The sequence below is a fragment of the Eleutherodactylus coqui genome, chromosome 5 (assembly GCF_035609145.1).
Source record: "Eleutherodactylus coqui strain aEleCoq1 chromosome 5, aEleCoq1.hap1, whole genome shotgun sequence".
In the NCBI taxonomy this organism is placed as follows: domain Eukaryota; kingdom Metazoa; phylum Chordata; class Amphibia; order Anura; family Eleutherodactylidae; genus Eleutherodactylus; species Eleutherodactylus coqui.
Window position 1 is genome coordinate 175,956,145 of NC_089841.1, and position 288,358 is coordinate 176,244,502.

Below are 288,358 nucleotides of genomic sequence, written 5' to 3' on the forward strand. Positions count from 1 at the left end.
GGAGCCCTTTGCATTTGGTGATACACTTTTGGTAAAAACTGCATACCTATTGTCACTGGCGTAACTATATGGGATGCAGGGGATGTGGTTGCACCCAGGCCCAGGGGCCTTAGGGGGCCATAAGGTCTCTCTTCTCCATATAGGGAGCCCAGTACTATGAATAAAGCATTATAGTTGGGGGCCCTGTTACAGGTTTTGCATTGGGGCCCAGAAGCTTCAAGTTATGCCTCTGCGTTAAGGAGTTAAGAGAAGTTGGGGGGTCCCAACATAAACATTTGCACCGGGGCCCATGAGCCTTTAGCTACTATTGTGTACTCCGCTCCATCATAGCTCAGGGCCAGGACTGTCTTGGTGAATAGAACCAGACTTTTTTTGGGAGTGGATATGAACTCCATTGAGCGAGCTTTTTCCAGTCACAGAGAAAAAAACCTTTTCCAGGCAAATATACATTGTGATTGCTTTAAGACAAGTTGGCATAAATCTTGCAGATGTATACACTTTCTCCTTCTCTTTTGCAGTCAAATTGCTACGCTATACATATGTTAAGCAGATCTCAAGCTATTTAGGCAGTGAATTGAGACACTGTAGCTTATGATTGCTGTCACTAATTTGATACATTTTTTCCTATCTATGATACAATACTTCTAAACTTTCTGCTTGTGTTATTTTTGTAATGTGTATGTTATAGGTCTTTTGTTAGCCTGTTACTTTTATATTATAGCAAGAGTTAATGATTCACATTCCACTGTAGTTTATGAAACACTAGACTTGGGAGGAGTGTGTGGGCTGGGAGAACAGAAGGCAAATGCTGGGAGATTCCCTTGTTCTCTGAAAAGGAGATTCGGGTATCATCTTCCTATCATCACGCCACATTATCTTATATCACACCACTATGACGAACTTAACTAAGTTTCTCCATTTGATACTACTTGGGCCAAAATTTCACACCACCTTTTTTTTTAGTGAAATGTACTTTCATTTCTCTATCTTCAGACTGTAGAATTAGTTTCATCTCAATGAAACTGCTTTATCTCAGAGAATCAACGGTTTCAAAAAGTTTCTAGACCTCAAGTGAGAATTTTTGGAGAGTTCATACATTGCAACAATTGAAACCTACAGCCATTTTTTAACATTACTGCTTATCTAGGAAATTAGTTTTCTTTACACATACAATCAGTATATCCATAAATCTAAATTGAACAGGGCTCAAACCTAAAAAATGTGATCACTAAGTACCAAATCAATATTTAACATGCTTTAAAGAAACTATGATTGAACGCCTGTTCACAGTGAATGTAGGCGGGCAGCCAGAAGAGATTTCTGGAGTGCTCTGCCTCCGTCCACTGAACGACTCTGGTTCCTGTGTGAAAACGCAGGAGCTATAGTCGTTGGGATGACTGTCAGGTGCTTGTGCACCTAACAGTCGTCTTGTGTAAAGCCACCCTTACACTACACTATGGACTGATTGACACAAAAATAATGTTAGACTGCGGGATCAGAAGTCCCAAGGTGTGCCAAGAAAACATTCCTCACACCATTACTACACCTCCAACAGCCTGAACTGTTAACACCTAACAGGAAGGGTTCATCGATTCATGCTGCTTCTACCAAATTCTGATCCTCCCATTGGCATGGGGTCGATTCATCTGACCAAACAATGTTTTCCACCAATTTTTGCTCTGTTTTGCTCACTGAAATCTCACCTTTCTGTTTCTCTTAGGCTACATTCACATGAGCGTGCAACTCACGCGAATATGAGGTGCATAGTAAGGAAAATAGAGCATGCTGCGTTTTTTGCTTTTGCGCAAAATGTGCCGGAAAAATTGCGCACATGTGAACGAACCCATCGGAATACAAGGGTTTTATTCTCTGCATATTGCTCACGCAAATTTATCAAATGCAAATAAACCTGTGTGAAGGAGCCTAATACATGCGTGACTCTGTAAGTAGCCATAGCAACCAGAATAAAAACATACATTGCTAGGGTGTGTTCACATGTAGCTGATTTTCTACAGGGGAAGACCCGGAGCAAATATGAAGTGGTGCAGTTTGCTGTGGATCTGCGTAAAAATCCACATTAAATGGTACAGAGTAGAGATGAGCGAGCGTACTTGGAAAAGCACTACTCGCTCGAGTAATTTGCTTTATCCGAGTATCGCTGTGCTCGTCCCTGAAGATTCGGGTGCCGCTGCGGCTGACAGGTGAGTCGCAGCGGGGAGCAGGGGAGAGCGGGCGGGAGAGAAGGAGAGAAAGATCTTACCTCCGTTCCTCCCCGCTCTCCCCTGCAGCTCCCCGCTCCGTGCCGGCACCCGAATCTTCAGGGACGAGCACAGCGATACTCGGATAAAGCAAATTACTCGAGCGAGTAGTGCTTTTCCGAGTACGCTCGCTCATCTCTAGTACAGAGTTTTCTCCATTCTGCATGAATGCATCTTCAGCGTATGTACTGAATGAATACAATGTGGGTTTTCTGCAGCCGAATTAGCCAGTACTAGCAGTGTGAATGGGATTTCAAGAAATCTAAAGACTTCATGAAATTTCATTCACACACTGCGGGAAATATTAGCAGCGTAAGTTGACCTGCAGCGCAGCGTTTACATCCACCGCATGTCAATTTATCCTGCAGATGTTTCGTGTGAATTTCACCTCTTCAACTGCCATGGATCCACACCAAAATACACAGCAGAGAATCCACCATGTGAGCGCAGTCTTAGCATTGAGGGAATATGGGAAATACGATTTTTCTTCTTTACTTCATGACTGAACAGCCAAATGCACCAATGAAAGTTGCCAAAAATGCAGTTTATTTTATCAGCTTTATTGAACAGAAGGCAACAGTGAGACAATGGAAGTGCTGTCTGAGCATAATACGCAGGCACACAATGATTAATGACTTGTAGTTGTGCTTTTAAAAAGTAACAAATAATGCTTGTTTTTGGTAAGAGTAGGAACATTTTTGGTAAAGAATAAAAAAGTGAACTCGCTAAACATGGGAACTGCTATATCAGCTACCAAAATAGCTATTTAACCCCTTAAGGAACTGTTCTTTTTTTTGTTTTTACATCTCTGTCTTTCAAAATGTAACTTTGTTTTTATTTTTCCATCAACCTAGCTGTAGGAGGGCTTGTTTTTGCAGTTAAAATATAAAGTTTTTTTTTTTTAATCTCCTTTAGTCACCATATTCTAAGACCCATAACTTTATTTTTGTTTTTAATGGAGCTGTGTCAGGGTTTGTTTTTTAGCAAGGTAGACTGTAGTTTTTTTTTTATTGCTACTACTTTGGGGTATGTATATGGCAGCCCTGAGAGCCACAGCAACCCATTGGCATCACATTGTGGGGGAAAAGTTTAATGGGGCAATGTAATAGGTCCCCCCAACTAATGGCTTAGTGGCTTCAGGCAACATTGACTGTGCCACATAAGTGGCTAAACAGACACAATAACAGCCAGCACCCATCAGGTATGGAGCAGTCTGAGCTCCCAAGCTGCTCATTTACTCCCTCTTCCTCCATGCGACCTACGGTGTGTATAGGCCTGTGTTTTCCAACAGCAGTCCTCAAGGCACCCCAACAGGTAATGTGTTCTGGAATTCCTCATTATTGCAGCTCAGATTAAATAAAATTGATATTTCATATGATGGTCTTCATTTAAGTAAGATACGCCTAATTTATTTTTGCTATAATTTACGCCAGCTTCTGGAATAATTTATTGTAATTCCGATTGTCTATGAAGGCCACGTCCCATCTATTATTATGAAAAGCAGTGAGCGCTGTGTAAAATCTAAAAAAGTCACTAATGATACACCTAACACAGGAATGAATTTGTTGCAACGATTTATTTCACACTGCAACAACTAAGGAATCTACTCCAGTGCTTGCTCTCTCAACCATTGGCTGTTTCCACATAGAATGGTCATCACCTTTGAGCCCTATAAACTATGTTATGGTGCTCAAAGGTGATGGAACAGAGGGTGTTACGTTTGTGCAGGTCTTATTCACCTGAACTGCACCATTGTAATTTTTTTTATAGCTAAACGGGAAGGATATGCACTTAAGACCGGATGTAGAAAACTCATAACAGTTTTATTAGAGAAGACATGCATAAGATACAAACACATAGACATAACAAGGAAATCTGAACCAACATGAAGGAAAAGTGGGAGTCTGACCCTACAGCACAGAGGTCGCTGAACCCTGCCTAAAAGCAAGGCGATCACCCCGATAAGGACGGCCCCACAATGGAACCTGGGGAAACCTGTCTAGCCCTAGATAGGATTAGGCAGGACACCACATGCAACATAGTGCAGCCATGGTCGTCTGTACATCTACGGACGGAGGGGAATCAGGGAAGTGAGGACACCAATTACTGGAGTTTTAGGAAAGGAATGCTGTCCCAATCTTGTCTGATGTAGGATTCTAGCTGCTCAACAGTCCTGGATCTTCCTTGCTGGATTTTTTGTTTCATAATGCACCAAATGTTTTCTATTGGTGAAAGGTCTGGACTGCAGGCGGACGGTTCAGCACCCGGACTCTTCTTCTCCAAAGCCACGCTGTTGTGATGGATGCAGTATGTGGCTTAGCATTATCTTGCTGAAATATGCAAGGCCTTCCTGAAAGAGGCATTGTCTGGATGGGAGCATATGTTGTTCTAAGGCCAAATGCCCATGAACGGATTTGTACCGCAGCTCCCGTGGCAGAATTCCGCAGCTATTAGGTTCTATTGAACCTAATAGCTTTTCTGCCAGCCAATGCTGACACATGGAATTTTACCGCGGATTTCCGCCGCGGGAAATAAATCGCGTCATGTTCTATTTTCTGCGGAATTACGCCACGGAAGGTCTCCATTAATAAAGTATTAATAAAGGTCCCCATTAATAAAGGTCTCCATTAATAAAGTATTAATGGGGACTGCGGAAAAACACGCATTTTTCTGCGATCACCAGCGGGCGCGTTTTGTTTACCACTGCAGTATTCCTGCGGCGTAAATCTGCTGGCGTATCCTGTGACGGTCATGGGCATGAGCCCTAAAACTTCTATATACTGCTCAGCACTGATAGTGCCTTTCAAGATGTGTAAGCTGGCCATGCCATAGGCACTATTGCAACCCCATACCATCAGAGATGCAGGCACTAATAACAAGCTGGATGGTTCCTCTCCTTGAGTCAGCAAGATGGTTTCCAAACCAGATTTCAAATTTTGACTCATCCAACCACAGAACAGTGTTCCATTTTGTCTCAGTCCATAATAAATGAGCTTTGGCCCAGAGAAGATGTTGGTGTTTCTGGATTATGTTGATATATGGCTTCTTCTTTGCATGATACAGCTTTAACTTGCATTGCTCGGCCAACTGCGTTCACAGACAATGATATCTGGAAGTATTCCTGAGACCATGCGGTGATTTGCATTACAGAATCATGTCTGTTTTTAATGCAGTGACGTCTGATGGCCCGTGGATCTCCAGCATCCAATATTAACCACTGGCCTTGTCCTTGTGCACATGAACTTCTCCGGGTTCTCTGAATCTGATAATATTATGTACTGTATATGGGGGGAAATGTTTTTCTGAAATTGTTCCACAATGTTTTGATGCCGTTTTTCAGATTGGTGAACCTCTGACCATCTTTTCTCCTGAGGAACTCTACCTCTTTAGGCTGGATTCAGACGAACGTATATCAGCTGGGTTTTCATGCCCAGCCGATATACGTCGTCTCTCCCTGCAGGGGGAGGAGGCTGGAAGAGCCAGGAGCAGTGCTCTGAGCTCCCGCCCCCTCTCTGCCCCTCTGCACTATTTGACATGAGGAGAGGCGGGATGGGGGCGGGGCTAATTCTCACACTTTAGCCCCGCCCCACCTCCTTTCATTGCAAATAGTGCAGAGGGGCGGAGAGGAGGCAGAGCGGGGGCGGGAGCTCAGTTCCTGCTTCTGGCTCTTTCATCCCCCCCCCCTGCAGATGAGGACACCGTATATCGGCTCGGCGTGAAAACCGAGCCGATATACGGTCGTCTGAATCCAGCTTTAACATGCTCTTTTTAAACACAGTCATGTGACTTAGTAGAAAATTGACCCTCCAGATGTTTTTCATTAGAACCACTTTTCCAGTTTTTTGTTAACCCTGTCAAAACTTTTTTGAGATTTCATGCTTCCATCAATTTCTAAATGAGTTAAAGGGATTTTCCATGGAAATGCTATTGATGACATATCATCAGGAAAGCTCATCAATAGTTAATCGGCTGGAGTCCGCCGCTCGGGACCCCGACCGATCAGCTGAGCGGGCCACAAGCTGTCAGCTCCGCAATAGCACAGAGGTTGGCACAAGCCCCGGTCACTACAGAGATGTCGACAGAGAGGCTTCCGCTCCAACCTCTGTGTATTTGGAGCAGAAGTCTCTGCGCCAATCTCCCATGTAGTGGCCGGCGTTTGTAACTCTCATTGATTTCAATGAGAGCTGTGGCTGCAGTTACAAGCGCCGGCCACTACAGAGGTTGATGTGGAGACTTCCGCTCCGACCTCTGTGTATTTGTGGTGCTGACAGCTTGCACTCGCTCAGCTTATCGGTCGGGGTCCCGAGCAACAGACCCCAGCCGATCAAATATTGATGACCTATCCTGATGATGGGTCATCAATAGTATTTCACTGGAAAACCCCTTTAATTTTTGTAAATGACTCCCTCTCACCTTCTGATATGTTTTATCTTTATATTTATTTACATTTTACACTGTCCAAACTTTTTTGAGATTGGTGTTGCATATGTATATATATATATATACACACATGTATGTATCACTGTGTATGTTTAGGCAGGGGTTGGAAATGCTACAAAGTAAAGGCCCGTTTACACACAACAATTATCGCTCAAAATTTGTTCAAACCAGTGAAAGTGAGTGATAATCGTCAGTGTGAAGCGAAAACTATGTGCTCACTTGTCGTTCGCAGTTGTTTAGGTGACTTTTCAGTCAACTTAAAAAAAACCTTGTTAGACCTCGCTGGCTTGTGGTTCCGCTCAGCCCTTCCCAAAGGAGGAGAAGCGCTGAGTGAGAAGCAGTCGAGAAGCCCGCGAGCCAACGGCAGGACCTGCAGTTTTTATACAGTACATGTGGTGTATGTATGGCACATAATTGTGTGCATGCGCGATGCATATTAGCGCATGTGTTTGACCATGTGCACTGCATATTAGCGCATGCGTGCGGTGCATATTAGCACGTGTGGTACATATTAGCGCATGTGATGCACATTAGCGTTTGTGTTTGTGCGCACACTTTAGCGTGTGTACATTAGCACGCATTTTAGCATGCATGTTTGTGCGCAGGGTGCATATTAGGGTGTGTGAACAAGTGGAGTGCATATTAGAGTGTGGTTGTGTGTGTGGTGTGGGGTGCCTGTTAGCGTATGGGGGGTAATAGACATGCCACACACAACCACACGCAAACAGGTACCCCACTCCACATGCTTATATGCTCTGGCTACACCACACACAGCCTACACACCACATACACACGAACACAACACATACACGCAAACTACATACAGCCATGACCACATGCTAGTACACCACACACACCACATACACACGATCACACCACATGTAATGTATAACAACACATACACGCAAACTACATACTACATACAGCCACGACCACGTTAGCACCCCACCATGCAGTAGTCTACCACACATACCTGCATACACACATATTCACACACTAATATGCACTACATAACACACCATGTGCTAATATGCACCATATTCACACTACACACCATATGGATTGCATAAACATGAGGTCGCGCTCCGATCACTGACGGCTCAGCACGAGCTCCTCGGGCACAGCTCTGTAACTCTATCCTCGTGCACATCCAGACAACCAATCAGGTGGCTGCAATTGCTGATTAGGGCAGAAGTGGGGTGGAAGAAGTTAATATGCCGATGGGAGAGCAGCTTTCCATCCTCGCCCCGCCCTCAGCCGGTCACCTGACCTGTTTGTCTGGTTGTCCAGAGTCCGAGTGAAGCCCTCCAATGTCACGTGCAAAGAGAGGGTAACTGCTGGGGTGCGGGCTGGGACTGAGCTCGGGGCTCGGGGTGGGGGCGGACACAGTAGGACGGTCGGTGCTCCGGTGTAGGACAGGACTTGCGGTACTAGACTGCAGGGAGCCCCACAAGTAGCAGGGCTGCGGCTGCCGTGTATGTGGCCACCGCATCGCGTGTAACAATAAAGTGTGAACGAGCTCCAGTGTTCGCTGTGTTCTCTGCAGGTGGGGAGTTCTCTTCTATCCACAGGGGGCAGGCTGCTGATTGGTGGGGTGAGACCCCTGCAGATCTTGGGAGTCTCCGTCTACTAGTCACTTCAGGCCAGGCTCACACGGGATGGAATTTCCGGGCAGACTTTCTGCACGGGAATTCCGCCTGCAATTTTAATCCCGAGATCAAGCCACAAAGTGGACGAGATTTGCAAAAATCACCTCCACACGCTGCAGCCGAGCCGCACTGCAACTGACATGGGGTGCGGAATTCAAAACCGCGGCATGTCAACTGTATCGCCATTTCCACCGCTGTCTCTCTCCTCTCTATGGCGAGAGATGGCTGCAGCGGAGAACAGGCGGCGACGCCGCTTCAAAACCTACGCTGGGTTTTGAAGCTGCATCTCCGCTGCAGAAATCTTGCGGTCATTCCGCAGGAATTCCGCCCTGTGTGAACCTGGCCTTAGGGGTTGCTTTTTCTTCCCCCGCAGTGATGTCAAAAGTTGAGAGAGGCCCAGTTTGTGCAAAAGATTGCATAGCTCCAGTGACTTAGGGCGCCTGCACACCGGCGGGTATTTGCTGCGGAATCTGCGTCCACATCGCGAATCCGCAGTAAAATACCGCCTGTTACTTCATATGGAGATCCACTGCTTCCTACACACAAGTGGAGGAAAAATCGTAGCATGCTCCAATTTTCATGTGCGCTCCGCACGGACATAAATATTGCGGACAAGTCACAGATTTCACATCATCGCCGTAGCGACGGCGCGGGAAAGAAAAATAAATCTGTACTGCGCATGTGTGATGGTGAGCTGCCGGGTCCATGCACAGTACAGAAAAGACGGTGGCAGAGCAGATACACGCGGACGCCGCTGCTGCCGGATTCTGCAAGCGTAATCCGGCTCTGCCGTGTGCAGGGGGCCTCAGGGGTGTTCCACACCTGCGCTGGGGATTCTGCGTGGATATAATGGGGTCCGCCCACTTTTCGCTCAGCTGCCTGGTTTTGTGAATAAGCCCTTATGGTTCTCTTGGAAAACTAAAGCTGCTGCGCTGTGATTGGTTGCTTTGGGCATGGAAGATGACTTTTTAAAGCTGCTTCACTAATTTTTATGGGGTTTGTCGGGGTGCCAGTATTTTTGAATAACACTGCAAAACCTAAATGTGACCATAGTAAAATGTAAGTAATCACATGTGGAAACCATGATACCGCTTTGTACAGAAGAGAGCATTGTATATATATTAGTTTTACTGTTTAGAAATTAACTCCTTCACGACCTGTAATGCAGCCGTACGCTGTGGCTCAGGAGATGAGCCCACTCTATACCCCCTAGCTGTCAGGCAGGTTCATAAAGCTGACAGCCCACCGAACTCCAATCATGGCCATTTAACTGCTTAGGTACCACAATCAATTCTCACTGCAGCATCTAAGCAGCTTCCTTTAGGGTGGGGGGCCTCTAGCACCCCCTTGGCTCCCCACGACGCAATCACAATGTGCCGATGGGTTGCCATGGCAGAATAGCACCTGCTGAAGGCTCCCAGGCTTGCCATGTATTCCAGCCTAGTCAGCCCAATTAGTATTACAATTATTTTCGCTTAGGTTTATTTCCCAGTACATGCTTATAGAAATCAGATAATTAGTGTCATCATGTCCAGAACAGTCATAATCTATCCTGCGTGGTGAATGTTATAAGAGTTATAACACAATGCAGGATGCAGGAAATTCCATTTTTTGAATGTTTTGTTCTTCCACAAAAAAAGTGATCAAAAAGTGCGAGTACCTGCCCGCTCGTCTCAAAAGATTTGGGTGCCGGCGGGGGTGAGCGGGGAGTTGCGGGAGTGAGCAGGGGGGGAGAGAGATTCCCCTCCCCACTCTCCCCTGCCGCTCCCTGCCCCCCGCCGGCACCCGAATCTTTTGAGATGAGCGGGCAGGTACTTGCAAAAGGCAATACTTGCTCGAGTAATTTGCCTTAGCGAGTACGTTCGCTCATCTCTAGAAGTGAACGCTCTACTCCACCGTGCATTCCAATAAAACAAAACTACTATTTTAGTATACATAAAAATCTCTAAAAGTTGTACACTTTATGGTTTGTTAGATGGGGTCATCGATAAATACAACTTGTCCCGCAAAGAATAAGACCTCATACGGCTATATCACTGGAAAAATAAGAAGTCTTCAAAGGTGGAAATGCCCCCCCCCAAAAAAAAAAAACTGAAAAAGGTCAAGTATCCAAGGGGATAAAGAAACAGGCCTGTGTCACACAAATGTATTTGCGTGCACACTATGCAGTGAATAGAACCCATGGATTTCCGTGGCTTCGCTCACATCAGCGTGTTTTGCATGCGCATTTTGTTTGCGAAGCATGCAGGGAAAGAGCAGATATTAAACTAATTACAGTAATTGCCCATTCCAAAGAATGGAGCGTGGTTGCATGTTTGTTTTGGACACACAAATGTATGTGAATTGCATGTGCAAAAAGTAAAGTAAAACGCAAAGCCCATTGCGCATATGCGTGCATAGATGCGCCTACGCCCGTGTGTGACTGCCCGGTTGATTTCTGCAGAGAAGTTCAGTTCTTGTGGATTTGTTCCATTTTCACCCGACAGAGGGGTGGAGCTTCGTTATTGGGACGGGCTTAAACTTCTCGGGCTCACTCACACGGGCGTACATTGCTTGCGTATTATGTGGTGCTCAAAAAGCCCCTTGATTTCTATCGGACCACTCGCACCTATGTTTTGTTTCACGCGCCAATATAGGCTATGGGGACTTACATAGACAGCACATATGTCTGTTCATGTGTTCTTGCTGTGTACATTTTAGCGGGCCACATGCGCCCCTGTGAGTGAGCCCTTTGTGTCCTGCAGGCAGATCCTGCTTCAGCGAGGGTATACTCCAGCATGAAAAATGTGGCAAAACACAAAATATGTACAGCATTTTACCATAGATTTGTGGTAAAAAAAAGAAGCAACTTGACGGCCCAGTCTGAACAGACCCCAATAGCCAGACACTGCTGAGGATGAGGAGGGGACGTGGCTGATCTCCTGGGGGGTACAAAATATTTCTCAGTGTTATTTCTGATCAACCCGACCATTCAGCTATGTTTTCTCCGGAAATAGCGCATCTTCTATCCGACGTGTGACCATCTGATTGTCATCAGTGATTGTAGATAAAATGGTCGTCAAGAAAACATTTCCGTTCTGCATTTTCTAGTGTATTAAGCAGTTTAGTATCTTCATCTAAAACCTTAGATTGGCACATTTCCTAGAAACTTGCATCAGAAAAATATTGGTTTTAGAGATGAGCGAGCGTACTCAGTAAGACGATATACTCAAGAAAGCAGCGCCTTTTTCGAGTACCTGCTGGCTTGTCCCTGAAGATTCGGTGGGCCGCGGGGGTTGGGGGCGGCGCGGGGCAGCGAGGGGGAGCGGGGAGGACAGTGAGAGAGTGAGAGAGATCCCTCTATCTCTCTCTCCCGATCCCCTCTGCAATCCCCGCTCACCCCCGCGGCCCCCCTGAATCTTCAGGGACGAGCCAGCAGGTACTCGAAAAAGGCGCTGCTTTCTCGAGTATATCGCCTTACCGAGTATGCTCGCTTATCTCTAATTGGTTTATAGAATGTTCTGTCCAGCGGGATAATGTATCTCCTTGTGGAAAGCACCATAAGGGTGTAATGAGTCTTAAAGGGGTTGTCCCGCGCCGAAACGGGTTTTTTTTTTTTTTAAACCCCCCCCCCGTTCGGCGCGAGACAACCCCGATGCAGGGGTTAAAAAAACCACCCGCACAGCGCTTACCTGAATCCCGGCGGTCCGGCGTCTTCATACTCACCTGCTGAAGATGGCCGCCGGGATCCTCTGTCTTCATGGACCGCAGGGCTTCTGTGCGGTCCATTGCTGATTCCAGCCTCCTGATTGGCTGGAATCGGCACGTGACGGGGCGGAGCTACTCGGAGCTACACGGAGCCCCATTCAGAAAAGAAGAAGACCCGGACTGCGCAAGCGCGGCTAATTTGGCCATCGGAGGGCGAAAATTAGTCGGCACCATGGAGACGGGGACGCCAGCAACGGAGCAGGTAAGTATAAAACTTTTTATAACTTCTGTATGGCTCATAATTAATGCACAATGTACATTACAAAGTGCATTATTATGGCCATGCAGAAGTGTATAGACCCACTTGCTGCCTCGGGACAACCCCTTTAAGTAGGCTCTACAATACTGCCAGGGAAAAGCCATGGGGGTGAGCGATGGAACAATCCTCCACAGTACCACCTATTGGATGCAGAGCCCTGTGTGGTGCAGAGTGTTATGGCAGCAGAAATGCAATCCTAAACTCTTGCTCATGACCTGAAGGTTGCATGTTCAATCCCTGTATGGTTCAGGTAGTCGGCTCAAGGTTGACTCAGCCTTCCATCCTGTCCCCAGTTTGGTCAGGGTGGTAATAAATAAAAATTACCTGAAAGCGCTGCAGAATAAGTTGGCGCTATGACAAGATTTATTTATTTATTGCATGCTATCCACTTTGAGTTAATTCCTGGCCTTTTAAAAGGACTTGCTGTAGGACTAGGGATGTAAGGCAAATAGAATATCTATGTAGATACAACTGTTATTGCCCCTCATCAGTGGATTCTGGTTGGCAAGGTGAGACGCCATCAACATGAGTTGAGTCTGGGAGGAGGGGTGTAGGAATGTATTTAGGGTGTGGAGACTATTTTGCTTATGCATCCAGTTTCCTATCTTTTTCAGCAGCTCACAGAGATTGGTTTTCAGGCTTTAGACTTCTTGCACACAATTGTATGAAATATCAGTACAAATGGCAATCTGTAAAGAAGAAGCACTTTTGCATACATGATTTCCACTGTGTTACCACTTAACCCTTTCCAATCCAATTTTGGATTCAGGGTTTCCTAAAGGGCTTTCCTTTTTTGCTGTTATACAACGGTGCCATCTGCTGGCTAAAGCCAGTGTGTGTACGCCAAAGAGGCTCAGACAGCGAAATGGCTAGCAATAGACGGTAAGAATACCCTGTCTGATGTCTTCTGACATTGGAGCTGTACAAGCTTCAATCAGAATGTAAAAAGACATCAGACATTTGATTGAAAAGGGTTAAAGGGGTTTTCCAGGCACCAATACTATTGATGACCTTTCCTGAGGACAGGTCATCAATAGTTGATCAGAAGGATAGGAGATCGGTGAAGCGAACCCGATGGTATCAGAGGTTTCGGTTCCAGATCAATGCTCCAGTTCCTCTTCTCCTGTTTCCAACTCCACCATTGGTATTGCCAGCACTTTTGGAATCCATCCTGCAGTCCCAGCTGGGCTGAAGAAGCGGTTCACCCTGAAACATGTGTCCTATGCTGGCTTTTCATACTTCTAATAAAAGAGAAGTTGGATATTACGTCCCACCATTCCACTATCCTTTCTGGGGCGTCATGCCTACACCAGTTTTTCTTCCTTTTAGATTTTCACACATCAATAGTTGATCGGCCAAGGTCCAGCGCTCAGCTGAGCGGACGCATGTTGTCATCGCCGCTATGCACAAGGGTCGGAGCAGAAGCCATTGCGCTGACACCTGTGCAGTGGCCGGTGCTTGTAAATGCAGGCTCAGCTCTCGTTGAAATCAATCGGCAGACCCTGGCCAATCAACTATTGATTTTGAGAATGAGAGAGAAAAAGAAGGGATAGAGCAATACCTGGGAGGCCAAATCTATGAACCAGCGTGTTTGTAAGGCCTCCTTCCCACGAGCGTGACGGGCGCCGCCGCGTAATATTACGCAGTGAAGCCCGTCACGGCGCCCCCCAGAGCCCCTATACTTACCTGCGGGAGATAGCGTGAAGCCGCTTCCCCGCCCACCGCCGTCGCGTCGTGTGACACGCCCACCGCGTCACGTGACGCGGCCGGCAGTGTCACGTGACGCGCCGGCCGCGTCAAATGACGCTGCGGCGGTAGGTGGGGAAGCGTTTTTTCACGCTATCTCCCGCTGGTTACAGCGGGAGATAGCGTGAACGGACGACTTCCATTGACTGCAATGGAAGCCGTCAGCGCGTACAGCCCGTCCTCACCCGCAGCAAATAGAGCATGCTGCGGGTGAGGACGGGAGAAATCGCGGTGCGTAATTCCGCGGTGGAATTACGCATCGTGAGCATTGTGCTATTAGGTTCAATAGAACCTAATAGCAGGGGGCCACGCAGCGGATTTTTGCCGCGAATTTACGCGGCGTAAATCCGTTCGTGGGAAGGAGGCCTTAGACAGGGAAAAAAATTACAGGTTGCTAAATATTACCGCGATTTGCGATGTTTTGTAGCCCATGTTTGCCTATGGAGCCTTCCTTTCTGTTGCATCGCATCGCACGAAAACGCGTTTTTTTTTTGCAATGCAATTTTTACAGTAGGAAATCTTAATGTAAAAGCCCTAAAATAAGCCCTAGCTGCATAGAATAAAAAGAGATACATCACCTAATAGCTGCTGTTCATTCTGCTGCATCTTCTCTGCAGATCCCCGGCACTTGCTTTTCGTATTCTCTCAGCGCTTCCTGCTCAGGGGTTCAAATTCCCCGCCTGCAGGAAGCGCTGGCTGTGATTGACTGAGCCATGGCGCTAGAGAACCAGTCAGAGCCAGCGCTCAATGAACCAATCACAGCCATGCATTGAAAGGCTGTGATTGGTTCATCGAGTGCTGGCTTTGATTGGTTGAGCTGCTGCGCTCGAGAACCAATCACAGCCAGCGCTTCCTGGAGACAGGAAATTTGAGCCCCTTATCAGGAAGCGCCGAGTGAATACTACAAGCAAGTGCCGGGGATCTACAGAGAAGGTGGTGCGGAGCAGACAGCGGCTGTTAAGTGTAATTTTTGTTTTGTACATTTTTTTTATGCAGTTAGCGCTTATTTTCAGGCTTATATTTCAACCCGTCCCATAAATCCCAGCAACAGAGCGTTACAAAGTCGCGATATTGCTGCGAGAAAACGCACAGACCACCGTTGCGATATCGCATCTCCTGTGTAAAAGAGGCCTTAGGGCTCCTGTCGACGGGCGATGGTTCACTGTGTTATCCACGGCGATAATCCGGCCACGATTATGGAAAGCGCAGCCCCGACGTCCACGAGCGGAGAATTATAGCAATTTTCAATTGGATTCAAATCGTGGCATACCGCGATTCTCCGCGGTAATCCTACCTGGCAGCTCTTCCCCTGCTCCCCCGCGGCGGAATATCGCCGTCACGGCCGTGGACACGGGGCCTTTATGTTGTGTGTCTTAAAACACTATGTTTATGGTATTTGATCTGTGTTTATTCTGCATCTCATATTTTATGTTGTCCGATCTACAGGGGGCATGGGCAGGGGGCATGGGCATTGCAGCATGTAAATCACAAAATCGGAGGAATAATTGATAAATGTCCTCATTTTACATTTTTCGTGGTGTAGCTAGATGCTGAATTCCGTGATTCTGTTATCAATATTCATATAACATTTCCCTTTATGGCACTGAAAGCATTCTGGTGAGTGGTTCTGTTTACTTGCTCTGTTTGTTCAGTGCTAAGCAGTTTTTTAGGGTTTTCGCACTTCAAAAATTCTGTATGGTTCCGACGGGATTCATTTTGCTAGGTAAGGATGATGGGATACAAATTGTTATAGGTAGTTATAGGACTTAAGCTGAACCTGTGAGATCCTTCTGATTATGTTTTTCTTTCTTTCAAGCAGTCCAGTTGTGTTATTCCTTTGCCCTTGCGGTTTTTTAACAGTTTCTGAAGGCCCCCCTGTCCACGGGCGTTGCGGTATCCCGCGGTGGATCTCTGCCACGGGAGCCGCTGCCCGGGAGCAGGAGCCTGCAGACTTATCTCCGCTGTAAGCCTATCTGACAGATAGGCTGACCGCGGAGAATCGCGGCAATTCGCAGCATGCTGCGATTTGCCGGGCGCGAGCGGAGAATCGCTATGGTTCTCCGCTCGTGGACAGGGGGGTTGCACTTTTAATAGCAATGGAAAGCGTGCATTGAGTTCCTCACGGACGGATTATCGCCACGGGGAGCGCAATGCAATAACACCCGTGGACGAGCAACCTAAATTGGACAAATGGTATGTTGGTTTTCCACTTTTTGTAGTGGACACTACTGTAGCTTAAAAGACTATTTATGTCAGTGGACTCAAAAAAAAGTTTTTGTAACAATCTTGGTGATTTGATGGTCTAATAAAAGGTCTAAAAACTCAATTTTACGAGTGGAGCATTTTCCCGAAAAGAACAAGTTTAAAATAATTAAATTTTAAAAATGCAGTAACATTTTTTAAATCCCCCTTTGAGCTCTCCCATATAAAGATCAAGTTATCTGTGAACCATTTCTATAAAATAATGCTGCTCTGCAATTGGTGGTTGGACAAAATGTATCGAATTCTCCAATGTATGCAATTCACTGACGTTTCTTTCCATTTTTTTTTGTTTTATTGGGGGTAAAAAGCTGGAAAAAAATGATAGTTTTTTTTTTTAATTAGTATATTTACGCTAAAATAAAGTACGGGAATGGGTTCCTCATTTTGTTTCAGACGTTTTGATATATAATATGTAGAGTTTTGGAATACAGGATGCATATGGTGACGGTTTTGATTGGCGTCAGCTTTGGGTTATTTTCTTTTATATATATAATATATATATATATATACATATATATATATATATATATATATATATATACATTCTTTCTAATTGTATTCTGTAATCTTGTTTTACTTATTTATATAATTATTTTTTACCATCTATGTCCCCATGACGTCACATAGGACCTCTGGGGGACATTCACATTCTTCTTTTTTTTTATTTTTTTGATTTGACACTTTCCCACTGTAGCTGGGGCATTCATAGGAGCCTCAGTTACAGGGAAAAACATCCCCTGTAGTAACAATAGTCACTGGCAGAGTTGATCAGAGTCTGCTACAAGCAGCCAGCTCTGCTGTAGCAGGGTATCCTGGCGGTCACGTGACTGCCGGCTCGTGTAGTTGTACTTCCACTTTCACTTCTTAGTACATACCGCTCATTGATGACTGTGTACTAAAGAAAGGAGAAGGCAGAAGGGGTTAAAAACTAACAGCTGACAATCGGACATGATTGATTGCAGAAGCAGGGGCTTTAATCCCTTCCCTGATGTATTTTTGCTATCAGCCGGATTTAAAGCCCAGGACCAGGACCAAGTGCTAGATGACCACTGTGTATGCTTTAAAATGTTAAGTAGGGATGGAGTGTCCTTCAAGGATTCCTGATGAGTAATGTATCTCTGGAGCAAGATATCCATATATTGGGATAGGTTACTAGTAATTGAGTTTATTCCAGATATGATTGGTCATCTGGGTGAGTTCTGAAGATTCTTGTGGATTTGGGGTAAATGGTAGAAGATTGGGAGTCTCTGGTGATCATTAATCAAGAAATCTCTCTCTTTTTAAGGAATTATGTGGTTACAAGTTTGTTACCCGCGACTTTGTTTGCGTGGAATTTGTATTTTTTTAATCTAATCTGTGTTTTGCTGTATATTGAAATGTAAAAACGTTGGAATAGTGAAAGGAATGAGAAATATGTTTTTTTCTAAATGTACACCTGCTGCCTTAAATGTTTGCCCTTGAGCCTTATTGATCGTCATCACAAATGCTATTTTTACAGGGAATTGCAGACTTTTGAATTAAAAAAGAAAATCTGTCAGTATTATTGGAATGCGTGGAATTAAAATATTGCTGAAGTAAAATGAAAGCTGAGCTGTGATTGGTTGTTATTTGTTATACTGCTGTGGTAAAATGAAAGCTGTGCTGTGATTGGTTGTTTGTTATACTGCTGAGGTAAAATAAAGGCTGCACTGTGATTGGTTGTTGTTTGTTATACTGCTGAGGTATAATAAAAGCTGTGCTGTGATTGCTTGCTATGGACAACACACATTTTCTTTAAAATCTCAATCTGGCCGGCTTCACACTGGTAATTGCGACTTCACACTGGATGTCATTCAATGAATGGCTATGATCGGTTAATCACGCGCTGGCTCTTATTGGCTGACGCGACGCTTGATTAAGCAATCAGAACATTAGCTTGCTGGAGGCGGGGTATTAAAGCTCCGCTTCCAGGAAGAGCTGCTCTGCCGGTGTGAAGGAGGACATGGCAGCCTGCATCAGCGCCACAAGCCATTGTGAGGGACCCGAACGCCGGCTTCTAGCCAAGTATTATTAGACACCCCCGAAAATAAGACACCGTGCCTCTTTTGAGGCAAAAATTAACCCCTTCCCGCTCCATGACGTACCGGTACGTCATGGGAGCCTGGTACTTCGCGCAAAATGACGTACCGGTACGTCGTGGGGATAGCGCGAGATCACATATGATCCCGCGCTATCCCGCAGCGGGAGCCGGCTGTCAGTCACAGCCGGTGTCCCGCTGCAACAGCGGGGGGGGGGGGCATCGGAGATGCGCCTCCCCGCTGTTAACCCCTTCCCTGCCGCGATCTAAGTAGATCGCGGCAGGGAAAGAGTTCACAGAGGGAGCGCGCTCCCTCTGTGTCTCCAGCCGGCTCTCGCGATGTCATCACGAGAGCCCCGCCTGTCACCATGGCAACAGACACTGGCGTCCTGTATTGCCTATGCCTATGATCGCTGTATAAGTAGCTCTGCCATGCCTTATGACAGCGATCATAGGCATAGTGCTGCAAGTCCCTCAGAGGGACTCAAATAGTGAAAAAAAAGAAAAATGTAAAAAAACCCCTTTTTTATGCTTTTTCTAATATTAGCATAAAAAAGGTAAAAAAAAAATTAAAACCCCACATATTGGGTATTGACGTGTCCGTAACGACGTGTACAAAAAGTTGAACACGCTTTTTATTTTGTACAACAAAAAGCGTTAAAAAAACGCTAAAAAACACAGGCATAATGCTAATTTTTAGCATTTTGCCTCACAAAAAATGCAATAAAAGTGATAAAAAAAGCCGTACATTCCCCAAAATGGTATCAATAAAAACTACAGCTCGTCACGCAAAAAATAAGCCTTATAGAGCTCTGTACATAGAAAAATAAAAAAGTTACAGGACTTTGAATGCAGCTATAGAGAAAAAAAAAAGATTTCCAATTTTTGGTATCGTTGTAACCGTACCGACCCGCAGAAAAAATTTAGTGTGTCATGTATGCTGCATGATTAACGCTGTAAAAAAAATAAAAAAATCTATGTCAGAATTGATGCGTTTTCTCTCCCTGTTATCATAAAAAAAATAAAGTTTTACGATATAGCCTATGTACCCAAAAGTGGCACCGATAAAAACTACAGCTCGCCACGCAAAAAACAAGCCCTTATAAGGCTGCATCGATGGAAAAATAAAAGTTATGGCTTTTGAAAAATGGAGATGGAAAAATACCAAAAATCGCTTGGTCCTCAACGCCAAAATAGGCCATGTCATTAAGGGGTTAATATAAGACAGTGTCTTATTTTTGGGCAATCACGGTAGTGTATGAGAGAATTTTCATAGCCTCTCCTATATATGTTGACCAGTTTTGTATTAGTACTCCACCACCCATGTCCCCATTTCGGATAACTATATTTTGACTATCGGGAATTATTCCTCTGTAGTGACTAATGTAAAAAATGTTTCAATAAAATTTCCTCTGTGTCGGTTTGGATAAAATCCTTATTTTGGTTTCAAGTTTGTATGAAAAGGGAGCGGGAATTCCGTGGGATCATTGTGCTCTTCTCTTAGGACAGTACTAGAAATTTGGGGAATGTTTAATGTTTTTGTTCTTCAATTGCAAAATGTGTCCTTAGTGTCAACTTCCTAATTGTTGATATAAATAGAGTTCAAATTCATTAAGTTTCTCAGTTGGGCGAAATGAAAGCCCTTGGTTCAGTAGTTTCAGTTCTGCTTCAGACGGTGTGTGATCAAATAAATTTTTAAAAAATGTAGTATTATTTTGTTCCTTTTTGGCGTTGGATTGTTTTTACCTCCCTCTTTTTCCCCTTTTCGTTTTTTCCTATACCCGTGCTTTTCTTTTTTTGTCCTGTTGGGTTGAAAAACGTTGTGGTTCTTGTGGTGTTGGGATCCAGCCTGATGCATTGGGTTGAAGTTGGAGTGAGTGATGTAGAGAGTAGAGATGAGCGAACGTACTCGTTAAGGGCGATTTCGTAATCGAGCAGCGCTTTTTTCGAGTAACTGACTACTCGGGCGAAAAGATTCGGGGGGCGCCGGGGGTGAGCGGGGGGCTTGCAGAGGGGAGTGTGTGTGGGGGGGGGAGATAGATAGAGCTCCCCCCTGTTCCCCACTGCTACCCCCGCTCCACCACGCCGCCCCCCGAATCTTTTTGCCCGAGTAGTCAGTTACTCGAAAAAAGTGATGCTCGATTGCGAAATCACCCAAAACGAGTACGTTCGCTCATCTCTAGTAGGGAGCTCTAAAAAAGAACCTGAGTGGTTGGATAAAGTGGATGTGGATAGATCGGATGCAAGTATGACCGGGTTTTCTTGTCTAGGTGGAATGCTTGGTCTATATTTGAGTGTTTTTATATACAGTAATTAGAGAATCCTCTAAAGTAGACACTGTAGAATGGGTTGATATGTCAAGTAATGGTTCTCTTAAGGTAGGGTACAAGTACTCGGGTTCTTTCTGATGGGGTTTATTTTTGTCAATTAAAACCTTGGGGGTAGTGATGGAGATGATGCTGTGGATGCTTCTTCCAGTAGTTCAAATAAAACTTCTTCATCCCTCTTTTGTGTACTAGACGGCCGGAATTTTCAATATCCAAATATGCAGACAGGGTTAACGGCAAATCTGTGTTGTCTGTGGGTTCTACAGATGTAGGAGATATTTTTGGTGTTCCTTTTCTCTGTGCAGTTATTTTTTTCAGTTTTACGTTATTGCGTATGTCTATCCATAAAGTGTATTATGGTGCTGTTAGGGGGTGGTGTATTTTTTATACGCACCTGCAGTGCAGCGCTATCACCCGTGATGATCGCAAGAGTCAGATTTTCCTGGGGTAGAGCAGGTAAGTATCAAAAAAATACATCACCCTGCTCCCTGTTGCGTCCCCTAACAGCACCATAACTTAGTTTGTGGGGCTGTGGGCACGCGACAGGTTCCCTTTTAAGGCTTTGGACAAACTTTGATTGCCTTTTTTGTTACATTGTATCAACTTTGTAATGAAAAAAACATTTTTGCAATTGCTTTTTTAATAAAAAAAATATGATGCATTTGCATATGTTCCATTTAGTAAGCTGCAAAACGCCCCTCACAGAACTCCTTCAGCTGGTCTCTCTGACACTTCGACTTTCAACCCATGAAGTTGTCTCTGGAACAGTGATGTAACGAAGTTGCTTCATGACCGGTTTTAGTTGTCATCCAGGGAGTCCAGCCACGGGTCTCTCCAGCAGTCCCATTGAAGTGGTGGTGCGCATGCGTGACTACTGCTGCCACGCACTTGCAGATGAGCCACAGCTGGGCTCCCTGGGTGATACCTGTTGTGAGACAACCTCCTTTAACCCCTTGAGTGGCGGGTTTCCTACCACCCTGTCGTGCCCACCAGGGCAGGTTTTTTAAAATGGTCTAATCATTGAATTTCAACTAATTTTGCAGTTGCGTCTCAAGAGCCATAACGTTTTCATTTTTCCATTGACATGGCCATATAAGGGCTTGTTTTTTGCGGGACAAGTTGTGATTTTTGTTAAACGGGGGAGGAAAAAAAGAAATGGGGAAAAAAGAAAAAAAGGGGCCATGTCATTAAGGGGTTAAATAATGTATTAACTTCCTTCTCTGGGTCATTACGACGCATGGATACCACATGTGTGATTGTATTTTTGATTTTTTTACAAAGTAAAGGGAGACAAGTGTTTTTATTATTTTTTTTAGAATTTTTTTACTTTTTTTTTTACTTTTATTTTTTTTCTTTTGTCCCTTTAGGGGACTTCCACAGGGACCCATCAGGACCCCCTGATCACATTCCGGGGGTCCGATGGTGACAGCCCTTTACATGCTGCAGTGACAGCCCTTTACATGCTGCAGTCACATAGACTGCAGCATGTAAAGGGTTAACACAGCAGAGATCAAAGGTTTTCTCTGATGTCTGCTGTAAGAGCAGGTACCTAGCTGTCCTCTGACAGCTAACAACCAGCTCTCCCTGCCACAGAGACCATCGGCTTGCTTCTGACAAGCCGATGGTCTCTATGGCAACCTGTAAACAAAGCAGGAGATTGCCGACATATCGGCAATATCTTTTGCTGGTTTTTCAAAGCCCTTGCTTTGTTCCGTGTGGGTCTGTGCAGGCAGAGCACACTGTCACAGCTTGTGGCATTGTGCTCTGCAGCTTCCATAGTGATACATAGCCCGGAAATCTTCCGGGCTATGTCGCTATGAGCAGTGGAGCTCGTCCCGGAAAATTTCCGGGCGTGCCACTCAAGGGGTTAAAGCAACCCTCCAGTTTGGCGAGAAAAATCTTTTTTGGGGGCTGGTGGGAGGATGAGATATATTGCCTGTAGTTGATCATCTCTCTCCTGTCAGTTCAGGGCCCCATTTTCAGGTGGCCAATATGGCTAACTACTTAATACACACTATGAACTGCTCTGTGATTGGCCAGGGCTGATCATAGTTTAACACTACCAGTGCACTATAGGTGACCAGAAAGTGTAACGATCACGTCGGTCGTCCTAAAAAGGGCCCCAGAATGGAGGAATGGTAGAGAAGATCAATTATGAGTAATATGCCCCCTCCTGTCCTAGGATAGAATTGCGATATCGCCGTGTGAAAATTTGCGACTTTTTTCCCACGATTTTTGAGCATCAGCACAGCTTTATCTTGCTAAACATCACTGCCACTTTCTTGCGCATTTTGTAGCGCGATTTTGCCGTGATTTTTTAGCGCAAAAGTCAATAGGACTTTCTAATGTTAAAAACGCATTGCAAAGCACGAAAATCACAAGTTCCTGCTTTGCGAAGCAATAAAAATCAGGCTCTATAGGGAAAAATGGGAGATAAAAAAAACGCACAAAGATAAAGCATGCTGCGATTTTCTTTTCTTGCAACATCACATGAGTGAAAACATCGCAAATGTGAAGGAAACCATTGAAAATCATTGGTTTCATAACACTGCATTTCCACTCACTCTCACATCGCACAAAATGATGCGATTTTATCGCCAGTGTGAAGGCACCCTAAATCCAACTTTTTTATGCAGCTAAGGCTTATTTTTGGGGTAGGGCTTATATTTCAAGCGCCCCCCCCCCCCCCCCCAAATGCGCTGGCTGACACGCCAACCTTACTATAATCTATTAGTAGACACGCACGGGCTGTGGCTTTTTGAAGAAGAGCCAATCTGCCAATCATGTGGGGAAATAAAAAGTAAATATCCACAATTAGCAACTTAGATAAAACTTTTAGGCTGAGTTCACACGGGGCGGCATTGCCGCTGAACTCCTGTGCAGACTGTCAGCACGGAAATTCCATCAACAATTTTAAGCCCGAGACTAAGCAGCAAAGTGGATGAGGTTTGTAAAAATCTCGTCCACACTTTGCAGCCAGTCCGTTACAGCCGAGCTGCCCTGAAATTGACATGCCTTCTCTGCTGCAGCCATCGCTCCTCTCTATGGGGAAGAGATGGCTGTAGCTGAATACGGGCGGCAAAGCTGCTTCAAATCCCGTGCCGGGTTTTGAAGCTGCATTACTACTGCTGAGATTTCACGGTATCTCCGTGCGGTCATTCCCTGAGATTTCCGCAGGTTTTCGGTCCTGTGTGCCCGCAGCCTTAAGGTCAGAACTGGACATCTACTTTAAAGAGGTTTCTGCAGGACTATAACATTGAACTATCCTAGGTCATCAATATCAGATCGGTGGGAGTCTGACATCTGCCAACCTCGCCGATCACCTGTACGCAGGATCTGCTGTGCATCCAATTTGGCACAGCGCCGTACACTGTGCAGTGGCCTGGAATCATACTGCAAGCTCAGTCCCTTACAAGTTTTATCAGCGAAAACGTTTCTATTGTGGCGTTTGGAATGATGACTAGTAATGGTAATATGCAGTGCTGAGATAGGGAAGCATATTTCCATTACTGATCTGCCACAAATATAGAACATAGCTTACATGACTTCTAATTATGCAGGATTTTCCAAGCTAGGAGGTTTTTTATTTATGGACCCAATGACTTGTCTTACTCAGAGTTGCTGTGTCTACACGATGATCAATACGATGGCATTTCCCAGGCTCAGCCTACATTTTCCTTGAAACTTCAAAGCAAGTCATGTCCGTGTCTGCTCACTTTCACTAACTTTCCACATTCCGGATACTTGTATAATCAGGAGGTGGGAAGCTGGCAGTAACCCATTTTCATTAACATTCTTTGACTGCAGTCCAGATGATGCAAGACTTCCGGGCGGAATGAAAAAGATTGTTGTTCTGGATGACACATCCCTGCACAGAGAATAGACAGGCCCCTGATAACCTGGCAATAGACACACACATTACTTGGGCTGAGCTGTAATTGTCTTACACTGAAGTGTGATTAATTTGACCTCTGACAATACAGACAATCACAAGCGGCACCACCACAACACTGCAGTATTGTGCGCCATTTCACAAGACCAGAGACAGAAGACCATCACAACAAACTCCCTGAATTAAGGCAGAATACAATAGAAGTGAATGCTTTTAGTGGTTCCCTGAAGGTTCTCTTCCCTTACAAATAAGTTTATTTTTTTAATACATTTCTATGGCCATACAGTAATCCTGGCTGATAACCAGTAGGGGCTATTTTATATGGAGCCATTTATAATTCAAGTAAATCGTTGGATTATGCGAAAGTGAACGCTAATTGCTCAGTTTAAACACGGCCAGCAATTGAATGATAATTCGTTTGCCTATCGTTGCGTTCGTCATTCATTTTATGCAGGCATAACAATCATCATTCAGTCGTCTGCAAGTCATTACATGTAAAAAGTGATCGTTCAGTCTTTCCCATTGCCTGGCATAGGCTCCTGAAAGACTAACAATCAAGTAAAGGCCCATTTACACACAAGGATTATCGCTCAAAATTGGTTCAAACAACTGCAAATGAGCGATAATCGTTGTGTGTAAACGCTACCATCGTGCATTTTTCGTCTGAATTGTGATTTTTAGGTGAGTTTAAAATCCATCTTTCAGACCGCAGGTTGTGTTCTCCACAGGAGCTGGAGATTACATTGTATTCTTTTAGCAGCCCGTAACAATGAAGCCAATTGAAGAGCTCAGAGCACCTGCTGGGCACTGCAAAAAGCTTCTGGAGGCTCATTGACACACAAATGAAGCTAGTAAAGTGTTAATGGATATTAGTGTCCATTAACACTTTATGCAAAAATTCTGCAACGGAATTTCCTGAAAATTTCTGCCCATGCCGTCTGTATAGATTTTATTGAAAACTCGTGCGGTAAACAAATCGTGGCATGTCCAATTTCTGTCCGAGCCTCGTAAAGGCCCGCACAGCAACGTAATCTCCGACGCGCCTGCTCTGTGCATGTGCGCTTGGGCAGCAGCCAGCATATAGCAGAGCAGAAGAGATGCCGGAGAAGGTGAACCGTGGGTGTCACTGCAGGGGCATGGCTCGCATCCCGCTGCGGGAATTCCCGCAGCTGGATCCGACCTGGCCATCTGCATGAGCCCATAGGAGGGTCCTGCTGCCTTTCTGTTTATTTGTTGTATTTGCTCATATTTTGCTTGCTTTGCATTACAGGATGAGATTATTTAGCCTTCTGGTGGCACAGCGGAACAGTAAGAATTTATATCGCCGCATACAGTACCAGTCGGCTTGTGGCATGAGTAGTAGAAGCATCGCATCTCCTGCTGTCAGTCCTGAAAACAACCGGCCTCACGCACTTCTGGAAGAATTGAAGATGCCCTTTTCCCATGCATTGATTGGAAGCTTCTTCCAAGATCAGCCTCGGTTGGGGAACCAGTTCCTTGAGGACTCTCTTCTCCAGGGTTACCTGAAGAGACACCTTCCTCCTGTGGTATGCAGAATGTGTTGTGTTGCTCAGATGTGTCTACACCTTTGCTCAATGCCTTATATCACGTTACATGCTTGCAGTTTAATTTCAGTTCGGAATTTTTAACAATGACTAGAGGAGAAGTTATATTCATGGGAAATGGTGACACTACCCCGCTTATAATGATGTACCCGACTAAACCGCGTATTAGTGCACTGATTCATTATGTTGTTATGGTGATACAGTAAACTGCCAATCGTGCCTTTCCAGGTGATCTCATCCAGTCTCTCACTGATGAAGCAATGATTCCATTTCCCTCTGTCCCCACCTACTCATAGGTACTGCGTCAGTTGCACACATGGACCAACATGTTGTCGTGTATTGCAAAATCCCCTATATAATCATCTACGCCTTAGATGTTAAAGGGTTTTTCAGAGATCATAAAAATTGGCCAAAGGTAGGAAATGGCATAAAAGTTAACCTTTAAAGGGTACCTGTACTTTCACAGTTAAGTGATCTCGCTCTGTCGGCCGTTTTCGGCTCCTCCTGGTAGCTGAAAGCAGGCCCATATAGCGCTATATGTGCTTGTCTTCAGCTGCCGGAAGGAGCTGACAGCAGCCAACGGAGTGTGAATGTGCAGGTACTCTTTTAATAATGGAGTATATGTGAAACATTGTCATGTTAAAAGTAAACAAAAGTCATGAACACGCATTCAATTGGACAAAAACAGGGCTGTTAGTCTTTCCACTCATGGACGGAGGAAAAGTCTCCCTACTACTGTGGCTTATGGCAAGGGTGCTCCAAGGCTAAAAATCTGTCCCTCAGATGTGAGTCCCTGTCTCCTTGGGTGCAGGTGGTACATTCTTGGTTTGTATGCTTGCATCGAAGTGTGTTGTTGGATGGCTTCTATTAGATGGAAAACAAGATTGTAAAATTACCTGATACTGATCCAATGGAGACCTAGACTGCTGTATCATATATGTTTATGGTGGGTTTTTGTGTAGGTGTTGGAAGAAGCAAGCCAGGATCTGGAACGTTTTGGACGACGTTTAGTAGATGAGATCGACTCCCTTGGACGTGAATGTGAACTCAATCCACCACACTTGCAGCATTATGATGCCTGGGGCCGTAGAGTGGATCACATCATCACTTGTCCAGCTTGGCAGAAGATGAAGGTGGTGTCTGCAGAGGAAGGCTTGGTGGCAGAAGCATATGAAAGGAAATACTCCAGTTGGAGGTAAATATACAGTATACTGTAAACTCTTAAACTTCATACACTGGCTTTCTTGTAGATTTTAGAATGCACCCATGACATACATAGCTTAATGAGTAGAGATGAGCGAGCGTACTCGGAAAAGCACTACTCGCTCGAGTAATTTGCTTTATCCGAGTATCGCAGTGCTCGTCCCTGAAGATTCTGGTGCCGCTGCGGCTAACAGGTGAGTCGCAGCGGGGAGCAGGGGAGAGCGGGCGGGAGAGAGGGAGAGAAAGATCTCCCCTCCGTCCCTCCCCGCTCTCCCCTGCAGCTCCCCACTCCGTGCCGGCACCCGAATCTTCAGGGATGAGTGGGGAGATAGCACATTACTCGAGCGAGTAGTGCTTTTCCGAGTACGCTCGCTCATCTCTATTAATGAGTTATAAAAGTAGCTATATATATATATATATATATATATATATATATATATTATAATTCTTCTAGCCTCTTAATATATGAAACAAGCTAGATCTCAATGTAGCCAATAAGCAGTTGTGGCGGTGACATGTAAAGCTGTTGCATAAAGGGGTTGTCACACTTCTGGTTGTTGATGATATATTCTCAGCATAGGTCATCATTTGCAGATCGGCGGGGGTCTGCCGCCTAGGATAATTTGTTTCCCCAAGCTAATGTCTTTGTATACTGAGCTGTTTTCATGCAGGAAGCAGATAGCTCTGTACAGTGGCTCAGGTTGGTACTGCAGTCTGAGTCCTATTAAAGTTAATGCGGCTCACCCTGCAATACCAATCCAGTATTGTTAGTTGCCAACAGGGGTACAGCTGTACCTTGGCGCCATGGGAAGTGGTGGGTGTAGAGAAGTGTTAGGCTGCTTGACAGCTACGTCATGCCCCCAACTGCCTGATTTACTGCACACACCCCTCCGGCTTCAGAGGACATTACCCAGCTGGCATGCCATGGAGCTCATTACAGCAGTGTGCGCTGCAGCAGATGGGGAGACTGAACACGCCTGTTGTATTTTACCTGCTTTCCCTGGAGGCGTTCCATCTCAGCTCCCGGCGTGAGTTTTAATTTTGGTCTTTGCACCTGTACCATGTGCAGTTGCTGAAAGTGTGCTGTCCCCCCGCAGTCAATCCCAGTTTTTTCCTGGTGGTCTCCCTGGCCTTCACTGCCGGTAGGAATTTTGTGGTACTGCAGCAGTCGGCAGATTGCGAACTTATCTATCAAATGAAAGCGTTGTCGCTGGCAGAGTGGCTAGTGACAGCATCCGATGACATCATCCCGCCGAGCAGGCCGGAGGGGACTTGATGAAAAAATTAAAGTTTTGTTGGCGGCGGAGGGGGCCGTGACAGCCTCTGATGGCATTGTCCCACCGGGAACACATAGAGCTGCAGAGCAGGCAGGGAACAATGGAGCGGCGTGGACACGCACAGCAGCCTGGAGGGGACATGCAGGCCGGAGGGGACTTGATGAAAGAGCGTCAGACTAGCAGCATGCACTGACTGCAGTGCTGCATCTACACTGCGAAGCTCCTGCAGCCAATCAGTACCTGGGGGCATCACCTGCCTGTCAAGAAGACTTTCCCTTGTCTCCAGCCACCTCTTCCAGTGGTGTCAAGATACAACAGTACCCCAACAGGGCCATAACAAGCAATAAACATTGAACATTTTTTGACAGAACGCTATAAAGAACTGAACACTAAAGTTTCCAGGTAGAAAACCATCTGATAAGATAAAAGTTTCCTACAAATAGCACTGTACAAGTTGAGATTAATTCTTTGTATCTTTTATCTTGCATGCACAGAGATCTGAAATACATATTACACATTTCCAATGACCAAAGTCTGTAGATAAAAGATCAGCAGTTAAGAGCTAAAATCACATGCATGTAAATGTTCTAAGATAACATCCTTGTCACTGACCGCAGGCCCTGGCCATTTTCCTGTAAGTATTTTCGTGTCCATCTAGTAGATGCAATCATTCTATGAACCTTACACTTGTTTAGTGCCACTAACTTACATTTCCTTATACATATGTATCTGTTACAGTCTACAACCCACATTTAAATACTGCAGTTTGATATAATTGCAAAAATGAAGGACGCTTAGTTTCTCCTTTTTTTCAATTAGGAAGCATCCCATGATTGTGAGGAGTCTTCAGTTAGAATAAGATGTAAATAATTGTCCTGAAAAGGAAAAATTATGGGTATAAAAAAAAATGATTAAGGGTTACCTTTGTTATAATTTTCTGTTGCAGGTTTTCTTTTCAAACACGTTACTTTGAGTGGGTCTAGTGCTTGCTCCGGCAGTACCATCCATAGCAATGACAGTCATGTAGCCCTGTACCGCGCCCTCACACTGTGCCAGTAAGGGCCCGTTTAGACTCAACGATTATCGCTCAAAATTTGCTCAAAAACCGTTTTTTGAGCGATAATCATTGTGTGTAACTGCAGTGAATTGAACTATTCTTGTTTGCATCTAAAGGCTAGAAACCTGCTGGATCATTTCCAACTGTCTCCTTATGATATAAAGCTGTGTACTGACATATCATCTGCCTCTGAATGCAAACAAGAAAGATGCCCTGACAGCCAATTGAGTGGTGAGAAATTGAAACACAACATTTATTGGAAAGTTGCTAAGTAAATACCTGCTGACTTGACTGACAGTGTGCTGATATCCAATGTGAGTTACACTGCTCTCACACGACTGTGAGAATCACGTGAGGTTTGTGCGTTGCAGGGCAGAGTTCCACTAATTGTGACTGGCAGCTGGACTCGACACAGTGCTTGTACTGCTAAGTCCAGGTGCCAGCCACAATCGGAGTAGCTCTACCTGCATTTTGCAGGGGAGAAACGCTACTTGTAATAGCAGTCTAAAGGCCGATTTACAAGTAACGATTCTAATTATCGGTCAAAATTCGTTCAAACGACCAAAACTGAGTGATAATTGTTACATGTAAATGCAGGCATCGTGCACTTTTTATCTGAAGATGATTTTAAGATGAACTTAAAATCCATTGTTCAGCCACAGAGAAATAAAGTATCTCCCAACAGATCGCATGCTGTGTTCTCCACAGGATTCAGGAGATTACATTGTATTCTGCCGGCAGCCCCAATGAAAACAATGCAGCTGTTTGCATAGCAGAGCCTGGGATTAGTCACACACTGGGCTCTGGAGACCCATTTACATGCAAATGAAGGTGCTTAAGTGTTAATGGACATTAGTTATGCAAAAAGATCGCTAAAACTTTTAATCTATCAATCGTTTGAAAGATTATCTTTGCGTGTAAATGGGCCTTAAGGCTAATTTTCCACAGACGAGTGCAATATTGCACTCATGCACGTGCAATGTATGTCTATGCGGATTCAAGACATTTTTGTGTTTAAAAAAAAACAAACCTCCCATCACTTCAGGGAAGTAGCGGTCCTCCGGTGCAGCTTTCAGCCACGTCAGAGGATCGGCAAGTGTTTTCCATTGTTTTCATTGAGAAACCTTTCATCACATTGCATTCGTGTGCACCTCACAATGCTGTGCAATGTTTTTCCCAGCCCCATTGAAAACAATGGGCGAAGCATTCCGAAGGAACGCCCAAAGATAGGACATGCCGCAATTTGTTTCCTACATCGCGATGGCCGTGTGAAACACAGAACTCCCGTTGATTTCAATGGGGCCTCTCAGACCTGCGCTTGAACGTGGCGTTTTCCGAGCGCTTTCTGTTCTTTTTTTGTGGTTTTCACGTTTTTTTTAAAAAATCTAATCGCCCATCACAATGATGGGGTGCTTTAAAAAGAGCCGTCGAACGCAGTAACCTGTATTCAAAAATGCTGATCAAAATCACAGTAAACCGCCACGTTTCAAACACTGTTTTACCGTCGCTGTGTGTGAGCGTGGCCTAAGGCGTTCAGTGAGCAAAGAATTTGTGTTCTGGCAGCAGAGATTAGGGCTTCTAATATGAAGAAAAGACAGAAGGAATGTACAATTGCCATGTTTATATGTTTTTCCTTTAGTCAGAATTTAATTAAAAGATTATCATTAGGCTCCACATTATAATACTTATTGGACCTATTGGACGTCTACTAACATGGCATCCATTGTGTATTCCACAGCCGCCTGATCCAGATTGTAAAGCTCTATCTCTATTCACCATCCTCCGGATTGTTCAGTTGCCCTCTTGCTATGACTGATGGTGCAGCAAAGGTCATAGAGGTAAGCTGTAGGACTATGGCAGCATAGAGCAGGGTTTCTCAGGTACCCCAACAGGTCATGTTTCTAGGATTTCCTTGCACAGGTAATGTCATTATTGTCAGTTCAGTCAGATATTTGCCCCAGGGGTTCTCTCTATGGGATATCATCACATCATAATGTTTTGGAAATATTTGGAGACTGAAGTTGAGAAACACTGGTTCACTGTAGTCTCATGTTTGAGAATAGGTGCCACTAGGCAATTAGTGCTATTGCAGCCGGCACCTGCACTCACAAGTTTTACCTGGCAAGTGTCAGGAGAATGTGATTGCTAGTGGCTGTTACACAGCAGCGTTAGGCAGCTGATCCGATTTGCGGAATCCGCTCGGGTCATCCGCAAATTAAGCCGCCCATAGGGAAGCATGGGCGCCCGCACATGAATTCAAGCATGCAGATTTGTTTTGCAGACCTTTTGGTCCGGAAAACAAATCGCAGCATGCTCCATTTCAGTGCGGTTCCTGCGCGGACGGCTTCCATTGAAGTCAATGGAAGCCGTCTGATCCACGGCCTGTGCCCAATTGGCACATCCGCGGGAAAGCAGAAGGTAAAAAAAAAAACTAAAAACTCCACTGCGCATGTGCAGCGGTGCGACGGCCAGCATCTCCGCACACATCCACAGTGAAGAAAATAGAAGACCCAGAAAGGTACGCACTGTCCTCGGCCGCGGGCAGGGTCGGATTCCGCTGCAGGCTCCCGCATGCGGAATCCGATCCACCTGTGGACATGAGGCTTTACGGCATTGCAAAATGCAGGAGGAGCTTCACTGGTTGCAGCCGGCAGCTGGATATCTCATAGTTACTAAACGGAGTCATTCAGCTGCCGGCTGTAATCAGTGTAGCTCCCCTTGTGTTTTGCAGGGCAGTAATGCTGCTGTGTAATCGCAGCCACAGGGGTATGTCTTTACACGTAGCAGAAATGCTGCAGAATTTCCACCGCGGCAAATTTCGTAGCATTTTTGCATGCAAAACAGAGTCAAAATCAGCACCATCAGTGCGCGTTTTGACTCAAAATCAGCTGCGCTTCCACAGCTGAATTCAAAAGATACCGCTCTCCCACTCCCCTCCAAAGTCTTTGCGCTCTCTACAATGAGCGCAGCACTGCTGTTCACTTCTGTATCACCTGAAAATTCACAGCATTTCTGCTACATAAAACTTACTCTTGGGGCTCCTTCACACTGGCGATCGCGATATCGCCACGAGAAAATCGCGGAAATATCGCATATGTACTTATGTGAGGTTTGAGCGTCAAGGATGCTTTTTGCAGGAAAATAATGAAGCATCGTATTGCTGCCGCTTACGTTTTTCTTGCGCAATAGATGGCAATAGGAGTTTCTAATGTTAAAAACGCATTGCGTTGCACAAACATCGCAAGTTCGTTCATTGGTGTACGGCAGTCTTCCAAAGGTTCTCAATTGGATTGAGGTGTGGGCTTTGACTAGACCATTCCAAGGAATGGAAATGTCTCCTGTCAGACCCCTCCAGTGTAGCTTTAGCAGTATGTTCAGGGTCATTGCCCTGCTGGAAGGTGATTCTCCATCCTATTCTGCAGGCGCATTCAGTTTTTCAGAATATTTTTATTCCACTGTAACAATTTGAACTATTTTGTCAGGTCCGCTACATAAAATCTAATCAATTTAATTCTAAGGCTGCCTTCACACGGGCGACAAAATCACGCAAGATTTGTGTGCTGCGAGAGGCACAAAACTCGCACAAATATTAACCCCATTCTTTTGAATGGGGTCATTCACATGAGCGATGTTTTCCTGCATGGCACCGCGATGTGATGCAGGAAACAAACTGCGACATGTTCTATCTTTCTACGTGCTCTTGCATGGCAGCGCCCATGGCTTTCAATGATGCTGGCGGTGGCATGGCATGCACACGATGCGAAGTCTCCCGTTGAAAACAATGGGAGCAACTCTGATTCATTGTCCCATATCACGCTCGCCTGTGTGAAGTTGGCCTTGGTTCTAAAGCAGCAAAACGGGAAAAACACAAGGGCGGTGACTACTTTTGCAAGGCATCATATGTTTATTATTCTCCTAAATTGTTCATAAATAGTTGTTTAAATTCCTGCATTTTCTATTGGCAGTCACTAGGTATGCCGGATGCCCTTCAGGATGCCTTTGGACACCTCACTTCCCGAGACCCGAAAACATTTTGGACTTCTGGCCAGTGGATGACGGAACGCAAAGGAGGATCAGATGTTGGTGGGTGACTACTGAATCCGACAGTGAGGAACATGTGCAGTCGGAGTAAACAAGTGTGTTTTCTATTTTCTGCTTTTAGCACATGGCACGGAAACAGTGGCTCATGCTGAGGCAGATGGCACTTATAAGCTGTACGGGTACAAATGGTTTACATCCGCCACAGACTCTGACATGACTTTGACTCTGGGCAGAGTGGTAGATGCACAAGGAAATATTATGCCGGTAAATGCCAGATAAATTCTTATATGGGGTGAAGCATATACCTTCCTATGAATGAAAGTGCTATAGATACTGCAGTTAGTGTATCTGTTACGATAACTTCACACGGGCAAGCGCGATATGGGCCCGTTAGTCCTGCCAACATTTAGCCCTTGCCATCCATGTGAAAGCCATTTCGGGGATGCAGGCATCCTCTGCCCGCGGCTGTCGCAGAGCTTCTCCCATTGCTTTCAGTGGGGCCGATGCTGCTGCCGCTTACCCTATTGAAAACTATGGGGCTATGATGTGAGATCACACAGCCAGATAGAACATAGGGCTTACTTTTAGGGAAACAGGGTGCTTACATGAGGCTTTTTTTCTCCAGTTATGTCATGTTTTAATCTGATTTTTGTAACCATACCAAAACATCAACATTGTTACTGTAATTCCAAAAACATTGCAGCAAAAACTCTCATTGAAACATGCTTTAAATATATTAAGGATATGTTTTTTCATGTTGCTGAAAATCAGCTATGGATTTTGATGCGGATCTACATCGAAATCCATACTAAAAGCCACAAGTTAGATGCAGATTTTATTACAGGTTTCACACTTTATTTGAAGAAGTGAAATCCTCAGAGAAAATAGACGTGCTGTGGATTTAACCCTCGTGTGGTACCGGGGGGTCTATCTGACCCACAGCCTTGTTCTTCGCACTTTTGCACTTGGAAATTGGCACCACACGAAGGTTAAAATCCACACCGCAGGTCAATCCACACAACAGGATTTGCCATAATCCTATCTACTTGGCTGTGGAAACCTGCAGCATATGTACCATGTTTTGAACATACCCGTAATATTATAATTAATTATTAAACAGCTTTTACACTTTGCAGAGCACAAAGGGATTATCGCTTTTTTACCTCGAAGTCAGAGATGCACAAGGACAGCTAAATGGAATTCAGATTCAGAGGCTTAAAGACAAGCTGGGTACTAGGCAGCTGCCAACCGCTGAATTACTGCTTGATGGGGTAAAGGCCCTGCGGGTAAGTATGCTTCGGGTCATCGTATTGCAATATTGGAAATCCTCCACTATCTCAGACATATCTTGAACCCATAAATAATTGAATAGTCAATAAACTAGAAGATGTAAAAGGGTTGCCTGCACACCGTTGTTGTAGGTTTATCGCAAAATGTGATTTTTTTTTTTTGCTTTTCTTCTTTTTTTACCAGCTGTTTTGATCATATAGTACATAACTGCTAGAGGTAATCGTAGAGGCTTTTATGTGAGGCCGTTATCATGACCAGATATTTGATACCTTTATGTTGCCGATCAAAAGGATGATTATTAATCAAATAATGTAATATATCATTAGGGATATTCATAGGCAAATCTGGGATTTTTGTGTATTTACTTCGTAGTAAGAAATGTATCCAAACTCTTTGATAACCTGCAACACACTTTCTAATGAGGGTATGGGGTCTGTTAGTCTCAAAATGACATCATCTGCATATACGAGGGGCTGCTGATAAGTCTTTGGCTTTACCCAGAAAGAAATGAGATGGGAAGATGAAACTACATTTATTCCACATACTCTCCACTGATGTCAACACACTTCTTACGTCGGTATTCCAAGTTCTGCAAGCCGTGCAAAAAGAAGGATTTCGGTTGTGCCTCAAACCAGTCATCCGTAGCAGCCATGGCATCAGAAATGGTGTGAAATTTGGTACCCTTGAGGTGTTTCTTCAGGTTTGGAAACAGATGATACTCGGAGGGAGCTAGATCTGGTGAATAAGGTGGGTGGTCAACCAGCTGGAAGCCTAGCTCCACCAGTTTTGCCGTGGTCGCTTGTGCAGTGTGAGCAGAGGTGTTGTCTTGCAGGAACAAGATTTCTTTGGACAGCTTGCCGTGCCTTTTGGCCTTCAGAGCTGCCTTCAATTGGTCCAATAGTTCAATGCAATACCTTGCATTGATGGTGGAACCATTTTGATGGTAGTCCACTAGCAGCATGCCCTCCTTATCCCAGAACACAGACGCCATAACCTTAGTGGCTGATTTTTGCACCCTGAACTTCTTTGGGCGAGGAGAACCACTGTGCCTCCACTCTTCTGACTGCTCCTTGGTTTCAGGGTCATACAAATAAATCCAGGTCTCATCCATAGTGACCAGTCGATCCAGGAAGTTCTTACCAGTCCGGAAACGCTGACAAATGGACCGGGAAGTTTTCACTCGCATGCTTTTCTGATCTGTTATCAAACATTTGGGGACCCACATTGCAGATAGCTTCTTCATGTTCAAATGTTCATGGATAACGACACAAACACGTTCACCAGAAATCCCAGCCGATTCTCCAGTATGAGGTTGTGCACAGCATCGACGATCTCCAGAACAACAACCTCTCTCGGTCGTCCAGGACGTTCCTCATCATTGGTGCTGTAGTGGCCCGTTTTAAATTTATCAATCCAGCTCTTAACCGTAGAATATGAAGGGCAATGATCCCCCAATGTCTGCGACATATCACCATGAATATCCTTCGTGGACTTTCCTTGCAGAAACAAGAATTTTATCACTCCTCTGCTCTCATTTGCTGTGAATATCGCCTTAGACTCCACCATTTTGTTTTCCCGCGTGCCTAGATCACTGTTGCCATAAGCTGCAAACACATTTTGAAAACCTATATTAGACACATAAGGCTTTCATGTGATGTAACGTCATTACCATAGAAACAAAAAAAGAACACAAAGCCAAAGACTTATCAGCACCCCCTCGTAGAAATAAGTGGGTACGGTCCCCAAACTCTATTCTTTTAATTTAAAATGTTTTCTTTTAGGGCCTTAGCTAAGGTTTTTCAATCTTCTATATATTTGCCAATGTCTGTCAATCTATAAAATTCGTGGGAAAGAGAGTATGCAGACATTTTTGCCGATATTAAGACTGTAGACGGAGCTGCTATTTCTGGGATTCTTCAAAACTTTACATTGTTACTGGGTGATCTGTCTTCTAGATGGGCCATTTTGGCTTTTAAGCAAATTGATTTCTGTATCCAGGCCATAATACGCATCAATGAGGTCATTGTGTGAAACGGCAGATTCTATCACCTTAGTCTCCACATGCTACATTCTATGCTCTGCGTCCTGAATTGCTATCTTTACAGGATTAATGAGTTGGGCAAAACTGGTTTGTAAAGAAAGTTGTACGGTTGTGAGCATAGAGGATTCTGTAATCATTTGTCTGAAGAAGGAGCAAAGTCTATGCTGTGTGGAATATAAGGGGTGCCCCAGAAATCAAAAAAGGTGGGCTTACCATAGTAGGTAAATGCTCTTCAGGTGCATCAAGACATTGCTTTTGCTTGGCTGGAGGAGGGGAGGATGGTGAGTTACGCTGGCCATGCAGCCTACCACACAGGGAGCCTCTGGAATCCTTCTCCGGACAGTCTGCCGCCATCTGCGCTGCATGTGTTGCCTGCTGAGGAGGAGGAGACATGGAGCTGCTCCTGCGGCAAGATGAAGGGAATAGGTTGCCTAAGGTGCCACCTGCTGGTTCAGGTGTGGAAGAGCTCCCTGGAGAGGCTTTGGTGGCACCATCTTGTATTTGCTCCGGTGACTGGAAGAAGTAGAAGTAAATCAACTTTCCCAGGCTAACGCTGGATTTCTTCCCCTGCGCTGGATTTTCCGGACGAGGCGTCCAAATATTTACAGAAGGACGAAATGCAGAACAGCTGGAGCGCCGAATGAACGACGCCAGGGGGAAGCAACGCCCTGGTAAAGGCAACCACATGCCAACGATGGCACCAAGACCATGGGCAACAACTAGCTAAAATGTGTCAGGACCAATCAGTTTCTGTGGTGACAAGTACGGGCGGTGGTTTCCGGTACAGTCGTGGTGACAGATGGGCATTGTGGAGAGAGGATGATACAAGTTTGTCCTGTCCGCTGGACCTGAATCTCCTCTTCATACATTCAGCATCAGAGAGCTAGAAAGTCCAATCCGCGTCACGAATATAGTCGCCGCAGCTAAACATACAAGAGCACCTGGTGCAGATACAGGCGTTATATACACGTTATACAGACCAGCACAATGAAATTTTATACACCACCATACTGATGGCATCCACATATTACACAGCCTATACAGACCAGCCCAATACCGGATACATACACCTTCATACTGACAGCATCCACATATTACACAGCGTATACAGACCGGCCCAATACCGGATACATACACCTTCATACTGACAGCATCCACATATTACACAGCCTATACAGACCGGCCCAGTACTGACAGCATCCATATACATTACTCGAGGCATACAGACTGACCCAACAATATATTAGGCAGAGTTAGATATACACACACCTATGCTGACAGCATCCATATATATTACAGAGTATATACGCATTAGCTCAACACTGTATATACATACATTATATATACACTTCCATACTGACAGCACCATATGTATAACACAAGGTATAAAGACCAGCCCAACACTGTATACAAAGAAAGGGTATATACACTGGGCCAACATCGTATATAACTATATTTTATACACCTCCATACTGAAAGCATTCGTGCATATATTACACAGGATATATCGACCGGACCAATACTGCATACATAGACAGTACATACAGAGTATTGTCTAGACTATAGGCACACCTCATTGCTGACAGCATCCACATACATTGCACTTCTTGTAGCTTTAGCCCACAAGTGCCATACACATAGTGCCATACAGAGCCTATGTCATCCCACCACATAGTGGGGGCTTCTGCTCTGCTCCTTGGGCCCCTGTTCCCAGCTGTAAACCCTATAGCTAGCCCTGTATCCATACACATTCCTGTACACCTGCTCCTCTCCACAGGGGCTGACAGGAGGAGCAGACAGAGGGGCACTTACTTTCTGCTGCACTCGTCCCTCTCCCTCTTGACCTTGGCCAGCACGTTGCAGAGGGCTCGGCTCTCCAGGATGATGATATCTATCTGGACTCTGACTCCTTCCGGATGTGTCCACAACACCCCTGGCCCCTGCAGGGTCTCTAGGCTGCTGCCAGGGGGCTGCATGTGGGTGGAGCTCCATATGGTGCCCAACAGACGGCTGTATCGGAGCTTGTAGGCGTTATAATACTAATAACTAGTTAATGAAAAATGGCGAGAATCTCACTTCAAACTGATACATTGATTTAATATTCCAACGCATCCCAATATGTCACACTGCTTATTTGTTTGCCCTAGGTGCAATTAACTAAGGTCTAACTTATTACATAGCTTCTGGTTATGCCCCAGGGTTCAACTATTCTGGGAAGAAGTCGAACACCTCTTAGCTAGAGCTTGGGAGATTTGTCTACTGTCCACTCCTCGGTCCTTCTTATATCCCTGACAATATAAAGGCAGTCGATATGGTTCATGTTCTACTGTTAATCACCACGTGCTGTCTGCTGGCCCGCTGGATGCGACTTTATATCCTGACCGTGTCAGATGTTATGCATCAAACTGAACACTTTCTAATAGAGATGAGCGAGCACGCTCGGATAAAGCAGTAACTGGAGCGAGCATCGCTCTTCTCAAGTAACTGCTTACTAGTCTGAGCAGGCTCGGGGGAGCAGCAGGTGGCGGGGGGGGGGGAGTGAGAGAGATCTCCCTCTCCTCCCCCCCCCTGCTCACCCCTGCCGGCTCCCCCGAGCCTGCTCAGACTAGTAAGCAGTTACTTGAGAAGAGCGATGCTCGCTCGAGTTACTGCTTTATCCGTGCGTGCTCGCTCATCTCTACTTCCTATATATGGAAAAACCTGAGAGAACGGTGCGAGGAATCATAATCTGCCAAATTTTAAAAAGCGTTATAGAAAAGTTTTTGCCTACTTTGGAGATTAAGGAATTTATGTATTCCTTGCAAAACACTGTTTGATATGTAACATAAGATAATGCATGCTCTCTGGGGAAATTAAAGTTATTGATTACAAATGAATCTATTAGTTATCTTGTTTTGATATGTTTAAGTTGTTGAGTACCTGTAATGTTCCTTTTGCACGGGCCGGTAGTCGGGTAAACAACTGCACAAGTGCTGACGTCACCGCTAAGGTCGTTAACGCTACTGCAGAGCGTTTATACTGACAGACTTCGCTGCTGGAGTGCGGGCTTCTCGTTCAGCACTGCACCTTCTATGTGAAGCAAGGAGCGTTTACACAGAACAGCAAGCCCCGCGATCCAGTAATGGTTTTTTTGCTGAACCTGTGAACGGATAGTGAACGATTTTTAATTATTTCTTTTTTGCATTTACACTTATCGATTATCGCTCAAATTTGCTTTGAGTGCTAATTTTCCCGTGTGAATAGCCTATTAGCATTGGACATAAATGATTTGGAGGGATGCTATTATACAGACTTTCGTCACTATTGTCAATTTCTGTGTATCCTCCTTGTGAGTTAGGGTTTATTCAGATGACCGTATATCGGCCGCGTATTCACGCCCAGCCGATGGCGTCCCTCTCTGCAAGGGGAGGAGGCTGGAAGAGTCAGGAGCAGTGCACTGAGCTCCCGCCAACTCTCCACCCCTCTTCACTATTTGCAATGAGAGGAGGCGGGATGGGGCGGAGCTAATTCACGAAACTCAGCCCCCGCCCCCGTCCCACCTCCTCTCATTGCAAATAGTGCAGAGGGGGTGGAGAGGAGGCAGAGAGGGGGCAGGAGCTCAGAGCACTGCTCCCCGCTCTTCCAGCCTCCTCCCCGCTCTTCCAGCCTCCTCCCCCTGCAGAGAGAGACGCCGTATATCGGTCGGCGTGAATATCCGGCCGATATACGGTCTTCTGAATGTGCCCTTACTATGTATCCTCTTTCTTTTTTTTTCCAATATTTTTGTATTGTATTGAAAAAAAAACAATAAAAAAAAACTAAAATAAATACTAGATGTTCACACACTTTTCTCTTTGGCAGTCCCTTTTGAGGGAGCTTTCCCAGAAGGCGCCTACAGTTTCAGCTTTGTATAGTGATGAAAATTACATGTTTTGCCAAGAGAAAAAGAGCAATAGGAGAGAGAGGGGGCAATAATTCTGTTAATCGTTTGGCAAAAAATACACAGACAGATATACATCCTTGCAAGGAAGCCCTGATAATGCACATTCCTATGTAAAAAGTATACAAAACATAATGTTCCCGTGCTACAGGCGTATTAGTGTTTCTTTGATATTTTTTCTGTTGAAGGGTCATTAAACATAACTGTAAAAACAGAGTTGACATGCTTAGAAATACCCACCTGCATACTCTTCATTTGCCGATTTTTATTTTGTATGACCCAATATGTATTTGTACATAAGCCCTGCCCTCACATTCTCGTTATGTCCCCATATGTACCTCCTATTACCTTCTCTCCTGAGGTTAATTAGCAGAGACCCGTGTTGCAGACTTACTTTGATGGATAGTGACTGACAGCTGCAGACTGACTCCTGCCCTACTGGGAGTCCAGGAGATCTTCTGGATAAAGTGTGTGTGGGAGGGGATGGGGTGGGGTGGTCAAGTGTGTTTTAGATATAAGTTGCACAAAATCCTCATGAACTTTACAAATAGTATTATTTAGAGCCAGCATTACAACATTGTACAAACATCTTGCTTTGGATCAGTTTACAAATCGCCCTGTAAAAGTAAGCCAGTGTTTGCGCAATGACAGAAGCTGCAATTCATCAATATTTCTCCATGTTTTTCTTGTATTTGATGTTAAGAAATGTGCAAAATAAAACTGCAGTTCCTTTTTATATACACTATCTTGCACATAGTTTATTGCACTTGCCTTGCCATCCAAAACACGGGGCGTATGCAGTTTTACAGACCATGTTCACTGCAGGCGTATTTGTGTTTTTGGTGCATATGCAATTTTTTTCTATGTCCATATTACATCCGTATAACTGCATTTTTCATGTGCAAAAACACGTAAGAAGGCCTAATTGATGCCACATTTTTTTCCCATTGTCTCCTGCAAACATACGTAAAAACACAGCTAATACACATGCAACAGGTTTTTTACGCTATCCCATTGACTCTACTAAGTGATTTCATTCCTTAAATACCGACGAAATAGAACATGCAGAGGTTTGGTTTTTTTTGTAAGTGCGTTAAAATACGTATGTCTGAATATAGCAATGCAAATCAATGGTGTTTGTATACTAGCTGTATTACATCTGTAAAAAATAGTCCCATGAGAATGGGTTCTTACCAGGAGCCTGCCAGGTGACTGGGGGGTCTGGGAGCTCTGTCTCATGGTCGGTCTCGTTCCTGTGGTGTCCCCCGGGCGAAGTTGGTGTGTGAACAGCAGCTTGACTCTTTAAATGGCTTTGAACACACATTCCTATAGAGATAAGTGGGAGATGCCGGCACAGTAAGAACCCAACAGTTTGCACGCACTGACTTTGACAGGGGAGACGGCAGGAACGTATGGCCAGGTGAGTATGAGACACAGATCCCCAGACTCCCCACCTCCAGAATATAAGCCATAATTTAGTTTACAGTGCTTATATTTGCTGACAGGTTCCCTTTAAGACTACCTAAACACGGGTGAGTGCAATATCTGCCTGCAAAACTCTGCCTAATATCGCGCTTGTAAACATGCAATTTACCTGCGAATGCGGGGCAATTTCCAGGCAAAAACACCTTGCATCTGTGAAATTCTGATCCTCTTGTGCAAGCTTCACAGGTGATAGAGGATCGGAAGTGTTTCCCATTGATTTAAATGCAAAACCTCGCATGGTATGTGATGCATTAAGGGACCCGGTATTAGTGTAATATGTCTCCACCGGGAGCATGGGTTGGCCGGGCTCACCTACAGTAACGCCCATGGGCCTACAGCCATGTCCACACGAGCTCCAAACTTTAAACAAACGTTTTCTTCGCTGCCGAAACTAGGCCTGTGCATGCAATTGTTCCAAGAAGGCATCATAAAAAGCTGCTGAGCAGAAACCGGTAGCAGTCGGGAGCTTGGAGGTGGGTGTGGTGGCCGCTCAGGAGCTTAGGAGTTGGCATGGCTGTAGCTTTGGAGCTGATCGCTCGCTTGGCAGCTCGGGACGGTAGCTCGGAGGTTGGCGTGACTGTAGCCTCGGGGCTGATTGCTCACTCGGCAGCTCAGCTTGGAGCTCGGGAACTCGGAGGATTTGCATGGCTGTAGCCTCGGGGCTGATTGCTCACTCGGCAGCTCAACTTGGAGCTCGGGAATCTATGAAGGTGTGTGTGCTGGAGCTAATCAGGAGCTTTTGCCAGCTTTGGGCGTGACCTAGGCATTACCTGTAGCTGAGCCCAGCAAACCCATACTTCCGGTGGAGATCTACTACACTAATACCAAAGGACCCATTGAAATCAATTGGCGATGCGTTCCGAGGAATGCAATAAGATAGGACATGTTGCGATTTTTCCCCCCCCCCCCCGCACCGCGATGCAGGAAAACATTGCTCATGTATATGACCCCATGGAGTTCATAATCGCGCGAGATTTGTGCATCTTGCAACGCACAAACCTTTCACGTTTCTTAGCCGTGTGAAACTGGCCTAATATTTCTCTTTTTATAACTAATTTTGCTTAAGCAGCTCTCAAAGTTCTGGTCTGTCTACAGACCCGCATGATCATATTTACTGCTTGTGAGAAAATGATAACGAAGAAGAATCCCACAAAGGCAATACTGAAAGACAGAAAGTCCCCTCCTCAAGGACCCAGTGATATAGCACTGTCCCAAAACAAGTAGTGATTAGGTGGTGATTGTGGACCGCAGCAGATTGTGGACCTCGTCTGATTTCATTAGTCCTGAGAATAAGGCAACAATTACATTTTAGTGGGAAAACTCCTATGCAATAACAATAGTGTATATTAACCCGAACCATGGCTGCCTGCAGAGGGGCCTACATTAGTATCATTGGGACCATGTGTTGTCTCCGGATGTAGATGGCTCATACATACGTTTTGACTGATCTCATGAAAGCCTTTTTCTTGCTGGAGAGGATATCTGTTTGATGGGTTTAGATAGGGCGGCATAATAATGTGGCCGCAAGACCGTCACTAGGATTAGTCAGGTTTGCGTCACGACATGTTTATTAAAACAGTCCGGCCAACTTAAAAACACATGCAAGGTTTTCTACACTAAAAAAGAAACATCCCAAAAAGAATAGTTTTCCACATTTTTGTGATCCTTTTGACATGGGCGCAGGGGCTGCCAGCATATACAGTATGTCAGACGGATCCATGTGGCTGGCATCGGGATGGAACAGTGCAGCACCCTGCGAAAAAAAATGTATGCATTAAATGGATACCATAATAAACACATTCCATTATAGCTTATGGGGGCAGAAACGTTAAACAGATGCCCAACGGTGATATCTGCTCACCAGATATGTTTATAGGATGCCGTTACATCCTATGGGTGATGTCATTGTTAGGCATCACTTATGGCATCCGTTAGATGAATATGTCAAGAGCTTTTCCTGGCGGGCATGTTTTACGGAAGCCATTAAAACGCATTGTGAACTTGGCCTACGGCACTGCTAATGCAACGCTGCTTCTGATTAACAAAAATCATTAGTTTCATATGAGTCGTTAACACATCAAAATGTGTTTCCGCTGTGAGAAAACTCTTACATTTCAAGATATATGAATCAGTTGTACATTGTTATCATCAGTTTAGATAAAAGTTGTATGACCTGAAGGTTGTGAGTTCAATCCCCGCTTGGTTCAGGTAGCCGGCTCAAGGTTGACTCATCCTTCTGAGGTCTGTGAAATGAGCACCCAGCTTGGTGGGGGGGGTAATAAATAAACTACCTGAAAGCTCTGCGGAATATGTTGGCGCTATACAAATAACGAGAAAAAGATAGCAGAATACCAGTCATATTGTTTATTTTTTGAACTTCAGATCTCCCCAGAAGGTCGGGGTGTTTCTTCAATCTCCAATATGTTGACTATAACTCGCATTCACAATACCATTGCTGCAGCCGCTTGCATGAGAAGGTACAATCTATCTAGCTGTAATATATGTGTATATGCAACCTCTTTAATCTGTCAGATAACAGTATATACATTTGGGTTTTTTTGTTTTTTTTAAATCTAGAATGATCAATCTGGCCAGGGAATATGCGTCAAAGAGATTTGTCTTTGGTCGTCTGATAAAGGACCACCCTTTGCATATGCAGACCATGGCACACATGGAGGCAAGTGTTTCTTCTCATGTTTTAAGTAAAAAATGTTGTTCAAATTAAATGTTGCTTTGCCATATTCTTCCTTAATATTTTTTTTCATCGGTTCTTCTGTTTTCTGGCTCTGTTATGAAAATGTTGTGTTGTCTGTGATACCGCATCACCATCACCGGTGATCACAGTGATATTACCATGGCCTAATGGTTACCAATCACATGTAGTCACATCGTCACTCCACGGTCATAATTAGGGTCAGCAGAAAATGACTAGAAGCAACATTGTAAGAATAGACAACCCTTTTTAAAGCCATAGACCTCTTAAGAAAGTTGCACTAAGGGTGCCTTCACACTGGTGAGAAAAATGTGCGAGATGTATGCGTTGTGAGACGCACAAATATGAAACCTTTTCTTTTTAATTGGTTCATTCACATGTGCAATGGCACCGCGTTGTGATGCTATACAGGTAAAAAATCGCAGTGTGTCCTAACTTTCTGCAATATCGCCTATTGTTTTCAATGGGGCCAGCAGCAGCGCCGGCCCCATTAAAAACAATGGGGCCGGCGCCATTGAGAACTCCGCAATCCCCTGTTGCGGCTGTGACAGCTGCAGCGGGGAATTCCTTTTACCCCGTAGTGATGCAAGGCTGTTTCCACATGAAAACAGCTTCCATCTATGGGTTTCACATGGATTGCAAGGGTGATATGGGGCTGTGATTTACGGCCCAATATCGCCCCCGCCAGTGTGAAGGAGCCCTAAGTTTGCTACCTGCTCCTAGTTTCAGACTTGTTTCATGTCCACATGTTCCTCCCAGTAATTAGAGATGAGCGAGCATACTCGGAAAAGCACTACTCGCTCGAGTAATTTGCTTTATCCAAGTATCGCTGTGCTCGGGTCTGAAGATTCGGGTGCCGGCACGGAGCGGGGAGCTGCAGGGGAGAGCGGGGAGGAACGGAGGGGAGATCTTTCTCTCCCACCCGCTCTCCCCTGCGACTCACCTGTCAGCCGCAGCGGCACCCGAATCTTCAGGGACGAGCACAGCGATACTCGGATAAAGCACATTACTCGAGCGAGTAGTGCTTTTCCGAGTACGCTCGCTCATCTCTACCAGTAATACATACTGAGCTCTGGGTGTCCAGGATGCTGCTACCTCCAGCAGCTTTATTCTTTTAAGGCCTGTGGCTTTTCTTAATAGAATGCTGGCAGAAATAAGTGATCAAAAAAATGTCAAGGATACTAAAAGTTCAAAAAAACTCCCCTTTTCCTGTATTTATAATTTAAAAAGATTTAAAAAAAAAACAAAAAACCTTAAGGCTTGGTTCCCACTGGGCATAATTGCAGGGGAATTTCTGTGCAGACTTTCTGGGATAAAGCAGCAAAGTGGACCAGATTTGCAAAAATCTCGTCAACATGCTGCAGACAGTCCGCTGCGGCCGAGCTGCGCTGAAATTGACACGCTGCGCGGAATTCAAAGACTCAGCATGTCAATTCTTTCCTTGTTTCCGCAACGGCGGCTCTCCTCTCTATGGGAGAGATGGCCGCAGTGGAATGCAGGCGTCGAAGCTGCTACAAAATTCGCAGCGAAGGGCCATGGGTTTTGAAGCTGCATTTTTCCCATGGAAATCTCGTGGTATTTCTGTGCGGTCATTTTGCAAGCTTTCCACAAGATTTTAGTGCCATGTGACCCCAGCCTTAAACTTATTTGGCACTGCCTAGTCCATAAAGTGTGATCTAACAAAATAACGCATTATTCATCTAGCACAGTGAACATTGGCAGAAAAAAATAGACAACGCTAATATTGAGCTTTTTTGGTCTCCTAGAAGAAATGTAATAAAAAGCAGTCATAAGGTCATATGTATTCCAAAATGTATCAATAGAAAACACAGATCGTCTCACAAAGCCCTCACATAATCCTATCGATGGAAAAATAGAGTGATGGCGGTCAGAAGATGGCGATGGAAATGGTGTTTTTTTTATTATTTCATGTTTTAAAAGTAGCTCAGCAAAAAAGTAATCAAACTAAATAAAATTGGTATTGTCACAACCGGCGTTTTGTTGCAAAAATCGCAGTGCTTTTTTCTATTTCACTCCACTTAGAAATTGTTTTAAGTTTCTCAGTACATTGTTCGATACATTAAATAGTAGGAAAATTGAAAAATACAACTTGTCCTTCCAAAAAACGAGCCCTCAGACCGCTACATTGACGGAAAAATAAGTGTTTTTTTTTTAAGTTGTGAGCAGAAACCGAAAATAAAAAGGCTGTCTGCTTGAGGGGTCAAAAAATGCTGAGCAGTAGCGTGTAGCCCTAAACCTAGTAGTCGGCAGCCCCCCTTTAATATGACGCTACATATGTGCTTTCTACGGCAGCCTCTAGAGATGAGAGGACGGATAAAGAGGGCTGCGAGGACATTACTGTATATGAACTAGTAAATACTTGTCTGCAGATCTCAGTGGCTAGACAGTTAGTCATCCCCAAACATCCAAGATATCCATGGTATCCGTCATAAAGGCAAGTTTAATAGTTCCAACATATGTCCATTATGTAGCAGCGTGGAGTATTTCACTCCCAGCAGTCGGATATTAGTATTACATCACCTGGTGGAAAGATTAGGGTACAGCTAGACTCGATGGGACTCGGTATGTCATTAGGATTTTAACGGATGCAAATAAAATGGGTCTTTTACGTCTATGACAGATATATTCTAGTCACTGCGTGTCGTGGCAGGTTACTCTGGGTTATTTCTTGACTTTGATCATTTTTGTCATCTGCTGATTAATGTGCGGCTTAAAGCAGTGCTGGACACAAATTACATTAATTTACAGCTGTTTGTTAAGGCCCTTTTAGACACAACGATTTTCACTCAAAATTCTCTCAAAGCCGTCCTTTGAGCGATAATCGTTGTGTGTAACTGCACTGACACAGTACAGTTTTCATTAAGCCGTCACTAATCTTTTAGCCTGCGGAAAGACAACGATGAGCCTTATCAGGGATTCACAGCGGGATACAGTGGATACTATTGTTTCAGCTGTATCCTCCTCCCTGATGACAGGCTGGGTATGAAGAACAGAGCGGTCCATACCCCACACGGAGCGCTCGGCTGTATAACAGCGGGGCGCTCCGAGCAGAAAACAGTTGGATGTAGAAGACAAGCAGGGACACCTCGCTTGTCTTCTGCATTCTCCTCTCGGAGCACTTGGCTGTATAACAGCTGGGAAGTCAGAGCAGGGAACAGCTGGATGCAGAAGACAAGCGGGGCCACCCCGCTTGTCTTCTGCATCCTCCACTCGGAGCGCTCGGCTGTATAACAACCAGATGCTCCAAGCGGGGAACAGCTGGATGCAGAAGACAAGCGGGGCCACCCCGCTTGTCTTCTGCATCCTCCACTCGGAGCGCTCGGCTGTATAACAACCAGATGCTCCAAGCGGGGAACAGCTGGATGCAGAAGACCAGCAGGGCCACCCCGCTTGTCTTCTGCATCCTCCACTCGGAGCGCTCGGCTGTATAACAACCAGATGCTCCAAGCGGGGAACAGCTGGATGCAGAAGACCAGCAGGGACACCCCGCTTGTCTTCTGCATTTTCCGTTTAGAGCGCTACAATTCTCACTACTTATGGCTGGCATTTGGTCACCATTATTTGTACGTGAATTGTCCAGTTTCTAGTTTCTCTCCTGAAGGTAAGGCTGCTTTTAGATGAGCGTACTTTAACTACGTATTTGGGGACCATGATATGGAGCTAATGTTAAGCTATAGATCTATTCACATAGTTGTAGTTTTCATGACTATTTTTTAAAAACGCAGCACAATCTATTTTTGTGCGTTTTTGCTTTTGTATTTGCGTTCATTGGTATTATTTTCTGTCGGGCAAATACAGATCAGTATTTTCCATGTAGAAAACAAAAACCAATGACTGCAAATACAGATCAAAAAGAAGATCCAAAAAGGGAAGAGTGGCGGCATAAATGGGCGCAAAGATAGTAGGAAACTTTGTTCCTCCATACCAAAGTCAAACAGCTATGGGTCGAAACGTAGCTGTTTGACTTTAGCATGGAAGAATAAAGTTTCCTACTGTCTTCGCACCCATTTATGCTGCCACCCTTCTTCTTTCGGGTCTGCTTTTGGAATGGTGGTTCAAGTTCCTGGGTGGCTGTTGCATTACTCCAGTCCTAACCAATTCGGATTCAGTGATGTGCTGCTGGTAAGCCTTCTCTTCAATACTACTTGCAAATACAGATCAAACAGTGATGAAGAACTGGTAGCATATGGTGCAGGGTCATCCAGTAACAAGTGACAATATGCTTGTTTGAAACTAAAAGCTGTAATATACTTTTATCCAGGGGTCCCCAACTCCAGTCCTCAGGGACCACCAACCGGTCATGTTTTCAGGATATCCTATGGTAAGAACACCTGTGGCAATGTCTCAGGCACTGACAATAATTACATCACCTGTGCAATACTGAGGAAATCCTGAAAACATGACCTGTTGGGGTCCTTGAGGACTGGAGTTGGGGAACACTGCCTTTATCTCCTCATCAGAGTGATGGCAACCTCATCCACATTTTAGTTGCGCCATGCTCATTAATGTGTTATATATTGGTTTCTCGTCTAGGTACAAGCTCGTGGAGCATTCCTTTTTCTTATGGAAGTTGCGCGCTTGCTTGGCTTGGAAGAAACAAACATGACAACTGAACAGGATGAACATCTTCTCCGGCTTCTAACGCCCATCGTTAAGCTCTACACTGGGAAGCAGGTAGACTCATCCAGACTCATGGCTGAAGTACACTGATATGTTACAATAGTTACATTCTCTCATGTATACTTCTTTGTTACATACAAGGCTATTGCCATAGCATCAGAAGGACTGGAGTGCTTCGGAGGACAGGGCTACATGGAGGACACAGGTCTGCCGGCTCTATTGAGAGATGCCCAAGTAAGACCTATGTTAACTGGATTACAAGATTGACACAGAATCCATTTGTATTTCCTTTGCTCACTCTGTCATATGTCTATGGTAGGTCCTAACAATCTGGGAAGGGACAACCAATGTCCTATCCCTAGATGTCCTGCGGTCAGTCGTCAAGAGCCAAGGACGTGTTTTAAGTGCCTTTTTCACTTCTGCCCAGGTAAAATACACCACCTAAGAACCCAGCCTTACCATGTTACACAAGCCTTGTACTGTTTACTGGCTGTTAACGGATATCCCCAGAGCCCTCCTTGGGAACATCACTTACATATGGAAGTGCTATGTTTATTGCAGGAAAAGCTGGAGGCTTCGTCTAATATTCCCAGTCTGTCCCAATCCACTTCACGATTGCTGCAAGCCCTGCAGAACCTAAAAGACTTCACACGGAAGGCGGGAATGAGAGAAAGCGGCTTCCTGGAACTAGCAGCCCGAGATTTTGCTTACAGCCTGGCCAGAATCTACATGGGTAATAAGTTGACTTTATTATATGGTTATAAAGCAGTGTTCATAAAGTGAAGTCTTCGCATGTCAGTATAGACTGAAGCATTACTCGCAGCAGGAAAAAGTTTTCAAATTGCCTTCAAATTGTGAAATTTTATCTGCTTGCAACAGGTTTTTTTTTCTCCTGATTGAAACAATTCTCAGTACAAGCCGTAGCCATTTACTATAAACAGAGAACCTGTCGTTGTGTCATAAACCACAATTTATTGCCTGTAGGTGGATTTAATACAGTGGAAATCTCCGTCACATGCCTGTTGTCTATATGACACCTTTCAGTATCATTTGAGCATTTCCTGAATTCTATTACTATTTTGCTACAGTCAGACATTTAGGAAGAGCTCAATCACATTAGAATGGTCTAATGCAGGTTTGTATTTATGACTGGACTCTCACAATTCTGGTGTATCTCCCTTTAGGTTGTCTTCTTGTGGATCATGCGGCTTGGACTGAGGCAACAGAATCAGATGTGTATTGTGCTCAAAGGTAATCTCTTTAAAAGCTTGTGACCAAGGTTATGCATCTGTAATGCGGATGTGTGCTGGCTGCCTGACCGACGGTCTCCTGCCCTATGAGCAGCATAGATTCCTATTAGGATACTCAGTCAGGCTGGGACAGTCGTCCGTATTATGGACCAGTAAATGTGGCCGGAATATGCTGGTGTATCATCGGCCTTATTCTACAGTACAGCCAAAAACCCCAAGTAATCGTACTTGTGCTGTCTCTTCTCAGATGGAGTGAACAAGACTTGTGCCCTGTTTTCACGGCTGAAGCTGCTGGATGCTATAATGGGGATGCAGCCTCCATGGACACGCGCCTTGTGTATGAGAAAAGCCCTTTCTTAAAGGAAAGGCTCTAAGTTCTTTAACCCAAAATTGTTTTTATCCTGTTAAAGGCCCATTTTATGGTTTTCTACCTAAAATTTTTAAATTCAAAAACTGATAAATCTCTACAGCGACAACCTTATGTGATGATAGGTTTAAAAATATAGATAATGGAGTCTTAGGCTGGCTTCACACAGGCGATAAAATCACACAAGATGTTTTCGCGCGGGGCAGCAAATGGTAACATGTTCTATCTTGTGCATGCTCTTCCATCGCACCGCCCATTGTTTTCAATGGTACTGGCCCCATTGAAAGCAATGAGAGACACTCTGCAATCCTCTGCTGCGGCTGTGACAGCCCCGCCAGAGAATCCCTGCATCCCCGAAGTGATGTGAGGCTCTTTTGCCATGAGAACTCCTTGCATCCTTGGGGATTTCACATGGATGGTGAGCGTGATATGGGTGTGGGATTTACGACTCCATATCACGCTCGCTTGTGAGATGTTAGCCTTAGTCATGTATAGCCACATACACATTGAAATAACAACACAACCAAGTTCAATCCTTTGGAACTCCTGTACGGGTTTGATATGTTTAGTCAAATATTTAATGTTTAGCCTAGCTTACAGCTTAATATACTATATGTAGTTCAAGAAAAGGCTGGAGGCGCCTCCAAGTCTCATCATTCCTACAAGGGTTCACTTATGAGTGTATTTAGGTTGCATAAAAGACAGTGCTAAAAGCCCATTGCTTTACATTGGGATATTCAGACCTGCGTTTTTCATGTGCGCACGAAAAAAAAAAAAGCAACATGTTCTATTTTAGTGCATATTATGCACCATTATAGTTTATGGGTGCATAAAAGACGCAGTTCATCTGCATGTCACATGCATATTACACCCGTAAAACATCTGTGCTGAATATGCAGCTTAAATACACGTGTGAATGAACCTTAAGCAACACACAACAAGGCTTCTTTCCCACGAGTGTATATCGGCCACAGTTTTCACGGTTAGCCGATATACGCTATCATCTGGGGCACAGAAACTCGTGAACGGGCGCACAAATCTAACGTTTGTGTGCCCGTTCACACGGCATGGGCCCCGGCGCATAGCCGCAGAGGTTGTCATGCCATTGCCCCTTTCTCCTCATCCCCGCTCCTTGCAATGGGAGGGGGCGGGGCTAAGCATTGCCCCGTCCCACCACCTCCCATTTCTGGCTGCAGACCAGGGGCTGGGAGTCTGCAGCTTCGCCCTGCCCCCTCCCATTGTGATTTGCCAGAGGGGAGGAGAGAAAAGGGAGGGAGTTTAGCAGCCACGTTGCTAAACTACCCCCCTTCTCCGGCCGCTGTCCTTGGCTCCCATAGGAGCCCATGCAGCGGCCGACGTATTCCGCCTCAAAAGATAGTTCCAGGAATATCTTTTGGGCCCGACTTAAAAACGCCCGGCGCTATATTGGCCAGCCTGGTGCTCTTATTGTCACGGGAATACAGCCATTTAATCTGATACATTGGAATCCAATGCATCCGATCACAGCATATATCGGCCAACCGTGAAAACGGCGGGCCGATATACACTCATGGGAAAGAAGCCTAAGGCGTACTTGCACACGGATAATTTTTCGGTCTGGAAATCTGACAGAAATAGAACCCATTGAAAGGACTAGGTATATTCACATGGCCCTGTTTTTCACGTGGATGAATAGTCCCAGTAAAAAATATTACAGCATGTCTGCTTTTCGTCTGAGAATAGTACACATACAGGGACCCGCACACGCATGTCCGTGTGCAAGTACCCTAAGAGAAATACTGTAGTATATTTATTCATTGTCCTGAAATTAGAAAGGCTAAAACTAGATCAGGCAGAAACTGGGCCAAGTTTATCAATTTGGCAATTCTTGCTAGACACATCAGTATAGGAAATGGAACAGCGACTACCTCTTCGTACACTTCTCACTACTCTCAGGCCAATACTTTACACAGCCGATAGTCACAGCACAAGAACACCCGCTCCACGTGTAGGACAAGGCACGTTTACATTCACTACTCATGCAAGAGTTATCGCGTCTCGTCACACACAAAACTAATGCAATAAAGGCAGTTGTGTAAATATGACCTTAAAAAGTTGTAAAAAAAACTTTTGCTGCAATTTCTGGTTAATGTGCACACTCAACTGTGATACATACCACCACCGGTCACGCTCAACTGCGATAGATACCACCACCGGTCACGCTCAACTGCGATACATACCACCACCGGTCACGCTCAACTGTGATACATACCTCCTCCGGTCACGCTCAACTGCGATAGATACCACCACCGGTCACGCTCAACTGCGATAGATACCACCACCGGTCACGCTCAACTGCGATAGATACCACCACCGGTCACGCTCAACTGCGATAGATACCACCACCGGTCACGCTTAACTGCGATAGATACCTCCTCCGGTCACGCTCAACTGTGACACATACCTCCTCCGGTCACGCTCAACTGCGACACATACCTCCTCCGGCCACGCTCAACTGCGACACATACCTCCTCCGGTCACGCTCAACTGTGACACATACCTCCTCCGGTCATGCTCAACTGCGACACATACCTCCTCCGGTCATGCTCAACTGTGAATAATACCTCCTCCGGTCACACTCAACTGTGACACATACCTCCTCCGGTCACACTCAGCTGTGATACATACCTCCTCCGGTCACACTCAGCTGTGATACATACCTCCTCCGGTCACACACAGCTGTGATACATACCTCCTCCGGTCACACTCAGCTGTGATACATACCTCCTCCGGTCACACACAGCTGTGATACATACCTCCTCCGGTCACACACAGCTGTGATACATACCTCCTCCGGTCACACACAGCTGTGATACATACCTCCTCCGGTCACGCTCAACTGTGACACATACCTCCTCCGGTCACACTCAACTGTGAATAATACCTCCTCCGGTCACACTCAGCTGTGATACATACCTCCTCCGGTCACACACAGCTGTGATACATACCTCCTCCGGTCACGCTCAACTGTGACACATACCTCCTCCGGTCACACTCAACTGTGAATAATACCTCCTCCGGTCACACTCAACTGTGACACATACCTCCTCCGGTCACACTCAACTGTGAATAATACCTCCTCCGGTCACACTCAGCTGTGATACGTACCTCCTCCGGTCACACTCAACTGTGACACGTACCTCCTCCGGTCACACTCAACTGTGAATAATACCTCCTCCGGTCACACTCAGCTGTGATACGTACCTCCTCCGGTCACACTCAACTGTGACACGTACCTCCTCCGGTCACACTCAACTGTGACACGTACCTCCTCCGGTCACACTCAACTGTGACACGTACCTCCTCCGGTCACACTCAACTGTGACACGTACCTCCTCCGGTCACACTCAACTGTGATACATAGCTCTGTTCATGTTCAGTTTACATTTTCTGAAGTTTGATCAGTAAGGATATATTCACATGCAGCAGATTTGTTGCAGAACTGTCTGCAACTGGGAATCAGTTTCCTGGCTGTGAATGGAGTGGTTTCAGCAATAAGCACATGATTTCCTGCAAGCTCCATTCAGACGAGACCCAGAAATTTCTGTAACAAATCTGCTAAGAGTGAACTTACCCTAACATTCTACCTCTGGTTGGGCATAGCAGGTTCTCAACATCTCCTCACTACACAGTAAGAACCTATTAGACATACATCAGAGGAGAGTTGTCAGAACACAACAGTGCCTAAGGAGCTGCTGGCTCAAAGCCTCACCGCGTTCATTATACATTGTCTTCTGTTAGGTCTTGGATTATTTCTCATTTGTTAGAAGTTATTTCTCTGAAATCTACTAAATAAGTTAAATCAACCGAATAACCACAGTGACTACTCAGCCCAACTGAATGCCAAGCAGCTGATGCATATTATTAACCCCATTGTTAAAGGTCTGTGGTTTTTAGAATAGACACCTACATCATCTATACTATAGCATCTCCTGTTGGGCAATTCAAGTCTATTGGAATTAGTGGGGGATTTTCTGCCACGTACAGGCTTTATAGAGCTAGGATGACAGTTGGGTGAATAGTGTCAGATTCATATTCTTTACCGTTTTAATATTATTCCTGATCTGTGTGTGTTAATTGGTACAATTGTAAAACTTAAATCTTACATAGATAAACCACTCTATGGTTAGCAATTGTAACAAAGTATATAATAAACATGTATTATCAGTGCATATGTTGATATTCCGTTATTTACTTGAAGTGCGAGGGCTCTTGCCCACAGATATTTGCTGCGAAATCCACGGCGGGCATCCGCACCGTGAATCCGCAGCAAATAGCGCCTATAGCATGCAATGGGAAATCGATTCTTCCTCCACACTTGCGAAAGTCAATTGCGGTTTCTGCAAGCGGAGGACAAATTGCAGCACACTCTATTTTTCCGTCAATGAAAGCCATCCGATCTGCAGCCCTTCTGCAATCACATTGCGGAAAGGTCGCGGATTCCAAGGGAAAAGCAGGAGTTTGATTTTAAAAAATCTGTACTGCGCCTGTCCGACGGCTCGCCATGCGGACCATCCGCAGTACAGAAAAAAAAAAAAAACAGGCAGCAGGTACATGCGGACACAACTGCTCCCAGGGCTGGATTCCGTATGAGGTATCCGGTCTAAGGGACCATACTTGTGTCACACAGGACATAATAGGCCACACAAACGCACCACAGTAAATTCTGTACCAAAATCTGCAGGCTGCTTGTGGTATTTTGATGCAGAATGGAAAATTGCTTGAAACCTGCCTGCCATTCCATATCAAAATCTGCAGTTGGACCTACGGATTTTGGTGTGCAATTCCTCAGCTGTGGATTTGGCTGCATCCTGTGGAGTAATTCCGTCCCGTGTGAAGGGTCCTTAAGGCTGATTTCACACGGGGACACTGAGGATGCAATTTAGCTTCCATCTTACTACTGCAGCACCCGGACGTCCTGCAGCCTGAGGGACCTGATCATAGGTTGTCATATGGTTCTATTGCAGCTTAATTGAACAGGAGGTTTATATATTGCAGGTGTAATAAATTCTAGGCCAAATAAGAAATACAGTAGTTTTGTGAAATATGAGGAAGACCAATTAATTACAGCATTGCTTTGCAATATTGCTTACCTCTAACCACCTGATGAAAGTATGTTGAAAGCTGGACTGGGTTGTGTGCACACTTACCATTCACCACATGGTCAAAACTGTACCGCATGGAAACTTGCACGGTCTTCTAATGCAGTGTTCCCCAACTCCAGTCCTCAGGGACCGCCAACCGGTCATGTTTTCAGGATTTCCTCAGTATTGCACAGGTGATGTAATTATTGTCAGTGCCTCAGACATTGCCACAGGGGTTCTTACAATAGGATATCCTGAAAACATGACCTGTTGGTGGGCCCCGAGGACTGGAGTTGGGGACCCCTGTTCTAATGGAGCATGAACAAAAGCAGTTTCCTTGTAAGTGGCAATGCCAATACTCGCAATACCGTTCAGCTATAGTCAATCAAGGTACTTTGAGCTGTGGCTCAATGAGAAGCCCACAAACCTTGCATGTAGCATGCTTTGGGCCATATTTCGGCTGCGTGGCAGATGCAAAGTTTTAATACAGACTAAAAACCATTAATAGCCTATATATGGTGGGCAGCTGAGGGTCTGTAAATGAGCACCCTGTGGCCTTGGACTCCCCTCTTCCATAGCTTTTTATAATGAAAAAAGTTTGGTACTGCGTTATCCAGTAGAGCAAAATGTGATTGTTCTCAGTAAGAGAAACCAAGTAATCTTGTAGATATGATACCTTTTAATGGTGGTAAAAATACATTATGTTATAGCGAGCTTTCCAACCTCTCAGGGTCCTTTGGTTATGCCTGAGGAAGGATCCTGAGAGGTTGGAAAGTTTGCTGTAACATCATGTATTTTTTGTTAGCCATTAAAAGGTATCATATCTACAAGATTGTTCTTAGTGAGAGAAACAAAGTAATCAGTTTTATACAAAAAAAACCCCATGTAAATGGCACCAAGATCAGCCATAAATCCTTTATAGAGGGGATCTCCACTTGCTGCCCAGTATAGCAGGGGCAGCCGCACATATATACAGTTTCCCTCCATTACTGTCAACAGGTAATACTAAATTCACACCAGCATTTGTTCACTTTGTCATCCATGTAAGGCCTGTGGCAGATGAGCGTATTCCGGACACATTTATGTATTTGTAAGACAGACGAGCGTCTTGGCCTGACCTCAGGTCTACTGAAAAAAAACTTTGAGCATCACAGATTCCTAGGATGATCAGAGTTCAGGCGAGGAGACCTGCAGTCAGGCCGGGCCACTCATCCGTCCTAAGGACACATGAATGCAGCCTGATTATGCTAGTTTGTCAGCAGCCTTATGTAACACAAGTAGTAGATCCCAATCGTTGGAAAAAAGAAAATGAACATGAGTCTTAATTCCCTCCTGCTGTATGCTGCAACATGTCTAATAGGCATAAGTGTGGCTGTGATACAAGGGAGCATAACAATCATGAAGTTGGTGAGAGATGTCCCACAGACAGTAACTGGGTGCAAGGTATCTGGATATGCTGATAACCGGCAGCACAGTGCAGATATTTCTTGGTCTATGGGCAATATAAACGATCCTTCCCTTTTCTCAGAGTATTACATCATATATATCTCTTCAGCACTGCTGAGCATTTCACCTTAGACTGCTAATCCACATGCTTTAGCAGCTGCCGCTAGCACAAGCCTTTTCCATACGATTGCTGGGCTGCACTTACAAGCAGAGGTGCAGAGGTGCAACCCCAGCAATAAGTGCATTAATACCTCTTCTGTAATGGCCCCCTTAGGGTATTATTCACATGTGGAGATTTGGGTGTGGATCCGCATGCAAAATTGGTGATCTATTGTGACCTGTGGATTTTGGTGCTGATCAGTGTTAAAATCCACACCATTTGTTGCAGATTTCGATGTGGATTTCACCCTTTTAGTTAACACTTTCTCTACATGTGAGCATTCTTAGTGTCACCCCCTCATGATCTGTTCGACTAGGTACAGGTATTGCACCTGGCAACCTTGTTTGTCACCTCCCTGTAAACCATAGATAGGAGTACGGAAACAACGCAGCAGGCTCCACTCCACTGTTTCCTTAACTCCCAAAAGAAGTGATGTGGAAGTGACGTTGTGCTATGCCTCTTCCATAACCCTCGTTCACTTCTACTGGAGTTACGGAAAATGCATAAGATATCCCGTTCGACTGTTTCTGAATATTCCCAGTCGCTGCATTTAGTTGGGACTGGGTCAGCAGAGATCAGATCTCAAGATAGTTGCAGGTCCCAGAGGTGGAATCCGCATCTATCAAAACTATTATGGCACATTATGTGGATATGCCATGAAAGTCCAAGATGGGAATACCACTACAATATTTTGTCTGAAGACTTTCTAGCATGGTTTCAAGCGGTGTATATTCTTACATAAGCAATACACTAGGGGACAATACAGACTGTTGTATTTTAATATATCATCCATATTATCAGAAACAAGGAATGTACAATTACCTCTGTCCCCATTATATGTAATTAGTGATTTATATCTCTCTGACTGTGTGTATTTTAGAAAATAGACTGTACAGTGCCCACGTATAAACAGATGCACATCAATAAGTTACCATATCATGGAGTTTAAGGCAATGCAGCATTTCAATAAAATATTAATCTGTTCTGCCGTTCCTATGTAAGCCAGTTGCTATTTTGAACAAGATATAAATATATCGCCATCTAGTGGTCAGTTATACTCCTGACATATGCATAACCCAACGAAAAATGACCATAGCCAATAACGAGAATGCAAGCAGTGCTTAATAAATAAAAAATAAAGTCTCCTAGTTATTTTACTACAAACAGTACTACGAACGCGGAACTTTATTTCACTTTATTATTTATATAGTTAACAATGCTAAATTATTTACCTCTTGCTTTGACACAAAAGAAAAATATAGAAGCTCTTTATCTGCTTCATTAGAAGAGCAAGAAAGTTTTTTTTATATATATTTATATATAGATATATACACACAATCTAAGTAGTAAATAGCTCCTATACAGAACAAAAAATAGAACAATGAAAAAGGGGAAAAAAGTGCTTTAGGCTATTTTCACATAGCGCTTTTTTTTTCAGCGCCGTTTCCATCGGCTTTGCAGAAAACTGTGTAGAGACAGAAGTCCGGATGGAACCGCCATGAGCTGTGTGCAAGACGGGACTTCCATGGTCAATGTTTTACATGGTTTCCATTTGTGTCAGTTCGCTTTTGCACTTTTGTATCCAGCTAAAGAGATTGACAGGGACAGAAGCCATGTGCAGCAGAGACCAAAGGGGTCTCCATCTCACAAATGGAACACTACGGTTCGGTCCCATTTTCCATCCAGGATTTTGTGCTGATGCAGTTTGCTGCAAAGTAGGCAGAAACAACGCTAGAAAGAAAACCTCTTCACAGGCTAATGCGGCTCCACTGTAGCAATGCCAACACTGCAATGAACGCTGTTTGTATCAGGTTGGTGGGTCCCAGCATTCAGTTATTGTCAAACGCTTTAACCCCAAGATATTCGATTTTATCAAGCTTCACACCATTTCATCTCACATAGCAAGAGAGTCAGAATTCGTTCTAAGGAGCCATGAAAACCAGTTGATTACATCTTGCAAACAGGAGTTAAAGGCTAGGTCAGTGTTTGCAACTAATTTGGTATAGTGTTCCAATGCATCGAATATAAGAAATGAAACAACTTTGCAAAACCCCCTTCAGTTTAGTGTCTACACCTCCTATGCAAACATATATGTCTGCAGGGTTGTAGACTAGAAGCAAACCATTAGTAATAGCTAAGGGGAATAACTCCTAACTCATTCTACAGTCATGTTATTCCCTTTGAGCCATTACTACTTGCTAATGTACATTCAGTAAGCTACCAAGAAATAGGGTAACGTTACCAGGGAGTAGGACTGCAAGATGAAAAACACACAGGGTTTGTTTGTAGTCCTCGTAAGTGCAGAAATAGGATTAGAAGCTGTGGACAGAATGGAAAGTTGTTTTTTTTTTAATATGACAACTCAATTAACTTTACTGCATTGCAACAATCAAAAGATTGGTTGCAAACTTGTATATGCCCTTTAATTCACATTGTTTCTATCAACTTTATAACAAGCCAAGGACACATTGCAAAGTGAAGTCACTAAAGTATAGTATACCATATTTGTTTTAGGAACGCTGACTGTGACGATGTCTCACTTCTGAAGCTTAGAGGGAACCTCTCAGATCCCAAGAGCTCAGAAGACAGGGGCCACTAGCGGGAGAGATTGGTTTGATCACCCACCACCCATGCTGTGCCCACAAACTCAGCGTTCAGCTCATTGAGCAGACTCCTGGTCTTCCTTACATGCGAACATACACTGTCCTCACATTATGGAAAGACTGTGTGCAATGAAGATGAGGAGTCCACTCAGTGGACTGAATTCAGCAGCCCCTGTCCTATGAGCCTATAAACTTAGTTTATGGGGCACATAGGACCTAATCGGTCCCTTTAAATAGGTAGTCCAGTCTATTCATTTAAAAGAAGTGGGTCTCAGAATGGGGTTAAAAGTCACTTACCTCACTATTGCCAATTTTGAAGCTTCCCAGGTTGTGCTCTGCTTTCTGGTCCCTCTCAACACAGACATATGACCGCTAACGGCAATTACTGGCCACAATGGTCACATGTCAATGTTGAGGGACCTAAAAAGTAGAGCTAGGCAGAGGGCCTGAGAAGAGCTGCACTATACAAGTCCTTTCAGGCCGTATTTACATGACTGATAGCGAGTTGAGCCCGAAATTCACAGGCACAACTCACATGGCACGGATACCGCGTCCGTGTTCTGTGCGATGGGTGAGGCACTGCACACTTACATGAAAATAGGAGTTACTGCGATTTTTCAGCGAGAGAGACACTGCCCAAGTATATAGACCTATTGCAAGGTCTATATAAGGTCTATTTTTACGCATCTCACAACGCACGAGAATATCGGCTGTGTAAATACGGCCTTAGAGTAAACCACCCATCCCCAAAGCTTTCGTCAAGTAATATTCCTTGTTACCATGTTTTTTTTTTTCTTCATTTTGGTTTTGCTGCATTACAGTAGATAAAATATGGGTTTATTGCCCTACTCGAATTCAATAGTCCCCTCAAGCAGCGCCCGACTAGCTGCACTGAAGTTGTGGGAGGGGCTTGGAATAAAATAAATATTTGAATAAAACATTTTTTAAAAAGTGCAAAAATAAAAAATAGCCAGTTGCGTTCTGCAATACTTTCAGTATTGTCCACCTGTTTCTACAGCATTTAAAGCCATCCCTTTAGACATAATTAATGTCTACATTAGCCCTCATACATCTACTAAGCAGAATGCAAGTCCTCAGGGGACCCTTTGTTGAACCAAACTATGCCTGGTCTAAATCTAGTGGGCCCTAAAATGCAAGTGCTACTCCATATCTGAAATTGGCCTAAGGTACCTTAACACTGAGCAACTATCCTTCAGATAGTCCCTCAGAAAAGTCATTAAAGCATACGAACGAGAGTCGCTTGCCAACATATCAGATTCTCCATGCAAAGTTATTGGCCAGTTCTTCAATACGAACGAGAAACAAAAAGGAAGTAAAATCTAAGAATCGTGATAGGTGAGGTACTCAAAGTTGGGAAGCTTCATATCTGTTTCACTTTGAGGGGACCGTGGTGAAAGATACTTAGAAGTACTGTAGCGTAGCACACAATGGCCCGCAGTGCGCCTAGTTACGGAAAAATTGGAAAAATTAAGTTTGGGGTTTTTTTTTTAAGAAGTTTCACTTCTGCAATTTGCTTTTCTAGCAGAACTGGTACAGCACGGTAAGATTACTCTACCACCCACCTAGACCTCCTAGCAAGAATAAACCATCTCATTCAATACCACCAAGCAATCCGGTATAACTAATGTAAACACACGGGCGCAGGTAAAACCCATGTTATTAGCAACATGTGCCAATCAATGAAAAAAAAAAATCAGACAATAAGCTTGGTCAATTGTATTTGTAATACAATGTCTACAGTACATACAGTTACAGATGAGCCTAGAACTGCTTCCCAGAGTCTGAAAAACAGAGGCCTGAACTAGACATCACAGACTGGAGTTAGCTAGAACTATGCTGATAGATGGAGAAGACCTGACACAAATGCAATTTTAGGCTTTTCTCCTTACCTAATAAATCAGTCTAGCATCATGTTGTGGCTAAGCAGGGACACATTTAAGAAAAGGATTTGGGCACCTTGGTATCATCCCTGTGACATTCCTCTGCAATATACCTAGCTGGGCTCCGGTTACATATTACACAGTGTTAGAAGAGACCTTGACCATCCCTTCACAAGTGATATACTGAACTCCTGCAGCAAATGGGAAAGCTCAGGTTGCATCACGTCTCTCCCCACAAAGCCCAAACGCTGTTCCTACATCCCGTAAGACAGAAAATAAAGTGTATAAAATGCAGAAAAGATATAGGGAAGTCAATAGAAAAAAAAAAAGACAGTTCTGTCTTAACGTCCCATCTTCAATAGCTTGTTTATACAGCAGATTCCGAGGGGTTGGGATAGGCCGTCTTGCTCTGTCCATCTGGAAGGCCGATTGCTTAGTTAGAAGAAGCTGTAATTGGGTTTTCCAGTTCCAAGCTGGAGTGAAGATTGTTGTAACATGATTTGCACACGCGGCTAGGCTCAAACAGTTGTTGACTCGGAACAGGGACCTTCTGGTTACAGCAGCTTGAACAGAAAACATTTCCGCAGTTCCTTTAAGAGAAAAAAAAACACTTAAAAATTGACTTAAGACAAAACAGATGCACTAGGGTTAACCACGTATCAGAGCCGTGAGTTTTATCTAATTCTGGTCCTTTCAAATGTATGTTTTCAAGTTGGTATGAATATAGTCTACAGAGAGCAATGGAAACTTGCATTAAAAGGACCGGAGTGGAACAATGGGACGGAATCCGTCACTATTCTATCACTGATTTTCATCGGTTTCAAAAACTTCTCCTTATTAAAACATACCTGGAGAAAACCGTCTTTATAAATTTCCGATGCCGCATGCAAATGATGGAGAGCGGTCCACTAGGCGGGCCGGAGCTGCTCTGCTGCCTGTAGCGTTTCCCATTAACCTGCTCTTCTCTGCTGCTGTGATGTGGATGACAGATTAGATATCATCCATGGTGCGATGCAAATCCCTGGTATGTGCTGCGAGTTCACAAACCGGCGCTTTTGCAAATTTGGCGCAATCGTCTGTACAAGCACCAGTTTGCAAACTCACAAGATTTACATTGCTCCACTGATGAGATCTAGCACATCATCCATATTGCAGTAGTATAGAGGGCCGGGTTAGTGGGAAACCTACAGTCAACAGAGACCGTCCGTCCCTCCTAGTGAACCGGTCGCCATCATTCGCATGTGGCGTGGGAAATTTATTAACTCAGTTTCTCTAAGTATGCTTTAATAAGGAGCAATAACAAACTTGTTTTTTGAAATAGATGAAAGTCACTATTCTATATTTAATATGCTAAGAGGGATGACAGGTTCGCTTTAACTGCTCTGGTAGGTTACATGACCCTATTAGATCCTTTAACACTTTCCAATCCACTGTCTGACGTCTTAAGACATTATGATTTAAGGCTGTACAGCTCTGATGCTCGAAGACGTCCGTTGGGGTTCTCTTACTGTATATTGCCAGCCTCTCTGCTGTCGGAGCCTATCCAACGTGTCACCTCTTGCAGTACTGGCTTTAGCCGGCAGATAGCCCCGTTGTATAACAAGTAAGCCCCCTAGGAAAACCAGGATACAAATTGGATTGCAAAGGGTTAACTAATTCTTAGCCCAGAGTTTCACTTTAAAGGGAAGCCGTAAAATAATGTGCCCCAATAGAATAGTTCATCTTCTGTGTGTCTCTGCTGTTAGCTAATCAGTGACCTTATCATGTTTGGGGCATTGATTGGCAAGGGATGACACTGCAAACTAGTAACACAGCCATGCTGGTGTGGCTCACTATGCTAAGAGCACATATTGATATCCGGCTCCTCCAGGCCCTGGTGGGCAAAGGGAAAGACTATACTAGAGCAAGGATACTTGCAAGGATTTTAATGTTCCCCAGCCTGCACCCTTATTTTTAAGATCCATTCTGTAGGAAAATGACAAGCACAATACAAAAACACTGGACAAAAGCTATATTAAAATATTGCATTATCAGCCTGGTTACAGATCAAATGCACTTGTTTTTATGGTCCTTGACCCAGCACTGTGGATTATACCGCCATAGGTAACTGGATGCACTAGAGAACACTACGACTTCTAGTAGGCATGCAATAGGAGACAAAAGACATGCAAGCAGGAGGCCGAGCACATGCAGTGAAAATGCTACACACACTCAATATCGCTGTTTTATAGGGCAGAAGGCAGCATTCAAAGTCAGTTATATAGAATCTACTACTAATCTACAGGTGATCCCAGTTTGTTTGTTTTTTTAAATAAGTCACAAAGTGGCAAAATCAAGAGTCCCCACTAATCTCAATTAGTTTACGTATTGTGTACCCACCCCTGTGTAGTTGCCGACACTTGTAAATGCAAATACAGCTTTCATTGCAATCAATAGGAGCTGCGGTTACAGTTACAAGTGCAGGAAACTACTCAGGGGTTGGAGCAGCAGCTCCAACTTAACAGAATTGACTGCAGCACTTAAAGGGTTAACATCTTTGATCATAGGTGATGCTGATCAGAGCTGTTGCGGGTGTCACCTGTAAGAAACAGCCAACACCCGCATTGTATGGAGCAAGATCGACCCCCAATGACCACTCTATACAAACCTCGAACACACAGGGTGGAAACGTACGCCCTGGAGTGTTAGGCTTCTTTCACACGGGCTACAAAAACGCATGTATGTGAAGCCCATGGTTTCCAATAGGTTCATTCAGGCTACAAAACATCTCTCATGTGACAGAACCCATCGGAAACCATCGGCTTCACATATATGCGTTTTGCATGCGTGTGAAAGAGGCCTTAAGGAAACAGACCTTCAAAAAAAAAAAAAAAAAAACCACTATATACACACATATATATACTGTTCATAAGTTATCTACTATTCAAGGGCTTTGGGAACCAAGATTATGGCCATGTCTGTTACAAAACTGACCATTAATGCCAAGTCGTTTACTTCCAAAATAGGGTTAACCAAAGACCAAGTTATACATATATTGGGATGGTAAATATGGTACTTTGTGAAGAAGAGGACACTAACATTCTAATCTGTGCAACATGGCGGGTGAGATGCAGCAAAAATAAAATAAGCAGTCTTGTAGATCATCTTAAAAATAAAATAAAAAAAGCCCAATGAAAAAAAAAAAAAAAAGTCAGGTGGAAGAATAAGCAGCACGATACACAAAAACTACGATCCAGAAAGGGGCTTCTTATTCTCGGCTGCTACAACTGGTATATTCCCTCTCTACACGGAGTGGTCACCGCTGCCTTCCTACAAGAGGTTATGCACACGGGGAAGGTGCGGGACTGAAGGGGGCAGATGCTGTTAGTTCTGGTGATTGCAAAAGAACAAACCTCAACAAAAGCTCACCACGTTTCGACCCCGGCTTCTGCGTTCCTGCAAGGAAACATGACTGAAATGGAGGAAGGTTTCACTGACGTTGTAGCGTATTGGTGTGCTGGTGCACGTGGGAACTAAGTGACATGTACAGTAGAATATGAGTAAGCAGTCAGCGGGTACACAGATTGCTGGGACTCTTGGCAGCACTCACCTACAATGGTGTTTCCTGCTCGCCAACCAGAACTTGCTGTCACAGTTATAACAATTAGCTGCTAAATGGTCTGGAAGCCATCTGGTCACCTGCAATCACCAGCAAAATAGCAAGATTAGACGAATTCTCTTAAAAATTGGCAGATGTGTTTTGTTTATAAAATATCTCTACGACATTATGGCGCCAGAAAGACCGATTCAATACCTGAAACAGAGGTGGATGGTGCCGTTTACACCATTACTCCAGTACAATACCCGTCTTGTCACACTTACAGTATTGTTGCAGAACTGAGCAATTACATCTGTTTCTTCTGCAGTATGGAGATCATGAGGCAAGCAGAAGGCCCTTTTACACGGTCTGATGATTGGCTGATGGAGTTTGTTCCCAATCCCTGCCCCATGTAAACATCTCAGCAATCAGCCAACAGAGGAGCGAACACACGTTTATAGGCAGATCGCATCTTTTATGTAAAAAAGTCGACAAAAATGGAATTGAACCACCAAACCCTATTATTAAAACAGCGTTTCATCCCCGACAATTGCCCCGTGGAAAAGGTTCTTGAAGGAGCACTATTCAAATTGCTTTAACAGTTTCAAATCCAGTGTCGCACCTCGTCTGCCATTGAGATTTCCCTGCATAGCTTACATGCCGGACGTGGTCCGACACCGGTTTCTAACAGTATGCAGGCGAGAGGTCTGACATGGAGTTCTCTTCTACATGTGTATGTTATAGTATACACGAGAGAGGTCTCACATCGGCGTTCTCTTCTACATGTGTATATTACAGTATACACAAGAGAGGTCCGACACCGGCGTTCTCTTCTCATATATATATTACAGTATACACGAGAGAGGTCCGACACCGGCGTTTTCTTCTCGTATGTATATTACAGTATACACGAGAGAGGTCCGACACCGACGTTCTCTTCTCCATGTGTATATTACAGTATACACGAGAGAGGTATCACATCGGCGTTCTCATCTACTTGTGTATATTACAGTATACACGAGAGAGGTCCCACATCGGCATTCTCTTCTCCATGTGTATATTACAGTATACACGAGAGAGGTCCGACACAGGCGTTCTCTTCTCATATGTATATTACAGTATACACGAGAGAGGTCCGACACCGGCGTTCTCTTCTCATATGTAGATTACAGTATACACGAGAGAGGTCCGACACCGGCGTTTTCTTCTCGTATGTATATTACAATATACACGAGAGAGGTCCCACATTGGCGTTCTCTTCTACATGTGTATATTACAGTATACACGAGAGAGGTCCAACATCGGATTTCTCTTCTGCATATGTATATTACAGTATACACGAGAGAGGTCCGACACCGGCGTTTTCTTCTCGTATGTATATTACAGTATACACGAGAGAGGTCCGACACCGGCGTTTTCTTCTCGTATGTATATTACAATATACACGAGAGAGGTCCCACATTGGCGTTCTCTTCTACATGTGTATATTACAGTATACACAAGAGAGGTCCCACATCGATTTCTCTTCTGCAAATGTATATTACAGTATACAAGAGAGGTTAGACATCGGAGTTCTCTTCTGCATATGTATATTACAGTATACAAGAGAGGTTAGACATTGGAGTTCTCTGCTCAAATGTACATTACAGTATACACGAGAGAGGTCAGACATCAGCTTTCTCTTCTAATATGTATATTAGAGTATGCAGAAGAGAACCTAGATATTTGACCTCTCTCTTGTATACTGTGATATACATATATAATAATCTGTACACATCTTAAAGGGGTTGTCCCGAGGCAGCAAGTGGGTCTGTACACTTCTGCATGGCCATAATAATGCACTTTGTAATGTACATTGTGCATTAATTATGAGCCATGCAGAAGTTATAAAAAGTTTTATACTTACCTGTTCCGTTGCTGGCGTCCTCGTCTCCATGGTGCCGACTAATTTTCGCCCTCCGATGGCCAAATTAGCCGCGCTTGCGCAGTCCGGGTCTTCTGCAGTCTTCTATGGGGCTCCGTGTAGCTCCGTGTAGCTCCGCCCCGTCACGTGCCGATTCCAGCCAATCAGGAGGCTGGAATCGGCAGTGGACCGCACAGAAGAGCTGCGGTCCACGGAGGAAGAGGCCATCTTCAGCGGTGAGTAGAGAAGTCACCGGAGCGCGGGGATTCAGGTAAGCGCTCCGGTGAGCTTTCTTTACCTCCCTGCATCGGGGTTGTCTCGCGCCGAACGGGGGGGGGGTTGAAAAAAAAAAAAACCCGTTTCGGCGCGGGACAACCCCTTTAAGTCACATTTAATTAAAAAAATAAATTGCTAATAAAATCATTATAACGGATCATTTTTAAGTATTTCTGTTGAGTAATTCCAAGGAATCCACAAAGCGCTTTCCCATCCAAAATAAATAAGAGCTGGGGAGGATGCGGGTGTCAGGGAAATTGGATTGGAAAGGGTTAAGGTCAATTGACACTCATTATGAGCAATTTTTCTGCACATATAAAAGGACCTTAACATACAGGAACATTGGTCACATTCCTAAACATCTTAGTAGCGGTACGGTTTACTAGATGGGAGAGATTTGGTTTCAGATTATCTTATTGAACCATTTACAGATGATATAACTGTTACACTACAAGCATTCTTGCTAGACCGTCTGGCATGCTCATTGTGATCAGACCCGTTGCCCTCTTTACTCATGTATAAATGTCCCCTATCTCTTTCCTCTCCTGCTCCAACCTGGCTGCCGCTCACTACAACACCGCTCTCAAACATGCCCTGGATGAAGCGGCGCCGCCCATGACCGGAGCCATCCGATGTAGAACGCAGCAACCCTGGCTCACACCTCAAACACTCTTCATCTGGCGGTGCTCTAGAAGTGCTGAACGGCTGTGGAGGAAGTCGTAAACATCCGCAGACTTACTCCACTACAAATTCATGCTCAAAACCTACAGCCTCGCCCTCTACCACGCCAAACAAGTCTACTTCACCTCTCTCGTCTCCTCACTACTGCACAACCCTAAACGGCTGTTTGATACTTTTCACTCCCTTCTCAGCCCTAAACCGCAGCCCCCTGTGACGGATCTCAGTGCTGAAGAGCTGGCTGCTTACTTCAAAAAGAAAATTGATGACATCTGTCAGGAAATAACTTCCCAATCCCAGACTAGCCCTGACCCTGGTCTTGTCAGCACTGCAGCTAGCTCCTGCTCACTGTCTGTACTCAGACCAGCGACAGAGGAAGAAGTCTCCAAATTGCTTTCCTCTGCTCGCCCCACCGCCTGTGCTAGCAACCCTCTCCCCTCACACCTCCTCCGATCCCTCTCCCCAGTGGTCATCTCCCATCTCACCACTATATTCAACCGCTCTCTGACCTCTGACATCTTTCCCTCTTCTTTCAAACATGCCATCACATCCCCACTGCTACAGTAGCCAACTCTTGACGCGACTAATGCAGCCAACTACCGACCCATCCCTAACCTCCCCTTCATATCCAAAGTACTAGAACGCCTGGTTTACTCCGCCTTGTAAGCTATCTATCAGAAAACTCTCTCCTCGAACCCCTACAGTCTGGCTTCCGACCCAAACACTCGACAGAAACTGCCCTTACAAGGGTATCAAATGACCTACTGACAGCCAAATCAAGAGGCGATTACTCCCTACTGATCCTCCTCAACCTCTCCGCAGCATTTGACACTATTGACAACAAACTCCTCCTCAGTATGCTTCGCTCCATCGGCCTAAAGGACACTGCTCTCTCCTGGTTCTCCTCCTACCTATCTGATTGCTCTTTCAGTGTCTCCTTTGCTGGCTCTACCTCTCCTCCTCTTCCCCTTGCTGTTGGGGTCCCCCAGGGGTCGGTCCTCGGCCCCCTCCTTTTCTCTATCTACACAGACCCCATTTGGACAAACTATCAGGAGATTTGGCCTCCAATACCACCTGTATGCTGACAACACCCAGCTATACACCTCTTCCCGTGACATCTCTGCACCTTTCCTCCAAAACATCACCAACTGCCTGTCCGCTGTCTCTAACACTATGTCCTCTCTCTACCTAAAACTGAACCTTTCTGAAACGGACTTATTGGTATTTCCACCCTCCACTAACAGACCTCCTCCTGACATCTCCATCTCAGTGTGGGGCACCACCATAACTCCTAGACAACATGCCCGCTGCCTTGGGGTTATATTTGACTCTGATCTCTCCTTTACCCCCTACATCCAATCTCTTGCCTGAACATGTCAGCTGCACTTCAAGAATATCGCAAGAATCCGCTCTTTTCTCACCGAAGACACGCTAAAAATGCTCACTGTTGCCCTCATCCACTATCGGCTCAATTATTGCAACTCGTTGCTGATCGGCCTCCCCTGCACCAGACTCTACCCTCTACAATCCATCCTGTATGCAGCAGCCAGGCTCATTTTCCTGTCCAGCCACTACTCGGACGCCTCTGCCCTGTGCCGGTCACTGCACTGGCTGCCCGTTAAATACAGAATTCAATTTAAACTCACTACCTTCATCCACAAAGCCCTCCACAGTGCAGCACCTCCCTATATTGCCTCCCTCATCTCAATCCATCACCCAGCCCGGGCTCTCTGCTGTGCTAACGAAACTAGACTGCGCGCCCCTCTAATTCAAACTTCTGATTCCCGCCTCCAACACTTCTCAAGAGCAGCACCGGTCCTCTGGAACGCACTACCAAAGGCTACCCAGGCAATCCGGGACTCGAAAAACTTCAGGTGTGCTCTAAAAACGCACCTCTTCAGGGAGGCATACCACATTCCCTAAACACATCTCCTCTGTACGACACCTGATAACATGCTCCCTGACCTACTGACTGCAATCCCTGCTAGCCATCATAAACCGCTCCTGCAGTCATAACGTTTCTGCCGTCACACGGCTAAATGTCTGACTATTTTCTATGTATATAGCATCCCTCACTCTCCACCTCACCATACCGTGCACATCTCCAGCCCCTTTACCTTCTGTATCACCCCATTACTTGTAGTATGTAAGCTCGTTGGAGCAGGACCCTCACCCCTATTGTTTCCATCAACTGATTACTTTGTAACCGTGGTTCTGTAATTTTTGTACTTTTGTCTTTCTGTATTCCCCCTGTCTATGTAAGCGCTGCGGAATATGTTGGCGCTATACAAACAAAGATTATTATTAAATGTATAAACACAAGTCTCTTGTGTGGTCAGTAATGAAACCATCTAGACCACCACACAATCCCTGCAACTACAGTGGAATTACTGGAGGAGATGGTTCATTTAATCTGCAGGGCCTGCAATGAAATCCTGACAAAACACAGCCATTCAGGGCCAAGTTAAATAGCTGTCATTTATTTCAAACTGTGCCACTACTTTACATCTACATTAGAGCTAGAATGCATCCTGTGCTATCAGGTCATAAGCCACAACAGCAATACTGCCAGCCTGGCTAAATGTGTCAGCATTGATCGGCTGCTACAGGCAAGTCTCTAACATTGCTCCCATGCCAGCTTTCATACATCTATTCTGCACTTTAAATGCCCCTCCAGTCTTGAAGTGCATTGTATATTGCTGGGACACTTCTGCTGAGGTCTGCGTATTAATTTGTTGCAGATGCTGCATTACAATAGACTACAAAATAGGAATTTACAGTCTGCTAAGTTTTTAGTTGTAGACAGCAAAACTCTGGCAAAGTGAACCTTTAACCCTTTCCAATCCACTGTCTGACGTCTTAAGACATTATGATTTAAGGCTGTACAGCTCTGATGTTGGTAGGAGTCCGTCGGGGTTCTCTTACTGTGTTATTGCCAGCCTCTCTGCTATCAGAGCCTATCCAACGTGTCACCTCATGCAGTACTGGTTTTAGCCAGCAGATAGCACCGTTGTATAACGGCAGAAAAAGAGTAGTAAGCCCCCTAGGAAAACCAGGATACAAATTGCATTGGAAAGGTTTAAAGATTTCTCGTATGTCCAGGTTTTCCTCTATGGTCCTCTGCTAGTGGTGGGCATATGCACGGCAGCTTTAAATTCAGATTCACTTGGGGGCAGTCACTTTAAACATAATGCGAGTGCTAAATTGCTATCCCTAACCCCTTAGTGATGAAGCCTTCTTATATCTTAGTGACCAAACTGCTCAGTTTTTTTTTCATCGTCGCATTCATAGAGCCATAGCTTTACAATTTTTCCGTCGATGTAGCCATATAAGGGCTTGTTTTTTGCGGGATGAACTCTAGCCTTCATTTATCTAATTTTTGGGAACATGTAACATTATGATTGCTTTTTATTCCATTTTTGTCTAGAGGCAAGATTAACAAAATCTGCAATTCTGGCATGTTTTTTATTTTTAAAGGCGTTCACCAAGCAGTATAAATGAGGTGTTAAATTAATTCTGCAGGCCAGTAGGATTATGTCAATACCAAATTGATGTTTTGGTTTTTTTTGGGGGGGGGGTTTATAGCAGAGTATTACAAAGCCTATGAAGCTCAGCCAGACACGGAGGCCATATTCAAGCCTTTGGGTGGCATTATAACCCCATAATCACATTGCAGGGGTGAGATAAGGAGTCCTCTGTCCTGACAGCGTTTTACATACCACGGTTGCACTGATCGAGGCATGTAAAGGGTTAAAGAGCCGAGATGCAAGATTTCTGTGGTCGCCACTGTTTGAGCAGGTGCCAGGCGGTTATCTAACAGCTGAGCACCCTCTACCCTGGCACAGGAGACCCGTGCCAGGCTTCTGATGCAGCACCTGACAGTCGCACCAAAAGTATCGCTCCTGTGCTTTCACAAAGGAGCAATAGTCATTCAGTGAACGGAAGCGGAGTGAGCCGGGATCTCTTCTGGCCACCCGCCTTATTCACATTGAACAGGCAGTCAATCACTTAACGACCCCTGTTTACACTGAGAAAATTAGTTTGCTAATTACTGTTTCAGTGAGCCGAAACAAAGCGATTTATCACGCAGTGCCCTGCCCTGGCTGTGTGCACACGGTACTGACTCAAGTGATTTGGGTGATACTTGCCCTGTTAGAGGTACCTTTAGCCCGGACATCCTTTTCGCACTTAGGATCAGGCTAGTGGCCCTCTCCTACGGTCCATGCAGTCCGGGGATGTACGTTTTATACAGCTATTTTCAGACTACTGCTTCTCTTTAGCGGCCATGTGGGAAAGGAAGGTTAATCTTCGACTAGGCTTCATTTGCAAGATACTTCAAGACAGTCTACGCGAGTAGGTGAACAGTGTGGGCAATGTCTCGCAGCAGCATTTACTCACCCATTCTACTTTGGAGAGGAAACAGAGGCCAGGGAAGTACAATTACGTTTTTTCTTAATATACCGTAATTTTCGCTTTATAAGACGCACCCCCATTTTAGAGGGGGGAAAAAAAGGGCAAAAAATATTTTTAGCTCACCCAGGGACAGTACAGGGGATAGTACCGGGCGACAGAGCAGAAGGCGCAGCAGAGGTCAGAAATACCGGAGCTCCATATCACAGCGGTGCGTGTTCGCAGGAAGAAGCCGATTGGTGTAGGCGGGGAAGCAGCAGCAGTTCCCGCTGGTGCTCACCACCAATCAGCGGCACGTATTGGCGGCAGTGGAGAGGAGAGAGGACTGGTAACTGATCACACATTTGTTTGTACAACAGCGATTTAGTTAGCGCGATCGTGCAAACAAATGGCGATGCAACGAATTTCGGCATGTTCGCTTTATAAGCCACAGCGCCTTTTTCCTCCACACTTGTGGGGAAGAAGAGTGCATCTTATAAAGCGAAAAATACGGTATTTATGATTGGACCCAGACAGTTGCTTTAATTAGTAAGCTAGTGGTGACAATCAGTGTTGCTGTACCTCGGTGTCCCGTTTGTCCACCTGCTCCCAGCTAGCTTCTGAGAAGAACTCTGTACTGCAGCCTGACAGACAGCTAGGATCTCTGTTGCTTTCAGAGTCCGGAATTGAGGTCTGCGAAGGATAAACATACAGAAATGTTGAGTTGTCTTATATCAGTCAGAAATTTCAATTTTTTTACTAAATATTAATAGAAAATCCGTTTATTAGTTATTTTTATTTTTTTTAAGACGCTCAGCTACTTTGAGCCCCATCAGCTAAGCTAATGGGCTCAAAATAGTGTAGAATGGGAGCAGGAGGACTACTTAGCATGCACCTCAATGCATTGAGCAGCACGTTTGACTGTTGACAATGGGGGAGCAACAAGGGAGGCAAGTATAAAAAAAAAAAACAACAACAAAAAAAAAAAAACTTACATCCCCGGACTCGGCTGGCAAGCTAGTTTGAGCCTATAGACTCAGCTCATAAGGCTCAAAGTAGCTAACAGATTCCCTTGAAATAAACGACATCCAATAACTTCTTACAATAACTCGATGTTCCACAATGGGCAGCCGTGGAGCCATATGCAGCTCTTGCCTCTTTGGCCATTGACAGCTGCAGATAGTATTTTGCCCCAATGTCACCTAAGATGCTAGGGTCCAAAGCCTATAACTAGTATAGGATTATATCACATATGGTATTACATACAGCAGTGCAGAACAGAACTACAAGATCAGTGCCCAACACTGATCCGGAAATTGACAATTCACAAAATCATGGTAAGTTTTATTATACACCTTGCACTTTAGTTTGGCACTCACCACCTCATCTGTAAAATCACCATTGAAGCGCAGGGGGACGTTATGCAATTGGCTTTCAAGTCGACAACGCAACTCTTGCACTTGTTTCTTTAAAGTTTCCACTTCTTGCTGATGGCCACTTTCCATCTGCCTCAATCTCTGCTGGATAGCATCGACATACAAAGGCATCCCATCGTCATCCAGGTGATTGCGGGTTGGTTGCTCTGGGGTACTCCCAATCCGGTGTCTCCCACAAGTGTGCAAGGGGCACTTGTGTGGGAAGTTTCTGAGGTGGACCTGGGGGTTGTTTGAGCTAGAGTTCTGCCGTGAGAGTAGCTGCTTCCCCCGACGATTGTCCACACTAAGACATGGTCCATCAACAACAGGAGGAGAAGATTGGTCCCTATTACACACATTTTGTGTGTTGCATTCAGTAGGGGGAAAGGCACTAGGAGTATGGGGATAAGAAGAATGCGTCCTTTCATTATGGTTTTTAAAACCCATCATAATTATGCTCTCATCTGACACCTGCTCTGACTTCAGTGAAAGTTCATTTGCCGCTGTCACATGGTCTAGCTTGCATGGCCATGAAGTTGAAAGATCATCTACTAAAGTTTCTGTGGAGCCTTCAAGGACAAGGGGTGGTGACAATTTCGGTGAGAATTCAGGACTTGGAGAGCCTTGATTTTCCCCTTTAAATAATTCTAAATCCCGTTTTTCACTTTCCTCTGCATCAGAGGCATCAGAAGACTGCTCCCCTACAACCGGACTTACGTCTCCTTCGCACCCCATAACTGCAACTCTCTCTTTGTTAAACTGGTTCGAAAGATCAGTTTGACAAGGCGGTTGGTCAAGATCTGAAAATAACAGTTCACCGGTAGGGTTTGCGTTCTCCCCTTCCCCATCAGCTTTCTCTGTGTTGTCCTCGCTATTTGATGCATGCACAGAAGAATTCTCCTCCCCCATTGCTTTTTCAGGGTCCCGTGTTTTTTCCGTTGGTTCAGCCTCAGCTTCTTCTACCCCATTCATAAGTTTTTCATTCCGCTCTTCTCCTCCTCCCCCCTCCTCTTCACTGGCTTCTTGTAGAATGTTTTCCATTTGCCCTTCCCCAACACCAGCAGCCATGGAAAGCTGAGCCCCTAGAAGTAGTCTTTCCCCGTCTTGGCAATCTTCTGCAGAATTTGCTATGCCATTCAGCTCCAAAGAACGCCGATGCTCCTGCCACTTCTCGTTTAGACTGGGATCACTGCTGCGCCTATTCACACAGGGCACGCTTATGTCACAGGCAGTTGGGAGGTCGTCGTATGATCGGGTTTTGGGTAATCTAGGGAAAAAAACAGATACATCTATATTAACCAAGATGTCTTGTTTAGGCACTTGTCAAAAACACACTATGGGCCTCATTTATCAAAACGGTCCAACTATAAGACCATCCTTGTTACCCATAGCAACCAAACAGAACTCAGCTTTAATTGCTTAAACTGCTTTGAAAAAATGATAGGTTGCTATGGGCAACAAGGACAGTCTTAAGGTTAGACAGTTCTGATAAATGATACCTGCTGTACAAGTCTTAAGGGTACGTTCACACAGAGCAGAACAGGTAAGGATTTTGCCACATATCTGCAGAAGACTTCATTCCCCTCCAACTGAAAGGGTGAAATCTCCTGCGGATCCACATAAAAATTGGCAATACAAAATTTGCTGTGGATTTTGGTACAAATCTGCACCGAAATTCATTGCGAGTGAATGTACCCTAAGGGGTTTCTGGGATTAGACTATTAGCGGTCATTGTGTACAATGCTCTGTATATTTAGCAGTGACCGTGGGGTAATGCAGTGCAGTACACCATTCTACTGCAGGTGCAGACAGACAATTTGGACAAAGCCCCTTGATCAAATACAAAAGATATCAAATTGACATAAGTTTCAATATCTCACCTGCACAGAGGCGGCTCCTCCACAACCGATCCAGGTGTGGGGTATGGGGTGCAGGATTCTTCACTAGGTGTGGAGGGGGACGAGCCTGGGAGGTAGACAGCACTCCATAACATTAGATTGCGAACATGGCACACCGGATGCAGCACCTGTAAAATAGAAGAAACTTTAGGGAAGCGCCTGCAGCTTGTTAGAACTTTATGGGTGCATTTGCACGTTTCGCAGCGAAAGTGCCGCAGAAAAACCGCAGCAGACACGTTTACTATTTAAGTTAATGCGATTAACTAAAGCAAATTCTGTTCATGTGTACGGGAAAGAAAATGCTGTGGATTTTCTACTGTAACTGCACAGTACTGTAATCTGTGGTTTTACTGCGTCTTTGCTTCAGAAATTCCACAGTGGAACCGCAGCATTTGTGCAACACGTGAACAAACCTGAAAAGGGTTTTACAAGATCAAGGCAATGGTTAAAAATGATAAACCAAGTCATACACACCGTTCTGATCCCTTGCCAGTCCATTGTTGTCTCTTCTGTCATCACCACTGGTCTAGGTTTACTTTTAACCCCTTCAGTGGCAGGTGTTGGTTAGTCTTCAGCACATTTCAACACTGATTTTTAGGAGATTTTTCGGGCGTACCACTTAAGGGGTTAATGCAGCAGTGACATTCCATATATACACACACATGAGACCGCTGCAACTAATCACTGGCCTCAGCTGTCTCTAAGTCATATACGGCTAAGACCAGTGATTGGCTGCAGTGGTTATGTGTGTATATGGAATGTCACCGCTGCATTAATAGTGAACATAGACCGGCGGTGGTGACAGAAGGGATCAGAGCAACTCGTTTGACTATTTTAACCACTGTCTGTCCTATGTCATGTTTTTTTCTAGAACTTGAAAAACCACTTTAACCACTTTAAATGTATCATCTCTAGAGTTGATACATTGTGCAATGTATAATATATAATTTGTACACAAGATATTTTTATAGGGAATATTTCTAATAATATAAGCAAAGACTACTTACAGTTTCTGATTGAGAAGAATACAGCAAGTTCTTAAAGGAACGGTTCCCAGCTCTTAGCAGTGACCAAACTGAGCATGTGCGCTCTTGAATATGTTTTTCACTTCTTTCCTTGGCATTATTACAAAGAAATGTCCCGAACAAACAGGAATATGTGTGCTGCACCAATTTCACCTACAGAAAAAAAAAAATATATATATAAAATATAAATAAATAAAAAACGACATATATATATATATATATATATATATATATATATATAAAAATCACACACACATTGAGATAGATATATATATATATATATAGCAAACGGCCAAAGGACAAGTGAGCATTGAATGACAATATGTATATCTGTAAATTTCTATAGTATCTCTGATGTGTAAGAAATGCAAATGATTAAAACAAGTGAAGGCGAGTACCATTATTAATAGGTTCACACACTCGGTAATGACTACTTTTCAAATTGCATATAGAATTTATGTACTTATAGGAGTATTTCAGATATGGGAAGATTATTCAAGTTTTCACTCATCCACTTGATCACAGCCCCCACTCCACTAAAGTGCTCTTGTGCCCCTTGATGTGATATAGAATGAGCATCTAATAGACGTCTAGTAACAGATTTAGGAGGTGTTCTACTACAGCACGAGAAAACAAAACTGAATCAATACAACAAAGTGATGAAGAAACCATTGATATGTGCAGATCAAGTCTTGTAAAACAAACTTACCAGAAAAGCCTCATTGAACTCAAAGGAACAAGGGAATTGTCTCTGCAACTGGTGAACACAGTCTAGCCACTGCAGGAAGACTGGGCAGCGCTCATTCAGGTCTTCAGAGTTCTCCCCATGTCCACAGCGATCAGCAAACTTGTGTCCAAAGTCCAACCACTCTGTCTCCACCAACACTTGGAAACCCTTAAAGATGTAGTAAGAGCAGAAATTCATGACCAAGTTTTATAGTGAAAGAACCATTGAGCAAGGACCACCGCCACACCTAATAGATGGAGATCTAACTCACCAAACTCACAGTGATATTCTACTGTATTGGCAATTATGATACCTAGCCTGAAAACCTGTACTAGGATGAATGGAAGCTGCTATTAGAGCATGGTAAGCAGTCTTACCAATGGTAAAACAAAACACAATGCACTAATAAAGCTAATGTGCACCTAGAAGTCTCCACAGATATGACATAGATCAACCAACCACCTTTGGACAAAAACGTAAGAGGTAAGTGGCAGAGTCTAGAATGTCCCGTTGTATACCTGATTGACTAGTTACCTTTGGGTAACCCCAAATTAACATTCTAATACTAGCAGGTTCTCTCTCATCCATCTGTGCCTCCTCGAATCCTTTCAAAGAATAAAGTGTCCAAAGAAGAAGTATGAAATTGTGTTTAGGTGGTATACCCTCAGTGTGTGACCTCCAGTAATCTAGTGGCATCCCGTGTGTGTAGCAGTTACAGCAATGTCACTACAACACAGCAGTTCCTTTTTGCTGTAAGCACTACACACATTGAACGTCGCTGGCCAGGGATCATCCACTGGGAGTCTATCAGCTAATCTCAATTTTCCCTCAAACCTCTTTGGATATTTATCCTCAAAGAGCAGTAAAACCAAACTAATATCTGCTGTGTGGCCCTCGCTGCAGACCAGAAGATAATTGCACTGTGTGTTAATACCACATTGAATATGTAAATTAATATAAACAATTGTGCTTATGAATGTCCTCAAACTAGGACATATTAATTTTCATTACAGACTTAATGAAAGGCACGCAGTGTCCCGAAGACCAAATGAGGCATAGAATATTCAATGACTGTTTAGTCTCTCGCTCTGTCTTCAGAGGTCTCAAACGGCCAACATGTGTTTAAGGTGTTCCTTCTTTACAGCATGGATCACCAGGATGATGTACAAATTGCAACAATGTAGAATCATTTTCTCTTGTATCCAGTAAAGGTGGCCTATTTAAATATCATTCATATGCGTTTCCAAGTGCAAAGACTCCTTAAGCCCCATTTACATGGGACGACTGTCAGGCATACGATGCCCGACACTTGTCCCCGCACATACTCGCCCCCATGCTGCTGCACAGGAGCGAATATCGTAGGCTCGCAGCGGGGCGGCTGGAGATTTCACTCCTTGCTCTCCCCCACCCCTCTCCATTCACTTTAAGCAGCGGCTGTTTAGTACTGAATGGCTGATGTTTACACTGAGCGATCATCAATCAGGATTTTATGCAGTTTATCATCATTCAGGATTTTCAGTACTGAACGGCTGCGGTTTATATTGAACGAACGACCGATGTGTTAAGTCAATGGAGAGGGGCGGGGGAGAGCGAGGAGAGAAATCTCCTGCAGCCATCCTGGCTCCCCGCTGGCTGCTCTGTCAGACAGCCAGCGATACTCGCTCTTGTGTAACCGCATGGGAGCGAGTATGTGGGGGGGGCGAGTGTCAGGCATCGTTTGCCCGACATTCGTCCCGTGTAAACGGGGCTTAACTCCGTGGATTTATTTGTACGATTTAATTGTACAGTGAAATGTTAGCACAGTGGATGCTCAGACGTTTCCTCCATGCTTTCAAGGTCATTGGCCATTGAGTAATGCATACTAGCACAGAGGATTACTAAGCAGCAGGAGTGAACCTCTACATGTTAAACATACACTGGGCCAATCAAATAAGACTTTTATGGACAAAGTAAGCAGCAACTATGTATTGTTGTGGCGGTCATTCACTATTCTATGCCTCATCTGGTCTTCAGGACATTGTGTGCCATTGATTAAGTCTGTAAAAAGGATTCATGTATCCCAGTTTGAGGACACTGATAAGCGCAATTGTTTATATTACATTGATTTACATATTCAAGGTGATATTAACACAAAGTACGATTCTTTTCTAGTCTGAGGCGAGGGCCCCACAGCAGATATAGGTTTTGTCTTACTACTTTTTATGGCTGATTTTATCTACTGTTTTCTCTTTTTTTCATTTACATTTATTAGGGGATTCAAATGGGTTTAATTAATGGTAAATTGTATACATGCCATAAGTCAGGTAGCCTTTGAGAGGCCGTTTCTATTCCTTTTGCATGTCTATTTATCTATGTTGAGGTCACAGATTTGAACTACTGCCCACGGCTTGTGCTTGCTTCTTTTCAAGAGCGAGATGCTTTATCTCCTTTCTTAGGGCTTATGTAGACGACCGTATATCAGCTCGGTTTTCACGCCGAGCTGATATACGGTGTCCATGTCTGCAGGCAAGGGGATGGAAGAGCCAGGAGCAGGAACTGAGCTCCCGCCCCCTCTCCGCCCCTTGCCACTATCTGCAATAGAAGGGGGCGATACGGGGCGGAGCTAAGTCCTGCCACTTAGCTTCGCCCCTGTCCCGCCCCTTCCATTGCAAATAGTGGCATGGGGCAAGAGCTCAGTTCCTGCTCCTGGCTTTTCCATCCTCTTCCCCCCCTGCAGACAAGGACACCGTATATCAGCTCGGCGTGAAAACCGAGCCGATATACGGTTGTCTAAATAAGCCCTTAGAATGTGTTTGCAAGCCCATCATCGAAGAAAGTCAGTAGATCTATATTTATTGCTGTCATTTTGTGCAAACTTTAGGCTATTTTTTATCAATTAAATATTTTCTTATTTAAATTGGTTTCGCATTTTACAGACCCAGAATAATCCTTCTATTGTTCTCAGTTCACCTCTTCTAAAGCCCATAATACATCAACTAGATATAATGTATGTATTTAAAAAAGTTGATGTCTTTTTTTCCTATCCATGCAGTAACATCATTTTCTTCTGGTTGACTGATCAGTGTTCTAGCAATACCGATCCTTTTATAGTAGGTGTACTTTCCTTTGACACTTAGCTCCATCATCAGAGCATAATAAAATGTTACCATCTGTAAGCAACAAAATATGCATAACGTACTCTTCAAACGTTATTTCAGTATCTCTTCCCCCCCTATGTCTCTTTTTTTAAAGATAAAATCTGTTACTGCTGGTAACGTTCACAGCCGCACTTGTGTAAGCTGGTCACGAACCCGTACTGTTCTTTCTCCGTTCCTACTGTAGTCTGTGCCTGTCATCTCCTCTGCATTTGCACAAAACCAGTACTTCTGAGTGCCATCTGTAGTCCTTCTCTGGACAAGGGCTTTTCTATTGCCAGATATCTAGTGCAATTCCCTATACAATTTATCTGTTGGGCGGACACAATGGCGGTGTGGAGGAACCCAAACACAAACACACTGTCGGAAAGTTGTGATAATGATGCTGGGGTGAAGCTAGCACAGCAACAAGTTAGGGAGAGTGCAGCGGCCAACATTTTGCAAATACAGCCTGGAAGTACACGAATCACGAAGACACCGAGACTTGGGGAAAAAAAGACAGATTTCTACAAAAAAAAAAAAAAAAGTATGGCCATTTGGATATATAACAACAGTATCTAAGAGATTTCTATTTGTTGGGAACCTCCTTTAACATCATGATTGTCAAACAGTGAAAACCAAATACCTCAATGCTCCTGTAATAAGGGTCCAACAGCAGTTTGGAAAGTGCAACAATTTGTGGAGTGCGGTCCCATCCATCTGAGCAGTGCACAAGAACAGGTCGCTGATCACGATCCAAGGCATGTACTACCAGCAAAGAGGCCTTCAGCAACACAGAGAGGTGTTGTAGCCACTTTGTCCCCTCCAGGGCAGAGAGCCAACTAAGGAGAAAAAGAGGCAGTTCTGGTTTTAGCAATACTGGTGTTGTAAACCACTAGGCAAAGATCTGCCATAGCAATAGTTAGGAATCGAGGCATAACTAAATACTATGAAAACAGGAAAATCACTTACTTAGCTGGATCTGGCATCTGAGTGCAAAGCAGCCGTAAAGACTGGAAGCTCTTGCGGATGGAGTGTATATTAGCCATTCCCATAAATACTACTTCACAGTTGGGGTAATACTCTAAAGAAAAAAAAACAAACTTGATATTCATTTTTCAACAAATGCAGAAGCCTCACCCTCAAAACAGTGTAAGACCTGCACTTGCTAAAATCATATACAATAGCATACAAAATACTTCAGATCAAAAGGTCATGCCAAAACACTCTGCGTATATAAATGTACTGAAGATTATTAGGAAATTATAGTACCAGTGTTTCTGGTGGCACAATATGCCACACAGCTGTGCGACATGGTACATCCGTTATGATCCCCACACATTACACACACAGTTCTACTACATCCATCCTGATTCACACACAGGTGCGGTACATCAGTAGACTCCTAGATACAGTGATCAGCCCCTGGTCATGTGATCCATGACTCCACCCCCACAGGTGATCACAGGACGGCGAGCCCATCACAGGTCCTGGTGGCTGCTGTCGGCTTATCAAGTATACAGTACTTTCTACCAAACTGCGCAATGGCTCCTCCCACAGCAGTGACTTCACCGAAGGACCTTCAGCCCACCAGATCTCTGCGGTGGCGGTAGGTGGGTCTCCTGTCAGGACTGCTGAGTTGTGGCTGAGATAACAGCTTAGTTGTATTCTCATTTTGTTATTTGTGTCCTCCTCTTCCAAAAACCCTAACTGTGTTGTTCTTCTATTGGTCAGGCTCTGAGTTTTATACATGTTGTAGGACCTGTGATGACATCACCAGGGGCGGAGCAGGAGAAGCACCCACACACAAACATACATACATACATACATACATACATACATACATACATACTCATGGACAAGTGATCATTAGTAGTTTGATTGCAGCAATGAGTAGATGACTTTTCATCACTTCCCTTGCAGTCTGTGTGGATTTAATCTCTTAACACAGACCAAAATTGTAACTTTAAAAAAAGTTTTTTTTGTGTTTTTCTTTGTTGCATTTCAAGAACCATATTTTTAAAAATTTCTCCATTGATATACCTGTGTAATATTTTTTCCTTGTGGAAGGATTGTAGTTTTCAACAGCACCATTTAAAATTTTGCATTCATTAAATTTTTTGGTCTAGGTGGATTGCAAAAACCCAGCAGCTTCATTTTTTTCAACATTTTGTTTGATTGCTGTTGACAGTACAGTAAATGGCCTAAATAGGCAAATGCTTATGGTAGACCTGGGGGTCTTTGTTAGACCTCCAACCCACAAAATAAAGCATTGATTCATTGTGATTACACTGCAGTAGGCTGATGTACCGACAGAGGGAGACCCTTCCCTCAGCCAAACTCCTTAGGTGTCACAGTTGCTATGACTACAGCATCTAAGGGGTTAAAATGACCAGAGACCAATCTTATTGCTCTTTGCTTATTACTCTAATGTCTAAGGCTGTTAGTAACAGCCTAGGTAACGGGACAACAGCGCGCACAATGCTGCCATTTTCTCCTGAAGCACATACGCAAAGAAAAGCCACCGTAAAAACGCAATAGGGTGGTTATTAAGGAGTTAAAGTGACTGTCGGCTCCTATGAGGCCCATATACTATAGTAATGAAGGGGGCATAGTAAGAGAAGGGGGTGCCGAGTGTAATGGTGCAATTCTTATACTCCCGTTTCCCATTCCCCTGTTGTGCTCCCCCATTAAAGTTGCCGCTTGCAGCTTTGATGGGGGAGCACAAAAGAGAAAAAGGTCAAAAGGAAAAATTATAAAAGAGAAAAGGTCTGTGTTGTCAGGTGCATTTCCACATTGGCAAGAGGAAAAGTCAATGTGTAACTGTCTATATATCAATTTAATACAAAAATAAGGTGTCCCAACCCAATACCCAGCTCTAGGAACTAGTCTAAGCATCGCGGATACAGTGAGGCAGACTACCAGAATAGTTCTGGAGTCCCTGCCAATTTAGCTAGAAGTATTATTTCATGCATTGGTATACGACAGTGAGGTATATAATCATTTCATCTTGCAAGTGAAGGCCGATAAGAAAAAAAAAAAGGTTATACTTGGTTACATGGCCAAGAAAAAAAGTCAAGACCTGACAATGAATCAGTATTACAACAACAGGCTCACCAGGGCATTCACAGCCGCCACCTTTGGCACGGTTAGCCACCGCTGCAGCATAGGACCGCGCATCAAGAATCAGCAGTTTATGGGGCTGGCTCTCAGAAGATGGAGGTACATTAGACAAAGAGGAGTCTGAAGGTAAACATAAAAGGACAATCACGCAACAGAATTAAATCAACAAACCTTCTAACAATGAAATAAAGACCTAATAAAGTGGTTATAGGAATTGGCACCCAAAAGAAACTTGTCAAGATTTTTAGAGCACTTACCAAAATCAATATCTGTAAGGACGCCTCCATTAATATGGCTACGAGAACAGGAGCCGTTGGCCATTTTGCCCGGACTGCTTCTACTACTGTCGATTGTACATGCCTTGGCTATGGATTGAACAAGGTTCTCATCATCTGCATTCCTCCATCCCCACCAACTAACCTCAGGCTGCCCACAGCGGGCAATAACAGTGCCATTACTCTGGTGCCTGAGGGAGAGAAGCCGATATGAAACACAAACTCTGTAACTTTAGTAACTCACGTTACGGAAAATAGAATTTTACAGGATAAAATCTAAGACAATTATATGTATCCCGTCACCTAAAAAACCATAGACAGGCCTTTATAAGGGTTTGTAGTGAGCTTACAAGGTACCTCACAATGGTTATACAACGGTGCCTTTTCCTTTGACTGGACCTACCACATTCTTTGTAGATATGCATGCTATTTCTGTAATGCTTGACGTGGCCGTCTCATACGGTAAGGGGCCATATACATCAGATTTATGTTTTGTATCTGTGCCTTATTGATTTGTACAAGTTACAAAATATTTAATTTAAAAAAAATGAGATTTTTATATAAAATAAAAAATACCGCGTGTGTACATCTAGTGAGGTGGTAGGTAGGCCCTCTTGCCCTGTATACCATGCATTTCATGGTGGTCTTGGAATTACAGAATGTACTTGGAGCAGGACCTGCAGCAACTAGTTGATTACACTAGTTACTAAATGTTATGAGGGCTTGTTTGTGAGGAGATAATCTCATTAACTGATAAAATATCTTCCGGCTCTCTACATTGGGGACTCATTTTCAGTCTTCCATTTCTTTAAAACCAATTCCAGCATTCGGCATGCAACCTCGATGAGGTTTTACACAGGACAACTGTTGAGCGCAGAAGCCCTTACAGTCGTCCCAATGGCCATCCCTCCTATTCCAAAGCTTTCACACAGGAGCAATAGTCATTCAGTGAATGGAAGCGGAGCGTGTCAGAGATCTACTCTGGGTGCTCACCTCTATTCTCTGTGAACAGGCAGTCGTTCAAAACTGCCTGCTTACACTGAACAAGAAGTCGCTCACTAGTCGCTTCATTTTCAGTGAGCTGAAACAAAGCAACTAATGAGCCATTTCTCTCTCGGTGCCTTGTTACTATAGCTGAAAATTACCAATTTGAGAGATTTTTCAGCCAATAGTTGTCTTGTGTAAAGCCAGTCTAAATCTTGGGTTTTATCGGTGAGGTGTAAAAGCGGGCTCCTAACCTTTCTCGTGGATAGTTTTTGGAATTTTTTTTAATAATGAATCACCTATATTATTGGCCAAAGCATTACTGTCAAGTATGACCAAGGTCTAACCCCTTCCCTTATACAGCATCACAAAAACCTCTGTAGTTGTTAAAGCATTAAAGGGCCGCAGAATCCGAGGTGTAAATGGATTGTCTTTTCGGATTACCTGTACACCACAGAAGGGATACGTTTCCAAGAACGAAAACTCGAAACGCTCTCCAATTCTGGGTCTGTTATCCATGCTGGAACAATCAGTTCTTGCGGATAGCTAAAACATAGCCTTTGAAAGAAGAGAAAGGTGTTTTAATTAAAAACAGGATGTATAAACTCCGCATATACACAATATAATTGTGTATGTACAGCGATGATTACGCACCCATAGAGAACAATGGGCTCCATCGCTCCTAATACGCGGCAAAATAGAACATGCTGCGTTCTTTTTTGTGCGCATATTACACGCAATAAATAAGTGTTAATGGATCAATGAAAATCAATTTTCAGTTTTTCAATACATTATATGGTACCACCAACACATAAAAAGGCATCCCGGCGAAAAAAACTGTTCCTCAGACGACCATGTCAAAGGAAAAATAAAGTTCTGTTCGTTTGAAAGCGAGGATGAAGAAGAAATATGAAAAAAAAAAAAAAAATGGCCGTGGGGTTAAATACTATTTATATTAAAGCCAACGGTGGTAAATAAAAACATAAAGCGTACAAACTATACTCAATGCTTAACAGGAAACAGTTTATATAGTGTTCTAATAGTTTTGTACCTGAACTTTTCATTGATGTTAGAAATTCTCCAAGCATTATCCATATCAAATCCCATGCGTTCCACTTCATTCTTAAAGCGCGAGATCACATGGTCTCCTACAAAAAAATGGAGCAGATCAACAAAAAGGCCCCTCAACATACTTGGTTCCAGAGTGGCTATTGTATGTTGAAACCATAAGGCCTCCTGCACACAGGCGCTTTTTACTGCGGCGCTCTGAACGCTGCACTAATCACAGTATAACGTTCCCATTGTTTTCAATGGAGCCTAGCAGACATTCGCTCGATCGCGGCGCTTTGCAGCGCCACAATTTATAAGCGGAGACTATTCTCTTTTTTTTGCGCTTAGCGCACCTCATCAATGATGAAGTGGGCTAAACCCCACTGTCTGCGGCTGAAAAAACAAAAGCGAAATCGTGGCACTTTGCAGCGCTGCTGTGTAGGAGGCCTAACACTACGGAAAACTGGAAACTGCTTCTGAAGCCCCCCAAATCTCAGGCAAAAATACAAAATGAGGATCGAAGAAAATTACACAGAAAAAAGAAAAGAAGTATTTTCTTATAAAACTCAAAAATAGCTGCCGGAAGCTGTAAATCACGTCCTATATAGATAACAGGGGCTCCCTTGGAGTCCTGTACGCTATAGGCTCATACCAGAAAAATGAAATGGGACCCCCCTCACCTGGCATCCAAAGAAGCCTCATCTTACCTGGGGTACAGGTAAAGAGCACTACTGAACATGTAGTACCCTAAGTGTACTGTAGAGAGGCACTACTAGACAGTCAATAAGTCATATAGGGGTCTTACCAGTAAAACTTGCAGGCTGATTGGCTGGATTGCTGCAGATCCAGGCTGACCGTGACATTGCATAGAGAGTCTGGTTCCAAGTTAAAACAGCCCGGGAAAGACCACTGTATGTTTTTGGGCAAATTTACCAAAACGGTTCAAAAGAAAAACTTTGTTGCCCATAGCAACCAATCACAGCACTGCTTTCCTTTTACCACTCCAGTTTAAGAAATGAAAGCAGTGTTGTGATCAGTTGCTATCGGCAACAAAAAGGGGGGGGGGGGGGGTTTCGTTTTTTTTTTACAGTTTTGATAAATGAGACCCAATGTATTCTTAGAACATTCTATCTTGAGGGACTACTATACTTAAAGGGGCAGATGTAGGAATACTGTCTAATAGACACTGCAAACTTAGACTAAAGAGTCTTTAAATGGGCGCTACATTTATCACAGTAACTCTACTAAGTGTAACTATCTCACATCTCATGCCCTCCTTTCTGCGAAGCCATGCCCCTTTGTCGGACATTTAAAAAAAAAAAAAAGCATCTGAAAGCAGTTAACATACATCATAAACGTGGTGCAAAGTACGCTACAGTTTTTGGCAATGGCAAACCTGCCCCAAACTGTCTAAAATAACTGTTGCGATATATACAGGTGAAAACAACAAAAAAAAACACACTTAAATTCTTCAGATTAAGGCTGGCTGTCCACGGGCGATTCGGTATCCAGCGGCGAAGCCGGCGCCGAATCTCCGCCAGTCAGCCCTATCTAATAGATAGTGGATACATGGGAATACGGACACATTTGAACAAGCCATAGGACCGAATGGCAGAACGGATGTGAGTATGATTTTCTCTGCATGCACAGACTACAAGCACCACAAGCAGCTAAGAAGGTGAGACAACTTCTTACTATCTAATAGGTAGGCTGACCGCGGAGAATCGGGGCAATTCGCAGCATGCTGCGAATTGCCTGCCACGAGCGGAGAATCGCAATGATTCTCGGCTCGTGGACAGGCGCTGGCGCGATTTGCCAGCGGTTTACCGCCGGCGAATAAACTGCCGTGGACAGGGGGCCTTACGTTGATTTGCACATCAATTACTAATAAAGTGTAGTCTGATTGTTATGCAAGTCACAATTATAGACAAACACAAGCTAACTGAAATAACACCCCACAAAGGGCTCATTCACACTTGCTTTTATCTTCCGTTCAGGCTTTCCAGCTCGGTGTTCCGTATCCTATAATGTGCATATTACACACCAAAATAGGACATGCTGCGTTTTTTTCAAGTGCATTTTTGGGGCAGAGAGACGGAATGAAATGGTTCCGTTTTTCCCACCATTAATTTCAATGGGGTTTTAAAAAAGACAGAAACCACACGGAAAGTTTGTTATGCTTACTTCAATCAAATTAAAACGGAGAAAATAGGGCAGTCTGCCATTTTTTAATTATTGTTCTTTACTTTTAATGTAATAATTTTGTTACTAAAGTACAGGAATTGGTTCCTCATTTTGATATATGATTTGTATGGCCTCGAATTACAGGGCCGCTATGGTGACCGTTTATGCTTTTATGGGTGGTGGGCTCTCTTTCTTTCTATTATTTATTATATAATTTTTTACTTATTTATCTATTTTTTAGGATATATACCCTCCATGTCATCATAAAAGACCTCTGAGAAACATTCATAGTGTCTTTTTTTCTTCTTGTTTTGCTAGATTTTGTCTATAATTGGGACTTATCAGCCTACATTTTATTCGTATTGAATGCAAAAAAACGAGGAATTTCCTGAAGGGTTCACTTAATTTTTCTGATTCCTTAGCATGCTTTCCTTAGCTTAGCCAAATAGATAAATTCTCTCAGCAAAACGGCTTCTCCTGAGAGCAGAAGACCAGAAAAAACAGAGTCAAAACTTCTAACCAATAGAAAGAGTTTCTACATACCTGGTCGGCACAGGTCTCCGTGCTGTTCTTTTTCACTGGCATAAACCTCCATGCACCAAGCATGGTAAGCGAAGGAGAAGAGATCTTCTATACGACTTGGCGGACGTAATGCAGCATTGAGACGTTTTTGCCAATCCTGCACTTGTTCAAAGTTGAAAAACTGGCACCTGAGATTAAGGAAACCCCTTATTAGATGTCAATACGCTTTACAAAGACCTTGAAACATACATCTAGTACTGTCATACCTAATTACTTTGCAGTCCTTGCAGGTCAAATGGAGCTGGAAGGGATCACGACATTCTACAGATTCTATCAGCTGCAGAGGAACCTACAAGAAATCATCAGATGTCACCTTGTATGGCACACAACATGATCTCATAATGTTCAAAAACCATTTACAAAATTGGAAATTGTCCAATTAGCTGCCAACACGCTTTTTAGGGTGGCAGTTGAGTTCCCTTTTTCTAAAATTCAGTTGTTTTTTTTTAATGGCGCTCTAAAATTAATTCTGCACAAGACTCCTGTACCGTCTCTGGCAGGTGTACGGCCGCCTATTAATAGCCAGGAGAGCCAGGACTGCAGGAACTGCCGAAAGGAAACAAACTTGTAAAACAGTAATCCCTTAATGGGATTACCGGTACATAAACTAATATAGAAAAGAGGAAAAAAAGTCTGCAGAAACATGATTTAGCATAAAATACGTTTCATTACACATACACTGCATATAACAACAAAAAAAACGTAAAAAAGTGTAAAATGTGAATAGTCCAAAAATAAAAGTAGGGGGGGGGGGGGGTGGGAGAAAAAGAAAAAAAAAAAAAAGAGGTCTTCTTTCCATAGTCACACTGCAAAAAAAAAAAAGTTATATACACAGCAATTTATATTGTTTTTAAGCAAACAGCAACAAAAAAAACAATACAATTCTCCCCACATAAAACAAGGCTTTTAACAGCCACTACTATGACAAAATGTGAAAGTCACGGCTGATGAAATGTAGAGTGGAAAAAATTGAAATAATTACCACATTTTGTGCGCAGTAAACTGGCTTATTAAAGTGATGTGAAAGATCCTATAATACAGCCATGGTATACAATAAAATGCATTATTGGTTGGTTTCTCTCTCTCTATATATGTGTGTATGTATGTATGTATGTATGTATGTATGTATACACACACACCTATACATCTAAATCTATATACACACACTTTTTCTTTTTAATTAACCAGCATAACCATGAATTCTTTCTTCTCCCTCGTATTCTCTATATCTTCACTCTCTCCTTTTATGCATGTGCGCACTGAAGTGAAAGTGCAGGTACTCTTTTAAAGGGGTTGTCTCATTACAAAAATAAAAGTGTCAGGGCATAGGTCAAAACAAACAAAAAAGAACATACTCACCTGCCCTCGGGCCACCAGTACACAGCTGAGAGGCTCCCATGACCCCATCCATGGCATGGACATCCACTAGAAGCCAGGTGACTGCTGCAGCCAATCCGAAGCAGCAGTGTACCCATTTGAACTCCTGGCATCAGTGCTCACATCCTGGGTGCCATGATGCCAGGTGTTTGGGATTGTGTCACTGAGACCACCGATTGGTTGCAGTCATCACCTGACTTCCAGCGGACGTCCACGCTGAGTGCTATAAATGGGCTCATAGGAGTTGGTGAGTTGTGTACCGGGGGCTGAGGACAGGAGAATATGTCCTTTTTTTGTTTTATCCCATGGTCAACCATTAAAAAAAAGATGTATTTTATGACGAAAGAACCCCTTTAACTGAAATCCTATCAAACACTGTATAGCATCTGGTATAAAAGGCAGCACTTCCCAGGATGCAAATCACCGGAGCAAGGTCTGTGCAGACATCAAACCAGCAAGAATTGCAGAGAGATTTGAGTGTTGAAGCCTGCAACTTTTACACAGATCAGCTGTGTGTGTAAAGACTTAAAAAGGTTTTCCAGGAAGAATACTACTGATGACCTATCCTTAAGATAGGTCATGAATAGTTGATCAGCTGGGGTCTGTCTCTCCGGACCCCGACCGGTCAGCTGAGCGGGCGCATGCTGTCAGAGCCGCAAATACAGAGGTCGGAGCGGAAGCAGCGGACGTCTCACCACTGACCTCTGTGTAGTGGCCGGTGCTTGTAACTGCAGACAAGGCTCTCATTGAAATCAACGCGAGCTGTGCCTGCAGTTACAAGCTTCGGCCACTACACAGAGTTCGGCGTGGAGACTTTTGATCCAACCTCTGTGCATTTATGGCACTGACCGCATGTGCCCGCTCACCTGATCGGTCGGAGTCCCGAACGACGGACCCCAGACGATCAACTGTTGATGGCCTATCCTGAGGATAGGTCGTCAATCTATTCTCCCAGGAAAACCCCTGTAACTGGTGAACCTATGCTTTAATTTTAAGCCTTTGCTCATTATTTCTTAAGGCCCAGGGAATGAATTATCAATCTGTTCCATGTGTTAGCATTTATTGATATATGTGCATTGCAATACTTACATTGATAGAAGACTCCTTAAATTTGATATTCAGACGATAGTTGGAAAGAGAAATAACGGCATCTTCTGCCCGACCCACAAATTCTGTACTCTCTCCATGCAACTCTTGGAAAGGAACCTGAGTAGGAAAATTACAAACATGAACCCCAAGAGCCATTGAGCAGCAATGAAAGACCACAAAATCAAGAATTTCCAGGAGACTACATGTGTACAAAGTGACTATTTGTGGCATCCTTACCTGAAGATTTTCATCTTCTCGAATCAACTGCTTGCGAGGGAAAATCTGATTTGCTTGGATACACTCTAGACTGCTTTGACTTTCTTCATCCTAAGTAGTATTCAGTGTGACTTTCTGATATTTACAACAATCTATTCATATAGAAGACAGAACAGGTCATGTCTTACCATTTTATATCCAGAACAGATATGGAAGGCAATGGTGGATGACTGCTCTTCCCCGAGGCCTCTCCACCACACTGAATTCTCCTAAAATACAGAGAAAATACTTTTCTAATACACACCAACATCCCAAGAAGCGGCATAGTAACATTACAAGAAATCATTTAAGTGCAATGAACTTAAAGACTTTTAAAGTCAGTAATCCACACCAACACATGGATCATCACGTCAGGAAGTATTAATATAGTTTTCAAAAAAATTACTTTTAATTTGTAGAATGGGATTATTTAGCATGACATTGTATAGGATTGCCTTGTCCTTACTGCTAGTTACAACCCCCCCCCCCCCCCCCCCGCCCAAGACACAACTCTGCACCTAATTAAAATAGCCAGAAACTTGACCAAGTTATGAAAGGAGGTAATAGGCACTCAAGCACAGATCTCAGAGGTGATCTAGATGCTCCACCTTCCATATTTGCATAAATTACCCAGAGGAGCATGCATGGCCGTATAAGTCTCCTCACTTTGCATGTGTCTTCTCACACCCCTACTGGGTGCTCTCCTTGGGGAGAGACGATGCCATCCCCCGACCCACTCACACCCCAAGTGTCTCCACACACTTTTTGGGTGCTCTCCTTGGGGAGAGACGCCACCACTCTCGACTCCTAGATGCTCAGGAATGGTTGGTAATTTACCAGTAAACATGCACTTACTCAGAGGAGTATAGGGGAAAAGAGGGAGAGGGGAGAACAACTTCACGCACCCCTAGCAAGAAATCCATGCCCCGGAATTTGGATTTTGAAGTTTCCAGCTTCTTTTACTGAATCAGAGCCACACTGGACTTTCTGGGGGTGCAAGAAGTTTTTCTCCCCCTCCCCTCTTTGAGTGCACGTTTACTGGTGAATTACCAACCATTCCGGAGTATCTGTATAGTCTGAGGTCTACTTCTGAATGTCCTGTCGCATTTTCTTCTTTTATATGGATAGAGGCTGCCGATCCCCTAGTGGGAGAAGGTGCATTCATCTGGTGGAATAATATTTGTGGTTGTGGCACACCACATCCAATCAGACAAGGATTCCAAACTGTGCCACACACGCGGGGGGTTCTTATCCCACTAGCCTTATGAACTTCTCCTGATTTCTGACGCTTAAAAGGTTTTTTTCTAATTTTACACTTCAGCGACTTGTGATTCTCCAGCTGTCATGACACTACAAAATACAGCCGTCAGGGCAAGCTGGGAGTGGTAACATCAGCTGGAAAATCACAAGTTGCAGACCGCTGCTGTCCGGGATATATTTTGCAACAGTCACCAACATTATTTCTAAAAAAATAAAATAAAAGCAAAGAGAAAGCGAAAAAAAAAAAATAACAACAAATTATCAAGAAAGCAAACCATCCCAGAGAACACACGTCAGCCAACTGATAACAAAGCATCTCTGGCGATGGCGGCTTTTCGGGTTTTCATGTTCTATGCAGAATGCTACACCAGGACAGAACCCCATTTTTTGAGATGGAGACCTCTTTGGTCTCCGTTTCACATGGTTTCTGTCCTGGTCAGTCTTCTTAGCTACACAGAAAGGCACCATCATGAGTGATGACTACAGACGGAAGCCATGAGACCTAACGTGTTAGAGCATGGATTTATATCACTCTACATGACTTAAATAATAACTATATTTTGAAAACTTTTGACACGTCAGAGTGACATGGCAAAGTGTTTGATCGGTGGTGGTCTGGGTGCTGAAACCCCTGCTGATTGCTTACTTGAAAGGGCTGCATCGCTCACTTGAGCATTGTACCCTTCAGTTGTCATTGTTGCTCGTCGGCTCCTCTCAGCAAATGAAGATGAACGCACCTTGGTTTATTATAAACAAGCATTGAGCGGCTCCTGTTTACATGAGCCAATGGTGGCTTGGGTCTTAGTTTAGACTCCGACAAGCGAGCGACATCTTGGTCAGTGCCCTGTCGGTGGCAGCATGTACACAGGACGATTACCCCAATTTTAGCTAGATTTTGGGGGTGATGATCACCCCGTGTAAAGCTCCCTTAACACGGTTTCTTCCCCTACCCACACTGAGGTGTCTACATTACAAATCTCACTTACCGCACTAAATACGTGAGTCTTCAGAGTTCAGATTAAACTATGCTGGATGAGGTAACCCAAGTAGTCTGGAAAGCTTGCCATCTGTCAACATTATTTGAGTTAGTTGTTAAAAAGCAGCAACTATTGAGCAATCTCCAATGTCATCACAGCTATAGGGGAGGTATTTCGCAATGACATATAGCCCACATACCTGCGAAAATGCCTGCCCGCTGGGAAACAGCTTCGTTTAATACATCTTACCAGAAGATCTGTGAATATAAACCATGTTAGAGTGTAAGGGATGTGTACGCCTACTCCTTTACAAATCTCATATCAAACACTGGAAGCAAACAGCAGTCTCATGATGATGTAGGAGAATATAGAACGGCTTAACTCCGCAGTAGTTTCGGTTTACCAGCAAATATAGGCTGGATACATTAAAAACGATGGACGACTTTGGTGCTTTTTTTTTTTTACACTACACACTGAAATGCATGTATATTAGCTGAAAATAATTTACGGAATTGAGCTCCATTACAAATTTCTGTAACACAGTTATTAGCAAGCTGCAGAATGCCGTTTACCACCAAATCCATCAGGATGACGGTCTGATGGCTCAGTGTCTGAAGCCTCTTTCACTTTCCTCTTCGTAACAAACTTTTAAGTGGAGTTATAATCAAAATCAAAAGTTAACACTTTAAATCAAACCCAATTACAAAAATGATAATTTAGCCAAAAATCCATTCTATACATCTGAGTGGGGTTAATTCTGCAGCGTGGGCATGGATTTCTGCAACAATGCAGATCTATGGGACAGTAGCAAAAATTCCTGTAACGAATTTGCCACATGGGAATAGATCTTCAAAGGAAAAGTGTCATCAAATTATTATTTTAAAGGGGATGTGCCAGAATTTCAAGTTATTCCCCCATCCACAAGAAAGGGAATAACCTGCTGATCGGTGGGGGTCTCACGGCTACCAGAGAAGGCAGCGAGTCATCTTCAGACTACAGCTTCCTGTGGTCCATGTGGTTGACCATCAATTAGGCAGCATGAACCCTGGACAGGTTCCCTTTAACACGTCCACTCCCCATTCCATCACACAGAACGATTATCGCTCAAAAGATGTCTTTTGAGAGATAATCATTGTGGGCATTTACAGCGCAAGATGATCGCTCAAAGGGATGATCAGTTTTGATTATGTTAGATTATATATGTTTAGATGTTCATATTCCCTTGATCTCTATTCCCCACATGGGGATTTACACCTGTCTCTGTTCCCCTCTTGCGCACTTGAATCTGTCCCCTCTTCTCCTTATCTTATGTTCTTTTTTTGTGAAGGACGTTAGTGTGAAAGGCGACAAAAGACAAAGTAATTGAATACAACGTTTCAGTTTTGTGGATACCAGGGAAGAGAATTCTCTCTCCTGTCTCCATTGTCACACTGATATCTCTTGGAATTTCCCACTATCTCCTTCCCTTCCTGTTTGAACATTGACATTAATGGGTGATATTTAGGTCATTTGGACTATTTTGTAAAACGATACCAATTTGCAATATCTTAAAAATGTAGTTATTTTTGTATTCCCACTTTAAAAAAAGTTAATAAAAACTTTTGAATGGACAAAAATGAAGTAGATAGCCTATACAGATAAGGCAAGATTTTCTATAGACGAGCCAGATAGAAGACTTAAGGGTCCTGTAGAATACACACAGTATACAGCAAAAACAACATGAAGGTATCCTCACCTGGAACCAAAGGAGCAGCTCATCCTGGCGCAGGTAGAGAGCAGTCCAGTAAATGTAGATCTGTAATGTACCGCAGAGAAGTACTCCTAGACAGCAAATGAAATGATTAACTGGTTGTTCCAGCAAGTCATATGCAATTGGCATTATATAAGACATTGTCATTTGGATTTGCATTACGATGGCGCAAGAAAGGCCATCAGCTGTGGAAATTATAACCTGATGGATCACTGTATAGGGTCACAGAATGATCTGGCCCTAACTATGACAAAGGGACATACTGTACATTACATCATTACATCTAGTGGAAAGAAGCGTTAAAAAATTCTATATCCCTTTTAACTAGACTCGACACTCTTGAAACTTCGAATAAAAAAACCCCTACAGACGAACTAAGAGCAGACATATCAGATACCCGAAAGAAAATCCTCTCCATCCTGGACCAATACACACTTTGCTCTAGAGATAGGAGAAGGGGGGGCTTTTACGAATTTGGAAACAAATGCGGCCGGTGGTTGGCCAGGGCTCTCCATCCCAGGACATCTACACCCCATATAACCTCCTTAAACTCCCCTGGTAAGGGCCAGTTACATTCCACCGCTGACATACTGGAGTGTTTCAGATCGTACTACCACGATCTATACAACCTATCGGAAAGTCAGGGTACAGAATCCCAGCGAAACCCCTCTACCATAGAAGACTACCTTGATAGACACGCGCCAGGAACTATACCAAGTGAGGGCACAGAAGGGCTTGAGGAAAGCTTCACAGAGGGTGAAATCCAAGAGGTAATCAAAGAGCTTAAATTAGGCAAAAGCCCAGGACCAGACGGGTTCACCCCTCGATTTTATAAAGCATACGGGAGTCTACTGATCCCCCTCCTATTGAAATCCTTCAACTCCATCTCGGAATCCTGCCCATTCCCACACCAGGCTTTACAAGCCATAATAACAGTCATCTCTAAACCAGGGAAAGACCATTCATCCTGCAGCAATTACCGCCCTATTTCATTAATAAACATAGACACCAAAATATTTGCTAAAATATTGGCAACCCGTCTGAAACCGCTTATCCCAGCTCTAATCAATAAAGAACAGACAGGTTTTGTCCCTGGAAGGGAGGCGAAAGACAATACGATCCGTTCAATCTCCCTGATCTCTAGGGCCCGTCTTGCGGGGAGCCCCCTGTGCCTCTTGTCAGTAGATGCAGAAAAGGCGTTCGACAGAGTGCACTGGGGGTTCTTGGAAGCGACCCTTCGGAAAATTGGAGTGGGACCCAGGTGTCTATCCTGGATCATGGCACTATATCGTCATCCGACAGCATACATCAGAGTTAACGGATCTCTTTCCCCCTCTCTAAAAATCAATAATGGAACAAGACAAGGGTGCCCTTTATCCCCTTTCTTATATGTCCTGGTGATGGAATCCCTGGCCAACGCCCTTAGAAGCAACCCCGACATCCAAGGCTATAAAGCAAATGCATCTGAGCACAAACTTGCTTTGTTCGCAGATGATCTCCTGATGTACCTCACCAACCCGAGAGTTGCCTTACCAGTAGCTCTATCAGAGCTTAGGCGCTTTGGACGGGTTAGCAACTTTAAAATAAATGCACACAAGTCCGAGATCCTAAACATAACAATACCACCGGACGAGGCTTCGAGCCTGAAGACTTCCTTTAATCTAAAGTGGAAAGACGATCACATTAATTACCTGGGGATTGCACTAGCTAGCGACCCAAACAATCTTTTCAACTTAAATTATAAGCCAATGCTGATAAAACTAGGGAAGGACCTTAAAAAATGGCGCCCCCTTACCATTTCATGGTTTGGGAGAATTAACGTTTTAAAAATGGACTCCCTCCCTAAACTTTTATATCTCTTCACAACCCTTCCACTAAAATTGCCTAAATCCTATTTCGACAAGCTTAGCCAGATATCACGGGACTTTGTATGGGGGGGCTCTAGACCTCGGATGAGACTTAAGACTCTTATACGCCAAAAGAGAAATGGAGGAATGGGCCTCCCAAGCTTCGCTTTATACCATAAGGCATCCATTTGCAACTGCGTCCTAGACATTATACACAATAGATCATCCAAGCTCTGGGTCGAACTTGAGCATGAGAGCATCCCCTCACAAATAATGGGACTATTCTGGCTCCCGTTAGCCTCAGCTCGCAGGATCCCATCAATACCACCTTTGACGAGTCGGCTTCTGGACATTTGGAACAGCTTCGCGACCCGCCTTGGACTGATATCTAGACCGGGCCCTCTCACTCCTCTATCTGGAAACCCAGATTTCCCCCTGCTAAATGAGAATTTCTCCCGACCATCGGAGGAGACTTCCCCTCCTTTGCGGATCAGAGATGTCATCTCCACGTCAGGGGTTCGGCCTATGAGGGAGATCTTGGGGGAGGGGGCCTCCAAACCTGGAGCGTGGCTACGATATCTCCAAATAAGACACTTTATCCAGACCCAGAGCCCCATGGAAGCTCTCAGATCTCCTCTTTCCCAATTTGAACGACTTTGCATATCTCCCACGCCGGTTAAATCCGGGGTCTCAGTAATATACCATCTTCTGGTGTCAGCAGAGACTCACAATGATGTTGTCGGGTACGTAGGGAAATGGGAGAGAGAGCTGGGGAAAACTTTTACAGACAAAGAGTGGCTCAAGTCCTTTGCTTTAACTCACACCCTAACAACATCGTCCAAGCACCAAGAAACTAATTACAAACTACTCTCACAGTGGTACAGAACACCCGCAACTCTGGCCAGGATATATCCCCAGACCCCAGATACCTGCTGGCGTTGTTCCCGGGAAAGAGGCAGCCTCCTCCACATTTGGTGGGAGTGCCCCTTGGTCTCCCCCCTCTGGAGTGATATAATAAACCTCTATAATGCGATCTTTAGGGACTCGGTAGACCTCACACCAGAAGCGGCACTACTTTCTATACTCCCTGGCCCCATAGCTAAAAACAAAAAAAGCCCACTTAGATTCTTCCTAATAGCTATGAGACAAATAATTCCGAGGCTCTGGAAATCTTCCTCGCCTCCCTCGAGAATCCAATGGCTGGAAGCTGTGGACCACATAGCCCAAATGGAGGAAATAACGGCTCACGACGAGAACAAAAGGGAGAGGTACTATTCAACCTGGTCAGCATGGATACTATTCCGCAACTCCAAAGCCCTGAAGATCTGGCTCCAATCGGGAGTTGGCCCAACCTGACTTCACCATTCCCACGGTTCATTTTGCTCAAATACAAGATACCCTGGTGGGACCACTAGTACTCCCAACCCCCCTCCCCCACCCCGTCCCACTGACCCCCTCTATCTGCTCTCTATTCTATCCTAAACTCTCTACCTTTTGCTCTCTCTTATCTCTACTAATCGTCACAAGTTAACTCTATTATTTCACTCCGTACTTTCTATCTTTAATAATTCCATACGAATTGGTTTTTTTTGTTATTTTTTGAACGACATTTTATGACAAAGAGTTCAAGAACATATGAAGCGATATATATGTCAAGTTATTATACCCGTGTAAACCCAATAAAAATATTTTGAACAATAAAAAATTCTATATCTATCTCTTTCCTGATAAAGCAACTCTACCCCAGGGAGTTGTGATAGCACTGAATACAGCTACCTTTACACGGGGCAATTATCACCCCAAATAATCTCTGGAAACACAGAATTCTTACCCTAGTTGTTCCATACACAAATGAGGCAAATCGCTCACTTGTCGGAATTGCTTGGTTTTTAGCTCAACTAAGCGATTATTACCCCCTGTGAACAGGCAGTTGTTCATCTATGATCAACTGCCTGTTTGCAGTGAATGGGCGTGAGCGGCCGGAAGAGATCTCCATCATCTTTCGCCTCCATTCGCAGAAGGACTATCACTCCTGTGTAAAGAAGTGGGATGGCTGTCAGGCACATATGTAAAAGGTACCCTAAGTAATCTGGAAGATTTCCTTTAGAGAGATTCTGTTAGCATGACCCCCCCTCCACTAGAATGTGTAGACCGCTAAAGAGACAGATTCTAAGGATGTAATTATTGACTCTGAAGGTTCTCTTCCCTGCAGTAACCCGGCAGACAGGCTGTGTTCTGCATTGTAACGCATGCCCGGGACGCCTATATTATAGCAGGACTCCTAGATGCTTCATTAGCTTACAGAGAAGGGACCATATGCAGGTTTAGCCCTTACCATTTTGCGGTCTTCTAGTCAGCGCTCTTTTGTCTCCGTTTCACGTGGTTTCCATCAAACTGACAGAGGAGGAATCCACGGAAAAACGGAGACAAAAGTAGTCTCCCTCTCACACATTGACCCTTATGGTCCTTTTCCAGTCTATCTCCTAGCCTGGAAAGAAGACAAACACTAAATGGAGCCAATGCTGGAGCGAAGAACGCAGTATGAAAAGCGTCCCACTGCGGGGCAAGAAAATGAGCTTCGAGATAAGAATTTCATCATTGGAATATGTGTCCATTCAGCTATTCCTAATGAGGTCTAAAAAGCAGCCCTATACAAAAACACGGAGCACACACATATAACAAAAAAAACAATTAAACTTATTACAATATTCAGGAAACACAAACCAGGAAAAAACAGCAGAACCACCTAAACCTATCAATAAATGGGTGCAATGAAAAGAATATAAAAATAACCCGTAGGATAGTAATACTGCAAGCAACACTGTCTGGTCAGAAATGGTTCAAAGCCCAAATACTAGTACCCCATTCTACTGCTAAGTACCAATGAGCCATGCTGAGAAGGACGTAGCGGGATATCAGCCAACAAACAGACCAAATCATATGTATAACACCCATCCACAGTACTGCACAGAGAGAACAGCCCCCACACCCATCACTACCTCTCGGGCAGCTTCATCAGGAGTCCTCACCATGAATAAAACGAAAGCTGGAAATCTGATCAACTATACATTAAGTGTTCCTACATCCTAAAAGCTCTAGTATATGGGGAAATAATTAATTGGCTGAACAAGCATTGACACGAACATTTGTTTCCAGTTACTACTCCGCATAAATAGGGCCGCCATCAGCTGACAATAAAGCAAGCGCTTTAATTGATGGCATCGCATATTCCCTTGTCAACTGGGGAAGCGGATGAGATGGCCATTGTGCATGGCCAGGGACTAGTGCCGTGAATGGGGGAAGAAAGCTCATATTAACTATCATTCATCCCCCATACAGTGTGCATCGTGAACGAATACGACTGGATATATTGATCTGCGCTCCTCACGGATCTGTGAAAAAGCGCCTTTACCAATAACTTAATGCTTTAAATTTTCTTTACTGTATGTCTTACAAAACGTAGCGTGACTCATTAGGTCTTTGTATAGATTTTGGGCTGTGTTCACACATTGTAGCCACAACGTAGCTATTATGCGGGTCTGCACAGGTTTCAAATTGAGGGCGGCTAAAACCAGTTTAACGTTAAAGGGCACAGCTAGGGGCTTGTTCACATCGGTGTTGGAAGTGGCTTTGCAAACCTCCGTCTCTGAATTTTGTTTAAAAAAAAAAAGATGAAATAGCGCAACATGTGGTGCTGTTTTGTAAACAGTCGAAAGCCTGGCGTGAAACCAAACAGGCCCTATTAGGCTGGGTTCACACGGGGCGGATTCCCAGCAGAAATCTTGCGGTTTGGCCGCAGCGAAAAACTGCAAGATTTCCGCCGGGAGAAGCGCTGCTTCAAAACCCGCGGCCACAGGCGGATTTTCCGCGGCGAAATTACGGTCGGAATTTCCGCGGCAAATCCGCCCTGTGTGAACCCAGTCTTGGGGCTAATGCCCACAGCCGGATTTCTGTCGCGTTTTACATGGCGGAAGTCCACGGCGTTGTCCCACAGCTATAAGGTTCTATTGAACCTAATAGCTCAATGTTCACGCTGTGGAATATCACCGCATGAAAGAAAACGCGGCATGTTCTATTTGCCATGGGAATACGCGCTGCCGGCTTCCATTGTAGTCAATGGAAGCCGGCCAGGACACTATACTTCGGCTGTAGCACAGCGGAAGTATCGCATAAATACGTGTACCCGCCCACTGCCAGCCGCGTCATCCGGCACGTCACACGCTGTACTGCGCATGCACGCCAGCCCTCCATGTAGGACGCATACAGTGGATCTGGAGTGGTGAGTAAGAGGGTTGGGGGGGGGGGCGCCGTGGCTGCAATATTTCGCTGGCGGAGTCCGTCATGGCCGTGGGCATGAGGCCTTATAGTCAATGGGAGTCAGTTTAGTGTTATTCAGGTTCCATCATAAGACGGATTAGTTTAGCCAAGGGGTTCAGTCTTTCTGCTTTTCAAACGGGGAGGAAAAAGAGAAGACGCAAGGATGTGAACGAGCCCTCATACCAGCAATAATATGCCGCTATTTAAGAGGAAACTGCTTTTAGCTGCAGTTAATTTAGAAACAGGGTCCGTGTGGCTTCAGACATGTGGTGGACCTCATGTGTGAACACAGTCCGAATTTAGATTCCAAGTTGGAGGCATCTGGTTTGAATCCAAGAACACCTCAATATGGACTCTTACGCCAATTTCACACGGTTGACAAAAATCACACAAGATTTGTGTGTTGCAAAATGCATGAATATGAACCCCATTGAATGGGCGATGAACCCCATACACATGGGCGATGTGGCAAGAAGAAAAAAAAAAAAAGTAAAAAATCAAACTGCAGTAGGTCATATTTTTGGGAATGCCCTCGCATCGCTTCTTGTTTTTAATGGGGCCAGCAAAGCATCGCAGCGCGTGCTAGGTGCATGCGAGTGCGACGTGATGTGATGCAAGGTTTGCCATTGAAAACAACAGGAAACACTCTGCGATCCGTCGCCGGAGGATCGCTACTTCCCTGAAGTGATGCAAGGCAGTTTTTGCACAAAAACGCCTCGCACCTACGGGGATATCGCAGGTTGGCAAGCACAAGTTTAACGGCCTGATATCGCACTCCTCCATGTGAAATTAGCATTACTCTTACTTATCTCGGACAAAGCAAAAGGAAGTCCAGTTTAAACGATCACCTGCTAGGTCATAGATACATCCTATAGAGCTCCTTCATTCTAGACATCAGAGGCGATTCATGGTTCCTCCTAGAACTTCTAGACAATTCCCATGAGAAGTCATGGTGGGTAGTTATACACACATGAACGAATCAATGATCTTTCTAAAGCTACTTTTGCTTATGTGGAAGATATCTGCGAACATGTGACTATTGCAAACATTACATGGTTTTCAAGACTTGACATATATGTAAGAGGTCCTTCAACTCTTGTAGGCCACCACCGAAAAGTCATGAAGAGTCAACATAGCACAAATGCAACGAGCGATCCTCAGTCAGTCGTCTTCTTGTCATAGATTACTTGGATCCTACTCGAGTCCCAGGTTTAGTGGCCCCTTAAATGACTAAAAAGCAGATGAAAATCCTAAAAATGGTAGTAAATGCAGATGAGACCGTTATAGTAAGTACTTCCAGATTTCTTAATTGTGCTTTAAAGAAATTGCACAACGACATAAAATGGAAACATTTGTTCTGCAAAGTTCTTGAAATGGCCACAAGTATCACATAAAGTAACCATGAACTTGTACTTCACATTCACACTTCTATTAAGACAAGCTGTACTAAAGGATCCACAAATATTACTTACAAGAAGACATCTTACATTACCATGCCCATGGCATAAAACCTAAGAAACATGTAAATTGCCCGATTCTACCCATATAGAGGTTTTTTCGTCCAAGGAGACAAGAGCTACTCAGTGAAAGTAGCAATGACGCATTGGTTGGTTAACGTTCCTTGAAATGACCTACCGAGTCTACACTATACAATATTCTGGAATGAGTAACAAGACCCAAAAGAGTTAAACTATAGGAGCCGGTGTGAACGCTTAAGACCACACAAAGCAAGCTCTGTATGTAATAAATACCTGTTCGACTCCAGAAAGCAGGACTGTCAGATTTCATCACAGCTTGAATTACGTTCTTTGACTTTACAACCAGGAAAAATAGACACTTTCTACCTCACCGGTGAAATCACAGGTTCCACCGAGTATTTAACATAGCCAACAGCCCTGTAGATGGTCCCGAACCTCGGAAAGGGGAACGTAGTCCTGCTATTTAGTAATGCCAGTCATGAAGACATAATTACCTGGAGCCTCTTCCTATAGCCAGTGTCAGGAGCCGTGCCAGGGAATATAATGAGAGGGTACAGCAACTGCCAGAGGCACCGAGGACAAAACATGGTTGGCTTCTAAATGTCAGTTGCTATATTTTAGGGAGGGTACGCCAACTTACTGGCAGGCCTGTGTTCATCAAAAGCTGTTCTAGCACATTATTCCCATCAGAAAAGGTTAGCAGGAAATAGCTGGGCAGCTTCACCTCTCATGAGGCTTTACCTGCATATATCATATACCTTCATGGAAACACTATCATTCGTAATAGATGTATCAGATTACTTTGCCCTTCTGTTAGAATGGGGATTTTTTTTAAGAAAATGTTTTGTTCTTCTATTCAGTGATCACGAACATTAGATAGTCTAAAAACGCTTTAGACCAAGAGGGGTGTCCCCCTCCCCTCTGCATCTGTATGTTATAATTATGTGCCATCCCAACTAGTCTCATTCAATAGCCTGATGAAGGTAGTGAGATATCCCTGAAAGCTTGCTGCAACATCATGTATTTTTGTTTCCATTAAAAGGTATCATATCTACAAGATGACTTGGTTTCTCTTACTGAGAACAATCACAAAAAATTTTCAGACATCTATATGGCTAAATTAATAGCATAATCTTGAATTCTGTATTGATAGACACTGGTCCACATTTATCAGAACGATCTAAAAGAAAATCTGGCGTTATAGCCCATACCAACCAATCACAGCACAGCTTTCATTTCACCAGAGCAGTTTTAGAAATAAAAGCGGAGCTCTGATTGGTTGTTATGGGCAACAAAGACAGATTTTCCTTTAGACACTAAGGCCTCCCTCGCAGAGACGTATTTTTCAGCGTTGAGTGTTGTTTCTCACACAGCCACTCGATCGTGACGCTTTTAAGTGCTGCGATTTTATGAGCAGAGACGGATCTATTTTGGGGTGTTTAGCGCTCCTCATCAATGATGAAAACGAAAGTAGAATGTGGCAATTTAAATTGCGGCACTTTGACCTATTCATGTGTGAGGGAGGCCTTAGGATAAATGAGGTCCAGTGTGTTTTAGTTGTATTTTTGTCGTAATAAAGAGTTATTGATTGGAATGTTATGGGTGCTACGGCTGACATTTTTACTGTGCATGATAAATTAATAAATTCGGTATTAGAGATGAGCGAATATACTCATTTCGAGTAATTACTCGATCGAGCACCGCGATTTGCGAGTACTTCCGTACTCGGGTGAAAAGATTCGGGGGGCGCCGAGGGCCGGCGTGGCGGAGCAGTGGGGGTAGCAGCGGGGAACAGGGGGGAGCTCTCTCTCTCCCTCTCCCCCCCACTCACCCACGGCTCCCCCCCCCCCGAATCTTTTCACCCAAGTACAGAAGTACTCGAAAATCGTGGCGCTCGGGCGAAAAAGGGGCGGGGCCGAGTAGGTTCACTCATCTCTATTCGGTATCTTTTCAATCATTTCAGAGACTATTGAAAATCTGGTTCCACGATTGTGAAATAGAAAAAGGACATCATGAAATCTATTCAAGAAATGCCAGACAGGATGAAAGATCTATTAAAAGCCAAAGGGGGCACACAAAGTATTAAAATAGGTTGGTTGCTGCTGCTTGTATACAAGGTTCGCCAATTAAATCAGTTCTATTTTTTTTTAAATTCGCTTCTGACAACATTTTAAGAAAATTCTTGCAAAATTGCACCTGTGCTACTAATTTGGCCAGTACTGTGTGTGTCCCGAGAGGAACGATCATGCTTTTGTTCCACCCATCTCCGGCAGTCCCATAGAGATCAATGGGGCATCAGTGCCTAAAGACAACCGCCACTCAGGACCCCTGTTCCCGATTGGTGAGGAGCTCAACCAACCAGACACTTATCACCAATCCTACGCATAAGCAGTTGTTTTGGTGGGATGACCCCTTTAAGGCCCAAAAGAGCAAGTCCTTAAGGGGTTAAATGTTGGGAGTGGCATCACGCAATGTTAGTTTACTAAATATGGAGCAAGTCACCATCGTCCCTCTAAGTCTTTGCAGCTGCGGAGCAGTTAGGGAGAAGAGCAATCTGCTAATGAGGGTTTATTCAGATGGTGAATAGATGGCGTCAAGTTATGTTTTTTTGTTTTTACAGCAATTACTGTCAAACTGGCTTTTTTAATGAAACCCTCAAAAAAACCTTAAGCAATTTAATGTAATTTAATGGTTTAAAGGGCCACTCCGTGCATTATGTAGCAAGCATCTCAGTATATATAAGTGAGCTAGTGATACCTTCGTTAGTTATTCCTTTCTATCTGAAACTCCCAGCTTGCTCAGGATGGTCATGTGATCTCAATTCTGACCAGCTCAGATTTACTTGGGGATATGTATGCTCACATTAATCAGTATAATTCCTGTGTGATGGACTCTACCTCACAAGCTGTTAAGAGGGGGACATAGATGTATGGTCTGAAACTTTTTAAAAGGAATATACAGTCGCAGGTAGTGGCAGTGTTGCAGAGATGGTACAGGCTGTAGCTGGTCATGTGATGCATCATGGGAGTGTCATCAGAGCATAGAGAAAGTAAGCAGGGATAAATCTAATCATCAAGATGGTGCCTGATAAGCTTCAGACAGGAGGTTGCACTGCACAGAAGTGACTGCAATATACATTGGAGACCTACAAAGTGTGCCAGGCAATCAGGTGAGGGGTGCAGGGATGTAAAACGTGTGTTTTTGCTGGAGTGGCCCTTTTTGCTGGAGTGGCTTTGAAGCGGCTCGGGCACATGCTTTTCCGTTGCGGACGGCGCTCCCATAGAGGAGAGCGCGGCCGCGACGTAAATAAACAAAAAAAAAGTAAATAGACATGCTGCTTTTTTTGAAACCGCGGCTGTGGCGGCCGCAGCTTCAGCCGGATTTAACGCAGCGGATTAGCCGTCCCGTGTGGACGAGGTTTCTGAGAAATGTCATTCACATGGCTGACTAATCCCGAGATTAGCGGCCGCGGGCGGTTTTGCCGTGGGCGGATCTGCTGCGGCAAAACCGCTGCAAATCCGCCGTGTCAACCCAGCCTTACGGTTTTTGAATGACTGTTTCTCTCTGCAAAACATCGAGATTTCTTACCAGTAATCAATTTTCCATGAGCCCTTGCGGCACCTATGTGAGCCCGCCGCCCTCAAAACAGGAACCTTCCAGATGTTCTTAAAGGCGGGAACACCCTTCACACCTCCTCAGTTCTGTAGCAAGATCCACCGGCTATTTGAGACCCTTTTTGATTTTATACCTAAACTTTTTTTTTATACTTTTACACTTAAACACAGTAGTAGGGGAGAAATTAGTGGCGCTGTCACAGTCTCATGGAAAACCGATTACCGGCAAGCAAGCTTGTGGTTTCCCTTACACCCATGACAGCACTTATGAGAGATTAAACTAGATAAATAACTAAGGGGGGGTTACTAGCCTCAAGTACTATTTCACTGACGGAACAGGTTTTGTCTACTGACTTTTCCACTGAAGATCACAGGTAAGCCCAAAGGCATAGGAAAAAGACATAGAAGTCCTAGGCAAAAGCCCGGAGGCTATAGGTCAGGCTCAGAAGCTATAGGCCAAGCCAAAGCCCAGAGGGCATAAGCACAGATGCTCTTGAGCTGTGGGCCATAAGCACTGAGGCCATCAGCCATAGACGATGACCATCAGGTCTCGAGTCTGGATGCTGAGCGCTCAGAGGGCCATCCACCATAACCTCCTTTCTTGTGGGGTTAAGGCAAAGGTGGATTCCAATGCCATACTTATTCAAGGGTGTTCCATCACCAAGGGCTTGCTGCAGATCCTCTTAGAAAGTGCTCATTTTACTCCCCAGCTCTAGTCACTGGAGATACTATTCGCTCTTTCAATTCCGGCTTTTCTATCAGGTCTCCTAGCAAGTTGCGAGCGATTCCGCCGCCCGTACAAAATATTAACTGTGTATGGACTGTGGGTCACACGCATCCATAGACCTCAATGGAGACCATCTGTGCTGAATCCACGGAAGAAAAAAAAAAAAAGCGCATGCTGCGATTTTTTTTCTTCCACTCACAGAATCTGCAATTCGTACCCGTAGGTGTGAGGAAAACTTCAAAACCACGTGCCTTTTAATGGTACCATCACAGAACATCCGTGTAAATGGCGATCAAGGAATCCGCAATTCAAATCCGGTCGTGTGAGACCGGCCATTGGTGCTGCCATGCAAGAAAAAAAATAAACACGTGGATATTAACTATTATTGGACAACTGCATGAATTATGGTCATGAGACAGCTATATATTGACCAGACAGCAGCTGGTAGGAGCGAGACTCCTCCATATACATTAGGGTATGTTCACGCATTGCGGAGAAAATTGCGCCAAAATCTGTGTGAGGATTCTGATGAGGTTTTCACTGCAGAACACACTCTTTGCATTGTGATGAATGAAATCCTCTACATCCACAGCTGAAATTCAAAGCAAATGCGTATTTACGTGACCGAAAATCGCTTATGCTCGCGTAGTTCCCCAGCTCCGGCATGCTTTTGTGTGCGCAAATACACTGCATATTTGTGTATGGAAAAAAAAAACAAAAAAAAAAACGCACAAAAATCGCATTGATTTCGTATGCAAATACACAGCGAATACGCCAATCTCAATGGACTTCTACGGTAATACACACCAAGTTAGGACATAGTGTATACTTTTTCATGCGATCACATGTCACATGAAAAAAATACGCTCATGTGAACTAAGCCATTAAATCAATGGATCCTATCCACTGCGTATTACGTGCCTGCGAATAAGCCCTGCGGCTGCACTCACGTCTGTGTTAGAAGCTTTGTGCAGCATGCAAGACTAGTTTTGTTTTCAGAAAAACTATAAAAACCTTGACAGGATCTGATGAACCCCATCAAATTATGACAGATGTGAGCATAGCTTAACTCCTTAAAGTCGCTGATACCGCGCTTGCCGAATTATTTCATGTGGGAATACAAGTATTTACTAAGCTAGACATGACAGGGGTGCTGCCAGGTCCTCTTTAAAGGGGTTTACCCAAAGTCGCATCACAGCTACTCTGTACTCTCTGGTTACTGCTAAACAGGCCATGTGACTACTACAGCCAATCACTGGCTAGAGAAGGTCACTGCCAGTGATTGGCTGCAGCAGTCACATGTCCTGGTCATCAGCAACCAGGAAGTACAGAGTAGCTGTGAAGCTATTTTAAGCCATAGGAAAATCCCTTTAATATTTGTCTAATTAGTCCTATTGAATGTATATGCAAAACAGAACATGAGCAGCAGAAACATATCTTGGCCAATCTAATCAATTAAGGTAACCGTATACCTTAGCTGCCGGTCAACAGCCTATCCCCCGTCTCCCCATCCCCACCCCCAAAGAGAAGCACAATCGGAATGGTCCATCATGCCTGTGTTCCAAGTGGTGAGAGTGGACTAAAGCTTATATGAGGACAAAGGATCGGTCATTTTAAAATTGGACACATCGATTATTCCCCCCAATCCCCTCCTGGGAACATCAGTAGGGAGTCAGGACACGGCAATACACATCAGATGGTCGGCTGATTCAGCCGACATGCATGTAACGTGTATGCCTTTAACCCTTTCCAATCCACTGTCTGACGTCTGAAGACATTCTGATTGAAGGCTGTACAGCTCCGATGTCGGAAGACGTCCGGCAGGGTATTTTTTACTGCATATTACTGGCTCTGTTGTCATGAGCCTCTCCAGCATGTCCCATACCGCAGTGCTGGCTCTAGCCAGCAGACGGCGCCATTGTATAATTGCAGAAAGAGAAAGCCCCCTAGGAAACCCTGAATCCAAAATTGGATTGCAAAGGGTTAAAATATGACAATGGGGGAAGAAACGAGCAAGAACAACCTTGTATGGAAAGAAAAAGCTACACATTGTGATTAATGAGGCGCGATCCACCATTCCTTAAGAATCCCTTGACAGGATCTGGGGTCTTGGCCAACATTGTCCTATCGCTATAATTGCTACAAATGAAATCCCACATTTCTTACAGCAATTGATGTGACCTTGTGATGATACATCACTATTGACACAATGTCACCATAGCCATAATATATAAATACACACGTCTGATGAGCTCTGGAGGAGAATCTTAACAATGAGCACATTATAAAAAGGGCTTTCTTATTCCTTACAGGTCACTTTCAGCAAACATTCACACGAATTAACACCTTTAGGTCACTTCCAGTATTTAGCATCAGTATCTCTGAGCCTAAACCAGAAGTGGGTTCAAAATGCAGAAGTAGGACAAAAGTTTTCAATACCACTTTGTCTCTGGATGACCTTCTCCTTGTCCTGATACAAAACACTGACCGAAATACTGCTGTGTCAAAGTGGGTGTAAAAGGAGCGATGATGTACAAGGTCTTCTTTAGATTTTATTTCACAAACTAAGTCCGGCCGCACACGGACAGGTTGGATTCCGCATGTGGGAGTCTACAGCACAATCTGGCGACCCTGCGTACCTGTAATTTACTGCAGATGACTGCGGGCGCTCACCGTCCGTCATCTGCAGTAGAGGTTTTAAAAAATATATTTGTAATTTCCACGATGCCACAAGGCGATGACGCAAGTACCCGACGCCTATCCGCAATGTCAATTGTGGATGGACTGCGGTCAGACGGCTTCCATAGACACATTTGTCAATGGTAAGATTCTGCTCCAAGAGTGACCTTCCAAGATGTCACATCTGGTACTCAGCGTAAGGGCTCTATTGAACCCCGGCATGGTTTATTTATGTGCAGGCTTAAAATTATTCACCGATACTTTGGCTTTTTCCATAGCATGAGACAACATTTATTTCTAAGCACTCCCAAATCTATCAGCAGAGAACACTTTCAGAGGATTACCATATTTATTATATAGCAGTGGATGACATTTACAGCATATACATAGGTCAAATATGTTTTTCGTCGCAATATCCCCTTGCATACTACGGTATTATACATGCAAGTACTGCACTTCTCTTGCATAGCGTTATCAGGATCAGCAGCCACTTCTTTATCTTGGGCCCCGTGGGGACTGCATTTACACAGCCGTGGACGGTCCTGCTGTAGGGCAGGAAAAAGAAAAAGCGCGTCAAAAACCACATGCATTTTTTTAAACAAAGCATGTAGTTTTTTTTGTTTTCTTTTTAAAGGTTTTAATTAACGATGCCCATACACTTTCGATAGCTGTCAGACAAATGCTTGGTCAGCCGACAGCTATTCTTCCCTATTCCTCCATATCCACACGAGCAGTTGTGTTTTCAATGTGGAGAGGGGGAGATGCTGCTGCCAGACCCCTCTGGCGGCGGCTTATTTCCCGTGTAAACCAAAATCTTGGAAGTCCAACATGCCAATCCTTCTTTTCTCTGCCATCAGAGGAAGGTCAGGACACCCCATACACCCACCTGTGCGCACTTAGTTGTAGACCCCTAACCCAAAGTTGCCATTTTACTAACCTACATTACTGCCCCCTGAATAACAGTATCATTAACGGGTGATAAACTTTTTACTAACTTCTGATGTGCCATAGCGACACGTCAGAAGTTTTAATCAGCAGGGGGCTGGGTGCTGAGACTATTAAATGAACGAGCAGCAGCACCGATCTGGGGGCTGTGCCCGTCGGCCATTTCTATTACTTGGGAATAGTATACAGGCTCCAAAGAAAGTCTATGGAGCCTGTATACCACTCCTAGTGACAAATGGGCACAGCGATCAGCTGAGTGCTTCTGCTCGTTCATTTAGTGATCAAGGTGGTCTCAGCCCCCAACTCTTACTGAACAAAACTTTTGACATGTTACTTTGCCGTGTCAAAAGTTTGTAAAAAGTTTGCAGTAGTTTCCCTTTAAATACATATGAAATAGATTCCAAGTCCCTCGGATTAAGCCGTCTCTAATACCATACCTGGCTGTTCTTAGGTATAAAATCTAATGAACGCGATTATGTTTTATAAGCTAAATGTCATCCTTTTATAGACCAGTAAGTCAGTTAATAGATCTTATGCAGCATATAACAAATAAGTACATGGTTTGGAGATGAACACGGCCGATACTCAATAAGCCGACAAGCGCATGAGTGGAACTGGTGACAGTCATACCTGCGGTGATGTAACCCAGAAAGATAGCTCAGGTAGTAAACAATGTCAGGTATTCATCAGATGGCTGGAGAATGAATCATTTAACATGCCAGGAGGCGGATGTAGCCTGCTTATAATATTCTATTAGCTTTGGCTGGAAATGCATCACAAATGTACTGCCAAAGCAGAAAATACCCGCTGGGGCACAGGGATACTTTTTAGCAAGATGTAATGGGGCAGATACAATGTTGCGATTTTAATTTGATTCGGCAGCTATTTTTTTCCCCTTGTGCTGCATAGTTGATGACGACCGTTTTACGCCAGTTTTTACATCTTCCCCATCGCTGTAGCGAAAAGATAAAACGCTGGACAGTTTAACAACATGTGACAGAATAGCTCAAAGTCCTGGGAGATAACGAGCTGACTTGGGCAGATATTGGAACGTGAAAAATAAGTAACGCGGGAAGGAGGTTTGGGCTTCTAATCAACACTCTTAAGGGGAAAAAAATGGTAATAAACAGTTAGAGAAGAAGCAGCAACCCAAGCAGGTAAATGATAGGCTGTAGCTGGCGGTCTGTGCAAGCACTCACACTTTATTACCACGTCTAGACTCCTCCGCGTCAGGGTGCTGACAGCTGCTGCTGCCCGATAACAGGCATGTCTGTCACTATTGCTCCACGCGGTCATGCTATCAGCCTGTACACATACCAAGCATGTGACCGCTGGCCTGCACGGATCAGGTATCACAACACGCATGTAACTGCCAGTGCATGCTGTTCATGTACAGCACTGCAGTGACATCACAGGACATTCACACATGGCTTGTACAGTATGTGCATCCACACTAGTATGAGGAAATCAAGTCATCTCCAAGTCATCGGTGCTACACTAAGCAGGGTTTCAAAAAATTGCCATCCTTGTGGGGTTTTCTCGTGAAACGCTGTCAAGTATACAGTGAATAGTGTAATCAAGGTGGAAAAGCCAGCAAAGATTCTTTGGATGTAAAAATCTAAAAAGGGGTCAGAGGAGGATGTCAAGAACGAACAGGCGGCGCAGTGTCAAGCAAATACAACACTGGTGACCCAACTAATGTGTCTGAATGCACAACTTGTTGCCACTTAGCATGTACGGGCTATAACTGCAGATGACTAGTCCATGTCATTGCTGACAGAAAGGAAAGACTCCAGTGGGCACAAGAGCGCAAAACTTGGATCACGGTCAGATGAATCTAGATTCCTGTTGCAACAAACTTATGAGAGGGTCAGAATGTGATGCATTGGGAAATTAAACTATTTTAAACACTGAAGAACTGCTCAACTACACGCAAGTTTTAGGGCACCTTCAAATGAACATATTTGGTGCACAATAAGCAGAGAATGGAACCCTTTGATTTCCATGGGTTCATTCTCATTACTCTTTCTTTGCATGGACCAAAAAAAAAACACAGCATGCTCTGTTTGTGCGCTCATTGTGCATCAAAGGTCCCCATAGAAGTCTATGGGAGGTTCCATAAATCTGCAATCAATAACCGCGCAAATGCACAATACATTGTGTAATACCACAGGAAAAAGGACACATCTGGAACTCATCCAAATCACAGTGCCCATGTGAACTGGCCCTGCACAAGCGACTTTACGCGTACGCTTGTGTGAAGGAGCCATTAAAGATCTTTGTGGCTCAAAAATGAAGAACAAAATTGGAGATCTTACGATAGGAATCAAAAAGGGAAAACCCCGGTGTAGTACCGGCCCCTACAGTGCGGCAGACGAAGAATAGATGGAAACAATCTACATGAAAGCAAACCACTGGAGGCTTCTGCTGACATGCTGATGTGCGACAGCGACTATGGGCATGAAAAGAATAGCGCGGGCATGGGCGAGAACAATATGCAGTCTAATCCCACCAAACAAAACCTATGGCTGATATCAGCAAAACAAAGCGGCAAGGCCATGAGCCTGGCACCAAGACAGGAATGCCCACTTCTCCATCCAGACATATGAAACGGTTCAGAAGATATTACTGTTATCCTGGGATGCGGAATACGTGTAAATAACATTCCATGTGTAGTGACCCGAAATCACAAGATTAACACAGAGGGATGCATATGTAGACCTGCCGGCCTGCAGACACTTAGCGCTCACTCACACCAGCATATGTTTACACGTATTACGCACGTATCTTTTGTGCACGTGGTACGCAGTACGAATATCCCATAGATTTTACTTGTGTCACTCACACAAGCGATTTTCGTGCGCACAAAAAAATTAAATGGAAGCATGTCCTATTTTGCTGCGTAATACACACGGATACAGGCGGTGGGGATTGAACATATGCATATAGCGTATTATTCACACGCGTAGTGCGCATTTTACACACGTAACAATTACTGTAAGCAGACTGCATGCCTGTACATTTATATGCAAGTCTGTGGGCTGGGTTCACATTGCCATCACTGGTGTTGATCCAGCCTATACTGGGCCCGGACTACACCGAGCAGACCCCATTGACTGTAATGGGATCTGCCAAGCCTCCAGAATGCCGGCTGAAATAGCACAGCATGACTTGTGTCTGACAACCACACTGCGGAGGAGTCACTGGAGGAGCCGCAGCAGAGGTGATGAACAAGGGGTTACTAGCTCTGCGTATGACTACTGCCAAAAAATCTATTAGGATAGAAGCTACAGCCAGCGAGGTCACGAGGTGTAAAGGCACACCACCTGTATGTCTGATGCTCCACAGTAACAGCACACAGTCCGAGACAGCAGGGGTGTGTGTAATATGTATCAAGTACCCCCAGGAAAAACAAACAAAAGAAGTTAGTGTGACAACACCAGCGATGTCCCCATTACAATGCCAGTAGAGTCCCCCATCAACAGCCAGCAGCACATTCTCCCTTTGATGTTAACTTTTACCAACATGATCCAATATATATATATATTTGCGATAATATAGGAGCGTTGAAACGCATGGACTTTCGCCATGCGCTTACACTTGTGGGTAGGAATGGCGGATTCCGCAATCGGAAGAAAAATTGCGACATGTTGTTTTACCGTGAATAAAATGCGGTTCATGCGTGGAAAGCCGCACATATGCAGTTAATTTACGCACTCGTTCACAGGTCTACCGCTGCAGATATCCATACAAGGAATTCGACCCGCTCGTGCGAGCCCGGCCCACTAGTGAGTCGAAGAAACCAAACAAACGTTTTATGACAAAGTATGTAACGTTTTGTTGGAATTCTATAACCAATTTTGCAAAACTAACGGCAGGTACCACCATTAAGGCTGGGTTCACACAAAGCGGATTTGCTGCGGAAATTCCACACAGAATTTCGCCGTGGCAAAGACGCCTTCGGGCGCTAATCCCTGGATTGGCTAGCCATGTGGACTAAATTTCTCAGAAATCCCGGCCACACGGGACGGCGAAAGCGGCGCGGCAAAGCCGCCAGAAGCCAGTGTTGTGGCGCGGATTCGCCGGCTGCAACATGTCCACTCTTGTTTTTTTTCCGTTGTGGAAAAGTGTGCAGCCAAGCCGCTCTAAAACCAGCGGTTACGTGCCGCGGGTTTTAAAGCAATGCTTTCCCGGCGGAAATCTTGCGTTTTTTCGCTGCGGCCAAACTACAAGATTTCCACTGGGAATGCGCAGTGTGGGAACCCAGCCTTAGTAGGCAGACCTCTAGTAAGATGTTGGATGACCTTTGGATGAGCGCGCAGCATCTGTGTGGCATCGATTCAGGTAATCGAACACAAAACTCAGCTGGTATTGTAGCACTAAATTTTTATGATCGTTTGCACTAAATCCACATTATCAGTAAAAGAATGACCCGCCAATAACGTCCAACAGAATTCCACAAATCATACAAAAACATTCTTTCCAGTTCAAATTTGGAGTCGGACTTGACCTCTGCGTTACGTTAAGATTTTGGTAGGTGAGTAAAGTCTTATTTAAGAATACTTTGGGTCACTATCATACTGCGATAACTGCTCTGTGGACAGGTTTTCATCAGGAGAGGTAGAATGTCGCGATACACAAATCTGTTTGGTATTTTTGGGGGGGGGAATATAATTTTAATTTTTTTTTTTTTTTTAATTAATAGGATCGTTCGTAAGAAACAACCCCACACCATCACAATTCCACCCCAAATTTTACTGGTACCCAACCTCAAATCGCTGATCGATAAGGTGTCGCACTTGTTCCCGGAGTCACTTTTGAATAAGTTGAACTTACTTTCAGCACTTTATAGAATTACGGACCACTCAGTACAAGCCCAGTGAACGTGCTCCTTAGTGAACTCCAGCCAAGCTTTCAGGTTTTTTAGAGGGCGGGGGGGGGGGGGGGGGGGTTTAAGAAAAATCTGGTTTCGGATATGCTTGTTATGCACAATATTTTCATATAGAGGACGGCTAATTGTTCTGCTGCTAATGTGTTCAAGACCCAATTGATTTTTAATTTGGGAAGTGTAAAATGGATTGCATTTAGAGAGCCTTGCCATCTGATGATGCAGCTTCTTGCTTGTTCTCTGTGGTCTACCAGTTCATGATGCCGTTTTAACCGCTTCAGTTTCTTGAAGTCATTTGAGAATTTTCACGATACGATTCCCACCAAACAATTTTGCAATGCCAATTTTCCCTAGCCTTTTCTAAACACTAAAATTATTCTTTGTTTCCGGCTTTCAGTCATCATGTTCTCTAACTTATGTCACAAAACTTTTCTTTGATTTCTTCGACTCAAGCTTAGAGGCCCATTTAGACAACGATTAATCGCTGAAAAGCTATCTTTTGAGCGATAAATTGTTGTGTCTGAGGGTCCATTTACAGGAGGACAAATGTCAGGCTGACAAATGTTGGGCAAACGATGTCCGACACCCGTCCCTGTGTGTCCTCACTCCCATGCTGCTGCACAGGAGCTAGTAGTGCTGGCTCGCTCACAGCGCAGCTGCAGGAGATTTCTCTCCACTCGCTCCCCCGCCCCTTTCCATTGACATAACATAGCAGTCGTTCAATACTGAACGGCCGCTATTTACACTGAACGATCACCATCCTTAGTTAATGCTGCATGAACGATAGACGATGAGCTGATTGCTCATCATTCTGTGTAAATAGTGGCCGTTCAGTATTGAATGGCCGCTATGTTATGTTAATAGAGAGGGGCAGAGGAGAGCGAGGAGAGAAATCTCCTGCAGCATCCCCGCTGAGAGACAGCGATACTAGCTCCCGTGCAGGTGCTCGGGAGCTGGTATGTGCGGGGACGAGTGTCGGGCATCGTTTGCCCGACATTCGTCCCGTCTAAAAGGGCCTTAAATGTGTCCATCTTTCAGTTTTCTGCCAAACTACGGTTTTCAGTTCTGCTTGGAAACCATTGTTCAGCAGAACAGCTGATAAGCAGGACCACACACTGTGTTCTGCCTGGGGGATTACAGCTGATAAAATTGTATCACCTGTTCTCAGTCCCACTGGCAGAGCAGCTGATAAGCAGAACGACAGGCTGTGTCTGCTGTCCATGGTGCTGAATTCTCCAAGGGGATCTAGAGATTACATTGTTTTCTCTTAGCAGCCCATGGCTGAGCAATGGAGATAATTACAGAGCTCAGACCTCCTGCTGCTTCTGCAACAGCTCCCAAAAAGCTCATTTGCATGCAAATGAAGCTGAACCAGTACTAATAGCAATGAACGCCTCTTAGTACTTTATGCAAAACGATCCTCGATCATTCAATCTTTTGAAGGATTATCTGTGTGTGTAAATGGGCTTTAACTGCAGCCTTTGTATTAGTATATTGATTAAAACTTACTATATGTTGATTTATGAAATTATAAATCTTTATGCTACTATTCTCAACCTGTGTCAGAAGTTAAAGGGGTTGTCCCGCGCCGAAACGGGTTTTTTTTTTTCAACAGCCCCCCCGTTCGGCGCGAGACAAACCCGATGCAGGGACCTAAAAAAAATCCGCACAGTGCTTACCTGAATCCCCGCGCTCCGGTGACTTCTTACTTACCGGTTGAAGATGGCCACCGGGATCTTCTCCCTCGGTGGACCGCAGCTCTTCTGTGCGGTCCATTGCCGATTCCAGCCTCCTGATTGGCTGGAATCGGCACGTGATGGGGCGGAGCTAACAGGAGCCGCTCTTTGGCACGAGCGGCCCCATTGAGAAAAGCAGAAGACCTGGACTGCGCAAGCGCGTCTAATCGGGTGATTAGACGCCGAAAATTAGACAGCACCATGGAGACGGGGACGCTAGCAACGGAACAGGTAAGTGAATAACTTCTTATAACTTCTGTATGGCTCATAATTAATGCACAATGTACATTACAAAGTGCATTAATATGGCCATACAGAAGTGTATAGACCCACTTGCTTTCGCGGGACAACCCCTTTAAAGAATATAGTAATTCCCAAACAATTATTTTGTTTCTTCACTTTTGTCAAAGTGTATATTAAAAACGTGATCACGTTGTGTTTCAGTAATTTTGAAAACATTTTTTTAAGCAAAGACAGATTTAAAAAAAACAAAAACGATATATTTTAAAGGGAAGCATTGACAGAATGAACCCAGGATAGACGATTTTGAAACATCTCAGAAAAAAAAATTCTCTCAGTAGTTTGACTCAGAGCTCAGCTCTTGAGTCAAATGGGCGGGCTGCGTCAGCCCTCTCCGCCCACAGCATGCAGACTGACAGCCTTCTCCCTATACACAAGCAGCGAGAAGAGCTGTCACTCTTGACGCAGCAGGCACAGAGAGCCCGGCATCGCCCATCCCTTCGACTTCAGAGGTCTACGAGCCGAGGACCAGGTCAAACTTCTAAGTATGTTTTGTCCTCGGGTTCATGTTGCATATTTGTCCAGGGTTCATGTTGCCCGTCATTATTATAGGTTCACTTTGATTTTATCAATTATCTCCCAGCCTTAGTGACAGGACCTATTCAAATCATACAACTGCAATGCTTTTACCGTTTTATATATTTTGACAGAAAAACAAAAAAGACTTCATGTTGGTGTTATTGTGCTGATTACTGATGGAAGGAATTGCGTAGTCTGCAGAATTATTCTCTTTGTTATAAATATGGCAACCCATAAAAGACCTAAGTGACCCCATTAAGGGACCTCGTGTAGCCAAAGTGTTAAGGCATCAGAATGTAGTCCTAAGCTCTCACTCACAACCTGAAGGTTGTGGGTTCAATCCTAAGGTCAAGTCAGCCTTCCATCCCTCCGAGGTCAGTAAAATGAGTATCCAGCTTGCTGGGGGTTAATAAACAAATTACCTGAAAGCATTGCGGAATAAGCTTGCACTATACAAATAGCAAGTCGCACCCCCCCCCCCCCCCCCCAATATAACTCAATATGATCTAATTGAAAATGGATTCATCATAGGTAGAGATGAGCGAACGTCCTCGGAAAAGCACTACTCGTCCGAGTAATGTGCTTTATCCGAGTATCGCTGTACTCGTCTTGAAAGATTCGGGGAGCGCCGCGGAGCGGGGAGCTGCAGGGGAGACCCGGGAGGAACGGAGGGGAGATCTTTCTCTCCTTCTCTTCCGCCCGCTCTGCCCCGCTCCCCGCTGCGACTCACCTGTCAGCAGCGGCAGCTCCCGAATCTTTCAGCACGAGTACAGCGGTACTCGGATAAAGCACATTACTCGGACGAGTAGTGCTTATCCGAGTACGTTCGCTCATCTCTAATCATAGGGATCATTCTTCAGTTATAAACAGGGCTAGTTTGGAGCCTTAAAGGGGTTGTCCCGCGCCGAAACGGGTTTTATTTTTTTTTTTTAACCCCCCCCCCCCCCGTTCGGCGCGAGACAACCCCGATGCAGGGGTTAAAAAAACAAACCACACAGCGCTTACCTGAATCCCGGCGGTCCGGCGTCTTCATACTCACCTGCTCAAGATGGCCGCCGGGGTCCGCTCCCTCCGTGGACCGCAGCTCTTCTGTGCAGTCCATTGCCGATTCCAGCCTCCTGATTGGCTGGAATCGGCACGTGACGGGGCGGAGCTGCACGAGCGGCCCCATAGAAGACAGCAGAAGACCCGGACTGCGCAAGCGCGGCTAATTTGGCCATCGGAGGCCGAAAATTAGTCGGCACCATGGAGACGAGGACGCCAGCAACGGAGCAGGTAAGTATAAAACTTTTTATAACTTCTGTATGGCTCATAATTAATGCACAATGTACATTACAAAGTGCATTAATATGGCCATACAGAAGTGTATAGACCCACTTGCTGCCGCGGGACAACCCCTTTAAGTGTTTTTTCCCTCTAAGCCAATGACACACCACCGTATTTCAGCTCCGTTTTTGCATCCATAATGACGTGCCTAGTAAACCAACCGCTAGTCTCCTAACTTGAACTGCGATCATAGGCCGCGATACACATCTGTGTTATGGACACACGGACTCGTCCCTAAACAAATATTAGGCTTTCTTCTCTCTAGGATCACTCTTGCAGCAATAAAACACATTCTAACCATAAGGGCTCATACACATGATGCAATGGGGTTCATTCTCACACAGGATGCCAAATACAGTCTCTATAGAAAAATCTATGAATGCATATGCTGCTCTATTTCACAAAGATGTCTTTTTACGTTGCATTGCGTGCCGCATTACAAGACTATTTAGCACCAAATAAAGGGGTTCGGAGAGTCCTGCAGGCTAGTAGCACGCTCCATGCACCACATATGAGTCTGTGTACACAGCACTCCATGGATTTGTGGCTTAAAAAAATTAAAATTAAAGTCTAGAAAAAAGGGTTTTTCTACTAATTAAGCTACATAATGTCTACCATTGATATTTTCCATACCTGACATTATTCCATTATACTGCTGCGGACATAAATACCGTCACGATTACACCCACAAAATATTCTCTGAACAGAAACAACCATCAATGCTTAGACGCATGAACGCCGAGGTCAGCAAAACCCTCCTATCTGACCAGTCAGACGGCCGCAGGCTGGCTTGTAGTAAATATTGATCAAAGCACCAAATAACTGGGTCTAGTTACACATAACCTAGACAGTCTCAAGGACAAGGATGCCGGGACGCTTGGAGCCGCTGAATTTCCCACCACGACATTCTGCATCGTACTTGAAAAAAAAAAAAATACATTCTGTAAAAAAAAAAAAGAAAAACGTGTTTTGTTATTTGCATTAAACAAGACGATGGCTACAGAAAACACATTTTACGGCTGCCCACTTCATGCCCCATCTGACTAGTTGCACTCGGAGTGCCAATTTTGCTAAATATTAGAATAGGAATGTGCTGATCATCTTCATCAATGCCCAACATCCATGTTATAGGAGCCTGGGCAGAGCATCACGTCAACCGTTATCACTAGTGGGATGGGCCGCCACGTAGTTTACTAATACGGCCCTCTTATTGGATGTTTGCCTGAAGGGGTAATCTCACAGGAGAAGCCATACATTAATGCACCAACCTCCACAATGAGGAGAAACAGGGTGGAGCAACTTTTGCTAAGTTTTTCACTTTTTTGTACACAGAAAAGAAGAAAGGAAGGTGCCGCCCGCCCGCTCTTCGCCAACCGTGTTAGCGGGCGTAGGGACTTAGTTTGTTATTTTTTTTTTTTAAATCAAATTGCAACATATCTATTCCAATCTAACTTCTCGGAGGACAGACATCCATTCAAGCCAATAGTTACACACACAAAAGGAAACAATAGTGGGGTTTTCTTCTTCCAGACCTCTCTATCCATTGTATCTCAGGTCCATTATTATATGTCAAGGCCCGAGAGTACTCCAGTAAGACCCTCAAGTAATCCAGTCAGACCCAGGCGTTACTTTTAGGCCCAATGTCCACAAGCGGGTTTGAATCAAGCCGCTCATAGAGAAGCATGGGCGTCTGCAAATTAATTTAAGCATGCGGGTTTGTTTTGGAGACCTTTTGGTCCGGAAAACAAATTGCAGCATGCTCCATTTTTCTGCGGATCCCGCAGGGACGGCTTCCATTAAAGTCAATTAAAGCCCTCCAATCCGTGGCACAGCTGCAGCTGACGCTGCGGAGATCGTGGGAAAGGAGAATTAAAAGAAAACAAAAAAACTGTACTACGCATGTCAGACTGCGAGGACCATGCGCAGTACAACAAACCCGGAAGTGGAAGGATCTGCGGGGAAGCAGGTGAATAGGGCTCACTGGTCACGGGCAGGGCTGGATTCTGTGTGGGATTCCCGGCACGGAATCTGACCCGCCTGTGGGCATGAGGCCGTAGGCTTATTACTGAAGGACCATGAATTTGACCCATACAAGAAGATATAGTAGTCATCACGGTCATCGTTGCGAGTTATTGAAGCGCAAGTAAAGTGCTGCAAAATATGTTGGGTAAATATAAATAAAAGGAGGTAAAGAGAGGGAACAAGGGTGGCTGCACGTCAGCGTTAGATCCTCCTGGAGGTTCCATCACAGATCCGGCTGAAAATACCGGAAGAAAAAGTGCTGCATGCTGCTTTTCTTCCGTCCAAAAGCTGGAGAGTTGTGCAGAAACAAGGCGGACCCCATTATAATCAATGGGGTCCACCAAACGCTGTTCGGTTCCGTCAAGAGGCCGTTCGGCTGCAGGGATTCCCCTTTCCTGCCACCTAAATGAAGCAGGATAGCGGAATCCCCAGTGCGGATGTGAAAGCCCCCTTATTGGTGCATATCATTGTTTCATGCAGACTTGAGTGTCCCAATGTCTGGTAACGTATAGAATGTTGTGTTATATACGCTCAGCAGTTTTTGCTCTGGACTGGGACATGAGGGAGCTGACATCTACAATAGTCCGCCAGCGGCCCACACCAAGTGACAGACAGCTAGAAGTAGCGCTATAAGGAAAGAGCCGTCAATCATTGTGTGTGGGAAGCAGAACTAACAGACTGAGCCCAGACGTCAGCGCTGCGCAGAAAGCGACACGTAACGGCCCGCTCCGTCTGCAATACCAGGTCCACAGAAAGACTAGATCAACCATCTGAAAATTTAGGAAACTGCAGCTGTGGATCTCTCACACTATATAAGGATTACAGACATGACAAGACGTTCTCATGAAAGGCTATAAACATCTTAACAATCACTAAAAAGAATGAATGCAGGGCGATTCAAAAAAAAAAAAAAAACGGTGCCAAAAATAAGGATGCCTTTACATCGGCGGTGGGGGTTATGTTTTCCTGCTCCGTTTCCATTCAACTACCCAGCATTTTACCAGCAGAAGAGGCACATTCAGCGCTATTTCTTCCGGTAATTTGTGCACACGGCCAGATTCGCATTGCAAAATCATGAGCAGGCGTCCGCCTCCGGATTCCGCAGCATGCTATGGAAAAGCGTTTTTTCGTACCCAGGAGCGGAAATCAATTGCTCTATTTTGAGGTGGATTCCGTGCGGACAGCTTCCATTGAAGTCAATGGAAGCCGTTCGACCTGCAGCCCTTTCGCAATCACCATTGTGAAAAGGCTGCAGCATCCGCGTCATAATCTGCACTGCGCATGTGCGCCAGCACAACGGCCGGCACATCCGCAGTACAGATAAAGACGACCGCGGACAAATATGCCACGTGCAGGCGACCTTAATAGAGGTTCTAGTGCAGATGTGACCCCGACCTTGACATATAACAGCCAGAATGATAAGAGAAGATAGAACTCTTCACGTTTTTAGTGCGTCTTAGAGATGTGGGCGCTATTAGTGACACTGAACAACCTAAAAACGCATCTTCGCTGCAGAGGATATGTTGGGACGTCTCCAAGCAGGGCTGCACATCCGAAGGTGCATTAAACTCATCATCTTATTCTTGGGTTTGTAGGGCAGTTTGATTGCGCCATTTTGTTTTAATCATCCCAATAGGTCGCGGTGTTAGTTTCTCTGACTTGAATGCACCGCTGATCACTAGCCGGTCGGTGCAGATCATTTCTTGCTGTGCTATATAATAAGAATGGATGGATAGATAGAAGTGGGTGTGCAGAGACGGATATACCATGCTCCCGGGATTTATGGGTGGTGTAGGTTGAACGCGTCCCATTGGATGGACCCGATGCTTATAAGACCATTAATGTAAGACTTCTGTTCTTAGAAATGGGGCTTCCATAATACAAGAGATCAGAGCTCTGCCCACTCCCATCAGCCTTTCATTAATGATCCATTTCAAGTAAAACCGGTAATTTAACTTGTAGATTACTTCTCGGCATTCCCGTAATGACGAGTAGTAAAAGCTCCTTGTAAAGGGCCAACAATGGGGTCATGCAGGTACCGGAGAACTAGGCTGCAGAACATTCTATTACTCAACGGCAGAGAGTGAACATTCCAGACACAGAAGGCATTTATTTCTCTGCGGAGTATGACACAGTAAGGAGATGTGCCAGAGAACGCGTGGTTCACCCCGCTGGAATTCGGATTTTGCGTCTCACCTCTCAGTCACATGACTACTTACTGCACTAATCAAGGCTGGAATTAAAGGGACTTTTATTCCTTTATTAAAGGCAGAGAACCGATCGCAAGAAACATGCGGCGATGTTTATGTTGTCTTGGTGGAAATGCAGAATATGACACTAAATATCCCAAGAATGCAGTCAGGGCGCGTTCACATGTCCCCGATCTGCAGCAGATTTCACGTTTTTGTATTAATACCGCCTCACACGGGTTATGTTATGTTTCAATGGCAAGCCTTGCATTGCATTGCACCCGCCGGCGCCTAGATCGCGGTGCGATGCTTTGCAGGCCGCATTGAAAACAATGGGTGATACGATGCAAGGTCACACAGGCGAATAGCGCACGCTGCGTCTTTTTTTTTTTTCGCAACACAATGGCGCCTTAGAAGCGGAATTAGTATTATTACAGGGCGTGTGAGGACCGTAGATATATTGCCCAAAAAACGGGATCAGATATCAGAGGAAAGCAGAGAAAATCTTGAGGGGACATCCATACGTAGCGGAACCGCAAAACTGAGATCTGCTGCAGATCCGGATCAAAATCCACAACGATTGGCGCAGATTTTGATGCTGATCTGCACGCTTGAACCAACTGTTCCCACTAGTCTTCTACAACACAGACTTCGTAGGGTACGTTCACACGTCGCTGATATACTGCTGATCTGTAGCAGATTTCACCCAGTCAATTGAACTCCCACGGAAGGGTGGGGGAGGGGGTGAAATCTGATGCGCGACAAAATCCGTAGCAGATCAGCGCTGCATGAACGCACCCGTATACTCCATGGATTTGCTGCAGTAGAAAGAGTGTTAGAGATTTTTTACTAAATCTGCCGCAATCTAAAGAAATCCAAGCGTATCAACGAGCGGACGCACACGCGAATTAGCCATATTGTAATTCATCTCCACAGTCCTGTGTGAACGCGGCTTTAACGGGTCGTGGAGACAACTTATACTATAAGCGGCGTCTCTGAACTAATCTAAATCGCCAGTCCAGCAGCCGTGTACCGTAAGCGGCGCATGCTACGGGTTGTGAGGCAAACATCCTCTAACAGGCAGAGAAAGGAGAAGCGCGGCCTCCAGCACGGCGGGGGTTAACACCGCAGCTCTGTTTGCTCATGTAATACTGTTTGCAGAAACAACACAAAAAGTGGATGAAGTTTCACAATCCTGCAGCGCTTCGTCCCGTGCGACTAGACAAGCCGGGATCACTGATACATGCAAGGCACAGTCGCAACATTGTAGCAAGCGGCGAGGTCATGTGACGCGGGATCTGATACATTGTAGGCGGCTGCCACAGTTTAGGGCAACTTTTGTTTCCGATTGATTTCAATGGGGTTTCAAAATAATTAAATAAAAAAAATGGAAAACCTTCCGTTTGCTTCCATTTCGTCTGGTTTCTTTTTTTGGGGGGGGTGGAAAAATTGCGCAGTCTGCAAACGTTATTTCTCCATCCAAAGAAAAAAATGGAAACTTGACGGAACGGATGAAAACGGAAGCCTTTACGATTTTTTATTTATTTTTTTTAAACCCCATTGAAATCAGTGGGGGGGGGGGGGGGATCCGTTTTATATCCAAAAATGGCGCCGAGACGTGAAAGCCGTGGACTGACCCCAACACAGTAAGCGAGCAGCGAAACACGGACGTAGGCCAGTCCCCCGCTGCGCCATATGTACACCTCCGGCGGCGCTGGCGAGCACTCATCTATAATAAGCAGGTAAGTGGCCACCATAATCACACACAGGGCGCTCTGCACAACCTACCACACAAAGACAGATGAGGAGACCGCACACAGCGCCCACAGGGGGCAAATGAATTAAAAAAAAGACAGCACAGCAGCCATCAGCTGTCAGTGACAGCCCGCACACCACGTGACCAGTGTCCACAACACCCCCCACCCCACAGGTACACACACACAGGTAGCAGGGCTGGCCCCACATAATCCACACTGTATCCCATTACATATGTACATGACGTGGAGGCGGGGTCACACGCTACAGGCGGGCGGGCTCATTACCGTGCGGCTCTCAGGCATGAAGTCCCCGGTGTCAGCTGCCTCGCCCCCCCTCCCCGTTGTCGGTCGCTGTCAGTCCGAGCTCTGGGTTCTCCCTTCCTCCTCACAACCACAACAACATGGCGGAAGCGCGGGCACGCGGGGAAGGCCTAGAGCGAGGAGGGGGAACGTCACGGTCACGGCCACTCTCACGCAGCGCACACACCCACTGAGGGGAGGCGCGAGCCCGCGCGGACGCCGCTGCGCCGAGCTTCGGCCAAAGGCAAGGCGAAGCTGGGGTGGGTGTGTCGCTTGGGGGCGGGGCTTGTCGTGTTGTGACTTCTACCTGTGACTGTCATTATCCTTGGCCGTGGGCGGGGCTGCGGTTGAGGTGGGCGGGCGTGTCTAAGACCCAAACAAAACACTTAAAGAGACAGTGCAGCTGTCAGTCTGTGACTGTGGCCGCGGCGGGTTATTGTTATGGTCTGACCTTACAGCTGTCTGCAGCAGAACTTCTTGGGATGATTTATAAACCAAAGAGATTATTTGGTTTGTCGTGGATCGTTATGAGTTACTAGTAGGAAGTCCGTCCCGGGACGGCGACTGCAATCTATCAATGTGAAATTTGGACGGGACCAACGGATAATAAAATCTGTGTCGTCCTGAGTCTAAACCTTATTCCAAGTTTGCGGATGTTGGGTGGTGGATGATTCGGCACTGGCGTCAGATAAACCAAAGAGAAAGAATGTTTATATGTCTATTAACGCTTATTAGCGACTCTGGCAAATGAACAGACAAACCTATTGCTTGTATATTTTTTAAATAGCGTTGTTATTGGTTCTATGGTTTGACGCGTTTCTGCCGCACAACCGACTCTTCAGGAACCTCCACGAATCATCACTATCTGCACTATCTCCAAAATACTGGGCAAACACCCACCCAAGATCGAGTCCAGTATCTCAATAATTCTCTCTTGAACCCTATTCAACTGAAATGTGCCTGTACCAGATGTTTTTAAGACATATCCTAGTTTAGGGCCATTCTGATGGGAGATTCGCCCATTATTTCTTATGAGTGCATTGTGCTTTTTCTATTTTGACTTTTAAAACCATTTGCAATTTTTTCACGTAGTTAAAAAAACACAAATTTGATACATATTGTACTTTTTTTGCGCAACAATGCACTGCACACACTTGAAAATCGCAAGTGTGATACGGATCTGAATTTTTCAGACCTACCGCGCTCAGCATTGTAAATACAACCTTAGATAAGTGTTGCATTTTCAATTCAGCTCCTTCTATTAATAGGGCACCTGTAGGATGCCAAACCTTCCAGGGTTCCGCACTGGGGGCTTAGGTTGAGCTCTCACACTCTCCCTTAACAGTAGGGCCATATCTTCGTAGCAGTGATGCTATTCGCCCCACTGGTGAGGGACGGAGCCCACCTTTGTTCAATGTCTACTGAACTACAACAATATGGCGCCCGCTGGACTGTGTAACATGGCACTGTGTGCCTCTTATTGTCTCCTCTCTCTGTTTGTGGCTCTAGCCAGCGGAGCCCAAGCAGCAGTGCTGCTGCGTCCTTCTGATCGGCACTGGCTAGCGCCAATCTCCTCTTCCCTGCCACTCCTCCGCCTGGCCGGGTACCAGACCAGAGTGGGCAGGGCCTATTGCTATAGACATGGCGACGTCTGTTAGCGTCTGAATGCTACTCTATAGTGTAACCGCAAACTTTGTAGCGTTCCCCCTTACATAAATGTAGGCGTAAAGAAAAGTGTCTAATACCCCTGTACCTATGTTATTTTAATGTGTGTTTACTAAATGGTGCGCAATTTGCACTTTTATCAGTCTGCAAATTCATAGATACGGTTACATTATAATAAATCTGCCCACTGACTTTTTTTTGCCACAACTTTTTAGGATCCTGGAAATGTTATATTATGGGATGAATTACATGGCAGATCCGTGGCACATCTAGAGGGCAGAAGGAGACGGCCCCCATGATGATTGGTTCCCTACGTCCCCAGCAAGCAGCTGATTCTGCCAGAGGAAGTGACAGCCAGACAGACTTTCACTCAGCAGCAGTATTACATGGCAGTCATCCAGATGAATGGCCATCCATGTCAGGGAGTGTAACAAGAAAGCACTTGGCCCCATGCCAAACTTTTGAATGTGGCAAAATTAGGACACTAATGTATTGCAAAAAAAAAATAAAAGCGACATACCACATGAAGTGCACTCCCATACATATTTTATTATTCGTAAACCAGAAAAAGAAGCAATTAAACTAGTCCTTTGTTTCTGGACAAACTTCTGTCCAGAGAACAAAGGGGGATGGGGTATATTGACTGCAGTTGTTCTTCTCTGCCATCCTTCCGATACACCTGTTCCAAGTCCTGTTTTTAGCCATCCACAGTGAATTGGTAGTGTTAGACTACCAACCCATCATACCTGTACCCATACCTGTAGCCCAGTTACCAGAACAGAATGCTCTATTACCGCTGAGGACAACACAGAAGACTCCCCAAGCACAGTAGAGCAGCAAGAGGGACCTGAACGCCGCCTGCTAGGTGAGTATTAAGACACCCCGTGAAAATAAGACACCATGCCTCTTTTGGCGTAAAAAGAGGGACCCAAACCGTGCCTGCTAGGTGAGTATTGCTGTTGTTTTTGTCATGTAGTGTAACTAGGGCTTATTTTCAGGGTATATCAGTTTGTTCTTCAAAGGCTTCTACATGATTTGATGGATTACAACCAAACTTCTACACATAATCCAACTTAAAATCCTATGGGAAGTGTGTGTGTGTGTGTGTGGGGGGGATGTTCAACTTATTGTTGCTCCCAACAACCAATCACAGAACAACTTTCATTTTACTGGAGCAGCTTTAGGAATACTAATTGGTTGCTATGTGCCACAAACGCAGTTTTGTACACAGTTTCAATAAATGAGGCCTATTGTATAATCTATGGTAAAATAAGCTGCTTTGTGATTCAGCGTGGTAAGTAATTTAGACGTGTGGTGGATCTGGAATGTTTCTGAGAAAACGAAACCCCATCTGACAAATCCAGCCAAAAGCAAAGAAAGTAGACTTACTGCGCGCAAGTGAGATAAGCTAACAATGTGACCAATGACTTAAAGACAACCTGTCAGCAGAGTTTTGTAATGTAATTCAAGTGGAGCGCTGCAATGTCTACACCGCGCTATTCTACACATCCTATTGTCAAGTTAGTAAAACCATACCAGAGTAATCGGTTTCCAAAGATCTGCCGCGCCGTATGTACAACATGCAGTCCCGTCTGGTGGCGGGCCGGACCGGCTCTTTTGTCTGCGGCTTTTCTCTTACGTCATCCACGCTGCACTTCAAAATCTCATGGTGCCAACGAGCGCTGCATACGCAGATGAATGTGATGTTTTTTGTCCAAAAAAAGGAGCGCTCATCTGTGCATGCGCTCGTCAGCGCACATCAAACAGCCGAGGCCGCGGGAGCAGATGAGCACACGCTGCTCTCTGCAGGGGCTCGGGTCGGGTTCCGCTGCGAGAAGTCTCGCAGCCGCAACCGACCCGGCCGTCTGCAGGCGGCCTAAAGAATGGTTGAAAAAGTGGATTTGTGTTTTGGAGTCCTGACCTTGACCTGACCACATGAAGATGCTGTGCTATGACCTAAAGAAGAATGTGCACAAAAGGCATCCCAGAAATATTTATAAACTGAAATACATTGATAGGGAAGAATGGTCCAAAATTCCTCCTAAATATTTTGTAAATGTTATTTGCAGTTACAGGAAACGTTTGGTGGAAGTAATTGCTGCTAAAGGGAATCTACAGCTTACTGAATTCAGGAGTTCACTTTTTTCTTTTCTCTGCACTGTAAGGCCTAATGCCCACAGCCGTATTTCTGCCACGTAAAATGCGGCGGAAATCCGCGGTGTTTCACTGCAACTATTAGGTTCTATTGAACCTAATATCTCAATGTACATGCTGCGGAATTCCACTGCTGAATTCCGTAGCATGAAATTACCCGCAGCATGTCCTATTTGCCGCGAGTATACGCACAGACGGCTACCATTGTAGTCAATGGAAGCCGCCGTTACGCTATACTTCCGCTGTAGCACAGAAAGACAAAAGTACACAAATTACAAAACCACGGATACATAGTAATCAACTGAGGGTCCTGCTCCAACGAGCTTACATACTACAAATAATAGGGTGATACAAAAGGTAAAGGGGCTGGAGATGTGCGCGGTATGGCGAGGTGGAGAGAGAGGGATGCTATACACATAGACAATGGCCAGACATTTTGCGGTGTGATGGTAGAAACAGTTTGACTGCAGGGAGCAGTTGATGGTGGCTAGCAGGGATTGTAGTCAGTAGGTCAGGGAGCATGCCATCATGCGGCATACAGAGGGGTTTGGTTTAGGAGATATGGTATGCTTCCCTGAAAAGGTACGTTTTTAGAGCATGTCTGAAGTTTTGTGAGTCCTGGATTGCCTGGACAGCATTTGGTAGTGCGTTCCAGAGGACTGGAATGGTAGTGCGTTCCAGTGTATATATATGCACAAACCCGTATATATATACATATATATATATATATATATATAATGCAAATCTGTTACACGCCTGGGCGTAACTATAGGGGGTGCAGAGGGTGTGGTCGCACCTGGGCCCAGGAGCCCTAGAGGGTCCATAAAGTCTGTCTTCCCCATATTGCAAACCAATACTATCAATGCAGCTTTATAGGGTACTAGTGCATTAAGTCTCCACCAGAAGTATGGTTCAAGATATAGGTTGGCCGGGTTGAGTTATAGGGGATGGCCAGGTGACCGCCACAGCTGCGGATTGGCTGATGCACACACATCTCCCCATACACACATGTACTGGCCATCCTCACTGACAGCTCACACATCTTCCCAGCCTTATGCCATCTACGCTTACGGCCCCACTGTCACTGTCGTCGCTGGGCTCCCATCTCCACTCCTGGCCCCACTGTCACTTTCCCCCCGCCGGCCTCCTATCTCAGCTCCTGACCCCGCTATCACTCTCCCCGCTGGCCTCCCATCTCCCCTCCAGGCTCCTCTGTCACTCTCCCCGGAGGGCCAACTATCTCCGGCCCCGGACTCACTATCGCTCTCCTCGCCTGCCTATCATCTGCAGTCCCGCACATGCTGTTACTTTCCCTGCCGGTCTCCCATCTCTGCTCGCATCTCCGCTCCCATCCTCCGACGCTGCTGAAGCCGGCCCCGCTCTCACAAGGATGGATAGATGGAGGCACCACCACTGGAGTCGGCCAAGCTGTCACATGGATGGATGGATCGAGGTCACCGCTGGCTCGCCTCCATTCCCGTCCCCCGGCACATGGATGGATGGATGCACTCGCCACCGTTGAAGGCGGCCCGCTCTCCCCATCCCCCACCGGGTGTCAGCTGCTGTCTTCAACCGGTGGAAAGGTAGCAGCCCCGCTCTCCGGAAAGTAGCGGCCCCGCTCTGCCTGTCCTCTGCCGAGTGTCAGCTGCTGTCTTCAACCGGCAGCAAGGTAGTGGCCCCGCTCTACCCGCCGGGTGTCAGCCGCCGGCAAGGTAGCCAATCGCCAGTTGTGGGCATTCCCTATAACTCAACCTGGCCAACCCATGTCTCCACCCATACTTTCAGTGGAGACATAATGCAATAGTACTGCTCTATAGTTGGGGGCCCAGTTCCAGATTTTGCACTGGGGCCCAGCAGCTTCAGGTTACGCCTTTGGCTATAGCTGTTATCATACTGATTACCCAGGCTCATGAACAAAAGGTATACACTGGAGGTGTAGCTAGGGGTTCAGTACAGGGGGGTGAAACATGCTGAGTGGGCTCCCAACCAATATCATGCAGAGGTGCATCCTAATCATAGTGGTTATACAAGGACCAATATTAACATCGGTACTGGTGTATCTTGACGCCACCAGAAGCTAGGGGTGTGACAGGTGTCACCAGGAGTGAACACCCCTGTCAGTCCCCTAGCTTCGGATTGGCTGACAAGATACAGGAGTAACGGGCAGGGGAGCGAGCAGGACACTGTGTATCCCAGCTCAAAGTAGTGACTGGGGCTGCGAGACGGACGGCACACTGTCTGCCAGACAGAACAAACCAGCAGCACGAGGGGTGGCAGAAATCTGGCGAGGCTGCACGGAAGTGTGAGCCGGCGGTGAAGTGCTTGGATGGATGCATCATAGCACTTGCAGCTGGGAAGGCGCAGAGGGGAGGCTGCCAGTGGGGAGACTGTGCGCTGGGCTGTGCGCGGACACCTAACAAACCCTCCCCACCACCACCACCGGGGACTGTGGCAGCGGGGAGGCCGCCACTGGTGGAGATGCAGGCCCACGGATCTGCCAGGTCAGCTGACAGCAGTGGGGTTGGGAGCTGGGAGAGCGTGCCAGACAGCAGGCTCCCAACACTCACATCAGCAGCAGGGAGATGGCAGCTGCCCACTTAGAGCAGCGTCCTCCTCCGATGCAAGTCTGTGTGTGTACCCACCAGCCAACCCGAAGCTGTGGGCGTTCCCTCTACCTTTGGCAGGCCAGCCCATGTCTCCGCCCATTACTGTGGCGTCAAGATACACCAGTACCATTAACATCATATAGTGACCATATAGTGGTAAATGCCAGTCTTACACAGTCACTCTGCAGACCATATACGTGAATACAGTAAAGTCCAGCGACTCACAGATGACATCCTCTCTGGCTGGGGTTGTCTACTTTTCTTGTTTTTTCTATCTGTGCCAGACTACCATGACTACTCCGTCCAGCCCTGACATGTCTACAAAGTTTCACCACAGAGAGCTTTAGCTCCTACTTTTCCAGTATCACAACAACATTTTCTCAACCTATGTAAACTCTCCATCCTATGACTACCCTCAATTCTGTGCCTGCTTATGACCCATTACTGACTGCAGTGCAAATCGCTGCACCCTATACCCCTAGTGCTATACTTGTTGTGTGGCACCGTGCCCCCAAATAGTGTACTTCAGATGTAATGTCATAATAATAGTGCCAGCACCAGACAGATAATGCCCTTAAAAATAATAATTCCAGATAGTACCTCATATGGTGCCACAGATGGTAATAGTGCCCCACACTGTAAAACTGCCATCCTTTTGTGCCCAAAACAGCAATATGCTGCACTTAGTTTTCTGCACAGTAATATTGCCCCCTTCTATGAGCCCGAATAGAAATAGTAGGGGAAATTTACAAAGCCCAGTATTCATGTATTCAGACGACTGCACATGAGTGTAATTCTCTGCATGCCACCTGCATGTGAAAGTCGCACAGCAAGTACGCAACAACATACCGACTTGCTGCGTGCCGCCAATTGTCACGCACTATCTTGGCATGCATGCTCGCTTAATATGCGCCAAGATGGAAGATGCTGCGATCTTTATCGTGCGCGGATTTTATTGAAGCCTATAGAACACGACTGAATGTGTGTAAGATACAATAATGTGGGATTGCATACATCGCCACACTGTAGATGCTTCTGGACATCTTTAACAACTTTCTTTGTGCACCAGCCAAAACTAACACTTTTAATATGACAGATCAAAACTTTTTGAGGGCCTCATGTTCACGGGCAGATTTGATTTGCGGAATCCGCGATTGGCAGCTGCACGGAAGATCCGCAGTTCAAGCCGGGCATAGGAAAGCATGCAGCATCCGCACCTCCATGCACACATGTAGATTTGCTTTGCGTATTCTTTGTGCAGAAAAGAAATCGCAGCATGCTGCATTTTACCATGGATTCCGTGCGGATGGGTTCCATTGATCTCTAAGGAAGCAAACGATCTGCAATCCAATTGCAGATGCATTGCGGCTTTGTAGGTAGATACCTCTCTGGTTGCTTGGAGACGAGGCAGGTAGGTGGGGAGGAGGGGGAAGACAGTCACTTTGGGCCTTAGGTTTTTTGTTCCGCGTGGTCGATCCGCAGTGCGTCCACATACACTTGCGGGAAAAAATTGCATCTGCGATTGCCGGCACGCATTTAAAAATCATTTCCGCACCTACTCGCAGGTCTTCCGCTGAAAAAATCCCCGTGTGGTACCCGCGCGTGCCGTGGGCATGAGGAATGACTGACTTTTTAAAATGATTATTTTTGGCAGGAATGATCTTGACTTTCCATGCTGAATAGTCACTGTAAGGTGAAGACTACAGAATGCCATCACATAACAACATAGTGCAACTACCAAACATCAAACAGTGCTATTCAGCATGCTGTAACTAGTAGATGGACGCCAGTAGTAGGGGACGCTGTACACCTGTGCTGCGGTTATCACATGCATTGTGTGAATCCGCTCCTGAAACCCATCTCCATTAGGAAGGCTAGGCAGCCATTGAAGCAGAGGCTGTGGGCTACGCCAATATGGCCGCCGTACGCGGAGTGTGGTGCTCTAGTGGCCGGCGGTGACGTCAGCTCACACGTCTGTTCCGGGTGTGCTGTGCGCTTGTTGGCAAGTTCTAGGAGACAGGTACGGCTGTCCCAGCTGGCTGCTGGGGGGATTGTGTCAGTGCCAGGTGCTGGTAGTGCGGCTGGCAGGTCCTCTCTGCCAGCACTCACATACTGTAGAACTTCTGCCCCCTGTTTATTGCTGGCTGGTTTGCTTCTCTAAGGTTGTATTCACATGGCTGACAGCAAGTGGACTCGCACCGTGTACACCGACCCCTGCGCGTGAGACCACGCGCCGCCCCCCCCCTCCCCTGCGCGTGAGACCGCGCGCCGCCCCCCCCCTCCCCTGCGCGTGAGACCGCGCGCCGCCCCCCCCTCCCCTGCGCGTGAGACCGCGCGCCGCCCCCCCCCCTCCCCTGCGCGTGAGACCGCGCGCCGCCCCCCACCTCCCCTGCGCGTGAGACCGCGCGCCGCCCCCCCCTCCCCTGCGCGTGAGACCGCGCGCCGCCCCCCCCCCTCCCCTGCGCGTGAGACCGCGCGCCGCCCCCCCCCCTCCCCTGCGCGTGAGACCGCGCGCCGCCCCCCCCCTCCCCTGCGCGTGAGACCGCGCGCCGCCCCCCCCCTCCCCTGCGCGTGAGACCGCGCGCCGCCCCCCCCTCCCCTGCGCGTGAGACCGCGCGCCGCCCCCCCCTCCCCTGCGCGTGAGACCGCGCGCCGCCCCCCCCTCCCCTGCGCGTGAGACCGCGCGCCGCCCCCCCCCTCCCCTGCGCGTGAGACCGCGCGCCGCCCCCCCCTCCCCTGCGCGTGAGACCGCGCGCCCGCCCCCCCCCCCTCCCCTGCGCGTGAGACCGCGCGCCGCCCCCCCCTCCCCTGCGCGTGAGACCGCGCGCCGCCCCCCCCTCCCCTGCGCGTGAGACCGCGCGCCGCCCCCCCCCTCCCCTGCGCGTGAGACCGCGCGCCGCCCCCCCCCCTCCCCTGCGCGTGAGACCGCGCGCCGCCCCCCCCCTCCCCTGCGCGTGAGACCGCGCGCCGCCCCCCCCCTCCCCTGCGCGTGAGACCGCGCGCCGCCCCCCCCTCCCCTGCGCGTGAGACCGCGCGCCGCCCCCCCCTCCCCTGCGCGTGAGACCGCGCGCCGCCCCCCCCTCCCCTGCGCGTGAGACCGCGCGCCGCCCCCCCCCCTCCCCTGCGCGTGAGACCGCGCGCCGCCCCCCCCTCCCCTGCGCGTGAGACCGCGCGCCGCCCCCCCCTCCCCTGCGCGTGAGACCGCGCGCCGCCCCCCCCTCCCCTGCGCGTGAGACCGCGCGCCGCCCCCCCCCTCCCCTGCGCGTGAGACCGCGCGCCGCCCCCCCCTCCCCTGCGCGTGAGACCGCGCGCCGCCCCCCCCCTCCCCTGCGCGTGAGACCGCGCGCCGCCCCCCCCTCCCCTGCGCGTGAGACCGCGCGCCGCCCCCCCCTCCCCTGCGCGTGAGACCGCGCGCCGCCCCCCCTCCCCTGCGCGTGAGACCGCGCGCCGCCCCCCCTCCCCTGCGCGTGAGACCGCGCGCCGCCCCCCCCTCCCCTGCGCGTGAGACCGCGCGCCGCCCCCCCCTCCCCTGCGCGTGAGACCGCGCGCCGCCCCCCCCTCCCCTGCGCGTGAGACCGCGCGCCGCCCCCCCCTCCCCTGCGCGTGAGACCGCGCGCCGCCCCCCCCCTCCCCTGCGCGTGAGACCGCGCGCCGCCCCCCCCTCCCCTGCGCGTGAGACCGCGCGCCGCCCCCCCCCTCCCCTGCGCGTGAGACCGCGCGCCGCCCCCCCCCCCCCTGCGCGTGAGACCGCGCGCCGCCCCCCCCCCCCCTGCGCGTGAGACCGCGCGCCGCCCCCCCCTCCCCTGCGCGTGAGACCGCGCGCCGCCCCCCCCTCCCCTGCGCGTGAGACCGCGCGCCGCCCCCCCCTCCCCTGCGCGTGAGACCGCGCGCCGCCCCCCCCCTCCCCTGCGCGTGAGACCGCGCGCCGCCCCCCCCCTCCCCTGCGCGTGAGACCGCGCGCCGCCCCCCCCTCCCCTGCGCGTGAGACCGCGCGCCGCCCCCCCCTCCCCTGCGCGTGAGACCGCGCGCCGCCCCCCCCCTCCCCTGCGCGTGAGACCGCGCGCCGCCCCCCCTCCCCTGCGCGTGAGACCGCGCGCCCCCCCTTCCCCTGCGCGTGAGACCGCGCCCCCCCCCCCCTCCCCTGCGCGTGAGACCGTGCGCCGCCCCCCTCCCCTGCGCACAATCGCCCATGTAATACCCCTGTTACAAACAATGTGTTTTTGTGCAAATTGTTTCTGTCACATAAAACCCTTTTCTCTCCCGTGTGAACGCAGTCTGACGCGTCGCTTTTTTTCAGGCTTCTCTTTTGTCGGCATTTAGTACGTTTTCAGATGGGAACAGTCTAACATAAATTGTCACATTCAACTCTTGGAAACATGGTGTACGCACTAATACGCTCAGCGCTGCAGAACCTAGGGGGGTTTTGTTACTATTCAAACTCAGCACTATTGCGCACTAGCTTCTATTGAAGTCTATGGAAGCCGTCCGGATCCGCAGGAGACCCGCGCCTGAATTAAACTCACCTGCTCCGGGCGATGCAGGTCTTCCTTCCTTCGCGGCCAGAAACGTCTTTCTTCGGCCCAGCGGATGTGCCCGGCGCATGCGCGCGGCACGCAGCTGGCGTGCCGAGCACATCCGCCGGGCCGAAGAAAGAAGATCCAGCCGCGAAGAAAGGAAGACCTGCACGGCCCGCAGCAGGTGAGTTTATTCTTATTTTCAGCCCTCATGTCCGCGGGGCAGGAGGGACCCGCTACGGATTTTCCATGGAGAATCCGTAGCGGGCCTGATTTTCCCCGTGGACACGAGGCCTTACAGCATCACTTTCAGCCCTTCTCCATCCTCTGCACACGACCTGGTAACCTTGCCGACAGATAGTCTTGTATTCAAGCTTGCATTAACCCTTTCCTAGTGGACAGGCTTCTTTTCTTTATTCTGTTTTACAACGTATAAACTCCTATTATTTGTTGTATATGGCACAAATGATATGATATTGGGTGCGGGAGGTTTTTATATGACCAAAAGAAAATAACACCAGAAAGCTAACATACAGGCAAAAGTTCATGAAATGCAACATCAGGAAAATTAATATTTTGAAAAAAGTTAAGTCATAACCTAACGCCCCTGTGTTTAAGCCCTCACACATAACACTTTATGACTGTAGCCATATATATTTAGAGTTGTAATTAAAATTGAGTTTTTGGGGTTTTTTTTTTCCAAGCCCCAAATTGTAACATTTCTGAGAAGCCGTCCCGATGAGATGAGTGACGCCATTGTTTTGGAAGGATAAACCTGCTGATCCCATCCATAAAACATGCGATTGTACATCCCGCTGAAAAAGTGACAAACTGGGGGAATGATAATGGAGGCGCTGGGAGAAACATGGGGAATTTTTAAAAAAGCAACACGCAGAAAGATAGGGCGTGCTGCAATTTCTCTTTTTTTTCACTCCATCTTACATGAGGGAAAACTTCACAAATGTGAAGGAAACCATTGAAAAGCATGGTTTCATAATTCTGCGTTTTCATGCGGTCTTGCATTGTGCAGAAATCGCACGATTTTATCACCCGTGTGAAACCGGCCTAAATACACGGGCCGATCAATCATTGAGGGTTATGCATGCATAAGCTAAAGGACAAGCGAACGCATTCTCATTCGCCGTTCATTCGGGGGATGCACTTAGACTGAGCGACAGTTTGGATGTGGGAATGTGAATGATTTATCAGCCCGTGTAAAAGCAGCCTTATATGTGACCTCTATTGTGTTGGCCAGTCGTTAGCATACTTGTGGACGTTCACTAGTGTCTTCTCTCTCCAGCATGCCAAGCCTACCTCTGGATGAGCTACAAGTGACCCTGACAGATCCGCTGACCGGGAAGTTACGGAAGCTGCCTGCTTTGGTAGGAGTCCTGCGTCTTCTATACTTATCTTATAGGATCTTAGATGCTTAACCTACATTGGATATTTTTCCATTACTGCTCATGAGGACTACCTCTTTTTGACTTGAAGCCGGTGACAATGAGCAGGGGTCAAGCTTCAGAAACCCCGATCATCAGTTGTCTGCATATATACACTTCCCCTATGTATACCAGCTTTCTGCCTTGGCTGATAGTGCCGCTATCTATAGTGTATATACCCCCATTAAACCATGTAAAGGGATTGCTTTCATGAGACAACTGCCGTTAAAGGGTAATCTGAGATTCTTCCCTCCACCCCCTCGCCCCCCCCCAATAAACTTAAAAACTCTTTCCCACACTGTACCAAATTTTATTAGACCATTTGTTTAAAAAATTCCGCAATTAGCAACATCCATGATGCTGTTGTATGCGGTTTGCTCCATTTCCCATCATGCCTTGTATGCTATAACCAACATGTAGTACGCTGCTCCGCCTGTCTTCTCACCAGCTCTCTAGGAAAGTACAGCAGGGACCACACACATACATTTTCCCCCTCAGCGACACCGCACGGCGTTCAAATATCACATGGCTTGTTGTACCCTGTATACTAGGCTAGGACGATCAGCTCCTAGACTATGTGGTTGATATACAAGTCATCCCTAGATGAATGGAGCGAGAAAGGGATTTTGCAGTAAGTAACAAAAATGCTGTTATTTGTCTTAAACCCTTTAGCATCCAAGCCGCGTCACAGCCAGACACTTCATAGTGTATAGTCTTCCACCCGAGTCCTGTTCCTCTGCTCTTCTAGAGGAGTTTTTGGAAAGGGTCGACTTCATTGTGAAGGACTTGAAGTGGCTGTTAGCCCTTCCTCATGATCTCTTCTGGTGCCAGGTGAGGCAATATCATCTACGTTTGTTAATCTACTCTTATGGTCTTTACTGTGTGACTGCCGTGAATATTTATCATGTATCTGTTCCCTGACTTGTCTCTCCAGGTAATATACGATGAGTCCCTGCAAAAATGTTTGGATTCCTTCCTGAGCGGCGCACCTCGTAGATATGATCGACGTATCCCTTTCCCACCGGCTGTGCAGAACGCACATGATGAATTGTGCCGCCATGTTTTTCTCACATTCCTGAGGATATCTACACACAAAGAGTCCAAGGTATCCGTTTTGCAGACCTGCAGCTTTTGAGATTTATAAAGGAACCGGATATGCAGTTCATACATGCCAGTTATGTCCATATCTGCGTGCACACAATATTATCACAACTGAAAAGACCAAAAATCTGGTTTTGAGCAAAATAAGTAATGCTTTATAAAAAAAAAAGGTGTAATATGCCTAGAAAAATGTCTTTACCTCCATATTTTATATATTTCCTAAATGCAAAAAAACGGAAGAGTGTGGAATGCCATCATTCAAGGCTGCAAAAAAAAAAAAAAAAAAATCTTTTTTTTTTTCCCCTCCTTTCTTTCTTTAGGATCATCATATCACTCCATCGCTATTTGGAGAAATTTTGTACAACAATTACCTCTTTGACATTCCAAAACTTCTGGATATATGTATCCTCTTTGGGAAAGGAAATTCTGCACTTTTGCAGAAGATGATTGGTGAGCGGAAACCTACATGTGTTTAGAACTTTCTTCTCTTTTGATTCAATGTTGGTCTTGGCAAGATCAAAATAATTCCCCATATATATTAGTATGGTACCACATCACTAGTGTGAACATGGCCTATCATTAAATCATTTTTCATGTTGACTGACAATTTGCACTCATTTTCATGTACTATTGCTTCTTGCTCAGCTTAGCATCATCAAAAGTTTCCAAAGCATTCTACTTATATTTTACCATTTTATGTTGGTTGTCTTTGTTTTCTTTTTTTTCCCATTATTTGTGAATTATGTGTTTCTATTAATTCTTTTTGTATTAACAGGAAATATTTTCCAGCAGCAACCCAGCTACTTCCAGGATCTGAATGACACTGTGCCCACATTACTACAAGTAAGAAATATTCTCCTCTTAAGCCTCCCTCACACAGGCGTTCGGGAAAGCGCCGCGATTTTGAACGCAACGCTTTGCTGCGACTTACTTTAGTTTTGGCTGTGATTGGTTCCTCAAGCGCTGGCTTGATTGGCACATTCGGGAACCAATGAGAGGCAGAGCTTCCTGGAGGCGGGGACTTTCAAAGTCCTGACCAGGAAGCTCTGCAGGAGAACTTCAAGCAACTGCCAGGGAGATGACAACGCTGGAGAGGTGATGTATTCCTTTTTTTTTATACAGCTACCTACTGTAAACGTTGTATCGCATCACACGAAAATTGTGTTTTCATGCGATGCAACACATAGGAAGGCTCCATAGGGAAACATGGGCTACAAAAAAAATCACGACTGTATAGAGCATGCCGCGAGTTTGTAGTCACACAATGTCACAGGCTACAAAATATGGATTGTGTGGAAGAAACCATAGTAAAGCATTGGCTCTACATACATGCGATTTGTAGCACTGTCGCATTGCGACAAAATCACGCGAGAGAAAGTTGCCCGTGTGGAAGTAGCCTTATAGACTTGTTATGGTGCCTCTTGGTGTTCTTTTGATTTCTTCTCAGAATATCAAGCTAATATTTCGCTTGCTACACATGCTTATAGCTCAGTCCTACCTCCTAGATCCTCTTCTACACTCGTCCTTCTATTGTGTAGACAAGCCAAATAGAATCTGCTCAGTAGAAGCAGCTTATTCTCACTGACAACGGACATATTAGATGGATGTTCTGAATGAGAATCAAAAGAACACCAGGGATTGCCATATAAAAGTATAACGTGTACATACAGGAACAGTGTTTGAAATGATTCATATTTATTTTAGGACAACCCCTTTAGGATATGTTGACAAATCGGTCACCTTGGCTATACCCGATTATTTTTGTGGCATATTTGTTAGAAGTTGCTGGGTTCCCATCACTCCCATTCACTATGTGCAATTTATAATACTGGGACCTTCAGGCTCCCTTAGGCACCAGGGCCCGGGTGCCGTTGATACCGCTGCAGCCTGTATAGTTGTCCCCTTATCTATTAGGTAGCATTTGTGATTCAGATAAAAATGGGCAATAATCTGATTGAGGGCCTCCACCAATCATTGCGTGTATTTTAGGTTTAATTTTTAACCTGAGGTGCCTTCACTTGCTCCCTAAGGTTTTCAGTTCAATTATGAAGATTTGTGGGCTTCAGCAGGAGGACGGTGAAGAACCCCTAAGACTGGAAGAACAGAAACTGACAAGACCCCTGGATATGCCAGAGCAGGTGAAGAAAGCAAGTGGTATATACTGTTCTCTGGGCATATGTAGTATACCTACCAATACAGCTTCTATACATTTTCAATTTACAGGATCTGCAGGATGCAGTGAATTATCTCTGTGACACTTCTAGCACAGTTTGGGCTTTTCTTGAAATGTTTCCAATTTCTTCCGACACTCTCCAGAAACACAACTTCCTCAGCAGGTATTGGTGTGTAGGATCTAACGGGGGAACTCCATTTCCTTTAAGCTGTTAGAAAATGAAACAAAATGTACATTTATAAATGAAGGGCATTGAAGACACAAAATGTAGCATGAAAACAGTTTTACAGGCAAATAATCTTTATTACCTTGGTACCTATAATGCCAATTATTAAACTCAAAATCACTTAGAGGTTGACTCTTGAAAATACCAACTGTCCACAGGCTCTATTAGCGCTTAAAGTAAAAAATATCATATAACAAATCAATCCAAATGGAATAGGACTGAACAGAATAAACTGGAAATCGCTAGGATGTGCCACAAAAGTATCAGTGGCGATTTCCGCCACTCCAGAGAACAAAGGGAACAATTTAGTATATTTTCTGCACAGTGGCACTTCTGGCCTTGAATAGTGCTGTGTTGTAGCTTCCTGCAAAGCAGATGGGCAGGAATGTTGCTGTGCAGGTAAAATCAGTGAACAATTCATAGCAAACTAAAATTGATAAAGGTTCAGTGGGGGATCCAGTAAACAGACCTCAATTGATCAATAAATGGCGGTGAATTCTAGCAATATGCCTTTACTTGCTATCATGGGATTTCCTTTTTAACTTATGATAAAGTGGAACTAAACTTTTGACCTCAAATAGTGACATGTCAGAAGTTTGGATTGGTGGGGCACTGGGTGCTAAGACCTCTACTGACTGCAAAAACAAATAGGCAGAACTGCTGTTCTCATTCGGTTGTAATCAGCGAATGGTGTATTGGTGCAATATAAAGTCTAAGCGAGCAGTTAAAGGACTCTAGATGAGAGCTATATGAGCATAATGCTAAGATGAGCACATAGTCCTGTTTGTTTTAGTGATGAGAGGGGTTCTCAATACCCAGACCCACATTGAGCAAAACATCTGACATATCCCTATGATATATCAGAAGTTTTTCGAAACTTTTATTATCCTTTAACCGTCTCTAATCCAGTGTTGCACCTTATCTGACATTCGGTCTTCCATCCATAGCTCTGATGTTGGGCGAGGTCCAACACATGTTTCTAACACAATGAAGGACAGCTCTCTTAGAGTATGCAGGACAGCTCTACCATGGAGCGCTGTCCTGCATGCTGTAATATACACATGTAGAACAGCCTCCAAAATCGGAGAGCTATCCTGCATAGTGTTAGAAACATATGCTATACACATTGTGTGCAGTTATAGGATGTCTGTGTATGGCACTGTCTTACAGAGATATCTATCATTAGAGAAATTAGAAATGAATAGTCTTATTATATAAATGTAATATCAATATTCGTGTAGTTACTAGAGATGAGCGAGCGTACTCGGAAAAGCACTACTCGCTCGAGTAATTTGCTTTATCCGAGTATCGCAGTGCTTGTCCCTGAAGATTCGGGTGCCGCTGCGGCTGACAGGTGAGTCGCAGCGGAGAGCGGGCAGGAGAGAGGGAGGGAAAGATCTCCCCTCCGTTCCTCCCCGCTCTCCCCTGCAGCTCCCCGCTCCGTGCCGGCACCCGAATCTTCAGGGACGAGCACAGCGATACTCGGATAAAGCAAATTACTCGAGCGAGTAGTGCTTTTCCGAGTACGCTCGCTCATCCCTAGTAGTTACAGGATTATTACAAATGATCTTCCCGATTTGAAGCACACCTAACTCACATTTAATTAAAAAAAATTCTAATAAAATCATCATGGCAGGTCATTTTTATGTATTTCTGTTGAGTAATTTCAAGGAATTCACAACAGCACTTTCGCAACCAATATAAATAAGAGCTGGGGAGTGTGTGGGTGGCAGGGAAATTGGATTGGAAAGGGTTACGTTAAAGTAGTGATCCTTAACTTGCTTCCCTCCAGCTGTTGCAAAACTACAACTCCCATTCTTGACAGCCTGTGGCTGGTGGTTTTCCATAGGTTGAAGGTCACGGACTTAAAAAGATAAAGGTCCTCTATATAAATGTAATGCCAACTAATCAATGCTGGGAGGGGCAGATCTTGATACCTAGGGCTGGAAATAACTGAGGTGTGTACTGTTGTGGGAGAAGCTGTTGTAAAAGACTTTATTTTATGGTCTCTTCATTGCTCAGTGTAAAGTCTCCCGCTTGTTCTGAATACCCCACTGTTGTTGGACAAAAAACACTCAATGAAAACGAACAGCCAACACGCTTGGTGAAAAATTTTTAACAATGTGAAATTGTGTATACTAATGACTAATGTCCTAAATACCTAAATGTCCCTGATTATACAGAAAAACGAAGGCTACTTTTGCATGGGCGAGTGCGATATTGAGCCATGAATCACGGCCCGATATCGCACTTGCCAACATGCGATATCCCGGCGTATGCGAGGTGTTGTTATATCAAAACCGCCTCACGTCACTTCGGGGAAGTAGCTATCCTCCGGCGTGGCAGAGGAATGTGGAGTTTAGTGCGCTTTTTCTCGGCCGTGTGAAAATGGCCTAACCGGTATGTTCAGATATGTATGTGAGGTTTAGTGCTTGATTGATTTACATTAAAAAATGTTCTCTTATGTCATCGGATGAAATTTTGCCGGATATTAATTGTATTATTTGCTATTTTTTTTATTTTTAGTTTGATCACTTTTTATGAACTCTGCTGCTCAGAGCTAGAATCTGCAATAATAAAACGAAAATTTCAAGATAAGAGGTACGCAGTTTTATTTGACATTCTTCCTGAAAAAAAAAAATAAATCTGGCATATAGACACTGGGGCAAAGTGCACCAGAAATGTCCATTAAAGAATATAATAGATTAATAATAAACGAGCCCCAAAGTCTCTCGTACTGATCCCATGCTCTTCCCTGGTAATCTCACAGAAGACTAGAGGTCCAGCTATGTCATTCACCAGCAGCCTGAGGGCTCTTCACAGGAGCGTATATCAGCCATTTGATATATGCTGCCATCTGAGCTGTCTTTTCCCTTCCGGCTGTTTGCAATGGGACGTGGCAGAGCTAAGCTGCTCCTGCCCCTTTTCCGCAGCCAGCAATGGGAGCTCCGCCCGCTCTCATTGCAAACATCCGTAAGGGAAGAGAGAGGCAGAGAGCCGGGAAGGGAGAAGACAGCTCAGATGGTAGGGTATATTGGCCGGCCGTGAAAACGGCGGCCGATTTATGCTCGTGTTAGTAAGCCCTGAACCTGTTTAATTACAGCCAAGCTCATTCTTCAAGACAGGAAAGAAAAATATTTGCTTTGAATAAAAAACGTTTTAGGGACAGTCTAAACTGAAAAAATCTATATTGAAATAGATTGTTTTATAATTTGACACTGGCATAATAAATAGTTGCGCTACATAATAATCATATGTAATTATTAACTCATATTGTGATCTGTCAGGTGTGAGAATGCAGACACGCCTAGGAAACTACTGTTGGAATGTGGGCTAAGATATGACCTGAGCTACAAGTGGCCAAGTCATTCTGGCCCAGCCAATGAAGTAACCTCAATATACCACCTAAATAATTATGCATGACATTGTATAATCAGCAATAAGTAGGCAATAAGGTAATACTGTAAGCATAAACTAGTCTATATCTGCATACAGACACACACTGAGGATGCATTGGTAAATAAAGTAGTATTTAATAGTGGATCTGATTTTGTGTTGCTAGCACTCAGCTCGATCTCTGGAGGAGACTGTGTCACTCCCGGAGGAAGCTATTAGAGATCTCCCATATCATCATCAACAATACATGTCTGCAGCCCATCCTGGAGCACAGGTAAATGTAACCACTTCATGCCTCCACCTGCTATCATTCTTCTACTGTAGCATCAAGTCCAAGTATCTTTTCCTTATTTTTTTTACATTTTTCAGAGCCGAAAATATTCAACCCTACGTGGAAGAATTTCTACAAATATTAACAAATTTACTTCCAGAGAGGAGGTAAGGGTATTTTTCGTCGGAAAAAAAAGAAAACCTACTGTGTTTCCCCAAAAGTAAGACCTACCTAGATAATAAGTCTCAGTGGGCAGGTATTGAATTGTAAGCCCTGCCCCGATAATAAGCTACACTACGTGGGAAAGAAAAAGCAAAACTTACCTAGCAGGCGCCGTCCGGGTCCCTCAAGCTGCTCTCTGGCTTTCCTGCAGGTTTCCATGCAGCTGTCAGCCTTTGAGAGACCATCTCTTGCTGGTTACAGGGTTGAAAACCCCACTTCCGGTAAGAGATTGCTCTAATTGGCTCTCGAGCACCGCATCAGCCAATCGGAGCCAGCGCTCGATGCACCAATGAATGGCTGTGATTGACGCATCAAGCGCTGGCTCTGATTTGAGGATAGGTCAACAGTAGTATTCTGCCTAGAAAACCCCTTTAAGTTTTGACTTGCAGTTCAAAGTATTTGTTTTGTGCTTAAACTTGTTTAACAGTAAAGACAGTCATTCTGTAGCGCAAAAAATAAAAAAAGGTGATTTCTATAGCTGGACATTCCTATGCAGAACCCTCTAGGTTACATTCCTAGACAGTTCACAAATATTAGCTTCACTTATTACACACGTACATTGTTTTTACAGATACAGATGCGCACAATGTTCACATCTATAAAAGCCTAGATGTAAAACTGGGTGTATTGCATCACTGTGAATCTTTGTAGCTTTTACCATGCTTGATAAACCTGTACTCCTCTTTCACTGATAACGTATATTGTGGCATTTTCTTGATTTCATGGAAAGCTCAGTTAAAAAAGCTTCATTTTTCATAGCTTTGTTACATTGAAATATTTAGTTATTTCCATTAGTTGCAGCACAGCTATACCTGCTGAATTGCTATTAATACTTAACGTATACCGTATCTGATACCCAGGTTTTTGTGTGACTATGATGAGCTGTTTCCAGTAGCGGATGACATCCACTTGCTGCAACAAGTCTCCCCATCTCTGTATCCTTTTTGCACTCTCTTGCTGTAGTAGAAAACTGTGTTCTTTCCTTCTGCGTTGCCCTTAACTCTTTATCAGTGATGAAACTCGCACAAGATATTTGTTAAATGGTGTGCAGAGTGCATGGACAGAAGCTCGAAGACCGAAGTTGCATTCTGTGCCACCAGCTCAGACTACTCCGGACAGAAGCATTGAAGGGGCATGTGCAAACAGCGAGCAAAACTCTTCTTACCCTAAAGAACCTGAAGTGAGCATACTGATTTTCATACTACCTCCATCTCTCCACTGGGCTCTTTTATTTTTTTTTGTAGGTTCTCTGCTTTCTTGAAGTGTACCTATACATTCAGGCGACTTTTCAGAATAAGCGGTTGTGCGTGTACATGAAGAGCAACACTTTTTCTCTCCGTAATATGATTTCTTAGCAGTTTTTCCCTCTTATAGCTCCATCTCTAAGTCTCCAGTTTTTTTTTTTACTGAATTGGTGGGTGTAGAATAGCTGATACAAAAAGTAGAAGTGTTTCTGCTCCCTTGAAGACATTATACAGCAGTACTGAGCAGTGTACGTGTCATTTCAGGAGTGGTAGGACAGTAAAACGCTCACTATTAGCTACAGCAGTACAGCCTCTCTCCCACTCGGCTCTCCTTTCTATAGGCTTCTATGGGTAGCATCTGATCTGTTCAGTCTGTCTACCTAGATGGATTTTAGCAATTTTTCAAAGTGAGTGAATAGTTTACAAGGGAAGGGGAGGAGTAGAGGAGACTGGTAAGAAAAATGCTTCTTTCTCCACTTAGGATATATTGCGTAGTTTCCTAGATTTGTCTGTACTATCGATTTATGCACAACTGGTTGAAATATTAGTGACCATCTCTATAAATGAATTATTTTCACCCAGTGTGTAGGTGCTACAGCTGCTCCGTATTTTGGAGGTGTTGAACTGGAGTCTTTAGTGTCACAGGTGAAAGATTTGCTCCCTGATTTGGGTGAGGGCTTCATCTTAAAATGTCTTGAAGAATATGGACACAATCCTGAAAGTGTCATCAACCACCTGCTGGAGGAGAACTTGTCACCACAATTGCAGGAACTAGATCGTTCCATGCCCAGGTACTGTATTTAGTTGAGATACGACAGAACTGTCTTTTGCTTTATGCGTCTACACAAGTGATATTTATAATGAAGTATTAGTACTTCATTAATAATGAAGTATTAGTCTACTATGTCATTTGCTTTGCCATCTAATATGCACTCATCAACATCTAGTATTTTCTCTACTTGCTTGTCTATCTTGTTGCTCTCACTACATGATTCAAATTTAAGTAATACGGTCCAAACTGTATGAACAATCCAAATTTGGGGTTATTAGTCATTTATATTGCATTACAAGATCCAAATACTGCATGTTCTTCTACTTTGCAGACAGGAGCAGGTGAATCCCTGTCCCCTTGTTACCTCGCGGTCCAATGTTTTTGCAGATGATGAATTTGATGTATTCAGTCGAGATGTCGTGGACACTTCAAGGATCTGGAAAGGAAGGAGGTAGAAATTAATTGTTATATTTAGATATATTCTTTTAAACATCACCTATATTCTATTGACTGCGCTAGAGCAAGTGTTGTCTACGTTTATACAGAGCAATTCTGGAATAGGGGATTGTTCTTAATACATTATGTATTTTCATGTGACATCTGCAATACCATAGATTTACATTTAGGCTGAGTTGCTTCTTAAAGAAGACCTGTCAGCCCTCCTGACTTGTCCCATTTTAGCAAATGCTCTTATTCTTCATGAATATCAGCTCTGGGGCATCTTTTCTTGGAACTCTTGTGGTGGTGTTCCTCTGTTATTCCTCCTAGCAACTTCTAAACAAATTGACAACTGGGTGTTTCCAGTGTGTGTAGGGAGGGGGGGTGTACTGACATACTCTTAACATTGTCTAGTCAGTGCTGACAGTATGAGACTGTGTAGGCACATACCCAATTAATAAATATTCATGAGTTATAACAGAATTGGCGCAATGCAGAGTTCTGTGAAAAATGTTCCAGAATTGTTACTTCATATGAAATGCAAGCATTTATTAACACGGGCATGTCAGTGGGATGGTACCCTTACCCCTAGTGATTGGCCGCTTTTGCACCTTAATGATCAAGCAGTTTTATTTTTTCTTCATTTTTTTTTCAATTTTCTGGATCAGCACAATTACGGTGATACCAAATTTTATAGTTTGTTTGACTACTTTTACACACTAAAAACCCATCGTTGAATTTCAAGACTCATACCATACTTTATTAGATATATTGCAACACCCAGACAAACAAGACAAATATAATTGATTCGATATATATCAATGTTGGCAGTATGTACATACATACAGGGTGTAAAAGCAGTACAAAATGATATAATGGTAGGAAATGTTCAAAGTTTGTCATCTGCCGATAGCCCAGTACCCGCTCCTCCCAACATGGGAAACTCTGGCTTCTAATGCTTCGCTGTCAATAGACGGCACTACAGAATAAAGCCCCTTAATGACCACCATCAAAAGACATATGGACTGTCATTAAGGGGTTAATTAGAGCAGCAGAAAATTTCCCCTTATGACAGCGGTCAGAAGTGTTAACACAAGCACTAAAAATTCCTTTTTTCTTGTGCAGAAAAGAAGAATCGACATCACAGATACTATCAGATAAGAGTGTAATAGTTGCCCAGAGAGAGCGCTATCACAACTATAGCATGGTCTCTGAAGAACACATTGTGGATGCCGACTATGATGACGAGTATGATGATACATATGATGGGAACCAGGTTGGAGCAAATGATGCAGACTCTGATGATGAACTCATTAGCCGCAGGTCAGTGCTGACAACTGATTGGACCTTCTCGTGTATCTCTTCATATAATAGCACATTTTGCCTTTTTGTATGTTTTTAGGTTTGCTCTGCTGCATATTCAACCACCCAACCTTAGTATTGTGTTCATACTTTTCTGCATCTCTTATACTTTAGACCCTTTACTATTCCTCGAGTGCTCCAGTCTAAAGTGCAAGAAGAGGAAGACGACTACATTGAACAGGAAGAAAACAGAGAAGAAACCATTAGGGTATTACAAAGTGGATGACATTTGCTATATACAAAACCTAATCTTGGCATGTTTGTCTTACATACTAGCAGCAGGAAAAATTCCAATATTACTATAGGTCTCTGTCTATAAATTCACATTGACTTAACCAATATTGTAGATCTACAGCATATCTGTGCTGCGTAGATCGAACAACGGACAAGAGTCTTTCTATATAAAGATACACCTGATATGGGTAGGAAGCACACTAATAAGCCCCAATGTAAATGGAGGTTTTATTAAGAGGTCTGCACAAGTATCCAGATAGCTCAAAAAGAGGGATCTTTAAATTAAGCTTTTTATGTATGCATAGTTACATTCCTGAGAGAAAAGGGTAATTTTATGTGCCATTCATGATTGGTAAGTCAGGGTGCTTTTAGATGGAACTGTTAGCGTTCAAACGAGTGAGCATAAACGATAATCGTTCACTCTTCGTTTGTCAATTTTAGACAGGCAGAAAAATCATTGTTGGCTCGTTCATTTATCGTAACACTTGTTCGGTCCTACTCATTCACTTGTACAACAAATGTAAACGACTCAATGATTCTCGTTTGAACGAGCCAACGATGTATCTGCTGTATAAGCAGGATGCACCAGAGCAAACGAGCTGGAGAGAACTTCACTCGTTCAAACGATAATCGGCTTCTCTAAAAGGACCCGTATTCTATGTAAGGTGGACACCTTTTAATACATGACTTCAGATCTTAAAGGGGTTTTCCAGGATCGAAACTACTGGTGACCTATCCTCAGGATAAGTCACAGAATGCAGATCAGCAGGGGTCCGCTGATAAGCTGCTACAGATGGCTGTAATTGCCCATTTACACATAACTATTATCGCTCAAAATTAGTTCAGTGTTAATGCCAAAAAAAAAACGCTCACTATTTGTTCGCGATTGAAAGTCAACGAAAAAACTGGCTTCTCGTTACGTGTAAATGTTCAGCGCTTCACATAGAAGGGGAAGTGCTGAGCGAGAAGTCAGTGAGAACTAAAGTCTAAACACTCTACATGATCACGGACTACCTTAGCGGTGATGTCCGTGCTTTTGCAAAAAGAAAAATGTCACAGCGGCGCTACCAGACTACCACAATAGTGGGAAGTAACTGAGCTTACGATGCAAAGCTTCACCAGAAAGGGACCAGACTCCAATGATCCCACTTAGTCCATATAGTATAAATAAGCAAAAGTGAGCAGCATCACGAGTGTCTTCAGTAAAATTGCATCCCGATGATGCCTCTTTATTCACTCCACAGTAGACAAAACAGCACAACGTTTCAACCCACGCAGGGGTCTTTTTCAAGTGAAAAGGGCTTTTGCAGTCTTTTAAACGACTGTCGGCCCGTGTGAAACGACCATTACTGTCAAAACATTGTAGTGCAGCGGCCCACCTGGTTTGGTATTGAAGTTCTCTGTACGTGAGATCTGCAATACTAAACCAGGCCACTGCCCTACAGATAGTGTTTAACAATTCTGGTTATCCGTAGGAGCTTGTCATCAGCTGAGCAGTGGGAGTCTAAGTGCTCAGGTCTCGGCTGTTGGTGACCTATACTTGGGATAAGTTAGCAATAATTTTGATACAGGAAAATTGCTTTAATTATGTTAATTTATAATTATACTTGAGTGTATATCTTTACCAACTTTTCTTTCACCCAATGTTCTGCACTTTTTGACTGTGTAACTTGCACTGTGTTTTCCAGCAGCCTGATCACTTTGTCCAGGACCCTGCAGTGCTGAGAGAACGAGCTGAGGCAAGAAGAGCAACTTTCCTTGCAAGGAAAGGGTAAGCTTTGAAGATTGTGCCATTGTCTGCCTGGCTGAATGCTAGTCTGAGGATAATATTGCATTAAAACACTAAACGGGTAGTGCCATTAGGAAAACTCCTATACATATGTCATGTGAGGACATATGAATGTCTTAGTAGGCAACCCCTCGTTTAAGGGCCACTCTTTATTAGACAGAATAGACAAGCATCTTCTTATGCTCTGGAGGACTCATTGGAATGGGTGCCATGTAATACTAATTTTCACTTCCCCTGGTAATACCAGCTGATCCCAAAGGTTAGCCACAGCCTGAAAGACAATCAACTGATCGCTGGACACACTATATTGTGATAGGGGCATTGTTCCTTTGACACAACCCCTTTTTACAAGGTTAATATGCATAGTCATATATCTAAAACTTAAAAAATTACTTTCTTTTCCAGCATCCGACATGATAACAGTGCAACTGTTACTGGAACAGCCCGGGGCCAGGGACAGAGCCGGGAAACGGTACAAGAGCGCAGAAAGAAAGAAGCCTACAAAGGAGCCCGAGCAAATCACAACCGCAGGGCCATGGCAGATCGGAAGAGAAATAAAGGGATGATACCATCCTAACATTGCATTCTTATAAGGAACTGCTGCTTGGTGACTGTAGACTATTGCCTTTTGAGCAATAAATTGTTTCAATTTTGCACAGAATAAACCTCCTCAAAGGTTTCTGCAATTTTTTAGGTCGGTGCTATGCACCCAATACATGTATAGGAATTTAGAAATGAATGGCCAATCTCATTTTAGGAAACAGAAGGGCCAATCTTATTTTGATGTCGGGCCCCTCATTAGATATGTAACATCAAGCTTTAGTGAGGCCCATAGTCTGGAATAGGGGCGTAACTATAGAGGATGCAGGGGATGCAGTGGCACCCGGGCCCAGGAGCCTTAAGGGGCCCATAAGGCCTCTCTTCTCCATATAGAGAACCCAGTACTATGAGTAAAGCATTATAGTTGGGGGCCCTGTTACAAGTTTTGAATCGGGGCCCAGGAGCTTCAAGTTACGCCTCTGGTCTGGAAATATTTTTTTTTGCTTCTTAGACTAAAACCCATCTGCTGTTTCCCCTTGTGGACCCGAAGATCAGCACGTCAAGGCTGTTCTATCACAAGCTAGACGTCTACAAAGCTTGGCCTTTTATGGAAACCTATCTATTGCTTGCATAGGGTTCTACTGTAAAGCTGTCCCTAAGATTTCCTAAAACGGCCCAACATATTTTCTGCCCAAACACCTCAATAAGTATGCATGTTTATTGCCATGGGGGAGAGGAAGACAAGCTGGTGCCAGACACACCTGAGCCACTCATCTCCAAGAAAGTGAGGTTTAGACATGCTGGGATGCTATCACAGAGTCATACTGCCATTTACAATCCCTTCAAAACCACATCAGAAAAACCAAATGTGTTCTCGCTACTGTTTTCATATATGAAACATGTAAAATGCATTGAGATTACATATGAGCCGATGACAGCACCTGTGAGAGACTGCCTCCCAGCCGGACAGGAAACAGGAACCTCCCAGATTGTTTTAAAGGCAGGAAAACCATCCACAACCTCATTTTATAGCAAGACCCATGGAAGTAGAATTCTAACCTTTTTCTATAGTTTTGTTTATTTTTATTTTGAATATTTTTGGTTTTTTTTATCTCCTCTTAAAAATTATTTATCTATGTCTCCAAAAAGGGAGGGAATATTGAGGTGCTTTTATGGGCTCATGGAAAACCGATTGATAAGACTTTCTACAAGATTTAGTAACTTTTAGATATCTGATGATCTAACATCAAGCAAGTGCAGTTGATATTCCTTTTTATCCTTAGGCAGATGGAGGGTAGGACAATCTGCTGAGAGCGGTGAAAATCACAAGCCACCTTGTAAAGAAAAGCAGGGTCAAGTTAAATTGCCACTCGATCATTAAGAATACTTGTAGATGCAGGAACTGCAGATATTGCTGTGATCTCTCCTAGCAGAAGTAATCACTATTGAAAAGGCCATCTTATAAGATAGAACTTTAATTGGAATCTCCTCCAGAGGTTCAAAGGGTTGTAGACAAAGATGGTATGATAAGTTTAAATCCCATGGAGCAGCCCTAGGATGTAATCTTCTAACAACCTTGATGAATCTTCTGATCCGAGGATGTTCACATTTTAACATCAAGAAGAGCACTAAGCATCGACATTTGCACTTTATTAGTACTAGTAATTAGGAAATTATAGTACCAGTGTTTCTGGCAAACCATGTCAATGCTGTAAAAAGAACCAAGATGGCACATGGACTATATTGGGTGTATAGATAGCAAACTCAAGAACCTCTGTGTTGTTCATTAATAGCCTGTTGTGCCACCCTAAATACGCAAGAACTAAAAGAAACATGCCAAAGTACTTCATGGGGCACAGTCACATGGATTGTGGATGGATTTGTGTGTCCAAGGTTATATTCACACAGATATTTTTTTTGTGTGTGTGAGATTGTCAGACTGGAGATACTCACATAGGCGCTTTTTAATTTTTTTACTCTGAACAGATGAAAATTGCTGAAAGGTTAGGCTGATTTTTCAGGAACGAAAATATACATCCGTGTGAATAAAGCCTAAATTCAGACAGTAACCCTGCTAGCTATGTATATGAATGCCCCCCCAAAAATCTGCTATAAATCACATCATACTCATGCACGTGGATTCTGCACTGAAATGCAATGGATTAGGTCCGCTGACCTTCAGCAATCTGTATTTCTAGTACCAAATACTTATATAGCGCCAACATGTTCCACAGCACTTACAGAGGTGAACAGATACAAAAACCATGGTTAGATGTTGTAATCAATTGATGGAAACAATAAGGGTGAGGGTCCTGCTCCAACGAGCTTACATACTACAGATAGTGGGGGGATACAGAAGGTCAAGGGGCTGGAGAGAGAGTCTAATATAACCCCAAGACAGCAGGCGTGCTGGGAGTTATGGTGGTGCCACACACTAAGATGTGTGGTGGAAACACCAGTAGGTCCGTTTTAGGTAGAGAGAGGACACAGTGTTCGAGACAGCGGACAGTCGGTGGTGTTCTGGAGGAATGGTAACGTAACGGGAAGAGGTGTTTAACTGGGTGACATCAGCATAAAGATGGTACTAAAAACCAAATCTCCTGACGCTTTGTCCAATAGGGGCTGTGTAGAAGGAGAAAAGGAAGGGGCCGAGAACCGAGCCATGGGGGACCCCAACAGCAGGAGGAAGAGGAGGGGAGGTAGAGCCAGCCAAGCAGACACTAAAGGAGCAGTTGGATAAGTAGGAGGAGAACCAGGAGAGAGCAGTGTCCTTTAGATTGATGGAGCGAAGCATACTGAGGAGGAGTTTGTGGTCAAGTGTCAAATGCTGTGGAAAGGTCGAGGCGGATCAGTAGGAAGTAGTTGCCCCTCGATTTAGCCTTCAGGAGGTCATTTGACACTTTAGTCAGGGCTGTTTTTGTCGAGTGTAGGGGGCAGAAGCCGCACTGTAGGGGATCAAGACGAGAGTTTTCTGAGAGATCGCTTACAAGGTGAGAATAAACCAGGCGTTCTAGTAGTTTGGAGATGAAGGGGAGATTAGAGATGCGTCGGTAGTTGGCAGCTTCAGTCGTGTCAAGAGTCGGCTTCTTTAGCAGTGGGGATATGATGGCGTGTTTGAAAGAGGGAAAAATGCCAGAGGTCAGAGAGAGGTTGAATGCGGTGGTGAAGTAGGAGGTAAATCTGGAGACTTCTTCCTCTGTCATTGGTCTGAGTACAGAGAGTGAGCAGGAGCTAGATGCAGTACTGAAGAGAGCAGGGTCAGGGCTAGTCTCGGATTGGGAAGTTATTTTCTACCGGATGTTGTCGATTTTTCTTTTTGAAGCAAGCAGCCAGCTCTTCAGCACTGACATCAATTAAAAAAAATCTTTACTGCACATGTCCAACAGTGTTTTATGTGAAAGTCAATAGGACTTTCTAATGTTAAAATCGCATTGCAGTTTGTGGCGTTGCGATGAAAAGGAGGCTCAATAGGGAAACATGGGAGATTATAAAAAGAAAAATGTTATTTTTCCACTCAACATTGCATGAGTGAAAACTTCGCTAATGGGAAGTAAAGCATTGGATTCATAATCTTTTTTTCACTGACTCTCACATCAGGCAAAAATTGCATGATTTTATCGCCTGTGCGAAACCACCCTGCCTGATTTGCCTATTGCATAACATAAGGCTGGATGCACACTAGCTGTGTGTTTGGTCGGAACCTGCTTGCTGATTTATGCAGAAGTCACACATTGACATCCTATTTCTCATCTGTGCAACAAACAGAAATAGGACATTGCATATCTGTGAGGAAAAAACCCCCATCAATGTGCATGCCTAGATAGACATTTACAATGGGACCATGTGTTGGCCACTGTCTAAGTTTTATGGTGAGGCGGTTTGCTTCTGGCATCCCTAGTGTCTTCCCACAAATCCCCATTCCGTAGGGCCGCATTCAGTTTCAGAACATAAAAACTTCTCTGCTTCTCTTTAAATAAATAAATGCATTACTACAGCAGTTCTAGATCGGTGCCAAGTTCTCTTCAAGTTTTTTGGTAAATTAAAAAAAAACACGACTAGAAAAGTGCAATCCTTCTGCAGAAGTTATTTAAATGAGTTCACCAAGAACTTTACTGCAGCAGCTGGCCGCACCGCCGCAGACAGCATCGCGCCAGGGACACAGACGGCGGCTGATAGGTGAGTATTGAGGTTTTTTTTGCCTCACCTAAGTCAAGGGGGGCTTTTAGCACATTTTTTTGTGCTGAAAAACTCAGCTTATACGGTAAATAAAAGATAAAGTGTAAATCTTTAACCGTCTGATGTATAGCGCCATCGAGTAGCTCATAGTAGAATTAGGATTTATAATCTTTCCAACATGAAAAACCAGCCGCTGCGGATCTGATGCCGGATGTGGCCCCTGCTGCAGATGTGAACTTTGGTTTGTGTCATACCAACAATTATGGGAAATAATGAACTGTCCAGAATTAAATAGAAGGGTTTATTACAAGACATTGTAGGGAACAACAGGATACAGAATGACCGATTCTTCCAGCAAGCTGTAGCGGACACTACATGGTGTTTCTATGACTAAGGTGTATCCATGAGGCGACAGAAAGCGGACGGAGCTTGTCCTGTGCACAAGCTAATCCTTGCCAGCCATTGTGTAGGTCCTAGGGAAGAACCGCGCAGGTGTCTGGGCGCATTGAACTCTTCTACTCTTCATAGTTGTGCTTGATGTGTTTCCACATTTTCTAAAAGAGCAGAAAAATAAATAAATAAAATGCATTGGTGCAGAACCTGATGGCATAGTAGAGGGTACCTCCGCTTTTATACAACTTTCTTGGCATCAGGAGGAAGGCACGGCTGCGAAATATTCATATATTAGTTACACTTCATCCTCCACATGTAGTATATATGCAGAAGGCAGGAACACAGCTTAAAGCATGTCACAAGGGGAGATGATGCGCTCACTAAACATTTAAAGGGGCTGTCCGGTTATAAGTGAAGATTAGAGCCAAGTCAGTTAACCTTTTCCAATCCAATTTGTATCCTGGTTTTCCTAGGGGGCTTACTCTTTTTCTGCTGTTATACAACGGCGCTATATGCTGGCTAAAGCCAGTACTGCATGAGGTGACACATTGGATAGGCTCCGACGGCAGAGAGGCTGGCAATACACAGTAAGAGAACCTTGACGTACGTCTTCCAACATTGGAGCTGTACAGCCTTAACTCATGATGTCTTCAGATGTCAGACACTGGATTGGAAAGGGTTAAAGCAAAACAAGCAAGTATTTCCCCTCCTCATCCCTGGGGATCCGGCACTGTAGCTATTCACCCCATCTGTGTAGATGGCGGAAATCAGGTGACTACTGCCTGCCAATCAGAGCCCACAGCATCACCACCAGTTCTCCTGCGATCAGTGCTCACATCCTGGCTGCCATGAGTTCTAAACTCTGACACGGCAGCCTCTGATTGGAAGGCAGCAGTCACCTGACTTCCGCTGTCAAAACAGACTGAGTGAACTGCAGGGAGGCAGCGCTAGGTTGCCGGGAGTGAGGAGGGCAGGTATGTATTGGTTTTATCTCATTTGGCTCCAATTTTAAAACCTTCATTTTTTTAAAGCAGACAGCCCTTTTAAAAAAAGAGTGCTCCAGGAAGCGCCATACTAAGTCGCTGCACCCTTCTAGATGGTGCCCTGAACATGGCACTGCCCAGAGGCACCAGATTCTCCCCACCTGCAAGGCTCTAATACAGGAGGTGTTCTTCACTCTATTAAAATCTGCAAGGGGTACAAGGTGGTACATGCTGGCTCACAGATTATATGGGACCCCCACTGGTTGACAGGGATACAGAATATGGCCCGAGGTGCCACAGCGCCATTGTGAGACGAGGACCAATCAGCGCCACGTGTAACTGCAGATTTTAGAATGACTTTTGGTTTCCAAGGACGACCAGAGGAACTTTGCGCATGAAGAAAGGTGACATGAAATAAGGGAAAGTCAAAACAAAACCAGCAAAGTAGTTGTTTCCCCATATAGAGGGTGGCGGCGGCAGCAGTGACAGGAGGTGTTATAGAGGGATCTAGAGGTATATGTATGGATACCCCAAAAATAGCTGATGCCTGCAGAGGTGAGCGCCGGGGCTCATCAGTGCCCACTGTGGATACCAGCGGCCACCCTCCTCCAGGCTGCTCCGCACACACGGCTCCGCTGACCCCCGTGTCCTTGACCCTCCCGCGCCGGTCTCCCTGCAGCCTTACCCCCTGGTTAAGGCGCTCGAACAACAAGTCTGCTCCTTGGTCAAACGCCCGTTCAAAGAGCACCACGCCGAGCACGATGCTGAGCGCGAAGGTGGACGTGCGGCGGAAGACGGAGCGGTACACGGTGTTCAGCAGAGACATGATGACTGCGAGCCGGAAGCGTCTGCTGGTGACGTCATAAGAAGGGGACGGCTTCCCGTCACGTGACAGAAGGCTGCCCTCTGTAGCCATGGTTACGCCTATGCTTGGTAAAGAGCCGCTCCTAGCTAGTTATCTGCAGCTAGCATATCATATATCTATATTACACTCAAGTTCGGCACTATGGAGCAATCCCAGCAACCTCATTGGTTCTGATTCACAATCCCAGCAATCTCATTGGTTGTTTGGCTTGTCTGATTCAACCTCATTGGTTGTTAGTGCTGAACTTGAGTGTAATATAGATATATGCGCCCGGCTCCTGCCAGAGTCATGTGACCTGAGCTTGTCACCTGACCGCCCGACGTGGAGATCCTTGGGAGCTAACTATTTCCGCCCCGGCTGGTCTGAGGAGTCGTCAGCATGGGCCGCCGGTACTTCTGCGACTACTGTGACCGCTCCTTCCAGGACAACCTGCACAACCGCAAGAAGCACCTCAATGGCATCCAGCACCAGCGGAGCAAGAAGGCCTGGTACGACGTGTTCAGAGGTGAGAGTCGCATGTGACCGGATTACAGACCCCCCAGCACCGGTATGACTGGCGCCTCACAGCGGTGTCTGGGGGAACTGCAGAAGTACCATGTCTCCACCTACATTTTTATATCAATGGAAACAGAAAATTGTCATTTAGCAAAACTTTCTCCCATAAGACTGCCCTTGTTGCCCCTAGCAACCGATCACAGCGCAGCTCATTTCTCAAGCTGCTGAGGTAGGCCTCCTGCACACGGCCGGGTCGGACCCTGCATGCGGGATTCCCACAGCGGAGTTCAACCTGGTGCCCGGCCGGTGACCCCTGCGTACCTGTCCGGCGGCTTCTGTTCAGCGAGGCGGATGTGCCAGCCGGCAGTCTGCAATGACGCGGATCCCGCAATACGTACGCAATACTCACTGCAGAAGTGCCGCGGGACGGACGGCTTTTATTGACTTTAATGGAAGCCATCTGTGCGTAGCCCACAAAAAAAATCGCAGTAGGCTGCGACTTCTCACTTGCGAGTGGAAAATCACATGCTGTGGGCTGGATTTGCTGCAGTAACCGGAGGCGGAATCCCACTCTGGATTTCGCAGTGCAAGTCCACTGGTGTGCAGGGGGCCGTAAGATGAAAGCCGCACTGTGATTGGTTGCTATAGGCAATACAGGCAGTCTTAGGCCTCATGTCCACGGGGAAAATCAGGCCCGCCGCGGATTCTCCATGCAGAATCCCACAGCGGGTCCCTCCTTTCCCGCGGACATGAGGCCTAAAAAGAAGATTTACTTACCTGTCCTGACGCTGCGGATCTGCCCTCCATCGCGGCCGGATCTTCTTTCTTCGGCCCGGCGGATGTGCTCGGCACACCGGCAGCGTGCCGTGCGCACGCCCCGTCTTTTTTTTGAACTCCTGCTCTCCCGCGCCAGTGAGCAGGAATTCAGCTGCGGGTGTGCCGCAGATCCAGACGGCTTACATAAGCTTCAATAGAAGCCTGCGGGAGCCCCACACTAAAATGGAGCATGCTGCGAGTGTTTTCCGCACACGCAATCCACGCCTCAGGGGAAAATGACATCCGCAGGTATTTAATTACCTGCGGGTGTCCAATGCATCCCTATGGGGCGCGGATCACGCGTGCAGGACACCCGCTGCGGGTCTGTTCCTGTGGACATAAACTACAGGGCTGTGGTACTTGACAAAGACCACAGCTCTGTAGTGGTTGAAACGTTGTTTTCATGCTGGATGGATTAAAGTCTTCTTTCTGAAATAATTTCCCTGGATGCTGCTTCATCTTCATACCTTGGTTTATGTTCTTTCCTGTTCGCTGGATCCAGAGCTGGTTACAGAAGCGTGGACACCTTTGCCCAGTGGTTTCCTCCCTCAGCAATAGAGGTTCAGCGGGTGCTGGAGTCATTTCCAATTTTTGGTTAGTTTCTGTCCCCGTGGACATGAGCCTTACTGGTAGACAGTTTTGCTAAATAAGGCTTAAAAAGTTTTACTAGGAGGATAGGAGGCAACATGGCTGCCTGCAACGTCAGGAGAGCGTTTTGTGTCCTTGATTTTCACGTCCACCAGTCTGTTCAGAAATGACGCTGCTCACTACTAATAAAGCTAGGTGAAGCTCCGCCCAGCAGGCACACAATCCGTAAGTGATGCTCCAACTTTACGGAAAAGGTTGCATCTGTAAGTGAAAATCATCCGTCCGTCCACCAGTAAGCGTGGAAACAGCGTAGCGCGTCCGTGCAAGTGTCACATGGAGTCCTCAGAAATCCACCGGCGGAGCAAGCGGAGAGCTGTTTTCCATGGGGCCGGCGGCAGCGTTGTGCCAGGTGAACGCAAGTGCGATGTGACGTCTCCTACTGACAACAACCGCTACCTCTCCAAAGTGATGAGGCGGATATGATATGACCGCGGGACAATCGCATGCTGGCAGGCGGATGACGATCACTCCTTCGCTTTTACGCAGGTTCAGCGAATGGAGGCCGAGCAGTCAGAGATCTCTCCCGGCTGCCCACCACCATTCAGGGTAGACAGGCAGTTGTAAATAGATGAACGACTGCCTGTTTAACCCTTTAGTGACGGCCAATGTGTCTTCTTACCAACCTCACTAATGGGCTTTAAACCTGCACATGCGTCTTTTTAATCGGTGCCTTGGCTGACTGCTGACAGCCAGGCTCCTGCTCTAACCGCCAGGAACTGTGAAACCTCTGATCCTGGCAGTTTAACCCCTTACATACCACAATTAATAGCAACTGCAAGATGACAAGGGGGGAGGCCTTCATGTTTACGATGTAACTCAGTCTTTTAGACACCCCCTCCGCAGAGTCTAATACGCTGGTGTCATAGGCTTAGTAAAATGCATTACATAAGTAATGCAGTGTATTATCCTAGTAATGGAGCGATCACCTCTTCCCTTTTAAGAGACAAAAAAATAGATTAAAGAAAGTAAAATCCAGTTAAAAAAAACCAAAACATTTTTCTCCTCAAAAACCTGTTTTAAATGGATAAAATACCTAAAACTTTCTTTTAACAGAAGCAGCACCTTCTGGGTATTGCCGCGTACATAACGGCCCAGACAATGAAGATATTCAGTTATTTCTCACATGGGGATTGCTGTAAAAAGAGTTTTTAAAAAAGTCATGATAGAATTGCAACTTTTTCTTTTGTTTGCCTCCCCAAAAAAATGCAATAAAAAAGAAACTAAAAGTCACATGTACCTCAGAATGGCACCGACAGAAAAGTACAACTCTTCCTGCAAAAACAAGATCTCACCGAGCTCTGCTGCTGGAAAAATCAAAATGTTATGGGTGTTAACTAGAGATGAGCGAGCGTACTCGGATAAGCACTACTCGCTCGAGTAATTGGCTTTATCCGAGTATCGCTGTGCTCGGGTCTAAAGATTCGGGTGCCGGCACGGAGTGGGAAGCTGCAGGGGAGAGCGGGGAGGAACGGAGGTAAGATCTTTCTCTCCTTCTCTCCCGCCCGCTCTCCCCTGCTCCCCGCTGCGACTCGCCTGTCAGCCGCAGCGGCACCCGAATCTTTAGCCCCGAGCACAGCGATACTCGGATAAAGCCAATTACTCGAGCGAGTAGTGCTTATCTGAGTACGCTCGCTCATCTCTAGTGTTAACCCCATAGTGACCAAGCTTTTTTTTTGTTTTTCCATTTCTGCTTTTTCTTCCCCCCTTTAAAAAAAAAAAAAAAAAAAATTGTAACTTCTTTATATCCATCGACGTCGCTGTATGACTGCTTGTTTTTTGCGGGACGAGTTGTATTTTTCAATGGTGCTATTTAATCTACCATATAATGTACTGAAAAGCTTTAAAAAAATTCTAATTGGAGAGAAATAGAAGAAAAACGACATTCCGCCATGTTTCGGTGCGTCTTGTTTCTACGGCGCACAAACTTCAACAAAAATGACCTGGTAATTTTATTCTATGGGTCAGTACAATTACTACAATACCAAACGTATACCGTATATACCGCCGTATAAGACGACTTTTGAGCCCAGCAAAATCTTTGCAAAAGCCGGGGGTCGTCTTATACGGCGAGTACTAAAACTTCCTGCACTAAAAGCTGCAGTAGAATCTGCGGTCGGCGTACGGCAGAACTTACCATGCTGTACGGAGCCGGCTCGGGCACGAGAGAATGACAGTCAGCCCCCCCTGATGTTGCCGCGGAGGACTTCTGCTGACTCTTGTGCGCCGGCAGCCTCCTCATCCCCGCCCCTCGTCTGTAGTCTCAGCGCTTGACAGCTGGACTCTCCGCTCTGTGGGGCCCCGCTGAGAGCGAAAACATCGCGGCAAGGAAGCGCAGGCGATGCGGACTGAATGGTAAGTCTCCCCGGGGTCTTTGTGGAACTTCCGATGGGCGGGACGGGCGGGACGCTATCGGAGGTTGCTGGGTGACCGGAGTGGAGGGACCGCATATTACCGGCAGCAGTTTCTGCTTAGGTTAAGCAGCGCTGCTGATTAGAGCCACCTGATTGGTGCACACTGTGCAGTCACGTGGTGCCGAAGAGCCAATCAGGTGGCTCTAATCAGCAGCGCTGCTTAACCTAAGCAGAAACTGCTACCGGTAATATGCGGAGGGACCCATGGTGCTCCTGGTGACCCGCGGCGCTATAAGGTACCGTATTTGGACCCATAATGTATTTAGATGCATAGCAATATGGCAATAGTCTTAGAGACAGGGAGGGCTGGGCAGGCAGGGAGCTGAGCAATCCAAGCAGGCTTTGTATACAACAACCAGCCAATCGCCGGTAAGGTACCGTACATCGCTTGCTGTGATTGGCTGGTTGTTGTATACCACATACAGCACCACTATCTCTACCTGTTTATTCAGCATAGCACCATTATCCAGTACATACATACAGTACAGTATACGGTACACATGTCCAACAGTCAAAACCCTGTCATGGCTCCAGCTCCACCAGCAAGAAGAAAGAAGTATGAAGCCAGTTTCAAACTTAAAGTTGTAAAGTTTGCCATGGAACATAATAACTGCGCTGCTGCCAGACAATATGGAGTAACAGAGAAGATGGTTCGGGACTGGAAAGCAAATGAAAAAGCATTAATGAGTATGCCAAGGGGTAAGTGTGCATTAAGAAGAGGCACCCCATATTGGCCAGAACTTGAAAACCATGTAGAAGACATGGTGAATGAGCATCGCCAAAGCGGTTTTGTAGTGACCCGAAATAAAATACGTTTGTTTGCACTTCAGTGGGCCAAATCTAACCCAGATCACAGCAACAGATTTAAGGCCACTGCATCCTGGTGTACTAGATTCATGGGAAGGCATAATCTGGTACTGAGGCAAAAGACGAAAATTGCGCAAAAATTACCGCCAGAGCTTGATAGCAAAGTAAATAGTTTCCATCAATACGTAATAAAGCAGCGCATTAAACATGACTATGCGTTAAGTAATATTGGAAATATGGATGAAACTCCAATGAATTTTGATATGGTTGGAAATACAACTGTCCATCAAAAAGGTGAAAAAACAATTTTAATTAAAACAACAGGCCATGAGAAGTCCAGTTTTACGGTGGTACTAGGATGCACAGCTGATGGCGCCAAACTGAGACCAATGATTATTTTTAAAAGAAAAACAATGCCAAAACTCAAGTTCCCTGTTGGTTGTTTTGTACATGTGCATGAAAAAGGCTGGATGGATGAAGAAGGGGTACAGCTATGGCTTGATAACGTATGGAGCAGGCGACCAGGTGGACTTATTCAAAAACGTAGTCTACTGGTGTGGGATATGTTCAGGGCTCATTTAACTCCCAGCACCAAGCAAAGGCTTGCAAGACTAAACACAGATATGGCAGTTATTCCTGCAGGATTGACATCATTGGTACAGCCACTGGATGTGTGCCTAAACAAGCCATTTAAAGATCGCATTCGAGAACAGTGGAATGAATGGATGGTTAGCGGCGAAAAATCATTCACAAAAGGAGGAAACATGCGTGCGCCACAGTTGGATGTTTTGTGCGAGTTTGTCATAAAAGCCTGGAATGATATTGATGCAGAATCAGTAATCAAGTCTTTCAAGAAGTGTGGCATATCAAATTCATTAGATGGTATGGAGGACGACTACTTGTGGCAAGATGAAGAGGAAGCCGAAGCTGAGACCACACCATCTGATACGGAATTCGATCCATACGACGACTGCCTCACAAATGTATCACAAGATGTCATTGATGTACTTATGGTATCAGATGACGAACAGGAGGATTTTGAAGGGTTTTAAAGGGAAACTCACGGCAGCAAAACCTGCAAAAATACCATACCTTGCAGTTATGGTGGGCGTTGCCAGGCACTTTCTATTCTTTGTTATCATCAGTTCCAGTTTGGTTGACAGGTTAGAAAACAAACAGCATGGCGGCTCCCATGGGTTTACTGTCCTATCCTTCCTTTCAGCTTTAGAGTGATTTATGAAAAGTTTACGTTAATCCACTTGCACTGTTTTATGTTTACCGTACATGTTTGATGACAAACAGCCTTATGTTTATAAGTGACAGTTTTCCTGCTAAGTACCTGCATGTCATAAGCATTTGAATTAAAATTACCACATTGAAATCAAATTTGATGTTTTTTGGTGCGCCTGGAAAGAGGGGTAGTCTTATACGGCGAGTATATCTCAAACTCTAGATTTTAACTGCAAAAGTTGGGGGTCGTCTTATACACCCAGTCGTCTTATACGCCGGTATATACGGTAGGTTTGTTTTGTTTTTTTGCTGTACTACTTGTATTGTTTTTTTAAAGACATTTAATTTTTATAAATTATTTTCTGCCGCCATCTTCTGCGTACAAAAGCTTTTTTTATTATTCGGTCGACATAATTGTGCAAGGGCACTCATTTTTTTGCGTTACATACGGCTGTTTAATCGCTTTTTATTTCATTTTTTTTCTTGGAGGCAGGGTGACCAAAAATTAGATTTTTCTGGCCCTGTTTTTTTTTTTTTCCTGACGATATTCATCGTGTGGGATAAATAATGCGTTACTTTGATAGATTGGACTTTTACGGCCGCAGCAATACCAAGTATGTATTTTTGTTTTATGATTTTGATTATTTTATTATAAATATGGCAAAAGGTGTTTTTTGTTTGTTTGTTTTCTTTTATAAGTAGTAAAACTTTATTGATCGTATTTTTTACTTTTTTTAGTCCTCAGAGGGGACAACAGCTTGTGATGCTTTGATCGCTCCTGCAGTTTGATGTAATGCCATAGCATTGCATCATACTGCTATCGGGCAGGCAGTCTATCAAGCCACCCTACAGGCATGGCATTATAGGCATTCTGCCATGACAGCCCTGGGGCTTTTCAGAATGCCCCAGGCTGCCATGACACCTGCGATCTTTTCCCGGAGGGGCGTACGGGACCCCCGAACATCATTCGGGGTATTTAAATGCCGCTGTCAGAATTGACTCCGGCATTTAAAGGGTTACCAGCTCCGATTAGCCAGGCAGCTGGTCGGAGCTGTTGCTGCCAGGCGTCTACTGTAAGAAACAACTGGCGTCATATTCTGATACCTAGTAGTCTTTCCTTCAGACCGTACAAAAGCCCCCCCACTTTTTGACCTTTTCTGATTCCCCTCTCTGTTTTTCCCACTTGTCTGTGGATTCAATATAATATTTTACAGGAATATGGAGCCCTGATCTCATGCAGATTATGGTAAATGCACGTAAACTGAAACTGCTGCGTATTTTCTGTGCGGATTTGCGCAGTGAAATCCTCTGTTGATTCGCGTGCGGGCCGTGTGGATGGCGGTTCAAGACATTTCATCCACATGCTGCGGAACGTTTCTGCACGGAAATTGCCCGGAGCTGTGCCTCTTGGCGTCTGCGTCATGTTTATTTCCTAACTTTTATTTTAGTCCCGTCTGCAGCAAAATTTGGCACGCAGGTTTTACCCTTATGAGATCTGCAGGTTTCAGCTTCCCAGTTTATATCCGGGGAGTTAAATCTCCTCTTCACACTTGGTGCTTTATAACTGTCCCTGTCCGGCTGTTGTGCACCAGGTAAGGGGGGGGGGGGGGGGGGGGCTGTACACTCGGTGAGCTCTACAATAAGGTATATTATTACTACGAGCACTAGGAGTCACCCCATGTCTTTAAATGGAAGTCCCCCTAATTCACAGTATGGAGTACATTACATTATGCTGCTCCTTATATCTTGTTACAGAGAATTAGAGACCTTTTCTTGACTCTTGTATTTCCTCTTTTCATCAGATGCTTCAGAGATCTTTGTAGAAGAGGAATCTAAGAAACACTGCAGACGCTTTCTTCAGACTGGTGGGTATTGCCTTATGAAGCTAATGATGTGCAGGGCATAAAATACCACTAAACTGCCAGGTCTGTGGGTTATATCCGCTACCTCCGTCACATCTTTGGGGAAGACATATGTGGCATTGTCTGGTTAAAAACTCAAGGGGACATTTATCTAAGACTGGTGTTTTACACGCCACACTTGGATGAATGTTGACAGTAGGGTGCGCCAAAATATGACTGGCAAGGCTCTTATTAATTATGACGCATCCTGTGCTGGCTGTGCACCACTTTCTTTGTGCATTCCTCGGAACGCATCGCCTATTGTTTTTAATCTTGCAGTAAATGGGAGTGTGATGCAAGGTTTCCCATTGAAAACCACGGGGAAACACTTGCTGATCCTCCAACGCAGCTGAAGGCCCCCACATTCTCGCCTAGACCAAGCACTCTCATTTTATATACCGACCTTCTATGCGGCATAGTATCAAACGCTTTCAAAAAGTCCAGATGACTCCCCCTAATCCAGTCTAGAACTTACCTCCTCGTAGAAGCTGATCAGGTTGGTTTGACATGAGCGACCCCTCATGCTGATACAGAGTTATACAGCTGTTTTTATTGAGGTCCTCCAGGACAGCATCTCTTAGAAACCCTTCAAACTTTTTACCCACAATAGAAGGAAGACTTACCGGTCTGTAGTTTCCAGTTTTACTTTTCAACCCCTTTTTGAATATCGGCACCACATTGGCTATGCGCCAATCCAACGTGCAGACTCTATCGCTGTAGAATCCTTAATTAATAAGAAACAACAGTCTGTCTGTCACATTACCTAATTCCCTTAGAACTGGAGGGTGTATGCCGTTGGGATCCAGTGATTTGTCTATTTTAATCTTTTTAAGGCGATTCGGCACTTTTTCCTGGGGCTATACTGCTAGCATTTAGTTGAAAGTTTACTTTATCACTCCGTATCTCATCCGACATTTCATTTTCCTCTGCGAATATACTGGAAAAAAAACTATTTTATCAGCCTCTACAATTTTTCCTACATTATTTATTAAAGGGCCAACACTTTCAGTATTAATTTTCTTACTATTTATATAATTGTAGAACAGTTTGGGGGTTAGTTGTACTTTCTTTGGCACAAAGTCTCTCTGTCTTCACCTTTTGCTGTTTTTATCTGCTTTCTACGTATTTTTTTTCCTTATAGGTTTAGAATGCTTCTTTGCTGCCCTCTTTGTTTTAGTAGTTTTAAATGCTTTTTGTTTGTTTTTTATTGCCCTCTTTACATCTTTGAGTCACATTGATTTTCTCCTATGCCTAGTTCCTTAATTTCCCTAAAGGTATGAACCGCTCACAGTAAGTATTTAAGATGGTTTTAAACATTTCCCATTTATTGTCTGTACTCTTCTTTTTGAGGACGTTGTCCCAGTCAATAAGGGTAGGAGTACTCTAAGCCAATCCAACTTTGCCTTCCTAAAGTTTAGTATTTTTGTAGCTCCCTAATAAGACTCCCTATTAAAAGACAAGTGGAAATGTATTATATCATGATTACTATTTCCCAGGTGTGCCCCCCAGGTCTTAAACCCCTGGTATTCTCTCAGGTCTGCTGGTTAATAAGTAAAAAATTGCCGTCCCTCTAGCTGTGTCCTGTACAAGTTGGGTAATGTAATTTATATCTTAGTAATGGAAAGAAATTTGTTACCTTTATGAGATCCACGGGTTTCAGCTTCCCAGTTTATATCCCGATAGTTAAAATCTCTTCATTTTGATTTGCTGCTTCATCTATTTACCTCAGTAATAGATTTTTAGTGGCTTCTATTCTGTTTGGTGGCCTATAGTAAACCCCTATAAGGATTTTATTATTGGGTTTTATTTAATCTCTTCTGAAGAGACTGTAAGTTCACCACACAGTCGCATCTTTTGTCCAACCATGTTTCAGTTATTCCCACTATGTGATCGTTTTCCTAAGAGATGACTACTCCTAGTTCGTCAACCTAGTTGGTCAGACTTTTAGCATTAATCATTATATAGTTTATAAAGTTTTTTTTTTGGTTATTTTTTATATTGTATCCCTACTAACCTGCCAGTTCTAACTGTACTCACCCCTCCCACTGCTGCACCCCCATTTTCGGTACCTTATCCCAGGTCACTGTCTATACGGTCTCCCCCTCCCCTCACCCCAGTCACTAGTTCAAACACTCCTCCAGTCTTTTAGCTATCTTCTCCCCCAGCATAGATGCACCCTTCCGATCGAGATACAGCTCATCCCTACGGTAGAACCTGTAGCAGTCAGCAAAGTCGGCTGAGTTCTCCAGAAACCCAAACCTCTCCTGCCTACACCAACTCTTGAGCCACTTGTTTACCTCCCTAACTTTCCGCTGCCTTTCTGGTGTAGTACAGGTAGTATTTCACAAAATAATACTTTTGGAGGTCCTTACCTTAAACTTACATTCGAGTTTCCTGAAATAATTTTTCAGGACCTTCCACCTACCTCTAACTTTGTCATTGCTGCTAATGTGTACCACGATTGCTGGGTCCTCACCAGCCCCTCTCAGTAATATGTCCACCAGATCTGTGATGTCTTCCTGGCGCTCCAGTTTGATACAACACACTGTTCAATCCCAGTCTTTGTGGCAGATTGTCTGTCCCTCTAATAATAGAGTCCCCCACTACAAAGACCTAGTGTGCCCTGCGCTCCTATGTACCTCCTTACTGGAGCAGACATCCCCCTGGCAGTCAGAGGTCATGTCGTACTGCCAACTTTGCAAACTTGTTGGGGTGTTGCAGTTGAAGACTAGCCTCACTGAATCTCTTCCCTTTATCCCTCCTACTGTCACCCAGCTGACTGTCTGATCATCCCGCACCTCATACTACAATCCACATCTACCCTCAGTAAACAGCAAATTCCTTTTCAGGTTGTCAGTGGATCTCTGTATTACAAGCTGCTCATTTAGATCCCGGATCTGGGCTTCCAAATGTGCAACACGCTCACATCTCATACAGCAGTATGTACCCTCAATGACTGCATACATGTCACAAGGTGTACACCGCACAGCATCGTCAATCATGGAGCACATTCTAAATGGGGCTCATACAGCTCGATTAGACGCTGCAGAATATGTTGGTGCTATACGAATGAAGATGGTTATTATTAGATAAAAGTAATCTAGGCAACAATTAAAGTAGATAAACAGTAAATTAATACAAGCAATTCGCTTAAAGGGGTTGTCCCGCGCCGAAACGGGTTTTGTTTTTTTCAATAGCCCCCCCCGTTCGGCGCGAGACAAACCCGATGCATGTGTTGGAAAAAAAAAAACGGATAGTACTTACCCGAATCCCCGCGCTCCGGTGACTTCTTACTTACCTTGCGAAGATGGCCGCCGGGATCTTCACCCTCGGTGGACCGCAGGTCTTCTGTGCGGTCCATTGCCGATTCCAGCCTCCTGATTGGCTGGAATCGGCACACGTGATGGGGCGGAGCTACGAGGAGCAGCTCTCCAGCACGAGCGGCCCCATTCAACACGGAGAAGACCGGACTGCGCAAGCGCGTCTAATCGGGCGATTAGACGCTGAAAATTAGACGGCACCATGGAGACGGGGACGCTAGCAACGGAACAGGTAAGTGAATAACTTCTGTATGGCTCATAGTTAATGCACAATGTACATTACAAAGTGCATTAATATGGCCATACAGAAGTGTATACCCCAACTTTGTTTCGCGGGACAACCCCTTTAAGTTTGCTTTATGTAGCTCTTATCTGTAATACTCTTGCTCCTCCTCTGTTTGGAATCCTCAATAGATTCATCCTGAAAACCCGATTTAATAGAAGGAATGTAACCTCTATGTTATCTTGCTGATTTTTGACTAAATGAATAAGTAATTGCTGCAGGGCAAATAAATTTGTGATCGTTTGTCCTATTTACTGTAGTGTGTTTAACCATGTGATTCAGCATTGCAGTGCAAACGTGTGCATGTTTAAGCACATCAGCAACAGGATCTGTAGATATTATACCTGCATGGCATATGCCCGCTACAGGGTGCGTTTTAGTGTATGGTAAGCTTCGTTGTGTCACCGCATAGGATGGAATATCATTTTCGAATCACCAGCTAGTTATTCTTTATCATGGCATAAACCTGTGATGACGAACCTGTGGCACGCATGCTGGAAGGAGCACGCAGAGGCCTCTCTGTTGGCAAGCGCGCTGATCACTGCTTACCATGATATTGAATACCAATTGGGGTGCTGCGGCTCCCCAGCTGGTAATCGCTCAGCAGCGCCGATCCGGCAGTGTGTGCACCCGGGATCCTCCTACCTTGAACTCTCCTTATCTTGTTCCACAAGAGGAGAAGGTCAGGTGCACACACTGCAGTCCGCAGCAGCGCCGAGAATAGAGGGAGCGGCGCTTAGACTACAAGGTGGAGGTAAGTATGTGGGTCTCAGGGGGGGTGCTATTAGCAATATTGTCCCCTAGATCAGCCCCAGTAGTAATAGTATTACTACTGAGGCCACTGGGGAGAACACTATAACTGCTGAGGCCAATATAGGGGACACTAGAACTACTGGGGCTGATATAAGGGACACTGCTGCCCGCCCCATTGAGAACAATGGCAGAACATCAGGATCCACTGCTGCAGCTGTGACATGCTACGATTTTATTTACACACTGCATCGCAAGCGTTAAAACATCGTACATGTGAATGGAGCCATTGGCTTCATAATTTTGCGATTTCTCGCAGTGCTGGGAAATCGTGCAATTTCATCGCCAGTGTGAAGCCAGCCTTAGTCAAACATGACATTTAGAGCTCCTGGAAACCTGGGTGACAAGTAATAAGATCACCATTACAGTTACTCTCCGCTTTCCTTCTGTAATACCCCCCTGCCTGGTTTGGGGGAGTTCAAAATATTTTTTTCCTATTCTCCTCCTCTAAAACCTAGGTGCGTCTTATAAAGCAAAAATTATGATATACCATATATACTCGAGTATAAGCCTAGTTTTTTAGCACATTTTTTTAGACTGAAAAAGCCCCCCCCCCCCTCCCCCCCCCCCCCCCCCCCTGCAATACTCACCTCCCAGCCTGCGTCTGTGGCCCCGGCGCGATGGTCTCCCTGCCGGTGGGGCAAGCTGCTTGAGAATTCTCCCCGCTGTCATCTCCCTGCTCAGCTTTCAATTCCCCCGCCATCAGCGCTGTGTAGGTAAGCGCTGTGATTGGATCGAGCGTCAGCTAATCTCAGCCGGCGCTCGATCATTCACAGCCATTCAGTGGATGTCATCACTGAATGGCTGTGATTGGTTTATCGAGCCCCAGTTGTGATTGGCTGGCGCTCAATGCAATCACAGCGCTTACTTACAGAGTGCTGACGGCGGGGGAATTCAAAGCTGAGCAGGGAGAATTCTCAAGCAGCCGAGGAGACCATCGCGTCGGGGTCACAGATGCTGGCTGGGAGGTGAGTATTGCATTTTTTAATTTACCTAGTATATACTCAAGTAGAGTTCGGCTTATACTCGAATCAATAAGGTTTACCAGTTTTTTGTGGTAAAACTTATTGACTCGGGTCGGCTAAGTATATACGGTACTTTAAAAAAAAATCCTTTGATGTGAGCCTTGATGAATTTTATACACTTTGTGTTTTGTTTTTTTTATTCTGAACATTGTTCTATCCTGGTCATGAATCTGTTCCTCTCTTTATCTTCCCCTCAGGTCATTGTGACTTTGGTCCCTCCTGCCGTTTCTCACATATGACTGCAGAAGACATGGATGCTCTGAAGGGTCGTGTAGAAGGTAAGCATCACATCCTTGTCTAGGATGATCATTCAGAAACTAGCTTACTGCACTACAGTTTTCCTTCTTCTCGGGGAATATTTAACACAACTACTTTAAGGAAGAACGTAGTGGTTGTCCTTATCAACTGCCGGACTCTGGTGTTGGCTTTCATTTTCTAAAGGAGGTCTGGGAAGTAAGAGTTTGAATTTGGTTGGTATAAACAATGCTTTTCCCACACAGTTTCTAAATTAATGTCCCCCAGTAGTGACCGCACTACAGGACCTCTGTACGCCCCTACATGGTGGCCACACTGCTGTCATACCACTGTATTGGGCACAACAGGATCGCTGTACGCCCCTATACAGTGGTGACCACACTCCTGTCTAACCACTGTATTGGGCATAATAGGACCGCTGTACGCCCCTACACAGTGGTGACCACACTCCTGTCCAACCACTGTATTGGGCACTACAGGACCTCTGTACGCCCCTACATGGTGACCACACTCCTGTCTAACCACTGTATTGGGCATAATAGGACCGCTGTACGCCCCTACACGGTGGCCACACTCCTGTCTAACCACTGTATTGGGCACAACAGGATCGCGGTACGCCCCTACACGGTGGCCACACTCCTGTCTAACCACTGTATTGGGCACTCCAGGACCGCCGTACGCCCCTACACAGTGGTGACCACACTCCTATCCAACCACTGTATTGGGCACTACAGGACCTCTGTACGCCCCTACATGGTGACCACACTCCTGTCTAACCACTGTATTGGGCATAATAGGACCGCTGTACGCCCCTACACGGTGGCCACACTCCTGTCTAACCACTGTATTGGGCACAACAGGATCGCTGTACGCCCCTACACGGTGGCCACACTCCTGTCTAACCACTGTATTGGCCACTCCAGGACCGCCGTACACCCCTACACAGTGGTGACCACACTCCTGTCCAACCACTGTATTGGGCACTACAGGACATCTGTACGCCCCTACATGGTGACCACACTCCTGTCTAACCACTGTATTGGGCATAATAGGACCGCTGTACGCCCCTACACGGTGGCCACACTCCTGTCTAACCACTGTATTGGACACTACAGGACTGTCGCACGCCCCTACACAGTGGTGACCACACTCCTGTCTAACCACTGTATTGGGCATAATAGGACCGCTGTACGCCCCTACACGGTGGCCACACTCCTGTCCAACCACTGTATTGGGCACTACAGGACCTCTGTACGCCCCTACATGGTGACCACACTGCTGTCATACCACTGTATTGGGCACAACAGGATCGCTGTACGCCCCTATACAGTGGTGACCACACTCCTGTCTAACCACTGTATTGGGCATAATGGGACCGCTGTACGCCCCTACACAGTGGTGACCACACTCCTGTCCAACCACTGTATTGGGCACTACAGGACCTCTGTACGCCCCTACATGGTGACCACACTCCTGTCTAACCACTGTATTGGGCATAATAGGACCGCTGTACGCCCCTACACGGTGGCCACACTCCTGTCTAACCACTGTATTGGGCACAACAGGATCGCTGTACGCCCCTACACGGTGGCCACACTCCTGTCTAACCACTGTATTGGGCATAATAGGACCGCTGTACGCCCCTACACGGTGGCCACACTCCTGTCTAACCACTGTATTGGACACTACAGGACTGTCGTACGCCCCTACACAGTGGTGACCACACTCCTGTCCAACCACTGTAATGGGCACAACAGGACCGCTGTACCCTCCTACACGGTGGCCACACTCCTATCTAACCACTGTATTGGGCATAATGGGACCGCTGTACGCCCCTACACAGTGGTGACCACACTCCTGTCTAACCACTGTATTGGGCACAACAGGATCGCTGTACGCCGCTACACGGTGGCCACACTCCTGTCCAACCACTGTATTGGGCACTACAGGACCTCTGTACGCCCCTACACAGTGGTGACCACACTCCTGTCCAACCACTGTATTGGGCACTACAGGACCTCTGTACGCCCCTACATGGTGACCACACTCCTGTCTAACCACTGTATTGGGCATAATAGGACCGCTGTACGCCCCTACACGGTGGCCACACTCCTGTCTAACCACTGTATTGGGCACAACAGGATCGCTGTACGCCCCTACACGGTGGCCACACTCCTGTCTAACCACTGTATTGGGCATAATAGGACCGCTGTACGCCCCTACACGGTGGCCACACTCCTGTCTAACCACTGTATTGGACACTACAGGACTGTCGTACGCCCCTACACAGTGGTGACCACACTCCTGTCCAACCACTGTAATGGGCACAACAGGACCGCTGTACCCTCCTACACGGTGGCCACACTCCTATCTAACCACTGTATTGGGCATAATGGGACCGCTGTACGCCCCTACACAGTGGTGACCACACTCCTGTCTAACCACTGTATTGGGCACAACAGGATCGCTGTACGCCGCTACACGGTGGCCACACTCCTGTCCAACCACTGTATTGGGCACTACAGGACCTCTGTACGCCCCTACACAGTGGTGACCACACTCCTGTCTAACCACTGTATTGGACACTACAGGACTGCTATACGCCCCTACACGGTGATGGCCACAAGTGTCCTTGAAGAAACCACACTAAACAAGAGCTATTGCTCCCTCATTCGGAAGACCAGAGGGGGACCTGGCAGTCAAATCTCCACCAATCCTTTCGATTTATGTATTTTATTCAATGAATTTTTTTTTAGTACTTGACCTGAATAAAAACCTTTATCCCGTTGTTATAAAACTATTTGTATAGCATAAAATTCCAAGTTCACTTACACATTTTATGTATTAACCTCGCTCTTACTCTAGAACTCAGCTGAATCATAGTGATAACTAATGTGGATAGTGGCACAAACTGCATTAGGCGCAATGGCAAAATCCAGATGTCACATCATAACAGATTTCCAAGATAGTAGGACATAGAGAAAAAGATCTTGCCACGTGGTGATATTTGGTTCTTGTCTGTTCATTAGTAGAGATGAGCGAACCTACTCGTTTCGAGTAATTACTCGATCGAGCACCGTGATTTTCGAGTACTTCAGTACTCGGGTGAAAAGATTCAGGGGGCGCCGGGGGGCAGGGGGAGGTGTGGCGGAGCGGGGGGTAGCAGCGGGGAACAGGGGGGAGTCCTCTCTCTCTCTCGCTCTTCCCCCCCCCCCCACTCCCCGCTGCAACTCACCCACGGCGCCCCCCGAATCTTTTCGCCCGAGTACGGAAGTACTCGAAAATCACGGCGCTTGGGCGAAAAAGGGGCGTGGCCGAGTAGGTTCGCTCATCTCTATTCATTAGCTAACACTTCCCCTTCCCTCCACACACACACCTTCCCCAACAGTCACATTAAAACTGGAAACACCCTCTTGAAAATGTTAATTCTTTTATTTTAGATTTGGAATTTGTCTCGTGTAAATGTATCTGATGCAGAACTCACTTGCCTTAGGCCGCTTTCATACGGGCGTCAAAATCGCGTGATTTTCTGGGGGTGCAACAGCACTACAAATGTGAAGCCCATGTTTTCCAATGGGTTCCTTCACATTAGTGATGTTTTGTAGCCTGCTACATTGCGAGAATACAAAATCGTGGCATGCTCTATACAGCCTCAATTTGCAATGTTTTGTAGCCTATGTTTCCCTATGGATCCTTCCTTCGTGTTGCATTGCATGAAAACGCGGTTTTCATGCGGTGCAATGCAACTTTTACAGTAGGAAATCCTACTGTTTGTCCCTAATTTAACCCCTAGCTACATAGAAGGAAAAAAAAAGGTTATACATTACCTAACAGGCGCTCTCTGCTCCGCCGCACTTCTCCTTCTGAAGCTCTGGCACTTGTTTGTAGTCTTCAGTCAGCGCTTCCTGATCAGAAGGTTCAAAATCCCCGCCTCCAGTAAGCGCTGACTCTGATTGGCTGAGTCGTCACGCTTGAGAACCAATCACTGCAGCACTCTATGAAGCAATCACAGCCATTGCAGTGAATGTTTTTATGTCCAACATTTTATTTATGATGACTTTTTTTGGATCTATAATATAAATAGGGAAAAAAAAGCCTAAAATCTTGCAGTATTCACACTGATCACTAAGTCTAATCCTAGTCTGATATTTCTGTAGAAAGAACTTTTCAAGTGCCCTCTGTCAATGTTATGTCGGTGATGATGATAAGATGACATGTATATACTGGATCCCCCCATTACACAAAGTGATGGCCTCCTAGTCCTTAACCCCTTAGTGACCAGCCCATAGTGTTTTTACGTGCTAGCTAAGTGGGCTTTAATCCTCGAGGACGTAAAAAAATGCACCCTGCGAGGATTAAAGCCACATGGGCTATAGACGTAACAGCTCCATGGTGTCGGTGCCCGGAGGTAGCTGACAACATGGAACTGTCATCCTGGGCTGCGGGGAGTGCCCCTCGGCAATGCGATTGGCAATAAAGTGCAAAAAAGTTTTTAAAAAGGTAAAGATCCAGCTGCCCTCATGGATCGGATCCATGGGGGCAGCTGAGATTACTCACCCTGGTCCTCTGTGCTGTCCCACGGTGATCTGGTCCTCCAGGACCTGACGCCGCCCTTCTACGCATGCGCGCTAGACATCATTACGTCAGCCGCATTCGCAGAAGGCCGGGAGCCCCAGGAAATTTAAAGGCTCCTGGCTCCCGACTCCTGAAGGTAGCCAGGAGGCAGGAGATGTCACCGGGGACCGCGGTGAGCGTTTCCCAGTCCCATGATCGCCGTTATTCAATAGATAACGGCAATCACGGAAAAGTGAAAAAGTTAAAGTTTCACCTGCTATTATGGATCCAATCCATATGGGGAGGTGAAAATATTCACCCCCGTCCACCATGATGACCGGTGGTGATCTACAGCTGCCGTGGGTTTCTGCGCACGCACCGATGCGGCGCGCATGCGCATAAGGCCGAAGAGCCCGGCAAATTTAAAGTTCCCCTGCACCCGGCTGTCAAAGATAGCCGAGTGCAAGGAGATCTCACGGGGGACCACTGTATGCGATTCCCGGTCACATGATCACAGTTATCTATCAGATAATGATGTTCATGGAAAGTTAAAAAGTTTAAAAAGTTAAAGTTTTTATCTCCCCTTATGTATCATATCCGTGAGGGGAGATGAAATTACATAACTAAGGTCCCTGGATTTGTCCCCTAATGGGATTTTTATCCGCGGACCTTACCCGTGCTTAAGTGCATACACCCGTCAGCATAATGGCGGACGCATGCGCAAAAGTCAAGGACTGCCCGGGAAAATTAAAATCTCCCTGCTCCTGGCTACCAAATGTAGCCGAGAGCGTGGAGATGTCAGGGGGGGGGGCGCGGTATGGGGTTACTGGTCACGTGATCGCCGTTATCCAAAATGGATAATGGCGATCACGTAAAAGTTTTTTTAAAAGTTGAAGTTTCATCTCCCATCAACGATGCAATCAGTGAGAGGAGATGAAACCTCTTACCGGAGGCCTCCGCATTTGAACCCCGATGTGATCATCCTCCATGGACCTCTCCAGCTTCTGCGGGAAGCCCAGGAAATTTTAACCCTTTCCAATCCACTGTCTGACCTCTGAAGGCATTATGATTTAAGGCTGTACAGCCTCGATGTTGCAAGACATCCGTCGGGGTTCTCTTACTGTATATTGCCAGCCTCTCTGCTGTCAGAGCCTATCCAACGTGTCACCTCATGCAGTACTGGCTTTAACCAGCATATAGCGCTGTTGTATAATGGCAGAAAAAGAGTAAGGCCTCATGTCCACGGGGAAAATCAGGCCCGCAACGAATTCTCCATGTAGAATTCGTAGTGGGTCCCTCCTGCCCCGCAGACATGAGCGCTTAAAATAAGAATAAACTTACCTCTCGCACGCTCCGGAGAGAAGATGAAGCCGCGGCGAAGGGAAGATCCGGAGCAGGTGAGTATATTCTTATTTTAGGTCTCCCGCGGATCCGGACGGCTTCCATAGGCTTCAGTAGAAGCCTGCGGGAGACCCGCACGAAAATGGAGCATGGTCCAGATTTTTTCATGCTCCATTTTTAAAAAAAAATCACTTTTATTGACCATCCGCGGGTATTTATCTACCCGCGGGTGGTCAATGCATCCCTATGGGGTGCGGATCTGCGGGCGGGAGAAGAGTTAAAATCCGCTGCGGATTTTAATTCTTCTTTTGCCCGTGGACATGAGGCCTAAGCCCCCTAGGAAAACCAGAATACAAATTGGATTGGAAAGGGTTAAATCTCCTTACTCCCATGGACCAAAGGTAGGCGAGAGCCTGGAGCAGTGACGGGTGGCCTCGTTGAGCGGTCCCCGGTCACGTGATAAAAAGGTAGCGATCTACCTTAGGCTGGTCTCACACGACCGGATAGAAATTGCGGATTCCGCATGCATCTGATCAGCGGTAATACGCAGATCAATCAAATGCATGGAATTACACAATTTCACTCACATTAGTGGGTCAGAATTACGTAATCTGTTGCAGAAAACAGAACGCAGCAAGTTCTATTTTACCGCGGATATCCGCGACATAGAGCCCATTGTACTGTTTGGTCACAGATATATTTGCAGCCCATACGCAACTACATTGTGTACGGACTGCGAGTACCTGCATCATCGCTAAGCATCGGCGCAGGGAATATAAACAAATAAAGGTGTACAGAGCATGCCCGCCTGTGTGAGTTCGCAGTTATGTGCAGTACATTACACGGCCGTACGCAGGGCCACGGCCGGGCTCACAGCTGGGATCCGCTGCGGGCCTCCGCAAGTGGATTCCACATCCGGCTGTGGGAGTCCGGCGTTATTCAGACCGCTACCTGTAATACGTAATTTACAAGAAGCCCCGGGAACGCTCGCCTTCATGCAGTTCCAGGAGCAGCTTGTTGAGCGCCTTCTGTTTTAAGACCACCGCACCTCAGCAAGCTTATGAAGACTCACAGAGCGCCACTTTTCACACCCCATCCCTGCCACTGAGGTCAAGAAATACCCCAAAAAGCATGGGAGGAGGAGGGATACCTGGTTTTATTGCCCCATGTGCTCATCCCAATCGGGCCTCCGTAATTACCCATGTATTCAGACATGCCACACTGTTTACATTAATACTTTTAGGGAATGGCAAAAAATGGGGATGGGGGGGAATTATTTTTAGGGAGTCAATTTTTTGTTTTCTGCACAAGTGAGCAATGGGGCCTGGAATTCATTCGGTTGTGCCCTGAAAGCCACGGGTGTTCCCTCCATTACAGGACTAGCCATGTGTCCTATAAGTAGATTGGGGCCACAATGGGTATGTTTCTGAACACGGGACAAACTGGATCCATTTTGGGATGCAAGTCTTCATTCCTATGTGTGCTGTACAAAAAAACAGTTTTTAAATTGACACAATTGCCCAAAAAATGAAAATCCTAATTTTTTTCCATCTGCTTTGCTTAGATTCATTCAAAAACTGTGGGATCAAAAAACGCAGTACACCCCTAGATGAATTCGTTAAGGGGTCTAGTTTTCAAAATGAGGTTACTTGTGGGGTTCTCTGTCGTTTTGGCCGCTCAAGGGCTCTACAAGTTGGCAATGGGGCCTAAATCACCCTCAAGCAAAATGTCTGTTCTGAAAGCCATCGGCTGCTCCTTTTCGGTTTGGGCCCCGTTGTGCATACAAACAGAAGTTTAGGGCCACAACGGGTATTTTTCTAAACACGGGACAAACAGGGGGTATCCATTTTGGGGTGCAAGTCTTCATTCATATGTGTGCTGTACAAAAAAAACTGTTTATAAAATGACACAATTGGCCAAAAAAAATAAAAATTGTAATTTTTTCCTTCTGCTTTGCTCAGATTCATTCAAATACTGTGGGGTCAAAATATGGAGTAGACCCCTAGATGAATTCGTTAAGGAGTCTCGTTTTCAAAATGGGGTCATTTGTGGGGGTTCTCTATTGTTTGGGCAGCTGAAGGGCTCTACAAGTGGGCAATGGGGCCTGAAACACCTCCAAGGAAAATCTCTGTTCTGACAGCCACCGGCTGCTCCTTTCGGTTTGGGCCCCGTTGTGCATACGGACATAATATTAGAGCCACAATGGGTATGTTTCTGAACACTGGACAAGCAGGGGTATCCAATTTGGGGTGTAAATTCTCATTTTCATGTGCACTCTAGAGAAAAAAACTGCCTTTAATATGACATATTTACAAAATTATGACATTTTATTTTTTCTCTGCTAAATTGCATTAACTCCTGAAAAGAAAATGTGAGGTCAAAATACTCATGACACCCCTCAGTGAATACATTAAGGGGTGCAGTTTTTAAATGGGGTCATTTTGGGGGGCATCTATCATTCTGACACATACGAGCCTTTACAATTTTGGCTTGGTGCAGAAAAACAAAATGTTCCTCAAAATGTTGATAATCAATGTCAAATTTGTACGTCTCCTAAATGGTTAAAAAGAAAAACGAAAGCTTTTCAAATGTGCGCCCACAATAAAGTAAACAGATGGAAAAATACATCTTATTAAAAATTTGTACAGTATGTTTGCACATATTTGAGAATTACAATTGAAAATGTGAAAAAATGATAATTTTAAACTTTTTTCCCCCTAATTTTGGCGCTTTTAATAAATATACACAAACTCTATCGGCCTATTTTTACCATCTAAATGAATACGTCACAGAAGGGGAAATATATAAACAAACAATCTGCCCTCCTTAGTTAGTAAGTATATGGCCATTTTCCGTGATTGTTACCACCTAAATGAAGTACAACATGTGGCGAAAAAACAATGTCAGAATCACTGGGATACGCAAAACCTTTACGGAGTTAGTCCATGTTAAAGTGACATATGACAGATTTCCAAAATTTGGCTTGGTCATTAAGGCGCAAACCGGCTTGGTCACAAAGGGGTTAACAGACATTAGAATAAACATCTACAGTCAAAGAATAAACTTTTTTTTTCTTCTCCCAAGTATATTAGCAGGTTCAGGGAGCTGCACAAAATCGTCTTAAATGACTGCCTGCATCCTCAGTAGCATTTTAAGCTTCCCCTCCCCTTTGCGGAAATTTCCTATACAGAAAATATAAGTAACAGACTAGGCCATGTACTTAATGGATTAAAATGTCCTTTTTTTTTTTTTTTTAAAGTGCTGTAGAGAAACCAATGGGGAAAATACCATACCCAGAGCATGCTGCATTTTGGTATAAAAGCAAAAAAAAAAGCCACAAAAATCTGAAGAAAGTGTTGTGTGTGTGTGTAGACTTTTCATTGGTTTCCTTTTTAGACTTTAAAACTTACATCTGGCTGTTGTGCTTTTGACCCTTTTGACAGGAAAAAATAAGTTAAAAAGTCAGCAAAACACTGTGTGAATTCAGCTTTAAATCCTTAAATGACCTATTTTGGGTATATAGGTTACAGGGGGTTGTATGAAGCAAGCTTAGAGGCTGAGCTCACTTGAAACTCTCTCTGTTTCTGCCAGTTGCCAGCTACAATAGGTGTTGGCTCTAATAGCGGCCATTTAATTGCTTAGTGCAGATTGTGCTGTCTAAGCAGCTGGCTGGCGGAGGGGTGGGGCGGGGATAGGACTCCCTCCAGCATCCTATTGGTCCACCTGGGACACGATCGCACAAAGCCTATCGGCACTCATGACAGCCCAAAGCCTTGTGCAGAGCTTAATAGGCCACCTGTAAAATTACAATACACGCCACCAGAGAACGGGAGACGACAGCACACGCCAAACCTCAATATAGAGAGGGAGGAAATAACCGGGCAAACAAAATGCGCGCTTCTTTGCCAGTCCTGGATCCACTTGAACCGGAAGGAGCAGAAATCAATATGATAGAAGAGAAGCAGCATCCACGGATCTTTATCTCAACACTTTAATTATCCAGCATAAAACAACGTTTCAACCTTATAAAGGTCTTTGTCAACTTGACAAAGACCTTTATAAGGTTGAAACGTTGTTTTATGCTGGATAATTAAAGTGTTGAGATAAAGATCCGTGGATGCTGCTTCTCTTCTATCATATTGATTTCTGTAAAATTACAATAGATTGCAATGCTGAATTATTTTAGTGTATTGTACAAGTGATAAGATTATCTCAAGTTCCCTACAGGGACTCAGGCCTCATGTCCACGGGGAAAATCAGATCCGCTACGGATTCTACATGTAGAATCCGTAGCGGGTCCCTCCTGCCCCGCGGACATGAGCGCTGAAAATAAGAATAAATGAGAATAAACTCACCTCCCATTCGCTCCGTTTCTTCTCTTCGCTGCGGCGTCATCTTCTCTCGTCGCGGCCGGATCTTCATTCTTCGGCTCGGCGGATGTGCATGATGACGTCGGTGACGTGCCCCGCGCATGCGCCGGGCCGAAGCAAAATGATCCGGCCGCGACTGAGAGAAGATGGCGCCGCTGGGAAGAGAAGAACCGGAGCGTGTGAGTAAACTCTGATTTTTGTGTCCCGCGGATCCGGACGGCTTCCATAGGCTTCAATAGAAGCCCGCGGGAGCCGTCCCCGCGGGAGACCCGCATGAAAATGGAGCATGGTCCAGATTTTTTCATGCTCCATTTTTTTTAAAATCACTTTTATTGACGATCCGCGGGTATTTATCTACCCGCGGGTGGTCAATGCATCCCTATGGGGTGCGGATCCGCGCGCGGGAGAAGAGTTAAAATCCGCTGCGGATTTTAATTCTTATTTTCCCCGTGGACATGAGGCCTTAAAGGAAAAAAGAATGAAAAAAAAAAAGGAAGGGCCCATTCAAATCTAGCTTCATTAGAGCTTTCCATCTCTCTGTTCCGTTTTTGTAACAAACTAAATTTAACCAGATTTTTTTTTCCCCATTAAAATCAATGATGCAAAGGAAATTTCTCCATTTAGAATCCGGTCCATTTTTTTTTAACAGGACCAAAAAGCGCAGTCTACTGCGCTAATGCAGAGAAACAGAAGTCAAACTGAATGGATTCAAAGGAAAACATTAGAATTTGTATTTTCTTATATTTTTCATTCTATCATTGATTTCAATGTGAAAAAAGTAATCAGTTTCAATTCAGTTTGTACTTCACTTTCTGTGTCCTAAAAATAGAACAGAGAAACAGAAAGCCCTAATGGAGCACAATCACAGATGTGAGTGGGGCCTTAATTTTTTTTTTTCATTAAATTTATTTTAACATTAGAAAAATATATAATATCAACTCTTCAGCTTTCACAAAAAAGTTTAAAAAAAAATCATAAACTAAAATATATATATACATTTTTTAAAATAATTGGTAATGTCAATTCTGTAAAAGTTTAGAAATATCTAAATATTACATGATTTATCCCACACAGGGAGTGCCATAAGAAATATGTAATGGCAGAAGTTAAAGTCTTACTGAAACTTAAAAAAAACAAACAAAAAAAAGGACTTTTTGATCACTTTTTATTCTATCTATTACCCATATCGGTACCAGTGAAAACTACAACTTACCCCACAAAAAGCAAATCCTCACACCGCTCCATCAATGGAAAAGTTAAAAATGAAAGTCCTGAGGTTCAGAATACATATAGCATATTTTTTGAAAGCCGTAAAACCTAATAGAAACCATATGAATGTGATATTGCCACAACTGTACCGACCCACAGAATAAAGTTATCCTGTAAAAGTAACGTAAAGTTCCCCCATCACTCTTCTTAAAAAGTCACAATTGTGTGTTTGTTTTTTAATTTCCTCTCCCCGTTTCACCCCAGTTGGAAATTTTCTAAACTTTTTCAATATATTGCATGGTACATTTAATGGTACCCTTAAAAAACTCAACTCATCCACACACAAAAAAACAAAAAGCAAGCCATCCTACAGCTCTGCTGACTGAAAAATAAAAAGAGTTGTACCTCTCGGATCATGGAGATGGAAAAACGAGAGCGGAAACCCTGCCGCGCTTTACGGGGTTAATAATATTTCCGTTGTAGGTTTGTTGTATACGTCCGTTCTACACATGTGAGTCCCGCGTGTGCAGGGATTCTTACAAACCGCATTCAGGTCGGATGAAACCTGCCACATGCGTCCTTACCATAAATCCACAGCGTTTACATTACAAGCTCTGGGAATGCGGCTTAATCTATGCTGTGGATCTTGTCAGTGGACCTCAAACTTAGAAATATGCTACATCCACAACATTTAGGTCCCATTCGGGCACCGGGGGATTTACTGCAGATTTTCTGCCGGTTGTCTGTGGTGGAAAGTCGTCAGCAAATATGCCCTGTGTGAAAAGCCCCTAATGGTTGTAAGCAGAGGGACACATGCCTTTTTTAAATTTTTTTTTTTTTTCCTAAAGAGAGTATTTATTGAACCTTTTTTTTAATTTTTTTAATCCTTTTTTCCTTAGCATTTTCCAGCATTAATAAATACATGAGATGACAAATTGAACCAAACTATGTCGAATAATATTGACCATAGGGATATTATAACGCCTTTTTATGTAACAAATGGATTTTAATATTTTCACCTTTTTTTTTTTTTTTTTAAATCTTGATGCCACGTTTACGAATTGCAATAAGTATTTATAGGTCCAACACTAGAGCCGCTTGTTCTCTGCATCCATCTGTTCCCCGAGCGCTCCCAGCGGGGGATGCAGAAGACAAGCAGGGTGTCCCCTCTTGTCTGCATCCAGCTGTTCCCTGCTCGGAGCGCCCGGCTGTTATACAGCCAAGCGCTCCATGTGGGGTATGAAAAATGCAGCTGGACCGCTCTGTTCTTCATACCCAGCCTGTGATCAGGGAGCAGGATACAGCTGAAACAATAGTATCAGCTGTATCCCGCTGTGAATCCCTGATAAGGCTCATCGCTGAAAGACAACGATGAGCGATGGTTTAACAAAAACTGTACGATGTCAGTGCAGCTACACACAACGGTTATCGCTGAAAAGACAGCTTTGAGCGATAATCGTTGTGTCTAAATGGGCCTTAAAACATTAGCCTCCACAGTATCTAAACCTTCTGAATGTTAAAGTAGATGTATCTGTCTATGAGGCTCCTCCAGTATTGACAAGGATGCTGAACTCTACCCACAGGTTTAGATACTGTGATGCTATGACGTGATGATGCTGGAAGGGCCTCGAATGTCCTTTGTATTACATAAGTGTATTAATCTGCACCAGTTCTTGTCCTACTTTAGCCCGTACTACTGCTGGTGACAGTAGTTATCTGCCCCCCCCCCTCCTCCCCCACCGTTATAATAAAGTCGTTAGTAGATTTTGCATAACATTTACAAATGCTGCTAACTGCTCATGTATAAATTGGAAAGCGAGATCACTCCAGTATTCATGATTTATTAGCCTCATGTTTTTTTAATCATGATGTAAGGGGCGCGGAGAGCTTCTTCCATTGGATATTGTGCTTGGGGTGATAATTACATGTGTTTATGAAAAATGGAACGGCATATAAAGATTTTGCAGCCAAATATCAAAGGTGGCACTTTGGTAATTATTTCAGGGCTCTCAGTATACCCTGCACGTAGTGTGCTTACTGGTGACCTATTCAGTAATGTGAGTCATACACTGTACAATCTGCACCAAGGACCACCACTATCATTTTTGGATCCATTTAATTCTATAAAATGAGACTTTTATTTTGATTGAATGCTTGTTATTTCCTTCATACAGCCGAAAGAATATTGAAGGAAAATCTAAGTAGGCAGATTCCTCCTTGTAATGTACATCCTTGGTTGGAAGAGAGAGCTAAGAGAGAAAGCAGACGTAATGACAGGTCAGTACAGCAGAGGGCGCTTGGCTTCACACATTGCATTCTATATGCTTCCAAATCACCGTTCTGATTTCTGCTACTACACTTATTAATAGACTACTTTTTAAAGCGTCTTTTGAGAGTAAAATAAAAAAATATAGATCTGGAATGGACTCAAATATGTTTGTGTTTTTTGGGTGTTTTTAAAAAAAATTCTTATAATCACTACTCACCCGTTAAATGGACACCCGGTTCAACCCAGCCACCCCTGTCCCTGCCACTTCGGTCTTGGAAACTCCTGCAGCAGTCATGTGCTGTTCACTTGGTGGCTATACCCAGTGATGGCTACAGCAGTCACATACACAATGATTGGCACTGTGTAGATTGTACATACCACCAGACAGTATGGTGCCTGACCTATTGCACACCAAAGAGAAAGTCTGTAAAGACACAATGAAACACCCAAAAAGCAAACATAACAAAGTATACAAATGTTTATTAACAAATATAAAGTACACACACTAGCAAAAATTGTTTAAAAATGGGTACCCCCCAAAAGAGACCCCATACAAACAGCCAGTATACAGTATTCGAGATCCACCCAAATGCTATAGTACAAACTGAGGCCATGATAGAGGTCTAATCTAATACGTAATTAGCCCTAGGAGAGGCAAAATAGGAGGCACATCCCCGTATGGTGGTGTTAGAGCAGTTATGCTCGTGTGTGTCAGTTGTGTAGTTTGTTAATAAGCGTTTGTATACTTTGTATCCTCTTTGTGAGTTTCTTTGTCTCGTTGCACATCCTATGTTCTCTTTTATGTATGCACAGTGCATCAATAAATATAGTATGTGTGTGATATATAATATATGAAACACATTGTAGCTATTTTATTTTTGGTATATTGTATGTCTAGCTGGATCCCCCTTGTCTGATCAGTATAGTCAATATAACGCTTTTACGTATTGGTGCATCCTTGCCTGCAGTAAGCGCTTTTTTTATATTGGCTTTGCACAAGATTGTATTTCAGAGGTTTCCGGTCGACACGGCTTGAGAATGTCAATTTAAGACTCCAGGAGTTTTCAGAGTTCTGGTTGTTAAATGAATAACAATTGAAAAGCAATTGGTTCCAGTTTAAGTGGTGTGGTACAACCGAAGCTACAGAAATAGAACATGATGGACTCCCTTTATTCTTAGTCATCTTAGTCATCTCTGCTAGATTTCTATCCATCAGGCTAAATGCAAGCATTCAGCAGAAATGCTCCAAAATCATTCAAATTCTCCTTGTCGCTGTAAAGCCTGATTACAAACTGATCTGCAAACTCTAGGGTTTCCTCTTCTTGCACCTGCTCTGACGGGGAGCTGACAAGCGGGTACCGCTCTCCCCACATCTTCAGACGCAGAAGTGCTCCTTGACTGTTCTGTGGCCCGTGGCCAGTCTAAGATTCACACGGACGTGACAGCAGCACGGACAGATTTCAGTCTTGTCTTCCCCCATGATTTACTTTGATGGCAGTCTTGTAAAGTGCAGCTGTGATTGATTCATTGAGTCACCAAAGGCAGGTATTTGACATGCTGGATAAGGAGCTGCAGGCTTTCAGCTGCATATGGAATATGTGGCTATATACAGAATTTGCTCCCAGTTTTCAATGGAAATCAACGCATGTAGTGTAAAACTGTGTATTGTGAAGTCAAAGGGCAGGATTGCTGTAGATTTAAGCACAGCCATGTGAAAGGTAGCATTGATATGTTAGCAAGTAATGCAACTTATTGTTCTCTCCTAGTCTCACTATTTCATTTTTCAGCTCCGAATGAATTTCTGAGCCGTTTCTCCATAAATAAGTGAGGTTTTAAAGAGTAGCTGCATCTTATTTTATTTTTTTCAAGAATACACAGAATAGGCAATTTATAAGCATTTTTGCAATAGGTTTATTCAGCCTATTCTGTACATTTTTGGTAGAAAATCCCTTCTCAGCTATGTAGCTAGGTGAAGGCAGAGCTGAGAAACCAGCTAACTCCATAGCTGAACCAGGGGGCTCCAGTTGTGCCTGCATGGTTATCACTAGTGCAGGCACAGCCGTTTCCACATAATAGTATATGGGCCTTTTGATTTATTATATATATATATATATATATATATATTACAATGTAAATTGTATTCCCTTCAGTCTGCTCTCCTGAGATCTTTGTGATCTTCTGCCTCTGGCCCATAGCACTGTGAGGAGAAAAAAGCCATTGTGTGTTGCAGACAGCTTCTCTTCCTCACAGTGTGCCCATTCCCTACCGGACCGCATGTACTGTCAGGGTCTAGAGTTGTGGCATACCGTACTAATAAAGAGAAAATGTATAGCTCCAGCACTTTAAATAAAATTTTTATTTGAATAAATCCAGAAATAAGGTTAAAAAAAAACAACGCTCACAATCTGGGCAACGCTTAGTCTCGCCACTGATTGGAGCAGGCGGAGAGAAATGAACGCTTTCTAAGAGAATCTCCAGCCAAGACCTATATGTTTCGGATGAGCAAAGCCTTATACATAACATAGGATGTTGGGCCCTGAGGACCAAGACTAATTTCATGTGGTGAGCTGTATTTTGTCTTGCTGTTCTCTATACCCTCTAAAGGTTCTGCACTACTGTTCGCTATACAAAATACTGCCCTCGCAGTCTTTTTAAGAAAGCCTTTTTCTCAACAAGCACTCTCGAGTAACTGCATGCTTATCCGAGCATATACTCGGGGGGGACAGTTGCTCGCTCGAGTAACTGTCTTATCAGAGTATGCTCACTCATCTATAGACACAATATGTAAAAAAATAAGGTCTTTTGTTCACTGTCAGCATTGTGTAATGGCTTTACTGGTGGAAAGCTAGGAAAACTGTAGGCAAAAACACATTTTCCATGTCTGCCCTCTAATCTGATTGCCTATCACATTCTGGAGGTCTCCATTGTGTATTTCAGCCACTTCCCTGTAGTGCAGCCCCCTGCCTGATCCTTACTAGACACCATCTTGAGGCTGAGGTTTTTGTTTTCACTTTCACCTATAATCAACCCCATGCTGTATTGGCCTAACATTAGTTAAGGCTATACTATTTTTGCCTGCAGGCAGTACAGTCTAATTATCATTACCTTCTATATACACCTAAATAGGTTATGGCCCATAAGTATACAGTTAGGAGGATGAGCTGTGATCTCCTCTATTATAGCTGTGTGACAGGAGCTGTGTAATTGTCATCAGTAACTGTGACAAGACAGTCTGTGTCGTCCTCTAAGTAGTTTTTATGGTAGATTCGTGTAACGGCATCCCACAAACTGAGAAATCAACTAGAAAATGAAACCATAACCCTCAGATGAAACCATAGCCCTCAAGAGGCTGGAAGATTGAGACAGACAGAAATAACTAATGGAAAACTAGCTCCCTTATATATACTGAGTAATGAATGAATTGGAAAAAACAATCACCAGAGTGGCCCTTTTTAAAGTGGGTTGTATGAGGTTAGAAAAACATCATCTTTCTTGGCTCTGTTCACAAATGGAGGCTCCAATGCAGATATGGACTTAGGCCACCTGCAGACGCCCTTGGAAGCTGCCATAGGATTGCATTAGCAAACACAATCCTAGGCAGACGGCTGCGGTTTGTCCGCGCGAAATCTCGCGCGGCAAACAAACCGCAGCATGTTCTATTTCTGTGCGGGGCTCGCAGAGCTTGGGTCGGGTCCCGCGGCGAGAATTCTCGCTGCGGGATCCGACCCGGCCATCTGCAGGCGGCCTTAGCCTTGCACCAAATGTGCCAGTCTTGTCCACGGGTATTGCAGAATAGCCGCATTTAAATGAATGGCATTACGCTGCAATACCAGCTAAAACCCTGGACGAAAGTGGTGCTGTTTCTAGAAGAAAGAAGTTGGGTTTTTCTAACCTCATAAACTCCTTATTCTAGATTTCTGGAAATAACAGCTACTAAAAAAGGACCTATGAATGACATTGCCTGGATTTTATAACTTTGATTATTCTACTCTTTAGATTACATTTACAAATAAATGTCTAGATTACATTGTTGATGCCCAACAGGATAATTCTTTGAGGTGCATCTATCACCGAACAGACGTGTGTCGCCCCTTTTGAGTTCAGGTTTAGTGTGGCAGTAAGGCCCAATGTCAACGGCACATGCAGATGTTCAATGCGGATATCCGCAGGAGATCACTGTGGATCATCTTAAAAATGATTCTTTTTAATGGCTTGCGGGTGATCGCGGATTGTGTGTTTTCATCTCCCGTAGAGATGAATGGAGCCACATCCGCAATAAAATGGAGCATGCTGCGATTCTAGATCCGCACGGGGCATCCGCAAAACGCCTAAAAAATCACTCTGCAGGGCTTAGTTTCAGTTGCGGACACCCCATTGTTTCCTATGGGCGGCTAGAGCTGCGGATCTCCTGCGCGGATTTAATAAATCCGCATGTGGACATTGGGCCTAAGTGAAATATTTTCTTTACAATGAGCTCACTTTAGTTCTCCTCTACAATAACGCCCCAAACATAGAACCCCTTTGGAAGATATTTAAAGTTTCATAGGAGCGATATCCCAGCACCATCATATCTGTACATCTTCGGTGGATTTTTCTTTCAAGTGAGATGGACAGAGCAGCGTGTCGCCAATCAGATCATTGAATTGTTAAGTGCCACCGAATAGACAAGGAGATGGGAAGGCAGTAAACCCTCCATTTATGTTATGGCAATTTGGTATTGCACAGCAAACATTGTGATACAGTATTTTCAAAATGGGAAATCATTAAATCATGTTACTGAATCTCGATTTCACAATTTACACCTTTCTCTCCACAGTGCCTCCATATCTGAGCGTCCCATCTACCATTTACCACCAGGTTGGCCTCCGCTGTGTGAGCTGCCCCCATCCCTTCATCCACCCACAGCTGCAGATGGAGATCATCCAGGGGTCCTTGAGTGGGGCTGATTCACCGTATCCTTAAGATGTTGATGAGCAGCTGACAATTGTAAATACTGTGTCGATGCCAATGCATTTTTCTTGTCAAGATTAGGTTCAATGTCAAGGCCCATTTACAAGTAACGATTATCGCGCAAAATTCGTTGAAACAAACGAATTCAAGCGATTATTCAGTGTGAATGCAAAAAAAAAATCGCTCACTTTTTGGTAACGGTTGTTTAAGCTGACCTTTCAGTCAGCTTAAAAAAACTCGTTAGGTCGCTGAATTGTCGTTCCATGTGAATGCTCCAAGGTCAGCCCTTCCATAGGAGGTGAAGCGCTGAGTAAGTAGCCAGCTGGCCAGTCTTTCTGTTTAAATGCTCTGTACGAGCACTGACTACCTTAGCGGTGATCTCGGCGCTCGTGTGGCCGTCCGAAAGACTGACGGCCCGTATTTGCCCAATAGAAAATAATTAAAATATGGATGAAAAATGGATGACCTATAGATGTAATGTCTTTCAATACGTCTGAAACTGGCCTTACTGTAGTACAACAGACTTGTCCATCTTATAAATGTGATCTACTGAACACTTTAACTCAGAGGGTGGTGTTCAGCATATTCGTATAAGAACTATGTAATATGTTTGTTTTCTTCCTGCAGAGTTGTTGGAATAGAAAGCCCAACTTCTTGATTTAATTTATTGCTGTCGATTTATTCTGTCACAAATGCTAATTTTGTATTCGAGTTCTTTGGCTTATCTGTAAATAAACATTTTGCTAAGTAATAAAAAGATTGAGTTTGTTCTATTATTGTTCTTTTCGTTTGTCCTATCATTATTCTTTGATTGGCAAAGAATAGAAATGCAATTCGGAACAGAAGTATTTCGAATATTTTTTCAAAGGCCAACTCTGTCATCTGACTTCAGCTTGATGATGGTTTTCACTTGTCGAAGACAAAACTGAAGGCTTCTACAGTGAAGGCCTGGCAAGTCATATCAGGGCAAGAAACTTGGCATTTGGTGGTGTTCATGTCTCCCAAACTTCAGACAGTCATTGGCTGTAGAGCATTAACATTCAGGTATTAAAGTATTCCTTCTATTTCTAATCATCAATCCGATTTATTTTTGAGTCTGTAAAAATGGCTGTAATTCCTAAACAATGCAGTATTTTCGACAATACCCAAGAGAGAGACCGGCTTCTTTTCGGACAGGAAACTCCCAGATATTTAAAGATGGGAACACCCTTTTACCTCCTCACTTCTGGTTTCTTGTCCATAGGAAAGTTTGGCGGAGGTAGCTGCTACTTGGCTATCCTGCCTCTTTCAATGATTCCTCCAGAACTTTTAAGGTGGTGGACTGCAGGGCCTTGCTCCCAAACTAGGTGGCATGAGAAGTTACCTGCCGAGGGTAAGTCTCTACGGGAAACCACTAGGTAAGCCTTTAATCATCCTCTTGCCCGCTGGCGAATGCTGTGCTTCCAGAGGTCAGGAAGGGAAGGCTTTTTTTTTTTCTGACCTCACAGGATCCTTTTCCTGCACGTGTGGGAGAGCACTTCAGTCATTGAGTGTCTCCTGTGTTTCAACATCCGGACCGAAGATTTGTTATGTGACCTGTATTATCTGGTGGTTCCAACAGCAGATGGAGTTCAGGTGTGTACTAATCTGGGCAATGCCTAGTATAACCATTGATTGGAGCTGGGGGAGAGAAATGAACACTTTCTATGAAAATCTCCAGCCAGTCCTTGGTGGACTAACCTTGCAAAAAATGGATTCCACCTTTGCCTTAATACCACAAGAACGGAAACTAGAGGGGCTGGTTCTCTGTGCGCTCAATATCCAGACTCAGGACCTGATAGTGTTTTTCTATGGTTGATATACTTAATGCTTATTGCTGAAAAGCCTTGTACCTATGGCTGGATAGCCTAAGGGCTTGAGCCCATGGCTGGATAGCCTATGGGCCTTGCCTGTAGCTTCTGAGCTTGGCCGGTATGGCCTCTAAGCTTGGCATATAGCCTCTGAGCTTTTGCCTGATGCCTCTATAACCACCGGGTTTTTGGTCTAGGATTTCTGTGCCTTGTTTCTTATGTCCTCTGGGTTTGGCCACTGACCTATGACCACTGGGCTTGGCCTGTAATCTTCAGTAAAAAATTTAATAGATGAAGCCTCTTCTTCATCATACACTTTCAGGAATGTCTCTGGTAAAGAATACCTTTGAATGACACAAGTAAGACTGCACTGATGAGTGTATATGAACAACATGAAAAGAGCATGAGGTGCAGTTTTGGGTATATGAAGGTTACATTGGGTAAGGCCAGTTGAATGTTAACTACCCACGGAAAGTTTGTATAAAGAAACTTTCTTTCTGAAGCCACATCCTTATGTGAGGGAGTAGTCGTAACTTACCTTTTCCCTTGACTTTTTGCTTTCATTAGAATACTGATCATTAAAATCTCATTTTTTTTTGCTTAGTTTGTCATGTAAGAACTCCCAACTGAAGTCAAAGTATCTACATGAATCCTAATTTTATACCTGTGATGTTAGTGAGATGACTGTTGCAAAACTCTCTCTATACATTAGGAAGTGACAAACTAGTATTTGGCTCTGGTCAGTGTGAAAAATGCAGGATTTTAGGATTTTTTTTTTCTTTAAATATAGATTTTGACCGAAAATGTAAAAGAAGAGTCACCAAAAATTCTTTAAAAATGTTTTAATACAAAAATGTGATTTATACGATAGATCATTTTCTGATGAAACATTCCCTTTAAAACTAGCGACCGCCCAGTTTTTATTTAGTTTAATCTCTCATGGGTGCTGTTATAGGCATAAGGGAAACAACTAGTTAAATCAGTTTTCTATGATCCCTATTTGCGTATAAAAATATAAATAAAATAGAGGAGGGTGGCCGCTCGGTAATAATCTGATGTTTTGACATGGACTATGTGACAGTCCTTCTCCGAGCACTGCAGCATAAAAGTACTCTTATACTTCAAAGTGCCTAAGGGTGATGGCTCACATTCCTCTGGCCTAAGAGTATTCCACCATCTACGTAGAATAGCTTGGGTTAGTGATAGATGTAAGTAATGTAACGTAGCCCCGTCACCTGCCTCTGAACCTGTATTGTCCCCCTCCTTCTGCTTTTCCTCCTCTATACTTCTCCCTCGGGTGGAGAAACATGTTTGAGCAGATTCCCCCCTTTCTTGCCGTAAGCCACCCTCCCTGAAGTATTAAGTAATGGTAGACTGGTCAGACAGTTAGGAGATTGGTATCCCTTCTTCCTCCACCTGCGACAACACATCATTGTCTCTGAGGCCCTGTAGCATATGTTCCAGCAGGCAGACAACAGGGATGGTCATACTGATTAGTACATCATTACAACTGACCATTTTGGTAGTTTCCTCAAAGCAGGCTGAAACTGCACAAACCTCTTTAATCTGCAGCCATTCCACAGGCGTCAAGTGACCAAGGTCCATACAGTGCCTGCTAATAGTAAACACCATTTGATATTTCATGATCGCTCTCTGCTGCTGTCTTAGGATCTAAAACATATGCAATGTGGAATTCCACCATGTAGGCACATCACGGATGAAGCGGTTGGGTAGTAGGCCGAATTGTCAGTGCATCTCGGCCAGACGAGGGGCAGATGGGTGCGAATGCCAAGAGTGTGAGCAGAGTTTCCTGGCCTTGTCCAGCAATGAATGTAAACTGGGATAATATTTTAGGAAGTGCTGCACTACCAGGTTCATCACATAGGACAGGCAAGGTACGTATGTGAGATTTCCAAGGCGAAGGGCTGCCCACAGATTGGCAACATTTTTATACATTGCCTTGCCTAGCTTCAGATTGTCCAAGGTCTGCCATGTGTTAGCCTGGGCCTGCAGATTCGGCAACAGCTCTTCAGCCATGTGGCTGCACTCCCTTAGACATGTGTTTTAGGACAGCATGTTGGCGTTTTACCATGTGCAGTGCTGTATGGAGGCTGGATTTTGTCACATTTGGAGGGTGTTGAAAGGTGGTACGAAGAGTTGGAGGAAGAGAAGGCGGAGACCAACACAGATTAATATGCTGCAAATCTTAAAGGCATTATGAAATGTGGACCATCACTTTCAGCTTCATGCCCCCACCTGAAGGACATTGACCCAGTGTGCTGTTAAAGATCTGTAATGCCCCTGGCCATGCTTGCTGGATTACGTGCTTATGGTCAGGAGCACCATGCCACTGACCGTATTATGCAACATCAAGGACACGTTATCACTCACATGACTGTGCAAGGTAGGGGTGGTTTTTTTGGACAAAGAAATGGTGGCTGGGCATCTGGTACTGTAGGTTAGCATGGAACATCAAGTTGTGGAAGGCATCTGTATTCACTAGCCTGAAAGGCAATATTTCCATCACCAGCAGCTGTGCAATACTTCATTCAGGCTCTATGCTAATGGTTGGTTGAGGTGGTATTTCCATAGCTGGAGGATGCAGAGCTGGCTGCTGACCTGGGACATGCTGGAATATGGAGTAGATGTCAATGTTGGTGGAGATGCTGATGGCAGAGGAACCTCTGCTCTCCATTTCCCACTCCTGGCGCTGAAGCCAGCAGCCCGGTCGTTCATTGCGGAGGAGAGGTCCAAAAAAGGCGTGTCTCTGTTCTTTCAAATTACCCCTTTGTGCTCAGAGGCTACTGCATGAACAAGGGAAGACTATGGAGGAAGAGGCAGCTACAGCAGGAGAGGGATACAGGATGAGGCTGACTCTTTGCCCACTGCCCCAAGTGGGCTTTCCAAGCCAGCAGGTGGTGGGAGTTCATGTAGCTGTTCATACACATTGTGTTTAAGTTCTCACTGCGTTTTAAACACAGCAGATCTTACAGATAAACACTCCTTCTATCAGTTTCAAAGAATGCCCAGGCTGCGCACGTTTTGTGAACAGACCTAGCTGTGGGCCTGATGTTGGTGCTGCTGTGACTAGTAGTAGCTGATGCTTACGGTGTGACCTTTTTATGTTTTTCTGTGAAACTCTACTCCCAGTCTTAGCAGGGTGTAACCAAACAACATCTTCTTCCTCCTTCCCTTGCGAGCTGCTATGATAAGTCTGTGCTTGTCCATGTTGGGCCAGGTACCTCAGCATCTTCCACCACCTCTTCCTATTTGTCATCGTTCTCCTCCTGGGTGGACTCTGTTACAGTAAGCATTGAGAGCTGGCACCTCTGTTTCCACATCCCTGAGTACACATTGCCTGTGGAGGGCTGACTGCATGCACTGACCCACCTTTATCTTCCAAAAAAATGGTTTGGCATTAGTGCATTCAATGTCTTGGTCTTCTCCATCTGGTTGCTTTGGACTGCCCTGTTGACATCCATGACACTTGATTGTTTAAACAGCTCCTCAAACTAATCCATGTCGGCTGCTTCAGAGTTTGCAGGGTATTTGGCACAGGGTGAAGTAGAGGGAGGATGTCCATGGCTGACTGGTGCAGACTGCTGTGTGACTGGGACTGGGAGGAAGAGGAGGTGGTGGTACTTGAGACATGCTGCGTCTTCCATTCTATGACTTGTTCTGTGTGTTGTGAATGTAACGCATGGGCACAACCACTTCTAAGGAATGGTAGTGGGCTTGCCTCACCTTCTGCAGAATGTGGAGCTGTTGCTTCAGTTTGAACCACTTGAAGTGCCAACTTGGCCCATCCTCTACTCCCTTGCTTGTCTTCATGGTGTGTTTTTTTTGTTTACTCTTTAGTGTTTTTTATATAACTTTTCAGCTAACTGTGGTTTGTAGAAAGCCACAGGTAGCTGTGTAAGGTCTGCAGATAATTTGTAGTGTCCGGACTTACGACTTTGAACATGTGTGGCTGTTAATATGCACTATAGGGCACATGTATGAAAGGTTTTATGCTAGTTAAGTAGGCAGGGCTTGTTTGGAAGGGTGTGGCCTCACAGACACAAATTTATGTATAACTTACAGCAGAAACTGGGGTAAATTATACCAGTAATGTACACCAGGTCAGAGTTGGTGTACATTTCTGTCTAGGCACACAGAGCTGCCACTGATGCGCCAAATAACTGAAGATGCATGCACACTCCATAGTCTCCATGTATTTGGTGCACTGTGTGCCCATGGAAATTGTACTAAGCCAGGCACAAAAAATGCCAGGCTTAGTAAATTTCATTCTATCCTTTTTTCTGTTTCCCTCTTTTTTGATTTCTTTTTGTTTAGTACTCTCAAAAAAACACATCCACCTACTATGCCGCAATCGCAGGGAGGCATGATATGCAAGAACAGAAGGCCAAAGAGTAAATATATTGTAGATTCTGAACTGTCACTGCTTTGCGCAATTTAATTTAATCCCCCCCTCATCCCACAAGTAGCTGCTTTAAGGCCTGCAAATAATTTGCAGTGGCCAGACTTGCGACTTTGTACAACATCTGAGGCCACTAATAGAGCACAGTATTCTTCCCCACGCCAAATCATAGTTCGTCTTTTCTGCAATATACCATGACAGCAGCATATATATGTTTCTCCCATTGTATAGATCACGTTTTGTATAGACATATAAACATGATGCAGCTTCTTTCTCTGCTCCCTCCAATACAACCCCATTTAACTTCTCTGCTGGTATATAAGCTTTCACACCAGCAGCGATATAACCTTCCTATAAGACCAGACCAGCAGCGATATATCCTTCCTATAAGACCAGACCACGGTTTATAAAGGCATATAAACTGGATATAGCCTCTCTGTCCTGTGCTCAGTTGTAAAACGGCCGCTGGTTACACTGCTTATGTTTATATACAGCTAGGTCATGTGATGCAGGCATCCAATAAAACTGCTGCTCATATGCAAGTTAGAGGACACATTTGGTGAAGACATCAAGACACACTGGCTGCTGATTGCCTATACTCCAACCTCTGTACCAGGCATTTTGGGAAATTCAATTTCTTTTTTTTTTACTTCCTGTGATTTTCGCAAAATCAGGTCGGAATTGACCGATCTGATTGGTGAAAAATGGGGCGATCATGACTAACACTAGTCCTGACCATAAGATAAGCAGGAAGTGTAAGAGAAGCACAGTGCTCACAGTGAAGTTGACGCTCCCACTTCCTGCTGTGACCACTGATGACTGACTATGTCTGGCCCACTACACTGTACCAAATGATCAGCTGATCCCGAACAGCAGAACCCCATCGATAAACTGCTGATGAAGTTTAAGAAGCCCAGAATACCCCTTTTACTTGAATCAAATGCGTATAAGAACTTTAGGGAAACTCATCCTGGTGGCCTCCTTCCTTCTAATAAAACATCTATTTTCACAAAACTATTTCTATCATTCTAAAACGAGGAAATAAGAAAACGTAATCCCACTCCTAATTTGTAACTGACGGCTTACACTATATTAGCAATGAAACAACTAGCAAAATATGCTAAGCCTTGGGGAATAATTGATTTTTCAACAGGCTTATGAATGCTTTAATCAAGACACCATCTTCAAGATGACAATCAGTTAAAAAAAATGTTGACAATCAGGAGATTGAACATAACAGAGCAGTATAGGTGAGGATGAATGTTTGCCTTTGTTTCTAAATGCCAGATCCATTGCATTACCCTGACATTCTGCAAGAACAATACGATGAGCTGATCAGTGGTCAAACTGGGTAAGATTCTAATCATCAAAGCTTATGTGATCAACCAGATAAGCTTGGGAACTCAAGGAGTCGGTTAGTGACATAGGAAAGGTACATGCTGTACTGCAGTTTTAGGGGAACAGGAGAGGAATCTTAACTGCATGCTGTCAGCAGGCTGGATATTCGGTGATAGTTTGTAGAGATTGCAGCCTGTACTCCAATCACACCATGCTCTAAGGGCAGTTTCTGCATTCATTAACCTATAAGACTGGGTACCAGCAAAGCAGAGGTACCCTATAAGTGACATTTATTGGCTCCTCCGATTTTCTTCAGTCATGCTATTTTAATTTAGATGTTTGTAGAAATGTATTTCTTTTATTACGCTTTATTTAACATAGCCTTTTTGCAATTTTTATCAACATAATAGCATGTTTTGTCAAGAGCAATAGAAAACACAAAGGGAACCTTTTCAAATAACCAATATTTCATTCTTCCTTTTAAGTATCCCTGATTCTTACTGACGATGAGCATAGCCATTTTGTGGACTGAAGTGAGGATTTGTCCTTGAAGATTAATTATGATAACTGAGGCACTTAATGACCAAATATTCATTAAACACTGGATCCTATTGAGTTCACATCAGATTTTCCGATATTGATTCAGTCCAGAAAATGCCTGTGACCGGTATGTGAAGCTGATGAGTAGACGAACTATTCTCTATACTATATACCAAATAAATATTTGTCCAGGAAACAACATATTCAGCTTGTTGACATCCAGAAATGTTACATAATATTTCACTGACTTTTTACATAATATAGACATTTAAACAAGTTAAGCTTGTACATTATCAGTATGTTTCCGTCTAGGGTAGAAAATAGAGGAAAAAAAAAAAATAACCACAATATACAAAGTAAAACCACAACCTTTGACCTTGCCATTTTGCATAGATAATACATTTTCTGTACGCGAATCAATTGCATCCACAGTTTTAAGCAAAGGGGAAATAAATTGTAGACTACAAATACTCATGGAGCAATTATGAACCTATAGGACTAAAATATTGGTTTCACTGTAATTGACATATTAGGGCAAACTAAAAAATGATGAGGCATTTAAAAAAAGGCAAAGAACTAGTGCAAAGAAACGGTCGATTGGTTGTCCCTAATCCCCATTTAATTATACGGCTTTTGTTATATAATCTGCTATTTGAAGAGTTGCAGGTTGGTTACAATGAGCAACAGTAACTTCATTTCTACTAGTTTTTAGATATCCTCTAATACTTAACTTAAAGCTGTTCTCTTGTAGTTTAATGCTAAAGCCCCACAAAACCTCTTAAAAAGACAGTTCTGCGGAAGGAAATCTCCACCTTTTTTGTGTTATTTTCTTTCACTGGCATTTAAAACTCTCCCTTGGTTGCTCCTTTCCAGTTTTAGTGCAAATCCAGTAATGTGTACTGTGATACTAATTTGTACATAGCAGATAACAATAGTAAAGTAGGACAGGGGAGATTATTTAGTAATAGTGCAAATATAGACTGGATCTGTAGATTAACATTATACCACCTATTAGTTGGCTTAGTTTGCACAAAAAATTGTACCATTTTTTTGTTGTAATTCTGGGAGCGCAGTGTCACCTTTAGGCTACGCCCCCTTTTATACAGTGAAAAAGTGTCTAAAACACATAAATGTGGTGCAAAGCATCTTTGACAAGTTTTTTGGTGCACATTACGCCAGAAAACTCAAACTTTAAAATGAAAAATAAGCCCACTGTATGTCATGATGGTTGCCAGAGCAACCAATGGGATTTTCTTTGTCTGTATTGTATATTTCCACCGTCTCTCCTTGACCACCTAAAGGATTTCTTAAACTTAATTACAAAAATACAAACTGACAGATCTCAGTCAGAAATCGCAGGCTTCCGCATTCAAGTGCTTGAATTTGAGAGCAGTCCATAAACAGGCGTTCAGACTCGCGGGGAACATCCAAAGCTGCGGGGACCCAGGTGAGGGGAGTATGGGCTTCTTTATCATGTTTGCATATAGGGAACCCATTTTTGAAGGAAAAAAAAGCTGGACAACCCCTTTAACCCTTTCCAATCCACTGTCTGAAGTCTTCCTACATTCTGATTGAAGCTTGTACAGCTCCAATTTCAGAAGACGTCCGACGGGGTATTCTTACCGTCTATTGCCAGCCACTCCGCTGTCGGAGCCTCTCTGGTGCACACACACTGGCTTTAGCCAGCAGATGGCACTGTTGTATAACAGCAAAAAGAGAAAGCCTTTTAGGAAACCCTGAATCCAAAATTGTATTGGAAAGTGTTAAAGTTTCCCTAATATATTGAAGTTAATCCCAAGTTTTAAATGGTAACCTGTTGCAGGATAAAAAGAAACTTGTGAAATGTGACTGCAGAAATAATATATTAATTAGTATTATGGAGCCTTAAGAAGTAGTGTTTATTTATGGAAAATATAACTGACAGGCCTAGCCAAGAAATTAGGGCAAAGGTAGCTAAATGGTATACTTATTGTAGTGCATTTGACCATTACAAGTTATCTAAATAAATAACCCTACCAATCAGAATTCTCAAATGTGGCTTCAAAATTAGGCAACCCCTATTCCACAGAAAACTGTACAAATTTCACCAAGAACCTATAAAATAACAAGTCACATCTCTGTTCATAAAATGTATCCTTTCCCATAGTCGATGTATATGTTTAATCTCTTTGGTCATCAATATGCCTTCCATTTAGTTTCCATAGAAGGAATATTAATGGAGCAATGGCCCTTTTTAAAATTATATCATATGTACCTCTGCTGAGAAAAATCAGCTATAAAATGTTATATCCTGTTATCTCCTATGGCTTCTATAAATGGAAATTTTTGACATTATCTACTGAAGTGAAAATCAGTTACTTTAATCTCAAATGTGCTAAAAGTTGTCAGGGACATAAGAAGCTTCCCGGAATCGCTGCCGATGATTCACTGCGGTCCAGCTTATGCCTTTTATAGTGGCCGTTCTATCTCTCATCAATATTCAGGTGCATTAAAATGTATAATAAGGTAGCTGGATTTATGCATACGTATGGCGTGTTTCCATGGGACGAGAATTTGGACGATAATCGTCCTGTGTAAATGCATGCAGCGACTGAATGAGAAGTGTTCAGTTTTCTGCATGCAGAAACTGAATGACTGAGCAACAAGCTGTTCTGTGTAAACAGCATTCGTTCACTTCTGAACGACTGTCTGCTTACTGTGAATGGAAGAGGGAGGGTGGAGAACGCTCCCTGGCCACTCCACCTTCATTCAAGCAGCACAGTGAGAGATGCCAGCGATACTCGCTCCTGTGTAACGGCCCAGCAGCGAGCATCACTGGGAAGAGTGTTGGGCGTCGTTTGCCCGAAAGCTCGTCCCATCTAAAAAGACCAATGCACAATGTGATTTTTAAAAGCATGTACAATTGCCTTGCTAGTTGTGCCCAGGGGCGTAACTAAAGGCTCAGGGGCCCTAATGCAAAACGTGAGCTGGGGCCCCCCCTCTATCTGTACCCGTACCCATACCTAAACCATGCTGCACAGAGGCATAACTTGAAGCTTCCCGGCCCCAATGCAAAACCTGTAACAGGGCCCCTAACTATAATGCTTTATTCATAGTACTGGGCTCCCTATATGGAGAAGAGAGGCCTTATGGCCCCCTAAGGCTCCTGGGCCCGGGTGCAACCGCATCCCCTGCACCCTCTATAGTTACGCCCCTGGTTGTGCCGCTTAGTCTGCAATAGTATCTTTCCACAACTAGAACAAGTGGAAGATTGGAATTGGATAGATATTGCAAAGGGAATCTGTCACTAGTAAGTAACCTATTGTGTAAATCAAGTTTTTATGTTTACACATTTTTTTCCATGTTACTAAGTACCGTATGTTTAAAAAAATGCTAAAATCTTGTAGCATTCCTTCTGACCACGAATTCTATTAGTCGTAGTCTGTAACTTTCTGTTCTTATAGTAGCAACATGGACCATAGGAAATAATAGGCAGGAAATGTTCATTGACTTCTCTGGAAGACTCTTCTAAACAGGCTCTGTAACCTGTGCAGAGGTAATTGTGCAGGGAAGCGAGTAGATAAGCTGTGACCTCATCTACTGTGAATGGTGGATCCTGGGTTAAATATATAGAGGTCACCTTTCAGTATAATTCTGCCTGTGATGATAATGAGACAACTGCTGAACCTTTTTTTTGCCTACAGAGCAGGAAGACTCAGCCTATTATTATTGGGCTTAGTGGTCAGAGCGAAAACTGCAAGACTTTAAGATTTGTCGTATATAAGACTTGGAAAATAAAGAAAATATGTTTTTTTCAAATATGTGTTACATAAAAACTGGATTTAAACAATAGATCGCTTTCTAATGACACATTTCATTAAAGTTAGGGAATCACATCAACTTTGCATAACAGCATGTAGTCCCAATTTACAGAATAATTGTCGCTAACCTGTTAGGTTTAAGTCAATTCCTTTTTCTTTACAGATGTTTTTTTTTTCTTTAATAGAGGTCTAAACTCCCCCACACAGGCATAACGAAATGATAAAATCCTGCTTGTCTGCTGCAACCACTAGGGGGAGCTTAGGAGCTAAAAGAATAGATTGTGCATTGCACGCACTAATAAAACCGTATATAATAAGCTCCTTGGACCCTTCTAGTGGTGGCTGAAGGTCAGCAGAATTTCATGATTTAATTCTGCCTGTGCAGAGAATTTAAAGCTCTGTAATAAAGAAACTGAACAAGACTGCTGTAAAAATATGTTTCCAAGATTAACCAGCACAGGACTTCGGACTTAAAAACACCACGGTATTAAGCGGACATTTTCTTAAAGGTTTCAATACTATTTGCTCCAAAGCAATACTGATCTGTATGCTAAAGTGGTTGTACCAGAATTGTAAGTTATTCCCTATTACTGAGGCGCTTGCCGATCTCCTAAACGGAATTCCTCGTTCCGCTCTTACTATAACTGCACAGGTCGCGTCTTCCCCCATAGTAAGATCACTATGAGGGGAACATCAGCTGAGCATGCGTAGTCAGCCCTCCATTCATGTCAATGTGGCTGACGGAAATACCTGAGCAGGTGCCACTCCAGTATCTCAACTGTTCATTGACAGTGAATGGAGCACTAGAGCGCTTGCGTGACTAGCATCCAAATCTGTCCCCTCCTCCATTGCTAGGGGTGCCGTGACCCTGCAGTGTGGGGGACGGGAGACATGGGAGCCCTGTTCTCGAGATCAGCAGGGGTTTCAGCAGTGAGATCACCACTGATCAGCAAGTTATCCCCTATTCTGTGCACAGGGGATAACTTGCAATTTTGGTACAACTCCTTTACGTGCTAACACAGTTATTTGTGTAACCCCAGCCTTACATGAGGTGTTGGTGTTCTATTGGAGGTATTATAGAACATGATGATAAAACCTAAGGGAAGTTATTAGTAGCAATGAATAATAGTTGTTTGTGCTACTTTTGTCGCATTTTACACAATTTTGTATTTTTTGGTTAAATGTAATTTTGCCCAAAACTGGATCAAATCCCAACAGATGAACAAATGCTGTTACTTCTCTATTAAAATATGGCTAAGAACACTGGCCACAACTACAGGCTTGTTTGCACAGCCATATCTTCAATCGTGGTCATGTTGGAAGTGCAATTTAGATCCAGAAGTAACAGTAATCTTATACTTGTATGGAGTAACTACATGCTGGATGTAGGGAATCCAGATCAACTCATTCAACAAAAACTTTTCATATTTACCATGTGAAACAATAAAGTATTTTGGATCTATTCTATGTACCTTTGTGTGGTATGCCTTCTCTGCTGTCACTTAGCAAATTGGAAAAAATATAAAATTATGGAAAGTCCTATTCTTAGTTGCCTACAGATAAAAAATGACATCCATATGTAAATCTGTCAGGTAAAGTGGATAGTGCTGTCAATGACCTTAGCATATGAGGAAAAGATTAGATCTAACAAACACATATTAGCAAGCAGCACAATGATAAGACCAATGACAAACCTGAGCACTTATGTCTCCGACCTTCTCCAAAGACACTTTAGCAAATTCGTAGAACACGATGTACCATCCAATGTACCGAAGGAGTCGGTGACATTTTAAACTACTGCGTTATACAATCCCAGGACTGTGTTGTGGAATTTTCTGCCTGGCATAACACATTACTTTGGCATAATGTAAATCATCATGTATGGCTTTAGCAGCTTATACATTACAATGAAGTTGTCCAAGCAAGTAAAAAAAAAAATGTTGTCGGAAGAAAAAGCCCCAAAGAATGTCTGACCACCCCGTGTGACAGAGTAGAAGTTGTGAGACGTGATGACATGAGGTGTTACTGTTTATTATCTTTTCTTCACGATGTCTTATGACAGATATGAAAATGAGATTTACATCATCCTGCGACTTTGTTATCAAAATATTTAAGAAAAAAGAGGCGTGAGGAGGACAAACGGCGGAGCGAGAATGAAGAGGACAGGAGGTGTGGTAATGAAAGAGACAGGTGGTGAGAGCAGAGGTGAGCCAGGGCTGTGGAATGAATGCAGCATTAGCTGATTATTGCAGGCTGTCACTCTGAGAGCTCATTATCCCGTCTCTCATTGTGATGATACAATAACTTCCGCCAGGAAGAGAGCGTGAAGGGAGCAGATTAGTCTTATGTGCAGGGAATCAGAATGGCACACAACTGCTGGAGAGGCTGGCCAATCTGCAATGTCACATATCGTTCAATGAAACATAGGATCTATAACCCCCGAAGTGAAACCTAACCACTAAAGTGCCTTACACTAAAAGGACAAATTGCAGTCTTTTCGTACAACAGACTGCTAGTCAAGCTGTCGTCTCCTGCAGTGTGATGTGATTCTGCAATGTGCATTTCAAATGGTCCACACTTTTACACCCTGCACTCTTATACTGTGCAGCGAGAAGAAGAATTCAGCCTAATGGCTAGATTTATTACAAAATGAGAAATCCATAAATGATGTATGATAAGGAAAGAGAGACGAATTGGTGGAAGAATTCTGGGAATAAAGCAAGAACACCGCTGTCTGCAGAGATAGCGGAGCTACAATTACTGGAGATACAGAATGATATCATATAACAAAGAAACGGGATGTGATAGAAGCAATTTGGGGAAAACCGTAAACTAAAAATAAACATATGGGGAGCAGAAGAGGATTTGTAACAAGCAAAACTACAACAATATAAGTAAACCTGGAAGAATGAAGACAGAGGAAAGCAGAACATAGCAAATAGATTGTAGTCAATGTGAGCGAGCTCTAAGAGGAGGGTTAGAATAATGGAATGGGGCCGAGAGATTGCCTAGGGATTTTTAACCTATATGTCAGGCCCCGCTACTTGAAACATAGCTAATATTCACTTTACTTTTGTGTGGCAACAATAGTTAGTTCATTTATAATTACTTTTAACTTTATTACTCTGTACTCTATGCCAGTGTTCCCCAACTCCAGTCATCAGGGACCCCAACAGGTCATGTTTTCGGGATTTTGGTAATTATTTATCATCTGTGCCTCAGACATTGCCACAGGTGTTGTTACTATAGAGTATCCTGAAAACATGACCTGTTGGGGGTCCCTGAGGACTGGAGTTGAGAAGTACTGCTCTATGCAACGTATTCTTAGTAGTACATAAGACTCTCGTCTACCGGAAGCGGCAATAGAGGGTTATATGACCTATCAATTGTAAAGATGACTCTCACATATTACCTGGGAAAGTCATAAGGAGAGGCTCCCTACTTGATTCTTCTGGATAAGTTGCTTGTTGCCAGATATAACTGTGATCTCATGTGGCCGGATACTGTGTCATTAGATGGCAGGAACATGTTTCAGGTCATATGGTGTTGATAGAGCCAGTTTAGCAATGGGGACCATGTTTTGTGAATGTACAAAAAGTTGTAATCTCTAATTATGTATTGTGATTGAAAGCCATTAGGCCAATTGAAATTCATTGTGAATTCATAGTACTGAGGGTCCTGGGGATGTTACAGTGCGACATATGTGGAGGTGGATTTATTGATGGTAAGATAAACAGGAACATGGATATCCATGTATGTTATCTCATGTTCGTAAAACCAAAGTACAGGGCAGATCGATGTGTTTCTCTGAAATATTTAGTAACTGAAGTAGTAGGAAAGGGGGGGGGGGGGGATGCTTCTGCTCCAACCAGGATTGCAATGTGAAGAAGGGGAAGGAAAGGGAGATGATCTCACAAAATACATAGGGATTTCTGTTTTTGTTTCCCAGTTTTCCTTATAATGTAAGATAAAATAGCATCAAAGGGACGCACGAAATCATGGGGAAAAGTGCTGAGATTTTTATTTTTGGGGCATTATATATGTTTAGGGTTACTCTAAAAATCTAGAATTTGGGCTCAAATTTCAAAGATTACCAGCTATTTAATATATTTTATAAACTGCTTCTGCTCCACTTGGCTGCCCCCAGTTCTGTACGCATATATCTATATTACACTCAAGTTCGGCACTAACAACCAATCAAGTTGAATCAGAGAATCCAAACAACCAATAAGGTTGAATTAGACAAGCCAAACAACCAATCAGGTTGCTGGAATTGTGAATCAGATCCAATGAGGTTGCTGAAATTGCTCCGTAGTGCCGAACTTGAGTGTAATATAGATATATGCGTTCTGTACTTCTGCTGCTCTTGTTGCTCTCCCATGCATGCTGACACGATGTCAGCAATTTTCACTACAGTCATCTAATGTGTTGTCACTACAGGGGTCAAATCAATGCAGGTACTGGGACAGGGAATGCAAAAAAATGGCAGTGAAAAACAACAAGTTTTTACCTCAAACTTCTAGAATTTTACATCCTGAAAAAACCTGAAACTTAAAGCAACCCTCCCCACTTCAAAGCAAAAATGTCACAATACATATAGCATGTATGCTACCATCCTTTTCGATATTGCTGCTCCGATTCATTCTATTCCCTGTCCTTTACTCATGTATGGAAAATGGCAGCCAGATTCTTAAGTTACACGATGTGCTTCGGTAGTCTGGAAAAACAATCGGCTCTCTGGGCAAGGGACCTGCAGGGGAAGATAGAGGATGGACAACGTTGATCCATCTGAGAACAGAGGGGAGTGTCTCAGACTACCAAAGGATAAAGTGCACAGGGTAGTCTTAGAATCTACTTAGATAAAGAAGGGACTGCAGCAAAATTGAAACAGGGGTCACCAAGTATGTTAACTATTCATTCCGCATGTATAGTCAAATTGTTACTGTGGACTGGAGGGTTGCTTGAAGAAGTTAGAATGGTTAACCATAAATGTGCTTCCTTTGGGATGCATTGCTAGTCACACACTTTTTATGATACTTAGAATGTCTGAGAAAGTCTGGACTGAGAAATTTTGAAGCATTATATCTGCAGCCCTGACTTTGGCATCCGTGATAACAATATCTAACTAGGAATCTAAAAATGGCTGTGAGAGCAAAATAAGTCATTTTACCAGAAAGGATTTCATTCTTTGGTCTGCTGCTTATACAAGTACCTTTTTAAAGGGGTTTTCGCAGGATTCAAATATTGATGATCAGATCCATATCAGATCCGTGGGGGTCCATCACTTGGGATTCACAGCTGACTTAAAAGGTCGCAGTGTTCGGCTGAGCACTGTGGCCTCTTCTCAGACCAGTGACATCACATTCATTCATCCCGTGGCCAGAGAGCAATTGAGTCCCATTCAAGTGAATGGAGCTGCCATACCAAGCACTGCCGCTACAAAAATGTACGGTATTGTGCCTGATACGCTGTGATGGTGCCGCAGTGCTCATCCGAGCGATGCAGTCTCTTCAAACAGCCAATTGGCAAGGTTCCTGAGTGGCGGACCTCCAATGATCAGATAAGGATAAGTCATCAATATTAGAGTCAACCTCTTTAACAAAGAATACGATTTTGCTAATAAATACACTACTTCTGTGTTTACACCAGTGGGGCAAACAATTCAATGTACCGTAACTAGATCATACAGTGCTACAAAAAATAGCAGGGATCTTCAATTTTTCACTCTCCCTTGAAATTTAGGACCTGGAAGTAACAGGTTTGACCTTTTTGTAAAGAATATAAAAGGATTTAAAAATGTTTGCACAATGTAACACTGTGGATGTTGTAGCTAAAAATGCTGAAACGCATTAAAAAAACATGAAAATGTGAGCATAGAGCACAATCTGAGCTACAAAGAACAAAGATGCTGATCTGATATAAAATATGTAAAAGCAAAAAAAGGGATAAATGGAAAGGAGGAATGAGATTAACTCAGGTGACAAAACTAAAAAGATGGAAATCCACAGCAAACAAAAGAATGGTGAATATTCTCCATAGAGGGATACTGTATCATGAGAACGGACATTCCTGCTTTGAAAAATAACAATAGCAATTCTTTGCTCTTGAAGCAGCCGGCAGCTTATTGGTTTCCAATGCGATTGCAGCAAAGGGAATCAGGGCTTCATAGCAATCCCCCTGTGTCACAAGAGATAACGTCCAAACAGTGTATGGGCCAATTATACTTCAAGCGGATACTTTAACATAGAGACGTATGGAAGGAAAATAGGAAGAGCTACATTTAACATCAACCCATTCAGCGATTTAGGGGCTAAGGCGAATGATAATGGGGGAAGGGAAGACAAATTGTAACCTTCTTGCCTTTTTCCTTACAATGTAGAAAAGATTACACATTTAGCAGGAACTCATTAACCCTAATGACCCTGTGCCCAGCAACCAAAGAGATAACCCTTTAGCGACCAAAAGTGTTATTGCTCATAAATATAGAGTTATATATCCGTATACATATATACACCTATTATATATAGAGTCCCTTCGTGTCACAGATTTGAAAAAGCACAGATGGTCACCTGACAATTTAAATGCCCATGCATTTTCCATGCAAATCCTCCCATGCACATTCAGACATTGGAGGGTAAGTCCCATATTTTTCAAGGTCTTAGAGGGCTCCTCCGCTGTACATTGCTGTCCGTTTAAAAGTGGGGAATAAGCAGGAGAAACTCCTGAAAGTACATCTAAGTTCATGGCTTGAAATCCCCACTTCATCACTTCATGCCACTGCGCAGAACCTGATTTGCAGCTATTAGCATTACACTAATGATGAAAGCAATGGCAAAGGCGCAGATCAGACTTTTACGGACACAGGTCTGGCGGATTTGTTGGTTTGGAGAAGCTGAAAAACAAAGGGAAAATGGAATCAATGATGAGATATACATTTTATATGTTATAGAACAAAGTGAGATAGCAATCATATAGTTACATATATATGGTTACTGTAATTTCGAACAAATTTATTTTAATACGATAGCCAATGTAGTAACTAGGAAAATTGCAATTTACTTTACTTATTTACAGAAACTGACATTCCCTGCCTAAAAATTGCTCCAAAGCACTGACCACTTGGCATCTTCTAATTTGTTGTCCACTGCCTGTTGTCAGGTGATGCCCGTCTCTAGTAACAGAATACAGGAAGTGGGGCAAGAGTGGGGCTTAGCGAGCACAAGAGAGCCCATACTGCTTATCCTCAGCTGCTACTCTGTGCCTTGTTGACTATTGTATCTCTTCTCCTCCCTGCTGCTTCAGCTTTGTACAGTAACAAGCTATCAGTCCTGATAAAGCCCTGTCCTACAAGCCTGCTATCCATGTTATGCTCATGCCAGTACTGCAGCTCTCACAATCAGGCAGGGTATCAGATCAGGGCAGTGCTTCTATTGGTCAAATGCAAGAGGGAATCATGGAAAAGGAAGTAGCAGCACATATAGGCAGTCCTATGAGGCAGACTAGCGCTCACTGAAAATGAATGGATAGTTTATAACCGTGAAGCAACTCTGGGGTATTTTTCTGAAAAATTAAGGTATGCACCCCAAATCACATCAGTATGCAATCTGAGGCATAAGAGCTACAAGCCCATGTATTTATTGCCGTATTTAATAAAATACCATGTACGCTTTAAACATTTCTGCTGAAACTGATATCCAATCAAAATATCTTCCTTGGTCTCCAATGTTGAATAGTTTTGAAGGATCTAGCTGAAGGCTCACTTTTTATACCTGGCGCTAAGGCCTCATGTCCACGGCACGGGCAGATTTTTCATGCGGATATCCGCCGCGGATTCACTGCGAGTCGTTGTTAAAAGGATTTTTTATTGCAGATTGCATTTTTTACCAGGTGGATGTATGCGGAAGTACTGCGGATCATCCATGCAGAAAAAATCTGCAACTCCACCTCCCTAATTGATTTTAACCATCAAATCCGCAGTGAATCCGCAAATGTATTGAAATGTATTTGTGGATGCACTGCGAAACCTAAGCTCCCATAAAAATGAATGGAGTGACATCCGCATGTGATCTGCGATAAAATGGAGCATTCTGCAATTTATTATCTGCGCTTGGCAGGTGTTAAATGCCTTCTCTATGGGAGGCTTGAACTGCGGATTACCTGCATGGATTTTGCACAACAAATCCGCTGGTGGACATTGGACCTCATAGATACGTTTGTTACATTCAAATTTTACTATGACAATTATCACCATTATTATCAACTTGTATTTTTGTGATAGATGATAATTCAGAATACTTACTCTCCATATCTACAGGACAATCCCCTTTGTTTCCGAGGTTTCCAGCCTCTTCAGTCAAGATAATGTTCTCAATGTCTCGCATGGACAGGTGCTCACAAAAAGTGTCATATAATAATCTTTTCAGTTCCTCAACAGACAACGACTGCATGTCACACTGCAAAGCCAAACATGGGATATAAGGTTGTCAGAAACCAGTTAGATATTTGGATTATTCTATAGATAATTAACAAAAATAAACTACCGGATAATATAGATACTTTGCAGCCAATACTTGCTCATTATTGGTATTTTTTTAAATACACTAGTATCAGTAAGCCCGCTTGGACACGGCAGAGCCGGATTCCGCATTACTGCTGCGTAATCTGACCCTGTGCCCAGCCGGCGTCCAAGCGAACCTGTATTTTGTCTTCATAATCTGCACTGTGTACGGTGCGCACGGATCGCCATCGGACATGCTCAGTAAAGTTTTTATTTTCTTTAAACTCCTGCTTTTCCTTCTTCATCGCCAAGCAAAGATGCGGGTAACACATGACCTTTCCGCAATTTTAGTTGCTCAATGTTGAATTTAAACCAATAGAGCATCAAGCAGACAGCGACTGCATCAATGCGGACAGCAACAGCGATTTTCCATTTGTGGAAAAAAAAAATCGCAGCATGCTCTATTTTTCGCATACTCTGCATGGACAGCTTCTATTGAAGTCAATGGAAGCCGCTTGTGCGGAATTCACAAAATAATAGAGCAAGCTGCGATTTTTTTTTACACAAGCGGAAAAAAAACACAGTTGTTGTCCACTCGTGTGAGCGGACATGCCACTGCTCTATCAGTTTGAATCTATGTGGAATGCCATGGATTATCCGCGTGGAAGACGATTGTGGATTCTGCAATTCAAACTCGCTTGCGTGCAGGCGGTCTAAGGGTCCTTTTAGACGGGATAGTTGTCGGGCGCTTAAGTGCCCTACAATCATCCCAGCGATTATCGTTCCCGGGCTTTTACACGAGCAATAATCGTTCAGTGAATGGAGGCGGAGCGGGCTGGAGATGTCTTCTGGCCGTCTGCCTCCATTTACAGTAAACAGCCAGTCATTTATAGATGAGTTTACACAGGCAGATCATCATTCATTTCTATGCTTGCCTACACTGAACGATAAGCGAACAAATTATCGTTCATCGCTCCGTCGCTGGCAGCATTTACACTAAACAATTATCGTACCGTTCTGCATGATCCAGCAAGAATAAGAAGGGTATCCTTCAGTGTAAAAGCGCTCTAACGTGACCTTTTGTCAAATCCTCTGTCCTTTGTCAACCAATCACATTGCTGCGTAGATACTAGTATCATATTAAAATTTACTATATTATTGCATGAAATGTACACTGCCAGTCAAAAGTCTTTTTGGATAAAATGAACATTTATGGTTTAAGGGTGAAAACATTGAAGAAGAACGCGAATAGTCAACCAAGAGAAAGAAATCAATGTTTATTCAGGAGTATAAGAAAGAAAACAAAAACTCTGCCATTCAAGACCTTTATGATTGAAATGAATCAAACGTTCTTTTCATCAAAAAAAACACCTTTAGGCCGCGTTCACACAATCGTGGTTTTAGCGCAGTATAGATCGTGTCTAATAGAACCAATGGTTTCCTATAGAAGCGTTCAGATAAAGGAATTTTAGACACGCAAAAACTAGCATCTAAGAAAGATAGAATATGCGACTGCAATGCACACATCTAAGGTCCATGCTGCGAGAAAAGATAGGACCTGACCTGTCTTTGGTGCGAGCTCCGCAGGAGTTCCCATAGACTCCTATGGGAGCTGGATAACACGCACCACGCAGCTCCCGATTGTGTGACTGGCCAATTTCCCAGCTAATTAAGTTCGAGATTTAATAGCTGGAAATCATCCGTTCACACTATTTTAGCGTAGTATAGCCACGATCTTTTCACGTGCCTTTTTTTTAAAGGAACTTTATTTAGCCAGAATAAAATGGACAAATAAACAGGAACAGTGGGCACAGAAAGTGCACATCATAATGGTGCCACATAGTATATAAAAACAGGGCGTAATTATTTGTATATGTGCATACATTCCTTACAAATCATAACACATATATTTTTAACTAAATCAAATAATTAGTGATAATGAGAAGAACTTTCACGTGCCTTTAATGCGCTAAAAAAACATGCTCTTGTGAACAAGTCCTTTAAAACACTTTTGACTACTCTAGGCATCCTATTGGCTACATTTTGTAAAACGGTTGGTTCTAATTACTTCCCTGAGGCGTGTAATATATTCCAGAGGCTTTCTTGACAGGTTAAACATAGTATCCTCACTTTACGGTTCAGTTCTTCCCACAGGAGTTTGATTGGGTTTAGATCAGGCGATTGTGGTGGCCATTCCATTATTTTCAGAGTACCTCTGTCTTCTTTCTTCACAAGGTAATCATTACAAAGGTTTAAAGTGTGTGTGGGGTCATTAGTTTCGTGCATAATGAATTCCCAGCTGACCATTTTTTATTCCTGCAGGGACTGTGTAGTGAACAAGGAATTTGTGGTTTCCTTTGTTCCTCAGAATTCCATTAATGCTATATAGTGTACTCATTCCACCATAGTAAAACACCCCTCCAACCACTACAGATCCTCTACCATGTTTGACAGTTGGTGTAACGAAGTTGGGCATCATCTTTTCATTTGCCGAACAGCATGCGTATATTTTTCTTTTGCTCACAAACACCTCAAATGGTCCAATTCTTGTGTTTCTACTCTCATTGCAGTCTTTTTTTTACATTTCTTGCCTTAAGAATTGGTTTCCGCACAGCAACTTTACCGAAGAGACCAGCTGATCGAAGTCTCCTCTTGGTAGTTTCCACACATACCTGCTTGCTCTGGCTTAAATTTAAATTTCATTGACTTCCAGGAGCAGTTTACCAACAATCTCATTTGGAGAGCAGCTTGATAGACTTATCTTTTGCTTTCGTAGTCCCCCATGGTCTCACAGCTTGTGGTGGATCTTTGTTGGCCACAGTTTCACAAAAACGCTTGCTAGTGTATGCAACAGTGCACATCGAAAGCTTCAGTTTTAAGGCAATGTCATGGATAGAAAGACCATTTTTGTTGTAGTATACATTGATTATGACCCTTGTCTGTCAGGCCACATTTGCTCGCAGCTAAGGAGCCATCTCCTATGATTCACCAACTGCAAATCCCTGTGACCATGTTGGTTCCTAATGACCATGTAATAATAATAACAATAAGTTCCTTGACTCCTTGTTATTAAATACTCATCTCTCACTTGATTTCAAGTTGCAAAGGTTCCAATAACACACAAAAAATGCAGCGAAAATAATTGTAAACACACGGACAACCACACAGCACCAAGCGGGATATAAATGGATTACTGTGGCCACAAATATGCTTACTTTTAGGGGGTTACATTCAGAAAGTTCACTGAAAGGAGCAAAATCCACACAAAAATCACTTCAAAATGGCCGTATGAACTGATACGAGGGTACAAGGTCAGGTATAAATACCAGTTCCCAGCAACATGCAGAAGAATGCTATATGGGGGAGATAACAGGTACAAAATACTGATGAACAACCACTGCCACACCCATGACGTATTGGAGTGGTGGCTGCTTAGTAGAGGTTACCTTCAGGACAAACAGCTGTTTACTAATATATATTAATGAATTACAGAAGTCACTGCTATATGTTATCAGAGTAAAATAGAACTTTTATTACATAATTTAAAATGTATAATTAGGTCCAGGAGGGAGGTACCAGGATAAAAATGTAGAAAAAAAGTGCGTGTGTAAAAAAATATAACATTGTCTGAAGTAGGGTCCTTCTTGGGCACATACATAATGGAGTGCCATGTATTCCTTGAAAAATACTCTATTATCATACAAAAGAACCACACTGATGATTACAAATAGCACCTATCTTCATTACCACAGATCTAGTTTAAATGACTAACAGTAGGTTGACACTTCTTCTAACTGAACTTTTTGACCATTTCAATCACATTCATGGCTAACATGCATAAAATCTAGTATACAATCACAAAATCCCATACACAACACTAACAGTAGAATGGGTCATGCCATAGAACTTTAATGCTAAAAATATGGGCTCAAGTGATGTAAAGCTAGCCACTAGAGATGAGGGAGTATACTCGATTACTCGAGCGAGTAGTGCCTTAGCCGAGTATCTCCCCGCTCGTCTCTAAAGATTCGGGGACCGGCGCGGGTGACAGGTGAGTTGCGGCGGGGAGCGGGGGGGAGAGAGGGGGAGAGAGATCTCCTCTCCGTTCCTCCCCGCTCTCCCCTGCCGCTCCCCGCCGGCCCCCGAATCTTTAGAGACGGGCGGGGAGGTACTCGGCTAAGGCACTACTCGCTCGCGTAATCGAGTATACTCCCTCATCTCTACTAGCCACCACGTGAGAGTCAAGTGGAGAAAATTCTTTTTCTGGAGTGATGATCCCTGCTTTACATGATATGAGAACAGTTCCTGCCCAGATGCTTGGTGCTAACTGTAATGTTCGGTGGAAGAGTAATAAAGTTTTGTTAGGACCTTTTATTTTCCGAGAAGTGAAACTTTAATGCTGTAGTATACAATTCTATCAGAAAACTGTGTCTCCATCTTGGTGGCCAAGTTTGGTGGTAAATGGTTTGTCCTGACTTGAGTTGCAGTCTGTCAATATCAGTTGTTAATAGATATATTGTTCTTGAATGGATCTCCTCCATCCTTGCAGTCTTTTTCCAGAAACTAGAAGACTTCCCAGGAGTGGAGGTGGCTATAGCAGCAAATTGAAAACTAATTAATGCAAATAGTTTCCTTGTTCACTCTTGAGCACCATGTTGTCTTATCCATCTAGTTATGCTCCTGACCTCTTCCTTTTATACCTCTGTCTTTGAAGTAGCTAAGTTACAGCAGACATTTTTAACAGCAATGGAGTATCATTTAGTAACAGGGTCACTCAAGCTTCAAAGAATTGCATCGTCCCGGCTTTCTTCTCCCTCCTCCTGTGATGTTTTACGCCGTTAGCCTAGGAGTAAAAGGCTAGAAAGAAAATCAATCAGCTAGGACATTTGTTTTTCTTTTTTTGCAAGAGATCCATTCTTATACAGTGCTGTGAAAACGTACGTATGTGACTCCTCAAATTCTTCTGTTTTTGCATATTTATCACACTTGACTGTTTCAGATCATAAAACTACTTTTACTATTGGGCTATATTCCCACAGCTTTTTTATTGTGTTTTTGAACTGCATCAAAAAAACGCACGTGTATTTAAAAAAACCGCACGTATTTTACGGAACACTGCATGCTTTTTTTTATGCGGTGGTTCAGAAACGCTTCAAAAACACACCAAAAACGCAAAGTGTGAACGCAGCTTTAGACAAAAGTAACCCAAGTAATCACAAAACGTCATTTTTAGATGAGGATTTCATTTATTGAAAGGAAAATGCTGTTCTGACCTATGTGAAAAAATAATTGCTACCTTAGCTATTAAATTAACCAAATGTAATTGACAATTGGGTTAAAATTTACTAGCCACACCCACAGATGCCCGACAGGTCTTCCCAAAGACAGTTGTTCCTATGCTTTTACATAGGAACAAGCATCACTAGTGAATGGAGGCTGGGTATCGCTCTGGCCGCCCGCCTCCATTCACAGTAAGCAGGCAGTTATTCATTAATTAACAACTGCCTGTTTACACGGACCGATCCATTGTTCAGTTTTCTGCATGCAACGAATTCTTGTTTGTCATTCAGTCGGGGCATGAATTTACACTGAACGATTCAGATTCTAGCTGGATTATCAGACCGTCTAAAAGACCCTTTAGATAGAACCTGTCTGGCATTGTGAAGCAGGCTAGAAGGTCTCAAAAAGCAGCACATGATGCCACATACAAAGGAGAATCAAATGCAGATTGGAAAACAAAGCCATTGAGATGTACCAGTCTGCAAAGACTTACAAAGCCAATGGTAAGTCTCTGAGACTGCTATAAAACACATTGAGAGCTGTTATCCATAAATGGAGAAAACATAAAACATAAAACTGGTGAACCTTCCCAAGTGTGGCCAACCTACCAAAAGGTCACCAAAAGCACATCAATGACTCATCCAGGAGGTCCTAAAAGGACCCCAGACTAAAATATAAAGTGCAGGCCTCAATTAGGCTCCATGGGAGAGTTGTAAGTTGCAAACCATTGCCGACCAAGGCAAACAGAAAGGCTCGTCTCACATTTACTAAAAAAAACCATCTAGATGAACCCAAAGACTTTTGGGATAATACTCTGTCAATTGATGAGTCAAGGATGGAACTTTTTGAAAGACATGGGTCCTCTTACTTCTGGCATAAAGCTAACACCACATTTCATAGTAAGAATGTCATATCAACAAAGATAATTGTGGTAATGTGACAGTCTGGGACTGATTTACTGTTGCAAGACCTGGATGAATTGTCATAATTTATTGAAATCTGCTATCAGAAAATCCTGGGGGACAACATCCAGACGTCAGTTTGTAACCTAAAGCCTAAGCATAGTTGGGGCACGCAGCAGGACAATGATCTCAAGCACCAAGCAAGTCCACCTCTGAATGTCTCAAAGCAAACTAAATTAAGATTTTGGAGTGGCCAAGTCAAATTCCTAACTTGAATCCCATGGAGATATAGCAAAATCCTAAATCGGCAGTTCATGTAGATTCAAAGTAGACAAATTAAAACATTAAAACAATTCTGCGAAGAAGAGCTGGCCAAAATTTCTGAACAGCAATAAAAACGATTCATTATAAGTTATCACCAAATGATTGCCGCTATTACTGCCAAGGGTGACACAACCAGTTATTAAATATAGGGAAGGGGGGACAATGTTCACATGGCTGAGGTAGGTTTCGAATAAATCTTCATCTAGAAGAAATAGAATCATCATTTAGAAGCTGCATTTTGTCTTTACTTATGCTGTCTTTACCTTACATTAAATGAGTTGGATGATCTGAACATTTAAATGTGACAAATTAGTAAAAAATAAACAAAATTAGGTGAGGGCAAATACTGTTTCACTGAATTGTGTACAGTGCTTGTACATTAGAGTCTATCTCACAGGCATTTCCCTATAATACATTCATCATGTCTGTGCTGGTTTCTTTCCTTCCACCACTTGCAGACAAAAATTCGTAGAACCCTCTTTTATCTGTGCTCCATTTGTAAAAGGTAATGCCAGGAGCTCTCACTGCTGGCTTTATTGCAAAATTTCCAGATCGGTGTACTGGAAATCAGGAAAATTTCTCTTGCTTCCTGGATTTTGTTCTCTTAATGCCCATGATTGCCAAGAAGTCCTACATGGCCTGTCTTTCAGTTAACCCTTTCCAATCCACTGTCTGACGTCTAAAGACATTCAGATTGAAGGCTGTACAGATCCAACATCTGTAGATGTCCAGCAGGGTATTCTTACTGTAAATTACTGGCCACTCTGTTGTCTGGGGCCTCTCCAGCATGTCACATACTGCAGTACTGGCTCTAGCCAGCAGATGGCACCATTGTATAATGGCAGAAAGAGAAAGCCCCCTAGGAAACTCTGAATCCAAAATTGGATTGCAAAGGGTTAAACCATCAGTTTGTCTGTTTTCCTGTTTCCTACTCTGCTGCTCTTACCAAGAGTGCAGAAGAAAGACAAAAGAAGAGAAAGCCAAAGCAATACTCGTAGCTGCATTCTGGAACCAAAGGGCTCGGATCTCACTCTTATTAGCTCTTACCAGAAACTATTATCAAGACCTTCCCTGCGATCCCGACATACTAGTGCACAATGGCTTTCTCTAACCAGACTCTGCTTGTCTCAGGCTCACGGCATAAATACTGAAGGAGACGACAAGATTCTATTTTTTACAGATGAAGTGGTGACTACATATGTAGCTAGCGGCTAGATGTCCATCCACCATCAAAGTGTACAATAGAATACAATTGCTATTTTCCATCTTGTATATCAACAATCTGAGTATTTCCCCTGCTTTCCCTGATGTACTTCAATTTCTTCAGAAATGTTTCTAGAAGAGTCTAAAGCCTAATAGTGCATTTTGAGCCATATTGACTGGGGAAATTCTCTTGATCAAGACATTCTTTAGGGCCATTAAAAATCCTCAGCCTCTCCCCAGCTACTAGTGCCTTCCTGGGATCTATCTATAGTCCTGAAACAATTAGCGCTTCTTCCCTTTGAGCCTCCTGAGGAAGCAAACATTTTCTTTCTCCTCCAGACAATGGTCCTCCGGGGGGCTATTGCTTCGGCAAGATGTAATAGCAAACTCCGAAGATTTTTCTGAAAAAGCCTGTACTTGACAAATCTTATGGACTATCTGGTTCTAAGGACAATCTTGAATTTCCTGCCCAAGGTTTCATCTACTCTCACTATAAATCAGGATTTTTTTTGCCAGTATTATATTCTGAATAAGAGAATAGCCGGAATGTAAATTTATTGGATGTAAGAAGAGCCGTTCTTAAATATCTCCAAAAGCTGAAGCAGTTTAAGAGTGAGAAAACTCTTTCTGTACAATTCCCAGAAAGGCAGAGACCAGAAAATCTACTTTATCCAATTATTTATGGATTAAACTTGCTATTTCTGAGGCCTATGCTGTGTATGGGCTGTCTCCTCTGCTACATCCTAAGGCACATTGAACACGCTTTACAATGACCTTTTAGGCAAAATCATCATCTTTTCCTTAATCAAATATGCAAAACTGCCACTCAGTCATTGCCACTTATATTGGTTAAACATTGTAGGCAGGAGATCACTCCTGCAGAAGGTTCAGCCTTTGGCAAATTGATGTTGGAAATTGATGTTCCAGTCTCTTTCTCTAAATTGCTGTTGCTACTCAATTCCCTTTGTGTACTGCCTGTTGGCCGTCGAGGAAGAATAACATTTTCCATAAATTTTCTTTTTCTCTAGTCCAAGGGCAAGACGATTCCCTCCCTAATAAATTTATGGCTGCATGAAATACAATGGAGGGAATTTATCATCAGGGGGATTTTTAATGCCACTTTTCTGGCATTCTTTTTTCCATTCTCCAATTTACAATGTGACAAATGTATCAAATGTCGCACTATGTTAATAAATTTGTCATGTCTTCAGATATTTGTAAGGTTGTACAGTCACACTATCTGCCAGATTGCAACTGTTTTCATGACTTTTTTTCACTTTAAAGTTGCATGTCATAAGTGGTCAAGCAGCAAGCCATACCCACTTCTCAAGACACTTTTGAAAAGTGGAGTAAGAAGTATAACATTTGTTCTTTTTGGCACCAATCAATAGTACATTTGTCTAGACCGATTTGCACCAGAAGAAATCACTGCTTAATCCAGAATTATGGTACAGCACCAGCAATAAATGTGCTCTTTTGACTCTTGATATCCCTTTTCTTGGTAGCACTGAGGTCAATTGGTTAATCAATCATTATTTGCATTGCTAATCATTAGTGATGAGCGAGCAGACTCGCTAAGGGCAATTGCTCGAGCGAGCATTGCCCTTAGCGAGTACCTGTCCGCTCGAGAGAAAAGGTTCGGCTGCCGGCGGCGGGGGAAAGCGAGGAGGAACGGAGGAGAGCTCTCTCTCTCTCCCCCCCCCCCCCCCGCTCACTGCCGCAACTCACCTGTCACCCGCACCGACAGCCGAACCTTTTCTCACGAGTGGGCAGGTACTCGCTAAGGGCAATGCTCGCTCATCACTACTAATCATTCATTGTCTTCTGTTCAACCTGTGGGGTCGGATTCACATGAGTGTATGCATACTTCTGCATGCTTTTGTGCCGTTTTTGCGATTGAGTGTTTACATATTTGCATGCGCAACTGTGGTTTTTACTGTACTTTTCTGGTACATAAATCATGCGCAATTGCGTGTGCAAAAAACACACCGATGCGCTCAGCCGTGAAAATGGACAATTAGTTTAACGAGTTCAATATGTGTTTTTTTCCCCTAAATGCACAGAAGAATTGAGCATGCTGCTTTTTTCTCGCAATATAATTGCGCACGCCAAATCCATGCATGAGAACAAACCCATATAAAGTAATGGGTCCATTTTCTGCATATTACTCACGCAAATTTTTCATGCGCAAATACCTTCATGTGAATCTGGCCTCAGGGCTGATCTTCACCTCTGCTGCCTTTGGACTACAGGAAAAGAAAAATTCAAGTATTTGAATTTTATTCTTTAAGGCGCAAAAAAGATATTTTTGTAGAGTCTTCCTTTGTCTCTTTGTTATTGCGATTTTTGTCCAATCCTTTATAGGAGTTATGAATGACGAGATTTTCAGTGCAGGATTTCTTTAGGACTTGCTTCTCACGGGTAGTGTGATTACCCTAAAAGTTTGACCCATACATTGTCGATGGCAACATGTACAATTGGGTAATACCTTCTCGATAGTGATGGTTCGGTGCATATATCTCTATGATCCAGTGAGCCCCTGTAGAAGAATCGAATGAATAGCTACTAGCTTGGGTTATGTCAATGTGAAAACCCTTTTTTCCTTCCTTCATTGACCTTTAGTTATGTTTAACATTTATTTCCATTCGAGCATTATTCCATCCTGACTATAAATTCATACTATACAATTTGAACACAAGGGAACTCAGAAATTGCAAAGTATTCACCCACTATCAAGGTAATACGGTTTACGGAGTTTGGGCATGGGAAAGGCCAATTGTAGAATATTAAAATGTCTATAATGATTCCATTCTGGATGTTCTGGTAGCATAAATATAATAGACAAGGAAGAATGTCCTGTTATGTATTTGAGGCTGTAAGTAAAGCAGTATTAAAGGCACAGCAACTCGATTTTCTCAAGTTAGTCAAAATTGTTTATCCAATTATGAAGAAAATGACAGTGTGTAAACATCTGTGTTCATGCAGATGGATATCAAAGTCATCTTTGATGACGCATCTTTTAACATCGTTCAGTAGACATTATAATTGCTCCTCTAATTCCATCATCATGAAAAGGTAGATTTTGTAACTGCATTTAATGTGCTAACTTATGTGATGTATTAAAGTTGATTACTTAGCTGTGGCTTCAAACAACATATACAAATCCTATCAATGGTTTGTTTTTCTTTGTGAGCAAAGTTGGTCCAATGGAGTCATAAAACCGCTGCGTATTATGGAAGAATTTAGTATTTTAGAACAATGATTCTAATAATGAAACTTTTGAAGTATACCTTTGAACGGATAAGAATTAGAGATGAGCGAGCGTACTCGGATAGCACTACTCGCTCGAGTAATGTGCTTTATCCGAGTATCGCTGTGCTCGGGGCTAAAGATTCAGGTGCCGGCATGGAGCAGGGAGCTGCAGGGGAGAGCGGGGAGGAACGGAGGTAAGATCTTTCTCTCCTTCTCTCCCGCCCGCTCTCCCCTGCTCCCCGCTGCGACTCACCTGTCAGCCGCAGCGGCACCCGAATCTTTAGCCCCGAGCACAGCGATACTCGGATAAAGCAAATTACTCGAGCGAGTAGTGCTTATCCGAGTACGCTCGCTCATCTCTAATAAGAATCTTTACATCTATACATATCTTAAGGCACTCCTTTTACACGGCGCAATAAGTCATTTGCACGAGCAAATAATAACAAAATTTCACTTGTTCAGACAGATAAATCGCATATTGTTCAGTCATTCACACATCAGTCCATCAGGGTCCATCAGTCCAGGACATCCGGACACTATCGTTACTGACCTTCTGGGATTCCATAAGAAAAAAAACAGACTATACCCCTACTGCTCTGTTCACTGGAACTGGCTAGTTTCCACTAGCAGCTGGTCATGTGCTGTCTGCTGTGACCAATACCCGGCCTCAGCGAATGATTGAGGTCAGTGATTGGTCACATTGACCATATGCATAGACAACACATCACCAGCAGTCAGGAGGCAAGCCAAGACCAGCAAGGTCCAGAGGAATGGTGAACAGAGGAGCAGGGGAAGCGAGAAAGACAAATATATTGTTTTAGATTATTTTTTACAGCTCAAAAGGTGGCCCTGTTACTAAATGGGGGACAAAAAGAGGCATTATTAATGTGTGGGAGCATAAAGGGGGCATTATTAATGAGATGGCTTATAAAACATTACCGAGATAGGACATAAGGTGCATTATTATTGAGTGGGGGCATAAAAGCGGACATTATTACTGACTGGGAGTATAAAGGGGGCATTATTACAGAGTGCAGGCATAAATAGTGGTCTCTTTTACTGCGTGGGGACATGAAAAGTAGCACTTATGTGTGAGATCTACAAGATGCACAAATGGAGGGATACTAAGACTGTCTGGAGTGCTATGGTTTGGGAAGTAGTGTAGAGGTATGGAAAATGTAGGGATGGAGCTGGGAAAGCAAGTAGGCAAAGATGTATTGATGTTGAATTCTGCAGAGACAAGTTATGTCTTGGAGAATTCGTTATGGAAGTCTGGGCTGGATGGAGAAGAAAAGAGCAAATGAGCAACTCAGATCAGAGAGGACCTGACCTGTGATTATTGGATATAGCGGTACTATAGTAATTTAGTACAGTCTGCATAGCACTTCTCTATAGCTGGTATCTACTATAATATGCTCACTGCATGGGAGTAATATTGATCTTTGTATAGTGTTTTTTTTTCTTGTAACAGCATAGTGGTATTATTTCCTCACTATGTGATGATAATACCTATATGATCATTGTGTGGCGTTATTATGGGTAATGTTGATAATATTTGCAATTTGTGTATACAGTATGTGATATAATTTGGGGATCTGTTTAAGTGCAACTCGGCAGGAAATATGGCGTTACCTGAACTATTATGTAACTTTTACATGGGGCTGGTAAATGTGCATACAAAGGGGAGCATTCTAGATTTTGCTATGGACCCAGCGTTCTCTAGTTATGCCCTAGCTAGTAATTATATGTTCATCCCTCTTGAGTCAGGAAGATATGAAAGAGCCAAATACATCAGCTGTAACTCAAGTTTCCCACAGTGCATGGAGACTGTTCTGACCTGGGCAGCAGAATAGCTGAGTTACAACACAGTCCCCCATCAGTCATGTAAAGTACTTTGTTATTTGTACTTAAGGTAAGTCACAGCAACATACTGAGATGCTGGAAGAGATGAGTTGCAGTGGTGAGCTCAGCTGTAACCCAGCTTTCCATTCTTTGCATCAGAGACTGAGTGTGTCTGTGACTTACATTATAAGTATAAGGATGCTCTGCTTCCTGATGAGGCTGCTGGCGGGACATGGGATGCTGATTACTGCACTTCAGTATTGCAGTATATTGTACTTTTGACATCTTGCTTAATAGGAAGAAACAAATGGCAGACCTGACAGCCTTCACAAAGCTCCAGGCTGCCATGGCAATCAAAGGACACCCCAAGATCTCATTGCGGGAAGGCTGATTAGGGGTCAGAAGGAGCCCCCTCGCTATGTCAGGCTTTTTAACTTCCACTGTCAGCACTGACAGTGGCATCTAAAGGGTTAAATAGCCCAGAATAAGAATTATCTCCGATCCTGGCCATTGTGGTAGGTTGCCAGCTGTGTTAAACAGTTGATGCCAGCACGGTATGGAGCAGACCTTCCCAATAACATTTCTTCCCTGCCTCCAGTGTCATCTGCTCATTGTTCCCTAATTTACCCCAAAATTTCTCTCTTCCCAGTATAATCTCTCTCCCTCCAGCATTATTTCTCCCCAAAGTATTATCTATCCCTCTCTATTATCATCTGTACCTCCGAATCTCATCTCTTCCCTCTCCCTTCAGTATCATTCGCCCAGTATGCTCTAACTTTCTCCAAATTATCCATGTTCCTAGTGTAATCACTCTCTCCCTCTGGTATTATTTTTGCTCCAAAGTATTATCTACTGTACCTGAATGGGATTGAAATGCAATACGGCAGCTTGCTGTATGGTCGTTCTAATGGCCACTGACTCGATCAGCGAGAGGGAAAATAACACTAAAAATACCTCAACAGAAGTCCATAAACACGAAAATGTAGGTTTACTGGAGCTATAACTGTTTAGATAATAAGCTACATTAAAAGCTTCGGAGCTCAGATACTCAACACACCAATGTGAAGCATTATATTGCACTGTTATATATTGCTTTATGATGAACATGTGACATTGATATCTTTATCATTGCTTTAAACAAAACCTTGTTTTACTTTGTTAATTAAAAGCGAAAATGTTCAATAATAATAAAAAAGATAATTTGAAAAAATAAATAAATTAAATACCCCTTTCAAGTATCATCTGTACCCCCAATATCATCTCTTCCCTCCCTCAAGCATCGTACTACTAGCACCAAGTATCATCTTATCCCAAATATCACCCCCCCCCGATATCATCTCTTCCCCACCTCTATCATCATCACCAGTATAGTTTCCCTCCACCCATAATATGCAATCTCCCCCATATAGTATATCCCCCCACAGTATACATTCCCTGTAGTATACACTCTCACCCCCATAGTATATCTCCCCCCCATAGAAGGCACTCACTAGCCTGCTCCCTTATCTATCAACAGTCACAGTATAGCACTGTCCTCCTTGGTTAACAGCTCCTTCCTTCCCCACGACTCTCACAGCTCCTGCGCTGTGATCAGAGAGACGCTCTTCCCACTTGTTACACAGGAGCCTCTCATTACAGCAGATGAGCCACAGACAGGTAAAGGGAGAGGAGACAAGGAGGACAGTGATCCACTGCAACTTAAGAGCGGTGAGAGGGGCGGCCATGGGGGAGTCTTCTATGGGGGCCTTGTCTAGGTGAGTCAATTGTCCTCATCACTCCCCCCACCCCCAAATCCCTGTGGGGACATAATTTCCTCTAAATGCTTCTCTCAAATGTGCATATTTTGGCAAGTTATTTCACAATGTATCACTACCAGAGAAAACATTTTTAAAAGTTATCTGGATGTTTTGAGACCTGCATAAAAGCCCTTGAACTGGAACAGAGCACTTATATCAACACAAAATGCAAATAAATAAAGGCGCTTCCAGAATAAAAGTTCAAACTAAACTGACTGAAAAATAAGTGAAGCATCACTCAGCTTCCTGCAACAACACACATAAGAAAAACAGCAATTAAAAGAGTTTTAAAAACAACACTTGGCTACTATGTGGCTCTGCTGCTGCAGCAAATGTCGAAGGGAATTACTGTTCTAGCTCATTCTAGTTCATGAGAATGCAACTTTAATGGACAAGCTGAACGTGTGATACAGGCAAACACAGGCACATAGATAAAAACACTTGCTTCCCCTATCTAGGACAGAAGAAAAAACAGGGCTGAGTAGTCAAATAAATAATTAATTACAGCCATCCCCCAAGAGCTACTCATACTTTTTTCTTCTGACTAGGACATGGATAGATGTTCCTTTTAATTAATAGAAAAACAACTTTCCTCATCAGCTGCTAGACATATTGGCTTCCTGAGAGTATGGCCGTACTTCTCGGTCAAAGTGGCCAATCCAGCTTCTGGGGAGTGTCTCTGCGGGGCCGTTCTGTCCATCAGGGATATGTACGGGCTTACTGAGAGTGTCTCAGCATGCATAGTTGGCATATGAGAGTTTGATGCACAGACTTACTACACAGATGCTCTATGCGCCTGTGCTTCTGTGACCTCCCTTACTGTACTGCACAGGCACTGGGAGTTCCACGTGCCGCTTCACCAGTGGTATTTTTGGCACAGGCTGTGAATGTGGCATGTGCTGATGCATCTCAGTTGGGTTTACTGTGCTTGCCAGATATTGTGGGTTTTCCCAAGAGTTTTGCATTGTAAAGTCTGGCGGCATTCACACCCAGTCCAGCAGCTGTAAAGTTTCTCTCCTTGGGGATGGGGGTGAATGATTTGTTTGCTACTCCTCATTTGTGTTGTTTTGCAGATGCCTGATGGTATTTCGCTTCCAGATCATGATACCACTAGTGAATTCAAACAAAAGCACAAAATTAGACACAAATTTTGAGACAAATAATGCCAGGCTCTTCCAGATGGCAGTATTTTGGATATTTGCCAGTTTTGTATGCCCTCTGAAAATGCCTTATTACAGTCTGAAGCCAAAATAATTCTTTAGAAGCTTTAAAAAAGTTACTTCATCTAAACCCCAGGTTCATCTTCATCTCAAAAATCCATGATTGAGGTCTGTTTTTTTCCAGAAGTTCTTTCAGATGACTTGGAGCAGAAGACATACAGACAAAATTTCTTCTCTTATTAAAAATGTGAAAAAGCTCAATGAGTCAGAAGACACCATGGATTATAAGCCTAAAACATAGATAATTCTATTTCTCTGAGAAAAAGACTAGAGGTCCTTCCTGACCAGCCTGTGCTTTAAGATTTTTTGCAGGCTGATTGGGCTCATCCTGAAAAGAGGGTGGATGTAGGGTTTAGGTTTAAATCCGTCTATTTAATAGACCCAATTCTGTCTTTTAGGTGGAAATATCCCAGTATAGTTGATTTTTTTAGTAGCTCGTCTAACAGAAAAAATCCACTTTCCCCTACGAAGAGTCCATGTTACTGAAAGAACTTATGGAGAGAAAGATCAATGCTCTTCTGAAATGCAGTCACTGCAGAAATCTGTAAGGCTTCATTAACCTCTTTTCCCATAACCCAGACCTTAAAGATATGGCTCAGTCACCTTTCCAAGGACATTGAAGATGAGTTCCTCAGGCAAGAGCTTCTAGAATTTTACGTCAAACCTTAAATCTGCATAAGAGTTCTTATGTGACCGTCAAATTAATTCTTTAAAGATTGCCTCCAAGAACTTTGCCATAACCAATTCGTCAGAAGATTTCTTGGCTTAAGCAATGGTCAGGAAATGTACCTTCTAAATATCATCTTATACTCTTGACTTTGTACTAACTACCCTTTTTGGTCCTCCGCTAGAGGCAAAGGAGTCCTATTTCTACATTCTAATCCACAGTTCTGTGCCTTTCAGTCCCAGAGAAGAAAGTCCCAAAGGATTAGAAGAAATTCTGAAAATAACCGATAAAAGAGATTCAAAGGCAAACAATGTTTCTCAATTAAGAACATAAATAAGAATTTCCTAGGTAATGAGGTTACTCCATAGCTCCGGTGCATGCAGGATTGTTAAAGGTTTACTCCATGTTTGCAAAAACTACTGTACATCAAATTGCTGGGTCAGATCTTTCATCCACAGAGGTTTTTCCTTAGAGTAAAAAAATGTTATTGCAAAAAAAAAGATTCAAATCAATCTCAAATCAGAGGCAAAACCACACAACCAGGTGCATGTAGAAGACGTCATCAAAACTGGTGCACTGAAACCAGTTTCTATATTCCAGATAGAAGGAGACGTATACTCAAGAGTTTTTGCATCACCAAAACCAGAGGGGAAATGGAAATTCATTATATATATCTTATTTATCTCAACAAGTCCCTTGTGAAAAAAAGGTCAGGATGGAAACTCTTCATTCTGTTATCAACATTCTTCAAAGAGATGATTTTCTAGCAAAAGAAAACCTTGGGGATGCTTTATCTCCGTATTCCCATTGTAGCCTCACACAGAAAACTCCTCAGGATTGCAGTTCCAGTTCAAGGATTTATTACCTATAATTCACCTGTCTCCAACTGAAAATCTCTTCAGTATCAAGAGTGTACACAAAGCTTGTCATACTCTTAGGGTATGGGCCATTGCTGCAGTAACCACAATGCAGCCGCAACCCTGTCCACCCATGGTGGCCATTAGCTGCACAATCTAGATGCTAATGCTCGCTGCTGTAGGTGGGCGGAGTTGCAGCCATATTGCAGTTATTGCGATGTCCAGTGGTGGAGGGAGGGGAAGAACAACTACAATAAATACAAAAAGCCTAATATGTAAAAAGCCAATCCAGACACTATCCTTGGACATATTTGAACCCATACCTCCAACACTGCAAAGTAGTAGTGCTAACAAGTGAGCCATCACAATTCTTTCTTCTCCTTTCTCCAGAGGAGAAAAAGATTAAGAACAATAATGATAAGCACAAACAGAACATACAAATGTCCATAATCAGACGTGAACCTAGAACCCCAGCACTACAAGGCAATAGGGCTACTCATTGCGCCACCAAGCTTCTTCTTTCTTACTCCTATTGCTTCTTCTCCAGAGGAGGAAGAGAAGAAGAAAAATGAGAAGTAGTAGAGGGAAATAAGATCTTTTTATTCTCCATCTCTTTCTTCCCTTTCTCCTTCTCCTTGTATTTCTTTTTCCCTCCTTATTATCCTTCCCTTTCTTCTTCTTATCCTTCTCCATGGGCAGAGGAGTAAGAAGGAAAAGATGGAAGAACAAGCATGGTGGCTCAGTCGTTGGCACTGTTTCCTTGCAGTGCTGGAGTCCTAGGTTCAAATCTGTCCAAGGAAAACATCCGCATGGAGTTTGTATGTCCTCTTTGTGTTTTTCTGTCTTCTCCCCTTCCTTCAGAGAAAGAAAACCAAGTGTAGTGTTTCTGTTGCTGGTACTTCAGCCTTGCAATGCTGGAGTTCTAGGTTCCAATGTGACCAAGGGCAGCATCCGGATGGGTTTTTTATGCTCTCATCTTGTTTATTTGTATTTTTATTTCCCTTCTCTGGAGCAGAACAAACAAGTATGGTGGCTCAGTTGTTAGCAATGCTGCTTTGCAGTGCTAAAGATGTAGGTTCATATCTAACCATGGAGTTTTTCAAAGTTCATGCAGTTGTTATTCCTGATAGGATTTGAACCTAGGAACCCAGCACTAAAAGGCAACAGCACTAACAGCTGAAATACGTTCACAGAAGAAAAAAAACATACACACCTACCTAATTTGTAAGGCAATTTTTGCAAAAAAATTGGGCAGGATGGCCCAATCCGATTTTATCACCCAGCTGATCATGATGAGCAACACTATTTATGAGCACCTTACATATGTTACGAGGACAAATTAGGGGCACTCCAAACAGATTCCAACTATGTTCCCTCTAAGCAGGACATTCTGTAAAGTAAAGAGTTAAAACTACATACTAATAAGGTCACTAAGCCCCATAAAAATAGATAGACCTCTCTGCAGAAGGCCGCCTGCAGACGAGCGGGTCGGATTCGGCGGCGAGAATTCTCGCCGCGGGACCCAACCCGAGAGCCTGCAGTGACGAGCGCGTACTCACCCGCGCCTGGTGGCCCCGCCTCTTTCATGTGCCGGCGCATGCGCAGACCGTAGCCGGCGGCCGGGTGAGTGCGAGCCCCGCACAAAAATAGGACATGCCGCGGTTTGTTTGCTGCGCGAGATTTCGCGCGGCCAAACCGCGGCCGTCTGCATAGGAGTTCGTATTGTAATGCACTCCTATGCAGACTTTCAGCAGGGGAAATCCCGCGGGAAATACCGCCGCGGGATTTCCGCCCGTGTGCAGGCGGCCGAACAAAGTATTTTTTTCTGCATTAGCATTTGGGTGGAGACAGAACAATAATTGTTTAATATGGTCCCTTTTTGTATGATTGTTAGACAATAATATTCTTTATGAACTAAGTAACATGGAAGTCAATGCACAGGCCGTGTTGTCCTATCACAGATTTTAAGATGCATATCAAAAACTGTATTAGAAGACTGAAGATTTTTCATCTAGCCTTCTAGTTACAGGGCTATGACATATTATAAAACACAACCATCTTATTGTACTAGGTCTATTAATTGTATTGTCAAGCTTATCGTGACAGTTCCAGATTTAGGGTGCATTCAGACGACCGTATATCGGCTGAGTTTTCATGCCCAGCCGATAAACGGTGTCCCTCTCTGCAGGGGGAGGAGGCTGGAAGAGCTGGGAGCAGTACTCTGAGCTCCCACCCCCTCTCTGCCTCCTCTCCACCCCCCTGCACTATTTTCAATGAGGAGAAGCGGGACGGGGGCAGAGCTAATTCCTGCCATTTAGCCCTGCCCCCATTCCACCTCCTCTCATTGCAAATAGTGAGGAGGCGGAGAGGAGGCAGAGAGGGGGCGGGAGCTCAGCGCACTGCTCCCGACTCTTCCAGCCTCCTCCCCCTGCAGAGAGAGACACCGTATATCGGCTGGGCATGAAAACCCAGCCGATATACGGTCGTCTAAATGCACCCTTAGGATGATAATGCTTTGGTTCTTTCTGCCCCAGGCATTAATTGACAATCACTTGTTTTCACTGTATATATTCTTGTTGCTACTTTTCTAAACTTTAACTACAGAAGCAAATATTTGTGAAATCCCGTGCAAATACCTTCCAAAACACAGTGTCAAAGTCAGCACCATGAAACTTATCCGGCATCCCAGAAGTTGTGATTTTTGGTCCCAATAATGTCACAAACTCTTCAAAGTCCACCTGGCCATCTCCTGAACAAATGGAAAATACAAGACAATGAATATATCATAGCACATATAGCTTCAATCTTAGTTGAGCAACTTTGTAAATGCATTGTTTCACATATTTTGCACTAATCTTGAGCTACAACTTGTAGCGTAGTCCGGAGTAGCATTCATATTTCTGCTGTTAGGTAAGTCAGACACATACTTAACAGCTTGGATGGCTCTTATATAAAGCAGTGGACCATTACTTCCTGCCAGATTACTGTACAGTGCTTGCCATACATTTTATTTAATCTCTCTGCAATGAATAACAAGGAATGTTTGGAGACTTTGACTTTGAAGACAGTAAAATTGTGAATGCAGCTCTATCCAATACAAGCTGGAACACAGGATAAGTATGCAAATATGGGAGATGGAACAATTTGCATATTACCCAGAGGAGCATGAATGGCCTTTATAAGTCTCCTCACTCACTCACCTTCTAGGTACTCTCCCTAAGGAGAAAAGATAGGGTTCCTGACAGGATCAGTACCAACAGTCCTTGGTTTCACTACCTGCTAACCTAGTTAATTCTACTTTTTCTGAAGTTCTAATGCCTTTTTAGATGATATTACTTTAGCAGCTCTTCAGTAAGGAGATAGATGAGCTGTTACACAAGCGATGCAGTTTCTCATATTAAGGCTTGTGGGATATTATGAACTAGACCACTACTGGACACCTGTGAAGAGCTGTTACATATTTCTCCCTAAGGTATCTCTTCAAGTGCGTGTTATGTCAAAGGTCCTGCCGGGCACATCCATAAAGCATCTAGCAGATTTAATCCGTGAAATCTCTGTAACCTTGTTTCCACTCTGACAGGCCAACTCCACATTAGCCGACTGCTTTGGCTGCACAAAAGTGCCACAGGCAATCTATCTATAGAACTCAAGGGACAAATAGCGCACTCCACTAGAATGCAGAAGGCTTAGATAACATGGTATGAAGCTGCTGTGCCGCCATGTGACCTCATTCATTTTCAACAGGGCAATTAGTAGTTAATATGTTCTTTTAAAGAGTCTGAATCCAGAAAAAAAATATGCACAATGTTAAAAAACATTTCATTTTGTGAATACGCTATACGTGATGGACTGCCTTTTGTAAATGACACCACAATTTTCCACTTTTACTGCAGTTACCTACTTACTAATAATTCCCAGCATCTTTAAACATAGAAGTAAGTTGTCCAATTGATGGCCCTTTTAAAAGTAATTTCAGTCTTCCATCTATGTCTGCAGGATATATTTTTTTGTATAGAATATTCATGCAAATAGCTCCCTGGCCGAAAATACATGTCTACAGCATAAATCTGACCCTTGTCATATACATACTCGGACAGCACGGACTTGGCTTACTCTCTGCAACCTACGTGGGCAGAATATACATATTCATTTATATGCATCTTTATACCCTGGAGATGTCTGCGGTGGTAATATCTTACTAAGTAAGGTCGGGAATTAGATTTATCACTACTGGCTGCAGTGTTACTACAGCGGTTCACTTCGGTGATAAATATGGACACCGGTAGCAATACACTCATCCGCTATCAGTTTTATCAGGCTGGATACAAATACATACAGAGAGTTCACTTGAATGAATATAATGATACAATATTTTATTAGATTTTTTTTTTTAGTTATCATATTGGCTCCAAGACATAGACCCCCTGCACACGGGCGGAAATTCCGCGACGGGATTTCCTGCAGAATTTCTGCCCATGCCCGCCTGCATAGGATTGCATTACAAAACGCAATCCTATGCAGACGACTGCGATTTGTCCGCGTGAAAACACATGTGGAAAATAAATCGCAGCATATTCTATTTTTGTGCGGGCCTCTGCGAGACAGAAATGTCAGTAGTGCCGGGCACATCACAGAGCCGCGGGAGCAGGTGAGAGCTGCACTGGCTCTCTCAGGGAATCTGACCCGGCCGTCTGCAGGCGGCCATAGATATAATCAGGAAAGAATATACAATGCACACATATTGTGACATATCCATCAATCTTTGTATGCCAGTGTACAAAACGTCGCAATTTTAGTGCAAGCGGGTTTATACCAGGCCCTGGCACTTTTTCAAAAAGTGGGTAAGGACTAGTATTTAGGGGAGTGGCCATGTGCGGCTCGTCACATTTACTGTAATGTGTGCCAGAAACTGGTGTAGGTTATAGTAGAAAACTATGCCAACTTGGACCTGGCGCAGGTTTCAGTTTGATGCATGCAGGTAGCGCCAGATGAGACAAAAGTATTAAAAGACTTGCGCCTCCTAATATATTTGCTGCATTGCCTCTAGCTGACAGTTTACTTAGGCTAGCATATGAAAATGAATGTATGTCGCAGGGAATAATGGCAATGAATGATCATTTTAGCCAACTGATGACAGGCTGTCATAATCTGGAAAGAAGTCTGCTGCGTTTGAAATTTTTGTCTGCCTGTTGGACAAAAAAAATCTTTTGTTCTCATGAAAGATCTTTTACTTATGAAAATTCTGTTTTTGAAAGAATGTACCCAGAAAGATTGTTCGCCCGTTGCCTGCTATCATTGAACACATATGGCCAGTAGAGATGAGCGAAATTACTCGTTTAGGGCGTTTTTGCACTCAAGTACCACTTTTTCCGAGTAACTGACTACTCGGACAAAAAGATTCGGGGGGCGCCGGGGGGCGGCGTGGTGGAGCAGGGGGTAGCAGTGGGGAACAGGGAGGAGCTCTCCCCCCCCACACTCCCCTCTGCAACCCCCCGCTCACCCCCGCCGCCCCCCGAATCTTTTCGCCTGAGTAGTCGGTTACTCGGAAAAAGCAGTGCTCGAGTGCAAAAACACCCGAAACGAGTACGTTCGCTCATCTCTAATGGCCAGGTTGAACAACTAGAAGTGCGAATATGGACTAAAATGTGTAAAGCAGCATCTGCAAAACAAATGTTCAACAGACAATTGTTTGTTCATAGTTGTTCAGCCATTAACCTACTTCTGTTAAATTTGTATGGCCGCTTTAGTCTGTTTTTTTAGAATCTCTTATATCCATCCCAATGATGCTTGCCATAGCTAGCCCTATTTAAAGGTGACCTACTATGTTATATAAAGAGATACATAATTTATTACTTTCCTACAATGAATTTGAAGGTAACCTTGACAATTTTGTCAGGCAGCTTTTGTGCACAAATTTACAAAGAATATTAAAAATCTATAAAAAGTCCTATATCTGCAGTTAACCACGATCCCACAGCATGTTCATGTCACTCTCACGGGAAGCTAAGATCTGTTGTATGGTACGGTAGTCACACTGTAGAGCTGCTGTAGTTGCCTTGGATTTTCTTTTGCTACGCAGATCATGTAGTGGACTGTCCATCAAAAACAAGGGAAACCTGACAGAATAGAGGCTGAGACTGACTAACATCTGCCATCAGAAAAATCCCATTGAACTCATATATATATATATATATATATATATATATATATATATACACTAGCTGATATACCCGGCTTCACCCGAGTTAATTTGGTACTGGTGTTTATCTGCTGTTCACACGGAAAATCTTATGAAGTCATGGTTACTTTAGATAAATGCGTTTTGTTTTGCTGAGAAGATAACTGTCTCATATATCGCGGGGTAGAGATATGTTATTAGTTACATTACATAGGAATGGTTATGCCAAATTTCCAGTTTGTGCAGTACAGATGTGTGCTATTAGTTACATTACATAGGGGGTCACTTACCTTTATGCCTAGGATTGAATAATCAAGTTTCAACCCTTTAAATTTCCAATATTTAGTACGCAAAGAATGGTCATGACAAATTTCACGTTTGTGCGGTAAAACTTTGTGTAATTATTTGTTGCATCGGGAAGTGAGAGAATAAGATTACGTACGTAAAATTTGGACGCTAATTCTTTTGCGCTAGAATTGAATAATCGAGTTGGGACCCATTAACTTTTCCTATTTATGACATAATCAATGCTCGTGCCAAATTTCAAGTTTCTATGACATCGGGAAGTGAGAGAATTAGATTACGTACGTAAAATTTGGACGCTAATTCTTTTGCGCTAGAATAGAATAATCGAGTTGGGACCCATAAGCCTTTCCTATTTTGGACAAAATCTATGCTTGTGCCAAATATTATGTTTCTACGACATCAGGAAGTGACAGAATTAGTGGCGAGTCAGTCAGTGAGTGAGTGAGTCAGTTAGTGAGTCAGTGAGGGCTTTCATCATATATATATACATACATAAAATTAGTGCATTATATATATAGTGGTACACGATCACTCGAACGTGACTATATAATAATATATACATATATATATTACATGATATAGTCATGTTCGAGTTACCGTGTGCAACAAATGTTATGTGAACATAGCCTAAAAATGACAAAACGAGATACCGTAGATTGAACAGAGCCTTAGGCTTCTAGTAAGGATTACTCTATGTATCTACAAAAGAAATTTACAGAAGCCACACAGCACCTGTGCTGTACTGAGATGGCTTTGCTCATATTTTCTCAGTTTATACAGTAAAGTTGACAAGTGCTCTGCACAAAACAGAAAATGTGTATTTTCCAGTTATCATGGTACAAACGGCAATATTTCACAATTTACTATGTGGATAGTCACTAAATAAAAATATTCCACTTAATGCTGAATGGAGGAGGTATTCTTCTGTAGAAGCAATATTTCAGGAAAAGACTCTTTCTGTAACACTTTACCATACGGAGCCACCATTCTGTGTGCCTCTGTATAGGATTTTTTGTGATGGAATGCAGAGTAAAAGCATAAGGCCTCATGTCCACGGGGAAAATCAGGCCCGCTACGGATTCTCCATGGAGAATCCGCAGCGGGTCCCTCCTGCCCCGCGCGCATGAGGGCTGAAAATAAGAATAAACTCACCTGCTGCGGGCCGTGCGTGTCTTCCCTTCTTCACGGCCGGATCTTCTTTCTTGGGCACATCCGCTGGGCCGAAGAAAGAAGTTCCCGGCCGCGAAGGAAGGAAGACCTGCATCGCCCGGAGCAGGTGAGTTTAATTCAGGCGCGGGTCTCCTGCGGATCCGGACAGCTGCGGCAGCCGTCCCCGCGGAGACCCGCACTTAAATGGAGCATGTCCGGATTTTTTCCTGCATGCGGGACCCGCACCTGCAAAAAAAAAGGACATCCGCAGGTATTTAACTACCTGCAGGTGTCTAATGCATCCCTATGGGACGCGGATCCGCGTGCGGGAGAAACGCTGCATAGTTAAAATCCGAATTTGCCGTGGACATGAGGCCTAAGATCTGGTGTAACCTTACTGGTGGGAATCAAAACTCCATAACTTGAAAAGTTTTGCATAGTATTAATATTCAGATCTAACGCATTTCAAAGCCTGTTGCCTCTTTTTCAGAAAGCTGGAGGTGAGCATGATGGCTTCTGCCAGGACAGCTTGGTCACCCATAGTGGAAAAGTATGGCTTTCATCATGATTGACATGCATCCAGCTCATTGCTCGGAACTCAATTGAAGGGTAGTGACCTTGGGATGGCAGCACTTTGCATGCCCTGTGAGTAATGGCACATATAAGACAATCTGCTATTAATTAAAGCTCATAGTTAAGCTTAAGGATGAGCTGATGGCATGAGCAAATGCAGGGTTTTTAAAAGAGAGTCTCTAAAAAGGGGTAACGTATGCCAGTGCAATTTTTTTACTACTAAGCCACACATCTAAGCCTACCCAACCCCTCCCACTCCCATTTGTGCTCTTACATAATAATAGTGCCCATTTAAGGCCCATTTAAACACAACGATTATCGCTTCAAATTCATTCAAACAACTGCAAATGAGCAATAATGGTTGCATGTAAACACGGCCTTCGTGCACTTTTGATCAGAACAATGATTTTAAGGTGAGCTTAAAATCTATCATTCAGCCGCAGAGTGATAAAGTATCTCTCAATAGACTGCATGCTGTGTTCTCTGTGGGAGGCGGGAGATTACATTGTATTCTGCGAGCAGCCCGGACGAGAACAATGCAGTTGTGTGCAGAGCCCAGCCCACATGCTGGGCTCTGCCAACAGCTCCCGGAGACCCTTTTACATGCAAATAAAGATGATAAAGTGTTAATGGACGTTAGTGTCCATTAACACTTTATGCAAAATGATCGCTAAAGGGCAGTTACACGCAACGATAATCGCTCAAAATTCAGTCAAATGACAGCAGATGAGCAATCATCATTGTATGTAAACTCTGCCATCGTTTACTTTTTGGCTGAACGATGATTTTAAGGTGAGCTTAAAATCCATTGTTCAGCCAGAGAGAAGATAACAGGGACCGCACAGTGTGTTCTCCACGGAAGTCGGAGATTACATTGTATTCTGCTGACAGCCCGTGCAAGAACAAAAGAGCTGTGTGCAGAGCTCTGACCACATGCTGTGCTCTACAAACAGCTCCCAAAGGCCCTTTTACACACAAATTAAGCTAATAAAGTGTTAATGGACATTAGCTTCGATTGTCATGTTATGCAAAATAATTGCTAAAACTGTCTATCTTTCAATTGTTTGAAGGATTATCTTTGCATCTAAATGGGCCTTTACTCCACCTCCACGTGCCATAATATAAATACAGTGCCCAGAAAAAGCTCAGTACACAAATACAACACCAACGCAAGCTCATATTTTATATACAATGCTAGAACAAAGCTCATACCATGAATATAGAACCATAACATACGGTAGTATGTTAGGCTGAAAAAAGACAATGTCCATCTAGTTCACCCTGTTCCCCAAAGCCCAGTACATAAATACAGCATTAGAAGCAAGCACACCTGAGCAAAGCTCATACCATAAATACAGTGCTGGAGTGCTGAAACCAAGTTCATACCATAAACACAGCACTGCATTTATCCATGCCTGAAAGCGCTGCGGAATAAGTTGGCGCTATACAAATAAAGATTATTATTATCACTGTGTAATATAAATACAACCCAAGAACCAAGTTCACTACATAAATACAGCACCAGAACCAAGCTAAGGTTAGAAATCAACTGCAAAGTTAGGTTGACCTTCTGTCATATAATAATGTACTGTGTGAAACTACAACTCCCAGTATGACCTTAACAATGGTTAAAATATGCTGAGAGTTGCTTCACAAAGAAGAATGTTAAGACCTATCATCATGCTGTAGACCATACAGCAATTAAAGTACTCATCAGTCAGAGAGGGAATACATATATGAGATTGTAAAAGTCTAGCTCATGGATTCTTGACATTGATGCCATGACTACGGACAGAGCGTTGTGTGCAATTGAAATGTGCTTGCGTATTGTCCACTTGTGAAGTTTTATCTTGATGGATGTGGTTTAAAAGAAGGTTCATAAAACCTACATCTCATCTGGTGTGCCTTGTTCTGGAACAAGGGGGTTCGGATCATATAGGTGAGCTGTTTTTTTTTTGTTTCTGACTAGAATAAACATTTCTATTGAAGTGACTCACAAGTGATGTTATCTCTAATTGGAGTCATTCTCTTCCTGATCCTCTACATCTGGTTCAGGCCTTTATGATGACCTCTCCCAATGACTATTCAGAGTTTACTGAACATCCCTGAAAATAGTATCTATAGGGCTTCCTGAAAAAAAAAAATCCCACACTCTGCTCCCTGAATAAAAATAGGTCCCATCATGACATAGCAGTGTCACATATAGGACCTCCTGATTAAAAAATGTGCCACTAAGTAGAAGCATGTCTTACAATGTGCTCCCTGACTAAAAATACCAAAATGTGACTGCGCATTAAAAATATGCCTTATATTGTGTCCCCCTGAATGAAAAGTTCCCTAAATTATTCCCCCCATAAGGAATGTGGCCTCTTCTGTGCTGCCTCCAAAGTTTCAGTGTTCCCATATAATAATGGCTCCCTCTTTGACCCCCCCCCAGAACAACGGTGCCCCTATGTGCTCCTCCAGAAGCAATGGTGCTCCCAATGCGCCTTTCCCAAAGTAATAGTGCCCCTTCTGCTCCCCTCCTAAAGTAATGGTGCACCCTCTGTGCCTCTCCCAAAGTAATGGTGTCTCCTCTGTGCCCTATTCAGATTTACAATGTTCTCTTAAAATAATTTTTCCCCTCCATGACCTTCCCAGGACAACGGTGCCCCCTCTCTGCTCCTCCAGAAGTAATGATGCTCCCTTTGTGACACTCCCAAAGTAATGGTGCAACCCCTGTTCTACTCCTAAAGTAATGGAGCCACACTGGTTCCACTCTCAAAGTAAGAGTGCTCTTTTAAATACTTTCATCCCCTCTGTGTCCCACATAGTAATTGTGCCTTTTTAAAATAATGATGCTTTTCCCCCCAAAGCAATGGTGCCCCCTCTATGGAAGTGGCATGCCCACTAGTACAGTACATCCTTTATGTACTGTACACACTGCTGTTGAAAAACAGACATCTGTGAAGAAGTTAGCTTACCAGGTTAGATTGCATTGGATATGTGAATAAACATAGTAATAATGGAAGATGAACTCTGGGTACATAAATCTGTAACATAGAGCTATGCTCATACTGGTCCTCTGTGTTTGATGCATGCTTCGGGAATGCTCCTGCTGTACACGCCGAACAAATCTATATGGCCCCTTGGACCCAAGAATGTCTGTCTTGTGATACATTGTCTGTCTTGTGATACATGTGTCGGCAAAGAAACCAAATGTATATTCTGCGGTATAATTTTTCTTTTTAATGGGATTCAGTGAGTAATGTATGTCTATATAGCATTTCCTGATGTATACCTCCCACCTCCACTGCAAATGTAGTGTAAGCAGAATCTTAGATAGAAATGGATGCATAAAACATACAGAGAGAGTTCTTAGGGCTTCCACAGTTGAACGTATATGCAAATACGCTCGCCGCAATTGTCACCTTTCACCTTGATTTTTTTTAAAAACTTGACATAGACTTCTATGGCAGCTTTCTGCGTAACACGCAAAGATAGGGCAGGTCCTATCTTTTCTTGCGAGCAGGAAATGTGCACGAGAAGCACGCTCACGGACCCATTGAAATCAATTGTCTCTCTTCGTCATAAGTTACACGCGTGCAAAAACGTTCACACGCACCTTCATCTGTCTAAGCCCTAAGAAACACACAAGGTGATTTGTAAACTTGGAGATTCCTAGGAATTACTCTCAGATTGCCATCCACTGTGATCCGGGTATGGAGACAGTACACTATGCTGGAGGAAGGGATAAAGTATTTAGTTGCATTGTAAAGTATAAAGCTGAATCACATCTAATGCTCCCAGGCCTTACCATCCATATCCAGCCTTTGTATAATGACCTCCAGTTCCACTTCATTGGGCATGTACCCCAGAGACCTCATTGCTGTGCCCAGCTCCTGCTTGGAGATGAATCCATTTCCGTCTCGATCAAACACCTTGAAGGCTTCTCGAATCTCTGTGTAGACAGGCAAAAAAAAAAAAAAGGTTAACCGTTTCCATCCCATTCGACACCTGCTTAAATATTCATGCTACAAAATAATGACCTAATAAAATTGCAAATTAAGAACACACACATTAAAATAAACCTTAAAGTAAACCTTATCTTATCTGCACTGCAGTTGAAAGCAGTTTGTTCCCTTGTTAAAACCTGGGCCGATTGTCTGCCCGTTTAACGAGCGCTGACTGACAAATAGCATGTCAGTGGATCTTCGTTACTGCTGTTCACAAGTGGCAGAGGATTGCTGGTATGGGGATAATGGTTTGACCCCATAAAGACGGCATTCATCAGCAGCATATCCCCGTTTACATGGCAGGATGTGCTGCTGCTGAGCGAGCACTTTTATGCCCGAATAAAAGATCCAATCAGTCGACGAATGAGAGTTTGCTCAATTGGCAGCTAATCGCTGGCATATTCAGGCAGAACAATGATTAGGCCTTTTGTAGGAAAGGTCGTGCCTGCTCATTGGCCCATGTAAAAGGTCCTTTAGGAGAGGAGACTATGACTAGTGTGCTACAGTCCAAACATACTTCTGCCTCTATAATCACTACTCTGTCTACATATAAACAGCTGTAAGACATTGCAATAGGGCTATAATGCAAGTGTATACATATAAATCCACAGTCGAACATGACAGATTTGTTACTCATTTTAGTGCAGATTTGAGGGCATGCTGAAAAGTTCCAAATCCGTAACATGCCCATTATGTGACAGCTGTTGAAGTGTGCAGACATTGAGCCAATTCAATAGGATTGGCTCAATTTCTGCAAACAGTCTTCATTTCTCCATTTTCTTTCTGGGATTTTGTGCAGTTTGGTTGCTTCCCACATGTTGAATTCTATTGGTTTGGCCACAGCACATATATATGTTAAAGGTGTAAAATAATAGATTGTATGCTATTGTAACATTGTGAGAAAGACACTGATACATTTCTGCATTTCATCTCTCTCTTTGGCTTATATAAGCCGGCCGATAGGCGCTGTAATCTGATGCATTGGATTCCAATGCACGAGATCACATGGCCGTATTCCTGAGAAGTAAAAGCACCCAGCCAGGTGAATATAGCACCAGGCGTTTTTACGTCGGGCCCAAAAGATAGTCCTGGAACTATTTTTTAGGCCGGAATATATTGTCCACAGCATGGGCTACTATGGGAGCCCATGGCAGTGGCCGGGGTGGGAGGGAGTTTAGCAGCATGGCTGCCAAACTCCCTCCCTCTGCTCTCCTTCCACCTCGTAGGCTCACCTCTGCTCTCCTCCCTGCTGGCTCTTTGCAATGGAAGGGGGTTGGGACGGGGGTGGAGGTAGGCCCCTCCCATCCCCTTGTCCGCAGCCAGCAATGGAATGAGGCGGGGCGGAGCTTAGAACCAATTCCTGCTATGGAAATCCCGTGGTTTTTTCCATGTAAAGGCAGTCTTAGGGCAGAGACACATGAGCATTTGCGCAAATATGCTTGGTGCAGCGTATTTGAGCATGAATGAGCTTTGGAGCGGGCTATAATCAGGATTCGTAGATTCATATTACTGTAATTTTTCTGCATGCAGGGCCTGTTTACATGCGTGAGACACACTCTTGAATGGTTATTAAAGCCTAATACGGACCGGCCGTCTTCTTTTCCTGAGTTTTGTGCTGTTTTTCACCCTTCCCCTTATGTAGTTGCGTACCTGCCTAGACGTCTATGGCAGCTTCGTAGAGCAAAACGCAAAAAGATAGAGCAGGGCCTATTTTTTTGCGCATACACAAACGCGCTTATGAGGACGAGCCCATTTAAATCAATGGGTGCTATTCTATGTGCTTAGCGCACACAAATTTCGCATGCACAGAAACGCACACAAACACAGCTGTTTGATGTCGCTCTTAGGGTATATTCACTTGGGAGATGTGTTTAAGCAATTTTTGCAATTGTCCCATCCATCTGAATGGGATTTAAAGATACCCATGGGGGAGAGTTATTAAGACCAGCTTTTGAACTTCCAGTTTTAATAATATCCCCATTGGTTTACCATGTACCTAATATATGAAGAGGAGCACATCTCTTCCTATATCATGTGCATCATAGCATCTCCGTGCACCTACATAGAAATGTACACCAGCTAAGAGTTGGTGTAGATTTTTGGTATAATTTATGCCAGCGACCGGAGATGGGAGGTGGGAGGAAGTTTAGCAGTATGACTGTTAAACTCCCTCCAGCTTCTCTCCCCCCCCCCCCCCCCCCGGCAGATTGCAATGGGAGGGCACTGCCCCATCCTGCCTCCTCCCATTGGTGGCTAAAGACAAGGGGCAGAAGCTTAGCTCTGCTCCCTTCCATTGCAAACAGCCAGAGGGGAGGAGAGAGGTGGTGAGCTGGCGAGAGGGAGGGAAGTGGCAACTGCATGGCGGCCTCGGCTTATATGCGCTGGGGCCCATGCTGTCTGAACGAGCGCACAAACCTTCACAAATTTTTACTCCTCAGATCGTGCCGTATATCGGACAGCCGTGAAACCGGTGGCCAATATACACCTGTGTGAAAGAGCCCTTAGGCTAGTTTCACACGGGCTATCTCCATTTTCCCATGAGAAAATCACGCTTTTCTTCCTGCAACTTTTGAGCGTCTGTGCTGCATATTCTCACAAAATCATTGCTACGGCTCGTGATTTTCTCACGCTCTTTTATCCCATAATTTTTTAATGAAAGTCAATAGGGCTTTCCAATGTTAAAAATCGCAAGTTTGTTGCTTTATGATACGATAAAAAGGAGGCTCCATAGGAATACATGGGAGATTTAAAAAATGCACATCGCAGAAAGATAGAGCATGCCACGATTTTTTGCTCTCGCAACTTCGCATGAGTGAAAACATAACTAATGGGAAGGAAACATTGAAAAGCATTTTTTTCATAATCTGCTTTTTTCTGACTGTCGCATCACGTGAAAAATCACACGATGAAACCAGCCTTAGGAACTCATCACAAAATCTAAAAAAAAACCACAATGTTTGTTGTGATTTTGCCAGAACCTTTAGCCGTGATTTCTTTATAAGAGCTAATCCTACGTATGCTGGGATAATGCATTCTGAGGTGGAAAAAAAATGAAACTGCACTTTTTTATCTGCTAACTGTGATAGATTCTTAAAATGTAATTTATGGCTACTGTAGCTTTTCAGTATGAATTAAGCCTTCTTAGCCTAGAATGGTTTGAGTCAACTTATATTCTGTTTATCTTGCAAAGCTTAATCATGTGGAGTGCATTCTGAGGTGTAATGTGCCGTTACTTCAATGATTACTGCAAAATATACCTTTAATTGAATGTACAAATCTCCAGTATATTACATTATTCATGAAAATCACCATTTACATATTAGTGAAATGCAAACTAAAATGAATGTTTTCTGCCTGCAAACTCATTTTAAGGCCCCCTTCAGACAAGAGTTATTGGCTCGTATTGCGCATCAATATTTGTAAGCCAAATCGGGTCCAAAATACAGAAGAAATGAAAATCTTTCCATTTTACTTTGCCTGTGGGTTTCAATACTGGTTTTGGCTTTCAAACAGTGATGGAAAATACTGACCAAATACTGCCATGTAGGGGACCTTATGGTCAGTCAGTCTCTGCTTGCAACACAAAGAGCAAAAGTCTATAACATTCTATTGTTACTGAATGTATATAGGTTTGTATGTATGCGTTATCAAGATGTGCACCACAATAACAATCACTCCTGACAACCGTATCAAGGGCGAAGGATACAAATTGTGGTTGAAAATATATTGAATTAAAATGTAATTATTTTATTTTTATCATAATATATAAATCTACAGTGCTGTGTAAAAGTTTTAGGCAAAAATAGAACCTGATTCCAAATTTATTCTGCATCAGAACAACCCCAATGTCACAAGGAACTATCTTCAGCATAAAGAAGAACAAGGAGTCCTGGAAGTGTTGATATGGCCCCACAGAGCCCTGATTTCAACATCATTGAGTCTCTCTGTCATTACATGAAGGACAGAAGGATTTGAGTAAGTTTACATCCACAGAAGATCTGCGATTAGTTCTCCAAGATGTTTGAAAAAATAACGCCCTTCAAAAACTGTGTGCAAGTAAGTGTACCTAGAAGAATTGATGTAGTTTAGAAGACAAAGGGAGGCCACACCAATTATTGATTTGATTTAATTTCTCTTTTGTTCATTCACTTTGCATTTTGTTCAATGTTTGCACAATACTGCATAAAGGACACATTACAGAAGAATTGGATTGTTCATCCCTTCTATTCCCTACAACTGCTTTATAAGTGCTCCGTATTATTTTGTGGCTTCTATTAGTTATTGATAACTACACCTATTATATTGATTTACAAATACGAGGCCAAAAAAAATCAAAAGGAACTATGTATGATGATAAATGCAGGAATTCATAAGCTTCCAGCAGCACCTGACTTGGCAAACGCATTCTAACTTTAAAGTTTAATTCAATTTAAAGGGGGATTTTCCTGAGGACATATTTTATGAGTCTAATTAAATAAAACCTGTATACAAGGGCAGCTGCAACTGCAGATAATTGTGTTTACTGGGTCACCCACAAAATGAATTCTATATAAAATGAGAATGCAGAAGAAGCACTTCTATAGTAATCAGTAAAGAGATAGATATCTGCAGAGGCTACATCTCCGATAGGACCAATAAAACCAAGCTCCGTACTTGTATCCCTACCATGCGGAATGAAAATAGGGAAGGGAGAAAGGAAGCAACTGAAATGCTGCCTGAATTATGTAACAAAATATTGGAGAAAGAAAAAAAAAACTCTAAAAGGAGGGAGAAGTGAGAGAGAAAGGAGGAGGAAAAAGAGTAGTGGGGGATGTGATAAACCATAGGGTCATGATTATAACCCTTCATTATTCGCACTGCGCTTCCAACATTTACAAATATACTGCAGTGTTGCAAAATGATATTAGAAAGCACCATCTATGCTGTATGTGAAGAAGTAAAGTGAAGCACCTGGAGATGAAATATATTCACTGCAGTCACCTGATGCGCCGCAGCAGCAGTAGCGCACATTGCTGTACACGTCGTGTAGCACACACTCCCCTCTTCAAACACAAAGTTCATAAGAATGTCATAGACACATACAGCTACACAAACATTCTGCAAAGCACAGCATGCATACACAGAACACAGCCACTCAATGTACACGTCCCCCTGTGCCGGCGGAACAAGCTGAAAGCCGGATAAACACCTCCACACCACAAATACACAAGTGGACACGGTAAAAATGATAATACACAGACACAGACTCCATGTGGATTTATCTTCTCCACTGCCTTCATTCCCATCGCTATTACACCGCTTCTCCTCTTGTCTTGCTATCATTGAAAGCTCTGCAGGCGTTGTTTAGACGGCGTGAATTATACATATATTCGCATCGAAATTCATTCTGGCCCCATTTGTACACAGGCTAGGCATGCACACACATACACCGCAGTCTCCAGGTCTCCTCAGCTCACTCCTTTGTGCCTCATGTTTGAACAAATTGAATTCCTTACAGAAACCTGAGAGGAATTTTAATGGGGGAGAAGACAATGACACCCGATATGTACTCCCAGGCACCTACCAAGTTCACACCTGCTCCAACTCAATGCACTGACAGGTGATGCACACCTATACTACCAGTATAATATAGCCATGCTGTATATTCAGAGACACTTTATACAGTGACTCTTAAGTCATATTCATATAAAGGCAGCTGCAATGCAATTCAGGCAAAATACCGACACCTGTCACCCTTTTGTCAACGTCCTTCGTGTTTTCCTAGCGCTTCTCCCTGATGTTTGATGGTTTAGTGATGCAGTCGTTGATTACTGATTTTTCTATGGCAGGGTCAAACATATCCTTAATTTGTAATTTTTCAGCAGTGCTGCGGTTTATTCTTTGACTTCTGCAGTTGTTTCCATTGATTTCAAGCCGGAAAACCACAGGTCAGCAAAACCAACATCTACTGCATTAACAATGGGTTTCCTAATACCTGGCATGCCTATTATGTAACAACCTTTCAGTAGATTTCACTCTGTCGGTAGCGTTTGGGGCCGTTCTCACGGGAAGGAATTGTCGGCAGGATGCAGCACACATGCGGATTTTATCAATTAGTGAGGATTTTGTTGCATTTTTAACCGCGGAATGCATTCTGCAGATTTTGTTGCGTTTTTTCCGTAGACTTTAATTACGGAATTAACTCCTGCATGTTAGGAATCCGCAACAATGATTCCGCAAAATATCCTTAATTCTGCAGCAGTAAGCTTTTTTGCTGTGGAATTTAATCTTGCGATTTTAAAGTAAAGAAACACGGATTCTAATGGGTGCAAAATTCAAGCCCCATAGGGATAACATTGGGACCCAGAAATGTCCATGTGGACCAATTCCGTCCTATGTGAAAGATGGACAAAATACTTTATATATGAATATAACTAGATCAATGCTTGCAGATTTTACACGTCTCCACATTTTCTATTAGTCAGTGTTCTTTTCACACACCAGCGATTGTTACAATTGTTCACTCCAATACAGATAGCATTTGTCGGCAGAACATCCCCCTGTTTACATGGGCAAATGCCTACTTTTATGCCCGCATAAAAGATTCAATAGGCCAGTGAACAAGCATTTGCTCGTTCATGGGCATTTTTACACGGGCCAGTGGTTGGCATCATCCTATGTAAAAGTGCCTTAAGACAGACGTTGATACATTTCTACAGTTTATTAGTCTTTTATTTATGGCATATTTACACATACCAGATTTATTCCCATTCATCTGAGGGTTTAAACACATGGGCGCGCTTTAGTCACAAAACAAAACTATTGATTTCAATGGTTTTGTTTTCACTATCATGAATCTCGCGCATTATTTCTACACTCGAGAAAAGATAGGACTTGCCCCATCTTTCTCACACCTAGATTTTCTACGTGCGATAAAGATAGGGCAGGACCTTCCCGCTTTTTTGTTTCTGTACCCTTATGTTTCCGTTTTTTAACGGAACAAATTGTGCATTCTGGAGTGCCATTCTCTGAAAAAAATGAAAGTAAAATGGAAGCAAACTGAAACCATTTCAGCCGTAACTGTAACCGATCAGTGTTTCCCAAATTCCAGTCCTCACGGACCCCAACAGGTCATGTTTTCAGGATATCCTATAGTAAGAACACCCGTGGCAATGTCTGAGGCACCGACAATAATTACATCGCCTGTGCAACACTGAGGAAATCCTGAAAACATGACCAGTTGGGGTCCATGAGGACTGGAGTTGGGGAACACTGGTGTAGATCAACCCCCTAACAGTTTAAAATTGTGCAATTTTATCCTAAAATAATCGTATTTTATTGTTCACTCAATGTTCATTCACATATATTAATACCAGTATAATAAAACGTCATATTTTCCAATAACACGCATATAAGACATTTTGTGAGTAAGGCCGCAAAACAGTTAAAAGCATGCAGATGTAATTTTTTTCGGCGTGCGGATCGCACACGCGGGAAGAAATCACAGCATTCTCCATTTTTCTGCAGATCCCACAGGGACAGCTTCCATTGAAGTCAATGAAAGCCATCTGATCTGCAGCACAGCCACAGCTGTCACTGGGGACGTGCCGTGGATTCGCGGGAAAGCAGGAGATTAAGAAAAAAAATTGCACTGCGCATGCATCCGCCGTGCTGAAGAAAGAAGATCCGTCTGGCACGGAGGAGACTCACGCTGGATCTAGACAGTTAAGAAAATGTATTTTTTTTGTCCATGTCTGCGGGCACGGCTGGATTCCACTGCAGGATTTAGCAGATGGAATCTGTGCGGGCAAGTGGACATTGGGCCTAACATGTCCATCAAAACAAAAGAAAAAATATACACAAAAAGGTGTAAAATTAAACAAATCTTTATTAATTGAAACATCATACTAGTATATAAAATAAAAATCCTAATGGCATTAAGGCTGCCTGTCCACGGGCGTAGCGATGTCCCGTGGCGGGTAGCAGGAGCCAGCTGACAGTTCTCCGCACTGAAGCTATCTGACAGATAAGCTCACTGCGGAGAATCGCGGCAAATCGCAGCAGGCTGTGATTTAAATCCCGCAAGCAAAGAATCGCTATGATTCTCCGCTCGTGGACAGAGGGGCTGCGCTTTCCATAGCAACGCTATGGACAGCTTGCACTGCAATAACAGTACTGCTAACAGCAGATATTATTCCTCCATACCAGGGGAACTGTATCACCCCAACATCAAACAGCCAAGAAATAAAAATAATAATATTAAATAACCGTAATAATAATTTGTGATGTTGATATTAAATAATACTTACATCACCACGGTTGCTGGCATACATAAATTAATTATATCTAAACACATGCAAAGTTACACGCTAGGAGAAAAAAAATCACAGATTATACCAATATGGAATTAGCTTGACAAAGACCATCCGGTCGAAACGTTGCTGTCTTGGTTTTATGTCATGGGAGACTAAAGTTTGATTTTCTACTTCTGCAACCTCGATGTTGCCGCTTTTCTTCATTTTGAGATTATACCAATATGACGTGCTAAAGATATAATAAATCCTAAAACTAAATATAAACCTCTATATAAAAAATATACCAGCTAGAAGGACACAACAACGATCAAGCAGGTACAAGAACCACTTAGAAGAAAGAGAAAAAAAAGAGGGAAAAGTTGGTAAGAGTGATGCGTTGAAGTAGAGGTCAGCCTGACCTAGAAAGCTGAGTTTAGAAGGCTGTGGATTCCCTAAACATGAACCGAGTCCTTTCTACCTGACTGGCATCTCTGGCCAATACCTCCTCCATTTGCTTCATATTAGAAAATTCAGAAAGCCATTCTGCCAAGGACAGGTATGTCATCGTTTTCCAGTGTCTCAGAATCACAAATCTAGCAACCTGTAGAAAAAAAACTGTAAGATTCCTTTTTTTTTGGAGTGAACATTTTGCCAACATGGACAGAAGGGCCCTGTCTGGGGTTAAGGAGAACTGGTCACTCTGAACAACTTGGGTGTACAATTGATTCAGTGCTTTCCAAACAGAAGTAATACGTCTACATGTCCACCATACATGCAAGTGAGTACCCACAATGCTCCCAGATCTCTGGCAGATTCCCAAAGTCTGCGCATATATTTTTCATAAATGTGATGATGTTCTGTACCAGCAATACAGTCATTTTCTTTTTTTTTCTTGTAGCCTACAATGGATGACTTATGAGTGAAGGGGAATGCCTTCATCAAGCCTCTGAACCAAAGGATCGCCCAAGTGCTAGTACCTAAGCTCAATTGGAACCGAGGAGGTCTTCTCACATCCACTCAGCAACAATGCATACAACTTCACTAAGTGGGAAAGAGAGTTTTGTTGGTAATAGGGACTCAAATGGTGGGACTCAGCCCCAATAAATAGCTGGAGAGTAAGCATATTGTAGGCACGTGACCACTCTCACCCCCTTCCACCCCATCTCGACCAGCCCCTGGGAAAGAAAGACAACAATTGCAAGGAGGTACTCTCAGAAAAGTGTTTAATCTGCCCATCTAAAGATCATGAGATACCTAGCAGGTGTATTACCATAAGACACATTAATATGATTTGATTACCAAAATAGAAAAGTTGGGCTGAGGGGAGTTATGAGGAGAGACCTAACTTGCTGGCTTGTTGATCCTAAAAACTTAAAATCTGAATAGTGATGAAAAGAGTACATAATGATTTAGGTCTGTGGGGAAAAATCACAGTAAGCAAGGCAGACAGGAACCCAGGAACTCCATTAACACTGCTACAATATTTGAAATCTGACTTCCATACACAGTGTGCATTTTCATATAATTAGAAGAAGACTCAATACTTTCATGTTATCATGAAAGGCATTCGTTTGACTGACATGATCTAATTTGCATACTTTTTCCTATGGAACAGTGCATGAAAATAAGTCTCTATACACTCACTGGGTCTCTTCAATGACAACCAGTACTCCATCTGAACTGCATCTAAGACATCTCATCCAGCCAACTGGCACCCTGCTCTGTACTGATGAGGGACAAGAACCCCTAAATGGTCTCATAGTGTAATTGATGGTTGTGGACAAGAAGTCCCTAACATTCCCGCTCTGCTGTGGTCTTCTTTCATTTGTGACTTAGTCCGCAGAACTTTGCGTACGGCTAACGCCTTGCTCACATTAGTGTCGAAGGTTCCATTTGGAACCTCAGTTACTGAATTCCGTTTAAAAACAGGATGAAATAGCGCAGCATAGTACGTCATTTCATCCTGTAAAAAAATGGAAGCCTGGATGGAAACTGAACAGACCCCATTATAGTCAATGGGGTCCATTTGGTCCATCATAAGGCAGATTCCTTCAGCCAGTGAGTGCCATTTTCATGCTCCATAGAAAAATAGAACACACAAGGGAACGAGCCCTAAATGTGGCTCAGCAGGCCAATCCTTGCTCCACTTCTTCCTCCTGCCTCTCTGGAGTGGGCTGGACTGGAACTATTGGGACATTCCCTGGTACTATCAGGATATTGTCAAGTTTGTGAGGGAACATCAGGTGTAGGAATTTGAGCCAGACTTGTGGAAACTATCAACAAACTCATCTGAGCAAAGAACTTAACAGAGTCTATTCCAGGGATCTCTGGTGATACAACTAGGGCTGTTTGTAAGAAGGCAGCATAGCAAGTTGACCAAGGAACACAAAGACCTGGCATGAATGGACATTAAGAAGGTCCTGCCACTGCGAAGTCTCATAAATGCCCTTGGACCATATAACACACTGCCCAAGGTGCCCATTCACTAAAGGAACACTATTGCATCTCCTCTAGCAGTACCTGTTTTCATAAGTCCTGTTGGATACTAAGGAAAATGAACTCAGAGACTCTGTTCCCCAGTGTAGCCTTTTGTACCACTCAGTACACAGTTGACATTATCCAAGAAGCCTGGTGCCTTATGAACGGTTTTACAAACACTTTTTCACTTGCTAGGAAACACCTGGTCATGAACTTGGAGATGTCCATCCAATACTACCATAGGCTGGTTCACAGCCTGCTTAGCGAATATGCCATTATTGATGTCCAGACATGATAGAAGAACAGAATTGACACCCCACTCCTTCCCCCGATTCTCTTGATGTGTTTGTCCGTCAATAAAGCTTCAGCCTGTGATTCCCTATTCATTTACTATTTTTCCTCACTCCCCAAAATGTGTAGCTTTATTAGACTGTTGATGTAAATCTAATGTATAGCATAGTGTTTTTGCCAGTGCTGTATTTTAGACTCTTTTACTAGTAAGTGTGTGTGTGATATTTACTTTACTGTTATCCAGTCTGTGATGCAGTATATTCTATGTTTGCATCTGTCGACTAATTGAAATAAAGCTGTTTTCACTAGACCCCAGACAGTCCATCTACAAATTGCTTTTCCTTTTGGAGGATTCTGTGGTTTGGCTGACATAAGTTGATTTCAATACTTTTTTCCATGCTGCATTCCATGAAAATAAGTCTGCATACAACCACTGAATCTCTTTATCAAGTACCAGCAGGGTCAACTCCAGGTTTATGTGAGCCCTAGGGTGACGGAGTTTCAGCAGAAATACAGTCCTAAGCTCTCACTCATGACCTGAAGGTTGCAAGTTTAATTCCCATTATAGTTCAGGTAGCCGACTCAAGGTTGACTCTTCCAAGGTCGGTAAAATGAGTACCCAGCTTGGTGGGGAGTGGGTAAATAAATAGATTACTTAAAAGCGCTGCGGAATAAGTTGGCGCTATACAAATAACATGATTTATTTATTTTTTGATGTGGCAGTAAATCTACAGCAGCGTATACAGTGGCCATAAAATGGTAGAAACCAGCTAGAAATAGGCATTCTACAGCCCATATAAGTGATTTCAGTACTGTAGTGGAACAGAGTTAGCAGGGCCCCTCCATAATGTTAAGTGCTTTCTTGTGCTAATTGTATTGTCAGCGTCTTATATGCAGTATGCATTAGATGTGTATTGCACCTCTGAGGCACTGAATAGTTTAATGTCTGGGTTATGTCTGAGAAATGTATCTTGTTGTATGTCATGTGACTGTGATGAGAGAAAGAGAGAGAGACACTGGGAGCAGGATCACACAGATAACTGTGGCTTTGGCTGAGAGAAGCTCCCTGTCACACCACCCTCTGGAAATGTAATTTGTGCTGAAATGCTGTTTTTTTGTTGGAACTTTACTGAAGTTACGTAGACAGGCATCACTGACTGTTCCCAGTTTGTCCAGAAAGTTATCCTGTGTGTGGACTGCTTTATGACAACTTCGGGATTCACCGCATTGGATGGAACAGTGGCATCACGAGGGACAACTGACTTTAAGGTAACCACTAGTTACCCTTTCCCTGTGACCTCTCCCAGCAGTATCCTACAGTAGATACACTGTGTCCTTGCGGAATCCATGCTGAGAATTATGTATGAAGATTTGCCAATTGAAAGGGACTAGATCCATGTGCGTATCCGCAGCTATACATCTGCATAGCCAAGGCAGAACTTTGCAGCTCAACAGTGGATTTCTATTGCAGTTTTTGGAGGTGGAATCCTTATCGGATTTCACTGTCTAAACATACCCTAATAGGATCTGTTAGATTTTTGTAGATCCATGTTTAACTGTAAGAATAGGTCAGGAACACCATCTTTTCTCCTTAGGGAGGGCATCTAGAAGGTGAGTGAGTGAGCAGACTTATAATGCCATTCATGCTCCTCTGGGTAATATGCAAATAAGGGAGCCGGAACAATACCTCTGCAGCGCCACCTATTGGAAGGCAGCATTGCAGACTGCAAAGTAATTCTTTATTAGGATATGCATATAGGTGAGAAGGAAGGACTCATAGTGAGTTAAAAATAAGGTCTCCTTCTGTCCACAGCAGTCACTTGAAATATAAAATTTGAGAACGCTTACTTACACTCACTGAAGTAGAAAAAAGAGTGGATCAAACATAATCGGGAATGTAGCAACTGGCAGCCCATGGCTCCTCAAAGAGCCCAACACAAATTGAAAGCAAGTCACTTTCTCAGACTCCTCTACTTCACAGGACCCCCCCCCAAAAAAAGTATGGGAGAATGAGTTCAATGATCATCCCATCATTCTCCAATTCAGGGTGGGAAAGAGGCAAACATTTGCCCGATCCTTCTGTGCTGGAATTTACAGTAGGGTATATATGCTCATGCATTTCCCCATATACCCTATTGTGGTCCACTCATAGGACCACTCATAGGATCACCCACTGGAATACTGAATCATTTCTCACAAAACTATATATCAATTTGCTCTTCTCCTTCTGTTCTTCAACATGTTGCCTAATGATTTGGCAGCATGTTTCAATGTGACAGGTTCCCTTTAATTAATATTATAGAGCAAGATTAATTGTAGACTAAATACTTGTACATTAATTCTTATAAAGTTCTACAGACTTTAGATCACTAACCAAGATATGGCCCCTGACATGTTCAAATACATAAATACCTAGTTCCTCTCACCATGTCTAAACTCATGAGAATACACATAACACAAATATATTTAGGCAAATTCACAGAAGAAACAAAGAGCATTTACACTTTGGGCACGTGTTTGCAGAATGCAAATGATCGTGACTGAAATGAGTTGTAATTTAATTTCAGTTATTAGTGCAGACAAAGTCAGGTTGGGTCTTGTCATGATGCTACTTCTTGCTATTATGGCGGGTGAGAAAAAGCAATAAATAGCAGTGAACCTGTTGTCCCACGCAACACTTTGGAAAATACTGTAATGTATTTAACCAACGCATATGCTAATTGGACTTTTAACACTTAGAGTGTATTATATAACCTTTGCACCCGGTCTGGCGAGATGGAAGTTTGAGAGAATTTAGCACTTACAGAGCAGCATTCATAATCCCAGCAAAGGCATGTGTAACACCATTGGGTTATCATCGTCACTCAGCTGCACGTATGCTGATGTTTAGGTGGCATGGGTTTTTGTGATGTGATCAATTAAAAAGTCTTTGAGACCTTCAAAAACCCGCTTGGTTTAGCAAGAGAAAATAAAAAAGCAAATGATGCAGACGACCTGGGTGGAAAGCATTATTATTAGAAAAGTCGTTAGAAGAAAACAAGGTTGCAGGAAGTCACTGAAGGTTTTGCAGATTTGTGATAGGAGTTTAGATTTTCAGTATAAAAGAAGGCCAAATGCGATTAGCTGCTCCACAGTGTGAGGCGAGTCTTGATAAAATGCAAACTCCCACGTAAAATGTGAGGGCAAGAGTCTTCACAGAAGTAGACCAATTAACAGGGAGTCAAAGTATGGCAGAAGGAAAGAAATGGATTATGATCTTAATAGCTTCAGGTCTGAAAAATGAGAATAATTTAAAAAGCTTTTGAAGATGGATGCAGGAGGACTTTGATTGTAATAAATGTCTTATAGAACAGGTTAAGGTAACCCCCAGAAAAGGTGGGTTTGATGGTAACATTTAGATGTTTGTAATAGGTAGTACTTTACAGGAAGAAATATCACTAGTTCTATTTAAAAGGGTTTTACAAGTCATTTCTTTTAGATAGTTTTGAGCTCCCCATGTCCAAAACTATATAGAAGAAATATACTCACCGCAACACCGAACCGCTGATGCAGCAGTCCGGCGATGTGGCATATGACATGTGACGTCACTCAGCCAGCAGGCTTGGCGACTTCCCATAAACCTGTCACTTGGACTTCTAATTATGGGACGTCGCAGATGATGTCCCTCCCATTGGCTGCAGCAGTCAGGTGGGTGAACAACCCCACAGTAGCGGGGCAGCAGCGTGCAGCGCCATGTGAGTATATGTGTTTTTTAAACACAACTTGTCTCCTCACTGCCACCAATAGTATAATATCTCTCTATATATTAGATATATTGAGATAACACAGCGGTTGTTTAGTACTCAAGGGCTGCTGTTTAAACTGAACGATGAGAGATCAGCTGATTAAAAACTATGTGTTATTATCACGCGTGAGTTCCATCCATAATGCTATCGGACGGAACTTGCGTGTGAAACTCTCCTGTGTGAGTACACCTCTAGATGAACACCTCTAGATGAACAGGAGATGGAGATAAAACCAAAACATGTCCTACGTAACTGTTCTGTTTGGCATTGTCATTGGTTTGGATGAAATTGTAAGGAGTAACAATGTTCCTTCATCTTCTTGAATTTCTCCTATGCAAGTGCCCTGTTCGGCCTCATTACCTGGAATCTTATGGGTTAAAAATTGCCCATCATGAATTTTAATATTATTTTTGATCTTGTCAAATTTCTTCTAGATAATGACAGCAGAAACGCCCATCAGAATGGACCACAATACGCTGCCGAGTGAACATGATTGCTGAAAGCTATTTCTGAACAGGTCTACAAGACACATCCGATCAGCTTCTTCAGGAACAGACAAACCTCTTAGACTTGTTTGGACGTAATTATTATTACCAAAAATGGCGTAACAAACACTAAAAACTGATTTGATTAAATGCACCTGTAAGAGGGGTGAATGGTGCCCTGCTTCCCTCTTAGTGAAGCATCTCAGCCGCTCTGACAAGCCGCAATGACAGTGCTTATCCCCATCCCTTCCAGTCAGTGAAGTCCTCGGTAGGGGGAAGCAGGGAAAAAGAGATTGAACCGTGCACGAGAAAATAAAATTTGGGAGTACAAATTTATGGTCATGTTTGATACGCTCAAGAATGGAATGAACCTCAGCCCAGGATTCTTGTATAAGTGGAAAGTATGAAAGGTCTGAAGGTGCTCTAGAGGGATGTCCTCCTTCAAATCATAATTTTTTTTTTAATTTTTAAAAAATGTTTTCCTTTCTTTAAGTAGTATATAGTGAACAGGGCTAAGCCTTAACTTCCCCTTTGGAAAATGAGCTCAAACTTTCTCGGTACCTCAAGCACCATAGAATCTTGCCACAGCAAGAAGATGAAGACCCACAGGGACTGTTTTGAAAAGACTAGACAGAGAGGGAAAGCAGAGCTGAGGTGGCAAAGGACTGCGACTGAGGCGATGGAGGGGTTGCCACGGAGGCCCGAAAGGAGCAGGATTGATCAGCACAAACCAGGAGACAGAGAAATGAGCAGACAGTAGCATTCTTGACCCTGGTCTTGAGTATGGGTCAGTAGAAGCAGCAATTCCCACTCAGCAAACCGTAAGTGAGGCCAGCCTCATCTAAGATGCTAGATGTGCACACCAGTAGGGTAAAACTAGTTATCCAGCAGTCCTGCTGCAGGTGACTGAGACACACTGAGGAAATCAGACTGTCAATACTTATTTAATAGTTTGAACCCCTGTTCAGGGTCTGAGATATTTTTTGCAAGTCGGAAAGTGAAAGAACGTGTCAGGTAACTCAGGTGATAAAAAGAGATATAGCAAGTATGTTCTCTAAGCGTTATTCCTGATACCATACTGATCGTAGTAGAGTGTTAATTATATTGCTTAGAAAGTATGACTATGCAATAGTTAATAGCATGTTGTGAATCGAAGGGAAAGTTCAATTGTCTTTTTTGTTACCATCACATTGTTTATTAATGTTTTTTTTTTTTTTTTTTTTAAATAACTACTGTACGCTTTGGTTACTCTATCTGCTGCATCGTATCCTGAATCCTGTGTCGTTACACCTCCACCATAAGGATGTATTAATGCTTCGATATTCAATGTGACAGATGGTGGTGTTAAGAAGGAACATGGGGTGACTTACCCATTAAATGTAAATTGTTGACAACGGTGAAGATACATTAGCATTATTATACTATTATTGGAATGACATTGTACTATTCACAGAAAGAAAGACTTAAAACACCTAATAGTGCACATTAAATACAGAGAATAACTAGAATCAGAGGCAGAATTATGGCTAGAGGGCAAATCATAACTCAATAAGAGAACATTACATAGCAAGAAACAGGAAGAAAGTAGAATAAGACATCTCATTTATGTCACACATCCGCCTGTACTTTACACAGCATGACCTAGAGGGCTATATTAAACATTTCTCATTTCACATACTACTCACATAACCTACAAAAATACTCCTTAAATAAGTTTGGTGAAGAAAAAAAAAGGAGAGACCAATGCAGCATTTTCCAGGAGTGGCACAAGCTAACAAATGCCTGAGAGCATGATGTACTTAAATGTTATTTGAAGACAAGCGAAGAATTTATCTCTTCAAATAGCGTCTGTAATAAAAACCCAATATTTGCCCTATGTACGTTTCAATTTTAGGACATATCTCTCCATAAAAGCGTGTTTTATTTTATAACTGCATATCACTGAGGTACTGTATGTTCTTAGTTCTACATCTTATTATGTAAAATCTCAGTATTCCTGCTGGGTCACTCAATACAGAGATATTTGCGAACATCAAAGGAGAAAGCAAAACTAAGAGTACTTTGCTTTGACTGGTACTAGATGAAACATTGGGCATGAAGGAATGCAACGGAAATGACACTGACTACTATATGGATACTGTATGTACTATTGGAAACCAGAGGTTTAGAATAATTATAGCTGGTAGCCACCAAAATCTAAGCTCTATATCTACAGAGGGTGGACAAAAATATGGAAACACCATACGAAATGAATGATGCTTTAATAATCATTAGCACTGAGCTGCCCTTTTGATCCCTGTTTAGTTGAGAGCTTTCCCGACAAATTTGTGTTTACTTCACTTCTTGCCCTGCTCTGAGTGATTTGGGGAGCCAGCTGGTAACAGCAGGTAAGTGGTTCAAAGCCCTGAGTAATGAAATCTTGATGCTTGGGTAGATGTTCACTTCTGCCCAGCAGCATTTGTGTCATATTACCTCCACTAAAAATCAGTCCCTACATGTCTTATTGAAGTATAATTTATAATCCCGTGTAATTTAAGGATTGCATTTCGTACGGTGTTTCCATATTTTTGTCCATCCCCTGTATGTTATAATACAATTATATAAAGTAAGAAAAAAAAAGGAGAGAGCCAGACCAAGCACCCTCAACTGGGATATTTCTCTGAGCTTTGGTCTAGGTCGGAGATGTAGTATCACTCTCCTTTCATACCTGCCAACACGTCACGCCAGTGACTCAGTCTTTTTCACAATAACAAAGTCATAGGCACTGTATGTAGCATTTGGCACTAGGAAATAGGCATAATGTATACAAATAGAAACAATGTTTCTCAATGTTCCTAAACCAAGTACTGCCTAATGAAACAAATTACAGTATATCAAAAGTACCCCCAACTGTACCTACAGGGTGAGAAATGATGGCCTAGAAAACATTATCCACCGACAGTGGAGCAAATTACTACAGTGCTTTGGGTCAGATAAGTGTCTCGGTTTAAAGACATATCCCTGCTTTTGTGTTATGTCAGTCATCTTCACTTGGCAGCACATAATCCTTTCACTCCATTCTCAATAATAATCTCTATGGAAAGTTCACAACACAGTCTGGGTTGGCGTGTGAAGTTTGCACGCAGAGATCGCGGATGTACTATTACGTACTTTGCATCACATACTTTGATATATGAAATAGATTATGCTTTTGTACTGCTATCTATAGAGTATAAGGTAGAAGAGAGTTTTAGTGTGATTTCATATGGTCGGTTTTGATGCTATTTTCTTATGTGGTATGAGTGGCTCCAAAAAAAGAGAAGCAGAATCTTTGCAATATATTTCCCCTCCTTTAACAATCCACTTCTGACATTGGCTTCAAAAGCAGCTTTAAAGACTGCATCAAAATGTGATAACACCCTAAGGCCCCATTCAACTTGCTGCAGATTCTTCCACATTGAATCTGAAGCATGTAACACCTGAATTCTGCGGTGGATTCATGGCTAATTTCACCTCGTTGCATTGAAATAGATGGAATCTGTAGTGGAAATCCAGAATAAAAATTGACAGGCTGTGATTCTAAAAATCCATCAAGTTCCAAAAATTCAGCAGCACTTGGATAACATTTAACAACATATCACCCACATGTCAGGTACTTTAACCCTTGGCAGATTTTACCTGCACAAATCTGTGATAAAACCCTTAGGACTGGGTCTTTTAAAGAGAAACTGTGAGCCCCATAAACTAAAGTTATGAAGTCATAGGACCTGAAATGTTGATTCCAGGGATAGGACTTTCACACTTACCCTCCTCAGCGTTCCAGCACTGTCCTATCATTCTATGTACATGCCTAAAGAGTCTATGATCCGCATGCGACCGCAGCTTTGAGAACAGACAGTGAGGGAACGCTGAGGAAGGAAAGCATAAGAGTTAGATACATAGATTCAGCGTTACAGCTCCTAGGAGTCTAGAACTTAAGAGTCTATAACTGTCAGTTTAGGAACTGACAGATTCCCTTTAACTGTGAAGACACCATTGTAGAATGCAGCGCACTGTTACTAGAGTCACAGACAATTCTTTGCTTAATACTCCCAAATTACATTTTGTCAGTTCATTTTTATAATGCATAACAACTATACTGAGAACAAGCATATTCTAGTTAATTTGATACTGCTGTTTCTGAATCACCAATTGTTGTTTCTGAGGGTTTCAATTATATTTGCAATGGGACATTAAACATAGTTACAGCTGTAGTGTACAAAAGGCAGCTTATACAAAGGGCCAATAATTGACAAGTGATTTGCGGTTGTTGCCACAATATTGTGTATTTCATCCGCACTGTGATCAATAGATGCTGCATGCAGCTGGTTCCTTGCTTACATTTGAACAAAGGCGTCTCTACTGCATACGGCATGAGTGGAAGGCCCCAGTCTCAGATGGGTATGTGTACTGCCAGTATTCTTGAAACATCTGTTATTTTATATATGAATATAATTTAATAAAAAAATCAGTTTTGTTTTTTTTCCCGCTTCTTTTAGGATTCCCCATTAAAATGACCCATGGTTTAAATGTGTATGAAAGCCATAGATATATTTTTTCATAAAAGTCTCCATTTTTTTATTGTTAGCATAAATGCCTCTGCATGGTTAGTCTAAATGATTTCTCACTTTTCGCTGTGTTGCAAACAGTAGGTGGCTGCATTATCACTAATTGGTTGGTAGTGTTATCTATAGCCTATGAAGACTGAGCTAGGCTAAAGTAGGTCACAGTAACACTGGAGATATTAGGCAACTGGTCTGATATTGAAGAATATGCAAAGCTTCAGTAATGAAACATTAAGTGTAAAGGACCTTTCACACATAGCAGAATATTCTGCAACAATGTTGCGGACTATGCCTACCTAAGGAATATTCGACACCCAAATCTGCCCTGCTAACGTGCGGATTTTGCTGCAGAATTGAAAATAGCAGAATTCTACTGGCAATTCCACACCAAAATCCACAGTTAGCCATGCGGGTTTTGGTACGGAATTCAGGAACGGCACATTCTACAACACTGTTGCAAAATATACTGTCCTGTGTAAAAGATTCCTAAGGACTCTTTTAGAGGGCCTTGTTTTTTGCAGTACATTCATGGACCCAAGTTAAGCTATTCCTTACGTATTTTAGGCCTTCTGCAGTGTTTTTGTGAGCATAAATTTGCAACGTATTCACACTCGCAAAAAACAAAAGCAGAAGGCCCATTGTTTGGATGCAAAATATGCAGTGAAAACGCACTTGCCAATTCACTTCTATGGCCTATTTCGGTATGTAATACACATTAAAATAGGTCATGCTGCATATTTTTGACACAAAAGAAAATCATATGAAAAATGCACAGATGTGGATGAACCCACTGAAATCAATGGATTTTACTCACTATTAGAGGTGAGCGAGTATACTCGCTAAGGCACTTTACTCGAGCGAGTAGTGCCTTGGCCGAGTATCTCCCCGCTCGTCTCTAAAGATTCAGGGGGAAGCGCCGGTGACAGGTGAGTTGCGGTGGGGGGGGGGGGGGGGAGGGGAGAGGGAGAGAGAGATCTCCCCTCCGTTCCTTCCCGCTCTCCCCCACCGACCACCGAATCTTTAGAGACGAACGGGGAGATACTCGGCTAAGGCACTACTCGCTCGAGTAATGTGCCTTAGCGAGTATACTTGCTCATCTCTACTCACTATATATTAGATCCATAAAAGATATGTGCGTATTACTCTGCGCAATTACACCTGTGTGGCTGAGTCCTTAAATGTGATATTAAAAGTTATTACAATGCAATTAGAGAAATGTGCTTGGAAAGGGTTTAACCAGACTGCCGTAAAGCTATTTACTAAGCCTGAACATGACTAATTTGCTTCTACATTGGTTAACCAATGTATCGGGTGTTTCAGTGGCTCAGCAAATAGCATTGTTGCTTTGCAGAACTGAATCATAAATTTGAATCAACTAAGGAAAACAACTGCATGGAGTTTTTATGTTGTCCATGTTTTTGGCTGAGTTTGCTTTGCGTACTCTGATTTTTCCTATACTCCAAAAAATAGACTGATAGGTTATTTGACCCTGGAGTATACAGTAAGGCCGCCTGTCCACAGGCGATTTTACATTCCGTGACCCGCAGCGATAATCCGCACGCGAGACACGCATGAAATGCTTTCCATAGGATGCTTATGGAAAACGCAGCTCGCTGTCCAAGAGCGGAAATCCATTGCGATTTTCCGCTTGCTTAATAAAAATCGATGCATGCTGCGAATCCACACATTGAAGCTTCCATTGAAGATAAATCGCAATGACTTTTAAGGTTCTTCCATGGCGGAAATCCGCTTGCGAAATCCGACCTGCCCGTGGACAGGCGGCCTAAGTCTATGATAGGGAAATTAGATTGTGAACCACAGTGGAGACAAGGACTGAGGTGAAAGGTGACAATTCCTGGATATCGCTGCAGAATATGATGGTTCTATATAAGCAGTAGGCTATAAAGATCTATATTCGTAGAGCCAGTTTATTTTCAAAAGGTTTTCTTTTCAAGGATCGTTATCCTAGCTGCATCAAAGGCATACAGTTAAAACAGAGAACAAATGTAGTGACCATATGAATGGGCCAGAGTGCAATCCATGAATTATACATTTAACAGGAGACCAAATAAAGAGGAATATGAAAGAGAAAACATGTTAATAAAGCAATTACATAGAATGCAAAACATATGTTCATATCGGTTTTGAGCTTAAATGGTCACTATTCAACAAACATGTAATTCTGTGATAGCCAATGTGATATCTAGCAAAACTGCTAATTACTTTATGTACCTAAAATTACATTTTTGAGTTGAAAAATCCCTTGAAGGTGCAGGCCACTAGTAGTCTTCCTTCTTTCTAATTTGCTAACCACTGCCTGTTGTCCCATGAAGGTGAAGTCCATCTCTAGTAGCAGAGAGAACAGCAGGAAGTATGTGTGAGGTTGTATGTGGGTGAGTCACGCTTCATGCTGCCCATAGAGGTCTCTGGAGAGGAGAAGCGTTGGACGGGGCAGGAGGTGGGAGAGAAACTCACCCTAACCTGGCTGCAGCAGCCATCTGGTAAGTGATTATTGTCTCTGACAACTAATGGAATCAGTCTACAATGCTCAGTATTGCTGTATAGTGTTGTGCATGGTGATATTATTTCTGTGTTTATGCTACAAAACGTTAGTGAATAGTATCTGTTGTTTTCTCCATGTACAGTGTATAGGAGACATCATAGCACCAATCTCCTCTCACTAGCTCAGATGCAACTGAGCATTAGAAATAGAGCATGCAGAGAAGAAAACTGGTGATAAAAAGGTACAAGTCATATAATGTCCAGAAATAACATTATTCCTCATGTACTCACATGGCAGCTTATTCTGAAAAGTCATTAAAAATCTTAGCTATGCTTTAAGTATATCATGACTTAAATTTGGTGATTGGTGCTGAAAGACAGAAAAGGGTGAAACAACCCTGTTATGGCGCCTAAAGGTTTGTGCGGCTATAATGGAGCTGTAGAGGTAGGAGAGGTGTTGTAGCAATTATGGAGGTGCTGCCCAGCCAGATTAACACCCTATTAGAGGTGGGTGTGTAAAGGAAGCAGATTGATAAAAAACTGGTATGTGGTAATTTTTGATTACTTCTCTCCTCGACTAGAGGCTAAACATGTCTACTAACCAATGCCCTCTGCTTGGACCATTGATGTACAGTCATAAATAGTGGGTATCTCCCAGTTGTACCTAATCCAGCATAACTGAGGAAGAGGTCAGTTGCCTCGAAAAGTGTTTTACACTGGCTTATAGAATAAAAAGAAAAGTTGGATTTATCTTCCTATCTCTTGTTCATTTTATTGGAAGACTGCACTACACACCAGCTTTTTAGCACTTTGCATTGTGTTCAAATGAGATAAAGGGTAGAGAATATTAAATGGTCATCGGCAAGTCTTGCCTGATACTGTATATCTAGTCAGGGCTTGTTGGAGACATGGATTTCATACTTGGTTAAAATGTAGTCTGGTATAATTTCTGGTGGTTTCTTTTTTTTTTTCTTCAAATAACATAATTAGAATATTCTTTGTTTAATGACATTAAAGGACTAGAACCTGATTTCCATTTAGCAGCCATATGTATTCTGGCTGTCAATGTGAAACGTTGCACGTTTGTGTGTTTTATTATTGGTTGTTTATCACTCAGTAAGCATAGCTATAGGGAGCAAAGGGAACCATTTTTGCAATATTGCAGTCATCAAGGAAAGTAATTGATGGCATATAGAAGTGGCTGTTGGGTAGGACCACCATATGCGTAGTCACATTTAACATTGAGCTTGTTGCATGGTACTAGGCAAGGGTGTACATTCCATATAGCAGGCTCGTGTAGTTGGTATGGGTCCAATGAGGAACAAGGAGCCAGCATGGAATAGCCCTACCCTACTTATCCATAGGTACCATGGATTTAATAAAGAAATTAGGGTGTAACTTTCTCACTTTCTAATAATGGAAGGGGCAATAAAAAAACAGACCATGCTTTCAAGCATTTAAGTGGTTGTAAGTGAAGTATCACCATGTAAATTTTACTATGAAACCCATATCCTTTTTGAACACTTCTAATGGATGAGCCAAGTGCTTGATATATTTTTGATATGTTTATTACATTGCAGCCATAATTCAATTCATTCCATTAGTCTCATAATCAAATCGGGGGCGATATTGCTGTGACCCAATTACTATACAAGGTCCAGTTCAGTGAAGTGGAGAGGAAAGAACACTTATTTTGTAGTATTCCTTACAAACTGTTATTTTGGGTCCTTAGTAAATAGTACTTTCATCCAAGCTGTGGTTTAGCTATTTCATGTAAACTGGATATAAGATTCAAGAGAACTCTGAAGGGCTACGTCTGAAGATTTATAGCTTACTCACTCCCTGTGAAGTCAAGACAAAGGGGACCATCATGTTTTTAATGCCAGTTGCAAAACATCTGTTATCATGGTGATGTGCAAAACTATTTTTAAAGGAATATCTGTTACATAAATTATTTATACACACAACACAATCTTCACTGGCAATTCATCACAGTGACTGAAACGGCAACTTTGTCATTTATTTCTAGTGCACGGAAAAAAGGAATGATCTGTTTACTCTGCATTGCTAAAACCAAAGAAATTCCTCCTTCAAACCCCACTTGCTGCACATTGGAACTTTTGTACTTGGAAGGACCAGTACTGCAGTAAGTAATACTTGCATTGCCCTCAGACATTTGTATTTAGGACACAAATAAATGAGATGCTGTCTGAATGGTGCATGAGCTACATATTAAACCAGGTACAATTGTAAAGTGTAATAAATCCAGTCTGGAAAAAAAGCTTTATAAATCATTGCAATGCATTAGTTCCGCATTTAAATTAGGAGCCATCTGAAAGTTTTTCCTTGCCTCCAGTGGTCATTGGTACATTTCAGATAGGAACTGCTTACACTCAAGTGTCATGAATCCATCAACCCAACCAATCATCAAGATCAAAATAGAATTTCAGATGAACCATGAAACATATCACAGAAGATGTTAATGGGTTCTATAGAATCTATATGGTATTTATGTAACTGGATTTAGGACTTGCCCCAGTATATCATTCCAATATTGATTAGCAATAGCAATGGAATACGTTTATTATGTAACTCTTTACCTGAATACGTAGAAAATGATCAAACTGTAGAATACATACAATTTCATATCATCATCCAACAGCATAAAACACACTTTATTAGTTTTCATTATTCCGATTTACAGATTTTCTGACAAAGTATCAAATAATATCTCAAGGATTAAGAGATATGTACACCTTTGCAACCATTTCTTTTCATGTATACACATGACTGCACATGGTCTGCTTGTAGTCTGTAACCATGGAGACCACATATCTGCTTAGGAGCAGTAAAGACAAAATAGCAACAATGTAGCAGTCCGGCTCACCAAACTATCTGTGGATGCTTGGAGGTGCAGGGAGCAATAAGTCCAGCATCCATAAAATGTTAATTCATGCTTTATTAGGGTCCTCATTAAAATCTATAAGAGACATTCAAACATTAACTGCTTAAGCGCTTTAGGCCATTATCTTTGAATAGATAAAATAGCAAAATGTTCATCTCAAGACTATTTGCAAAGTTGCTTTCTATATACTTAAGGTGCTTTGGAGCAGTAGCATTGAAAGGACTTTAAAGGTGGCCAGACCCTCAGCTCTTAAAGGGGTCACCAGGATCATGAAGTTTGACTCAGAGCTAAGCTCCGAGTCACGGAGGTGGGCCGCACCAGCCTCTCCCCACCGGCAGCATGCAGAAGAGTGACAGCTCTCTCCCTATACACAAGAGGAGAGAGCTGTCAGCCTGCATGATGCAGACAAGGAGAAGCCGGCACGGCCAGCCTCTGTGACTCAGAGCTCAGCTCTGAGTCAAACTTCATGAACCTGGTGACAGAATCCCTTTAAGTACCATAGCAGATTCTACAGCCTTGAATTTCTGCATTTGCCTAATATTCGAAAACATTTTACCATCTGCACACCTACTTGCCCTTGGTTCAAACCGGTATAGAATTGTTATGCTTTCCCTATCTCATCTTTGTTAACATTTTAAAGTTAGTGTCAATATGTTGATTTGCTTTTGATGAAAAAGGCCAAACTTTTGCTTTGCAGGAAAAGGTCAAAACAAAGAAGGGACAAATTCAGACTTTGCTACAAAATAGTCATTTATCATTTTTAAACTGTGCCTACTGTTAGCAACCTTGAACATGAAATTGTCACAAATAATCACCAACGTGGCGGATATACTGTAAATGTCAGGTAGTCATAGATGACTGTTTCACAGTACCCCGAGAAGCTAATTCCTGGTGAACATAGGCCAACCCTCTGTTACACTATCAATTTAATCCATTTGCAGCTGCCCATTATTATCTATAGAAATCCAGAATAGTGGGGGTAGGGGACTATAATTTTACTAAATTATAAGGATAAGAGAAGCCTAATGCATTCAATAAAGAAAGCGAGCTGGTGTACTTTAACAAGGTTGATTATGGAAAAAGAAACTTCAAGCCCTGTTATATAATGCCATCAATAAAACAATGCAAACTGCCTGGGTAAACTACAGAGCACAGTGACTTTATGGCTGTAGACTTTGCAGTGGTATGGATTCAGTAGAGAGACAACAATCCCTATTAGCAGGCAGGGTATTACTTGGTGGCATTCCTATAGAGCCTCCTGGCTCCAGTTCCTGCTGTCAGCGCACTTATGACACCTGATTTACACCAATTACCATTCACTCAATACATCATCACCCTCACTGGACAAGTCAATGAATGAAATCCAGGAAAGACATATGGAAGCAGCCTCTCTACAGTCCAGATATCCTGTCTGCCATATTACAACCATCATCAATATTACAGACTGACGCAACCCTAACAAAAAAAAACCTGGCACAATCCTGATGTTGGTATGCCAGGGGTCACCTAGTGAATGGAGATTAATAATAAGAACATCTTCACCCATGTGCTCCTCATTACAATGTGTATACAATGCACATGGAATATGGACATTCTATCTCTATCTATACATGCACACAGAAGAAAAAGATACATTGTATCCATCTACATGCCACAGCCAGTTTTTCCAGCCCACTCCTCCTATGCACTTGTGTCCTGCTCACCTTTAGCTGACTCCCCCTAGATCACCCCCCACTCACCTGTTGAAGCCTCCCCCCTCCCCTCCTGGGTCAGTTCACCTACATAGAGGATGGCTGCCCCTAGAACTCCTCATGCCCCCCAGTGACTTACCCTCTATCTCGTCCTCGGGGAGCTGGGTGGGTGGGTGCTCTCGCAGTAATTCGGGGATAGTGTAGACCCCCCTGTACATTAACGCCGCCGTTACCGGGTGAAAAGGCATCTCTGCGGGCGAGGGGACACCCGGGGGCAGACACGACTCGAAGGGGCAGCATACGGAGTGACTGTCACCGAGAGACTGTCACCAGTGGATGGTCACAAAGCGCGGGCTCAGTCACTGGCCGAGTGTCACAGGTGAGCTGCATGCGGGCACATAGAGAGGGTCTGCTACCTACTGTGCCAATGTCAGCCAGCAGAATGAGGGGATGTCTTATGGAGAGACAGCCAGCAGAGTGATAGCATGTCACATGAAGAGACAGCAGAGGGATGAGGTGTCACACGAAGAGACGGCAGAGTAATGAGAGCGGAGAGATGAGGTGTTACACGAAGAGACGGTAGAAAGATGAGGTGTCACACGGACACAGAGAGAGAAAATGCTTCCAAAGAGACAGCAGGCACAAGAAATGTCACCTAAAGAGACAGCCGACACAAGAAATGTCACACGAAGAGACAGCAGAATGAGGCTGTCACCTCAGGAGAGAAAATGTCAGTCAGAAAGAGGCAGGAGAGCGCGGGAACGGCGTGTGAATGGGGAGAGAGACAGAGACGGCATGCGGTAGAACTCAGGTAGAGAGCAAGGAATGCCGAGAGACCTCTGCACTGTACAGAGACAGCGGAAAATGGAGAAAAGAGGGGGAGTTGGAAGAGATGAAAGAGAACATGTTAGACAGTGGGAAAAAAAGAGAAGGACAGAGAGAGGGAGACGGAGGGAAGGCAACAGGAGAGAAGAAGGAAGATACAAGGAGGATGGAGGGAGAAGGAAGGGAGAGGGAAGGAGGTAGGAGGGATACAAAGTGCACACAGGGCTAGATGAGGAGAACTACAGTCCCCAGCAGAGAACTACAGCCCTCACTCTACACTGCCATAACCCTCCTGCCTGCTGGGATCCCTCATCTCAATGAAGTGTTTTACTACCAGTCATTATTTACTCCACACATGCAGGCAGCCCTGACCTAGGTGAACCCCATAGCAAGAGCTGCGAGCTGCAATCTGCTGCAGTCCTCTATGACATTACACATCACACACTGGAAATGAGCAACACAGCTGCATACATCCATGGTGCTATGTGGGATTTGTCATTGATGAGAGATTTCTTTGTGTCTTGAATTCCAAATTGAGATATCGGAAGCCTGATGCAGAGTCTCTTCATTCTGCACTATTGTTCTACTGTAAATATGGACATATATATTATATGCCTGGTTCATTGTGTAAACATATTTATCGGAAAAGTCCCCATTGATCCTATAGACAGCTTTTTAGTTTTTCTCTTTATGATAATTGAGCTCCCACATCATTTACTTCATCAGTAATGTTACATTTATATCACACATGGAGGAGGTGGGCTCCCCTTCAAGGATTAGTTCTTGCCACCATGCTCAACATAATGCACTTGTTTGCCCTATTTCCATGCCCTTCTAAGACAGATTAGAATTGCCAACATGATGCTTTGGACATTTTCTACCTCTCCTGTTTTCTAATGTTGCAGTACTCCTAGAGTGAGAGTCCTGCAAAGGTTCATACCTCCCATGGAAAATGAAGCAGCAGCACCCTAAGCTGCAGCTCCCGTTACGGGTACAGTAGACAATTCTGGTTGGCCATTCCAGTTGACCCATTGTATCAAAAGGAATTGATGAACAACCTATAAAATATCAGGCTGGACTTCAGGATTTACTCATTTGAAGGAGGACCAAAGAAATCCTTAAGTCAGTGGATCCTAACCTTTTCAGCACTGGGGAACCCCTGAAATTTTTTTCTCTTGGGGAACCCCCTAACAATTCAGGTCACGTCCATATATGGTGGAAAATGTCCAGAAATCCATAATAAATGTGTGGCAAAATCTGCTGTAATAAATTTAGTTGCAGATCTTGCAGTAAATTTCAGCGACAGAATCAGCACAGCGCAGATTAGAAAATCATCAGCGTGCTCTGATTTCCATAAGGAAGTTTTCTGGTTCATGTAGATAGGATTTTTGCAAACCCAATTCATTTGCATTGAACTATAAATTGCTATTGGATTTAGGGTAGTTTAAGACGGACGTATTTGCGAGCGTTTTTGCGCATGCAAAAATTGTGTGCACAAGACACAGAGAAGAAAACCCATTGATTTCAATGGGTTAGTTCTCAGTTTTGCGCATGCATTTCTCATGCAGAAGCCTTTTGTTTGCTTTTCGTGTTTTTTTCCCAAACTCTATTGAAATCGATCAGTAAAAAAAAGTGGATCCATTTTTCTGTTTTATTTCAGTTTCTCTCCTCTAAAAACGGAGCAGAGAGACAGAAACCCTGAACTGAGCCCTAATGCAGGTGTGAAAGCAGCCCGAATAATTAGAAACTGGTTCTCACCTATGAATGGTGGCTTTGATGCTTAAAAGGGACAATTTCACAATGACAAAGACAAGCAAGCTGTCTGATCTGACCAGGAATGCTATTGTCACCAAGCACAAGCAGCCTAAAGTGTATGAGACTATCTTCAAAGACCTTAATGTCCTGACTTCAACAGTTCAAAATGTTATTAAGAAATTTGCTACTTGTAGAACAGCGAAGAACCTTCCAGGATGTGATGGAAAGACGAAAAATGGCAAGAGAACCTACAAAAGTTGGTTTGAAATGTGACAAAGAAACGATGTTCAACATCCAACTTTCAGGCTGAGCTTGAGACATCTGGAGTGAGGGTGTCAACTTCATACTAAATGCTGCACACCAAACAAAACAGGGCTCTATGAGCATAGGCAAGGAGGACTCCACTTCTTGAAGGGGTTGCCTGGTTACCAGACAACATTGCCCCCATAGCTCCAAATGTGTTAAAATACTTACCCCTCCTCTTCCTTGGGATCTGGCGCTGTAGTCCCATCATCGTCCCAGTGTTTGTTGTGGAAGATGAAGTCCCCTGACCACTGCTAGCAATCAGAGGTTGCAGCATTTATAGTTCTGCTCTTCTCATAAATTTATGGACCGTAAATCTGTAAGTCCATGGGAGGTCCTACCTCCTGCTAATCCCACCCACTTTTCTTACAACCTTTGAAAGGCTGCAGGAGGTGTGAAAAGTTGCAAATTCATAGAATGATAGAGTTGGAAGGGACCTCCAGGGTCATTGGGTCCAATCCCCTGCTCAGTGCAGGATTCACTAAATCATCACAAACAGACATTTGTCCTCCCTCTGTTTGAAGACTTCCATTGAAGGAGAACTCACCACCTCCTGTGGCAACCTGTTCCACTCATTGATCACCCTCACTGTCAGAAAGTTTTTTCTAATATCTAATCTGTGTCTCCTCCCTTTCAGTTTCATCCCATTGCTTCTAGTCTTTCATTTCGCCTTCACAAGGCCGAGAAAATCGTGTGAGATTTGTGCGTAACGAGACGCACAAATCTCGCATGAATATGAACCCCATTCTTTTGAATGGTGTCATATACATGAGCGTGGCGTATTCTAATTTTTCGTGTTAATCGGAACATATTGTTTTGAGCGGGACTGCAAAACACATCGCATGGCGTGCAATGTGAGGTTTCCCATTGAGAAAAATGGGAAACACTTGCCGATCCTCCGACATGGCTAAAAGGATCACAACTTCTGAGAAGTGATGGGAAACGTTTTTGACAGAAAAACGCCTCGCATCCGCGGATACCTCAGTGCGAGTTACACTGCCCCATATCATGCTTGCCCATGTGTAGAAAGCCTAACGGGAAGAGACATCAAGAGGCTTTCGAATATTGGAGATTCTGGGTGTAACCATATTCCTTGCACCCACTATAATTACTCCCCTGTGGGGGAGCCAGATATTGGGGGGGAAAGATAGCTATATACCAGGAGGGATAGAAAGCAATATACTAGGGGGGAGAGAGTTGTACACCTGGGGACAGAGCTATATGCTCAGAGGCATACCATTCATGACGTGTCTTGAGCTACTTGCCTCAGACAGCGTTCTTCCCTAACTGCATATTGCGGTTTTGCCACGCACAAAATTGTGCTAAAAATCCTGCAATTTTGAGGCAATTTATGCAGAGCCATGTTGTTTCTGACATGGCTCTGTTCAATCCTGGCATAGTCACTGTCTTTTTATTGCAATTTTGCTTAAAGTGCAGTAAAAACGTAGCATTGAAAGTCTGTCTGTAGGACCTTCCGAGACATCAAGGTCACATGGTCCTGCAGCCACATGGCAGACAGAGAAGGAGGATAAAGCAGAAGAAGAAGACTAGGCGGTTATAGTTTTTGTGTTTTCCTTGTGTATTGCCAAATGCATTAAATAACTCTGGGGTACATTTAGGCATGCACCTGAATTGTGTCATCAAAAAGTCTCAGTTTTAGGTGCAAGTCTCAAAAATTGCAACTTTTGCAGGTTTATGCAGCCCTGCCACTTTTGAAAAAGGCGGCATAGTGGTATAGGGCATGGTCACTATAGTTCATCATATTTACCATAAATTACACCAGAAACTGGCATAAATTAGCTGAAATCTATGCTAGCTTGTAGCCGATGCGGATGGTATAATGGCGCATGGGAGGCTCAAAGAAGGAGACAAATTTATTAAGAGGCTGTTACATTTCAGTCTAACTAAATATGTCCTAATTGGTATAAAAGTAATGTATTTAGAGGGCTTTTCCGTGAAAAATACTCAGGATAGGTCATCAATAGTTGATCGGCTGTGGTCCATCGCCTGGGACCCCAATTGATCAGCTGAGTGGGTACATGCTGTTAGTGCCACAATTACAGAACGATCGGAGATGACGCAGTGGAAGTCTATCCACCGACCTCTGTGAAGTGGCCGGTGCTTGTAACTGCAGGCACAGCTCTCTTTGAAATCCATGGATAGGTCATCAATAGTATTTTCCACGTAAAACCCCTTTAATAAACGATATAATGTGTGAGTGTGTGTAGTCACAGAAGTAGAATTCTGCTGACAATGTCATGCTGTGTGAAAGGTCCCTTATGGCCCACATCACAGTACTTCCCAAACCAGGCAAGGACGCTGGATTATGCTCTAGTTATCGCCCCATATCACTTCTTAATATTGATGTTAAGTTATTTTCCAAAATACTGGTGAACAGACTGGCTCCCATTCTCCCATCCCATATCCATAACGACTAAGTAGGTTTCATAAAGGGGCGTGAGGCTAGAGATAACACCAACAAGACCCTCCTCCTGATATCCCAGGCCCAACGCTTGCCGCAGCCATTCTGCCTCCTCTCAATAGACGCCGAGAAGGCCTTTGATCTCGGGAGTTGGGAATTCCTGGGTGCCTCATTGACGCATTTGGGTATAGGTCCGCGCTTCTTGAACTGGACCCTGGCGTTGTATGGGAATCCATCGGTGCAGATTCGAGTGAATGGCCTCCTCTCCGGCCCGGTACCTATCAGGAACGGGACGAGACAAGGATGCCCCTTGTCCCCCCTTCTGTACGCCATTGTTATGGAGCATTTGGCTGTGGCATTGCGAAGTAACCCAAAAGTACGGGGTCTGCAGGTTGGGAGTCAGTACTGTAAGGCAGCCCTCTATGCAGATGACCTTCTTCTATTTATATCTCAGCCCCGTATCACATTCCCAGCAATCCTACAGGAGTTTGCTCACTTCGGCCACCTGAGCAACTTCAAGGTAAACTTGCATAAGTCTGAGGCTTTGAATGTCTCGCCCTCCCCTAGCGAAGTAGCTCACCTAGCAGACCAGTTCAACTTCAAATGGCACTCAACCTCCATACAATATCTAGGGGTGCACATAGTGGCGGACATATCATCATTATACCATCTTAATTATGTTCTCCTACTATAAAAAGTGACAAAAGAACTGAATCGGTACGCTACTAAACAGTTAAGCTGGTTTGGGCGGATAAATGTTCTAAAAATGCACGTGACCCCAAAGTTCCTCTACCTGTTTCAGGCCTTGCCAATTAAGCTACCAGTACAGTATTTTAAACAGATTCACCAGCTATTTCGCAGATTCGTATGGAGAGGGAGAAATAGTCGCATTAGCTATCGAAGTATGTCACGCCTAAAGACCAGGGGAGGAGTGCGTCTCCCAGATCTTAAAATATACTACTCAGCGGCAGTTCTCACCAAACTGGTAGACTGGCAGCACCACTCAGCCTCAAAACAATGGGTGGGATTGGGGACAACACTAATCTGGCCCCACATGCGATTGCTACCTTGGATTAAGAGGGAGGATAGACCTACAGACCTGCCTCACACCCCGTTGACGTTGAACTGTTTGGAAGTATTGGACAGATCGACGACCAGAGGGGAGGTGACAGTCCGCAGGGGAGCCCTAACTCCGATATTTCATAACCCAGCATTTCCACCAGGATGGGGTAGACGAAATTTTCTGGGCTGGAGGGAGGAGGAAGACGTCTGATGGTGTCAGATTGTGGGCGCTGGGGGCTTCCCATCCATCAACGAGTTACAGACGTCCAGACCCAAGCAGAGACTGCTATGGATGGAATACCTTCAACTATGCTCATTCTGGAGGACTCAATTGGGGTCATGTAATTTTGGGGGCCCCCCCGAGCCCATTGAGGAATTGTTTCTAAGAAGTGAGCCCCCGACCCGGATCCTTTCTCGAATTTATAGAATCATCCTGGATGGGCTCACGCGGGGCTTACCATGCTATGTCAGGAAATGGGGGGGGGAGCTTTCGATGAAGTTGCAGGACTCTGATTGGGAGAAGGCCTTCACATTCGCAGACAAGCTACCCCTGGCCTGCGCTGAACAAGAAAAAAATTTTAAACTCCTTTCCTGGTGGTATAGATGCGCAGATGTAATCCATCACATTTTCCCCTCAGTCCCGGAGGAATGCTGGAGGTGCGGGTCCGAGCGGGGTACCATGCTGCACATCTGGTGGGACTGCTCACTTATCCAGCCTTTCTGGAAGAAAGTTTTTGAGCTGTATGAGGGGGCGTCGCGATGCGTAGCGGAGGTCACCACGCAGTTAGCACTGCTGTCAATTATCCCTAGCCCATTCGCCGCCATCAAAAAGGGGCTGCTACGACATTTCCTTACGGCAGCCAGAGCGGTTATCCCATGCCACTGGCGCAGCAACTCGGCTCCTTCAATCCTGGAATTCATTCAAGAACTAAACCAGTTAATGTACATGGAAGAACTAGGCGACAAAGGAGCGGAGGGACCCAGACTAAGTGATCGAGCTTGGGCGCTATGGAACACGTAATGTGACTCACCACAATTTCAGTTAGCAGTGTGGTGGTAACGCGATAGACCCTGGGGGGCATATGGAGCAGGTTCTCAGCCATAGTCTTAATCCGACAACTACCCTGTTTCCCCGAAAATAAGACACGTCTTATATTAATTTTTGCTCCCAAATATGCGCTACGTTTTATTTTTAGGGGGTGTCTTATTTTGCCGCGGCAAATCCGTCTGTGGCCGCTAATCCCTCAATTAGCCAGCTTTGTGGACGAAATTTCTCAGAAATCTCGTCCACATGGGACAGCAAATCTGTCACGGCAAAGCTGGGAGAAGCCGGCTTGTGGTGCGGATTCACCGGCCACAGAAATGGAAAAGCGTGCAGCCAGGTCGCTTCAAAACAAGCGGCTGAGTGCTGTGGGTTTTGAAGTAGCGCTTTCCCAGCGGAAATCTTGCTGTTTATCGCTGTGGCCAAACTGCGAGATTTCCGCTGGAAATACGCTCTGTGAGAACCCAGCCTTAAGAATCACACAGGGTGCCTGACTCACATACAGAGCCATAAAAAAAAAGGGCTGTAAAGTAATGTACCAGTCTGCAGATAGAAGTTCCTGTACCACTTGTAAGCAGGGATGGTATTGCAGCTTCCAACCACCAGGGGGAGCTCATCACAGCAGACATGTACAGCAGGAACAGAACGTACAGTATGTACTTTTCCAGCCAGCAAGGGCAGCTCACAACAGCACACTCGTACAGCACAGCAGGGACAGGATAACAGCAGACTGTCTGCAGATCTACCTATACATCTGGAGGTAGGAGACAACGGGGATGGCAGCAGAGGACAGGCCTCTTGACTTGCCTGCACACTTTACTATGCCTTACTATCGGGGGGTGCCTTATATTTGGGACTTCTGCAAATTTCAAGGGGTGTCTTATTTTCAGGGGTGCCTTATTTTCGGGGAAACACGGTATTAACAGAGCGATCCATGATGGACTTCCTCCATCTGCCCTAATGCTACCTCCTCTTCTCATGGGACTATCTTTTCCTCTCTTATCTCTACTCTTCCCCTAGTTACCGTATATGTTAGTTTGTCTATCTCAATGTTAGTTAGTAATTTGTATATTTGCGAGCCTAACTTGTTAAGAGCCAAACCGATTAAACAAGTGCAAGAAGGTGTTGGTTACGAGGGCCAAGTGTCATACCTTAATAGTTTTGGAAAGATACCCTCAAGACTTTACGAGAAGGACTCTCAAACGAAGTTACAGTTTACGCAGCTGCAGTGGCATTTGTTCTCAAAACTCTCAATCGTAAGCTGTAGTCCTGCGAGACCCGCCATAAAATAGATGCCACCTATTCTTCTTTATTTTTTGTTTTGTTATATATGTGATTAATATGTAAAAGTTTCAATAAAAACATATTAAACATAATAACAGTAGGTGAGACCATATTACCAACGATACAAACCCTTCTGGACAAAAATCTGAGTTCCCTATCTAGAATGGATTTAATTGTAGTGTCTGTATACAAAAATCAAAAGATATTTGTTTATAAGCAGCGGGGAACAGGGGGGATCCCTCTCTCTCTCCCTCTCCCCCCCACTCCCCGCTGCAACCCCCCACTCACCCACGGCGCTCCCCGAATCTTTTCACCCGAGTACGGAAGTACTTGAAAATCGCGGCGCTCGGGCGAAAAAGCGGCGTGGCCGAGTAGGTTCGCTCATCTCTAATTATCATCATACTGTTACTGAGAAAAAAAATAACCAGTATTACCAATAATACTGGACCAAATAACACATATTTATTGTCTATCATAAGTTAGTGCTGTTTGACTGTATGGAGATTATGTGACTACATGTGGGCAACATTCAGCATAATGTGGGCACTATTTAATAATAATAATAATAATAAACTTTATTTGTATAGTGCCAACATATTCCGCAGCGCTTACATAGACAGGGGGGAATACAGAAAGACAAAATACAAACATTACAGAACCACGGTTACATATAGTAATCAGTTGATGGAAACAATAGGGGTGAGGGTCCTGCTCCAACGAGCTTACATTCTACGAATGGTGGGGTGATACAGAAGGTAAAGGGGCTGGAGATATGCACGGTATGGTGAAGTGGAAGAGTGAGCGATGTTATACACATAGACAATGGTCAGACATTTAGCCGTGTGACGGCAGAATCGGTATGACTGCAGGAGCGGTTTATGATGGCTAACAGGGATTGCAGTCATTAGGGCAGAGAGCATGTTATCAGGCGGAGTACAGAGGGGTTTGTTTAGGGAATGCGGTATGCCTCCCTGAAGAGGTGCGTTTTTAGAGCACGCCTGAAGTTCTGCGAGTCCTGGATTGCTCGGGTAGCCTTTGGTAGTGCATTCCAGAGGACAGGTGCTGCTCTAGAGAAGTCTTGGAGGCGGGAATGAAAAGTTCGAATGAAAGGGGCACTCAGTCTGGTTTCATTAGCAGAGTGGAGAGCCCGGGCTGGTTGATGGATTGAAATGAGGGAGGCGATATAGGGTGGCGCTGCGCTGTGGAGGGCTTTGTGGATGAAGGTAGCGAGTTTGAATTGAATTCTGTATTTAACGGGCAGCCAGTGCAGTGACTGGCACAGGGCAGAGGCGTCCGAGTAGCGGCTGGACAGGAAGATGAGCCTGGCTGCCGCATTCAAGATGGATTGGAGAGGGTAGAGTCTGGTGCAGGGGAGGCCGATCAGCAACGAGTTGCAATAATCGAGCCGGGAGTGGATGAGGGCGATAGTAAGCGTTTTTAATGTCTCCACAGTGAGAAAAGAGCGGATTCTTGCGATGTTCTTGAGGTGCAGCTGACATGTTCGGGCCAGAGATTGGATGTAGGGGTAAAAGAGAGATCAGAGTCAAATATGACCCGAAGGCAGCGGGCGTTTTGTCTAGGAGTTATGGTGGCGCCACACACTGAGATGGAGATGTCAGGATGAGGTCGGTTAGTGGAGGGTGGAAATACCAGTAAGTCAGTTTTAGAGAGGTTTAATTTTAGGTAGAGAGAGGACATAGTGTTAGAGACAGCGGACAAACAGTCGGTGATGTTTTGGAGGAAGGGTGCAGAGATGTCACGGGCAGAGGTGTATAGCTGGGTTTCGTCAGCATACAGGTGGTATTGGAGGCCAAAACTCCTGATGGTTTGTCCAATAGGGGCTGTGTAGATAGAGAAGAAAGGGGGCCCGAGCCCTGGGGGACCCCAACAGCAAGGGGAAGAGGAGGGGAGGTAGAGCCAGCAAAGGAGACACTGAAAGAGCAGTCAGATAGGTAGGAGGAGAACCAGGAGAGGGCAATGTCCTTTAGGCCGATGGAGCGAAGCATACTGAGGAGGAGTTTGTGGTCAACAATGTCAAACGCTGCAGAAAGGTCGAAGAGGATCAGTAGGGAGTAATCGCCCCTCAATTTGGCTGTCAGTAGGTCATTGGATACCCTAGTAAGGGCAGTTTCTGTCGAGTGTTGAGGTCGGAAGCCAGACTGTAGGGGGTCTAGGAGAGAGTGCTCTGATAAATAGCTTACAAGGCGGGAGTAAACCAGGCGTTCTAATAGTTTGGAGATGAAGGGGAGGTTTGAGATGGGTCGGTAGTTGGCAGCATCAGTCGCGTCCAGAGTCGGCTTCTTTAGCAGTGGGGATATGATGGCATATTTGAAAGAAGAGGGAAAGATGCCAGAGGTCAGAGAGAGGTTGAATATAGTGGTGAGATGGGAGATGACCACTGGGGAGAAGGAACGGAGGAGGTGTGAGGGGAGAGGGTCGCTAGCGCAGGTGATGGGGCGAGCAGAGAAGAGCAATTTGGAGAACTTCTTCCTCTGTCGCTGATCTGAGTACAGACAGTGAGCAGGAGCTAGATGCAGTGCTGACAAGACTAGGGTCAGGGCTAGTCTGGGATTGGGAAGTTATTTCCTGATGGATGACGTCTATTTTCTTTTTGAAGTAAGCAGCCAGCTCTTCAGCACTGAGATCTGTCACAGGGGGCTGCGGTTTTGGGCTGAGAAGGGAGTGAAGAGTATCAAAGAGCCGTTTAGGGTTGTGCGATAATGAGGAGACTAGAAAGGTGAAGTAGACTTGTTTGGCATGGTGGAGGGCAAGATTGTTATTTGGCTCTATAGAGATACAGTATAGTTAAGTATAGTGCAAGCCTTTTCATGGTTGTTAGGCTTCTAATGGGAAATACAGGGTTAAAACTTTACTTTCATTTTGAATTCAATAAAACATTAAAAACAGTATGATTAAGCCAAAAAGAGTATAGAAAATGATGGGTTTTGAAAGTAATAACCTGTTTAGCTGCAATATTCTGAACCTCTAGAGCAAATGATTTATCTATTCATCACCTGTGTTTTGAGGAGCTAACAACAGTGCCTCCTCATGTTAGCTCTAGCTCAAAAATATTACTCATCAACCATATCTTAGTGACTTGACGCGCTATTTCTATTGATGACATATTCTCAGGATAGGTCATCAATAATTAATGAGCTAGGATACGCCGTTCGGGACCCTAGCTGTTCAAGCATCCACTGTCAACGTCAAAACACAATGTACGGAGCGGAAGCAGATTCCTCCGACCTCTTTGTAGTGACCAGCCTGGTAATTGCAGGCACAGTTCCCATTAAAATCAATGAGAAATGACGATCCAGTCATAATAAATTTGGCGTGCCTTTTCCTGGCTCATTGCTGATAAAGACTTGTTAAAGATCACCAGTCTTTAGTACATCTGTTCCACAGTTTCAAACTAGAACAGTAGCTATGAAATATACCCTGAAATGGCTATCCATTATCTTATTAAGGCACACAGGAGTGCTGTGAAGAAATATCACCTGCAGTTCTTCAGCGTGTTCACGAAGACTGGATTAAACGTTTAACCATGTGTATCCAGCAGAATGGTGGACACATTGAAAATGTTATGTAAAGCTCTTTGTGAAACTTTGCCCTCATTTGACTCCTAAACAAGTAAAGATAGGGCAAAACGTCCAAGTGTGTTTCTGAAAAAATTATAGCCAAGATTGATATATCAAATGACCTTCCCAGTTGAAAAACCTTAGCTGTATTCATTATAGCAGAGTTCAAAATGACCTCTGAAAATGTCTCCTATACCAAAAAATGCAGCCTCCCCCCATTTAATACTTTTACACAGGGGAAATCAATTTTCTCTTTATTACACCATTTAAATGGGTGTGTCCAGACTTTTGCCTCACCCTGTTTTTTTTCCAAATATGCACTAGCAATGTGAACAGAAACATTGCTTTTATTGTTACAATATTAAATAAAATATGAAAATACACATGAAAAATGCACGATTCACATTATTTTATCACTTTATGCCAGGAATGAGTCCTGAACAAATATTTTAGCTTATAGCATTGCATCCATTAAAACAAATGAAACTTTACAGCACTCTTAGATCCTCACATGCAGTACTTTAAAGAAGCTTTTCCTTTCAAAATATTTGTGCTGCTAATTTCTCCATTCTTTTCACTATGAACAAATGGTTGTAGATATGGTGAAGCTGTAGCCCAGGCACCAGTCTCTTATATTACTCTTGCGACTTCTCTCTTTACCTTTTTAATACACTCATGTAGTTACACCCTTCTTATATTGCCTGTTTATTGAATCAGTGCCAAGACTGCTGTAATCACATGACTTTACTAACTAGCAAGATTTTTTTCCAGACACACAAACAACGTTAATTTCCAGTTTGGGTAAAGCTGGTTTCACATTTCTGCCGGAACCTCCAGCCGGAGGTTCCGTCACATATCTGGCTGCAAATGCCAGAAGAAAAAGTGCTGCGTACAGCGCTTTTTCTTTCGTACCAAAACCAGGTAGGTGAGTGGAAAGCTATAGTCAATGGTGTCCACCTGGTGCTGATCGGTTCAATCCAGAGACGGTACCGTTCAGCCATGAGGATTCCCCTTCCCTGCTCCCCAAACAGAACAGGCAAGTGGAATCCCCAGCACAGGTGTGAAAGTACCCTTAGGCTTCTTTCACACGAGCGCATGTCGGCCGGCCTTTTTCACGGCTGCCCAATATGCGATGTGATCTGATGCGGTGGGAGGGAGTTTAGCAACGTGGCTACTCTTTACCCTCTACTCTCCTCTCTCCCATGCAGGCTCACCTCTCGTCTCCTCCCCACTTGTTCTGTACAATGGAAGGGGATGGGGTGGAGCTAAGTGCCAGCCCGTCCCCTCCTATTGATGGCTGTGGACAAGGGGCGGTACATGGGCGGAGCTAAGCTACCACCCTCTCCCTGCCCCTTGTCCATAGCCATCAATGGTAGGAGGCAAGGCGGGCCCCGCCCTCTCCCATTGCAAAGAATAAGCAGGGAATAGACGAAAGGTGAGCCTGCGATGGTGAGGGAGGGGAAATGGGCGAAGCCATGGTGAGCTCGGCGCATATGCATTGGGCCCCATCCCGTGTGAACGGGCGCACAGACGTTAGATTTGTGCGCCCATTCACGAGCTTCTACACCCCAGATGGAAGCGTATATTGGCCAGCCGTGAAAACGCCGGCCAGTATGCGCTCATGTGAAAGAATCCTTAGGCTGGGGTCACACAGGACCGAAATCCCACAAAAATCTTGCGGAATGACCATACAGAAATTCTGCGAGATTTCCACAGGAGAAATGCAGCTTCAAAACCTGCGGCCTTTTGCCACGGCTTTTGGAGTGGCTTCGCCGTCGGCATTCTGCTGTGGCTATCTCTCCCCATAGAGAGGAGATAGGACAACACGGAAATAGGGAAAGAATTGAGATGCCGCGGATTTGAATTCGCGCAGTATGTCACTTTAAGCGCGGTTTGGCTGCAACAGATCAACCGCAGCATGTGCACGAGATTTTTGCAAATCTCATACACTTTTCTGGCTAATGCCGGGATTAAAAACGCAGGCGGAATTTCCATGCAAAAAGTCTGCACGGACATTCCGCGGCAATTCCACCCTGTGTGACCCCAGCCTAATACATTTAATGTATTTTAGCTATCTCTGTCTTTTTCTGCAGATAACATCAGCAGGGAGGAAGTAAAGGGCAGAACTCCAGTCTCCTCAACCTGATGCTGAAATGGTATGTGCAATCTACAAGTGAATGAAGCTACCAAACAACATAAAAACACTCAACATTTAACTATTGATTAGAAACTTGAATTTTCCCACAGAGTTATAGATCCATGTGGTAAATCAAGGGAATCAAATAGGTATGCTTATGTTTCTATTCCAGATGTCATGTTTTACACTATTATTGTGATAGATATATTATTACTGTATGACATTACATGATAATTTTATTATTGTATTTCTTTTGGGTTATATGTTACTGCCTATTTTCAGGACTTTCAGATCATAAACTGTATGCTTTTATGTTTGAGAAAAAAAACACTGAATAAATACCTTTTGGGACTAAAAAAACCCCCATGTATTACCTTTCTCTTCATGCATTATTAAGCAAAGCTGCAAACTATTATTGAAGAGGAAACGCTAATTACTTCCTCTCTTATTCACCATTGAATTACATTTTAGGAGTTCATGTCCTAGAACTTATTAGAAAAGAGACAAATAAAAACCTTGTAACCGTTCTGTATATATTTGTTAAAAGATATACATTTAGTCAATAATACCTGGTCATCTTTCAGTCTCTATTGGCACAGATTCAATCAGGCATGCAGTGAGATGTTTAAAGGGGTTATACCGCCAAAAACATTTATCACCACCGCCCCAGTCACTTCTGTAGGACTGAGATTGCGAAGCACTTCATATCTCTCTATAGACAGTGAATACAATGGTGATCACACTTACATCCCACCGCTTTATTCACTATAGGGACTTGGGATGCACTGTTCTTATGTACTCTTGTGGCCCCAGTGGTCAAACCATTAGTGATCATACATGTATCGCCTGTCCCATTAACCTCTGTAATAAATGTAGGCAGCGGAGGCATTATTTATCTTCGCAAAGTATGGCATTCTCAGATCCAGGAGTGTATTTAGAATTGATACTATGGAGAGCAACAAATAACAGAGGCGTACAATGCATGTTGCTACAAATGTAACTTTATTTGGTCATGGCCTTCATCGCTCCCTTATATACGTAAAGGACACCATTAAACACAAGAAGGAAAATAAAAGGTGAACATAGAAACACCAAATCACACAATCAAGAACAGGCATACATTTTCTATGTCTCTCAGGGACAAGTGTACACTACTATTATAAAAGCACTACAGTACTGTATACCAGTCTATAGTGGTCAACCATATAGTGGTCAAATACCAGCTCTACACAGGCAGTCCGCTGAGTCTTATCATGCTGCAGACTATACAGCAAAATGCAGTACTGATTTGATGCAGTCAAAGACAGAATACAATTACATTGTATCTCTAAGCTCTCCTGACCTGTTTTAGTAAATACTTGAAGTTCCCATGAAATAACAGTGCTGGAGCATCTTTTCTTAGAAAACTGTATTGTGTTGTGCCTATGTTATTCGTCCTGTAATGTATGCTCCATGCAAGTTTGATGCAGAATTGTAAAAGGCTTAATACTGCCAGAAAGCCTGCATCAAAATCCACAATGAGACTTGCAGGTTTTGGTGCAGAATTCACAGAGGCAGATTAAGGGCTCTTTCACACAAGCGTCGTTTTAGCGCTCAGATAGCTGCCCTAAAACATAGCGGCTATGTGAGCATTAAATTGGCTGAACGCATAGCATGTCGCAGCTGCTATTAGCGAGTATGCCGCCCGCTCCCGTAGGATTCTATGGGAGCCGCCGGCACTGTGCTGTCAAAAGATAGGACATGTCCTTTCTTTTGACGGAGAGAAATCTCAGCATTAAAAAAACACGCCTATTACGCTATCTTTTGACGCCCAATTTTTCAGCACATCCAAAAAATCATTCATCTGAAATAACTCATATAGGAAACCATGGGCTCTTTTAGATGCGATTTTTTGATGCACCTGCTTAGCGTCAAAACGGCGCTTGTGTGAAAGAACCCTATGGTGCAAAGTTGAGTGCATAATACGGGTCAATTACAGCCCATGTGAAAGAACCCTAAGGCTGGCTTCACACAGGCGTAAGTGCATTTACGCCTGCATTTGCGCCGCATATTTGCATGATGGGCAATTCCTTTTTTTTTTTTTTTACTTCGTTTTCTTTATTAGAAGGAAAATTTGCACAGCACAGAATAAAAAATATATCAGATGTAAATCAAGTGTTACACAGATAACATGCTGTACTTTAACTTTCATATCAATAATACTGCCATTTTTTCTATATAATTTGTGAATGTACATAACAATAAACTATTAACAGTTAAACATAAACTGTCTATGCCGATTATTTAAAGTATTGTGGTGTAGGGCTCCGTGTTTGTTATTTGTAAAGATGAGGGGGTGAGAATGCAGGCAGGAAAGGGGGAGGGGGTGGAGAGGAGGGGGGGGGGAGAGGAAGGAGGTCTCGAGCACAGGGTTTTAGTCTGTGGAAAGAGTGGAGTTAGTGTCTAGCCAAACGCCCCATATCTCTTAAAAATTTACTTGGGCATCCTCTCTTTTGATAGATGATTTTCTCATAGGAGATTACTACATTTACCACCCGGATCCAATGTGAAATTGTGGGGACTTCCGCAGCCATCCAATGAGTGGCTATCGTTTTGCGTGCCAAAAATAGTGCTTTCTGGAGAAAGGTTCGGGTGTGGTATGGCCACACCTCCTCCTCCAGTAAGCCAAAGAAAATTGTCTTGGGGTCCATCTCGATATTGAAAAGAGGCAGTATTAGTGAGATATGAAGGAGACAATCTCAGACCAAAATTCGTTTACCAGGGGGCAATCCCAGATCACGTGCCAGAAGTTAGCTTCTGGCTGGCAGCATCTATGACATGAGTTTGAGGGAGTATTTCCTATTTTATGTAGTCGGCTAGGAGTGAGGTGTGCTTGGTGTATTATATATAGCTGTGTCAATTTGTTGTTGACTGAAGGGGAAACTGAGAGATGGGATTCAGAGATGTCCACCCAGTCCTCGGGTGTTAAAGACGGAATAGAAGCTTTCCATCTGTCGTAGGCTGGGAGCGGGTTGTAGTCTGTTTTGGCTGAGAGAAGATGTGTATAGAGTGCCGAGATTAGGCCCTTGGGCCCTTGGGATTTGAGGATGCCGATTGTGGGGAATTTGGATATACGAGTAGAGGCAGGTGGGAACTGGGAGTTTAGAGCATGCCTCAGCTGGAAAAATCTGAATAATTGGAGCTGTGGGGATTGTAATTTTTCACGTAATTGATTGAATGTGGGGAGTGTCCCGTCTGTATATACGTCTCCTACTGAAACCACCCCCAGGGATATCTAATATTGGGGGTCCGGAACCGACTGTAAGGCAGCGAGGCCGGGGTTATTCCATAGGGGGAGTTCAGATATCACATCTTCATACTGTTGAATAGATTTAACCTCTTTCCATACACGTAGGGCGAGTTTGTGAAGTGGTAATGTGTCAGAGGAATTTGTGTGTTCTGTGAATTCTAGGTAGATTAGTAGGTTGTTCCCTTTCACTTGTTTTGCGAGGAATTGATCTGCTATGGGCATTTCCCATTCCAAAACCCAGCTACGAATATTTTGCAGCTGTCCAGCTAGGTAATATAGGCGTAGGTCTGGAAGTGCCATTCCTGCTTGTTCTTTGGACCTTTGTAGGGTCGAGAGGCTAAGTTTTGAGCGGGTGGAGTTCAAAATAAAAGATGTGACGAGGGAGTTAAAGGATTGAAAGATGTGTTTAGGTACATATATTGGCATATGTTGTAATACATATAGGCATTTGGGTTGGATAGCCATCTTAACGAGGTTTATACGGCCGGCGGTAGCTTAGACCATCGCTTGAATTTGTTTTTAACATTTTTTATTAGTGGGTCGATATTATCTACTATGGCATTATTTTGGTCTCGGGACATAAACATCCCCAAGTATTTAAATGTAGAAACCACGGCCAGACCGTATCTAGCGACACAGGGATCGTTTGATGGGTTAAGATTTGTATATAGAATTGTGGACTTGGACCAGTTAACGTGCAATCCAGATAGATGGGAAAATTTATCTATATGGGACATAGCTTGGGAAAAGGAGGTTGTAGGATCTGATAGGAAGAGAATTGTATCATCCGCATATAGACCCACTTTGCTCTCGAGGCCCCCCCATTTGATGCCGGTTACGTCGGGGGTACTTCTCAAACGAATCGCCAGGGCTTCGATGGCTATGACAAATAGGGCCGGAGATAGCGGGTGCCCCTTGCGAGGCGAAATTCGGTAGATGGAATGCCATTTACTATTACATTAGCGCTCGGCAATTTGTATATGGTTTTGACCCATTGTAAAAATTGGGGGCCGAACCCAAATTCGACTAGACAGGCCTCCAGGAAGACCCACTCCAACGAGTCAAAGGCCTTCATCATATCCAGTGAGACCAATGCCCAGGGCATGTTGACTTGTTTGCCTAATTGGATCGCTCTTTAGACTCTCCGTAAGTTAATCGCCGTGGATTTCCCTAG

At 43.9% G+C, this 288,358-nt stretch overlaps 6 protein-coding genes across 13 annotated transcripts; 3 read left to right on the top strand and 3 right to left on the bottom strand.

Annotated features, from left to right (window-relative positions):
• Nucleotides 1-7,926: 7,926 nt before the first annotated feature.
• On the top strand, nt 7,927-55,694 carry LOC136628128 (acyl-CoA dehydrogenase family member 11-like). The gene is made up of 15 exons (XM_066603779.1): nt 7,927-8,028; nt 25,907-26,183; nt 27,164-27,396; nt 31,477-31,576; nt 33,704-33,821; nt 33,901-34,043; nt 34,916-35,065; nt 44,897-44,991; nt 45,092-45,191; nt 49,782-49,922; nt 50,010-50,102; nt 50,188-50,295; nt 50,430-50,601; nt 51,053-51,119; nt 51,366-55,694. Exons 1-15 carry the CDS (start codon nt 8,009-8,011, stop codon nt 51,490-51,492), a joined length of 1,944 nt encoding a protein of 647 aa, XP_066459876.1. The 5' UTR covers nt 7,927-8,008; the 3' UTR covers nt 51,493-55,694.
• Nucleotides 55,695-60,552: 4,858 nt separating this feature from the next.
• MTMR3 (myotubularin related protein 3) lies at nt 60,553-127,403 on the bottom strand. 6 transcript variants are annotated; one of them, XM_066603780.1, is made up of 23 exons: nt 127,255-127,403; nt 96,611-96,696; nt 95,075-95,132; nt 94,885-94,965; nt 92,788-92,868; nt 92,621-92,710; nt 92,384-92,500; nt 90,124-90,206; nt 89,879-90,045; nt 87,153-87,249; nt 86,546-86,659; nt 85,100-85,308; nt 84,837-84,962; nt 82,692-82,803; nt 82,366-82,561; nt 78,589-78,774; nt 77,862-78,032; nt 76,837-76,982; nt 74,921-76,223; nt 74,124-74,234; nt 66,308-66,396; nt 66,127-66,153; nt 60,553-63,308 (listed from the first exon to the last, which is right to left on the bottom strand). In XM_066603780.1, exons 5-23 carry the CDS (start codon nt 92,788-92,790, stop codon nt 63,152-63,154), a joined length of 3,504 nt encoding a protein of 1,167 aa, XP_066459877.1. In that variant the 5' UTR covers nt 92,791-92,868; nt 94,885-94,965; nt 95,075-95,132; nt 96,611-96,696; nt 127,255-127,403; the 3' UTR covers nt 60,553-63,151. The 6 variants fall into 6 exon arrangements, with proteins under 6 accessions (XP_066459877.1, XP_066459879.1, XP_066459881.1 ...); XM_066603786.1 differs by having other exon boundaries at nt 63,190-63,308; nt 66,111-66,153; XM_066603782.1 differs by lacking the exon at nt 94,885-94,965.
• An 8,251-nt stretch (nt 127,404-135,654) lies between these two features.
• On the top strand, nt 135,655-153,554 carry ASCC2 (activating signal cointegrator 1 complex subunit 2). Of its 2 annotated transcripts, none has more exons than XM_066603788.1 (19): nt 135,655-135,714; nt 139,509-139,590; nt 140,320-140,478; nt 140,582-140,752; nt 141,069-141,198; nt 141,524-141,591; nt 142,779-142,886; nt 142,972-143,084; nt 145,674-145,748; nt 146,710-146,817; nt 146,913-146,981; nt 147,897-147,971; nt 148,048-148,216; nt 148,863-149,071; nt 149,384-149,503; nt 150,616-150,813; nt 150,967-151,060; nt 152,775-152,857; nt 153,281-153,554. In XM_066603788.1, the coding sequence occupies exons 2-19, from the start codon at nt 139,510-139,512 to the stop codon at nt 153,450-153,452; spliced, it is 2,202 nt and encodes a 733-aa protein (XP_066459885.1). In that variant the 5' UTR covers nt 135,655-135,714; nt 139,509; the 3' UTR covers nt 153,453-153,554. The 2 variants fall into 2 exon arrangements, with proteins under 2 accessions (XP_066459885.1, XP_066459886.1); XM_066603789.1 differs by having other exon boundaries at nt 152,778-152,857; nt 153,281-153,540.
• Nucleotides 153,555-157,878: 4,324 nt separating this feature from the next.
• On the bottom strand, nt 157,879-159,837 carry UQCR10 (ubiquinol-cytochrome c reductase, complex III subunit X). Its single transcript, XM_066603787.1, has 2 exons — nt 159,653-159,837; nt 157,879-158,145 (listed from the first exon to the last, which is right to left on the bottom strand). Exons 1-2 carry the CDS (start codon nt 159,791-159,793, stop codon nt 158,107-158,109), a joined length of 180 nt encoding a protein of 59 aa, XP_066459884.1. The 5' UTR covers nt 159,794-159,837; the 3' UTR covers nt 157,879-158,106.
• A 287-nt stretch (nt 159,838-160,124) lies between these two features.
• On the top strand, nt 160,125-193,271 carry ZMAT5 (zinc finger matrin-type 5). Of its 2 annotated transcripts, XM_066603790.1 has the most exons (5): nt 160,127-160,337; nt 168,042-168,104; nt 173,776-173,856; nt 187,482-187,584; nt 192,393-193,267. In XM_066603790.1, the coding sequence occupies exons 1-5, from the start codon at nt 160,211-160,213 to the stop codon at nt 192,520-192,522; spliced, it is 504 nt and encodes a 167-aa protein (XP_066459887.1). In that variant the 5' UTR covers nt 160,127-160,210; the 3' UTR covers nt 192,523-193,267. The 2 variants fall into 2 exon arrangements, with proteins under 2 accessions (XP_066459889.1, XP_066459887.1); XM_066603792.1 differs by lacking the exon at nt 187,482-187,584 and having other exon boundaries at nt 160,125-160,337; nt 192,393-193,271.
• Nucleotides 193,272-210,991: 17,720 nt separating this feature from the next.
• CABP7 (calcium binding protein 7) lies at nt 210,992-269,735 on the bottom strand. Its single transcript, XM_066601962.1, has 5 exons — nt 269,627-269,735; nt 242,296-242,439; nt 232,930-233,042; nt 212,753-212,906; nt 210,992-211,345 (listed from the first exon to the last, which is right to left on the bottom strand). The coding sequence occupies exons 1-5, from the start codon at nt 269,733-269,735 to the stop codon at nt 211,218-211,220; spliced, it is 648 nt and encodes a 215-aa protein (XP_066458059.1). The 3' UTR covers nt 210,992-211,217.
• Nucleotides 269,736-288,358: the final 18,623 nt, after the last annotated feature.

Excerpts from the sequence above, each read along its gene's own strand:
- LOC136628128 (XM_066603779.1), top strand. The coding sequence starts at position 8,009 with ATGTCACGTGCAAAGAGAGG. Across the intron at positions 8,029-25,906 it reads ATGTCACGTGCAAAGAGAGG|GATGAGATTATTTAGCCTTC; the intron begins GTAACTGCTGGG and ends TTTGCATTACAG. Across the intron at positions 26,184-27,163 it reads AGAGACACCTTCCTCCTGTG|GTGTTGGAAGAAGCAAGCCA; the intron begins GTATGCAGAATG and ends GTTTTTGTGTAG.
- MTMR3 (XM_066603782.1), bottom strand. Across the intron at positions 85,309-86,545 it reads ATCCCTTCTGTGGTGTACAG|GCACCAGAGTAATGGCACTG; the intron begins GTAATCCGAAAA and ends TCTCTCCCTCAG. Across the intron at positions 76,983-77,861 it reads ATTCTTCTCAATCAGAAACT|GTGCTGCATCCGGTGTGCCA; the intron begins GTAAGTAGTCTT and ends TCTATTTTACAG.
- ASCC2 (XM_066603788.1), top strand. The coding sequence starts at position 139,510 with ATGCCAAGCCTACCTCTGGATGAGCTACAAGTGACCCTGACAGATCCG. Across the intron at positions 142,887-142,971 it reads CCCTGGATATGCCAGAGCAG|GATCTGCAGGATGCAGTGAA; the intron begins GTGAAGAAAGCA and ends TTCAATTTACAG. Across the intron at positions 147,972-148,047 it reads CAACAAGTCTCCCCATCTCT|TGATGAAACTCGCACAAGAT; the intron begins GTATCCTTTTTG and ends ACTCTTTATCAG.
- UQCR10 (XM_066603787.1), bottom strand. The coding sequence starts at position 159,793 with ATGTCTCTGCTGAACACCGTGTACCGCTCCGTCTTCCGCCGCACGTCC. Across the intron at positions 158,146-159,652 it reads TCGAGCGCCTTAACCAGGGG|AAAATGTGGAAACACATCAA; the intron begins GTAAGGCTGCAG and ends CTGCTCTTTTAG.
- ZMAT5 (XM_066603790.1), top strand. The coding sequence starts at position 160,211 with ATGGGCCGCCGGTACTTCTGCGACTACTGTGACCGCTCCTTCCAGGAC. Across the intron at positions 168,105-173,775 it reads CAGACGCTTTCTTCAGACTG|GTCATTGTGACTTTGGTCCC; the intron begins GTGGGTATTGCC and ends TCTTCCCCTCAG. Across the intron at positions 187,585-192,392 it reads GAAAGCAGACGTAATGACAG|TGCCTCCATATCTGAGCGTC; the intron begins GTCAGTACAGCA and ends TTCTCTCCACAG.
- CABP7 (XM_066601962.1), bottom strand. The coding sequence starts at position 269,735 with ATGCCTTTTCACCCGGTAACGGCGGCGTTAATGTACAGGGGGGTCTAC. Across the intron at positions 242,440-269,626 it reads CCCCGAGGACGAGATAGAGG|AGATTCGAGAAGCCTTCAAG; the intron begins GTAAGTCACTGG and ends CTGTCTACACAG. Across the intron at positions 211,346-212,752 it reads TTGTCCTGTAGATATGGAGA|CTTCTCCAAACCAACAAATC; the intron begins GTAAGTATTCTG and ends TTTGTTTTTCAG.